Source organism: Toxotes jaculatrix, chromosome 10, assembly GCF_017976425.1.
Source record: "Toxotes jaculatrix isolate fToxJac2 chromosome 10, fToxJac2.pri, whole genome shotgun sequence".
Taxonomy (NCBI): domain Eukaryota; kingdom Metazoa; phylum Chordata; class Actinopteri; family Toxotidae; genus Toxotes; species Toxotes jaculatrix.
Genome location: NC_054403.1, coordinates 18005065 through 18272390, shown reverse-complemented (window position 1 = coordinate 18272390; position 267326 = coordinate 18005065). Strand labels below are relative to the sequence as shown.

General features: G+C 41.4%; 11 protein-coding genes across 26 annotated transcripts; 6 read left to right on the top strand and 5 right to left on the bottom strand.

Annotated features, from left to right (window-relative positions):
- Window positions 1–43864: 43864 nt before the first annotated feature.
- sox3 (SRY-box transcription factor 3) lies at window positions 43865–45696 on the bottom strand. The gene has a single exon (XM_041048663.1). It carries the CDS (start codon window positions 45496–45498, stop codon window positions 44596–44598), a length of 903 nt encoding a protein of 300 aa, XP_040904597.1. The 5' UTR covers window positions 45499–45696; the 3' UTR covers window positions 43865–44595.
- A 19426-nt stretch (window positions 45697–65122) lies between these two features.
- p2ry4 (pyrimidinergic receptor P2Y4) lies at window positions 65123–68711 on the bottom strand. Its single transcript, XM_041048772.1, has 2 exons — window positions 68417–68711; window positions 65123–67809 (listed from the first exon to the last, which is right to left on the bottom strand). Exon 2 carries the CDS (start codon window positions 67747–67749, stop codon window positions 66655–66657), a length of 1095 nt encoding a protein of 364 aa, XP_040904706.1. The 5' UTR covers window positions 67750–67809; window positions 68417–68711; the 3' UTR covers window positions 65123–66654.
- A 3075-nt stretch (window positions 68712–71786) lies between these two features.
- On the bottom strand, window positions 71787–100257 carry inppl1b (inositol polyphosphate phosphatase-like 1b). 2 transcript variants are annotated; one of them, XM_041047951.1, is made up of 31 exons: window positions 100086–100257; window positions 97854–97937; window positions 94857–94953; window positions 94081–94206; window positions 86569–87734; window positions 85269–85332; window positions 83131–83269; window positions 82878–82998; window positions 82470–82610; window positions 82191–82278; window positions 81986–82063; window positions 81573–81710; window positions 81291–81405; window positions 81097–81197; window positions 80908–81010; window positions 80609–80805; window positions 79603–79720; window positions 79340–79436; window positions 79092–79230; window positions 78847–78946; window positions 78561–78649; window positions 77589–77670; window positions 77041–77130; window positions 76829–76942; window positions 76656–76744; window positions 76468–76555; window positions 75830–75982; window positions 75326–75407; window positions 74109–74904; window positions 73908–74023; window positions 71787–72618 (listed from the first exon to the last, which is right to left on the bottom strand). In XM_041047951.1, exons 5-31 carry the CDS (start codon window positions 86703–86705, stop codon window positions 72525–72527), a joined length of 3669 nt encoding a protein of 1222 aa, XP_040903885.1. In that variant the 5' UTR covers window positions 86706–87734; window positions 94081–94206; window positions 94857–94953; window positions 97854–97937; window positions 100086–100257; the 3' UTR covers window positions 71787–72524. The 2 variants fall into 2 exon arrangements, with proteins under 2 accessions (XP_040903885.1, XP_040903887.1); XM_041047953.1 differs by lacking the exon at window positions 100086–100257 and adding an exon at window positions 99132–99246.
- arr3b (arrestin 3b, retinal (X-arrestin)) lies at window positions 93922–97040 on the top strand. The gene is made up of 14 exons (XM_041047698.1): window positions 93922–93981; window positions 94321–94389; window positions 94551–94611; window positions 94704–94748; window positions 94846–95039; window positions 95201–95260; window positions 95352–95428; window positions 95545–95680; window positions 95781–95865; window positions 95996–96068; window positions 96344–96481; window positions 96649–96726; window positions 96828–96851; window positions 96956–97040. The coding sequence occupies exons 1-14, from the start codon at window positions 93922–93924 to the stop codon at window positions 97038–97040; spliced, it is 1185 nt and encodes a 394-aa protein (XP_040903632.1).
- rab41 (RAB41, member RAS oncogene family) lies at window positions 99254–107561 on the top strand. Of its 3 annotated transcripts, XR_005894689.1 has the most exons (9): window positions 99254–99392; window positions 100558–100616; window positions 101774–101827; window positions 102154–102259; window positions 103212–103323; window positions 103753–103846; window positions 104264–104357; window positions 105231–105297; window positions 105534–105603. XR_005894689.1 is itself a non-coding variant. In XM_041047956.1 (8 exons), exons 1-8 carry the CDS (start codon window positions 99314–99316, stop codon window positions 105596–105598), a joined length of 636 nt encoding a protein of 211 aa, XP_040903890.1. In that variant the 5' UTR covers window positions 99254–99313; the 3' UTR covers window positions 105599–107561. The 3 variants fall into 3 exon arrangements, 2 of the variants coding, with proteins under 2 accessions (XP_040903890.1, XP_040903889.1); XM_041047956.1 differs by lacking the exons at window positions 102154–102259; window positions 104264–104357 and adding an exon at window positions 102775–102880 and having other exon boundaries at window positions 105534–107561; XM_041047955.1 differs by lacking the exon at window positions 104264–104357 and having other exon boundaries at window positions 105534–107561.
- A 1295-nt stretch (window positions 107562–108856) lies between these two features.
- Window positions 108857–113368, top strand: stard14 (START domain containing 14). The gene is made up of 6 exons (XM_041047954.1): window positions 108857–109190; window positions 109362–109509; window positions 110194–110297; window positions 110478–110595; window positions 110680–110732; window positions 111547–113368. The coding sequence occupies exons 1-6, from the start codon at window positions 109020–109022 to the stop codon at window positions 111751–111753; spliced, it is 801 nt and encodes a 266-aa protein (XP_040903888.1). The 5' UTR covers window positions 108857–109019; the 3' UTR covers window positions 111754–113368.
- An 894-nt stretch (window positions 113369–114262) lies between these two features.
- Window positions 114263–117026, bottom strand: pdzd11 (PDZ domain containing 11). 3 transcript variants are annotated; one of them, XM_041047958.1, is made up of 7 exons: window positions 116967–117026; window positions 116313–116420; window positions 115811–115951; window positions 115581–115679; window positions 115296–115356; window positions 114595–114637; window positions 114263–114558 (listed from the first exon to the last, which is right to left on the bottom strand). In XM_041047958.1, the coding sequence occupies exons 2-6, from the start codon at window positions 116403–116405 to the stop codon at window positions 114603–114605; spliced, it is 429 nt and encodes a 142-aa protein (XP_040903892.1). In that variant the 5' UTR covers window positions 116406–116420; window positions 116967–117026; the 3' UTR covers window positions 114263–114558; window positions 114595–114602. The 3 variants fall into 3 exon arrangements, with proteins under 3 accessions (XP_040903892.1, XP_040903893.1, XP_040903891.1); XM_041047959.1 differs by having other exon boundaries at window positions 114263–114552; XM_041047957.1 differs by having other exon boundaries at window positions 114263–114637.
- Window positions 117027–122786: 5760 nt separating this feature from the next.
- On the top strand, window positions 122787–133006 carry gdpd2 (glycerophosphodiester phosphodiesterase domain containing 2). Of its 5 annotated transcripts, none has more exons than XM_041048490.1 (16): window positions 122789–123070; window positions 125639–125806; window positions 126633–126733; window positions 126894–126987; window positions 127231–127290; window positions 127377–127475; window positions 127613–127703; window positions 128227–128375; window positions 129222–129304; window positions 129496–129655; window positions 129745–129951; window positions 130045–130178; window positions 130858–131005; window positions 131181–131263; window positions 131352–131380; window positions 132269–133006. In XM_041048490.1, exons 2-16 carry the CDS (start codon window positions 125720–125722, stop codon window positions 132340–132342), a joined length of 1599 nt encoding a protein of 532 aa, XP_040904424.1. In that variant the 5' UTR covers window positions 122789–123070; window positions 125639–125719; the 3' UTR covers window positions 132343–133006. The 5 variants fall into 5 exon arrangements, with proteins under 5 accessions (XP_040904425.1, XP_040904424.1, XP_040904422.1 ...); XM_041048488.1 differs by having other exon boundaries at window positions 122791–123080; window positions 126630–126733; XM_041048487.1 differs by having other exon boundaries at window positions 122792–123070; window positions 126630–126733.
- Window positions 133007–134131: 1125 nt separating this feature from the next.
- dlg3 (discs, large homolog 3 (Drosophila)) lies at window positions 134132–209538 on the top strand. Of its 7 annotated transcripts, none has more exons than XM_041047534.1 (24): window positions 134132–134404; window positions 135186–135317; window positions 142087–142172; window positions 146734–146844; window positions 178879–178932; window positions 179444–179494; window positions 180808–180932; window positions 181365–181534; window positions 181823–181959; window positions 183182–183326; window positions 184718–184880; window positions 191393–191549; window positions 192191–192293; window positions 199436–199550; window positions 201301–201477; window positions 201617–201692; window positions 202287–202389; window positions 203896–203937; window positions 204144–204194; window positions 204343–204444; window positions 204546–204718; window positions 204941–205050; window positions 205148–205239; window positions 206319–209538. In XM_041047534.1, exons 1-24 carry the CDS (start codon window positions 134365–134367, stop codon window positions 206423–206425), a joined length of 2622 nt encoding a protein of 873 aa, XP_040903468.1. In that variant the 5' UTR covers window positions 134132–134364; the 3' UTR covers window positions 206426–209538. The 7 variants fall into 7 exon arrangements, with proteins under 7 accessions (XP_040903468.1, XP_040903470.1, XP_040903472.1 ...); XM_041047536.1 differs by having other exon boundaries at window positions 134133–134404; window positions 184736–184880; XM_041047538.1 differs by having other exon boundaries at window positions 134134–134404; window positions 184736–184880; window positions 202290–202389.
- A 372-nt stretch (window positions 209539–209910) lies between these two features.
- tex11 (testis expressed 11) lies at window positions 209911–219231 on the bottom strand. The gene is made up of 29 exons (XM_041048430.1): window positions 219204–219231; window positions 218084–218196; window positions 217667–217751; window positions 217449–217528; window positions 217285–217365; window positions 217056–217175; window positions 216746–216826; window positions 216548–216633; window positions 216403–216460; window positions 216217–216312; window positions 216030–216111; window positions 215572–215650; window positions 215303–215454; window positions 215074–215159; window positions 214545–214682; window positions 214248–214350; window positions 213999–214123; window positions 213782–213867; window positions 213260–213313; window positions 213071–213111; window positions 212884–212961; window positions 212688–212758; window positions 211993–212106; window positions 211711–211783; window positions 211371–211520; window positions 211160–211268; window positions 210940–211060; window positions 210196–210363; window positions 209911–209982 (listed from the first exon to the last, which is right to left on the bottom strand). The coding sequence occupies exons 1-29, from the start codon at window positions 219229–219231 to the stop codon at window positions 209911–209913; spliced, it is 2730 nt and encodes a 909-aa protein (XP_040904364.1).
- A 5977-nt stretch (window positions 219232–225208) lies between these two features.
- Window positions 225209–266930, top strand: kdrl (kinase insert domain receptor like). The gene is made up of 30 exons (XM_041047961.1): window positions 225209–225753; window positions 231868–231958; window positions 232959–233170; window positions 234798–234925; window positions 236005–236167; window positions 236281–236417; window positions 236516–236687; window positions 236902–237022; window positions 237203–237372; window positions 238678–238834; window positions 240913–241027; window positions 243431–243539; window positions 244721–245005; window positions 245300–245446; window positions 245637–245765; window positions 246812–246918; window positions 247353–247482; window positions 247993–248097; window positions 250134–250247; window positions 250473–250561; window positions 250706–250859; window positions 251649–251746; window positions 252410–252532; window positions 252859–252970; window positions 255165–255264; window positions 257897–258002; window positions 259591–259715; window positions 260653–260731; window positions 261792–261895; window positions 264663–266930. The coding sequence occupies exons 1-30, from the start codon at window positions 225693–225695 to the stop codon at window positions 264859–264861; spliced, it is 3942 nt and encodes a 1313-aa protein (XP_040903895.1). The 5' UTR covers window positions 225209–225692; the 3' UTR covers window positions 264862–266930.
- Window positions 266931–267326: the final 396 nt, after the last annotated feature.

Sequence of the window (267326 nt, the reverse complement as noted above, 5' to 3'; positions counted from 1 at the left end):
CAATAGAACGATGGATAATAAGCTTTAGCTGGATGTTATACAAATATCTCAGCACAACCTAAAGATACAGCTGTTGGGGAACATATACAACAGACAATCCTTTATAAACAACTATGAAATCAGTTCATGGTACTACCCATCACACTGCAGCCTATATAGTAGTTTAATTATTCATCAAAATAATACTCCATGACAAATATTCCATGACATTTGCAGGTCCATTTAGAGAGAATTTAGAGTTTTCAGCATTGAACTTAACCTTGTTCTGTAGTATGAGAAGGATTTTGTGCTTTCAGGTTTAGCAGTTGCAATGTTAAAAGGGTGAAATAATTTGTAAAAGATTAAACCCTAGCTGTAAGTTCATGAAATTGAGTTGTGAGACAATAATGAAAATATCCTGATTTATGATCTGTAACACCAAATATCCCATCAGCTCTTGTTTTGTTAAGACTGAATCAGTCAACAGGGACCTTTAACTGTTTTCTGACTCATTGGTCTAATGTCTAACACACAGCTTTGTGCCAACTCATCTGTAACTTGGCAGAAACGTTAACACAGCAATAATAATGTGATAGGATCTTTTTGTTTTGGCAATAATCCTTGATGAGTTGAAGTGAAGGCATATAAAAAAAACATAGCAAATCCAGTAATGGAAGATTGCGGCTCTCTTAACTCATCAAAAGTCAAACATGAAATCTCACTTCTTACCTCTAGCTCTATATTAGCAGAGAGAATAACCTTTGGAGTTTGGGAAAATGAAATGTTTGAGTTATGGTTTTGGATTCATTTGCTCAATAGATAAATACATCTCTAAAAGTGTTTTAACTGCCAGTGTCACTGGGTTTAATGTGCAGATGTAGTGTAAATTTATGCTACTGTGGCAAAGTTGAAACATAAAATGCGGAACAAGATGCAATCCTTTGTGTGTGTCATTGAAGGCCATACTGAGAGGTATAAGGAATAAAGATACATGTACTCTTAAAGATTTTGATGCAAAGTATGATGCGAAAGCCCTCTGCTTATATAAGAACATTTGGTCACATTGGTCCCTTTTTGGAACTTTTTTGGAATTTTAATTTGTATTATTTTGAGTCATGAATTATAATCGTGTGGATTTTAGCTACTCTTGTTTAAAGCCTGCATAAAATGTCTGCACTTTTAACCCCAAAAACAAAACATGTTATGTGTGAGATCAAAACAATGCTCAAGCTACATGCTGCAGGTTAAGGGGCATGGAGGTCAGAGATGGAAATCTGATCCTTGTGTAGTTCACACAAGCTAATTTGTTTTCTTGCATATCATTGCACGAGTCACCCAGGCAGCTATTTGCATGTGGCACCAGGTTTGCATTTTTTCCTCAGTGACTTCCTTGCTGGAATGTGGTCATTTTAAAAAGAAAAACAAGTGGCTTAAGAGAGGAGTTGTAGTGAGGGCAGATAGAAAACATAGACATACTTAATGTAACTTTCAGAATTAGTGAATTAGTGTTCTGAACCAAGTATTTACACTGGATGACCACATATTCTCTGTGGTTTTTTGTTTTATGTCCTGTTGTAGTTTCAGTATGTGTCATTTCATGTGCTCCACAGTGGCATCAAATGAGGAAGTAATCAACTTGATTTCCCAGCTGTAATGCAGAGAATGTGCAAAACATGTACACATCATCAAACCAGTTTTTCTACAATTGCAGAGGCTGTTGCCTTTTACCAAAACACTGGCAAAGTACCTGTGTAAATGTTTACACTTTGACTGGACCAACAGCATTCAAATAGACAGTGTGTTTCCTGGAACTGCAAGTTCAATATGTTTCACACCCTTGTCCTCTTCAATCATTATACACATCATGAATACTGATCAGTCTAAAATTTGTATCTCTTCATCATTTGAGCTTTATTTAACTCACATTATGCAGATCTGTCTCAGGTCTTAATACCATACTATCTTCAATTGCTGTCAAAATGCAAAAGTTTGATGGCTGTTTTGGAGAATTTGTCAGTGAGTCTGCTCTATAATTTATTTCACACCAAGAGATAATTATATTTTTTTACAGTGTCAACATTGAATTAGACCATTAAAAGCAACAAAAGCAAAAAAGGTAGAGAGATAAATTTGACACATACTTAAAGAGGAAGTAGTTGTCACATCACACCATTGCCATTTAACACATACACAGTCGTAAGTTGGACTCTATCGCCACCATGTGGCTAAACAAAGAAATGTTTAATTTTGCAGTATTTTCCCCATGTGTTGAATCTTGAGAAAAACTGTCTCTTTTCCCTGATCATTTACAGTCGTATCAAAGCACTGAGCCAGCTGCAGTGTAGCTAAGAGGAACTGATTTCAAGCAGGGTACGGTCTTTTGCAGAAACCTACAGCATTTTATGTTTTATACAAAACTGTGAGCCTCATTATCACATTACAAATTTCTCGCATTTGAAATGTTTTGGTGATTTATTATTCACATGTGGACAAAATAGAAAGCAGTGTTATATTTGTATATCAGTGATGCACATTCACCAACAGCAACTGGTTGCTGTAATTCATTGCATGTCCACATGGTGGCAGCCCAGTAACATTAATAGGTGTCACAAACTTGTTGCACAGAGGAAAGCAAATTAGAGAAAGACTGCAGAGCTGATAACAGTTTGTGTAAAGTTAAATGTGTGTTATAATCAGAAATCTTGTCTGTTTAGTTATTTGAGGACTAAACTATTAAAATTGTAAGTGGTGAAACTGAAGAATGCTGCTCATCTACGCAACATTAAAGTATTTATGCAGGTTGGTCCCTTCAAGGTTGTGTTTGGCATGATTTTGGTGTTCATGTTTTTAAGTGAATGCAGAGTGCAAGAACAGTACAAGACTAATTAAGATCAAACTATTGTAGGTAATTAGATGTATGTCCTGGTGTATTTCAGTCCTGTCAGCTGTGTTCTAATAATAAGCTCTAGGGATAATTATAATAATATTTTCTTATTAGTTTATGATTATTTTCTCTCCTTTTCTCCTCATTGTAGGCATGTTACTTGTGCTGATGAATTTAATACAACCAAGAACATTTCTGAAACACTTAACAATTTTTGAGTGTTTGTGAACCTTTTCAGTTAAAGTAATCCCTTTTTTTAATGAATGAATTAAATCAGATGACTGTATCTGATCTCCAGATAGATCTGCTGGTTCTATGTTCTAGTCCTGGATGAAGTGTACAGTAGCTGCTGAATTTAGTGGGCATCTCTTCACTGGTTCTGCCCCTGTGTGTCTCCTTCGTAGTTCTGAATTTAAACTGACAGCCCCTGTGGAGGAGTTGGGAGACTTCCCCAGCCATCTGTCTTAGAGCAACCCCCCTTCAACACCCCCTTCCCTCCCTCCACGCATCCCTCATTCCCACACTGGGCCTTTGTCAGCAGTTCCTGTTCCTGGACTAGGCGTGGCGTGCGCAGAGGCTGGGGCGACCGTGGGTGCTTTCAGAGGCACCTGCAGATGGGACAAAGGGCCAAGGGTGCTGGGGCTGAAGACAGATTGATGCTTTGTGCGCTGGGGCTGGAGAGAGCAAGAGAGGGAGAGAGAGCAAGAGAGAGAGGGAGAGAGAGAGAGAGAGTGTGGTGGGGGATAGTTAGCTGAGAAGTTTTCAGGGAGAGGATTTTCGGGGGAACAGGGGGTGAAGGGGGAGGTCTGTCACTCCAGTCTGTGTGAGTCCAAGCTTTGGAGGACCTGGAGAGATTGACAGCTTTTGTGGACTGAATCTCCGCACAATGGTTGTGCTTTAATGGGCAGTAAAGCTAGAGTAGAGCTTTGGGGAAGGTTTGGAAGGGGAGGTGGTGCTTGGTAGTGGTTGCGATGGTGGCGGTGCGGGGAAGCTAAGGGATGGGGGGCCAAAGGCTTTACTGCTTTGCTTGGTGGGGACCAATTCATGGGTATTCAGTCCAAGGCTCGTTATTCACTGAATGCATCCAGTGGAGGAATGCAGCAGCATCAATTAGAATGTGTTAGCAGATAGCAATGCAGGGAAGAAAAACCTTTCTCTCCCTTTTGCTCACAGGACAACACAGTCCCACTATAGGAGGTGTCAGAGCCACAATGCCTTTTTTGTGGGTCTCTCTCCATTACATTACCAGTGCAATATGTAAGGTGGGGACTCTTTTGATTTAAATTAAGTGGAAAAAACACTAAATCCTATTTTTATTCAGCAGGGATAATGGTGTTATACTCTATAAAGGTCTTTAACTACTTATCTGTGGCTTAAAATCTTCCCCAGCTCTCTTTTCACTCCACCTCAGTGTCTTACTCTCATTGGGGGCATTATATTTATTCAATGGTGGAGGGTCAAAGACAGAGTGTTGAACAGAGTTGCTTGTAGCCTTAACTGCCGCATCACTTCTAATTGTGTATCAGTGGGTCAGTGGTTTGTTGTGTTGTCCCCCTGTAAGAAAGGAAGAGCGGATATGAATTTAAACAGTATCTTGTACGGCATTGTTTGGAGTGGGCTCAGGCCACCACTTCAGACTCAGAGGGCCTTTTCGAAAAAGAGTTTTTTCTATAACTTTCAAGACAGTGATATAAAAGAAGAGGAAAGAGTGGAAAACACTTTGATGGTGATCACATGTCGAGGTTGACACGGCATTCTTTTTTTGAATGTAGAGAGGCCAGCCGTACATGCCCTTCGAACTAATTAGGCTGCGCTTAATTGAATGCTTTTTCAGGTTGCACACAGCAAACACATTCTGTATTTGAAAACAATGAAAATAGCTTTAATTTCAATCAGCCATGTCCCTTAGTTTTTTTCCCCCTTGCTTTTTTTCTCTAAAACATTCCAACTAAATTTCCAATTCATGCTTCTTGTGATAAATTTAGAAAACAGGCTTCAGGGGGGAAAAAGGTTATTCTGCACTGACTAACTTGAACAAACTGATTTTTAAGTTTTCCATCCACGCACTTAGCATCCATTTTGTCTCCAATTTCCTTGCTTTTAACACAAGATGATACAGATGGCATGTGTGCTGAAATGGAATTGGGAATTTTTGTTCTCCTAAGGTTTAATGAGAACTAACTGGCAGGAACCTCTTGTAGAAAGGTGTAGATTTCAATATGAGCAATTATGCTTCATTTGAAGCCAAATGAGCCAAATTTGCATCCTCTGAAAAGGGAACCAGGGCTAAACTGTATGAAAAGTGCAGTAAATTGGGGCAAACATCGCAACGTGCAGAAATGCATCTCCGCTGTAATTGTGTAATTGTAGAAGAGCTCTAAATGCACAGCCCAATTAAACTTGCTTCTTCTGCAAGGCAAAGAATTGGCAGGTTATTATGCAGGAAAGTATCAGCACATTTAAATAGCTGCCTCCTTCATGGGTGGGGATGGAGGGTGGGATCATTTGCAGCAAAATGGAATATCTGATCAAATATGGACAGATGTCTTCATAAATGTGGAGCGGCTGTGAATTGGATTGGAAGAGGCAAGATAGATGGATGGCCTCCTCTAAGAGATAGAGCTTCCTGCCCTGAGTACTGAGGGGGCACAAGAGGAAGAGGGTGAGAGAGGGGGAAGGTTAGGCTCTCAGTGGGGGGAGACATTTCCCTGAAACACCAGTTGATGGGTTTCTCCCACAAAGGGTGGAGTGACGCAGTCTGCACTGCTGCAGAACAGCCTGGTCTCTGTCTGGATTAGGCCCTGCAGCACACAAAGGAGAGCTCAAGTAAACGGTTCATGAATGTTGATTAATTGATGCCATTTTTTGCAGTGTGCCATGGAGATTTAGAGGGTAGGGGTGCATGAGGGAGGCTGTGTGTAAGCAGGGAGAACTGTGATCTGAGGATGGAAATGCGTTTTTGTGAGTGTACTTTTCAGATATGCAAATCTTAAATGGTTGCTATAGATCACAAAGTGACACAAGTTTGATTCATAACTTCTGCAGAGATTCCTTAATCTCTCTGACTTCAAGACGTACAACAGTTTGCCAGTAAAAAAGTTCTAAGAGCTCAATCAAACTGGCACACTGTGACTATCTTTGGTCTCTGTGTGCTTTGACTCCCGATGGTGCTGTCAGATGTGCCCAGCTGGCACAGTGAGCAGCTCAGGTGGCAGAGGCAGCGAGGAGGTTCCCACGATAGGGTTTTGGGGTACAGGTGTCCTGGGAGAATGAGGGTGGCCCAGAGTAAGGAGGGGCGAAGCACTGGCCCATAGCCCACCTCAATGGAGGGATCCCAGGGGCCAACTCAATAGCCCGGGTTCCACTTGATGGAGAGAGAAAGGAGCGTTTCAGCAGGAAAGATCTGGTTGTGGGAGACCTCTTTCAGGACTCACTGTTTGTCTGAAGGCTGTCACAGCAGATGAGTACTCAGCAAACAGCGTGAACAAGGATTTGAACCAGAAAACCAACAGAGCCTTGACAATATTGTGATTGGGCCTTGTCTCTTTAGAGGGGGCTGAAAGCCGAATTGAGAGCAGTAACAAGTGCACATTCAGAGCAGGACGGGGATGCCTTTGGGTTGTGTTTTATGGTTTTGACGCTTGTATGTGGTGGATAAAGCAAAATCATGTTAATCTCCCTTTTCTCTCATCTAAAAGCAGAATGGGAGTGAACCTGTGGCACTTTAATGGTCTAACCAAAGTCTTACAAAGTCATTGTTCAGTCTTGTAAAGTCAAATGTGAATGAGACCTCTGTGGTCTCTTGACCCAAAACACAAGACAAGTTGAAGCATTATTCAAAATGTAAATATAAGCACTGCAACAAACAGTTACACTGAGTTTATTTATGTTATTTTCACCTTTTCTTGAATGCTTTGAAGGCTCAAAGGAGCCTTTCAATGAGCCTGCTATGAACGTCATACAGATGATACTTTAGATTACACTGTACTCCACCTTCCCAGCCTCTTTCAGTGTCCCTGCTGCACCTGATATTGTACTGTAAGATTCACAGTGTCTCTATGAGAAACTGCAAAGTAACTATAAACTTTGGTTCATATGTATTTGCTTTTTCACCTACCATACACACAGACACATATGCATGCATGCAAATGTCTATACATGACATCTAGACAGTTAAGTGTGCATGTAATACATGTTTACATACATGCATGTGTGTATTTAAGCATGAATTCCATGCATGCTTACCTACACATTTTGACTCACTCAGACACACTCGAAACTTGAAGAACAGGAGAGGAGAGGGGAACCTTACTAATACCACACACATGCTGCTGTAATGATACCACTCTACAAATACAAGTAATTTTTTTGTGAAATTTTGTGTTCATGTAATATTTACGATAATATTGATAAAATTGAGTATCACTGGTGCCTTTCTCATTTTTCATTTTGCTCAAATTCTGCTTTGTTCATTTAGACCAGTGTGTTTTGACACCAACAGGTCTGCTAATAACAGCCACTGACAACAAACAGAACGCAGAGTGGGAATCAGTGAAATCAGATTACACATAAAACAAACCGATTATATGCTTCAGTTTTGTTTCCTCTCTGACTTTGTATACATTTATTGACCTATTTATCCATTTGATGGTGAGTGAGAGGGGCATACAAAGAGCAATGTTGTCTTTTGGATGAGTTGGACTAACTTTGAAGGTTTCTGAAGAGAGAGGCTTGTGATGGAATGGGCCGGGAAGGACTGTGACTTCTCCATTGAGAGTGGAGGGGCACGCTGGATTAGCTTGATTTGCCTGTGAATGGGCGCTTTCCATTATTCTTGTTAGGGAGCTGTCACATCGAATTGAGAAAGTGAAAACCTCCTTTTATCAACCTTTTCCAAGTGAAACTGAACAGGCAATCAATAACTGAATTCAGGCCCAGGGGAAAGTCAAGCAGAATGATATGGGGTTGTTATAAAGGGGGTATTTGTCAAATTGCTAATGGGAAAAAGCAGATAACTGATGTAATTTTGGCTCCAAATGCTGTTGAGGTTGACAGAAAACTGAAAATAAAGAAATGAAGTCATAGCCGTACAAATAAAATTAGGACTGTTTAGTGCTTGAAATAAAATGGTAATTATAATAGCATTACAATAATGCAACAACTACTGCAATACAACTACTCCTATTACAACTGCCATAGATAATAACACTAATCACAACATGTAATAATAATTTTAAGAAGGTTCATATTTATAGGAACAAAACAAATGCTGCAAAATATTAGTTTCAACAGATCAACAAATGAAAAAGAAATTCTATAAGAAAACTGAAACAAAAATTCAAAATAAAGAAAGATAATTAAAAACCTTGGAGAAACCCTCAAGAAGTACAGCAAATCACAAAAGTTGCATTTTCCCACATTCCAAGCAAAAGTGAAAAGATTTGATAAGAGTTTATTTTTTGAGAGTTTTAAGACATTATACCTTCATGTATACATATGTATAATTATTATTAAGATGTCAGCACAAAATGCATTTTTATTAGAGAATATATTTATCCCATTGTGATAATAATAACTTTGCAGTGAGTTCAATATAACCCAACCACTGTTACAAAACCAAACAAACCGGGAGTGGCTCACTTCTTATTATACGAATGACACCATATTGTTTTGGAGTTTCATTATATTGACCTTATTGTGCCATTGTGCTTGTTCTGACACCACGATAATGCCTGAATACAGAGGGAATTATGCTCTGTATAAATAGATCCCATAGTCAAGGATCGCTTCAATTATCCCTCTACACATTGACAACATGAACAGAATAAAAACTAAAGCCTTAGCCCAAGCTGGTCTCAAGGCGCTCTTCAAACATTGTTTTGGCCATTGTTAGAGGGGCAGAGCAACATCATCAGCATCAATGGCAAGAGAAAAAAGAAATACATTCATCTGCTACATGAACCTTCATATACAATCAAAGCACTGAAAAAAGCTAAAGAAAAGTAAATAAAAACTAAATTTATGGCAACTTGTAAAATGCATTTTAATTATATTTTTACTTTATAACCACTAACTGTAAGTCTGCTTGCATTACCCCTTTTATACTTATTTTGTATATTGAAATCCTACATATATTCTGTTCTAAATATATTTTTTAGTTTTTACAGCAATTTTCTATAATATTAAATTGCACAAATGACCATGGGGAAGGGCTTCCTGCACACCCAAACCATTAATCAACAAATTTTCTCTTATTGCTGCTCCCAATTTTTACGCTGGATGGAGAAAATGAATCGGATCATTAGGCCTCATCAATCAATTTGGTAATTGATGTCTTAATCATTATACAGTTAATTGAGCACCTTGATTGTTGCCTGTCATTGTTCGAAGTGCTCAGATACATCGCCCAGTGACCAGCCTGCAGCAGTCTGGGGGATTTAGAACAAAAGGCCTGAATTTTGTTGCCACAAACTTTTGTTGTAGTAACACCACATTTCTAAATACTTTGAAAACATCATGAAGCAGAAGGTGTTTCTGATTTTTTTGTAAGTATTGTATGTTGCTGCTGTTTTGAAAAGGTAAGTGAAAAATAATGGTATACTGATTTTGTTGAGTGCTCTATTTCTGCCAATAAGGGTATGTGAGGTTTTCATCAGTGTAATTGTCATCCATCCATCTTCTGTGCACAGTGAGTTGATAACAGCATATGAAAAATGACTCATGGCTATAATGAGTGTCTCACCTCTGAGTGGTAACCAGGTTCACAGCGCTCCGTGGAACAGCAGTTTCCCATTAATTCCACTCCACTGTCTTTTCTCCACCTCATATACCCTCTTACCTTCACATTTTCAAGTAACAAATCCCTTTTTCTCAGTGCAACCAGTCCGGACATTAATTAAACACTAAAGGCCCCAGGCCAGGCAACTGAGGCTACAGAGGCCACATGCTCTCATACAGACAGACTCTGATCTCTTCTAGCAGGGGATAGGTGTAGGATAGCAGTTAGGACCCTTAATTGAGTTACAGAATACTTCAATTATGACTGCTTCCAGCATTCCTGCTCTTAACGCCTCACACACAATATGAGCCACCAAGGGGAAAAAAGAAAAAAAAACACCCGGTTCCAGCCCCAGAGTGCAGCTGCAGGGAAATTATCATCAAGCACCTCTGCATCTGTGTACAAACAATTCCACAGCTGCTGGCATTGACACTGTATATGCAGTGAAGAGCGGAGAAAGCCCAGGTTGACCCCAGGGCTTCAGTTTTGCCTCAAAGACCATGACCTATTCATCTCGGCAGTATTTGTGACACCTATGAACACTGGACCTGTTTACCATTTCAAATGAGCTGCACACACTGTTTAGCACAGTCTTTTGTTGACATAGAATGCTGAAGAAATGTTTTTATCAACATGCAAAATGAGAGAAACAGAAATCGTTAGCTGCCTAGTGAAGCACATTTCTAAAGTGTAAATTCCCACTTGCCCTAAATATTCTATATACACAAGCGTAATTTATGTGAAGAAAATAAGTTACCAGAGAAGAACACACAGAATAGTCCACACAGTCGCAAAAGGTTTAACAGCTTCTTGCTCCTTCTTCACTGACAGTTTTCCCTTTTTCTTTCCTCTGAAGTAGCTTTAAAGCTGAAAACACAATCTTATTCCGCACCATTTTACAGTATCACATACATTCAGAATCAGCTCACTCTTCATTGAAGCTAAGTGTTGTTAAACACATGTAATAATGTAAAGTATACATCCACATGCTTCAGGATAATTTTGGTTTTCACCTAAATCTCTGCAAACATTTAAATACACATAATCAAAGCTAGAATTGTGTGTTTGCAATCACTCAGCATATGTGTGTCTAAGTAGGGTGCATGTGTGTGACCAAAAATGTGAGTGGGCTAGTGAGAGTGAGTGAGTGAGTGGGCCTATTTGTGAGAGCAGCATGACTGAGAGGGCCACTGTGGGACAGAGGGGAGATGGAGGATGACTTTATGACACTGAGGGGACAGGATCAGGGGCAGGAACAGAGAAGGCCTGGCGGAGGTGGAGGCGGTGTGGGGAGAGGGGCAGCCCTAGCTGTCAGCTCTGAGGGGCTGCTGGAAGACTCAGCGGGAGCCCAGCCTGGCCCCCGGGATGCCTTGTCACCACGGCGAGGCCCTGGAATGCACCGCCACACAATGAGCTCCTGGGGCTCAGAGGGCACTCCGATTTGATAACCACATTAAAGTCCTAGCAACATCTGTTGGGGTGCAGGAGAAAGGCCTACTGGCAGGCTTTAACCCCCCGAAACTGGGATCATTAACCCTCAGCCCTGTGAGAGAAGGGGGACAACAGCCCTCTATTTGTCAGCCGCCCTGCACAGGGCTGCGGGGGCTAATATTTTACCAAAAACAGCGTGAGAAGAGAAGCGGCCCTGGGCACCATGGAGAGCGCTCCTTCACACTTTACACACACATTAGCAGGAAAGTACAGTCTGTTTTACTTTATGGAACTCACAAAATAACATTTGCATAGCCTCCAAAGTGCAGGCCTTCTGAGCATGTTGCTGATTTACATGATATTCATCAGGCAGCTGCACTTGTCTCAGTTACTCTAGTTTGCATTATAATTCAGAACAGAAACATTAAAGCTAATCTTGTTGTCATTTGCTGCAATGATTGCAAAATATCTTAGCAAATACCAAATAAATAGAAAGGACAGATGGACATCATCTTAATGTCATATGTGATACATTAACATCCACAAAGATGTGTGAGTATTATTTTCCCCTCTGATTTGTTAATGTGTGGTTAGAGGCGAGGGGGCAAAGTTGATCGAGGATGGAGAAATAACAGGTGTTCTGTCACAAAGACACGTCTCAGGCTCCAGGATCCTCTGGTGCTTCATGGGTCAGCGCCAAGCCTCATCCACCTCCACAGGTTTCAAAGAGATGGCCACCTCTCTGTAATGAATAATTAAGAAAACAAAAGGCCCCGAGGGGGTGAGAGGGTGGAGGAGGAGGGGAAAGCTGTGGAGGGCCTAATGCAACCAGGCCAGATGCAGCGAGGAGAGCTGAGGTTTTTGCCCCTGCGCTTCATAGAAAACATCATCCTAAATGTATTCCCTGGAGATGAGAGGCTGCAGGAGGTGCCCCCAATGCACTGGGTCCTCAAGTGCCTCCACACAAGTAATCCCATTCACTGCAGCTCATTACATGGGCAATTAAGTGCTGGGGTGGAGGAGCAGGGTGGGGTGGGGAGGACGATGGTGAAGAAGTGTGTATGTGCGTGTGTGTGTGTGTGTGTGTGTGTAAGTGTATGGGGGGGGCAACAGAGGCCCATCGTTGGGTTTTAAGGATCGAAACCCCCACCAATCCAAATCCCCCTCACTCAGCTTCACCCTCGCTTGCCGAACCACCTCCTCCCCACTCCTTCACCTGGGCTGGGTCTCTCTGGACACCTGCCTCTCCTAATGAAGATCCATGGCTTCATTTCCATTTCTGGAGTCATATCAGAGACTGCCAAGCACAAAACAGGCCTGTTTCCTCAGAGGCCTGGAGAGCCGGATAGAATGACACGGCTAAGTGCTCTGGCAGAGCAGGGCAGCTGCAGAGCCTGAAAATGGGATTTGGTTGGGGGTTCTGAAGTGGGGGGCTCGGATGGAGAGGACCTGATGTTTGGATTGGCCACAATGGCAGCCGTGTGCTACCTCTGCAGCTCCTTGGCACTAATGAGTCTGTGTCTGCGGAGCTGGAGGAGGAGAGGAGAGAGGATGAGGAGATGGAGACGAGGAGAACAGAGGAGGAGTGCACCACTACACACCTACCTCACACACCACTCTCACCTCCTCGGCTGATAAGAGCTACGCTAACTCTTGAAGACACACACAGAAGATCTTCTATAACACACAGAGTACACACACACATGTACATTCTCTCATACACATACACAGGTGTCAAGATTCACATACCCGTCTTTGGGTTACTTGATATTTCCACCTTACATTTAACAAACTTATATTTACGGCATAACACACTTGCTCTGCTCTGTGACAGTTTAGGCTGTTATCCTGTGCAGCTGGCATGTACTATAAATATTTTTTTATGACATACTGATATTACAACAGTTGAAGAGAGGTGTTTATTTATGTTTTTACACATTAAATAACTACAGTGAGTTGACAATAAGTGGATAAGAATATATTTTTTCATGAATGCATCAGTAATCACAAAAATGACTGATTTTCATGTTCAACACTCAAAAAGACTTTGCATAAAATCCATATTTTCAGCCTTAAAAATATGATAGATTAACACCAGCCCTCAGCTGTCCCCACCCAAGACTGTTACTCCCTGTGCAGGAGGCGCGTGTGTGTCTTTCAATACAGTGGTTGAAGCTGTGCTTGTTAACATGTTCTAGCTCACTGACCCCTCTAAGTACCCGGGGGTAGGGCCTCAAAGCTGAGCCAGGTGAGGAAGAGGAAGAGGAAGAGAGAAGGAAAACAAACAAAGCGACACCTCAGCCATATCACAGCTGCCTGCTCCAGCGACACACCTGAAAGAAGAAGTACCCAGGTACTGCAGCTCATTTTATTCATCAACAAACAAACTTGGTAAAACATATCATAGTCCATACTAGGCCATAAAGCTTGGACAATACTGGCAAAATGTTAACAGGAGGAATAATGCTTTGCTTATTTGCTGAAAAAAATCAATGTAAAGTTTGAAGGCCAACAGGAATAGATTAAGTGAGATAAAGCATCCACCAGAGGCAGGCAAAAGTAGCAGCAAGTCACTTTCAATGCAAAGTTTTATTCCAGTCATTTCAACCCATAGTGTCTGATGAAGCACAGGACAAAACCAAAAAAGTCAGACTTAAACAGACCTCAGCCACAACACGTCTTCTGTAGCAACCATGTAAGACAAAAAGCAGGTCAGAGCATGAGGCATAAAGGTGACCTGTTTGTGTGCATGTGTTGGGTGGAGCCTGAGGACTGTGTACGGTGTCATTTTGCGGGCCCCTCTGCACTCACCTGGAACAGAGCACTTCCCCTCCCTGAGTCTTATCAGTTCTCAGAGGAAATACCTGCTGCAGGTAAACACGACCCCTCGACCCCTCAGCCATCCACTCTGCCCCGCTCTCAACTGCCCCTGTCCCTGTCCTGGAGCCTGTCTCGGTCTAAATCCAAGGATTAGCTCTACCGCAGACCCTAACAGCCAGCTCCAAGTCTCAGACTCAGGTTTGCACGCAGAGGTGTTCTGACAGCCCCCTGCCCCCCTGCCCCCAACCACCTTAGATGTTGTTCTTCATGCACTAGTGAGGAAACCTTTCTCCCCTCTCTGCCCCTCCCCCTCTCCCATCCCTCTGTCTCAAATTTAATCTTATCTACATATCACCAGGTGTAACCAAATATCCCTCTTATCAACCAAGGTGTCTTCAGCTCTGTTTTGCATTGTCACAGTGGTGATTTATTCAGGGGGAAACTTAACATAAATAATATGTCACAGGACTTGTGAGGTATTTGCGATGGAAGTTAGCGTCATTAGAGGATGAGAAATATGATGAATTTTCAAAGTGATCACATTAAAGAATGATTGTAATTAAAATGTAGACGTAGTCTACTTTTAATGACTTTGGAGTGTAATTAATTCTTCTACAGTATCTTTACCAGAGCTTCTAATAAATGTGAGGGTGGTGATTTATTTTTAATTACTGCCTTAAGAATTTTGAAATGAGAGTTTTTCTATGAAATATGACATAGCCAGTGATCATAGAGGAGCAAGTGCCACACCCTGCTCATTTTACAAATGACACATATGCATGCACATGCTTGGGCACCCATGTGAAACAAATAAATATACATACATGTCCTTTCCAGACACAGTTGTCTGACTAGGTAAAAGATGTCACTAAAATCCCTATAAAGTTGCATATTGACAAAAATAATAATAAACATTTCCAAATATGGATAAAGGACATCCTCACACCAAAGAGTGGAAGCTGTATGTGTTTGAACTTGTTCTCCCAGTCCTGCTGTGGTATTGCTGGGAAGATGAGGAGGAGGGCAGGGGAGAGGCACTGCTGATACTCTTAGAAAGGGGACCGTCTCTCAAGGGACAGCTGGCTCTGTTATAAGGAGGCAAGATTCCCACAATCCCCTGTCTGCCTGAAGGACAGAGGGCTAGGGCACAGGGTGCAACCGACCCAGCCCATCGTGACCCCCCCCCCACCACCACCTCCAACACCACCCACCACCCCCCCACTACCTCCACAGGGTCAGGGTTACTCTCTCACCCCCTGGGCCACCTACATCTCCCCCTCTCCCAGCCCCCCCTGCCCCTCCTCTGCTGTCACCTGAGCCACACAGGTAAATGCTTGACTTTATTTGATGGATGCGGTTTCCCACGACGACAGTGATGTACGCAGGGCCAGAAGCCCCTCCTCCCGTCCTTCCCCTGGTGGAGTCTGGAGCTGGAGTGGTGATTTTGTGCTGATAACCTCCTTGGCGTACCCCTTCTCGGCTGGGATGAGGGAAACTGGAGAGGACAAGACATCCTGTGTGACGCACCTGAGTGCATGCCTCATCAGGCTGAAACAAAGAGGGCTCCATTCTGAAAGGAGCCTATTAAGACATCTACACACATCAAAATCAGATACTTAGTGGTTAGTGAATGTGATGACTGTGTAATGCGTGGGTTTATATTTTGTGTGTGAATGTATGTGCGCATGTGCAGATATTTGTATGGTCAATTTTTCCATTTTTGGGAAGTTTGTCCACTCATTTCACAACATGTTAAGTAAAATTTTGTATAAGCAAAGTATGTTTACTGCTGGCCACATACACACAACTCAAGTACACATTAGGGGAGATTAAGGTCTGCTCTAATTGAGTAAAGTGTCCCCAAACCACACCTTAATTAACAAAAAAAAAATTATGTTTTTGTTCTTTATCAATGACAACCCCTCCCTCTATCTCCTCCTCTCTCCTCCCCATTATTAGCAGATAGCGCCACATTAGAGATAAGAACTACAATGGCCGGGGTGAAGGCCTGGATCACAGTTGTTTCCTATCTCTCACCTCATCTGCAGCCTGTGGTGTCTCTGTCAGAGGATGTTGTTAAACCAAGTCAAACATTCAAACATCCTGTGGCATCACCCTGCCTATATAGCCCACAACCTCCCCGCCCCACACACACACACACACACACACACACACACACACACACACACACACACACACACACACACACACACACACACACACACACACACACACACACACACACACCTCCTTTATGGCAGTTCACACTTGGCTGGGGCCTGATCACGATGGACGGTTCACGGGCCCAGGGATGCTGTTTGCTGAGGTGAGGAGATCCTGGATTTCTTTTGGGAAACTTGAAAATTGGGACATTCATACTCACGCCAAGTTAATCCAAGCCTAAATACTTACTACATAAAAGCCAGAGGATAGTTTTCATGATGAAATGAGTAAGCAAAAGCGTAAACAAAAAGCAAGTTGATTGTGGCAGCCACTTAATGGGCCAAATTCAAACAACCAAATTAATTAACTAGCAAATTTAAAATGATTACTCTCATTACAGTGTAAAAATTATCAACAAAATTGAGAGTAAAATTCTGAGTGTGGCTCTTTTGGACCAACTTTCATCAGCACTAGCCCTCAAAATGCTTACACGATTACAGCCACACACACACACACAAACACACACACACACACACACACACACACACACATCTCCTCTGTGAAGGGAGGAAGCCCCGGTGCAGGCAGGTTAATATCAGGAGCACTTGACAACAATGGTGTGTTATGAGGTGCTGCAGCGGTAATAAGGTCTTTGTTGGAACTTTAGAGCACGGCCACATCACATCATTACTCATCCTGGGAGACCAGTTGCCAGTCGGCATGGCAACCGGGACTTGGCTGAAGCCAGAAGCAAGACCAGAATCTCAATGCCCGGTGAGGGAACACACACACAAAGAATGTTCTAGTGGAAGGAAAAAGTTTAGAAGTAGCCACGGTGACCCCAGACCACAGCCTCTGAGATGGGATAGATTTGATCTAAACACCAACAAATTAAAAGAAAATAATGTCTTTGTAGGAAAGTCTGCCCTAATGTGAGATATGTGAAGTAAATCGCTCATTGAATGTTTACATAAATTTTCACATCCAATTTTATAACATTTCCTCCTTCAAAATGAACTTCCGATTAGTTCAGATAAACCAGACTGAACGGATTACCCAGTCAAACAGGAAATTGATTCAATTCAGTCCTCGTACGTTTGCTCCATGTTGAGTGTGTGAACGGACAGATTAGGAGTGGACAGTGCAGTCAGTGGAGGTATGCATCGGTGTGAGAGTTTTATCCTGCAGGTTGTTGGGTGTGTTGGGTCAGTGTGAAGCGGTCAGCAGCTGCTGCCTGGCCTAGGTCCCACAGTTCCCAGGCTGGGGGGATTGACAGGCCAGTAATAAAATCAGGCGCCCTGGTTGGGCTGTGTGCGGCCCATTGTTCCCCCAGCAAGGCCCGCGGCTGCTGTTTACTTTCTCCCATATGCATTATTCAACGGCACAGGAGCTCCCGGAGAAAGGGGCCCCATTCAGGGATCCTCTTGCCCTTGTTTTGTTTTGCTAATTTTCAATTAAAATAAACCATCTCTCGGCAGTGCCATGGCTGAGTGGGGAAAGAGAGAAGGACACTGTCCCTGCCATTTGGGCTGTCTGAGGAGATTAGACCGAATGTATAAATGGGAATAAAGTGGGATGTATCATTTATACTGTCAGTGATATGTTTTTCTATAGTAGGATTTAAATAGAGACAATGAGAGGGGTTGCTGTTTCAGTTGAGAGCATACGCTGGCCTCTTATTTATGTTAGTGTTGTTGAACGTGTCCCCCAGCATGACCTCATTTTTTAAAAGCGGATTAGGTATGTAAACAAAAATCAAATATCTTCAGGTTTATTTTCAACCAGCCAACAAGTGCGCTTTTGTTCTACTGGAGCACATTACGAATTTCACCCTTGAGGTTGCAACAGGAGGATTCCCATATGGTAAGGGAAAGTGTGAACTAATCACAAAGACAATGACTTTTCAATAATGACTCCCAGAGGTCATTAAATGAAGCCAGCCAGGGCAGCCTGGACTAATCAATAAGTCCAGTGATAGCTCTCTCTCTCTCTTTTTTTTCTGCCTCTTTCACACAGGAGGGGGTTGAGCCAACCTTGGGGAGTGCAGGGACAGATGCAGTGACAGTGGGGAACTAGCAGAGTTAAAGATTCACCACACATCTGTCACTTCAGCCGGGGCAGCAGCTCATGGTCTGCCCCCGCTGACAGCCTGCCTGCCTGCCTGACGCCATGCCTACCTGTGGCTGGGGTTTGGTCTGTTACTAAGCTTTACCATCTGCTTCTCCTTTGGGGTCTCTGTCTGTCTGATTCTCTAAATGTCCCTCTAATTCCTTACCTTAACCTTTCCCATTGTATTTCAATTTTCTTATTATGTAAACCCCTTCTAACACCCCTGCACTGCACATACACAAATGCCTGATATCAGACATCCTCTAAAATTACCTCTTGAAAAAATTTTTGGAAAGCAGTCCTAATTGGCTGTCTCCCAAAGCCCTCACTCTTGCTACCTGTCAAATGCTGATAATTACAGAGTTTAGCGGCAACCTGTTGTAGCCTGTTTTGGGTCTAACAGCAGCCAACATTCACTGAACAAAATAATTTGCCGCAGCATATACAGTACATGTATGTCATCATCTACACTATCAGCTGAGGATCCGCTTCTGTCTGAAGAGAGAAATGGTTTCTCTTTGGCGGCAGACCCACGCTAGCCCGTTAGTGCCTGGTGAGTGGGGATGTGAATGTGGAGGGCCTCTTGGCTTGGCTGGACACAGTCTGTTCCCCCGCTGGGTGCAGGTGAGCTCTCAATGCAGCCCTCAGCACCTGCCCTCTTTGTTCCCTTGTTGATGGCTTTATGGCATGAAGGGGATCTGTCTGGCTCTCGTAAAGCCAGCGGCGCGAGGCCTAGTAAAAGCCACACTGCTGCCAGGGCATTGTGTGGGGCCCCCATAGCTCCCAGAGTGACCCCACCAGCCAGTTAGAAAGCCCGGTTTAGTGCCCACCACAACTGACACACGTACACGTAGTGTACACTCATATTATTAACACAAACAAATACATTAAAAACACGCATGCACATATGTGAGTATACAAACATGGAGACACAGAGGGCTCCCCAGAGCGGTACAATGATCACCCCTCCTAGTGTGCCATTTCAAAACAATAACAACTGTCTGTTTACTGCTGTGTGTGCCATTTTTTCATTCTTAGTTCTCTTTACACTGCACTGCTGCTCTGTGGAAGCAATCTACTGAAGTGGGTCCAATAGCTACTACCTGAGGACAAAGATCTGTTTTTAAAGGAAAATTAAATTAAAAATAAGAATCAGAAAACTTTTAGAGATCCCAGCAGGAATATTGCTTAAAATAATAATAAAAATTGCTGGAAAGTGTCCTTTAAGTACATTTACTCAGGTAGTAAAATGAAGCACAATTTTTAGGCAGTTGTTCTTTACTTGACTGTTTTCATTTTCTGCTTCTTATTGTTTCTATTCAACTAAACCACTTAATTTTTGATATGTTGTAACTAGTTCCTTTAGAGATTAAGATTTACCATACAAAATATAGTGTGTAATCATCTTTAAAAAATGATTGCATTGTTACTACCCAACAGCACATATAAACCTTTAATGTGATCTCCACATTAAAAGGCTATTTAGATGTTAAAGCACTGCTAATAGTGAAACAATTATATTACACATAAAGATTTATTTTTTAAATTGATAAAAGTTTAAACACAAGCAACATCTTTGTATTTAAGGGCATGTTTAACAACATTTATCCAAAGATATTATAGTAAGTACTTATCAAGTGTAAGGTTGCAGCCTGTGTCCAGGACCCTACCATCAGTTTGAGGGATAAACACTGAGTCCCCAGCCTGATGAAGAAGCTCAGTGGCTGTGGGAGGTCAATGATTGCACAGAAATAAGCCCTACATTAATGTTTAATTTATATGATTTTCCTGGATATGAAATCTTACTGATAAGCTCAACCAAATTAAGTGGCTGAAAGGAGGGCCATAAGCAGGCTGGTATTTGAGATCGGGTCTTTGAGTGGGAGCATCTTAGAAACCAATTACCAGACAAGAAATAGATCATTATTTTTTCTTAGAGGATTGGGTTGTGGGGATGTGAGGGAGGGGGGCAAAGGTGGTTGCTAAAAGGAAGGAAGGGTTATCTAGATTGAGGAGGGAGGGCACAATAAAGACATAATCATCTACCCTCAACTTTTCCTATCCAACTTTCAGATTTTAATTTGCCGTCTGTGAAGTGGTACCTAATTTACTTTTGCCTCATCCCTTCAATGCACCATTGTTGCCGCTGCTGAGATTCAGAGCTTCCTCTCTTAGCTCACCTCGGCGTGAAATTGGTTTAATGAAGCTGAAAGGTATGGGGCTCTCACAACACTGTGGATTCCAGTGACACCGCTTGCTCCACCCACCCCTCCTCTCAGTCCCTCCTCCCCCCCTTCAACCCAACTCCCTGCGCACTCGCATTACGGTGACAATTTATAACGCATCACACAAAAGATCCCTATCTCACACATTACATCAGTGCATATTACTGTCCCTTTGAGAGCGCCAACTCTCAGGCAAACGCTGGAAAAAAAAAGTGACTCGCTGATCAGTTTGGGTATATGGCATGCATGAGGCACTTCAAATTATCAGCCAATACCAGAATTAAAATGGATCAGATACTGGGCTGGTGAGAGAGAGACCGTTTTGAAGTGAAAGAGAAAGAAAGAAAAAGAAGTGAGGTAAATATGAAAAGGAAAGAGAGATGTGAAGAGGTGAAACTAATCAGAGAGCAACCTTGCCTGTTTTTCCCACCTCTTCCAATCTGACCCTGTGAAAGGTGTTCTCCTGTTACCTGTCCTCCTGGGTGTGGTTTCTAATGGGAATGGGAAGGAAGTCCTGTGGGATTATTGTGTGTGTGTGCGTTACATTAATATGATCCCCTTAAGTCATATCGTTTACTTCTTCTCGTCCCCTTTTAGGACAATCGAATGGAAATGCATCCGTAACTGAATATACCAGCCCGTACCGTTGGTTTCTGGTTTGAGGCCCAGTTTGGAGCTGGGAGATGGTGGAAAAAAACTGACGAAAGAGGAAAAGAAAGTAGGCTATGTGGGTGTATGGAAACAGCAGGATACGTGAAGTTTCCTATTGTGCTGGCTTCCCATGCCAGAGGTGAGGAGAAGTATAACCAGCAGCTGTTTTGTTAAAGGAAAGGTTCACAGTTTTTCAAGTCTGACTTAAACCAACAGTCAGGTGCCCATGTGAACACTGAAACAGGTTTTGCTTGCTTTAATCATTCCGTCACTCATACAGGTCCGAAGTAAGTGATTTGGGAAAAAAATCAACAATCTGCATTCTATGCAAATAAAAGTTGATTGAAAGTTAATATGAGACTCTAGCAGTCTGAATAAACTTTCCAAAGTTAGTCTTTTTAGTACAAAATTCCCACTTTGTCTTACCATCCCTGCTCGGCATCACAGCAAGGAAAAACTGACCATGGAGATACAAGAAGGGAAATCAATTCTAAAAATACTCACTTGATTTGACTAACTCAGACTCATATTAGCTTTTCATCTTCATACTCTGTCCCCCACACTGAATGCACGCTAGACAGGGAGCTATTAATGGCCACAGGGACAATGATTACAGCATGCAAAATCAGTTTCAGTGCTCATGTGGACACCTGAATATTGCTTTCAGACAAACATAAACAACTGTGAACCTATCCTTTAACATGGAGATACAGACAAGAAGAAAGAAAGAAAGAAAGAAAGAAGAGCTAGTTCCAAAACCTTGCAAAAAAGAGGACAGTCTAAGAAGACCTGCAATGGGACAGGGCTAACTTACAAAGGCTTCTTTGCTCTGTAATGATACGAACATTATGCTGAACTTTGGCTGCCGTAACTCAAAAAGAACGACCACTTTCACTGCTGTGGAGCTCTGGCCAGCAGCACGCACTGCTGTTTGTCTTTCAAATGCCATTGTGGGTGAGGCCACTAGTGTACGCACAAAGTGCCTGTTACAACTTTCCATTCACTGCAGGATTGTGAAACTCACAAAGGAATGTCAAATTACCGTCCTATGATTTTGTGCAATTTCAAATGTCCAACCATCATCTTGTCAAAGTTGGCAAATGAGTTTTTAAACACTTTCTTGTTTCCCTGTTATTTCATAGTCTCTGAGAGTTCAGTGATAGTACAAGAGTGGTTATGTATATACAGTAGATAGCTCTCACACACACATTTACACAGAGAGTAGTGCTAAACTGTTGTGTTTAGCTTCTTCCCAAGCTAAAACCTGATCTGCAGTGGATGCAGGCTGGGAAGATTACAGCTGAACAGAACCATGGGAGTGCTATCTTTTACAGGTAATTACTCAATTATCAGTAAACACTGTCGCTGTAGACACAATGGCATAGAGAAGATCACACAGACCGCTGAATGATTCGCTTCAACACCACAACAACATGCATTCAAGAAGAGGACAGCCATGTGAAGAAAGGAAAAAGTCATTACACCCACTCCTCAGTACATACTTGTTGCATGATACACGATAAAACGTGAAGTGCACATTAAAATAAAACTGTACATGTAATTTTGGCTTAATTCCTTTGTAGCAATATGACAGATGCCTTGGGTATATGTTAATGCTAAACTTCTGTGAACATGTCTACCAGGAACTGATACAAATAAAACATCTAATTCCTATTATTTATTAAATACACTACACAAACTGAACATCTATCAAATCTCCTCCCAGGTCGGCTTTGACAATACCGCTTCAGACCACTAGTGGGAGCTGGTAAACAGATGACATGAGGTTCCAAGGATCCCCCTGCAGGCTCCAACTCTGAACTCTTGTTTGAACAGTGTTGGGAACCAACAGTGATTTTATAGGTTTGTTTAAAAACACAGGTTAAGACACAGACAGCCAGGTAGATAAATAGATAGATGAGTTTGCAGGGGCTGGGTGTTAGGTTACGCTGATGTGGGCTGAAAGGATGAGCAAACCCTGAGCCCTTTCATTAGTCTGTAAACATTTGGGCAGAATTAACAGACAGGATAAGATGTGACACTCTCCCTGAGATCCTAAGCCGTGACAGAACGGACTGAGAGGAGCAGAGCAGTCAGAGTTTTTAACTCTCAGGTTTTCTGTCTTCTTATTTTAGGTTGTGGTTTTTGAAAAAGTTAGTCAGAGGGAAGCTTCTTTTTCCCCTGGAGCATGAAACCACACACACTTACACACATAACCAAGGATGGAAACCCCATATGGCGTTACCTGCCTGTGGTCCATGGTCATACACCTGACCTCAAGCCACGTTTCACAGTACTTCTCTGCGGTCCGACACACTCACCACATAGGTTAACACACACTCAGTAAAACACTCTGCTCCACTGAAGCAGCCCTGCAGGCCTTCTAAATCTCTCCTGAGACAACCTACCGTGTGGTAATGAGGAATTAGAGGGGAGGAAGGAGGTCTCCTGAAGATTTACAGGTTTTAACTCTTGTTACTGTCACCCAGAAAGCGCTACAGGCCTGTGGCTATCAATAACAACAACAACAACCACCTCCTAACCAGCACAGGACCACCTCACAACTTATGGGACATTTGTAAAAGAGGGTGGCCACACCACACATTTTTTTTAAAAGCAGCTTTAAATCTTAATGTGCAAGACTGTCATACACACTAACCTGTCAATGGGCTATTAAAAGCTCATACGACAGAGATCACTTTTTTCTTTCTGAGTTGCTGGAAAATCAACAATCCACTATTGCTCCTATGTCACATATGTATTTATAAATCTCATTAAATGATTCTAAATACCAAAACAGAGGGGTTTTTCTTTTTTTATCCTGTAAACTGAATAAAATTAGAAAATTAAAGCACCACTTAGATGTGTTTCCCCATTCTTCTTTATTAAACTCTTCTTTCTGGATATTGATTATGGTCCTTTCTGTTTACCTAAAATCCACAATGTCAAATTTTATGTCATAAATAGTTTGCATAAAATTCAATAAAATGCACAAATTTCTTATTTTCTTTTCTGAGTGAGCAAAAAAATGAGACAATATTTATTATTATTATATTCTATATGCTTGTTTAATTGGGGCAAATAAAAAAAAAACAAAGAACAGTAGATATATAAGTATTATACACTCATGTGATGTATGTGATATTCCTTCAGGCTAATGTGAGCTGAGCCCTCAAAGTGCTGGAATTAAAAAGCACTTTAAAAAAAAATGCATACTAATAAAAACATGGGGAAAACAAAAAACAAGATATTTAAAACTGCATTGTTAGCATTTTGGTATTTGCATGTTGCTGCTGTTCACCTCTAAATGTAACATGGCTGAGTGCATTCAGCGTGTTTTCAGGCAGAGCTTGTGTGACAAACCTCTGTGGCCACTCCTCATTCCAGTTTGCTTCTCCCAGGAATGAGCGGTTAAATACACTGAAATTAGATTGATCTGTTTGTGAATCTTCACTGACTTCAAACCTTCTTATCCCTTCCTCCCTATCTCTTTAATGACAAACATAGCCGATTCTCGTTTTCCAACACTTCTTCATCAAGGTACATTCAGCATCTTATCAGGCCATCAAATACTTTGATGGTAAGAAACTGTTGATGTTGGTTCCACGAACATCAAAAACTTAATACTGTGATATGCAGACAACACATTTAGCAACTACACAAGTAAGTGTGAGTGTTTTAGATCAGTTTTACAACTGTGTGGAGAGCAAAAGGACCAAAAACCGGCTACTGATATAATCTGGGGATAAAAAGATAAGCACTGTCTCTGATTTAAAGTTAGGACAGGGACTGATATTTGTAAGACACCAACCATCCAAAAATAACTACAAAAGAATCTCCTGATGTGATAGCTGCAATGCCTCTGTGGTTACAGACTACATAGTGTACTACCACAGACGTCACCGTCACATAAACAGAGATGCCGACAGAGTCTGACTCATTCACATGTCATGAAAATAACCACGATTTAAGAACCATGTGCAGTGATTCACATGAAAAAATGACTGTTGAAAACCATCATGACTTAACTTTTGAAGAGACAATTCTCGTGCGGTGTGTTATCTTGAGCTTCTGAGATCACAGTTACCGGTTATTGGAAATCAAACGTTTAATAAACACCAGCTGATTGAAGCACACTGTGAAAATCTGAATATATGCACCTTTCTGTGAACTGACTGTTTCAACTGCGGGACACAGACGGGGGATGAACTCTTTCAATGACTGATACTGAATGACAGACAGGAGGCTCCCTCTCTCAGTTACGACAATAACGTGAGCCGTCTAACAGAGGGGCCCCGTGTTCAGCGGATGGGCTTACACCCTGGACAGGTATGTACCGTGCAATTATCAGACTAGCTCAGAGCATGCAATAATCAGTAGGTGCTGTTCTATTAAATATGGGGGCGGTGGTGCAAACAACTTTAAAGAGAGACCACTAGTGTCAGGTGTCAAGATTTACTTCACCTGACTAATTTTCCCTGCTTTACAACTGTGCAGAGTGTTCATGTGCCGCAGTGGGTGTGCCCAAGTATGAGAGAATGTGTGTAGGTGTGCTTACGGTTTTAAAAATAGGGCATGCCTGAGAGACAACTGACAAACTGAACGCATGTGTGTGTGTTTATGTTTGTGTCAAGGAAGACCGTGTGAATGTGGCTCGATCGTGTCTAGGTCTGACACGTGGCATGAGAGTCTGTGACAACTCCATCGTCAGAGACAGATAGTCAGAATGCCAAGATGGCAAGAATGTCTGTGTGTCTGTGTGTCCATATACATTCAAGGGTCTTGGGGAAATGTGTATAGTGGATGCATGCAAATATGAGGAAGTGAAGTATGCTTACATGCTTGAAAACACATATGAAGTATATACAGGATTTGTGTGTGAGTGTTAGTGTGTGTATGCATGCGTGTGTGCTCAGCCATGTCTGCAGGGTGAGGTGGAGGCTGATGCTTTGGCAGCAGGTCTGGCACGTCTTTCAGGCCCAAACCTGCAGAGGAGTGAGAGAAAGGGAGAGAGAGAGGGAGAAAGAGATTGAGAGTGAGGCAGAAAGCAAATAGGTGTGAGAGTCTGCCTGCCTTCATGTGATATGCTTCACTTATACCTCACCATCACTAAAAGCTCCTGGCATCGTCAAACTGAATACAGGTCCAGCCAACTTAATACTGTCTCCCACTTTTAAAGTGGGGTGAAGTCATTAACGTGTTGAACGGCAGGGCAGCAAAAAAGTACACCACTCTAAGTTAATTTACGTTCGCACACCACAAAGTGAGTTCCTGTGTATCTCAACACACTTCTACTTCTTGTTTTCATCCAACTGGGTGGTTAAAGGACTGTACCTACTTTTACTTAGATTCATCTCTATACACTTCTCTTACCAAGGGGCGTGTAGGGTATCCGTGTTTTGCTTTTCCATTTCAGCCAGGCGCATCGCTGCTGATGAACACATTGTATTTCAGCAGTCATGCATTTTAGGAATGTGTACAAAATGTGTTTGTGGTGCTCTTTTTAAAATTTAAGTTTGTTTTCAATCGTCCACACAGTTCAGCTTTTCTTTTGATTTAAGCTCCCAGAGATGCAGTTTCATGTTACTATATTAAACATGCTGTCGTCCCTATCACCAGCTGTACTCCTCAGTCATCACGCTGGTTTTAATACAGTGTGATCTAGATTATAGGTTACATTTCCAAATTAAGTCAAGCTTTTGCTGCGGATATTGTTAGATAAAAGGATTTCCTGAATAATATCCAGATAATAGCTACACCTACACGGGAACACTTCTAAAGAGAGTATGTGTTCCCTAAGGCAGTAAATCACTCTACATTGTGACCACGGCACAAAAATGACATTGGAGAGTGTATCAACTCCATAACCTCAAAGGAAATCTCTATTCAGTGGCCATAAAAGAACGCCTTAGCCCACTATCGCTGTGGGGCCGGTTATAGAAAGAGAGAATGGATTAAGAGAGAAAACAGTGGAGTGTACAGGTGAAGTCCTATGGCTATGGAGGTTTGCTCAGCTGTGCAGTATTCTTTTCTGTGCCCCACCCAGTAACCAAAGGCCTGGATATCTTTCCATTTCACTCTTTTCCACCCTCCCTCTCTCCATCTCTCTTTCTCTCTCTCTCTCTTTCATATTTGCACAGGTGAGAGGACAGCAGTCCAATAAGTGTGGGTGGGAGACTTGAAAGTCAGGTTTGCCTGGCTGGTGGAAGGAGTTCACCTGTGGACTGTGGATGGATGGAGATCTGATGGCGGGGCCCCTGCCAGCCTTTTGTCTGGAGAGACAGACAGCAAACACACAAACATGCAAAAATGGAGGAATTCTGTCGATGACCGATGCGCTCAAGAGACCATTAGTCATAATGACCTGTAACAATGTGAACAGGTAGGAGCAGGGGGCACAACTGTATAATCAGTTGAAATGAGGAGCTGCGGCGTGAAAAACGCAAACAAGTGAGAAAGACACACAAGAACACGCAAAATAAAGGGAGAGACCGAATGTAGGAAGGACAGAGAGCAGGGAGGCAGGTGGAGCAGTGTGGGAGTCATAAGGGTGGGGAGGTTTTGCTCCGAGGGCCAAAAGTTCAGAGTGAGACAGAGCGAGCAGGTAACCTTAGCCACCATGTGCAAAAGTCTCACGTGTTCCTCTCATTGTCTTAACAGGCTGAAGCTCAGGTTTCTGGAGCACACAGAGCTTCCTGGGAGCTGAGGTCCAAGCACCACCACCACCCTCCCACCTTCTCATGTACCCCTTGGACCCCTTGCCCCACCCTGCAAAGGTAAACACACTCACACAATAAGCAAACACATACAGAATACGTCAACACATACACATGCGAGCATTAGGCAAACACATGAGTACACGCTCAAGCCTGAGAAACTCGCCTTTGTCATGCAAGCTCAGGCACAATTAAGACCGACGCACGCACTGCTCCAAACAAGTGGGCAAATAATGTACAGTTGCTCCAAATCAAAGTGAAGCCTTTCTTATTACAGAGAATTATGATGAGCCACTCAACACCTTTCATCAAAAAAAAAAACATACAGCCCTGTGATATAATGGCAGCAACTGGAGGAACGAGTCGTAAATCACCATAATTACCATTACGCCCATGTCAAGAGAGTCTCGCTCAGACACATGAGGCAGGATTATCAGATATGAGGATATATACACTAGAGGCAATTTCCGTCTCTCTCTCACTCTCTCTCCCACCCCAGGATCTTTTTCTGATTCAGTCGGTGAAATGTTAGTCTTAAGCATCCTCTGTCATTGTTGGGTTAAGGAGGAAGTTCAATTTCCTTTCCAGTTTCCTGCTGCCAAAGTGCTACCTATTGCAATTTCACCTTTTAAATTTAACATAGTTCATACAGATTTTGTTGCTTTCTTTTGGAAACTTTTCATTTGCATTATATTCTTCAACTCAGAGGAGAACAGTATGTGCACTGCAAAAAAAAAATCTCACTCTTATCATTTCACTTGTGTCTGTATACTTAAAGCCCTTAGTGTTATTTTCTTAAAAACAAATGAAAAAATTGCCAGTGAGGTAAGTTTCTTTCAACTTGTTTCCAATGAAAATCAACTTGTTTCATGTCATTTCTTAAGTCTAGTTTTATTTTGATAGATCGATGTCTGAGACTCTTCACAGACTTAAGAAAATAAAGGTTTTGAGAACTCAGTTAAACAGACTTAATAAGATAGAGATGATTAGCCATGACAACTTTTCCTGTAGCACCACCAGCAAGTTGACATTTTTGGCATTTAGTGAAATATCTTCATAATTATTGGGCAGACTGCCATTAACTTCCGCACAGACATTTATGATCCACATCTACATTTTGTATCCAGCTGGGAACCTTTCTTGGATGTCGTTCCTTCTTTCTCTCTTTATCCTAATGTCCTGTGATCTATTTCTCTCTAATAAAGGTATAAAATACAAGAGTGACATTATTTAAAATTGAGGAAATACTAAAGACTAAATCAGGACCTCTTGTGACCAGTAACACCTCATCATACAGCACACCAAGACAAGACTTGCCATTACACCTGTCCAAAGTATTATGCATGTGGACAGTGTGACAATAAAGTTTTTGTTAATACTACAAGTGCTGCTGGTTGAGTTTTGACCCCTTTAAGACTGACTATCCTGCATGCCACACACACACACACACACACACACTTTGGTCACTCTCTCTCTCTCTCTCTCATCCACAGCAAGGACCCAGACCTGAGGCCTGTGATCCCCGTGATCACTGAACACACACGGTCTGGAATCACTGTGATGTCATCAGGATTCCAGGAGGCCTACACAATGACCGTCTCCACGACAACATAACTCAGCCGGCTATGGGATGGAATTTGTGTGTGTGTGTGCGTGTGTGAGAGAGACCGCAAAACCTTGACCTAAAAGCACACTGCAGCAGCTCACAGGAGAAACTGTATTTTATATCTCACATCATAGCCCACTGTCATTCCCATAACAACTGCATAGATACTGATAGATAAGCGAGTTTCTCTCCATGGGAGGCAATGGGCCTATGCATTGCTCACTCCCTGATTGCTGTTGACAAGGTGCTCAGGCTAATGATACCCCACTGGGAGAACAAAAGACCCCAGCAGTTACTTAGGCTGCTGTAGGTGGGAACCCTCGCAGGTACGAGTAGTCTCACCTGATCAGTTCATGAATATACCGGTATCATTTTATCGGAGGAGGAGAAAAAAAGATCAGAGGCAAAATAAAAAAATGAGCCATCTACAGGACCAGAGGGAACAGAACAGTGACGTGAATCGCGATCTTTGGAAAAATAATGCCAAAAGCAAAGAGAGAAAATGCTAGGAACAAACTGTGTTATATATAACGTTTCAACTCTTGTTTTAAAAAGTCAAATAAATATCTACATTAAAATGAATTATATTTATTAATTACAGTTAAATTGTCTTGTTTTTTATGATTTACTGCAATGAATCATTGTAATAGTATATTAAATACTACTGAGAAATAATGTTAAATAAATTCCCATTACTAAAGAAAACAGAGTGTAGATGTGATGAATAGATGTGGCACTGTGGACCTATGGTGTGGACTACTAAGGGAAATACTTTCATGTATTTTGATACAACAAAAAAAAATGAAGGCCTCAAAAATGAACTTGTTAACACCCCTCTGATCCAGTTTCAACAGATGCAGCGTAACAGAGTTCATGAGGCTGTGTTACAAGAATTGATTATTTTGTCCATCCCTTGTATATTTCTTCTGCGCTTCTAAAAAAGGATCAGAGCTTTGAGTGAAGTCTGGTTTTCCTCTGCATTTTGTAGGCTCTACAGATCCCTTGGGCACTATGTGGAGGTGTGAATGCTAACATGGCTCAATCTGTATGCCACAGAGAAAAAACAATCCATGCTAATCTGCCGCCACAGACAGGAGTCCAGTTAGGCCAATCAGGAGGGGAATCATCTGGAGTGGAGAGGGCTCAGAGAAGTCTAGATCAGGGCCTTGATTGCAACGGGGTGATTTACAGCCTGAGAACAATGATGGCTGCCTGGGTCAGCACTGATGGAGAGGCTCTGACTGCACCAGCACAGACAGCGCAAACTCACCTGGCATTCACGCACTGATGTGCATACATGCATGAGCATACGCGCAGGCGCGTACACACACACACACACACCAAAACATTCACACTTTGTATTAGCCACAAAGGTACAGGATCGACCTTGCCAGGTTTACTCGGTGACCTAAACATGCCCCGAAGGCTTGCATTTGACTTGCTGCATTTCACTAACAACACACAAACCAAAACAACTCAGCAAGCCACTTCCTATGAACTCAGCACAGATAAAACGGGAAACTACCTTTGCCCTGCAGTGGCATATGTAAATTCGACGGGAAAGGCTGAGGTTTGCATGAATGAAAGAAGGAGGGAGGGGGGTTCAGATGTTAAGTGTGCATATGAGGGGAGTGGGAGAGAGAGGCAGGGAGGAGGGGAGGTCACCATCAAGAGTTTTCTTTAGAGCATCCCCTTTGATCTGCCTTGTCATTTTGGGAAAGAGGAAGGGACGAACTAGGGACGAAAGCTCTCTTCAAAGTGACCCTGTAGCTTCACAGGTACTGGCAGCATCCACACTTGGGTGGTGCATCAGATCATTTTTGCCGACAACAAACAGATTCAGTGCAGTCAGTGAGTGATCTTTGAGGAACAGTACCCTTTTGATTTGATTGCGGAAAACACTGTTGCTGGACAAAATCAAAGTTACATCAAACAAAAAAGTCCTCAAATTCAACCCATGCCATGAGTCGCTTTATTCTGTTACCTCAAGCCTGGCTATGAATTTACAAGGTCCAAAAAATTACCCACATTTAAACACATAAAGCCAAGAATTGATTGAAACACAATAGATGCTTATAGATGATTTTGTTGGCCAAGCTATGGGCATCAGAGATTTAAAGGTCAGCATACAGATGTCATTGCCATTAAAAGTGCCAAGGTCCTACAGCTGTAAGGTGTCTGTTTACAGCGGATCTGCTCCCACTTGCATCCACAGGAGATATATTGGTGTTAAGAACAAGTTAATTCAGGGTTTGTCTTGCGCGTTTTAAAGTGGCCGCACTGTTGCCCCAGGTCCTCTGTGTGGGAGTTGAGAGGCTGGCTTTGACGTGCAATACTACACAGAAGAGATTTCTCTCAGCTTCTAGAATAGGCAGGTGAATACATGCACATGTTCCCCCCCCCCCCACACACACACACAAACACAGATACAAAGTCACAGGTCACAAACTCGTTCATATAACTGTCCAAAGTGGAAACTAAATATCAGGAGGGGGAAAAAAACTTTGTATATTTGGTACAATACTGAATATATATATATTTTTAAATGTTAATTCCAGCATTCTAGCAAGTTCTATGTTACTTGTGAGTAGAGAATAGAATTCCCAGTCTGTTTCGTAAATATCTGACAGTGATAAATGGGGCTTATAGGACATCACTGACTGATGACAGAGATTGGAAACCATGAGTACTGTTGGCAAATACATCCTGTTTTAGACCTCGGGGGCATGACTCATAACACCAAAACCAGCATCTAATAGTTTGAAGGTTCAGTTGTACGTTCTCCTCTTTCAACCGGGCAACTTCCAGCAGCCTGCGTACTGTACACCCCAGAGCCGGGGCAGGGAGGCCTGGTGAGGGTAAGAAGGCAGTGGGGGAGGTAAGAGAAGATTTTTAGGGTGCCTAGAGTTTTTGGGGCTGAGTGGGTCTATTTAGCCCCCAGCAGATTGCCCCCCTCTCCTTCCCTCCCCTCCTCCTCCTCCACCCCTCTCCTCCCCCTGGCTTTGTGTGCCCTGAGCCTACTCCTCCCCCTTTTGTCACCCGGGCATTCCGCTTTGGTTAGCACACACAATGGGCGCTCAGTGCTCACCCTCCTGACACTGCATTCTGCCTGTGCACCAGGGAGTGGGCACGGGAGGGGGAGGGAAAGGGGTCCAGGGGGGAGGGTTAAAGGATGACAGCAACTCACCCCATGTGACCAAAATGCCATCAAGTATCAACTCCCCCTCTTCCCCTTTTTCAAAGACCATCGTCTAACTTCACCCATCCATACAGATGGGCAGTAAAACTAGTGCCAGCGGGCCTGCTTGGCACGGTGAAAACAAAACCTCGACTTCGCTGGCCAAACAAATGAACAGGTGTCTCTTATGGCTGAGTGGTTATGTGGAGCCCAGCCCTCATATAGCTTGCCTCTCTATGTGCCCAGCTACATGTGTGTTCCCTTCATCTTTACGCTGCTCTGCAAACATAAACACGGAGAAACTTTCAAGTGCAACAAGGGCAGTTACATTTCTAATCTCCGCCGATGTGACTCTTTCTAAATGGAATTCACAACAAACACTACAGAGCACCTGGAAGTTTGTCCTGTGCAAAAAGTTGGGAATAAAGTTGCAGAGCATGTAACTATTCACTGACAGGAAATTTAATTCCTACTTAAGAATAGCAACCAGTGGAGTGCAAGAGGATGACTGGGTCTGTATATGTGTGTGTGGCAGCAGCTCAGAGGCTGGTGGGGGGTTAGTTTGAGTTTCAAAGACCCTGCTTGTTCGCCCATATTTCACACCACGGTGACATCTTAAAGCCTAGACAGGCCTGGTTGCTTTGCCCTCTCTTTCACTTTCTGAGAAAAAAGGGGAATTGGGATGGAGGGAGGGGGGTACTGAAATATATGCAAATGGTCCCCCAGAGGGGATACGAATTTTACGGGTTCAGAATTTAGTTCAGCCAACCTGAATAATCAAATGTGGGAACAAAAAAAAAAAAAAAAAAAAAACAAGCCCCCCACCATCCCACCACCACAGCTCCATACCTCCAGCTTCAACCCCCACCTCAGGCCTCATCTCTGTTCCCTCCTGCCAGGCCCTCACATGAGAGGAGCTCAGTACGTCCAAACTCTTATTAGGATCTCCTTACGGGGCAGGGGAAGGGAAGAGAAATGAGGGGAGAGAGGCGAAAAGGAGAAGGAGGGGTTTGAGGAAACGAGAAGAGGGGCTAGTGTACCTGATCAGGCAGAACTGCCGGCTCCTGATTACGACACCATTTTCTCAGCAGGCTTCCCAGCCTCATCCTGTTTCTGTGAATATGGAGCATAGGGCCAGCCAATCCCCACAGCGCTCCCTCTCATCTAATGGCAGAATTAAGACCGTTTAGAGTGATTTCCTCTGCCTTCATGGTCGCACTCTGAAAGAACTGAATCTTTTTCCCTTTGCACCGATTTACAATGTGGGGGGTCTGGCATGCAACGGGTGAGAGAAAAGTTCTACATGACTGAACATAACATTACAACAGGTGGGGAATTGAACAGAGACTCCACAGAACATGGCTGAGAACAATTTTGCTTCACCTATACATTTTTGTTACACTGAACCACCATTTCACTTTGGAAAAATATTTTTACTTTCGTAACACACTTGCCTTCATGTAGGTTTGTGATTATAAAATCAGCTTCCCTGGGGAGCCATAGTTGGAACTAGAGTCTGTATATCCCCATCACTGTGTTAGTTTTAGACATGCATCTGCTAATAAAACATTCAAAGTATGTTACAGATACCAGTAATATGTTTTTAGTATAATATAAGTTAGTGTTACAAGTCATGGCTTAAGGGATAAGGCTGTTTTGTTTTGTTTTTTTGCACGAAAATCCCCAAACATTAAAAAAAAATAGAAAATATCAACCGCTGCTTCTTTTAATAACCCACTGTACATATGTATAAGAGCTCAAAGTAAAAAAGTCTGAAACCTTGAAAGTGATGATTTAGATTTTTTTTAATTTCTTTTTTTTTTTATAAACTGAAGAATTAAGTGTTCCTAAACGGATCAAAAAAATCCTTCTAAAAATCCCCTACTTTTCCCAGCACATGAAAAGTTGACATTTTGGAGATACATAGTTTTCACAGAACAGCAGAGGTATGTTCACTTTACATATATACAGCTCCAAAATGGAAGTAAAGCATGCCACGGGTGGAAAGTTGATCATGTGTCAGATCAAACTGATTCACAATGACACTAACCCAAACAGGGTGTAAATCTGGACACAAATCTGCTTAAACTCACTCCTTCTGTGTCAAACTGCATCACATCAAACCCATCACTGTGGAATATGGCATAGCACCATATCAAACAACCACAGTTTGAACCTGTTGCTTTTGTATTTCCCATGCTGTCTAATGATTCCCCCACTTTTCCTCCAACCTCCAGTAGACAAATCCTTCAGCTTTATTGCCCAGACTCAAGGGCTGCAGGTGCACAGGCCACAAAAGGGAGAGAAGGGGGTGGAGGGAGGGAGTTGAGGGGGTGGAAGGGTAGAGGAGGGGATGGGAAAGAGAATGGTGAGTCAGGAGATAAGAGAGGAAGGAACAGAGCCCCCCTACTCTGGTTTAACCTCTACACCCACCCATCCCTCCCCTACACCCCTGCCTCCATCCCAGCCCTGTCCCTACCCTTCAACACCTCTCTGTTTTGCTCCACTGCCTTGCCACACGTGAGAGGAGTGCAAACTGCGAGTGGTGCTGCCTGGCGCTACCAGGCCTTCCTGGGTGTGTGTGGCAGGGGACAAGGGGCAGGCGTGGCAGAGCGGCCATGTGGTGGGACCGGCCCTTTTCTTCTAAACCAGTAGAGGAGCAGTAATGACTATGAGCTACAGCTGTGCCCACTGAGGCCTGCCCTACCTTGCCCTGCAGTGGCCCCTAAACCTCATCACACCATGTTGCCCTCTGCTTCTGGACCCTGCTACTGTTAGTGGAAGCTACACAGTATGAACGTTTTCATCTCCGCTGAAGTTCTCAGAAGAGATTAAATTTGGTCTATAACTTATGGGGCTACTTCATGGGTTAGTGATAGACGAGATGATGATGTTACTGAAATAAAGCATAAAATATTTACTAAATATCAATGAAAATAGTCAGAACATATTTAGTCTAAGCAAAAGCTTTCAATATTCCACCTTCAGGGACAGTATTTTCCATGTGAAAAATATAATCCATTTATTTACATCTTTAAAAAAAAAAACAGATCATTATGTGCACAGCTGAGAATCTTATGCACAGAACCTAGAGATACAGCTATTGATTATTCTACAGGATAACTTTAGAAATTGATTAATCACTGAAGTTTTTATTGCAGTTTTTATTTCTACTGCTTGGGACAAACATGAGGTTAAAGTTAAGGCCTAATATTAAAGATTGTTTACCCATTAAGGTTTTGATTATGCAGCATTTCAAATCTCAGATGATTACAGTGAGGTGAGATACTCTATGTTTACAAGCATATAAGAATTTACATCTATATACACACACACACTGCGTGTGGTGTGCTTGTTGATTACTTGCTGTAACCTCTTCCAGGGCAGTGTTTTCTAACCCTGATAGGGTGTGACATCCTTTAGACAAGACACAAAAATAGTTTTCATTCATTCATTCACTATATGTTCACTTCTATAATTGCTGCCAGTCAGTAGGTGTGGCATTGGGTTCCTATCACCTTTTATTACACCTTATACTCTCTATACATTCCCTCTATACATTACTGTCTGCCCATTTCTAAACAAATGACAACGTAAAAAAAAAAAAGGCCAAATATCTTGCATTTCTTTTGTGATTCTTCAGATTAAACTGTAAACATCAGCAGACCTGGGCTCAAATCCAGGATTATGATGATGTGGGGGAAAAAAATGGGAAAGAAATAAAACCAGCCTCGTCATCAAGGATGCTGTGAGATGGGAGGACTGGTTTGTGGTTTAAATGAGTCAGGTTAAGGGAAGGCCTGAACAGGACACGCCATGTGAGTCACACCAAGAGAGGATTATGGTGTGATACCAATGAAGAAACATCTAAGTAATATGGCAAACCATTTGAACCTTAGTGTGCCATGTCCACGTGCTGACTTGTGCCTCCAGCTTCCACCTGCAGACACAAAGCCATATGGGTTACCTACTACACACATAATATGCCAGCACAAGTCCATTCTAGCTCACTCTCTGTCACACATAGGTACATATACACTCAATCCCGCCTATGTTACTGGAGCTGCTGTGCTGGGAACACACCCTCTGGGACAGGAATAACAGGCCACTCCAGAGAAGGAGGACATCTGAGACACAGTGGCACCATACATGATGACTCTTTAACGTGTCCTCATCTCCATCCCTAATCCTAAGATGCTTTACCGGCGGCTACTGTTTACACCAACCACAAGTCAAGAGTAAAAGCAGAAAATGGACTTTCTTAATTTTGAATGACTAAAGTCCACTAGAAAGCCATTGAGGAAGGCCTCTAGTGTGAAGGGAGCCTCATATTGAATAAGGATTGAAATTTACATGACAACTTAGGAAAAATGCTTTTTTATTACTCATTCATCCCCTAAATCACTTGGCTCCCCCGCTCCTTTCCTCTGCCTCGGCTATTAAATCACCATCTTGACCCTGCGACCTGGGGCCGCAAACCATAAAGAGCCCCCTGTGGGTCAGAGGCCTGATTGTAACATTTGAATATGAAATGGACTTGGTTGGGCCTGGAAACAGCCCCATGCGCTGAGACACAGGCTGACCCCCAGGAGAGAGGCCTGCCTCAGCAGCCCAGGGCCTGGAGGCTCCCTCTTCTCTCACCAAGGATTTACTTGGACTTGAGAAGGAGGGAGAGACACAGAGAGAGAGAGGGAGAGAGAGAGGGTTGAAGTTGGGGGTGGAGGGGTGTGGGTGGGGGTTTGAAGCGGGGTTGGGGTTGAGCGAGAGTGAGGGAGAGGAGAAAGAGAGAGGGCAGACATTTGAATAAGACAAGAAGCGATTGGTGTTTGCATGACAAAGGAGCCCGCCATCTCCCCTGATTGGTGTCACAGTGCGGCACTAAAGCCATGCAGGCCCCCTGGGGTGGGGTGATGTGTGGAGCACAGGCATGTTTATGCATCCAAGGTGTGATATTAGGGAGGGATAGTGGGGGCCTGTCGTCAAGTTTCGGGTTAAGAAGTTTGTGCGCATATTCTTAAAAGGAGAAGAAGTTTGCATTATTCTGGCTATAAATTTACAATTTTAAGTGAAAATCAAGATGCAAATCTTACGTTTTCTCTTTGAAGACTATGTTTAAAACGTTAAGAAAATTTGATAAAAAGTCTGTGAACTTTGATGGATGTTTACAAAGGATAACTTGGGTAATGATTTGTCCTGTTTGTCTTTTCTTTCCACGTAAGATTGAAGTTGTTGTTTTTTTTTAGTTTGTTTGACTGTCTGACCCTTTTGGCCCACCTGACTTCCTTTTCACCATGTCTCCATGTTCCCTGATGTCAGCAATTAATTTTATTATCACTATTTTTTTTTAATTGATAAAACTATAAATATGTGTTACAAAACAGTGGCATTATTCATTAAAACCGGGTTGTTCTGATAAAAAAAAAATCTTAGACTTATAAAAACTGGCCCAGATGAAGTTTACAGTTATAGACAAAAGATCATAAAGCACAGACAACTGTATTATCTTTGAGCTTCTTTATCTCTCAGTCTCCACCTTGTTTCTGAAAGTAAATACTGGTATGTTTCCCTGTTCTCTACCTGTAGTCCTGAATCTACTAATTATTCTAGAAAGGTGTGAAGACCACCACCCTCTCTGTCCCCCGCTGGGCTGTCAGAGGAGTCGTCAGCTACTGCAGGTGGACCTCTGGCACCACCGAGTCCTGACCATCCATCTTCCTCCTGCACCCACTCATGCTACCCCTTCTCCTAAATGTTTGATGGAAACAATGACAATACAAGAGCAGAGATGAGAGAGGATCATATGAGTAGGCAAATCCAGGGGCTATGAAGGGGATTTCACAGCTCAATAAGTTTGGACAATTTGTTTACAATCCCCATTATTACAGGCCCCTTGGGAAAAGGTGTGTGCATAAACATTGGTGCATTTTCTCCCAGATATTGCAGATTAGCTGGGAGCTGGTCCACTCAGGAGAACGATGCAAAAGTGCAAGAAAAAATACCACAGGGGGTCAAAAAGAGGAGTGATGAGGATGAAGGAAACGCGAGAGAGAGTTAGCGAGGTCACACGCTCACACTCACACACACACACACACACACACACACAGTGTATATAAGAAACACTTATGCACTAACCCCCTGCAGACAAAGCCTCCACAGGCTCATCTGGGCAGTGCTGCTGCCCCTCAGGGACACACCTCCAAGAGAGATGGCCTGACTAACTCTCCATGGCAACTAATCAATAAGTGACAGAGTCAGTCAGGACTGACCCGTAGCTGAGTGTGCTCCACCTCCCCCCATGTTCCCAGGGTTACTCTCCCATAAACCACACACACACACACAGATTGGGCTGCCCTAAAAGACAAAGTTCCCCCAACCTGACCGGAGCCCCCAGGAAAATAAATCTTTTTTTGTACTTTGTGCACATTTGACAACATACAATTTTTTAACATGTACAAGTGTGTTTTGTTTTGGGCGTTTTGTTTTTTTGTGGCACATGGAGGATGTGTGTTCATGGGGGGCATGCGCGTGGGTACAGGTTACTGAACGAACACAGCTCCTGACAATAGCGATATGATCAGGCGGCTTGTGATGGAGCAGAGTCACAACACCACCATTGTGTATCTGTCAATCTGTGTTCCCTCTCACTGTCCTCAACAAACACTAATCAATATCTGTGGCCTAGATGAGAGGCCTAATCTTCTCCCTTGTCGCCCCCTTAATTCCTTATTGCTCAGACTCCGCATTGTCTTGCAGCAGTCCCATACTCTCTTCGTTGTCCCTAGGCATAGTACATATATGTCTGCACACATACACTTGGCCCCCTTTTTCTGAGATTCCAAGAAAGGTCAGAAGTGGGGTCAGAACTCTAGTTTGGCAAATTAAAAGCAATGCTACATGCCCCACTGTTCATAGACAAAGTGATGTGAGATACAGAAAGGGACCATCTGCACACTTTTAGACACTAGAGAGCCTCGCTCAGTGTCTGAACTGTCCTTAACGCACATTAGAACCAACCCTTTTTATGTAATTGCCCTTACAGGTTATTCAGGAAGAGGCCTCTAACTCCAGTTCCATTCTTGGTTGTGTGCGTGTGTGTGTGTGTGTGGTTTTACACATCTTCCTCCAACCACAATTACAAGCGAAAACAAGTTCAAGTAAACCACAGAAGTGCTTAGCTGAACAAAATGTCAAATGATCCTCATCTAAAAACTTCTCTAAACATACAAACCGAGCAGCAAAAAACAGAATCCTCCCATTTCAGCTGTTCGTGTGATTTGTATTTGTTTTGCTTGGGACAAAAGAGGCAGTAATCCTGTCTCATATTTGACAAGTCTCATATTCACACACACCTGCTGGGACAAAGTAAACACACCTTCAGAGTCAGACACCTTAATGGATGACCCTCACATTAAAACTTAAGTCAGGATAAACCCTAAAGCAGGCATGTTGACATGATATAGTAAAGAGACATGCCCATTCCGGATATGACTGATGAGAGGTAGCCACATCACAGCTAGCTCATGTGCACAGTGTATACAGTCTGTACACAGGTCAAAAAACATCACGGTGATGGTGCGTGGAACTTTCTCTTCTCCTGAAGTGTAATTATTTGAAACAGATTATTGGCTAAATTCCTGACATTAAAAGATTTGACATGTGCTCAAGCTCCACCCTGCTTTGCAACACAGGTGTCAGTTGTTTCTAATATAACCTTCAACAGACATGTCACGTATCAGATCAAAGCCAATGGTGTGACTAATGCAGGTTGAGAAAACCATTCACAGAATATTAAATGTAATTTTTTTTTGACTTGAAAAGTAAGTTTGGACCATCAGGACCATCAATTATTTTTTTTAAATACCCTACCCGACAGCAGCTCAGGCACCTGAAAGTCTGTGAGTCCCTACTTTCATCAAATTCACTTTCCAGTGACACATACACATGTAACTTGCTGATGGGTGGATGCAGTTTCTTGAGTGGCGGCATGCTTGCCTTTGAAGCATTTCCCACTCAACATTCCTTGTGGTTGTGTAAGGCATGGTGATCCAACCACAGCTACCATTAATGAGACATTTGCATCATGGAACAAGTCTTCAGTGCTCACATACGTTTAGGCTCAGAGCTGAAAAACTGGGGATGTGCTTAAAGGAGGAGAGGTGTAAAAAAAAAAATGGTCAAATGTGATTTTCTAGTGTCTCTGGTGAGTGCTGTCAGTGAATGAGTGAGTGAGTAGGTGAGTGAATGAAGAGGGGACTGAGGGGACGGTGCACTGGAGAGGGATGGCTCTCAGTGGGTCAGCCCAAAAGCCCTGACCCCAGGAGGATTTGATGCCATTTTCCCACGCAGGGAGTCGACCTGAGAGGAGCTCGTTAACAACATCTGCCCCAGTTCAGGGAGATTAACCCCCACCCCCAACCCCCGCACCTCTTCACACACACATACACACCGCTCTGCTGTCAATCTGAGTACCTCACACGAGTCTCTTCGCTCTGGACAGGCCTGCCCAAGCCGGACAGGCCATTCCTGGTCCCTCCAGGCTCGACTCGACGGGGCCTCCGGGAGATCCCAGCCAAGGCAAATCAATACAGTCTCACTGTGTCATAGGTGCAATCCCTAACTGCACTCATCCGATCATTCGTTACAGTCAAAATATGTTGTGTAGGCGATGTCTGACCTGAACACCAGAGGAGGTTCCAGATTTGAGTTTGAGATTACATGAAGAGTTGAATGTATGTTTAGAAGGTGTGTTCCTGCTGGAAGTTGCCCAGCCAGTCGAGCAGGCGGGTTAGTGATGTCACCAACGTCAGTCTGTTGGCCAGATTTGTGTAATGAGTTTTCCACTCATCACACTGACGTAAAAAGAGTAACTCAAATTACACTCCTATTGCTTTTACCACCTTGTTCACATATAATCCCACAAGACGTGCAACTGGCGGGGCATGTTCTGACATAATATGGGAGAGAGAAAAACAGGATTGACTGAAACATGGCCTATGGCACTGCTGCTGTTAAGCTGGAGCTTTGAATGCGCTGCACACATACATAGGTGCGCAAAGACACACAGTGGCAGAATCCACTGGGAATCCGCTGAATCCATGTTCTACCGGGCTATAATTAGGTTAGTTTTTGGAGAGGGGGTTAAACAAACAGGGGCTGTGAGGTCATAGGCAGATGGAAGTGGGATATGCCTGCACTTGCTGAGTGGGCACAGAGCTCCACATGACAGGAGAGAGAGGCCCTCCGGGCGCTCTGCAGGGGGAGAGCGAGGGGGGATGGGGGCGAGGGTGGTGGGGAGCCAAACTCGGATGGCCTCACTGCCAGAACATTCAAACACAATCAATAGCTATGCACGGTCCAGCCCAGCCACACACCTTCCCACAAACACACACACACACACTTTCAGTCCTAAATTATCAGTAGGTAAGAAATTTCTGTGCAGAATTACCAGCAATCACTCAGAGAACTGAACTTCACTGAACAGAAACTGTAAGAAATATTTCACTGTACTGACATGCTGAAACTTTTTAATCGGCCATTAGGCAGAAACCTCTACATTTTTGGCTCAAAGTTAACCCATAACTTGGTGTAATTATCAAAGGAGTTGTGTGGGTGAAAGCCATCCCGAGGTTACATAAATTTCAGAGTCTGATAAATGACTAAAAAGCATCACTCTGTCCAGCCCACAGCAAACACCCCTGACACCGAGGAACAGGAAGAGAAAAGCTGCTTAATTACAAAAAAATGAGTTGGAGAGTGTGATTAGGTGACGGGTGGCTGCTGGCACGCTAGAGTGACTTAAGACCCTGTCAGTGAATGCAGGGAGGTCTAGATAATCTTTCCCTCCACAAAGGTGCGTGGGGCTAATCCAGGCCCCTGTGCTGAGCTGTGGATCAAGTCCTACAGGGAGTGTGGGAAGGCCAGCAGGACCGCCACTGCTTCGGCCCTCTTGGTGGCCAGAGCTTATTTATCCCAAGGTACACTGCAACAGCAGGCCGGTCCATTCTTCCACACACCTTTGCATTATTAGAGTGTCAGCAGCAGCGAGAGTGTTGAGAAACCAGTTAAGTTTGTGAATGTGATGCAATTTCAGAGCAATTTGTTGAAAAAATAAAATCTACCAGATCACAGCTGCCTGAGTTATCACTGTATTTTAACAGAAGCAGCTCAGAGCTGGACAGATTGCCACAGAGCACAGCAACTTCAAAGTGATCCAAATGTAAATCAGCACAACACAAGTTTCTCTGTGCACATCAGAAATTATTTGAAAGACTAAAGGAGAAAATCCTCTGTCAACATGCAAAAATACTTAATATTAAAATGCTAAATTTGATTTTTTTAAAGTCCTTTATTACATAATTTTCTTTTCATATATTTGCCAAAGAGAAGGACAAAAATTTTATCAGCACTGACATACAAGGTAAATTTACAGAACTTTTTCAAAACAGTTTCAGATGGCATCTCTTGTGTTTTAAGGGATATACTTTAATTTAATAATACTTTTTTTTTAGTGGTTAAGCGCTCATCCTGTTTCTTTATTTGTTTTAGTGTTATATATTTAGATCCTTAATTTTATCTTTTAAAAAGCAAAAATGATCTCAGTGAATTCTTGTGATAAAACATGAAAAACATATTCAAAGTGACTGTGACAGTTAAATACACAGTCTGTCTTCATCCACACAACGTACACACTGAAATAAATGTCAGGGCAAACCTAAGGAAGGAAAAGTATTACAGCCTGATTAAGACAAATACTACAGCTTTTCACCAGCTATGTAAAAAGCGATTCATAAAGTGAAATAAGATGAACTACTTTAATTTTCTACAAATGGCAATTCCAAAACTAATGCGCCTGTGAAAAAAAAATTACCAGAAATATCAGAAAAAAATTCAAAAGGCCTAAGGATTGTGTCATATTGTATTCTTAATTTGAACGGATGTTTAAAAACACACGCCAGCACTTTTTAGAAGTCCAGGAAAGCAAAATTAGAAACCTTTCACCACACCTTTAGGGCTTGACAAGGAATTGGAAGACCACATGAGTCCCATAAAACCTCCTCCATGAAGAGAAGGTGAAAATATTGCTGTGCCTGTACTGTTTCAAACAAAATAACTGTGATCATGCATGTTCAACATGTAAATTTCCAGTTGTTTGGTCCATCATTGATTGAAATAACAGGATTGTCCTTCAGTGTTTTTGAAGATCACACATCACCTATGAAATTTTCAATTTTATGCTCCCTGGGGAGGCAAACTCTGCTCCAGAGATTTTAAAGCATAGTCATATTTCCAAACCTCACATTACACACAAAAGACAGAGGCACGAATCATGTTTCGTACAAATTTATTCAGCATTTAAGAATAGAGGATGGTCTTAAAATATGTAGAAACGTCAGTTTAAATAAACCTTTTCGTTCAGGATAATGAGTAAACATGACACTGTCAAAAACCATCACAGAACAAAACATTTTACAAAAAACAAATTTGAACATTTTTCACGTGACAAAACATCGGGTTCACAAGCTAAAAAGAAAGAAAAAAAAATCTTACTATAAATAAAACCTGCGTTTGCGACCCGCACAGTCTTAACATTTCATTTTAACCTAGGTCATGAGGAGGGGAGGGGGGAAAAAAAACGAGACTACAAAATTTGGACACAGTCGAGACAACTGACATTCTACAAATTAAGTGTAAACATTTATGTACCAACTTTCCATCCAGCTTTTCTGAAATACACCAGCCTCTTAATGAGGCCACATGCCTTTTCATAGAGAGAAAATATGGCATTATTTAAAATATAGAAGTCCAATTCTTCTACATATGTTGATTGCTTATACTTGTGATAAAAAGCCTCTTTGCAATGCAATTTACTCTGATGGGCTCAACGTTCAGTTTCGGTCCATTTAAAATGAAAACAACTCAAATGATATTGAGACAAAGTTGTTTTTGAACAAAACTGTTGAACGTCGTTTCTTTAGCAACCAAAAAGTTCAAGTATCCGAAGTACTCTTATTTTTATTTTTTTTAAGTTTGAAGTCTTTTTTTTTCCTTGCTGCTCTCAGATGTGGGTGAGTGGTAGCGTCCCATTGACGCCAGTCCCTGCGGTCTGATAGTGCTGGTGGACGCTGTGTAACCGGCTGCTCTGCAGGGAGGAATGCTCCGCGCTGTCCCCGCCGGGAGGCAGGTACATGCTTATCATATCCCTCAGGTCCCCCAAACACGCCCGCTGAGAGTGGGATGTGATGGCCGGCGGCGGTGAGCTCGGCTCGGTCTTGCAAACGGACGCCATGGAGCTCAGTCCCATGGCGTTGGTGGTCTGCTGCGTGTACGCCGGAGACATGCTGTACGTGGAAGCCGCGTTCATGTAGGTCTGCGCCGAGGACATCATCGGGTACTGAAGCCCTGCCATCTCGTATCGGTGCATCTGCTGAATCTGAGGGCTGTTCATGCTGTGATGCTGAGGGTAAGCCAACTGGTCCTGCATGAGGGAGTACGCACTGTTTGTCCACCCGTTCATGTGCGCATAACCGTCCATCCGCTGCCCCACCGACACCGAGTTGTTGACGGCATTGGCTCCTGGCGGCAACAGTCCCCCGGGCAAAGAATACTTGTCTTTCTTGAGCAAGGTCTTGGTCTTCCTGCGGGGACGGTATTTATAATCCGGGTGCTCCTTCATGTGCATAGCGCGTAGACGCTTGGCCTCGTCGATGAATGGCCTCTTTTCAGCGTCGGTCAGAAGTTTCCAGTCAGCACCAAGCCGCTTGCTGATTTCAGAGTTGTGCATTTTGGGATTTTCTTGCGCCATCTTCCTCCGCTGTCCCCGGGACCAGACCATGAAGGCGTTCATGGGCCGCTTCACCCGCTCCTGGTCGCTGGCACTGTTGTTCTTTGTGCCCGGCGCCGAGCCCGAGTTGGACTGCGGGAGCGGGGTCTTGAGCTCGGTTTCCATCATGTTATACATTCAGGCAGCTTGTCGTGTTCACTCACAGGCACATAAAAAAAAAAAAAGTTCACAGAACAGCGCCAAAAGTCAAAGAGGTAGAAGTACTGACCAGTCTCATAAGAAGATGGGAAAAAAAAGTTCTGCCCAAAGAGGCAAATGTGTCTGCAGGTGCTTCTGGTTTCTCTCCGCTCAAAGCTGCTCCGTCCCCCACGGCTCTGAAACAGAAGTCTGTAAACTTGTTCGCCAAGCTCATCTGTTAATAGGCCTAGTGGCCGGACCATGTGATGTAGATTGACAGCATGACAATGAGGAGCAGGCGACCAATCAGTGCGCAGCACAGGAGTAACCAACCGGAGCACACAGCGCCGTGTTTTGGTTAGAGGAGGAGGGAGAGGTAAAGTTTTAAAACAGCAGCGCAGCTCAACAACCTGAGCGCAAAAATATTACAGATTTACAACCTTTATAATCCGAGAATGAAGACGAGAGGTTAACGGAAAACGCAGCCGATTTGTTTTTCTCATTGAATGGATGTGAACTTTTTTTTTCTACATTTGAGGCTCAGTTGAATAAAACTGAATGTCAAACATGCAAAAGTTTGAAAGATTTTGTAGAATCGTGAACTTTATATAAAACTAAGAGTACAGGCCTGATATACCTTTAAGTATGCTGCAGGGAAACAGTGCCAGTAAATGAATCACAGAGGCTGATCCCTGCAGGCCAAAACCGAATTAAAATGAGTCAAAATACTCAAAACAAAAGGTGAAACATTGGAATAAAATGTGCCCTTGCCATACAAAAAAAATCGTTCATGTGTACCTGCTGTCAAACACGCTTTTATTGCTTTTCTTTAATCACAATTTCAATTTTATTTGACGAACAAAAAAAAAATGTTTTTTGTCTTATTTCTTGGGGGAGAGGAATTTTTCTGTGCTGTCACAACTGAGAACTCAGCTGTCAGCAGACTGAGAGGTTATCTTCTTTTTTTTTGGCCTTAAAATTTTTCACGACAACCCTTTTGGACAAACTGCTCGGAAGTTTTTCTCGGAAGTTGTGCTGTCTCTTTCGGCGCTGTTAAAAAAATCCACAGAATTTCTGAGAGGCTGAAAGAATTCACTTTCTAAAAACTTATAATATTAACAATGATAATAATTTAAGGTGTGCAGAATAATTTCCCATGAGAATAAACGTTTTTGGAATGAAACAGGCTGATGACTACACTGACACAAATAAAATTATATTGTGACTTTTGAAAGGAAAATGTCAGAAGCAAGTAAATTATAAAATGACCACGTCCTCGTTTTCTGAAAAATAAAAAGGTCGCTTTTAATTCCAAAGTGAAATTAATGTCACGTTAATCTGGGAGTTTTTGCAGCGCCGCAAAAAACTTTAATACATCAACGACCTCTTGTGGAGGGGACGGGCTATCTCTTTGGTCCCTGGGGAAAAGTTTAGTTTGAGACTCTGCGTCGCAAACAGCTCCGCTCCGTCATGTGAATGACTGCTCATCCTAAAAAAAAAAAAAAAAAAAAAAAAAAAATCCGCAGCAGGCTGTTTGCTGACTTGCTTTCTCTGTGCGGTGTTAATGGTTATTAAAATGATTGCGGTGGAGAGGTCTTCATTTGCATGTGTCTCCTTACAAACGACCTGAAACGCTGCTGCTCCGCCGCTGAAACCAATCGCTCAACAGCGCAAACCTCACACCTGCTAATGATTGCGAGCGAATCGCCCATCGAAAACAACTATTAACACCTCAGTATTTAGATGAGCTCTGCAGGGATCATTGTGGTATGTGCATTTTTTTTTTCTTTAGCGCGTTTCACCTCCCGGAGCTTTAAAACTTAATATGCAGCCACTGCAGGGCCCCTGTACTTATATTCCTACATTAGATGCAGGGCGGTGCGTTCACCTGAGGGACCTACAAACCCTACATAAATGTATTTATTTATTTATTTTTAATTAATCATCTATCAGTGTTGTTGGTGAGAAAACATTAAAATGCAAAAAAACAACAACAACAACAACAACAGAGTCTTGTTTTGTTTGTAAAATCAGTTATTTATCTGAGAACTATGAACAGAGCTCAACGCTTAATCTCCCTTACTGGTTTAATGAGCTGCTGCCATTAAATTATCAATGAACCGATAACATCTGTCAGTTATTGTTGCTCTTCTCTCTTCTTAAGAATGAATGAAAGTTTCCGTTTTTTTTAACTAAAAGCTCAAAAGCTCAAACCAAAAGCCTTAATGGTTTTAAAAAAGCATACCGCATTAAGGACAATACACCTTCAGGATGTATTTAGCAGCCATTATAAGCACATGTTTAGGCCATGTAACTCACACTAAGGGCTCAAACACAGGCATAAAGAAAGATGGCAATAATAATTATGAGTTTTAAAACGGGGAGTCCACATGCATTGCATAGGCATAAGTAGCCTAAAGAATAAAGAATGATCTGTTATCTTAACGGGAGGGAAAGCCTGTAGCTCAGCCATATAGCTGTGGTAAATCAGCGGAAAAGAGACATCACTTCATGAATTTAATTTTCACGTTCAATGGGGCGTTACAAACAGAGCAAGAGCAATAAAACTAACGTCCAATTAGTAGTCATCTAATTCTCAGGAACCAGTTATTTGTTTATCTGGGCAGATCTCAATACTGATCCGCTTGTAATCTTCTTATGGAAATTGACCGGTAGCACAGAGAGACAGAAAGACAGAGAGAAAGAGAAAGGAGGGAAAAAAAACACCACCAGGAGTAGCCTGGAGTTTGGTAATGAGGGCCTCTGTGCAGCTAATTTCCTAATTAAGGAACGGAGGACCACCAGCACAGTCTGCTCTGATTCAGACTCAACAAGCCTGACAGCCCAGAGGGGCTCTCAGGGCGCGCGGCTGCAGGATCCCACTGTTGAATGTTGGGAAATATGCGGATGTCCTGATGGGAGGATATAACCTGCATGCAATCACATCGATCCTGCATAATCTAACGTTTAAAATAAATGGATGTATTGCGCATGTGCATGTATGGAGTGAAGATTTTTTTTCTCTCTCTTTCCCTCTCAGTCTCTGTCCCAAACCGACGATTTGAAGGAGAAACCGATTTTATTTTGGCATTTTTCGTTACAACAAAGATGCATCTGATTATTAAAAGCAAATGTTTTGTTTAAATTTGACATTCACGTCGTGCAGCTCAATAAATCTGGTTCCTGAGTTAGACAGGAATGACAGAAAATAAAGGTTTTGGTGTAATTGTGGCCTTTGGGCCTAAAACAAAGAAAAAGTAAAATGTTAGTTATATTTGCAAAGAGATTTAGGGGAATTAAAATCTATTCAGATCGACTAATTGACACAATACGACATTAATCCCACCTTTGAAAACAGTCCTCATGTCCGTGTCCTTTTGCTCGGCTGTCAATGGAGCTTTATGGTCAGACACTTTCAATTCAGGACGGACAAAACGCGCTCAACTTTAATATTATACGACAAGACACAGGCGCTGCATGTCTGCCATTCAGCTGCAAATAACCAGCTGATAATAGCTTGTAATTTATTGCCTTTTATTGCCCTTTCTTATCGTTATAGCCTGCGTCTACAAGTTTTATGTTTTTCTCTAATTTTTAATAACTGCCAATAAGGAGATAATTTTTTTTCATACGTATATACAATCGAAAGTCGCATCTCAAACCCACAATAAACAACATTATTTTACGTGTCCATTTTAAACCCCGCGACCTCCAGAATCAATAACTTTTTTTGTTTCAGCTCAGTGACTGCGGACAAGGCCTTTGAGAAACAGTAATTAACAAAGAATGGGTTTTCAATTACAGCCACAATGGAGACTGTCTCATTAAGATTTGCATGATTTTTTTTTTTGGACCAGGAATGCAAATGAAGATGCAATTTACGCACGGTCTGCTGTTCCTATTGTGTCGGCGTGAATGGTTGCGTCCTCCCAGTTCAACACAGGTAAAATAATATTCACGGGTCATTTAAAGGAATAAAAGTGCTGCCATTATCACCTCTTTATTTCACAAAGCAGGGCTAGTATTCCTGATGGTAATTTGACTTATTTGATCCATAAGAGTTATAGTTGACAAAAAAAAAGCTTAACAAAAATAGATTAAAATGCTTAATGTCTGTGTGTAATGCAGAGTCATGACTGAGGAAACATTTTAACTCTTTTTTGTTTTTGTTGCAAAAAATAAATCAAAAGTCTTCCACAAAATGCTCTTTTCTTTCCTTGAAAAATTCAGACATTCATATTATAACCTAGCAACAGGTATCATAAAACCTAATTTATATTACTTACTGATGGCATCTCCACATGGCAGATCTGTTAGGAACAAGAGATTGACCTACTGTGGATCTCTGGCTTATTTTAAGATATCATCGAGGTAACAGACTTTTCTCGAGGCATAAAATACAATATGACAATATTTTTGCACTCTGCTGCTGCACAAAGTTCTGTTTGATTAAAAACTTTTCAGGAAAACTCTCTTTGAGAAGAAAACGACAAATCACAAGGACTGGGAAAGACTAGAACGACCTTTAATCTAAGCAAGTTTCCTCTTTACTATGTTGAAAAACTGAATGTTGTCCAAAAAAAAAAAAAAAGTGCAAATTTGGTCCAAATACAGGATGAACAAAACCTTGAAATGAATAATCAGAGGAGCTCTGAAGACTCTGGAGGTTTTAAATATGTGTTTGCTGCCTCCTGACAGAAAGCGGTCAGGAGAAGAAAGAGAGTCAACATAACTGTAAGTGCATCGGGACAGAGAATAGAGGCCACGTATGGAGAAATGGGATTTTCTTAGGTACAGCTCTGTGTCATCACTTTTCCTCGACTGTTTCATCGTAGACCGGCTGTGTGTGGAGCTTTAGTCACCGTGAGAGAGAATGGGAAAGGATGAAGCAGGCAGATTAGCAAACTCACCACATGTTGGGATGCAACCCGGAGGATCATCTCCTAATGTGGGCCCTCACGTGAGGCAGTGAACACGTCTAAGTTCGGCCGTTCGGTGAAGGGACTGTCACTCAAACCTTAAAAAGAACCAAAACACACACTCAGAGGACAGATTTTTGATTCTCAGGAGAGCTTTAGTGAAGTGTTGCAAGTCTGTCAGGAGGACTCAGGGCTAATGGGGAACGCTGCATTCTTGCCTCCACTGTAGCAGAGTAATTTGTGTTTTCATTGTGGTGGCAGGGGAGTGAAGCCCAGGAGTGTTACGCCTGCACTCAACAGCCACCTCGTCCGGCTCTGTGGAATTTATCCATCTTACTTATTGACCTCTGCTTGTAAAACAACATGCAAAAAAAACCTTTTCGCCTCCTGTAGCTGTCTGCGAAGAATGCGTCAAAGTTTAGCCTCTTTTTCTCCTCGCCAGGCCAAGCATGTCCTTCCTCATTATGTTGTTGTGTGAGCAAGGCCAAGGCTGCTGACACAGACCCAGTGTAATCTCTTTAACCCGCCACTGTCATGAGCAGACAAGGCGTGACCACCCAACACTCTGCTCCATCTCACTTAGCCTAGGGAATAGTTTTTCACTTCATCACCTCACCCTCTGTGGTTGTAGCTGCTTATCATTTAGGGATGCACATTTCAAACACATTTGATCAAGTATGCTCAACACATAAGTGCATGCAAAATTGCTTGGTTGCGCACACACACACACACCCTGGGTTAATCATTGTTACAAGACCACTTAATTTAATCACATGCAGCAGTGTGCAGTTAGAAATTCATATACTCACTGACCCTTGGAGTTCCCATAATTGACACAAGCATTTTTTCTTTCCTGCGGTTATTGACTAATGAAGCTAAAAGCAAATGGAATTATGTCACAGTAGAGGACATCGGTGGAAGCATTTTTAGATGAATATACAATGATTATTAGCTCCTTGAAGTCATTTCTGAGACAAAGCCTCCTTACGTTTACTTAGCTGATTAGGAGAAACATTCATATTTAAAACATTTGGTATATGACGCGTTAAATGAAAAATAAAATACTAAATTACTGTGAATTATAAGCTCCTATCCACCGAAAGCTAATTTCAATTCGGTTTAAATTAAGCAGAAAATTTCAATAAATATGGTTCTGCTTCTGAGCCACTGGGTGAGGCTGGATTTAGCCATTGAGCGCGCAACATGATCACTTCTGTGTTTGCTCAGGAATCAAGTCTGTTGCCTAAACTTGCTCAGCTGAAGCTCAGCTCACACTTGAGCCCCTAATCTGTGCAATCTTCATTTATCCACAGAGACATCATATTACATCTCATTTGCTGATTTCAAGGGTTTGCTGCACACTGGTTTTCAGAGCATTATTATGAGATGCTCTCTGAATAACAGCAAATGCTGTATACGTCTAACAAAAGAGAACACAGTTTAAATTAGGCTTCCAGATGCTTTTCTTAAATTTTTATTTATTTACTTATTTTTTGCATTATGATGCTCTGTTAGCAATACAAGCAGATCCCTGCTGCTTGGAAGCTGCTGCCTGTGAATGGCATTATCAAGTACCTCTATATGATGATCATTTTAAATACCGTTATTGCCTGACTGGCTAATTGCAGCCCTCATTATTTTCCATGTATCTTTTGAATCATTGCCATGTTCAGTTTTTCCAAAAACAATGGAAACTTTCTCCGTTTTTTGTTTGGAGGAAAGTGCTGAATCGTCACTTTTTGCTTTGCGCCATGCCCAAGCAAGCAGCCCTCTTTTGTTTTAGCCATAATTGAGATCCCACTAATCTAGCCTCTTTTAAAAAATGAAACAGTCTCTTTGTCGAGCCTTCATTAGTTTAAGATAATATTGTGAGAATGCACAATTAATTTGCAGTGTAACTTTAATTAATTAAATACACCCAATTTTGTAACATGATTAATGCCACCAAGTTGTTATCTGTATTCTCCTCCAAAATGAATATGTAACAGCAATACAGCGCCGGGCATTAATTGCAGAAATTGGCTGCTTTTAGGAACCCAAAACTAGGTTAGGTAATTATAAGAGGTAATTTATTAAATCTTAAATAAAGAAACAAACAAGCATAAATTGATATATAAATCATGAGTACCATTATGTGTAATCTAGCTGTGATTTGGGGGGGAAAATGACAAATCTTTGTTGCGTGCCAAGCACTTGATAAAGCAGATAGTGGTCATAAATTTAGTCCCAGTCAAGGTCTCATTAAAAGAGGCATAATTTAATTAAGAGTTAGCCATCGCCCTCTAAATATATTAATTACCTTGAGCATGGTGAGATGAGTGTGGTGATTATTGCGTATTTCATTAGAGTAAGTCTTCTGGGAGAAGAGCAAACTAAGGTGGGAAGCTGGCTGTGTTGACAAGATAATGGATGGGCTGGCCTGAGATGAATTTGGTCACCTTGCCTTGGGTTGAGCTGAGAGAGGTGAGACAGAGGACAACACAGGTCCTCAAGAAGGTTGGGTGTCTCAGCGCTGTTTACTAGAACTCTAATATTTCAGAAGACGGATTGTGAAAAAAAAAGGAAAAAAAATCTAAATTTTGAGCCAAATATCTTAAATTTAAATATTAGAGTTGATCTTGTGATGATGCAAGATGAAAAATAAATTAATTTGGTCTTGATCCAAACTGTTCAACCATCGCTTTAGTTGTGGTCTGTTATATTAAATGTTGGTGTCTTTCCTCTCCTATTAATATACCCTGAAGACAAAAGACAAAATAAAATGAAAGAAAGAAAACAAATGTAAAAGAATTTAAAAAAAAAATAAGAGCAAAAACCATCATTGTTCTTAATTTTTAACATAACTGCAAAACTAAATGTCACTGCCTCTGTTCTGAGCGGCTCAATCCGCTGACCTTATATCGACTTTCGCTTTTCCCTAACGCTATAAATTCTTACCTTTGTGTGTCACCTATTTGTACACATACACACACACACACACACACATCCACAAACACATGCAGACCAGAAGTGTGCAGAGGCGACAGCTCATTGCCCCATAGACTGATATGTCAATGAAACATACAAGATGTTGCCGCTGCATTGAAGCGATTTCCAGCTTCGCTCCTCTCCTGGCTGACAGCAGGACAAAGAGCCTAAGCTACTATTATCTGGAAGCAAGCTCTCATTCTTGCTTTCATCTTTCTCTTCACTTGCACAAACATAGATGTATGTGCTTGTGCCAACACACAGACCTCAGCATAAAGTCACTGATGTATCCAGTGTGCATATCAGACAGGACAACCCTTTATTATTGTAGGGAGTTTGAACATTGTTAAAGAGTCAAAATGGTTGCAGACTGTGCAGAGTTGGCCAATAAAAGAAATGTAGCCAGAGTTTTGTGAGCCTGTGTCAGCTATTTTCTCACAGGGCAGCAGAACTGTGAAGTTTATATGTTGCATTTTGAGTTAACATTCCCAAACTTCTACTACACTGTTCTGCCTTGATATTTTTTATTCAACCGTATCGGATCAGAATGACACCTAGACCAAGAGGTGACACTATTCGTCTGGAATAATAAAACAACTACCAACCAAATAACACATTATACAGACATAGATATACATAGATATGTATATATGGATGTATGTGAACAAACCGTGTAAACACAGAACACAAAGCTCTCTGCACCATCTTCCTGAATCCCTCCTCCCACTTCTCTCCTCTCTTTACTACTAACCTCCTCCCACTCTGGCCACAAAATTGAGGACACTCACCGAGCTCTGACTGTTCCCAAGGGTGCTGTTGCTTCCCAATCCCTCTGTTAGACACACCTTCAACAGCTGGTTGTCAGCCGGCCTAGGAGCAGGACCATGGACTACAAGGTAGCAATGACATCCACAGCCCAGAGCCTCAGCCCAGACTCCAACCATGACCATTCGGACGAGTACCACCACCACCACCATGGCAGCTCCCGGTGCAGCAGAGAAATATAAAGAGCGAGAGACCCGGGCAGTCACTGGTGTGGTAGTGAACACTGCAGCTGAGCTCTCCCCTGCTCTGGGACCCATCTCATTCAGCCAAGATTGCTTCATACAAAAGTTGACAATGCACCAGTGAAAGCCATTGTTGATATTCAACATTTTTTAAATAGCTGAGCAGAATAGACAACATGGCAGGCTGCAAAACTTGGCAAGGGAAACTGACCTGGAGCTTCCCGTTTGAAAGGGTTGCCACACTGGGTGAGAGGAGAGAGAGCTTTTGTGTTAAAAAGAGGGAGAGCTGGTGTGAAAGAGCTCAAAAAACAAAACATCTCCCATCCCGGGGGAGCAGAGTTCAATGTTTTCTGTGCAACGGGAAGAGGACAATCACCTCGCACGGTCACAAGCATATACGCATTACCAAGAAAGAGCAGAACAATGAAATCAGTGCAATCAGATCCATTTTAAAACAGGATATTATGTTTCTGACGTTTGAACCAAACAAGGAAGCAACCCACGCTCTGGGGTCGAGTTGTTAAAAAAATAAACCAGAGGATGCACGTGTGTCAAACATAACATACAGGTCCAACCGTTAAATATTCTGCCATTACAACCAATCAGAAAGTCAGAGCTATAAAACACTCTGCGGGCACTGGCTTGGCTAACGTCCAAAGGAATGTCTTCCAGAAAGCCATCTATTTCTCTAATGTTGCACAGACGAGGATCATACTGCCCGACACTGTTAATGGTGTTCTGTTTCCGTCATTGTCAAGCTGACAAGTGTGCAGATTGATATGGATATTTAAGAAGCCTTTAACCCTCCATATGTCACAGCATCACAGTACCGCTCGTGCCTCAGAAGCTATCAAAACATCTAATGTAGTCTCTGTGTGTGTGTGTGTGTGTGTGTGTGTGTGTGTGTGTGTGTGTGAATGCGTGCCTGGTAGCCTTGAGGCAGGTCCCAGTGTTATGTTTCGCGCATCCTCATGTCTCAAAGTGGGGGTTGGGGGGCAGGGTCTGAGTGATTAATGTGGATTTTAAAAACCCTTGAAGGAAACAGCTGCAATACCTGAGGGCGCTTACCATCCAGCGCAACACAAATCCATCCACTTATCATATCTCAATACTGTAATCTCAAAGTAACTTTAAAGTGCACTTAGCTGCCTCGTATTCTGAGGCTAAACACAAAAAAATCTCCTTAGCACTTCTACAAGTGCTTTTTTTTTTGACTTGCTGATTAATATACTGTTGCAATAAACCTACCAGCACTGCAACAAATGGCCATTACAGGTTCCAAGAGCACTGGGTGTTGTCCTTCGCTTATTTTGCCTAGAACAGCCAAAGAGATAAAGTTTCTGTTGATATGCAATAGAAAAAAAATCAGCTTGCAATGCTGGAGCCTTTTTATTTAGTAAAACACTCAAATTATTTATCTATTATTCAAACAGTTGTTGATTAATTTTTTTGTCAGCTGACTAGTTAGTTAACCCTAATGTTTTGTTGACACTGGCTTTACTTACTCAACTTTCCCTCATTCCAAAGTATTGTATATGTAAGAGTAATAACAGCACATTGCAAAAAAAAAAAAAGAAAAAGATTTGTTTCTTTTTTCTGAGCTTATTGAAACCCAGTGTGTAGAAAAGTACTGAAGAAGTAATTCATCCCTCTGCCACAAACTGAATTTGTATGGATATGACCATAACACACAGTTATTACACCAAATTAGGAAGTAGTTCATGTTTTGAGACATATGGGCTGTGCATGAATAATTATATATTCATTTTGTTTACCAAAATGTCATTCACAGACAACGACGTGTTCAGCATGTTATCCTACACTGTGACAGCACTGATGTTTTGGGTCATGCAGACCCCCGAGAGGTCAAACTCCCTGACAAAACTCAAATAGCATAAATCCTAATGCACTTGATTTGGGAGTGGTAGCGCTCTGTAAAAAGAACTGCCATCTACCAATCACAGATGAAACTACACTGATGAACATACATTGAATTTAACTATATTTTACAGCGGGAAAACAGAAGCAAGGTGTGATTTTCTTCAGCGGACTTCTGAAACATGACATCGGCTCAAAAACAGGTTCGTAAGCACTTGTCTGAAAATTTAGAAAAATCAATGTTAAACATGTTTTTTGAACTCCTGAAGAGGGCTTGGCGTCTTCAGGAGTCAAAACAGAACATTAGGGTGAAGTGAGTAATCCTTTAAGCAGCATTACAGTGTCATACACTGATGTAAAGCGGAGGACTTCTGTAAGAAAATCTTTGCCTGTTTGCATCTCACCTGGGCCTGGAATATGAGAGGAAACGCTGTTAGTCTAGCTCTGCAGTGTCTTCACTTGTTCGGAGGCCGATATGTGTATATGTATGTGTGTGTGTGTGTGTCAGAGGAAGGCGCACGGGACCAGTCTAGCCCTTTGACACAGGCAGGATTGGAGTTGGAGATGTATAATTACATTTATCGGGGAAAAATTACAGCTCAGGGAAAGAAGGCAGGGCTCGCATAATCTCATAGGTGTGTCAGAGAGAGAGAGAGAGGGAGAGAGGAAGGCAGAGAGACGGGGGGGAGAGAGAGACAGAGAGAACCTGTGGCGTCTTTACTGGAAATCCACGTCAGTGCCACCCATCACACACTATTAGCTGCCATCAAAGCTCTAATTTTACTCTAGCATTACACCCTGCTCCCTGTATCCCCCTCCCTCCCCTGCTGGTCTGGATGGCGTAGCCTGGTGGGAAAACGACATTCAATCCGCTGTCCGCCCCATTCAGGCCAAATTGGCAAATGACAGCTCTCCGCCTCTCAGATTTCGGGAAATGAAAGGTACCACCGCCACCATCCGCCTGAAACTCCAAAAGCTGTTGGAGGGGAAGAAGGAGGGGTGAGTACAAGGAGAAAGTGAGGGCCAGAGAGGCCGAGGAGTGGACTGAGGTGGGTTAACAGCCTCCCTTGTCCTCCTCGGTGGTGACGGTGCTGGACATAGAACACAGAGAAAAGAGAGAAGAATGCCTACTCAGCAGATCAAAGGAACTTCCCTCGGACCAATGGGAAAAGTTGACCTCAATCCCCTAATCACCCACTTTACCACCCCGGGCCGAGCAGTGCGCACAGATGAGAACACAGAGTTTGCCCACACGGAGGTCAACAGCAGCGACAGGGCAGCACCACAGAGTTAAATCTTATAGAGAGAAGGACTGAGGCATGCTGTCTGAGGAACACAGGCCCTCACGCTGAGTTAAGACCAGCTGTTGCAGCTCTCCTATAGAGGTATTAAAAACAAAAAGTCCTGCAGACGTAAACTGTAATCACCACAAGCCGTGACATCTTTGGTCTAATGAGCTACATGTAAAAAGAAAAAAGAAGCTTAAAAAAAAAAACCATATATGGAACATGTATAGGGAACCATCGCTTTGCTCAATACACATGCACAAACAGCAAGGTCTTTCATCAGCATTTTACCATTACACACGGAGAAACGACACAGAGCATACTGTGTTAGACACTAACTGGCCGGCTGACTGAATGGTACTCTTACTGCTAATTAAGTGCTAATGGCAGTTCCCCCTGCAGAGAATACTAATTAATGTTCCATTCTTCTGCGGGCTGAGCGCGTACTCCACCGCGGCCTAATGAGGGGAGGCAGGTACATCTTCTCCCAGTCTGGGTTAATAAGCACAACACAGTGGGGTCTGAGTAGAGAGGGCCATACCAGGGGGCTGCTTCCTGTTCCCTAATCTTAACAGACCCCCCTCAGAACACTCACAATGAGCCAAGGAGGTAATGAAAGGATTTGTCCCATAACCTCAGAAAATAGGCCAGTATGTGTCCGGGTGGACATCACCTCAAAAGTTTTAGTGTCTGCACCAATGTAATATTTACATGGAGGAAATTCTGGATTAAAAAAAAAAGGTAAAAAAAAAAAAGGTAAAAAAAAAAAAAAAAGGCGCACTAACAGAAAATATTGTTTTTTCCCCCCCAGACAAATATATTTGTGAGAGAAGATTCATATTTCATAGTGATGCGGATGTAACTCAGTATATAACTTCTGGATGTATATACTATTTGCACCCAGCAATGCAAAAGTAGAAAAGTACTGGAAAAACTCTTCTTTTCGACAAAAGATTTTTGACACCAAATACCACTTCATACGGGGTATGTTTTCCTGTGTGTCTTCGTACAGAATTACGACTTAGAAACTGCTGATGTCTCTTAGAAAACAACTTCTATTTTATATAGTTTCCAGCTCCCTGAGAATATGTGCCACTGAAAAATAAATAAATACATTACCTGTTTGGATGCAGAAATCCTGGGAATCAGATTCAAAGTGCTGGAGAATGAATAGATGTGCGAGTATGCGGGTGCGTGCGTGAGCATAAACATAGATTGAGGATGGTATTGGAATTACCTGAGTGAGATAATGGTGGTGCATTAGATTAACTTTCAGTCCTTAAATGCAACACATTTAGGCAATCTTGTCCCCCAAAAACATGTCAATGTCTGAAAGGCCTCCCTCTCGCTATCAGGAGCCTCTGGTCCCCCACACTGATGCAGCTGGCAAGGCGCTACCGTCGACTGTCAAAACGCAGCGCCAGATCTAGTTATAAAATAATTGAATTTTCATATCAGAGGGGACCAGAGTCCCAGCAGACAATAGGACTGCTGAGTCCTCTCTGATATTGGCTCAGGCCCTTTGCCATGCGCATGAAATCAGTATGTTAATGTTCCAGGGTTTTCTTTTTTTAAGGGCACTTGTGCTCTCGCAATGTACTACCGATGCGGTTTCAAAAAATTGCAACTATTGATAAGTAGGCAGCCAGCAAACCCCTCGACCCCCTCCTCCCACCCAACATGCCCACCCCCGCCTCCCCCCAACCCACCGAGGCTCTAGACATTCTCGCACCCCCATCCTCCCCCATTATTAAAATTGTAATTTATTTTTCTAAATCAGAATGACAGCTTGCTTTCTTTTCTCTGCAGCAGGCAGTGAATCACCAAGCTTTAATTACTTTCGTAACTTCGCTGACCCTGTGAGCGTGCTGCTCTCCCGGAGAAAATGGGACCTCCAACAAAGGCCCTCCACAGCCACAGCCGCCTTCGGTTCATTCAAAATGCGAAAATTTATCAAACTAGGGATTTTATAAGATTTTGTTAACATTTCACCTCCTATCTTTTTCACACTCCCCCAAAACAACCCCGCTCGCAACAGTTCTGCACTCCAATCTCCTGGCCCACCTCCTGAAGAAACTCAGTGCACTGGATAACTAAACAATCTTACTCCAACTCTCCCTCTTTCCTTCTCACCCTCTATCTGTGTGTGTGCTGTGTGTTGACTCAACGAGGTCGCTTCAGGTCAAAACACCCATAGGTCATACTATTATCAGTAACCCCCTCATATCCAGGCCGTGGCCTCGGCAGCAGGGAGACAGACAGCGAAGGGTCCTGAGGCCACAAAGCACAGATCAACAGGGATGAAAGCTACATTTGATCACTTCACAGATCTTTGGCCCACAGAGATCAGGGTCAAGCTTTATTCAGCAGAGCCGCCAGAGTCTATCACACAGCTATCAACGGCCTTTTCAGACCACGGGTCATCGCCAGAATGGAGTAGCTTCAGTTTTTAAAAGCACAAAACGATTTCTGAAACCATCACATGGATCGTGGCCATGACACTGATGTGTGCGAGAGCCGTGACTGACTTTTAAGTTGAACAGGAAGAAGGTTTAAGATATTGCCCTCTTCTGCTTTGTTGCTACAAAGTTCAGGCATGTTTCTTGTTCGCCAACAGATCCCTATTTGCTTCACATTATTGCCACCGCCTGACTTATTAAAGTAGCTAATGTGTTGTAATCCCTGCTATCGCTCTCACCTTCTCGCTGGCACACCTCTGTTTTGGGCTGTGCCACTGTGTGAACCAGGGGTGTGCAGGCACGGTTGGTCTTTTGCTGACTGCCTGATAATTGAATGAGCGATTATCCCTCCCATTAATAGACAATGATACAGAAAGCACTGCCATATGTACGGAATATTAATGAGTGGCTGCAGCAGCCTAGATAAGAGAAGCGCCATGCAGTTGCTGTAATAGGGGTTAAAACAATTTGCCCCCCACCACCCTATCCCTCCACACACACACACACACACACACACACACACACACACACACACACACACACACACACACACACACACACACACACACACACACACACACACACACACACACACACACACACACCAGCTCCCATGCTTTCCACTATGCTAATCCTCCATCCTCTCACCAACTAAGCAGGCTGCCACCAACCAACCACCCCCCGTGGCCTGGACTTGTGCTTGGTGCTGACCTCACTGCTGCCAAGGCCGACCCGCCTTTGTGTGAGAGTGCAAGCAGGGTCACTTGACAACAGAATGACATGCTAATGATGGGAAGCAGCGGGTGTTTAGTATTTATGTTATGAGACACTTTGCAGCAGCGGAACTGGGAAAACTTACAGCTCCTCAGATTTGTTCCTGGATAAAGTAGAATCAGCACTACCTCTTATTTTTCACAAGTTTTGTGTTTTACAGCCCGAATCTGTCTTCATCTGCTTGCTTTTTCTGGTAAAGTGTTTTTTTTTTTTTCTTATGTTCAGCTGAAGTAAAGATGCAAGTGCAGCTGAAGCCCACTGTGCCACAAAGGCCTATCAAGCATCACCTCCATCAAATTTCATTAAAGGTTGCAGAGAGTCAGGCAGGTGAAACCGTTGGGGCACACTTCTATATGAATCGCCATGCCAATCAATATCTAACATCTATTAGCATTTGGAAAGCAATATTTCCCCTTTTACCTTGCAATAATTGTGCTTAATGCTGTGAAGTACCTTATCATAGGTCTGACGGCAAAAGAAAGGCCAGTTACCATGGCGACTGTGAAAGCCATTGGTTTCCTTTTCAGCAGAATAATGAACTTCTCTCCTCTGTGTGTCACTCTTCCACTCCACTCTCAGCCTCTTCGATTAAATTGAAGTCCACGCGTCCTTGAAATCCCTCATCTCTGCCTTATAATTTGCCAAACAAGAGAAAAACACAGAAAAAAAAAATGTTCAAGGCTCAACAAATGCATCACTTTAGGCCAAGGCGTAGGTGTATCTCACAATCAATACACAAAGTATTTTTTTTTAATTTACTAATAGCTCCTCTTAATTAGAAGTATTTACTATATTGGCTGTTAAATTGTGCTGTTTTTTTGATGATGGAATTGTTTAAGATTATAATTTCCTTAACTCTGTTTAGACAGTAAGATATGACGTTGTGAGATGATAACCGTTAAATTTTCTCTTAGAAAACCTGAATTAATCCTCTCAGATTAAAAAAACAACAACCCAGAAACGACAGAAATAACTTTAAACTGTATTATAATCAGATGCAATAACAGTTTTTTTCATTTTTTCTGTTATTTTAATTTAACAAAACGTCTTAGCCCTGCACTCAAAAACTGCAAATCCCCTGTGTCAATCAACTTGAAGTCGTTTTTGTTGCAGGGAGATGACTTAAAGCTGCCGAGACCTTGTCAGAAGTATTTCAAAGTTAATTCTATAGCATAAGATAAGGCTGCCTTGTCATATCGAATAACAATGGATGTTTGGAGCTGAACAGACTAAATCATGCTCCACTGTCAGGTTATTTTTCTATATTTCTGTAAGAAAAGAAAAGAAAAAACTCGTTTCTCTCCTCTAAATCTCCGTTCATTGATTGCACTCGTGTCCTTGAGCACAGACATCCTCACTGCCCGAGGACATTTTAAGTGTTTTATTCAATGGTGTTGTCTGCGTGGTGGTCGATTACCGGTGGATAAAAAAAAAAAGCCCTGCAACTAATTCAAGTAAACCTGGAGAATCGAGACGATCCAAATAAGCCCATCGAATAATAAGGCCGATTAAAACAGCGGTGGTGGACATTTTGCCTGATCTTGTCTCGCAGTTTTAAACATTTTAAATATATATTTTGCCAAGTCTTCTAATTTACAAATATACAGTAATTTACCACATAACGCAGACATTGAATTCTACCTTTGGCAGATTTTTTAACGCAGTTATTTGATGTGATTTTTTTTTTTTCCAAAATAGGTTAATTATAATTGAGGATTTTTTTTTCGTGTAACACGGCATGTTCAAGTTTTTTTAAAAAGTCGTTTTGTATAAGTTGTTGACTCGGACACTATTTGTAAATTCTTTCTGCTTTGCGGCAGTTAAACTAACAAATATGACATTTTCTAATTAAGTTACTGAGCAAATATCACCTTTCCAAAACTTAAAAAGAAAACAAGTGCACCTCCGTTAACGACTCTATAAGAGACACTTTCCTTGTTTACAGGCTAAAAGCAAATTTAGTGATCGAGATTCGAGAGCAGTAAAGATTCGTGTCAGCTGAAGTGACACTCATACAATCTTCATTTAATATGACGTGTGTTTTTCCTCACTACCAACAAATATACATCCAATGCAAATCATTTCCTCAAGGGGGCGAAAATACGCGTGGTACTGTCTTACGGGCTTGGGGGGTGGGCCCCTGTTAATATATAACTCCAAATGTTTTGACCAAGATATTAAACCTACCAAAAGGAAAACAGGAATTAACATGAATAATGTCGTTATCTTCAAACCCCTGGTGGACGACAGGGCAGCAAACGATAAGCAGTATAAAGTCATCTTATTCTGTATTTAGAGTTTTGACGTAGTTTTTATCAATTAGCATTATTTGTTAATTGATATATAATTTGGTAAAAATTAAAAAAAAAATGTTTGGTAGTATTTTAATCATTATATTAGGTATAATAACAGTTTGAAAAGAACTAGTTTCTTCAGATTTATAAAGCAATGTCTAAACAGACCATTCAATGCACAGGTGGAACATCTGAAATGAGTGTTCATAACAATGTGTCTCTAGACAGACACACACAAAGAGGTGGCAAGTCACCAACAGGTCCTGTCAGCACGACCATATAATTTAATTCATTTGGATCAATATTTGATTTGATTTGAAACCTGCCTCCTAAAGGGCAACCAGACATAAAATAAGTATGGCTGAGATAAAGATCAATAATTGTGTTGGTACCTTTAGATACAATTGTCTAATACAGTGCAGCATTTTAGGTGGAAAATTTTAAGACAATCAGATCCTATTTTCGACTTGACGTTCATGCATTTTATCGTGTAGTTCATCAAACTTTTTCCATGGATCCAACAGATTTTCTGAGCTCAGAGAGGAGTGAAACACAAAGATCCCTCAGGGGCTGAGGGAGCAAATCCACAATTCAAAGCGAACGGATGCAGTTTGTTGGGAATGGTCATGTCTCACCTCCTCTGCACAAGGCACACGGACTAACATTTATAATTTAAAAAAAAAAAACGCATGCTTTGCAATATTAAGATTCCTCTGCTTCTCCACATAACCTGACTTAGGTTTGCCCTCCATTTTCTAATCTCATCTGCACTGTACCGACACCTGCCCAACAAGTGGCAACTTGCAAAGACACAGCCTACTTGGCATTACCAAGAAAACAGGACCCAGAACCTGCCTGAGATATGATGAAGACACACTTGACTTACCTACAGTCTCTTTACCGTGGAACACTGGGGCAAAGTCAATGCGTTTGAACATGACGGTTCTCTTCCGGTGGAGTGGGTTCCAAAATGCGGCCTACGTGCTGCGTGTTAGTTTTCTCAGGTTGAGGTTTAAACTTAAACCTTTAAACACGTTAAACGCTTTACAGTCATGTTGAGGACAGAGCCCTCTTTCAGCAGGTTTGTTTGTCCTGGCCATCGCACCGTGTTTCTGCCTTCCTCTGGTCTCCCTTCTGTGTCTGTCAGACAGCGGGCCAAAGGGGTCCAAAATACGCACTGAGACAGTTTTACGAATCATTTCTTTCAAAAGAAAATATAAGACGTTTTGTGCAGCTTTCATACATAAAGTTATGTGACCTATTTCCTTAAGAAGCCCCTCTGAGTGAGCACTCAGCCAGCACGCTTCTTTTCGGAATGGCACCACAGGGAGGCGCTAGTAAGCTTATATGACAGGAGTAAAGGAGCAACTTGAAAGACGTGTGCCATTCACAGTGAGGTCAACTGTTGAAAATGCAAAAGCTGATCTGTTTTGTTAGGAAACAGTTTGAAACCTTCATTAGATCTATTTTAATTATGATTAGATTATTTTCCAAATAAGCATTTCTTTGTCAGGGTCATTTTTATTTGTTTTTGCATGACATTAAGAGTTGGCAGAATATGAAGTACAAGATGAAGATGGTGGTGAAAGGAGCCTTTCAAAGGCCTGCTGATAGAACTTCATGTTAAGATTTAGGCGATGCACCCGATGCCATGAACTTCAGCTTTGAGAAAAGGCAAAACAGCTCATAGTGATTAACAGCACTACCTCTTTGAGTATAGATAAACCTTGTTCAGACCCTCAGAAAGTTCCTCTAAATTCCTGTAAAAATCAAAAGTTTCCATAGATAGAAAATACATCAGGAACTTTATGTACAGATTATGTGTATAAAATGAGGTTTTCTACATCAGAACCATTCAGATGTAACAGTACTGCCATAAAAATACAGGGTTTAAGGTTTGAGTAGCTCCATGTAGCTGCAAAGGAGCTGAGATGTACTACAGGTATTTTAATTTTCAGGGAAAATTCAGTCACTTCAGAGAAAATTATTGCTGAGATAAATCAAGAATCAAGTGAGTCATCTTCTTCACAGAAAACCGTGTCATCGTTATCACAGTATTTATTTCATCAGAACTCTTTTCAAAGAAAAGGACACCACTTTCCCAGGAGTCGAAATGAAAATTATCTTATTGTTTCAGTCACATACTCTGATTTCACTTCCCAACTATCAGCTGTACTGTTTTTATTCAGGTCACAGCAGGTGGAGTTGGTTTCAGTTCGGCTTAGCAGTAACACTTAGGAGTTGTACGGTTTGAAAAAAATGATAAATTTCTTGATTTTCCTGTAAATTCATAGGTAAATTCATATGTCGCTCTTTCAATGAGGGTGAGTTGAGTAAGAAATTAGACTTATAAATTATAGATTATATCTCAGTGGTTTTTGCACTTGCCAGATTAGAAAGATTCACTGTGTAATCAGTTCATATGTCACGTACAACAACACAGTAACTCATGTGGTAACACTCAATGATCGATGTCAAAACGTAGTTACAAAACATCTTCAAAGATAGTTCTCATACTTAATATCATGAGAACCCCATGTGACACAGTTCTGTATGAATATATCTGCTCCAGCACAGAGTCATACACCAACATTAAAACCAAGAGTGGAGGGACAAATGCTCTGAAGCAAAGGTAAAACTTTCCAACACTGCATTCACATCCTGCAAGACTATCAGGGATTTCAACTTAGATCACTGATAGAAAAAGTCCTTCAAATTCCATGTTTCAATCCCAAAGGTGGAAGGGGGGAAAGGAAAATCCCTTATTCCTCTAATGAGGCGTGGGTGGTTTGAAAAGCTATGTCTTGTCCAGATCAGTCCCTCTGCTTTTCTTCACAGTGGAGCAACAGGCAGCTGTGAAAGCTGAAGGACAAAAACAGCTGGGAAGGGGAGCTGCACTGGCAGTAACTGCAGTTTCTGGGTAACACGCAGACATTGTTGATAAAACAGGAAGGATTGCCTCATAATTTTCTCATTTCTGAGACAATAGCCAGACCATATGTCACCGTTGTCAGATATAAACTTTAATGTTTAGATCCATGTGTGTCCAATCAAACGTAGTTCTCCTCACCCAGGATGACAATTCAATGCCTGAATTGCCTGTGGTTTATTTTAAGCTACCCAAGACCACCTGTGTCTGAGTACTTAAGTGTCTCACTTAATATTATCAGAAATGATAGACACAATTTACCAGAAAGGGGAACACTGGACAGCATTGTAAATACTGTCTATTGCATACTAAGTTTTGAGCAATAATCCCTTTGTGGTAGAAGACTGTAGGTAAGAGGAAGGTACAGACTTGTTGGTAAGAAGCACTTGAACTTCATCTCACAAACATAAAAGAAGATGAGTGGAACTGAAATATGGTCTTTAGACCTGTTAAACACAGGCTATAACAAAATTGAATGGAGTGGAAGCACATACTGTATGTAAATTTTACTGTAAACTAGTTCTCTTCCAAAAATGTCAGTGCAAGAAAGGAAAATGAAGCAGATGCCTCTGTACGTGACGTTAGAAATGTTAGCTACGTTTAGACACGTTTAATGCTTTAGATTTCTGCAACCAATTTCCCTTTATTTCTGAACCTCTTCACTGCCTTTAAGGGCTGAGTTCTTATAGACCAGAGCAATGTCTTGGTTATTCTTTGACTGTGTTTGTGCCTGTTCCGGTGCTTGGCTGCTTATTGTCTGTCTTTTTCCAGTCAGAACAGACATCATTTTGGAGCGGTAGTGATCCCCAGCCAGGAAATATAGAATTGGGTCAATGCAGCTGTTGACACTCGCCAGCGGCCTGGTGATCTTGTAAGTAAAGTTGACAATGTTGAGGAATTCACAGTTAAGGTCTAACACGCGGGAGGTGTAGTAGAGGGTCCGCGTGATGTGAAATGGGACGAAGCTCACAGCAAACACCACCAACACCACGATGATGAGCTTGATGGACTTCTGTCGTGAGGCAGCGCTCTGCCGGGTGGTCGTTAATCCCTGTCTGGGCCGGCAGAGAGCCCGCGCCATCAAGCAGTAACACACCACTATGACCATGAACGGGATGCCAAACAGGAGCACCATGACAACAGAGCTGTAGTCCACATACTGCTCAAAGGCCTGCTGGCTGGTTGTGTCATGGCACAGGGTGTCATTGTCCCTCCTGGAGGTGGTGACAAAAATGAGGTTGGGCACCAAGCACACGGTTACCACAGCCCACACCGTGCCACACACCAGGTGGGCATGACGAGACTTCACCAGAGTCATTGCCTTGATGGGGTGACAGATGCCCAGATAACGGTGCACGCTGATGCAGGTGAGGAAGAGGATGCTGCAGTAGAGGTTGGCGTAGAAGAGGAAGCGCACTATTTTGCAGGCAGCCACTCCAAAGGGCCAGTGACTGCGGTTGGCATAGTAGTAGATGAGGGTGGGCAGGGAGAGGACGTACAGGAAGTCAGACAGGGCGAGGTGGAACATGTACACTGTACTGGGGTTCCACGGACGCATCTTTAGGAACAGCCACAAAGCAGCAGCATTGAGCACGAACCCAACCACAAACACCAGACTGTAGGACACAGGCAGCAGGATGTATTTGAACTCCTCATCGAAGCGACAGCTAGAGTTGAAGATTGAGGTGAACACAGTTGACTGGTTGTGAGTGCCAGGGCTGCTGATGACTGTTTCCATGACGATGTGACTTCACAGTTTTCACTGTGACTTCACTTTCGAGCCGGCAGATGACCAAACCTTCAAAGAAGAAGCACTGAGATGTGAAGACTTTTACACAATTCGTTTAAAAAAAAAAAAAATTGTATCAGAACAAAAAACGTCAGACAATTTGATTTGATTTATCTGTTTTATCTGTTATTACCCTTAACTGCAGATAGTCCCTTTTAAAGAGTGGTGGATTAAGTGTTCAGATCCTTAGTTTAGGTAACAATAGTGATCCCACAGTGTAAAACTCAAAGTTAAAGTCCTGTAGTTTACTTAAGTTACTCAGTTTTTACTCAAGTACAGTGTTATCAGAAAAATGTTGGGTCATTACTATTATTATACACGCAAATAAGGTACATTTAAGGTTGTAGGAGCTCAAGGGGGAGCTATTTAAACTGAAATGTATATGTTCTCCGCGCACTAACCCTCTCCCCTGCACGTTATTTTCCACCACCGCTGGTTAACAATTTAAAGCGTTTTGACGAGGATTCGCTGTTTATCCACATCTGTCCGCCTTTCCAAAGTTCTCAACATCTGGTTCTACACACGCTGAACACCACAGGCTGTGATCCATACTCGACGTTTCTCGCTCACACAATTCCTTTAAGAATCAAGTTCTCGTAACACTGCCGCTACTCACCCTAACGGGATCTTCAAAGAAAACCGAAAACGAGCTGGTGGTCAGGCTGGTCCTGGTTCTGATTCGACAAGTTTCACTTTTTTTTTTTCAGCCGAGATCCGCAGCTGCTCCTCTCACTCCGTGGTCTTGTTCAGTGCCTCTTCAGACCAGCCGGGACACTTTAGATACGCACTTTTTCGGTGGGTGCCGTGTTGGAGTCCATGGCTGCGCCGCAAAAACAGTCAACACCGCCGCGCAGGACACATGGAGAGAGCCTACACATACGATATGGTTGAAATGGGAAGTTACATTGCTGAGTGGACCAAACTGCCGCCCCAAAGAAAAAGAAAAAAAAAAAGGTCTTCGGAGTAAGTCGCTTTCAATTTAGTAAACCACGTGAAACTGCTACCAGAAGTCATTTACACAATCCACACTTTAAACTTTACTTGAGGAGTTGGATTTTGTCCTTGGTGCAGTCTCTCCCAGTGCAGTACTATGAGAGATATGAGGGCTTGTAAAACAACTATTCTTGGAGCGTTTCCATGTTGTGCCCTAATTTCCTTCTACAACATAAGGAAATAAGGAAGAGGGAAATACAGTGCTATTATCCCCACCTACTTATTGTCTAATATAACATGAGCCTCTTATTGTGCTGCAGTGCTAAACAATAAATGACCCTGCACCATACAAACTACAGTCACACCCAGCACTGTCTGGAACCACAACCTTAAAATCCTGCTTGCACACTAACACCCTGCCTCATACACTATCAGCACTTTAACTTGAGCTAAATACGAGTATTCCTGCGTTTAAAATTCAATGAGAAATATCACAATTGATTATTCCTCCATTGTGATATTTCTACTTTTATCTTATGTGAAACATCTGTATCCTTCCTCCACCATTGGAGGCATCATTCCTGGGTCTTAGAAATGAAATTCATTCCCATGACAACATCTAATGGCAGTAAATAGTGAAATGTTATAGAAGTTAATATTTGCACAGCTGTACACTAGCCCGTACAGCCGACATAAAACGCAACATTTACCCTCTTGAGCTGTGACGGACTAACTGGTTTGTCTCCTCTTGGTAATCTTTGTCATCTCAGGCTTTTCTGCAAGATTGACTTGATAAGGTGTGGAATTATAAAGTGTGATCATAAAAGAAATAAATGTAGGCAGGATGAGCATTGCTGTTGTCTGAGACAGACAGTAAACCTGGGTGAGGTGAGGCTTTGGCTTGATAAGTTAACAAAAACGAAGGTTTGATTGACCCACAGTTGCAAACAAGATCATATCCAGGCCAATAAACACATTTGGTTTGAATTACCCTTTTATGGTCTACATTGAGATAGACAATGGCACACAAAGTATGACTTGGCTCACATGCAAAGAGCTCGTATCTGTGTAAAGTTCACTCAGGTCCTACACTGGGAGTGCACTGATGTCTGCGGTTTTTTCAGATGGCGTTTTCCACTTTTAAAAAGTTGATTGAGTTAAAGAGGAATGTTTGAAAATAATAATTAAAACAATTTTAGAATAGCAATATAAATATATATAAATGAGCTGTAAATGTAAAGCTGTAAATATAAGTCAGGAATGAGACATCAAATACTTTGTTAAAATAAGTTCTATTATTTGCAGTAATATTTTTGCTATAAAATGTTCCTTACTGCTCCTCGCCCCCAAATTTAGAAACTGACCCCTTCATGCAATTCAGAAATGCAGCAAGCAACTCCTGTGTGTGTGTGCGTGTGGGTAGGCTTTGTGGTAATGAGCGTCTCTGCGAGTCGGTCAGCTTGGTGGTGGCAGTGTGAGTTTCTGTGTTTGTGTACTATTTGGGTTTCTGTGGTTGAGATGTCAGGAATGTGAGTGGGCCACTGACAAAGCATGTTCACCATCAGAAACCCAATCAGAGTGTAGCGCAGGGTGGATGAAATTACAGCACCACAGATGGAACACATGTTAACGCAAACATGCACACACAGCTAGCTTTGTCACATTATTAATTAATTTGTAAATTGTTAAAGGGGAAGTTCAACATTTTGGTAAATATGTATATTCGTTTTCTTGCGTCGAGTTAGATGATTGAAGATTGATGCCATTCCCGCCAAAAATGACTGGAATCAGAGGGAAAAAGCTAGCCTGGGTCTGTCCAAAGATAAATTCCACCTAACAGCACCTCTAAAGATCACTAATAAGTTCTATCTTCTTTGTTTGGTCTGTACAAAAACTTGAGACCCCGAGCTCGACAGGCAACCAGGGGAGAATCCTCTGTATTTGTCGCACAGACAAAATATCAAACCATTACTTTACCACAGAATGTAGATTTTTTTTTGTAATATCTTATTTTTCAAGCAAATAACTCCTCTAAACAATTTTGTTGCATGATCAGCAGCCATCTACTTCATGTCAATTAATTAAAGGTTTTTTGTTTTTAAATGAAACATGTAGGTTTCAAAAGACAAACTTTTAGAAGTTTGCAACCAGCTCATTTGCATGAATTAAAAATTGTGCTTTCAGGCGTTGACATCATTGCAGTCGGGATACTATTTGGAGGTCAATGACACATACCTGCTGTCAGTAGAGAGAGCGCGATGTGTTTGGTCATGTCTTAATAAGTAACTACCTTAACCGAAAGCAACAAGCAAAAACGCAGACACTCGCTCACTGACAGGAATATTTAACAGTAATTTTAGGACCAGATTCACATGTGTCTCATCTCTTCCTGCTGTGGTCTGTTATTTAAGTGAGCTGATAAATACAACTTTAATGTGTGTGTTCATGGACTGGTCTGTTATTTCAAGCATCATATATTCACAAATGTAACTGATGTAATTAGTTTAAGTTGTTTGAAAAGCATTGGTATTTGGTCAGTCATCCAGACTCCAGTACTACTACAGTAACTTCAACAAAAAATGTAAAATATGAATTGTATATAAACTAGAAAAAAGAGAAATCAAACACTTTATAAAAGCAGAGAGTAGTTCCTGGATGACTTCCACATAAAGACAAGCCTCATCTCGCATTTGGCAGGAATGGATTTATAGTTTCATAATAAAACAGCAAATCTGGCCAAGCACCGTGGGATATCAGACCATCTACTACGAAGAACTGCCCTACAAATTAAATATTTCCTTCTGAGGAAGGTCGCTGTAAAATCATTTTTGTTGTATATCTAGTTTTTAGAAACTCTCTACTCATAGCAGAGACTACCTGTTTCACAAAAATCATTAGTCCATTAAGCTGCATACACCTCAGTTCTAGGTGACATTAAACAACATACTAGCAGGATAGCGTGAAGATGTGATCTGAGCAGTGAAATGAAGGAGACACGAAGAGGAGATTTCTCTTTCTCCGCCTCTGCTCGACAGAATGAAATAACACTTGTGCCTGCTTGGTGACAGTCAAGAGTTGCTTTATGCACTTTACTTCATAAAGGTTGCATAAAACATGCACAGTGGGCATAGGTACTGATTAAGTAACATGATAGCAACAGTAGGAGACAGTAAACAAAATGAGATATGGCAGGTCCTTCTACACCAACTTTACAGACAATGTTCCAGTAGATAAGTACAACTATGGATTTTATGCTCCATAGATTTAATAGAGGGCTTTTACAAGTTCAGGTCCAGGCTCAATAGTAGCAGAGTAATGGAAAGCACACAGTAGAAGGGATGAAGGTAAATGGTAAACACTAACCTTGAGTGAACACTGGAAGCTGAAGACCTATATTTTTTTTTTATAGTCATTTAAAAATCATTTAAAACAAAATCAATGAGACAATAAACATTTGTGCATGTGTCAGAAACTCGAGATACATAAAGGCTTTTCATTCATGTCACCCACCTCTTTCATTATCTGTCAAGATGGACAGATGAATAAAGCAGACTGTGCAATGAGTACTTCCTGCGTTGTGTTCCCTTTGTTTGTGTTGACACGGACAAACTACTGTTGCAGTATCGATTGAGTAAATGAAAGGACGGCAGGGGCCGAGGTAAAGTCCAGCTGCTGTGATCGATATCCGATCAGTCTGCCCCCTCTTCATCACTCAGTTCTTCGCGGTTCTTCCAGTTCGAATTGAGCAGACTGCGAGGCTTGGCACCATCAGTGTCTGTCATCTCTGTATGTCAGTTCCAGTTCCTGGGCAGGTTCTCGAGGATCCTGCGTCGGTGCGAGGGGTTCGTCACTCCTGCAGCACGTAGATCCTCCTCAGTGATGCCGCTGTAGAGAGGAGGATTGTTCACTCAGTCAGTTTTGCTTCATAATTTTGTAATTTTTTAGTCTGATAAATTTTTGTAAATGTAGATGGCATCAGCATCTTCATATAGATGTACGAGGTATAAATGAATGCACAGTATTTAATGCTGGGGACAGTACTGCATTCTGTACTCTTAAAACAATTCTCACATGCCAGCTGAAACAGTTTTTGCTTGTTGTTAGCATTCCAGCCAACCAAATCCCTTTCTAACATGCCTCCAATGTAAGAGATGGGGGGGGGGGGGGGGTAAAATCCAGCCCTCACTCCATGCAAAAATGTTTTAGTCTATCTGAAGTGAGTATGAGGCTTCAACAGACTTCATCAGATCAAGAGAGTATCTTGTTAAGTTTCGGTCTTTCGGTATGAATTTCCTTCTTTGTGTTATTATACCTGCACTGCAGCTCAACACAGAAACACTGTTCAGGGAAACACAAAGTTTGAAGTTACTCACATTAAATTCAGAAACGTATTTTTACACGATAGATTTTGCCCACCATTATTTATGCTTCAACTGCATAAACAAGCGAACAGCAGGAATGATTACAGCAAGCAAAAACTATTTTTTTATGTACATGTGCATATGACCACTGAAAAATAGTGAACCTATCCTCTAAGAACTTTAAAATTTATTATACCAATTTACTACATCTGAGTAAAGTTCTACCTGCTAACATGACAGTAATTTTAAGTCATCTCACTGAGATGAGCATGACTGTCACATGCACACTAGTAATTTGATTAGCCCTTCAGCTGATTATTGCAACTGTCTTGTGACCACCAAAGTTATCTCTACAAAACGAGTGCATCTTTCTCACAGTAAGAATCAAATGAGATTGGTGTTGACATGACTCATCAGTGTTTCCAGTTTCTCACATCATCTGTCCTATATTTTTATTCTGGTTTCTCTGGGTGTTTCAATTCTGTGCATTTACCACAGAGTGACACAGAAACCAAGAAATGTGTTTGAAAAAAAAAAAGAGTGGAAAATAACACTAGGTTTTTGTGGTGGCAACTTTCATGTTACATTTAATACTGCAAATAATAGAACTAGCATTTAGGTTTCACCCCCACCTCTCAACTGCTATCTTGGTTTCGATTAAAAAAAAATATTTATCTTTAGTTGCTAATAGATGGGTTATATTGGAGTTAGTATTATGTGTGCAGTAACAGCAATCACAGTATTTCTTTCCTGTCTATGAAATGAGCCAATGTGGGTACGGCTTGTGGAACACGCTATCCAAAATCATTTTACCTGAAGTAATCCAGATCATCCCAGCCATTGAGGCTGAGTCCTAGGGTGTATTTCTGAAGACCCAGAGTACTGAGAAGTTCCTGCACTGTCTCCGGTGCACCCTGGAGGACGGACACCTGCATTGAGATAAATAAGAAGGAATTTTTGCAGAGAACCAGGCATTACGTCTTTCAAAAACTGTCTTTGAGAGCAGTGGCATACCTCTTTCTCCCAGCCATAGCCTCTATCTCCATGCATTGAAGGGCCATTTCTATAATTTGGCCTCTGGTTGTGTATGGCTGGGCCTTTCTGCTCTGTGGGGAAGAAGTCAACTTCGCTAAGGGACTTGGCAATTTGCAAAGCAGTGAGGGAGTTGTCCCCTGTAGGCCCAGGTGGCTGCGGATCCACCATCCAGGTAGCCGTAGCCTGACAGCGTGCTAAGTGTGTTGGCGTGTAGGGAAGAGCTGACGGCGCCTTGGCTGCCCGGATAGGATTGGTCCTCTCTGGAAGAAGCTGATGTTGATCCCTTCTGGCTTTTTCCCTGATGATTGCTGAGTGATTCATATACAAGTTCCTCAGGTTCTTCTCAGGCAGTATGGAGTCCTGAACAACATTCTTACCTTGGTATTTGTCTCTGGGTTGTGAAGTTTGTTCCTGGTACTGTGAGATGGTATTACTCGAGGGTGGAGATATGGGACACGGGTCTTTGGCAGGAAAAAGCTGATAAGAGGAGTTGGTTTGGGGTTTATGAAGGTCATTGGTTGGAGTGTACTGGGGCAGGATGGCTGGAATTTCAATCTCTGTAAAGTCCGATCTGCGACAGAGTCCTCTGTCAAAGCCCTGACGTCCAGAGATTTTTGGGAGCTGCAAGGCCTCCTTACCAGACCAGATTACCTGGGGGTCCTTTTGCTGGGGAAGAGCCTCCTCCACCCTGTGTGCCACTGACACACCTTCAAAGATGAAGTAGGCGGGATTGGTGTAGCTGCTCGGGGTTAGTTTCGGAGGAACTGCAGAGGACCTGCAATGAATGTACGAGTCATCTAAGTTCTGAAATGGTAGCTTTACACTCTTATTGTTTAACAAACCAAATAATAACATGAAGAAGTATTCTCTGTTTTCAATACACTTTAGATAACATACACTGTATTACATTTCACACACTCATGGCATTTGTTTCTGAATAAATATTATTCCTCTCAAAGGCATGCAGTAGAAATTTAATCTAACTTTGAGCTTAGTCATGTGGAAAACACAGCAGGTAAAATGTGCTCAAACCATAAAACAATTTGTAAACCTCCAAAACAAAATTTTGTTCCTGGAAAAGTTGGGATGTGATTTTTACAGTGATGATATTGTGAGCAGGATCAGAGCTCTAGAGAACCTGTCCTTGAGAACTGAAGGTTTTACACTGATGCTCAGAAACATTAAGAGCTCCTTACCTGTTTATTGGGACCCGTGTGGATGCAGGAGACATGTGTCCCCTCACAGGACGTTTGTCATCTTTCTCAAAACAGAACCACTCTGAAAAAGTCAAACCACAGGAGATAAACAACACATTTTATAAAGCGCAAAACATCTTCAAAGTCTTTGTGGTGTGTTTAGGACAAAGGCTATGTCAGTTTGCAATCACGCAGCATGGTGGTGTTTGTGTGTGTTTTCATGGTGCCTGACCTGGTGCCACAATACCCATCTGTCCTGTTTCAGTGTCTCAGGATGCATCTGGTCATGGTCAGTCAGTCAGGAGCCAAAAGAGGAAGCAGTCGATAGATACCAGCAAGTGAAAAGCCAAGCCAGCGATCATTGAGGAACCGAATAGAGGAAGCAATGTGAGACTCACAGGAGAGTCAAAGAATGCAGTGACAGTGGAGATGAAAGTTTAGTGGGAAGTGATAGTGCAAGCAAGACAGAGATATTAAGGAAGTACCAGTCCCCTTCTGACTTACCATAGATCCTTTCGCGCGTTCCTCGCCTGTCCTTGGGCACATGGACTCTCACCCGTCCTCTTATGGAGCCCATCTCCTCACCTCGGTGACTCAGAAATGTCTCAAACTGCTCTGATGCACGAGTGAGCGAGCGCAGAGCTACACAGCATTCACCTATAAAAAAGATTTTTAAAAGATGATTGATTCATCCAGATAGTTTCAGCATGATTTCCTTAGACTCAGACATGATTTCTTTAGGTTTGCACAGACTGACTGTAGGTCAACTACACTGGAGGCTGAAGGTCAGTTGCATTTGATTTGGAGCACTTAGAGGATAATACAGTCAATATACAGTAACCCATACACTTTACTGTGAACATTTTTTCTCCTTTTGCACACAGACTTAAAAAGTGCATCTCAGTGGAAAATAGTTGTCACTCAAACTGTTCAGAAACAGATGCGTCATTTCCAAAGAGATGCTGCAGCTAAACTTTTTAGGGCTCAAACTCAAGATGAATCTGGATTAGTAGATAGCACGTGTGGTAAGAGTTAAAAAGTCCTCAGATAAACTGTCACTTTAGGAGCACTCATTAGCCGAGTAGCCAACCGGTTATGAATGGAGTAGTTAATTAAGACGATGAATTTGCCCTGTGACCAACCGTATGACTCAAACCCATCACATGACTTGACAGACAACAGCAGATGCTGATCCTGAAGATACTCCATGTCAGACATGATTGGAAGAAGCTATGGGAGAGATATATAAATCACCAATGAATAATTTTAATTTCAAAAACAAAGTATATAAAATATTTTCAGCCATTTTTAAACAGACTGAGCCTCTAACCTTGGGCAGTTGTTTGAAGGACCAGCCAAGTTTCAGAAACCCAGGGACATCACAGCTCTGTGAGTCATTCTCACTTGAGCGTCGTGTCTCTGCAAAGAAAGACATGAATGAATTTCTGCTGATGTGTTGCATAATGCTTGATAAAAAAAATCCTTTTTGGTGTGACATCATACCTTCAAGGCAAGATGAATGAAATTCAATGAAGAACTTTGCTTTGCTTGCTGTCTTCACAATGGCCTCCATGCCTTCTAGCTCTATCCAGGCCCTCTCCATGCTTGGATTTTGATCTGTGCAAGAGAAATGGATAACAATGCCGTTCACTGCAAGAAGGCATTCAGTCATATTCTACCTGTTTGTGTCCAGAGGGCCACAACAATAACAGCACCTGTTTTGGAGCTGAACTGTGATGTCACTCCTACTTCAAACGTGGCAAAAACAGGTGAGTGATCGCTGGTGAAGATGTCATCTGTGCAACCTGGTAACAGACAAATACACCATATTCATTTATTATTATAATAGTAATAAAAACACTAAATACCTAATATTTACTGTGGCTGACATTATGTAATAATGCTGTAAGGCAGATGACCTGCCAGTGATCTTTCACGTTGTGACAAAAGAATGATTTAGGAGACAAGACGTTGTTCTGCTACTACTCAATATTTGTAATGTTGTGGGTAGTGAGATACAGAAGTGAGTCAGAGGAAATTGTTTCTCAATGGACCACAGACCAGGATGCAGGTGTGGACCGTTATTCGTTTTAAGGGCTCTTGTCATTTTATAGCAGTAAAATGAAGAAAAAAAATCTAATTTGGGAATGCAGCATAAAATCTTTTGTCTATGACAAGTCTGAAGCATTGCACTTTCTTTGCTGCTCTTCAGCAATTTGTTTTTTTTACTGTTTACTTTTCTAATTAAATCACCACTTCTTACCATATGCAGTGCATATTACGTGTGTCTCTGGGTAGGACTTCCACAGGATCCTATCACACCATGACGGAACATTGACTCGCACCTACAGAAACAGATTTAGATGTAAATCAACAACATATTGTATGTTTGTTTGTCTACAAATGAAATTGCCTGATATGTGTGCAGTGAATGGTCCCTTCATTCCTGTTATGCCAGACATTCCTTTTTTTAGACTGCGTTAATTCCAAGCCTCCTATTTTTAGTGAACATGGCAGCTGTTGTCAAAGCCACCTATCCCCACAGACTCTTTAAATAGGATGAATTCAAACATAAAAATATCTTAACAAGAGAGTCAGTTGTATACTTCGATGGGCCTCTAGGGCATTTTCTTTGTAGTTGCACTTTGTACAGTACAATAAACCTACATGCTGAAAGTATGACAGTACCAGACCAGAAAAACAATTAAGGCACAACATAAGACAAAGAAGCATCTTTATGTGAAGGATACTAGCACAACAAATAATGCAAAACTGAGTGGCTTCAAAAAGAAACATTTAATCACAGGAACACAAATAAGCAATGTTAGCATCAATAGATCATCATCACGAACCTGATAAAAAGAAGACTAAGAGTCTATAGACATGCTAACAGCTCTGTCGGGTCATAACTAGATCTTTAGGATACGTTGTCTGGGCACCATGAGTGTCGCAAAAAAAATCTCGCTGCAATCCATCCAATAGTTGTTGAGATATTTCAGTCTGGACCAAAGTGGTGGACCAACCAACATATCAAAATTGCTATCCCTGCAGCCCTGAAGTTACTGAAATACTGCTTTTACTGTATGTGTCCTAACATTTTTTGGCAGCTATTCAGAGGTTTAGATGTTATTTTCGTTGTGGGCATGCATCCGCTGACCTGCTCCTGAAAGAATACTTTGATGCACACATCATCCTGTTTTTCCATGGTGCTTTTGTGTAACAAGAAATGACTCACCCCTGAAGTCTTGTACTTTTGCCATAGGTAGCAGTCTCTAGAGCCCCGTTCGTACCGATAGGTCGGCGGAAATGTAATCTTTTCTTCCTCTTAACCATGATAAACAGAAAAAGTGCAGAGTGGGTTAAACAAATGTAAAGATGAGTCAAATTGAAATGGTAGTGTACTTATTTATCATTTATTTTGTAACTGCAAAACAGTATTTAAGTGCCTATGCAATAACTGCCTGATATAGTATTTATAGCTCTCAGTACAGGACAAAGTTCCATAGAAAACTGAAACTCACTGAAATTGAGAAAGGCCTTCCTCTTGTGTCTCTCTCGGGTCAGCTGGTCTGCACACATGAGCTCATCAAACTCTCTCTTAGACACGTGTTTCAGGATGTCCTGGAGTCAGTGAGGATGAGAAAGAAGCATTAAACATTAAGCATTATACCACACGTGCTTTCAAGTCAGTCTTCAAGGGTGCAAGTCCAGAACACAATTTTTAAAAAAAGAGAACTGATAAAGAAATAATAATTGCCAGCCTGACCTGTGCATCCAAGTCGAGTCTGTAGTTGAGGTCTCCACACCAGAAGAGGTGAGTGAAGCGCAGGCTCATGTCGAAGGCACCGAGCTGTTTGTCACCCAGAGACAGCAGTCTGAGGATGTCCACGAAGTTCTGGTTCCTCCTGGACATAACATGCATCGCAAGATAGAATTAATGTTTTAATACAACATAGATACGGCACAGGGGCACACACACACTTGGTCCTGCATCTCTGTATACGGGCAAAGTACCTCAGGACTTTCTCGCTTCCAGAGGTCAGGTGGCAGTTAACAAACCCAAAAGATGTTCCATTGAAGAGGAAGGAGACGCCAACAGCTCCCTTGTTTCCTAAAACAACAGAAAAACTCAACCTCAAACCTCCATGATAATAAAAACATGTTTTGTTCTTGTTAATCATACACTGATATTTTTTTGCTCTCAGCCACAATGTTATACATTTACTCTGGTTGCTCTGTGTGTATTGGTGATGGTGTGTACATGCAGGGCAGCCTACCCAATGTGTTCCCCAAGCCAGTCTTCACACTGGCTGTGTTCACATGGCTGATGAGACTGTCATGCTCCGGCTTCACAAACACAGCCAGCCTCATATTCCAGAGGGACTGTACTGCCACCTGCAGGACATTACCACACATTACAGTAGAAGAACACTTTCCAACCAAAGAACATGTAATTACAGATTGACCGCTATGAAGTCAGGCTCTCTAAAATGTTAGCACAGCAGCTAAAACAGATGCTTACTGATGTTGCTAACATAGTTTATTACTGAGATTATATTTTAAGATATATTACCAGGAACGCTGATGATGTTGCGTCATATAAAATATTAGAAACTCTCACAATCCTTTTTTATAATCTAAGGTGCTGCTGAAACATTTTTTCCTTCCAAGTGAAACATGGGGGTTCCCTCACTTTTACAATACTAAAAAATGAAAGAAGCACTGTTTTACATTATGTTAAAATACCACATCTGTAAGACTAAAATGCAACCATTACAGAGATGACTGAAAACGACATGCCTCACGCTTCATGTTTGCCTGTTGAAATATCCTCAATTTATATTCAGCTAGCTTGTCCATTTCTGTGAGTTGCATGTGGGAAAGCGAGGTAAGCTTTGAATTAATGTAAATGGATAGTTATATATTTGAATGCATCACATAAGTAAACCGTTTCTCTCCTTGCTTTTATAAAAAAGAGTACTCCCCCGATTTTGCATTGCACTCCTATAAAACTGTAGTACTCATGATGGAAAGTTAAAACTTGAGGCAATTTATCTTTGCACAGCTCCCTCTGGAGCTGTAAAAGGTTTTATACTACTTTTTTTCTGCATATGCTGAGGTACTCCCCAAGATCTGTAAACAGAGTTCCCCTTTAATTATTCCGGCCATGTAAATCTGAGAATCTATCTTCAGTGGCATATTATAGCTTGGTGGATAATGCAGCCTCTTTTGACATAAGAATGAACTGCTGAAGCTGAAAAAAGTTGGAAAAAGGAAAATTACTTGTTTGAAGTCAATGTGAGTGTAGCTGCGAAGGGTTGCTTTGATGTGTTCTGTCCACTCTCTCTCCCCTTGAGGGTTTTCCTGAGTCCCCAAGGCGTAGATGTCATGCGGGAGCAAGGCGGTCGATTCGTCAGGGGTGTGTCCCAAACCACAGCAGGTCACCCATGTCTGCAGGCTGCGAGGAGGAGGGGAACCACCTGTTTACACAAAACAAGACAATAAATCATCAAAATAAACCTCTGCCTCTACCTCAGCACATGGACCTCTGTTAAAGAGACTGTCATCACATTTGTGGTTACCCATATTCCAGGTGCCAACAAACACAGAGACCATCTCAGGTTCACTCAGATGAGAGTGCCTGGTTTTCATCATTTGGAGGAGTTGACAGAAGGAGTCACGTTTCTGAAAGAGATGACATTCACTCAGAGAATTATGGGAGAGGAAACGGTGGATTGCAGTAAACATTAAAACCAATTAACCTGCCTTACCCGTGCACTCTCAAACGCCATCTCCCGTGGTGTGTTGTGGTGGCTGTCAACCACCATGCGTACCTTGGCTGGACTGCTCTGGAACTTGACAATCTGAAGGACTGATACATGAAAACCACACCAAGAGACAATTATTCAGTATATTTGCAAGCAAGGGAAGTGTTACAGGGACTAAAAAGATTATATTTTCTTACTTCTGTCGTGTGACACCCTCTCTATACCAAAAGAACCAGCCTTCCTGTCAAAAAGCAGTACTCCTGTGTCCACATCAACAGAAACAGTCTGTCTGCCATACCTCACCATCTTCACCTGGCAACACAACAACAACTGTTAATACAGTTACATAGTCCGAGATTAACTGTACAGCTTTCCTTACGTTGTGTCATATATTTTTAAGATATAATGTAACTGAGTAACAGGCAATTTACAGAATGTTACCGGTTGTAAAATGGTGTGTCTTTTCCACCCTTGCTTACCTGAAAGGAGTGGACTGGTGTGGGTCTGGCATGGTTCTTTACAGGTGGTATGTTGATGGGTGTTGGTTCAGGCGGGGGTGGATTAGGCTGGACTGCCAGATTGTGATTGGTCACCGCATCTTGTAGTGCTTTTAACACCTACAGAGGCAGAGGATTTTGAATGTTAGAATTTGACTATTGTCCCTCACAAGTTTGGCCTTTTTTTTTTTTTTTAAATCTGTCACTGGGAACAGATTTAACTTTAAACACCCATCCCAGACAACAGACCACTGCAACTGAAAGCTAAAGGACTGTGACAAATGTGGATTTTATCAATGTCCTTAAAATAATGTGGATGCATAAAAGCTGGAGAGATTAAAAGACACTCTGCTCAGGAATAACAGCATTTGAAAAACACACCAACAGAAACAAACCTTTTTCTCCAGCGAAGAAAGGAGGCTGACCAACGCAGAAATCTTAGACAACAAGGTGTCTATGTCCATCTCTGGACCCTTATTCCAAAGACACAAAGACAGGTCTAACTTTTTGTTTTTATTGCAACATTTCACCTCCTACAGTTCTGGGTTGCCATTTGATTTACTGTTCTTATAAAATATTACTGTCTGGTTTGTACTGTACCTGTGCCTTGGTGTGTGTTAAAGAGCAGCTAGGATGGTCGAAGACCTTGGCAAGGGTTTCCAGACTTGACAGAGTCAGGTCAATCTCACTGCAGAGCATATCAGGTCACAACTTTTGTTTAATTATCATACATCAATATATGGACATTTTCCAAAATAGTTTTTGGACATTAAAAATCCATTCCAATATTATGTAATCTTAGTGCCTAACATAGTAGTTCATGTATAGCATTCTTCACATTTGGTTCATCTTTAACATTAAGAGCAGAATGATGCTAACTTGTTTAGGCCTTGGCAAGCGGTACCCAGAGTACGCTTGAGGTGGCATAGAGTTGTTGCCCCTTTATGCACATTCTCAATGTCGAGAGGCAGCTCACTGAAGAGGTAGTCATTGAGCAGACCAATCACGTCACCCGCAGTACTGCAAACAGGATGGAAAAGGTACGATTCAGACTGTAATACTTTGTAAACTGTGCAAGTCATTTCACAATTTGCTTCCTCAGGCTTCTCTGTGCTTGAATGCCATATTTATACATTTATCTGATATTGTCAATAAATAAAAGCACACATCAAACAGAACACAGATATGTTGAGGAAAGCTACACATAGATAGGCAGTACACAGGGGACATCTCTGAAAGAGTTTTGGTTCTCTGTAACTGTTTAACATTTAAGCTGGATAATCATACCTGGATGTGTTCAGCTCGTGTAATTTATCCAGGAATGGGGCAGGAGGGCCTGGTTTAGCTGGTGGTCCTGATAAAAGCGCTGTGTTGGCAGAGGCTGTAACTGGAGGCGGCCTCTCGTCATCTGTGCATTTATGAAACATCAAATCAAACATTAACACTAAGCAATGAATATTTTATTATTTATGCACAATATAGTGTACTTAGGTATTTAACATTTTGGGGATTTATCTGCGATAATAGCTTATGGGCCCACCTGAGCTCTCATCCCCTGTTTCTGTGTCACGGGGAACAGGGTAGAGCAGAGGTGTGACGAGGCCTTTGTGGGGATGCTGGTACCCCAACACCAAGTCCTCCAGTGTCCGGAAACAGTTTACCTGCACCCCCTGTGTTGTCTGTGATATGCACACACAACAGAAGTCAGTGAGGATATTTACTGTATCAACTGTGCTAACAGACTGCCACTGCTCTATTCACAAACTGGAAAGACCACAGAAACTGTAAACAAATTAGCAGTGGATAAAAAAAGACACATACTGTACAAGCACACAACACACTGATGTTGAATTCAGAAACAATATCTGCATTGATGTTCTTTATTTGTTTTGACAAACTTACTTTGAGTAATATAATGACATAATGATCTAATCTTATTCTTTCTAAAACTTGATTATGAATAAAAAAACTCTGACATGAGGTCTTTGAAAATACCATGGAAAGACATTTTATATATTTAATCTAATGTCTATATATTGTCCTATATGTATTAGATAGGACAATGGACAATTGTCTTATTTTAACTTGTAAATTTCAAGTGGTTGCTTGTGGATGTTTCTGCACAGGAACCCCAACTCCCACCCCTTCCGTGCTCTTACTTAGAAGAACAAAGCAGAAGTATTTATTTGACAGAAAAAGGCACATGCAGATGATTCACTGTGATAAAAAGGAGTCCCAGGGGGATTTAAAAATCCATGCCCTGCACCCCACAGCGTGGGTGACATCACTGACAGCTACTTCCTGACTACAGCAGCAGTTGGCTGTCATGTTTCACTATGGCCCAACAGTCTCAAAAGCCGCCCCATAAAAATTTAGCATAGAAGTTTTTATATGCATTCGTTCGTAGCTTCAAGCCACAAGCACAAGCAAGACCGCTCTCAAAGTTTCCACAAAAACCTGCACCTCTATACTTCACTGGGATTCAAAGCACTACAAACAAAAAATAAGATTAAATACACACACACATTGAGCACAGGTGCTGTGCATATATACAAGTAGTCAAATGAACAAAACCAAAATGGTATACATTAGACCACAATGCAGAGCACTCTTTTCCTGTGTCCTCTACTTGGAGGTTTTTGTTTTCATTTTGCAGTGAAGGACTCAAGCTACCTATCTGTTTTGCCAGGGCCTCTTCAAACAGTAATTTTTATACCGCAGGGATCTCTTGAAAAGCAATTAAAAAGAAATGAAAAGGAATAAGAGACAGTGAGAGACAAAATGGGCCCCAAAATATCTCCATGGCCCTCTTGGAAAAACAAGAAGGCAAGCATGCGACTTGTGAGTTAGTGGAGCAAATCCAGTGAGGGAAAATATGTACTGGAGGTTTATACTGATGGCAGTGGAAAAACAACTGAAATAGCTACAGAGTTTAAGGTCTTCATTTGAAAGCATTTTTCCAAGTCAAACACTTGAAAACAACTGCCAGACAATCGTTATTAAACTCATTATTGGACTTCAATATGCAGACATAGTTAAAAAAAAAAAGCCACAGATGATTTGCGGTTTAGACCCAGAAAATGTTTATTCCTCTCACCCACTGTGTATATGTGTGCTTGTGTGGTTACAAACTTTGTGCTTGTGTGAGATTCTATGGTCTAATAAATAGGCCATTTGCTGACTATATGACCCCCCCTCCTAACAGTATGAAAAACAGACACACACCATCACTGGCTTAAACTCTGCCACATCCAGCAGACTCATTATGTCTAATACAAACACCCCCATACATACACATAACAAATAAGCACACCCATTGGTCAATGACCTAGTGTGTGGGTTGAGTAGGAATCTCTGAGACATAAAAACAATTTCTCCTCTGTGTTGCTGAGCTCATGCTGCAAGCATGCAGCCACATGGCAGAGATGCCATTCAAACAACAAGGCTACTGGAGTTGTAACAGAGCCTGTACAGAGAAGAAACACAAACACGTTCCTGTTCTCCTTAAAACAGGCAATAACAAACCATTGTTTGATCCCTCTAACTCCATCTCACCGGCTGTGTTTCTCTCTACGTGTACAGTTTGTGCCAAGACTTCAGACATCTATTGTGTTTCTCTCTCCTCTGATCTTTTCTGTCAGGCACAGGATTCGGTGTCATGTGGCGACGAACACTCACCTGAACTGCCAGAAGGCCGTCTGCATCGGGAAGAATACGATAGGTGTGAACATGACGTTGGAACCTTTGGAAACCAAAAAAAGCTCTTATTAATGGCATTGCAAATTGCCGCAACACGCTTCTGAGCAGACATTCAAAGGGAAAATATACTTAAATCTATTGTTTAAATAAGGACCAGATGTCTAACTATAGTTAAAAACACTGTAACTTTCTTAACGAGGCGCCAGTTGTTTTACAGATCAGTAATGACGTGGCTTGTTTTACTTATTCAATATGAGAGACACACAGATATGAGAGCTTCTCCATCAGTGACTTCAGAGGAATTTGTTCCAAGCAACAGGTAAAGCTGAATGGCAGTTTTTAAATCAGTCAGCTACCGTGTACTACATGAACAAACCATGATAGCACAATGACTGAATACAAATCAAAAGTGTGGAGAAATCTGAGACACTAAAAGAGGGAATGAGATATTCAGAAAAGAACGAAGGGAGAAAGGGAGCACTGCGAGCGGCCGGGCTCAGCTTTCAGGAATGTATCTGGCTGGGGCTGATGAGCAGTCAGCGTAGTGCGGTCGCTGGAGCTCCCGCCCTCTTTCAGGGGCCCCAGGGAAGAAAGTGGGGTAAGAGGGGAAACAGGGAGTCCTGAGCCAGGGTTTGACTGGCTGAGATGGACTGTGTTCGGGCAGGACAGTCTGACTAGTCTGGAGAGGGTGTATGGGTGAGGCTGGCCCAGAATTTACGCACAGTACTTTAAGCCATAAGAGTTCCTTTGCTGCCTGCTGGCAGGTGATGGTGAAAGTGATGGATATGACAGGGTGAGTGAAGCTGCTGAATCAATTTACAGATGGGGACAGAAATGTTGAGTTTATGAATAGTTTCCAAACCTTTATGCCAAAATCTAAAGTTTCACAAGATTAGATAATTTAGTGTGGTTTTACATAAAGTAGAGCTACTTTCTGTTTCTTCTCATATAGGGACAGTATTTACTAATCCAGGAAATCCTGAGTGAACCATTCAGGCAATAGTTTCAAGAAGGTGGAACTCATAAAATTAGGCTTATACAGTAACATTTAACCAAGTATAAATCATTTCTGTTGAGTGCAGAGTCACATTCCCTCACATTTTAGCTTTCCTTGAAGTTTGGATCTACACATCACTACTAACAAAAGCTGCATACTTACAAAAACATTAAAGTACCACCTAAGGTATCATAGTAGCTTAAACTGTCTGGTATAGGCAATTATGGTTGATTGTGGTAAGATAAACTGGCTGTAGGTGTAAGTGAGTGTGTGTATACTCACAGCAGGCACAATGCATAGGCTCCTGGCACAGACTCACTGTCTCTCACTAGGTAGCTGCCATCCCTCCCTGCCCGTGCCAGCAAGTCCTCTGCATGCACACGGCTGATGTCACGATGATACCATGCTGCCGTAGCCATGGCATTCAATGTTGAGAGATATGTTCATACAAATCATCCACATGAGGCGATGAACTTGACATAACACAAGTATAGCGCAAGTTTACTGTCAGAATTGCTCAGATGGCATGATGCTGGCAGACTGTCACTGAAGTTGTCAGCGCCAGCCAGTGCTGAGTGGGTCTACTTAAGTGTTTAATAATTTCCCATGATACTTTTCTTCATGATCAAAGTGTCAAACAGACAACCCAGCACCTTGTCCTCATTAGCTAGCACTTCCTGGGTCCCTATTGGTTCCTTTCGGGTCACACATCCTGTTGCACTGTAGGAAGAAAGAAGTGGCATCCAGCTGATCGTGAGGTTAGTCCACTCTAACAAGAGCCTCCTTCCCAACAAGAGCTCCAGTCCACCTTTCTGATAATACCCTCCTGTACCGAGACCCTGTTTCAGTTTTTGGTTGCAATTTGCTGCACCCAGGTGGGTGTGTTGCTCCAACAAACACAGATCATAACAGCAGAGCACAGGAGGGAGAGAAAAAACAGCAATAGGTACTGCAGAGTCTGAATGAAGCAGCCAGCCCTGAGGCAATGACGGTGCCTCTAGCTTAACCACAAACACAAGCCCTCCTCTTGTCCCAAAACAAAAACCCCACATGCAAACAACAGGAAAAGAAGAACTAAGAAGGCAAAACAAACAAATCAAGCCGCACACACGGGACCCACACACACACACAGCAGAGAGAGAAACATACCAGATGGAACTCAGTCAGCACTAAAACCAGACAGGCATGCAACAGAAACCAGACTAATTCAAATGATTTCTCAGCTCTGTTTCCATATAAGGGAATAGGAACACCCTCCAAAAAGTTCAGCTGATGACTGCAGTCGTCTTTGCTTCTTCCAGGCCCAGATTCCATTTAGAGTGTGTCTGGCTGGATGTGGGCTAATCCAGGGGTCTCACTTTCATGCTGGATGTTTGTGTGCTGGCTTGTGTGTCTTGTCAGAAGAGTCCCGTCCGCACTGGCGTGGTCTCCAGCGGTTCTTCAGAGTGCTGTCAGAGCAGAGGGAGGGAGCAGAGAGGCAGAGGACAACCCCGTTAGAGCACAGGGCAGACAGAGGAAGTGACTCGACATTCCAGATGGCGGACATAGCCAGGAGAATGCTTGCGAGGGGCTCAACTTCACCACCAGTGTGTGAAACAGCAGACTGCTTCCTTTCTCTCTCTCTCTCTCTCTCTCACTCTCTCTCTTTCCACCCGTCTATTTTCTTCTTCCTCCCTCAGACCCTGCCCTGTCTCTTTCTGCAAATTCCAAACAGGAGACACAGCTTTCCACTCACAGGTGAGCTGCCTGACTAACCCCCAGTTTCTTACTTTTGTTTTATCATCTTTATCTTCAGATGTTTCAACCACCGGTAGGCATACTTACTTTCTTCCACCCTTTCTTTCTCCTGTCCCAACCTTTTTTCTTTTGTCACTCTCCCTAAACTTGCCTTCCCTCTCTTGCTCACTCCTTCCCTCTCAGCAAAACGCAGTCTCCATATGGTTATGATCATCCCCGACTTTCTTATTTTTGCTCTCCTAGAAACATCGCCCATTATTCAGCCCTCCTACTTCCCTCCTTCTCCATTAGTTGGAGCATATAACTCTGTGGGAAGCTGTTTGGTCCCATATTTGTTCTGCCTCTCACTGCTCCACAGAAATGTGCCGACCACCAACCACAGCCCCCATAAAACAAAGAGACACAAGTCCAGCCCCAACCGCTGACGTATCTTCTTAACCCTAAATCTGTAATCAGTTCTTCTTGCTATGTGCTGTCTACAGCATATAATTGAAAAATATGCAGTATTTTGCCAGTGAGGCTGCACAGCGGTGCTTTGAGTTAAATGCTAACATCAGCACGCTAACATACTCACATTGTAAGTGAGAACATGCTGATGTTTAGCAGTTGGTGTTCAGCAGCAATGTTTAGCACAGTGACCATCTCACTTGAGTGTGTTATCTTGTAAATTTGGTCATAAACCAACCTTTTGACTTGGAGATGGTGAAAAGATTAAAAGTCAAACATACTGACTGAACCAAATTGGTGGACCTACCAGCCAAATCATTCTTCTTCTTCTTAGTATTATTATTATTATTTATTTATTTATTTATTATTAGTAATTCACAGTCTTGAAAATGATTTAAACTCCTTGTCAGAACACAAGCTGTGATGAAGATTGATCTCTGATAGGGGGCTAATAACATTTACCAAAACCACATAACTTCATCATCATAAGTACCAAAATCCCATTTGTCATTCTCACAAACAGCAGTTGTCTGATGCTGATTTGGTTCCTCTCTTGTCTGTTACTCTGTCCAGTTTGTACCAAATGCTCCGCTTATGCAAGCAGTGAGTTGGAAAGGATACTGGGACAGACACTGAAACCACAAGATGTGCTCCATTTCTAAGAGCCACCTGCTTACTTTCACTTTCCAAGCAGGATGTAAGATTGGCTTTTGAATTTAAATAAATAAACGGTCTCTTTAATTTCAGTTCTCTATGTTGAAGATGGAGCTAGATGAAGAGCTGTTGTTTGGGTGATATTGAACAGCACTTTGATGGGAAGACCTAACCTTTACTTGATATTATATAATCAAGGCCACACAGCAAGAAAGGCCATCATTATATAGAGCCAAGATATAGTAATATAATAAGAGAAAGTAATTAGTTAAATATGGAAATGATTTCTATTAAATGTTCCACCTTCATGAAAGAACGAACCGACTATACAAAACTAAAGGACATTCTAAAACAGCAGGTGTTTATTCAAATCAATTCAAATGTTTTTTAAATGAACAACATAGTCCCCGTATATGCTACGTCATGAAAAAGAAACTGATGGTGAATGAGTGCTCTGGCTGTGAATGGTCATATGCTCATAACAACTATCCCTTCTGAGTTTCAGCATCACTTGCGCTGAGTTAATGAGTAGCGGTTGCTAAAAATAAACATGCCCAATGGTCACATGAGAGTTGTAGAACATAAGAAACAGAAAGCTAACAGGTGACATCCTTGTAGTAGTTGGTGCTTGATGCTGAGTTTATACACAAGTATAAACTCAGAATAAATGTTAGCCATGTACAGGTGTCCAGTTCATTCGTAATTATGATGACTAATAATAATTGCACATCAACAAATCTTTGTTGAAGGTTACACTGGATGAAAACCTCACCTCACACAGTTCGCCATCATTCATAAGTAAGCACTGAGTCACAAACATTGCATCACTGCCTCAATTTAGCAACACAGTGAAGACTTTGTTGTTAAGAAGTGGTAATACCATGGTGCTATAATGCACTGGGAGTAGTCAGCAATGTTGACTGGCCATATATAGTGCTTGGCTAAAATGGTCCCAGATTAACTTCTAAGGGGCTTATGTGACTGTATGTAACCTTGCACAGCCAAAACTGGAACAAGAAAACTCAAGAGAGACAGTTCACCACGAAGAGACTGGAAAATAAGATTAACTTAGATTTTTTTTAGTGGCTTTATCCTGGATATTATTACGTGGTATACAAAAATACAGCTCCATGTAAACAGAGTGGACAAAAAACTCAGACCTCTGTACAGTAGCTACACCATAACAAACAGTCCATCACAATGATGAATCTGAAGAGTTGACTAAATAAAATGCCTGAGCTGATTCAAATCCTAAAAGTACAATGTACTTAAGTCTGGGTCATATGTTCACATCCACTGCTCTGATTCATGGCATTTTGTCCCAGAGCTGAACGGTGACTTGGTAAGCCCATTGGAGGAATGAACATGAAGCAGTTGTAAGCTACATTACCTTTCATTCATTCACTTCACAAAGTTCATAAATGGCTAACAGTTAAACTAAGCTTAAACCTATCTTCACAAAGTATCACTTTAATTCCACTGATTCATCAACAAGATAAACCAATTGTAACTAAATGCCCATTAGGTGTAAAGCTTTTAGGTCGCGCTGTTTCCCTTTGTCTACTTCAACCCAGATGATGTTGTTGGTTTCTTTGTGAATCAGAGAGAGACTGTATCAGAAGAATTTTAAATGCAAGGAAATTTAAATGCCTGGCACTTCAGCTGAGAGCCAGACAGGGATTTCTTTACCTGAATTTCTTACTGCTTTCCACAGTTTTTTTGCTGTCTTGAATTTCAGTTCACTGATATAAATATTACAGTCGTACTTATAAGTGTGAAGCCGCAAGTTATATGCAGAGCACTAATGTCGAATGATTATGAAAGAAGCTTTAACGTACTAAACTGCTTAACTTTGTGATTCCCTGTAAAGTCCTGGCGGATGATCCGGGGGTGTACTGTACAGCAGTGCTGTCCTGTGTGGGCAGCTTTAAAGAGATCTCAAACCTTGCCCCCATAAGACAGTTGAATGGAGGCTAACAGGAACATCCATCAGACGAATTCATTATCTTTGACAGCCAAGGTGTGGCAATCCACCCACAAAACCCATCATTCAGCTCACTCATTAATTAATCAATTACACCTGGCTGAGTAAGTGAGAAGATCCTCTACTGATCCACCAAATGGATTTACCTCTATAGCTGTATGCCAATTCAGAGGCTAGATCCTCTAAAGGCCAATGAATGTGGAAGACATGAAAGCCAGGCTAAGCCTGTACCTCCGCCTCAGAAGAGGTGGTTTAGCCTCTGTCAGATCAAAACTAAAGGAGTCAGATAGTCCTTGTCAACTCAAAAAGTTAAATATTTCAAAGTTCATGACTTTGGGAAGGACAGCCAACAATATGCAAATATCTAGGATGCTGGCCCAAACTGGGGCCTGATAGTATAAGTGGCACATTTCACTCAATTGGTACTTGATTTAATGGTAAAGCCACAACACAATTTTAATCCAGTTTATTATATCTTTGTGTCACCTTAAACTACCGGTAAACATAAATCCGCCATCACAGTGTACTTGACAGTATTAACTCGCTGAATCTTGGTCACAACCATAAACTGTAAAATTGTCTGGCATGATGATTTTGTAATCAAAGTGATACTAGCAACAAAGCCTTGCTGCGTGTACAGCAGTAAGTCAGCAGGTCACTTAGATTTCTGTAAACCTGCCATGAGCACAGATTGTATGGAGCTTGGCAGAGGAGCCATCTGTCGCCCTGGCTACCATAACAACCAAAATCCAACTAATACCACTCTACTCCTCTCTAAGCTATAAGAAAGGAAGTCCTTGCACATTCACACACAGTCTATTCATAAGACAATGTTTTAACCTCAGTGAGGCTCTAATGGTATTTTAAAACTCACAGCTTAGTGCAAAGAAATGAAGTTAAGTTCTTCAGTATGGTATTTTATCTTTGAGCCACTGAAAACCACATCTAAATGTTTTTATGTCATAGACAGTGAGAAATCTTTCCTTCTCATGTTAGTGGACAGTTTTACATTTGCCCCACTGTGATTTATAAATTAGGGTTGCAGTAGGAAAATCTGATTTTTGAACATTTTTCATACAGTACTTTATCTACTTGTTGTTTAAAACAGTCTAAACAAAGATCGAATAACATGGCAAGCATTTGTAGTTGGATTTCATTCATAATTGCAAAATGTGCACAAAGTACACAATTACTGTTCACATCCTGCAGCACATATACTGTGGAAAACTAGTGAAACTAGTTAGTATAACTAAAAATTAGGACATTGTCTTTTTATTGCATGGCCCACCTACCAACACTCACATTGCCCATACATCTCAGCTTATTCTTTTGAAGTCACATACACAATATTATTTTTACACACACTGTGGACCAAAACAGTAGTGTTCTAATGAATTAATCAGATTTTCTCTAAAACAGCCTGCTATGAGAAGCTGTATAAGCTGAAGGGAGGGCTCCAAGGTTGGGAGGTCATGGTATAAAAGCAAACAGGAGGCAGTGATTGGCACTCACACACACTACGCGCTGTCAACAGTGGCGGATTACAGAAGACAGCAGAGAAGAGTCACAGACAAAAGTGAAGGCGCGGTAAGTGAGCAGGTTTTGTTGTTGACCAGAGGCACATTAGAAATAGATGAAGAGGTCAATAACCAAAGATTATTAGTATTATATTAATTGCACAAAGGAGTATCAGGATCTACTGAAAATGCATCACTGCTGTCACTTCACTGGAACATGTGCTTCAGCCACTCAATTTATCTCACAGTAACAACATGAGTTTGAGGAATGTTTTGTTGATTGAAAAATGGAACTTATTCTACTGGAGGTTATTCAGAATTTAGGATTGTCCTGTACAGATTAACTTCAGTGGTCCTTATGACTGAAACTCCCTTGGATTGGTTAATCATGTAGGACATTATTGATGTATTCTTTTGTAATGTATAGGGAAAACGCCTGTCTAAAAATGCTACAATAAACTGTGATAAAGTCTGATATTAAACTAAAAAATAACCAGTGCATCTAATAGTCATAGATTTATCAGTTTCACATATTTTTATAACAATTTAACATTTTTTCATTTGCAGACTGGGTCTATAATTTTGCCATCAACATGTCAAAGTGAGTATACGCGGTTTTGGTTTTCCTGACACAGTAGCTGCTTTAGTTAAGAGGTTAAAATTAATCATTCCAGTTGTGTCAGGAATTAAAATATCATAAAAGGAAATGTAATATCACTTAATGCGTGTCAGCGTGACAGCGTGTCAAAATGAAGAGTTGCCAATACCACACGTTAGCGATTCTTGACTGATCTTGCAACATTTAAGGTTTAACACAACTGTTGTTTGATGCTTGACTCAACTGATGAAAACAAGAGAGGCTCAGGATCTGTCCAGAGATCAATGTAATAGTTCCCTCAAAAATAACAAAGAGTAGTTTAGCTGTAACGATTTCACATCTTGGCAGAGGCATGTATATTCTCTGAGACTCCTCAAGCACTTGAGTCCTCCAGGATATGGATAAATCCTGATTAAGATGGATTGTGTGGATCTGATCTTGGAAGAGAGGTTTACAAGACAAAAGAAAAGTTTTAACAGGATTACTTGGCACACACCCGAAAGAGGAAAACACCACCACGGATTACTTGTTTGTTTGTGGCTGTATGCCCAGAGCAAAGGGATTGCGCTTGAGAAGTTATATAACATTGGGATTATTATTTAGTATTCTGGGATACTGATAAATACTCTGAGACATTTACCAAGACATATTCAACATATACTAAAATGAATCTACTCTCTGCAGCAACGTAGTGTAGGATGACCTGGGGAGTTTTGCAGGAGTATGCTGCTACTTCGTTTTATTTGTCTTATGGTCAAGTTAGCACCATGCATTGAATTTATGTTTGATGGCTTAATATGAAGAAAAACAGGACGATTTTTGTATTTAATGTTTCTAACTATTATGTACAGACTTACCAAATCACGGTTATGTCCAGCTGCAGTTCCCTCACGGGCTTTTCCATCCTAAGCATTAATCCATCCTCACAGGAGGGGAGTGGTGGGTGAAGTAGGGTGGGGTGGAGGGGGTGGATGCATGTTATCCTATAATTGGAAAAGACATCTGTGGTAGGTTGGAGGTGTATAAATCATGGCATAAGACTACTTCAAAAATGGAAAAAAGTAAGTGTACAGGTGTTAAAATGTGTGAAAGTATAGTCTGATTCACTGGGTTTTCCTTTTCTCTCTGTTTTCAGGGTATTTAAGAAGACCAGCGGCAATGGACATGTAAGTGGCCTCTATAATACAGTCATTACAGGGTACCCCTTGGGCCTAGGGAGGAGTGCAATTTGTATGTAGCTCTTCCAACTTCCAGAAATAACTTCCAAACTCTTGTAACCTTGGCGGAGGAGTAACTGTTTTCTTCTCTGCTTTTCTGTTTCTTTCAGATTGCCCTGTACTTGGGGAAGAGAGACTTTGTGGACAATGTGGATTCAGTGGAAGTAGTTGGTGCGTGGCGCAATGTCGCCTTTGCATCCTAACATATGTCCATATATGAGCATCTCTGTGAAATCTAACGCTTATTCTTCTTTCATTTGCAGAGGGGGTAATTAAAGTGGACCCTTCTGGTCTTAATGGCAGGAAAGGTACTTTAATCACATTTGCTGTCAAAGATGAAATTTATAAAGCCTGAATTTACCCAAAACAGACTAACGAGAATGACTATATCCTTTTCCATTACAGTGTTTGTCTACCTTGCTTGTGCCTTCCGCTATGGAAGTGAAGACTTGGACGTCATTGGGCTGTCCTTCAGGAGAGACATCTGGATACAGCGCATTCAGGTGTATCCACCTACAGGTGGGAGCACAACCAGATCACCTATGCAGGAATCCCTCATGAAGAAAGTTGGAGAGCAAGGATGTCCCTTTTCCTTCCAGGTGAGGAAATGTAAACTATTTATTTACATAACATTTCAAATCAGTCCTGTCCTCCGGTCCAATGTTATATTGATCAACCACCGATCATTACTTCATGTATACTTTCCAGTCATTATCTTAAATTTTAATCCCTAGTGTTGCCTTGCCTCTACTTGTTTCAGATGCCAACAAATCTCCCATGCTCAGTGGGTCTGCAGCCTGGGCCAAATGATGCTGGCAAGGTACTATTACAGTCCATCATTTCATTTACTTCTACTCTACACTTCATTAAATGTTTGACAAATCTTTTATTTCGGTCTTGTTCTGTTATAGGCCTGTGGCGTGGACTTTGAGGTTAAAGGATACATTGCCAACTCACCTGACAGTGCAGATGAAGTCATTGAGAAGAAGTATGTAAAACCACACACTCAGCCTAATACTTGCATCCTCCAGCTGTAGTAGCATAAAGGACATGCAGAGGGCTATCCCTGAACCTATTTGCTTGCCTTTTTTTTTCTGGTCTTAGGGACACTTGCCGTCTGATGATTCGTAAAATACAGTTTGCGCCAGCTAACAACAAGGCCGGACCCAAGGCTGATATAGCCAAGCAGTTCATGATGACTGACAAACCAATTCACTTGGAGGCCTCCCTTGAAAAAGAGGTACGTTTAGAAAGTTTAGAAACTGTATGTTTGGCATTAGATAAATTATATAATGATTGCTACATTATTCCAAATAAATCATTATAAATCTCATTTTTAGACTTATTACCATGGAGATCCAATAACCGTCAAAGTAAAAGTGAACAATGAAACCTCTAAGGTTGTGAAGAAAATCAAAGTCTCAGGTGAGTAGCAAGGAAAGAATTAAAACTTCAAATTTTAATGAATTGTGTTCAATTGTGTAGCTTAGAAAAGTGAGAAAAAAATGGCAGAGGGTTCAAATTCAAGACTCTTTTTGACTTTTTTTCTCTTTAGTTGAGCAGCTAACAAGTGTGGTCCTCTACTCATCTGACACTTACACCAAGGCAGTCTGCTCTGAGGAGTTTGGGTAAGGCTTTCTTTTTAGCAAATGAGGCTTCTTAGCAAGACTCGGATTATTTCAGTCTCAATTTAATTAATTTAGGAAAATCCTTTCCTACAAAAATATTGTCACATCCAAATATCGCTAATTTGAATCTATGACTATTACTGAGCAAAAGAATGCCTGTCATTGTTACATTACACTAAAATAAATACATTTAAAGTATAGTTCAAGGAAAAGTATTATTATTAAATTATTTATTTATTCATCAATTTGTTTGTTTGTTTCACTGCTATACACAGGGAGACAATAAACGGCAACTCTACATTGGAGAAGTCCTTCACAATAACCCCCCTCCTGTCCAGCAACAAAGAGAAGCGTGGTATTGCAGTGGATGGACGGCTAAAAGATGAGGACACCCACCTAGCATCCACTACTCTGTAAGCCACTCTAGGTCTCTCATCAAAGGGCTTACAGTGAGCCCTGGACAGGTTTTCATCCTCTTATTGGGTGGTGGTGATACAGCTCTACACTGTGTCATCCGCTTACCTTGTCTTAGACCAAATCCTCAAGCTCTGAAAGGTAAACTATTCTTGTCTCCTCACAGGAGTCAAGGAGAAAAGGAGATACAGGGAATCATTGTCTCCTACAAAGTCAAGGTCAATTTAATGGTGTCCAGCGGAGGGTAAGATTTAACTGAATAAAAAATATTCATTCATAATACTTACATTTTGCGTAAAATTGTGGAGACTGAGGGTTTCTTTTATTGTTTCTCTCCCACCAAAGCCTGCTGGGTGGCCTAACAGGAAGGTAAATATTGATTTGATTACTTAATTTGCAGTCACCTGTTATTTATGTGACAAATATACAAATCACTGGTTTGTTTTTAATAATAAACCTGTTTTTATTTTCAGCGATGTCACTGTGGAGCTTCCTCTGACTTTGATGTCCCCAAAACCCGCAGGTGAGTGGAGTATTTTGTATTTAACTGCAATTTAAATCCTTCCAGAGACATTTCACTCAAATAAAAAAAGACAGTATTTTGTTACTGATCTGATCAACATCTTCTATGTCATGCCCTCCCCTTTTATCCATTTATTGAATTTCATTGCCGTCTAATGAGCAGAAGTGTAAGTATAACACAGTCTCTATGAAAAGACATGCATTCGCTTGTGGCTGTGATGTTTGTGACATTCTGCTGATACATTTTTCCTGTGTGTTTGTGTGTTTGTGTGTTTTATGAACCACAGCAAATTGGATTAAAAGCTTCTGTAGTTCAGGTGAGGCCACCTTAGATTGAGTATGTTGTACGTTGTTCCCTTCTTCGGGGGATCCAACGTATTGTATGCCCTTTTTAGGAAATAAATACCAGATTTAAACACTGCGATGTTAGATCTAGTTCATGACACATGTCAACAACACAATTAAAGGACTGTTTGATTTGTAACACAAGTATTTGTATACTAAAGGCCATGGGGTCTTCTGAAAGAAGCATAGATGTGATGGCCCCTGAATTAATGCACTGTTTCAGCCTACAACCCTGTTGCATTTGTGTGAAAAATTTACACCTCCAAGATGCTTCTTTTGTAAGAATCTCCTGTAGCAACTAACATCAACATGTATGCCGATTGTTCGCTACTTATGCATCAAATATATAGCCCTCATTATCCATATGCAAAGGGGTCATCACATCATGCTATAAAAACTCACAGACTCATGTTGCCTATTTCACCCTTGGCTGTATATAAAATTAGATGCAATTTTTGATACAGCCAAGGGTGTATATAATGTGTGGTGTAATGTTGGACTCACAGAATCAGCTGTTTCATGTTAACAGGGCAGACGTCAAAATTGGGTCCATGGAAGGATGAGATGACCAGCAAAGGACGAAATTACCTTTCCGACAGAGAACACAGAACACAAAGGAACTCAACACCAATGAAGAAAAGCACTGCATGACACTGAGTTACTACAATGCTCTTATTTCCCTTGTGCATATGCATTTTTATCAGGCATTACTGTGAGAGCTCTGTCACAGAAAAAAGTCTAAACTCTGTGTGACATTTCTCTGCATGCCGTCACAGCATTATATAGAAGTAAGTGTTGTACATTTTTCTTTGTCAGAGGAAATGTCCCATAGTATAGATGGTAGACTTTGCTCTCCAAGTATTATGAGTACTGAAGATGCAGTACATTATTTATTCTTAATCTTTATTGCTGTTTCATTAGAGCCATGAGATGTTATGACTGAATGTGCAGCTGTGGGATGAATATCTCCAAAATAGGAAATAAAAACATTGTTTCCCCAAATACCCTCTTATCTTTGTCCATTTAGCTCAGTCTTTTTATGTCAAGGCTTCTATTTGGTACTTAACACTGAAAAGTTACAATTACATTGACAAATTGCTTAGTTACAAAACTACATATTGTTTAATGATCTCACAAACAAAAAGGGAATGCACAATTAAAACAAAAACAGCATTTTGTTATCAAAGCTCTTTGGAAGAATGTTTTTCTTTTCCACACAGACCTAATTCATATACTTATATTTATATGTTATAAAATATTTTGTCAGGATGAGTCACATGGCACAGTTTGTACTGTGTTTTTCATTTGGGGGGCTAAAATTAACACTCAGTGACACACAAGAATTGCTCTGAAAAGTTGCAGTGAATGAATGTTTCTTTAAAGCACTGCTCTGAATCATACAACTAACAATAACGTAAAACTGGCTATTTTTTCCTACACATTGATCCTGCGTTCACATGGCCCACTTGTCCCAAAACTGTGACTCACATAGCAAACCACTGGTTTGGAGAGCCTTTCTCTTCGCCCGCTTCTTGCTTTTCTTTTTGCCCTTATGTGTTTCCTAAACACCAAGCACATTATCTTGCCAAATTTTAGTAAAAGGTTTGCAGCTGAATCTGAGCAACCTGACTGTGCTCGAGTATTATTTCAGCAGGGCTACGATGAGTTAATGTTGACTTATTCCGTCTGGCTAATATCTATAGAAATCACTTAGTTTTACATAAAAGGTAAATAGGAATAAACCCTGCTCAAAGTATGGGCATAGGAAAAGGCTTTACGTACCCTTTGCGATTTCCTAGGTCTCTCAGTTTGCCTCTTGGTTGCGCTATTTCACTCCAGTATGAATTAGAAAACAATAGCGCTGGCTTGAGCAGGATAAAGATACACTACTGTCCCCACTCCGGTCTAGACACATCACATCATTAGCCAAGTCAGCTAACTAGCTGTTTATTTTTTTTGACAAAATGTCAACCACGACCGGCGGCGGAGAGTTTGGTAATCCTCTACGAAAGTTCAAGCTCGTCTTTCTGGGCGAACAGAGTGGTAAGCTGGAGATGATGTACATCAAATGTTCATTTGGTGGGATGTGAGGAACATGTTTGAAGAAGTGGCTACGATTAGCTAACTAGCTTGCCCGGCTAGCTTGCTGCTAGCTAGGAGGTTATATTTACCCCCGGACGTCAACGTCCGGTAACGATACAAGGCGAGATGCTAATATTTCAGTGTCAATAAGGTGTTTAACACAGAGTAAAATGACAAAAAGATGATGGACATAACATTTTTTCTCACTCGTGATGATGTCATTGCAAAGCTAGCTAACGGTAGATCGCTAAGCTAGCCAAACATCTCGCTCTTCGTCTTAACGATAAATGCTTATAACGAGTAATTATAACGTTTTACACTATTAGCGTTAGTGGTTTATCTTCAGATTGGTCCGTTGTCATGTTAAAGTAAAGGACCCGGTACTTACTCTGGGCATTACTTTGTGATGCATCAGCATCATCTCACTAGCGTAATCGTAGCGAAACGCAGCTGGCTAACTACTTTTAGCTACGGTTAGCTGTGCTACGTTGACACAGACTACCGTTAGCGGCAGCGTTAGCTAATATTGGCGTTTACTACCTAACTAAACCTCTAATGTGGTTTTCAGGAGTTTGTTGCTTCCAAGCAGAGGACTCGTATAAGACAAGGGAATTAAGTTCATTCTCTTTGGCAGTGTATCGTTGTTCAACTCACTAGCTCATAGCTTCCTACGGCAGCACCTCTCAGAGCCACGTCGGCCAGTGGTCCAGACCAGTCGGCCTTTTCCCCCGACCATTTAACGTCAGCTTACTTGGGACTAATACGGACATTAACTATACGTGACTGGATTTTAGGTGTGATTGCCTAACATGGCAGTGATAATTCTCTCATCACGAAACAAACTGAAGAAGTTAACCCATTTTCATTTTCCAAATGTTGTGGCTCCACCCATACTGCCAGCTCAGCGTGTGGGTTCAGCCGTCCACATTGCAACAGTGATAATAGAAATTTACTCACCATGTCATGTCACTGAGTCATATTGATATTTTTCTTTTTATAATACAAAAATAGAAATTATATAAGTGAGTATTTAATCTAAAAAAAAAAAGGGAATTTGGGCCTTGTAGAATATGATCTTTGATTTCCAGGATCAAATCTTAAAGTTGCTGTTATTGTGTTTGCACAGTTGGGAAGACCTCACTCATCACCAGGTTTATGTATGACAGTTTCGACAACACTTATCAGGTAAAAACAATATGACATGGAATTAGTGTGCAAGACATTATGTTCTGAGATGTGTTCCAGAAGTCCTTATTCATCAACAGACATAATGACTTGTTAAACACAGGTGTAATTAATAGGGCTGGATATCACTACAGCTCTCCCAGTTCAAAGTCCAGAACTGATTCATTTAGACTCAGTTTCGATCTATGTTTTTTTTTAGGCCTACATGAGCAAAACCTGCACCACTTACTAGGGTATCAGCTATCTATCTATCTATATTTATTTATGCGTGTGTGTGTGTGTGTGTTATCTTATACAGCTGTGTGGACTGTCAGTAGCAGATGCTTCTATTAAGTACAGACATCCACTTTAATGATCACTTTGAGCACAGACAGGGCAGAAACTTAAAGTCTGCTCACTAGTTCTTCTGCACTATTTGTGTTGATAACACATCAGCTTGATATCTGCAGACAGTGGGCCAGCTAGCATTAGCTCCCCAACAGGGAGAGACTGAATTAAGTAGAATCCACACACTGTTCTGTTGACTTCCACAGTTTCACATCTCATAGCCAGTGATAAAGTAAATAAAAAGAAATAATCTCTTCAGCAAACACAAACAGATCTCAGATCAGTGTGCAGTCTTTAGTCTTTCAGGTTATCCCTCTCACTGATGCGATCTCTATATTCATCAAGAGAGAGCCAGTGTTAGCTAACCATCCTGTATCACGTCAGTCCTGTAAACTGCAGCGGATTCACTTAGACTGTAATTTTTCATGTAGCAGTTTACGCAACTATTATGATTCAAGGCGGCTCATATAGCCAGCTATCATCAGTGTTTCTTTTTAGCTTAAAATAATCTTTTATGATGTGCACATTAACTAAATTTCCACAAAGTAGATATTTTACACATCATGTAGCATAAACTGAACCACTTACAACAAGTAACCACTGCCTATCTTTAATCTGTAGGGCTAGGGTTAGCAGATATGCATGTTTACTGAGTAAAGGGTCAAATACAAAGATTGACTTTGAGGTTTTAAAAATCAGTATATCCAGCCCTAGTAATTAACATTATTTAATTATGACTTTTCCATGAATACTTGTCTAATAATTCTTCTTAGATGTTATACTGAAGTATTGAACTTATAACAATGTTTTAATGAACGATTGTTTTACAGGCAACAATTGGCATTGACTTTTTGTCAAAAACCATGTACCTAGAAGATCGCACGGTAAGCCCTGTATATTTTATTGTAATTTTCATCATTTCCATTGCTGTAGTTTTAAAATTACTAGAAAAGCTTAAAGCATGCATCTGCCTTATATGCAGTAGCCACCATTTATTTCCCTTTCATCATTTCACGTTGTGTTTTTACATTATCGTAGTTTTTACCATTCATTTTGTTAGACAGGTGATCATGTTTTTAGTTCCCATTGTTATTTCAAGTTTTTGTTTTCCTTCCATCCCCTGGCTGGGTCATGAAATGGCCATCCTCCACCCCCACCCCCACCCCCACCCCCACCCAAATGCCCACATTCATTTTGCGGCTGGCCACAGATTCGGCTGCAGCTCTGGGATACAGCCGGACAGGAACGCTTCCGCAGCCTCATCCCCAGTTACATCCGCGACTCAGCCGCTGCTGTGGTGGTTTATGACATAGCCAGTAGGTATCATGGCCTTGCCTCACCTCCTTGTCCTTCGCTTAATATGTGCAAGGGCGCAAAAGAGCATTTACTAGCCTGGCAATCCCCACTGGACAGCATGATGAGGGTCTCTTCCAGACTCTTTGCATTAGCCGCGGTGATGCTAAAGCATTTCTCCAGGAGTGTCCAGGGGGGTCTCTGCCTCCTAAATGCTGTTACATATGAGGCTGATGGAAGGAATAACGGAAAATGTTTTCAAATCTCACCTCATGGGCAGAGACCCACAGAAACAGCCTCAGTAATGATTCCGCACGACGCATGTCTTATTTGCATCTTATTTGCATAACACTGGTCACCTCTGACCCCTGCTGCATTCGAATGATTCTCCCCATTCTGCCACAAAAGGCCATTCTCATCTCTGCTGCTTGGCTTGCAACTCTTTTATGTCTGTCCTGTTCTCTGTTTTCTCGTTCTGCCTTTCCTCTCTTTATCTCCACCTCCTTGTCCTTTTCTTCTCCTCCGTTCCAATCCTCAGGTCCGGCTCCAGCTTTGGGACACTGCTGGACAGGAGCGTTTTCGTAGCCTAATTCCCAGCTACATCCGTGACTCTACCATTGCTGTGGTTGTTTATGACATCACCAGTGAGTTAGGGCTGTACTCTAACCTTTCAGTAGGGGTCTTTAGCAATTGGACGGAAACTACTTTGGCATAATTGCTACTTTATGTATTTCTGCTAATAACCTTCAGCATCTCTTTTAAGTACTTTTTCCTTTTTCAAGCTTCTTGTCTTAATACTTTTGCTTATTAACGTATGACTACTCTACGAGTTTTTCTTACATAAGATTCTCTACTGTTTTAACGAGGAGTAATACCTGCTTGTGCACACTATCGCTAACATACCAAATGTTTTATGTTTTTTTGAGACCACACACGGCTGATGTGTACAATAATTTTGTGTTTTTACATCCACAGATCTTAATTCATTCCAGCAAACCTCAAAGTGGATTGATGATGTTAGAACAGAGAGAGGAAGTGATGTCATTATCATGCTTGTTGGCAACAAAACAGACTTGGCGGATAAAAGGTACATGGTTGTGTGAGATGTGTGAATGGTTACCATCTTCTTATTCAGTTTTCAAAAACTGATAAATAGAATTTAATATTATAGTTCTACAAGTGATTAGAAAATAGGTAGCATTAAGTATTACAGTATATAAACTCTGCCAAAGCCTGGAATCCCACTTTTCTTCCCTTCAGTGCATCTCATCCAATTTTGACTCTTATCATCCCTCAGTATTTTGCATACTCCAGCCTTTTTTATTAGTGATTTAAGTACTTTTATTTATATATTTTTATTTCTTATGATTTGATCATATTTCTGTTCTGCGTTTTCCTTTGCTTTACTTTTTTGTTCCCTTTTTCTGGTCTGTTCTCTCCATGTCATTTTTTTGTGTTTCCCTCAACACCACACTGAACACCACTCCCTCCCCCTCCCTTCCCGGGACCATGGCAGGCAAGTTTCTGTTGAGGCGGCAGAGAGGAAAGCTCGAGAGCTCAATGTGATGTACATAGAGACCAGTGCCAAGGCTGGCTATAACGTCAAACAGGTTGGTGTCTAGCAACAGCAGGTGTTATACTGACAAATGATCCCAACGTTTCCAGCACAGGTCATAACGTCCTGTAGGTCAGGGAGGCCCACCTGTGAGGACAACTCCATGTGTTCATTAAATGGATCAGAGTGTGGCTGTTGAATCAATGAATAAATGACGTCAGGAGTCGATTTCTTGCTGCCTCATCTTTACTCAGCACAACAGCTTCTCTCCCCTTTGTCTTCCTCTCTGTCTGTTTGTGTGATAACCAAACTAACCTCTTTCTCTTTTTCACCCAAAACAAGATTCTGTGCTGAGCTCTCTCTGTTTCTCTCTCCATCTCGTCCCTCTCCTTTTGGCCTGTCCTCTTCGCGATGTTTGTTTCCATATCTGTCTGTTCGTCCATCTCCCCCTCTTCTGCTTTTACCTGAGCAGACAGATCACCACGGAGGAGGGCGAGCAGAGAGCTAAGGAACTGAATGTCATGTTCATTGAAACCAGCGCAAAGACTGGCTACAATGTCAAACAGGTAGAGATCCTGCTCTCTCAGGGTAGTTGAGCTCATTCTGCCCTCAAAAGTGTACACTTACCTCCTTCCGCCTTCTTTTCCCCTTTTGTGGCTCATCATTGTCTTAGTACATACTGTATCAGTTGTGTTTTCCCTCCACAGGCTATTCGGTTCACTTGTTGGGCACAAGTTTACTGTTACCGTGTTCCTTTTTGATCAAGTACTTTTTGTATGATTTACTAAAACTGCAACTTTCAAAATGTGAATATAATGGATCGGCTCATTGGAGGAAAGTTAGCACGGCAGCCTTTGCTTTCATGCTCGGCAATTACAGTCACATTTGCAGTACACATCACTGCTTTAACTGCTTCTTGTGTTTGCCTGTCATTCAATAAAATATATTGTTTAGGAATGACCACTTTCTGTCTGTACTGTATATAATTTAGCCCATTTGACAGTAGGGCTGGGTGATATGATGATGCATACCATTAAACAAAATAAAATAGTGAAAAGTCGTAGATTTTATTTAAATTTACACCAAACTCACTATTCCCTCAATGTCTCTTGGTGTATTTGACCATTGTGGACTGACCACATCACCTCAGTATTTGATGATTACAGGATTTTTGCATCAGTACCCTAAGTTTTAAGGTACTGGTAAAATTAAGTACCTTAATTTTTCAGACATGTTATTTTATGTACCAGCTGTAGTGTTGAATTTCCAGAAATAAATTATCAAGATATTTCAGTATCAAAATGATGACTTTACATTTACTGTAATGAATGTAAAGATTTTATCCATATCATCCACCCCATGTCAAAGCATTTTACTTTATATCCCATTCAACCCAAGTCCTTTTTTCAAATGTGTTAAATTCTCACTTTGTTCTGTAGCTGTTCCGTCGTGTTGCTGCTGCATTGCCAGGGATGGATAGCACACCAGAGAAAAGCAAAGAGGACAGTATCCTTTTTAAAGTTGCTTTCAACAAGTATTGTCACACCATTGTCAAGTGTTGTTACAATTGCCGTTACTTTTATGGTAGGAAATTTGGAAACCCAGTAACAAGTGCCTGTAAGTTTTCTAAGCAGAGAAGAATGAATGTTCTCTGTTAAGATTGCAGCCAGCTAGCTTTGCAGAAAATAGTGAAGTGAAATTTGCAAAGTCATCGGTGATGTTGCTTAACCAAGTCCTTTCAGTGATCGACATCAAACTGGAGAAACAACCAGAGATGACTGTCACCGAGAGCAGCTGCTCATGCTAGTACACCTCACCCCCACCCAGCCTGTCTCCTCCCCACCAACAGCTTGTCTCTCAGTGGCCACTCTCTCCACCCTTGGCGCACTGCCATTGGGATGGAGGACCTGTCCTCTTTTTTTTTTTTTTTCTTTTTTTTTTTTCCCCTTTTCAACTCAGTGACTTTTCAGAGTATCCGTGTGGATGTGCATTACTGTATTGAAACAGATTATCTGGGGAAAAAAATGGTTCAAAAGTAAACATTTAAAACAAGGAATAAGTTAAATGATATGTTGAGATTTTCATCCAGTTGCATGGCATTATATAGGATTGCCGACTGACCTAGCTAACCGCTCATGAGTTATTGCACAGTTCAGAATCTTAGTGCTGTTACTCTTGTCATTGTTGTAAAGTAAAACTGCTTGGGATTATTTAAATGACTCTGCAAGGTTGAGTTATCAATCCATTGTATTTTACTTTTTTTTTTTCGTTATTATCTGAGATACTGTTGTCTTTCTCAGAGAACTGATCATGTTTGGACTTTGTCTTATTTTGAGGAAGAAGAGACAGGATCTTACCAGTGAAACTACATCATTGCTAACGGTCATATTACCACATTAGGCTCAAAGGAACCCTTTTTACTCAAGAGGGTCAAGGGTCCATTCATTAGGTATAATTTACACCTAACACATCTGTAGGCTTCAACTGCCCAATACAACAGCATGGTAGTACACCAAATTTATATCATTTGAGACCTTATTTAAAACATTGCTGCAAAAGGGATGTGTAACCAAGTAATAACATCTATTTTCATTTCAAAGGGAAGCCATCCCAAATCCATTAGAATGGCTACTAACTTGAAACTTTGTCTGCATTAAAACTATAGCAACTGTCTTTCCAATGTTAAATTAGCTGCACGCATACTAACACGTCTGAGGAGGAGTTTTGGGTTATTAGATGCCCCCCCGGTGTATGAAATAAAAAAGAGCCAGTGTTTAGTTTTTCCATGCCGATGGAAAGTTGTCACTTTTGGTCGCTATGACATACCCACCATCTCATCGATAATTTGTGTTGTGTTGATTACACTATTGCAAGAACATTGCAGCATGCTCACCATGCAGGATTTATATGGATAAGAACACAGATGCCTTGCTTGTTTGTTCACCAACGTTGTGCACTGAATCAAGCCACAATATTGTAAAATACAAAAGAAGCCTGCTGACTGGTTCATGGCTTCACTCGTTGTTTTGTAGAGCTGGTAGATAAGAGTTTGTCCTCAGATACAGCTAGCGCTTACTAACACCCTTGCTGTAAAAAGTGCAGAGAAGTTAGTTGCAGTATCCTTTTGCTGTATTGCTTATTGCCCGTGTAGGACTGTTGGTTTTATGTGTTTATTTATTTTGTAACTTGGACATTCAGATGACATTGTACGCTTGACCAAAAGTACAGATGCTGACACGCATGTTGAAAATTTATTTTATTTATTGTTTGCGTGTCTGCTGGGGCTCCACCTAAAGGCGACATTGAGGCCTGGTAATGTTGTTTCCTGTCACACTGCAAGAAATAACTTTTTGCAGCGTGAATAGTCGGTAGTTTGGTTTACAGTCGCAGGTAAAGGCTGCACCATCTCTAGACACACACACACATACACAGTGTAACACAAACCAACTAACTAGCCATAGCACAACAAAAGACACTGGTCATTTGCTGTAGCTTGTTTTAAAATGTCAGCGTTTAAAAAATGGATTTAAAAATTTGAGTATTTAATTACATCAAACAACCATTTTAACATGAGCAGCTCTTCTATTGTCACTGACTAAATACTCAGCTTTGTGCTATTCTGAATTGTGTCTGTCCATTTGAAATATGCTGTCTACTCGTGTTTAGCAACGTTCGTGTGAATAATGTACTATTACTATCTGATGTATAAAAAGGAGAAGAGTTAATGAAACACAAGTGTAGGCCTATCACGTGGAATAAAATAAAAATATTTCACCAAAATATCAACGTCTGTGATCCCTTTATAAAGTACTGTAGTATGAAAAGATGCCATTACAGATCATTTGGTATCAGTCTTAATGGCGCATTCCTAATTCTCTCATTTAAAATGCTATGGATTAACAAACGCTCATATGTCGTGTTTGTCAGTACAGCAAATAATAACATCCAGCACTTGAACTGAAGGTGTGAAACTTTTCATATGCAGGTGTGTGTCTGTGTCACAGACAAACTACTCATTGGGAAAGACATCATTGGCATGATGTGTTACAACAGAAAGGTGTGGCCGAGTTTGTACACGAGGTTTCGTTACACGCGCGTACACTGCTACCTCGCTGCTACGTCTTCGGCCATTGAAAGCACGTGATGCAAAACTGAACGTATTAACTGGAGTTTCATTTTATTTCTGACATTCTACTCATAGAATTGAGTAGAGAGAGAGAAGGGGCTTGTATTGTTGAGTTTTTGATGGCCAGTTTCAGTGAGGGTCCTCACAAGTATAGAAAGGCAAACGTCAGTGTGTATGTCCATGAGTTTCCTTTATATGGAGAGAAAAGAGTAGAATTAATATATATTTTCGAATATGTCGTTGTTAAAAATCCACATTTTCAGCACAGTATCTGTTTTATTTTATTTTATTTTATTTTACTTAGTTTAGTTATTTATGGTTGTTTTGTCTTTTTAAATATTTGCCCTTCTGATAATCTAGATAGAATAGGATTTTATCACGATTGGTCATTCAAAAATAAATAAATAAAAATTCAGATTCAGATCCAGATCCAGAGGGTGCACTCAGGTTTACATTTTATTAATATTTCTCTCATGGTTTAGCCATTGTGTACTTTTATTAACATTTAAAAGTCGTGATTTTAGTCTCGAGTCATCAACACTGAGCAATTCACACCTACCCACTCCCCTGAGCAGCCCACAGTGTTCAGCCCACTACTGTGTGTGTGCATGTGTGTGTGTGTGTGTGTGTGTGTGTGTGTGTGTGTGTAGCCCTGATTGTATCTTCCACACTCTGACAATAAAACACCACAGAAGCGCTCTTTTACCGAACCCCTCGTTTCGTCCGGTATCAGTTTCGACCTATGGCTGCTGCATGATATTATCTGTGGACAGTGCTGTTTCTGGTCGTTTCTGTGAGGGCGGGGCTCACCTGTCCGGCACACCTGCACTCAGGAAGTGCTGTGACGTCAGCGGGAGAGGTGTTCGAAGGCATGGCTCAGGAATTCAACGAAACAATCCTGCTCGACCTGATCGGCGATCAGCTCAGATATATTCGTGTCACCAGAGGTACACAACAACAGAAGCCTTAAATTTCGTCAGTCGACTGGGGCAAACACACACTCACACACTCCGGATCGAGCAGGTTGCTTTGTCTTTGCTTGGCACATTTTTTTGTGGATCTTTTTGTGTGTTTATTTTTAAAGAAGATAGTTTTTAAAAAAATGTCTCTTTCGAGTATTTTACCCGATGAAACGGCCTTTGCCGACTTCAAAAAGCAGTGTTTGTCAACGGAGAATTGGTTGAACAAGTATGACAATAATGGCATGCAAGTGTGGGTCGAACATCCTCCTGCAAATAAAGGAAACCACGTACCTAAAATCCATAAGATCAAGGTAAGTTCAGTTAAACACTAACTTCACACTATCTGCACAATCTGGACCTCATACCTGACTCTGTGGGTGCTCCATTGTGAACTTACCCTGTTTTAATTGTTTGTGTGTGTGTGTGTGTGTGTGTGTGTGTGTGTGTGTGTGTGTGTGTGTGTGTGTGTGTGTGTGTTTCAGTGTAAATTGACCATCAAAGATGTATCAGCAGCCACTATGTTCGACGTCCTTCACGATGGCCAGTACCGTAAGAAGTGGGACCCCGCCATGTTGGACAGTTTTGACATTGCCCGGCTCTCTGCTAATGCTGATGTGGGCTACTACTCATGTGAGGACTCCTATCCGTTGTGTCTTATCACATTCCTGTGTGTGTTTGTGGCTCTAAAAGTCACCCACCAGCAACATGTTAGTGCTCAGTGTAGGCCTGACTCAGTTTCACCTGTTACACACAAGAAACACGGGAAAAGGAAAAGAGTGTATTTTATTGTTTAATTAATATTTGGTATGTTTAAAATCGAAGAATAGTACTGTCAAGAATGAAACAGTGCTATTCATTAATCCAACCACATTCTCAGTACAATAAATACAAATTGTAATTGTTAAATTGTATAACACCCCAGTGACTTCTTTAAACATTGTGTTCTTTACAAAAGTAAGGTTTTTCCCATCGGCAAGCGCTTGCAGCTATATTTACATGTGTAAATATATATATATATATATATTGTTTGTTTTTTCTTCCATCATCCTTCCGTGGTACATCTGTTTGTGTCATTGCTTCTAGCTTCCATTTCTAATGTATCAGAGCCTGTTGCTTCTGTTGCCCCTTTCCTAAGCTCCTGCAGCCCTCAGGGCTGAAAAGTGAGCAGCGTCTTGTTCCACCGGTGTATTTATTGCCATAACAGGGCTGCATTTGTTGAGACCAAGGTTGTGACGGTGGAAAACTGAACTAATGAAGTAGGTCTAACACAATATAACAAGATTTTTATGTCTGTTTTTTTTTTTTCTTCTGCAGGGCTTTGTCCAAAGCCTATAAAGAACAGGGATGTGGTGACGCTCCGTTCATGGCAGGTGATGGATGACGAGTACATTATCATTAACTTCTCCGTCAAACACCCGGTACGCCACCTTCTCTGTTCTAATGTTTTGTGTATGCTGATTGGCCTTTTTTTCCATCTAGAAACACATCTTATTCATAATGAGAGTTTCACATTGCATAACTTGTCCAAAGATCCAAAGATCTGAAAGAGGTTTTTTTCCTCATTATTCTGCTGTTTGACTGTTTTGATCCAATTACAGAAATACCCTCCTCGCAGCGACCTGGTGAGGGCCATTTCCATCCTCACTGGCTATTTCATCAAGCCCACGGGACCAAATAGCTGTACTTTCATATACCTTTCACAAGCCGACCCCAAAGGTAAGACCATAACCAACATCGTTCTGTTCCAACTGAGAATTCTTGCTGAAGTTTTTAAACTTCGCCCTGGTCTCTTTGCTCTAGGTTCTCTTCCAAAGTGGGTGGTGAACAAAGCATCTCAGGTTCTCGCTCCTCGGGTATGTAACATTACACAACTGTTGTTCCAAACTCTTTGCAGCAAAAGTTTTATTTCCTTCTTCTTAACACTGATACGGCTAAAATACATGAACTGTGCATCAGTATGTCTTACACTGCGACCATGTGTGTCCAGGAGGTGAAAGTGTGCAAGAGGTGTGTGCACGCGTAAGGGAGTGAGGGTTTCATGTGCCTTAAAAGGACAATGGTAACCATAGAAACCAGATTTAAGGGCCTGTCCCAGTAAGGTTGCTGACAAAGGAGTATCTCAGCTTGAGCTGTTGCTCTCTCTCTCCTGGCAGAACTCGTTCCCCAGGTTTCATATCCTTCGCAGATTGAAACTATTTAGACCAAAGTGTATCTGTGTATGTGTATCTGTGTGCGTGTGTGTGTGTGTGTGAGAGTGTGAGAGAGAGAGAGAGAAACTTCCATTGAGAAACTTGTGCTTTTAACTAAACGGAAACATTGACCTTCTGTACCTTGAAACCATTCTTTTCTGTGAATAAAATATTATAAGGCAAGAACACATAGCAAAGGAAAGATCACCATCTTAGACTTCATGGAATGCATGTTAAAACGTACGTAGCCTAAATACAACTCCTATTATTGTATTGTGGTTTGCATTTGTGTTGCATTTAGCTTTTGAGTACATTGTGTCAGAGCTGTAAATAGCTTTTCACAATCACTTCAGCTTGTGTTACTGCCATATAATCAGTTACACGTGTTTTGTGACCAGCTTTATCTTCAGCTTTGTTGACTGAGAATGAAGGTGTGGTTTGATCCTCATTGTGTCCTCTCTTCGCCCGCTCCTTCCAGGTGATGAAGAGTGTACACAAGGCGGGACAGAACTACCCAGAGTGGAAACAGCAGAACTCTCCCGACCAGAAGCCGTGGCTGTACCCAGAGCAGAACACCCTGCCCATGATGGACCCCGCTGAACTGTCCATACAGAGGGCAGACTCGCTAGAAAACGTGGATGAGAGTTCCAAGGTGGATGCTCAGGACAGCGAGGACAGTAGTTAAATCACACTGAAGTGATGAGAGGAAGGGTGTGCAAGACGGAGAGACTGGGGGATGGACTGTATATACTCACAAATACAATAAGACTTGACACCTCCGACTCTGTGAAATCGCCCCAACCCTCCAAATCAGTGCCTTCTGGGATGAGCAAGAGTATGAAGTGTTTACAGCTGTCTTATCAGATGGAAATGAGCACAGATCAAGTTGCCATTCACCTCAGTCTATGCTGAAGTAAGCTAAAAAAAAAAAATCTCTCCAGTGTTGGCCATATTGTAACTTCTTTACAATGTACAGGGTTAGAGGTGTTGGGGTTTGAATGTGGCATCGTTATAGCACTACATTTACAATGGCTCCTCTGTCAGGCCTTGTTTAGTTGCATGAACACATTTTTAAATGAGAGGAAACTAAGTGTCATTGTCCACTAGAGGCTCTTCATAAGGGACTGAACAGAAATAAGATTAGGCATTGTCAGTGGTGAAAGCAGTGATGTGGAAATTCCGACCCCACAATTTCTCCTTTAAACATTATAGAAACTATTTTAGCTTAACCTTTTTTTTGTTGAATGTCTGATCAAGATGAACACACTAAAAATAGCCACTTTTGATTTTTTAAATCACATTAATATGGTTAGTTACACTGTTACACAACAGGTTTCATGTTAATAAGATAACATGAAACACAGTGAAAGGTTCTGGGTTTGTGCAGCAGCTCTGTGCACCAACCTTGACTCTGTTTTTCAGAAATCCAAAATTTTTTAGCTTTTTCTTTTTTAGACACAACACCCCACTGTCACTATGTTTGCGACTGATTTTGTTTTTAAATGTGAATTTTATGGCTACACTTCAGTTCATTTTATTTAGTCATGATTAATGAACAGCTATGCTGTATTTCTGTCTTCTATGTGTAATACAGGAAGACTGTTTTGAAGGTTCATGGTATTTATTAAGAAGTTGTGCAATCATAGTGTATGCATGGTAATTCTTATATGAGTTATACAGACTTGCATTGGCACTCAGGGAGACAATCAGCTGTGTCACTGAGAATGAAAATCTAGTTTGGTTGTATTAACGTGTAAAATGTAGATAACAAATTTTGGCATTTTGCCTGTCGATTTTCACTTTACCCAAAGGATCAGAAAGACCTCTTTTATTTTATTTATTCGAAGTTGCTGTAACCTCAGATGAAGTCATGATGGAGAAATTACACTGGAATGAACCCCGCAGGCCGAGATTGTCAGGTTTTTCTTCTTGTCAGGTTTTTGATTTGTGATATGAACAATGTTACATGGTCTTCACTTAAAAAAAAAAAAAAAAAAAGAAAACCTCACACTGTTAACATGCGTTCTTGTTCACTGTCATTGACTGCATTCCTCTTAAGGTGACAGTCAGTTTCAAGAGAAACCAACATACGAAGTAGAACAAGTCTGGTTACTTTTCCAGAGCAAACCCGTCCGTGTCCAGTTCTGTTACAGGTTGTTCAAGTACACAAGAACAAAGATGAGTTCAAAACCTGTTATTTATTTTACTTGTCAATGTTATGAAACACAATTAAAAAAAAACAAAAAACAGTTTCATAATGAGCTCTAGATCATAAAAAAAAAAAAAATCAGATGGAATACCAAAAGTTATTCCTTTATGAAAATTGTTAGTGTACAAAAGAATAAGAGTGTTGAAATGAAACAGGCAGGTATATACACATCTCTTTTGCAAATGTATAAAATACATGAGCTAACTGTATTCTAGCATACTGCAGTAACAACCAGAGGTACCGAGCTGTTTTCTATAAATGTTCGAATGTGTGTAGATTTACTTCACGCCCGGAGCATGCGTCTGCTGATTTTACTGATTAATACACGCTGAACCAAAGAGGCGAAAATAAAGAAAGTGCATGACAGAGTTTTCAGTCGGCATGAAAACCTGCAATCCTCTGGATCTCTGTCACACACAGATAAACACCCGATTATTGGTTTTACCAGTATACTAAAATACAGGGCACAATAACATGTACTTCAACAGCAAGAAGTTAAAAGTTATACCTGTCGACAGTCTGGCACCTCAAATGAACAGTTTATACATTAAATAACTGCAATATCATTCAGCCCAGGAGCAGTGTATGTAAAACGTTTCATGTACAAAACATGAACAAAATTAATACTTGACAGTATTAAATAAATGCTGGGTTCCCAATAGCAATCAATTACATATATTTACACAAGGTGATATTTCCTACACGATTACAAATATTTGTTAAATAAAAAATTGATGTACAGTGCATTCACAGTGATGTTTAAAAATCTACTAGATGTTGTGCACTCAACATAATTTTCTCTTAAAAGATGTGAGGACATACTGTCTCTGTACCAGATGTGTCGGTGTGTACTGAAATCCAAGTCATATATACATTTTTCTTACATGATATTCACTCACTTGCCAGTTTATTAGGTGCACTTACAGATACTGATATATCTGTCTCTACTTTAAGTCATTAATGCAAATGTGTACAGTACACACGAGTGCTACTATGAACTTGATTTAAGTTAAAATTCCTAGGCTGTGGTAAAAACATCTAATTAGGGCTTGAGTATATTTCATATTTCTCAGTAGATTTCTCAACTATCTGGGTGAGAAAGGAAAGTGAGCATTTAACAGGGCTGGTGTTGTTCTTACATGGAGGGCTTTAAGTGAGTCTGCAAGTCATACATCAGTCATCCTGAGGCTGAGACAGAATGGAGGCCAGAGTCTGTGGGAGGAGAGTGATGACGAGCCATGACGTGTCTGCCAACCTCTCTCTCTCTCTCTCTCTCTCTCTCTCTCTCTCTCTCTCTCTCTCTCTCTCTCTCTCTCTGCTGCCACCTAGTGTACAGTCCTCTCCTTCTGCCTTTGGTAGTCTTAAAAAAGAACACAGAGTAGAACATTATGATACTGTAAGCGATGTCTTTATATAATCTCATACCAGCATGATATAATTCAGTGACTCCGAAGCCATTTTTTTTTCTGTTGACAACAGGCAGTGATATGAGCCAGATGTATGTATGTGGGTACTGAAACATACTGGCATCTGTACAAATTCTTCATGTTTGCTCCATAAGAAAAAGATTTCAAAAAGTGAGTTTGTTATGGAAGCTTTCCTCACAAATGAACTTTTAACTGTCATTTTGATAGCACATGTAACATATACTGTAATATTAGCATACTATGATAAAAGGCACAATCTGAAACAGATTGGAATCTGCTATCGTGCCCATACTAAGCATAACAATTTAGGATGAATAAAGATCTATTTTATCTTATCTCAACAGTAACTCTAGACAGCAACTAACCTATTTATGTTTTCTGATGCTGTGAAAAAGGTTTGTTCACAACAATAATGTTTGTAAACAAAGCAAGAAAGCAGGCCTATATGTTTAATTATGATAGATGAAGATCCACACAAACGGTTAATTTTACAAATAAATTAATTACTGAAAAACTTAAAGTTATGACTACATAAATAGCAGATGAAATCTGGAGTCCACACTCTAAATTACTTAATGCAGTAAGACTTACTGTAAGGAAAGAAGCGAACCCTCATCAATATTTCTCGTGCAGTCTTCAGAATCTCTACAGCCTAAGGAGGAGGAAGAAATTTGCTGAATGCAGCACAATAAAAACCACAGACATGTTCAAACTACATGAAGAGCACCAAGCGTCCTATTTGTGAAGTTGTCTGACATTGTTATACACATGCAATGAAAATGATATCGACCAACCAGGTAATGTGATATATAACCTGCATAACGTGTTGATTCAAACCTGTTTGGATCTAAGCTTGAAATTACTGCTCTGACTTACTCTTGAGTGCTCTATGTCTTGGAAATCAACCTCATTCACAGAAAGAACCTGGTCTCCCTCTTGTAGCCCTGCTCTGTGGGCATCTGAGTCTGGGACCACCTGCCAACCCACCACACAAGCATGCAAAAATTAGTAATCACAATGTGGACATTTCTGAAAAGCAAACACAAGCACAACAAGTATGAATGCCAGTAAAGGCCATACCAAACACCAGAGTTATACACACACACCTTGGATATAAAGATTCCTAACTGTGACGCCTTGCCGCCACGGATGTTAAAGCCCAGCTGTGCTCCGGGAGGTTTCTTCAATATGATGGTGCGAGGTAGGAACTGGGTGAGCTCATTGTTGTAGTCAGGATGATGAACGCGCTACAAATGTACACAAACCTTGTCTTACTAAGAGCAATCAGATCAGATTTAACAGCCTGCAGAAAATTATGTTACAGGACATCACATGCAGTCCACTGAATGACTCTGACCCCTTTCTAGCTGATGTAGTGGAAATGGGAACAATTGATGTTGTGTGTTTCCAGTGTTGATAAAGTCTCTTGACCAGGAACAAGAGCAGAGGGGAAGCAGACTACATGTGAATACCAAAACGTCAACTAGAAAAGGGGTCAGAGCCATTGACCATGAGTCAGTGGGCAGCCGGTGAAGTCAAACAACAGTGTACAAACTCTCCTTCATATACATGTTTCATTCAGCGTGTAGTTCTATATAAGTGACATACCTCCTGTGGAGGTATCCATGCTGGTGGGTTCTCATAAGAAGGCAGGAATACCACCGGGAGCTGGTAGTCATCATAAGGAATTTTCTGATCCATTATAAATGAAAACGCCTAAAAAATGAGAAGTACATTGTTATGAACATTTGCTCCCTAACGTTTAGTACTCTATTGAAATGTACTGTTGACAAATGGGTCTGCCACAAAGGTCTTACAGCACAAAAACCAGCAGACATCAAAACATAACACTATCACTATCACTATGTCACTATCTCAGCTGCGTTCAGATCACATACTCTCCTCTAGATACTGAGTTGTACGAAAACAACGTTTCTAAAGACTAAGCCTGGTGGCACGGTACAATTTCTGGCGTGACTGTGAATATAATTATGTACATCTGTATCATATGATACAAATGTGCAGAATTTAAATCGTGCTTTAGCCGAAAGTGGGAAACTTAACGCTGAACAAACGAGATTCTAGCTAACGCTACACTTAGCTTACCAGCTAACTTCTAAACGAGCGTACGTTGCTTTGTTTACAGCTCATTTTACTAGCTTTTACTATTACTGTCATCTGAACTCTAACGACGAAGATACCACACAACTTCTGAATGGAAAAAATGCACAGTGAATGCCACAAAACAACAAATAATCTCACCGCAGGCTTCTCTGAAACCGCTAGCAACAAGCACTTCCTCTGTGTCGAGCAATGACTAGCATCTAGAGCATTACCGCCTCCTACTGTCTCGGAGGGGGAAATACTTCTGCCGTGTAGCGGTGTGGACCCTGGACGTATTGTAAAGGTATATTGCACCTATTATTACAGCTCTCTTAATAATCAATCCAAAGAGTGGACACAATTGCTGCTTTTGAGGTTTTGGTGTCCTTGACATAGCTTTACTGTTTCCGTCTGGATTTAGTCTTCCCCAGTGTTTCTCATAAAGCTCTAAAAAAAAATGATCACCATTATCTGTTGGATGTTTCCCCATAAAGAAAAAAGTATGTTTTACATTGCTGTATCTGTGTATTATTACTACTTATCTGTTTTGTCTGTATTTTTGATTGAGTGTAGATTGATTGGTTTGGATTTTTTCTTCATTTATTAATTTATTTTCCTCCACATTGTGCTTTTCCCTTCTGATTGTGAAAGTCTAATAATAATAATTTCAACAATCTCTTTGATCGCTTTTTAAAACCTTTTTTTTTTTTTTTTGTTTCTGCATGTGCTGTCACGTAAATGTGATATTCTTACTTTCTTGAATGTAATGGAAATATGTGAAATGGTTAACTCATCATGGAAAATATTTCAGGAGATCCAGATGTCTTAAAGAGAAGCGTTTATTAATAATAATTCAGAAGGTCATCTTCCCCGCAGAGCATGTTTAAACCCATACAAAACATATAACATTCATGTCTAAATAAGGATAGTCCTCATTGGACCACAGCAGCTATCCATGCATGTGTGAAGATTCTATTGGGCACCAAATCCTAATCACTAATCCACGTCATCCTAAATCACGTTGTATATTCTGTGGAATACTTGTGTCTTTTCCAAAGGGAAGACTGTGTGCCTTGTGACCCTGAGGGGCACCTGTGTTATGGCTGTTTACTCTCTCATCCAGAGGCTTGGATGTCTTCACAGCTATGTTTAGGGACAGACAGTGAACTACTGCCTTTAGGTCCTACTTCTAACCAACCTGTGGAAACGTTGCCTGATACAATCTAAAGACTGAAAGAAGGAAAAATTCCTTCACATTTAACTGGTGAAGAAAACTTCATGAAGCAGATCCTGATGGTTACTGGCTGTACGTGACTGTGTGCTTGGAAGTACTGACACTGAGACACTACCTATGAGTGATTTGTTTTTTGTTTTTTTTTTTGTTTTTTTTTGGTTAATCCCTCACCTGTTCAGCCAGTTTTAGCAGCATTAGCACTGCAAATAGTTCACATTAGGCTACACATTCATTAAATAATTAAACCTAACCTAATTGTCTTCTGCAAATTTCCATCTTGTAGCTGGGAGTCACAGTTTTGAACTGCTTATAACTACGGACAACTATACACTTCACTGCTTTTGTTACTGTGAAGCTCCGTCAGCCCTTTTTGCTCTAATAGACAGGTTCAATACACCATCCCATGGTTACAAAAATATTTTTTTTTGCACTCCCACATCTCTTGCTATTTGATCCCCTGTCAAACCAAAAGCTGTTCTTTTGGAATCTCTCCATCTCGCTGCATTTTTGCAGTTCCCTTTTTGTTGGATGACGGTCTCCATGCCACCTCCGATTTATCCAGTAGTTGACGTGCAGTGGTTTTCCATGAAAAGCCAATGCCGTTTCTCTTGTCTCAACTTGAAGCGCGCACACTGACAAAGTTCTCATTGCCCCTGGACGCACAGAGCTGTCTGAGTCATTTTGACCTTTGCAAGCACAGATTTCATTCCTGATCCAGATACAATATTCCAACATCTAGGTTTGATCTGGTTATGGTTGCATGTAATTAATGTATAATTCCTTGGCAGAATATCAGCTTTACACACCCATCCTGCAGGAAGCCTCATGAAATTTCTTTCTTTTTCTTCTTCTTTTTTTTTTTTTTACTTTCGTCTACTACATGTATAAAATACTCTCTCCATGTTAAGCTTGAGTCAAAACTCTGAAAAAAAGTTCCAACTTCAGTTTCATCTTGTATATTCTTAACTTTATGCTATACATTTTGTCTTATTTTCCACAAAGCTCTGCCATCTGCAGACACTGATCTTCCCATATCCACTGACAGATGTGCAAAAACATCATTTATCATCATAACAGAAAATAAAGTGGAACTTACAACACTCCCCTGAGGTATCCCATTTCCTACAACTAGTTTATTTGACCATTCTGACCCTGTTTTAACCTTATTAGTTCTTCTATATAGAAGGTCCATCAACCAACTGAAAACCGTCCCCCTGACTCCCACTAAAAGCAACTTGATCGGCAGCCCCTCTCTTTATAATGTGTCATATGGGTTTCTTATTCTTATTACTTGTTCCTTACTAATCTGGGGTATTACAAAATACCAACAACTTCTTAGTCCCTCCATATTTAAATGTTTCAGCATGATATATTTCACCTCTCCTTGGTGCTGGCATCTCTGTTATAGTCAGGGCTTTCATTAGTTCTCTATAAACTGGACTGGACTCTAACACAGCTGATATTATGCCTTCTCTTATTTCACTGTCAAATGTTTTATGTTCATATCATAATCAGTCTGACTCGGGTACTGTATCTATCACTGTCTTTCTGAAATTTCTCCCAGTTAGAATACTCTAATACCCACTTCACACCCACCTGTCTTCAGTGGCTGGTAATGTGGAAATATTTACTCTGCACAAGCCTGGATAATGGTCACTCCCCATGGTTTCCACTTCCTCCACCCTACACCTACACACACAATGTTGTAAACCAGCGCAGGATCAAATACAGGTTCCTTACTAACATCTATGCTTGTTTTTTTTTTATCTCCAACACTAAAGCACATTGAATTCTTTTCTGAAGAACAAATCTTTCATCACCTGACCACTATTATCTGTTGTCTCGCTCCCTCATAGTATGGACTGCGCTTTGAAATACATACATGCACCCTACAACATTATTTCTATTGCGTCAAGAGTGGATCTGTTTTCAGCTTGTTTAATTCCAGCCTTGTATGTGGGCAGATGTTTAGTAGTGACTCAACTGCTTGATGAACTCATTGCTTACTTATTCCCATTTCAAGCTTGCCATATTCAAGTGATGCACAGCTGCTTTAACAAGAATCAATTCAGTTTTAGATTTAATGTCCGATGTTGCATCCATCACTCCTGCTACAAAAGGTCACCAAGTTCCTCTTCTCCATCCACACCTGTCTCAGATCGTGCTGCAGTTTGCTGAAAATGTGTGCAAGTCTTTTCCTTTCATTTCATTTACTTGTAAGTGAAATATTCTGCACTCCCAAGTTCTCAACTATTTCTCTCATATCAACACTGAGCTGTTCTCCAGAAATCACCCCCATCTAGCCGGCTGACCCTGTGCTCCCCTGTTATTACCACTTTTCCAACACATTAATCATTTTCGCTCCACTGCTTCTCTAATTTACCCTCTAATTACTTTTGTTAGCTTTAGTGGATTTACTTACTTTGCTCCCTCTAACCCTATCACAACATTAAGCAATTCTGCTGCCTTTGAGCCATTCTCCTCCAGCTCCCTTTTTCTAAAGCAGGACTAGTCAGTGTGTTATTTCCTTTATCTAACTAGAAACTTGACTCTGATTTGAAATGACATGGGACATTCCTTATTTGTCAGCAAGGGCATCAACAAATCATTTCCGAACACACAGCAAGCCTAAACCTGTTAGAATTCCACATTAGTGAGACTAAGACATTGTAGAAAGTTGCGGTACATGCTCATGACTAAAATGGCAGAAATCAATAGTCTCACAGCTCCTTTGAATATCAGATTTCTTCAGATTAGTTTGTACAGCTGATCCACTAGCTGTAGTTGTCACAATTCTTCAAGGAGGAGATTTAATCCAGAACTAAAATGAAGATCACTCAATTCCAAATATCTAACTCTTGTGTTAGTGTCGTGTCTGCTACAATCTCTCATTTACACATTTCTTTCCAACTTCAGCTGACAACTTTAAGACAGCTCCAGTTTTCATTTGAAAATAATGTGTAGCCTATGGTCAAATATACCCATCTGGCTCATTTGAATGACTCCTGAAGTTAATCACATCAGCGCTTCACAGTGTATGTCTGCGTTTATTATTCTTTAAGTTACATTATAGTTGGATTTAGTTCAGTTTTAGAAGAGCAGATTGACTGATGCGTCAGGTCCACAGTGCCGCACCACTCAGTAATCACTTTGACAAAAGTAAATCAGACGCATTGCTGTGGCAGTATCTCAGCTGATGCTATCGTAGCAAAGGCAGGGTAAACCCAGGCAGACAGATGCAATGAGGAAGCTTTAATTGAAACAACGGTGACCAAGACTTACAGGAAAACAAACAAATGGGCAGGCAGGTACAGAAATGAGAACAGGACATGGTGACAAGAAGAGTCCCCAACACTAAAAACTCATCAGCCTGGCAAATGACTGTGTGCTGGTATATATTTATTGTGAATTAATTAGGGAATGGGAAACAGCTGAGCAGGTGGATATGGGGAGTCAGGTGACTGAAACAGGTGGGACAATCTGAGGGCAACTGGTGGACAGTTGGAGAACAGCAGGTCGGAAAGGGTCCACAAGGGGTCTGAGGAAGAGAGAACATGGGTGAGAGGGACAGAGGGACAGACTGAGAAAAATGATCAGGACCAGGGCAGAAACTGTGACAGAGCTTTATCAAGCAGGTTTCAAGTCTCTGCAAGTTTTATCCTGCAATTAACTGACATGAAAACACTGACTGACAGGTATGAAAAACACACACCTGGCACATGAACAAATCTGAAACTCTAATGGAGCAGTAATGGAATGGCATTTTGTACTAAATGAACAATATGAATTTCCATTTTTCCCTCTTCCAAAACCACTTTCAGGAGTTCTATAGTCCTGCTATGGGAGAACCCCTCAGATCTTTTATTTAAATGAAAGTAGAAATATCACAAAGCATATGCACTCTGTTAAAAGTAAATGTCCTGCATTCAAAAATGTTTCTTGACTAAAAGTACAAAGTACACTTTAAGTATATCTTATATCTTTAAGTATATCCTAATGCAGGCAGGAGGGAGTGTCAGGGTCTGAAAAAAAAAACAGAATATTAGAATATTTATGAGCAAACAACCCGACTGAATGAATGAAAGGACGAATGAGCAGACTGAAACCCGACACCACGAAAGAAATTATAGAGCAGCTACTTGTGTAAATTTACTTTGTCACCGTCAACCACCGTTTACTATCACTTTACAGTTTACTTTAGTGAAGGGATCATGATCAACTCACCTGTCAGAGGTGGGGGCCGCCACACTAAACCGGCTCACGCGCCACAAAAAAAGGCACGAGCCCTAACTGTGGTCCATTTAAAAAGCAAAATGCAAATTCACCTTGTTTGCTTCATGGCCTCTCTGTGATCGTCCAACCGTGTTCCCAGACAGACTTGGCCTCTAGCCGTTACAGTCAATGGGTGACGCAAACGTGAACCTGTTTTTTCTGTACACTCACCCAACGGCCACAGCACAGGTGACAGGAATAATCATCACAGGTGCTTCCGGTTTTGGAAAAACACCCTTGGTGTTTGGGAAATTATTGGAAATGTGGGGGGAAAAAAATCAGAACATATGGAAAGCTATTTATAAATAGAACCTACTGGACAAAGTAATATTTGACAAAGTGTGTCAATGGTTCAATTTACCGTCACTGTCATTGAGCCATCTTAAAATACATGTTGCTCGACATTTTTTATGGGTTTTATGGTTTAAACGTGACGCGGAGGACCTGCCAGTATAGCCACGGGTTCAGTTTTCTTCTTGCAGAAGATACGCTCACAAACTTTCCCACCTGAGGTGAACTCATTGGATCCTCTCTCTCTCTCTCTCTCTCTCTCTCTCTCTCTCTTTCTCTCTCTCTCTTTCTCTCTCTCTCCCCCACCCATTCATTCATGTGGGACAATTCAGATTCAGATCACGGACACAGACAGTAAAAAGGATGCGAGCGCCGGAGAGAGGAGGCAGAGCAGAACGTTTTTCCCCACGAGTGTGTCCTTCCTCGGCGTGAGCGCGTGTAACCTCACGGGGAATTCAACGACACTGTGAGTTACGGTAAATCACTTTTGGTTTGTTTGATCGATAAAAGTTTCAGCTCTATAGGTGCAAAACGTATGGTTTATTCAGTTAAGCCGGATTCCCTTTTGTTAATATTCTTATTTGTTTTCAAGAATGTTTTGAAAAACGATAAGCGCCTTGTTTCGTGCACCTCAGCCTCTACGACACACTGTTAAGTGATAAAGTGCATGATGGGTTTTGTTCCCTAGATGCAAAGCATTAAACAATTAATGAAGACATCACAGTGGACATGGACAACTGCTTTTCCCCGCTGGGGAATTTTGACTGAAAGCTGACAGGTTGAAGCGAAATGGTCTTGTGTCGGTCTAGTCACATGGAAATCACACAAAAAAAGTTTTCGATTAAACGTGTCTTCATATCATAATTATTTTTTTGTTTAACATAAGGCTCCATGGGCATTATTTAACTGAAAAAAAAAAGATTTAAAATATTTTAAGTGCTTTATTCTAAGATTATTTGTGGTATTAAGGCGCGTTCATTGCCACTAAACATGATACGAAGCAAGAAAGGAGGGAGATAAAGGAAAAGAAGAGGAAAAAATGCATCCAATGCTGTTCCCAATCCTGGAAGTAAAACAGAAAAATTTTTGGAATAAAACCAATAGTATTAAAGCACTTTAGGTAAGTTTTAAAAAAATGTTTATTACTTTTCATGCTGTAACAGGAATCAAGATAAAATCACAAGATAGATTAAAAAAAACATACATACAGTGACAAAGGGAAAAACCGGAGACATGAGGAGAGAAATAGTTTGACAGTGCCCCCATCCCACAGGGTATGAGGCTGAATGGTTGGATGAGTATAAGAATGATGTGAATCAATTCCAAGGAGCAGTGAAGCTGTTCTGGCCGCACATGATGGCCCAACACCTCACTAAGACGCTTCATGTGGGTTTTTCCACCTGTGCCAAGAGGAAATTCTGCTTGAAGTTATGCATCTGAGAGAGTGTGAGAGTGATAAATGACAGTGTTTTGTTCTCACTCTTTCCTCCTTTTATTTATCGCTGCGTGAGCATTAATCATTTCAGAAAATTTGATTGGAAATTTTATCTCTCATCGCTTTTTATTACAGCTGTACACCCACTACATTTTTGTGCCTAATTACAGTTTACATTGCCAGCCAGTGTTAAGTGATGTACAAATTAGAAAAGTCCATGTGTGTGTATCTTTTAATCTGCAGGTATCACTGCTGCTGCACTGGGCTGTTCCTGTATTTTATGTAAGGTTATTCACTGTGGGAAATTAAATCCTTATGCTTTGAAGCATACATTAAGTGTGCTAATGTATGAGGCGGGAATAGAAGGTGGCAATTAAAGCAACTTTAAATATGTGTTAGATCATGTGTTAGACAAAGCCACTGTAATGTCCTCAATCCTAAAGAAGTGTTTAATTGTTCTTTAATTGAAATGGTGACATTTCTACTTCACTTTCTTTTGTCATCTTGTCACACTTTGACAATGTGGTTATTCACACAAATTACGGTTATTGCTCAACCTTCAGTTCAGACATAAAGGTTCCTGGTTGATGCTTATTTTGTGCACTGAAACAAAGCGTCTTATGTTTCATTTCTGTGACACTTAGACCCGTTGATCTGCCCAAGCATGCCCTTATTCCATGACAATGTCCTTATTCTTTTTTACAAAGAATGTTAACTTAACGGTAGGATGTCTTTTTGTTCTATGACTTAAAGTTAGAGTTTAATATTGGCTTAACCTTGCTTAATCTATTCAAAGCCTTTATACCCTCACCTTCAACTTGCTTATTCCCCTGAAGGCTTCTACTATAGAAACTCAACAGGTAAGAAAAGGGAGCTGGCAAAATCCCAATTCAGATCTAGTCAAACAAGAAACAGTTAAGTCTACAGCCTTTCACAACAGAAACCCTTATTGCTCAATGCCTTGGTGGGTGACAAACAAAATGTGTAATTTCCCATGCCCGTTCTGTTTGAGGGGGCCGAAACCTGGCATAGCTGCAGAACGATATGCCCCAACACGTTGTTGCTGTGACCCTTTAATAGAGTACTGCACACTGACATGGAAATGTCTCGCTATTCTCACTCCTTATGAAGTCCAGTGATTATGCATGTCCTGAGAGCACTGCTCACTCTGATAGTGTTTAAACTGTTTGGTCCATACTTGCGCTCAGTTTATTTCCCCCACCCCCTCTCTGTGCGTGGATGTGCCTGTCACTGTGGCTGTTTGTGCTGCAAGGGCTAGAACAGAGTGACTTCTTTCTCAGGCTGGTCTGTGCACCACTCTCAGTACCCCATGGTGCTTGCCATTGTAAGTGCTTCCAGCGGCTATACCCCCTTTGCACACAGGCTCTGCTGAAGAGGCCATTCAACAGGGATTGCCTTAATACCCAAAGAAAATCCACCCCCAACCCCCCCCCTCCCCACTCTCATTTGCTTTCTGTCACAGCCATCTTTTATGTTTTCTTTTCAACACCACATAGGTTTAGAGAGGTGAATGAAATCGGGGCCTCTCCTCTGTATCCAGAAAAAAGTGTTATCTGTGCTCTCTCCATCCTTCTTCAGGCTGTGTGTGTGTGTCAGGTGTCCAGGACCTGCACAGAACAGGATCTGCGTTTTCCACACTGTGACTGAGGAGGAGAAGTGATGGCTCGAGAAAATAGCTGCTGCAGAGCTTGCTGCAGGGGCTTGTATGCTTGCCAGTGGAGGAGCTCGCATGAAAATAAGAGCAAAGTGAGTTTTTTTTGCAGCCTTAGTTGTTTGTATATTTTAGTTTACAATATAAATATATTTTTAAATGACCATTAGTGCGTTCACATGAGTCTTAGATGTTCTGATTTTCTTCAGCACTGATCTATGTTGTACTGTAGTGTGTGATGCTTATGAAATAATCTGGTCCGCATTGATTCATCAATTGCAGTTTTCAGGTTCCCTGTACTTCCACTGAACCTTTGCAGATCCCTGTAAGGAGGGATTACCTTTTCACCAGACTGAATTCAGAAATATATTGCCAATGAACAGTTCTGTCATATGTATCCTGTTCTTTAAATGCATTTTGAATTGAAGTGGATAACTATGTTTAGAGAAAGCTATTCACATACTTTTAGAAAATAAAAGCAGAGTAAATCAAGTGATGATTAAAATGCTGAATATGCATTTGTGTGCCAAGAAAAATAAGTAAACTCACAGGCCCTCACAGGCCTGTCATGGACTTATCTGGAACAGTATTGTAAAGGGGGAGGAGGATGGTGGCGGTCTGTAGTTTCGCACAAATAAGAGAATGCTGTTTACGGTGAAAGAGAATGAAGGAGCTGATTGTGTTGAGTTGTCAGGGCATAGCGCAAGGTGCAAAACCACCTATGAAAAAATGTTGGAATTGTTCCAGTTGTCTTCTCAGATCTAATTCCCTTTGGAAACCATACACACATACGCACATACTTTCACTAACACTCACTGCATACAAAAGATTATTATCATTTTGCTCATAACCTAAATGCCCTGAGGTGTGAAATTCAAGTCCAAAAAAATAATATTCCACCTGTTCTTTTTATTTTAGCAGGCCTGCTGCTGGTACATAGTTGTCACTCTGGTCTCTCTGCTTTCTCTGTGCTGGATGTACATTTGTCTGGTTATTTATAATGACCAAGACGATGTTAACTGGTGAGTGACTGCAAACATTTGCACACATGCATGCATGCTTCCCACGTTGAATCCAGCACAAAAGAGAGAATCCTCTCTTTTCTTTCCCCTTTTTTTCCTTTGTTTGTTGGTGACCTCTTTTCTGCTAACCTAGTGCTGCCGTCTATTGTTCTATTATCAGGAAGGTCTTCACAATACTGAAACAGTGGGTGAACTGGTCCATGGTGCTGATCATCACCTATGCAGTGTTAACCAGCTACTGCATTCTGCTGCTGGTGAGGATATCGTGTTGATGTTGTGGTGTCGTGTTGAGTTTGAGTGGTAATGATGGAGCGAGTGCAGGATGTTAAACCTAATCTGGGAATTAATGTTTAGAATTGTAGCTAAATTTAAAAAAAATGCCATAGCCATTGCTTAGCTTATCTTTGTTCCCTTTTATGGAAACCTCATTCTTAAGCCATAGAATAAAAGGCCATTGTTGTAATTTCATGTTCTGTTACTGACACCATTCATTACAGCTCTTTGCACTGTTCCATGCTGCCTTAGGAGAACAACTCAACTTACACTGGCTGCACAAGGTATTGTAAACATTTATCTGTCCAACTTTCATCATTTATTGTTGTTCAAATAGCTGAATGCCACATCTGCTTTTTTCTCTGCACAGATCTTCCTGTGTCTTGGGGGGACGCTCACTGTTACCGGGATCGTAGTCTTGAGCTACATAAGGAGAGAGCAATGGTCAGCCGTTCGTCTTTCACTTGAGGTGCAGTAGGAATCTCTTGTCAAGGACTGAGGACCATTTGTGGGAATGGTGATGAGAGTGTAAATGTATTTGTATGTGGTATTAAGTTGTCCACGAAGTGTGTCCACCTTGTATTTATGATGTGTTTCGTGTGGCAGGCCACAGCTCCTTTCCTTCAGTTTGGTGCTGTTGGAGCCCTGACGCTGCTGAGCTCGTTTGTCTTCCACTGCTTCCACAGGGTCAAATGTGGTACGTGTTAGACGTCATTTAAGAGTACACACAGGCATGACTCACAAGAAATTGCAATACTGTTTAGAAAACACATTTCTCCAGACATAAACATTATTACGGCTTTGTAAAAACATTTTACTTGTAAATTAGGAAAATTAGGTTAATTTGTCTTTAACCAGGAAACAGCTGCTAAGACAAAAAAATAGCATAGATAGGACAAAGATAGACATGTTAATAAAAATAAAAATTAAAAATTAAATGACGTCACAATTGGTATTACCTGTAATGCCTATAATACCTATAATAAGTTTTGTGTTACACAGAAATTATAGTATTGTTGTTGATTACTGACCTGACTATTTAATAAGGAATTGATTTATAACTGGGATGTGGATGCTAAAAAAGAAATTCAGCAGAGTTGTGGTAATTTACCACACACCAGAGTTTGTGTTTTCTTTGCAAATGTTTGGTTATTGGAAGAATGAGCAATGCCCCTACGTTATAATCATGTTAACTGTGTGATTGTCTAATTATTTCTCGGCAGGGTCTAAAGTCCTGATTGCAGTGGTCTTTGTGGCAGTGTCAGCAGCCATCTTCCTGTGTCCCATATTCATCCGTTCTCCTTGTCTGATAGAGTGGAGTGAATTACCCGACAAACCAAAGCTCATTGGCCACAGAGGCGCACCAATGGTGAGCGTCCTGTTTTACCTGACAACTCGCTAAAGACACACGTGGTGCATCTCTCCTCGTGCTGCCAGTAGTGCACCATTGGAAGGAGCTGTCATAGTTGAGGCACAGCACTCAATGCTAAGGCTCGCAGAGCATTTAATTAAAGGAAGGTTGTTTAATGATCATTTGAAGGGATGATTCATTTTCTTGCTCAGAGAAGTAACTTGTTAAGAATCTGTCTCATATACAGTACAAGCCCCTGTAGAACTATAATTTGCCATTTTTACACTTATATTTTTGAACACATTGGGTAAACAAGACACTTGTTAATTAGTAAGCTTTAGAGATTTTTTTTTTTTTTTACTGTAGAATCACACTAGCTTTTCCCCCCTGCTTTCAGTCTTTAATATGAGCTAGGCGTCCCCTGGCTGTAGCTTAATATTTTATAGATGGATAGGAAAGTGTCAATCTTCTCATCTAACTCTTGGCAAGAAAGCAAGTAAATATATTTCCCAAAATGTTGAACCGTTTCTATAATTTGTAAGACACCTAAGCAAACAATTTTGTTATACAATACGGATATTATATATCATTGTGTTCACTGATGTATTATGTTAAAATGTGCTGCATCTTCATACACATCCCAGCGAGCGCTCTACCCGTGGCTCAGGTGTGAACAAATGTCCAGCCATGTGAGGGCCCCATATGTCGTGCTGCTCTGTGCTTGTTAATTTGCTTTGCTCCTGGGTCACCAATAAGCTCGATTTAACACTGTGCATGGGGTTGTGTGTGTTCACACTGCTTCAGGGTAATTTGAGAGTTTAAGCACATGAGTGTGTCTCACCCATCTGCCCTCACTGTGTTCAGCTGGCTCCAGAGAACACCATGATGTCATTCAACAGGAGCATCGCGTGCGGCGTGACAGCCTTTGAGACCGATGTTCAGCTCAGGTACGGTGAAAATGGGCTCATAGTTAAGATACTTTTTGGTGGCTGAGTATCACAGCAAAGCATTTTTAAAAGGTTTTATTGTGTTTTTTTTTAAGTGGTAGAGCACCACAGAGGTTCATAAATTACTCAGTCTTGACATTTTGATTGTTTTATCTTCACAGACTCTGATTTTTATTGTTTCTCCAATCTAGCAATGACAGCATTCCCTTCTTGATGCACGACAACGAGTCTGACTTTTTGTTGAGAACGACAAACGTTAAGGAGAAGTTTCCCAGGACAAACTTCAACAACAGCACCAGCCTAACATGGGAGGTGTTACAGAGTCTGAATGCAGGTGAATGGTTCCTAAAGGTGAGGACTGTGCTGTGATACATGCTTGTCCACGTACTTGCTCACAAAGGTTCTGCCACAGTTACAGAAAGCATTATTGGACTTTCCAGACAGATCCTTTCAATTCAGTGTCCCAGCTCTCAGAGGAGGAGAAGGAAACGGCTAGGAAACAGACTATACCATCCTTATATCAGCTCCTCATCCTCGCCAAGCAGCACAGCATCTCAGTGATATTTGATCTGTATAGTCCCAACCCAGAAAGGGACGCAAAGGACACAGTTAAAGCCATCTTGGATTCTAAGATTGACCCAAGCCTGGTAAGTCTAATGTTAATCACTCTGAAGGAATTTGACTGTGATATGTTATGACAAGGCTGATTTTGTTAAGGTGTTGTATTTTTCTCTTTATAGATCCTCTGGCTTCCTCCAGTGAACATGACTGATCAAGGTTTCATCCAGGTCTATAAAAGTACAACTGAAATGCGTAAACACGGAGAAAACCACCTGAATGCAAAATACAGCGAATTAACTACTGATGAAATCAGGTAAAAACATAAACATGAAAGGAAAATACACCCATACGATATGTGGTGGTGCCACGGGGCATGCACAGTAGTGTGCTAATTAAAAGTGTGTGCGCAGCATGTTGAGACACAGCGCTGGCATTGAATATAGATGCACAGGATCGGCCTGCAGGTAATGTGATTCAAATAAGGCCCCAACCCTGCAGTGTTGTTAAATGGGCGAGTAAACCAACCATAAAAGATCCTACTAAAGAATGAAAAGCAGTGTAGCAACATGTTTTGAGGAACTGCTGAAGTGCTGCATTCAGTGCTAAATAAACTCACTGTACATGGACTCCTGTCTTTGCTTTATGCTACAGGCTTTCTACGTGTTTTCTACATAAAACTCATCACCAGGCAGCACAAACTAACTCTGTTTACATGTAAAGATATGATAGATTTTGTTGATATTAGAACTTAGGCAAATGCAAAAGTGACTTAATACAGAATACAAAGAAGAAAAGACATAACATGAAGCATACATTGAAATGCACCCACTTACATATGTACACACATAGCTACAAACACAGATACGCTTTCCACAGCTTCCCATTTTCCAATTTATATAACTACTTCTCGTCTTCATTTACCTACCGTATAATCTATACAAAGCTCTGTTTGTCTTACACACTTTTTCAAATGTCGTGTCTGTATCTGACAGAGAACTTCGGAGGGACAACGTCACTGTTAACCTGTGGGTGGTTAATGAGCGTTGGCTGTTTTCTCTGCTGTGGTGTGCAGGGGCCAGCTCTGTTACCACCAACTCCTGCCACCTCCTAAAAGAAGTGGACCGCCCTGACTGGACCTTGGTGAGCTATACGCACATGTTTCCCTTCTCTTTCCGCTCAATTCACTGGCATGAAAGCATTAAATACCAAACAATCACTCTTCTGCTTCAGAGCTGGCAAGTTTGTGCAAGTGTTTTCCAAAGTAGATGACACGCCTTGACCATGCCATGCCTGTGGGCATGTTTCTGTCTTTCAGTCACATCTCCAATACAAAATAATATGGATTTCAGTGGACCTTGTATCTTTTCTGATAATGATTGGGCTCTACATCTTTCAGAGGTAAGCAGAGCAGATGTTTGCATTTGCATTTGTCTCTGTTGTAGAAGTTGTATATAACTGACTGACCAACCTCACTGTTTTCTGCCAGGAAAAAACACAGTTTGTGTCCTAGAAGAGGTATAGTAATGTTAGATATTGTTAAAAATAGGGTTGCAACTAATGACTGTTTTCACTACTGACTAATCTGCAGATTATTTTCAAAATGTTTTCAATAAATCATTAAGTCTGTGTTGTGTTGTTTATCAAAATTTCCCAAAAGCCCTTGGTGGCCTCTTCAGACCTGCAATCCAAAAAGGAACATTTGGCCTTTTGTGCTTGAAAAATGAAGCGACAAATTGATTATGAAAATAGCTGCAGATTCATTTCCTGTTGACCAACTAACCTATTAACAGACTAATTGTTTTTATTCTACTACACTGAGTGAATGACACTGTATTGACACACATGATTAACATTTGGTTGTTGCACACAGTGTTCCTGGTAACAGCTCATATTTTGATTAGTCTTAAGTTAACACATTATTTACTAAGTTGATCAGTTATTCCATTTATAAAACAACATTTCGGGTTGTCAGGTTGTTAAAAAAACAAAACAAACAAACAAAAAACTTCTGACCATTAACTAGGATTCATTCAATAACTTATAACTTATTTAGTAACATTTAAAACCGCACACTTGATGCATTAAAAACCCTTTATTAATAAGTTATGGTTTTGCATGGTTTTGTAGGTGAGAAACAAATGAAAACATATTACTGGATTAGTAACATTAAAACATCATTAATACAAAGTACAAAGGACAAGCACCAGCTTTTTTTCACAGCCTGACCACCCAAATGTTTTTCTTCTTAATAATTGATTACTTATCTATAAATACTGGAAAATGATTTATTAACTATTAACAAAACACTTAATTACAGCTCTTAGGGTGGTATCACTTTTTTTTTTTTTTTTTACTGAAGTGGGTCCATTCATTTGTTTGCTGAACTGTTGTGACTCCAAACAGGAACAGAACAGCAAAGAAGCAATACTTCAGCCTCCAACGAGAAAGACGTTCCCCTCCTCTCTTTCACTGCTTAGTTTGACCGTCTCCAGCCACGGATGTTTCAGCCCTGAAACAGACGTACATCACTGTTTGCACTGTTGGAATGATTTGGACCTGAATCAGGAAGAAGGCAAGCTATTGTGAATTTCCATACACTGCATTCTGAAGCCATGAAAGTTGTCTTTACATTGTTACATGAGAATCAAATACGAGCACTCTACCACTAGATGGCAGTTTTAGTTTTTTGTTTCTGTGTAAGTCTAGCTGGTTAACTGGGTTTATCTTTCGCGGGGGGTTGATCATTTGTCTGTTGCAATTGAAAATATGAAGCTTCTCTCTGATTGCATCACTGCAGTGTGTGATATGTGCACTGAAATTTCTCCTGGCACTTTATGTCATTGTGTTTTTTTCAGTTATTGATGTTTTGATTTGTTTCAAAACAAGTTTTTTAAGGTCATTACTGCAGGAAGGATGTGGTGTAAGCTGAGCCTTGTGTATGTAACCCACTGTTGTTTTTTTGTTTGTTTTGGAAGATTGGGTTATGTGTAATTTATACAGTATATTATATATTCCAAATGGGTATAAAAACACTGAGTAAAATCTGACTTCTGTAGAACAGTTATTCGGTGAAAACAAGCAAATAATACATTAGAAAAATTAAAACATATATGTGGTTCATTGTTTCTTTATGTATTAACTCTGTATTTTTTCAGATATATTTTTTGCACCCTGGTCTTCATATTCCTGTTTGTTTGGTTTTTTTGGGGGGGGGGGGGGTTTGCTATTGTTTTTGTAATAAATACTTTGTGATTTCTTATTCTTTGTCAATTCTTCAGACAAGAAATGGAAAACAACACTTAAAATGTTTTAAACAGTAATTATTGCTTATTTAGAAAAAAATGCATATGCTTTTATTATTAAGTTATTTTGTTTTAAAGATGTCACAGTTGTGATATCTTTGGTCTAATCTACTTCTTTGTAGAGGCTGTAAAGGTGGTAAAAAAAAAAAAAAAAAAAAAAAAAAGTTCTTTAAAAAAAAAAAACTTATCAATCAATCAATCATCAGACTTCGTGCCAGTTAATTTTCTGTCAGTCTGCTAATCAAGAAATCATTTCAGCTAGACCTAGATGAAATAATGAACCAGAGATATCCTGTTTTTTATTCCACACATCCTTCTTCCTTGTCAAAACCTGAAGCCTACATCACCCACAATGCAACTCGACCGGTGACAATTGGGTTTGGAGATTCAGGTGTGCTTTGTAGTAGCGGCTAAATGTAGACTCGAGCCAGTAGCCAGAACCAGAGATGAGGAGTGGACTACCGAGCTTTGGTAAACTCACTTCTATCTAATGAACATTTCCTTCATTTACAAATGTGTAGTCCTCAACCCGAACTGACACCGACTTTCCCCCACATACATACTCAGTTACAACCTTCTTCAAAAGCTGCAGAACGATTGATGTGTAAAACTGTTCGATGTATAATTTCCTAGCACCACCTGAACGCACCACTAGATGGCACGCGACGCTAAACCTTGACAACGTGAAGGCGACTTGAATCTGATCACAGAAAAAAATGTAACCATGGGCGAAACTCAGCTTCACTAACAGACTGATCACCGCTGATGATGCCAGGCAGCAGATAGTGTAAGATGACTGCAGGTGGCATAATTTAAACGCGTTTATGTTGGTATTACCGTGGCCCGATAAAGGGGCCGTTTCTTCCATGAAGGCGAGGCATGTGTGTGAGGGGCGGAGGGGGAGGAACATGTCACGCTCCGGGGCCGTTTAGCCCAAAACTTCTGGAAAGTTGACATGAAGTAAACAATCTCCTCTTGTCACAACTTAACCTCTGTCTGTGTGGGTGTGGACCACACTGCTGACTGCAGTAAGAGTTCAGACAGACTGGGAGTGTCCAGCGACTGGATTTAAAACTCAACATCTCACTTTGTTTGTGGAGAAGGAGCTCCAGTTCTGGTTGTGTAATTATCCGGAACCGTTGCTGTAATTATTTTTTCTTCTGTACAAAAAAAAACCCTTAAAAAACTGTAATTTACATGACTTTTCGAGTTGGCCACAGCATGGTGCATAAATACGGTAAGTACCGTTAACGTTAACCGTTAACCGTGTAACGTTACGTGTTCAGCTCCCTAACGTGTCAGAGTTTTAGAGGAAATCTCCGTTCAGGTTTTCAGGTTAATGCCAGCTCATTAACTTCATTAGACTGCACGGCTTTTCACTTGCCCACTAACTTCAGTTATAATCCCTCGAGAAACGCATTTTTTTCTTTTCTTTTCTTTTTCTTTTTTTGTCCTTGGGGAATGAAAAAGATAAAATGCTGTAACTGGAAATTGTGCAACTTCCGGGCAGCAGTATACTGTTTTTGAGTTTTGTTTTTTTGTTTTTTTTTTTTCCTCGATCAAAATGTTCAGGAACAGGTAGGAAACTGTGAAGTAGTAGACTTACCTCCGTTATGTGCATCATCTCTGCTGTGTTCCTCACCACCCACTGGGTTCAACAACCAGCTGTACAGTCGTGTTGCAAGAGAAAAACACCTTTAATGTGCTGTGCAGGGGAATATAACAGACAGCAGTGCTGCATTTGGCTATAAGACGAATACAAATCATTATTATTATATGGTATGTTGTATGAAAAAAGATATTTGTACCTCAAAGTGTGTCCATGATACTTATTTTTATGTGCTGCATTAGATTATTCTTATCTGTCTTTATAGATTTTAGAGATATATAATGAATTGATTAGCTGATCGACAGGAAAGTAGTTGGCTTTAGTTAAAGGGCTCTGGGTTATAGACCTGTCAGCATGTACGATTGTGTGCTGCTGTTGTCCTGAGACATGTATTTATTGTGTGAGGCAGACACAGAGCGGGCAGTGGGGCTGCTCAGACAGTACCAGGACAACCTGACCAGTCCGGAGGAGCAGGCCTTGAAGACCAACTTGGGTAAAGTGTCTGCCATCTTGGGAAGCCAGCTGTTCCAAGCCCTTCTTGGTAAGAAAACCACTGCAAAACTGTTTGTCCTGGAGGAGGAATCTTTCAAAACTCTACCTTCTAGCTTAAATTACATCAGAGGTTTCTCAGGGTGAACTTTCTTAATAACTTTTCCTGTTCACACCCCTTTCTTTCTGAATAAGGAAGTTCCCCCCCTCCTTTTTTTTAGCTTCACTGTGTTGTTATTCCACTATATATCAGTCTTTTGTTTAGTGTAGCTCATATACACTTTCATTTTTGTGTGATTGCCTGCAGGCAGACACAGGATGTAGACTGGGTCAGGTTGTATTAATTTGTGTGGGATGTTAACTGAGTCTAAATGTTTCCCAATTAGGTCTTATGAAAGAGGGCTTTCAGTTTGCCTCACAAAGGTTTGCTGTATACCCCCCCTCTGTAACATACTCAGATTGTAACGAAATCCCAATAAAGCCACACACAACACAGTCTATCTATAGACTAGAGTTTTTATAAGCTTAGACTTGTCACACTGTGAAAGTATGATTCTTCCATAGACTTTTACATAATGGCCTCTTTTGTACCATATAATTTATGACCTTATGTCATAAATATACAGATACAGATCGCTTCTCATATAAAGTGGAACAGTTGGTTCACCACTACCAGAAAGCAAAAGTAATCTGCTGAAGCTGCTGGTGACTAAACTGATGTCACTAATCCTGAAGTGTGCATAGTTTCGACTACAGCTCATCTGAAGAGTCACCACTGGTCATTGTAACCAGCTACACCTTCATGACAAGTTTGGTGTTTTGGAAAAGAGCTCAGGGAAGCCAGTGTGAACCTTTAACTCTGTTCCTTTTAAAGCAGATAAAGCACATTACTTCAGTTTAATCAATGGTTGAGTGGTCCTTCTAATTACAACAGCCATGTTATAATGATGCTTGCCCTTGGGTCTGCTGCTACTACTGCTGACCTACTGCTGCTTCACTGCTGGGTATCTGAGGGGGAAGGGCTGCTCAGGCAGCAGTTAAAGATATACAGTATGGCTGTTTTTACTAGTGATGTGTAGTGAAGGGAGTTTGCTTCTTGTCAGAGGTCCACTTTAGAACCATAGAGCACGAGGTTGTTTGCTGTAACTGTCCATATTTAAGTTTAAATGTGTCTTAACAGGCCAACAAATTAGGCCACCATTTCAAAAGCTTCTTCAGATATAGTCTTTTTCTTTTTTTCTGCCTAATCTTGACATAACTGATGTATTCTTTCGGGCCTTTAGTATGTTGTGATCCACAGTGGGCTCATCCTCATCAACATGTTAAGTACCTCTAACTGGGTTTACTGATTATCAGTTAGCCATCATGAGTTAAAATGAAATGTACTTATACTGTAAGCTCTGGTGTTATTGAATTACTTGTGTTAACCATCTACGTGATGTAATTTTTGCCAAGGATGTTTTTAGCCATGCTAGCAGTGTTTGCGGCTACAGGAATGGCAAGGTTAGCCACTCCGCTGCTTTGGTTCAGACTGAAATATCTCAACAACTGTTGTATGGATTGGCACAAAATCTTGTAAATACATTCATTAATCCCAGAGGATGAATACCACTGACTTTGGTGATCATCTGACTTTTCATGTAGGGTCATCATGAGTTTTTCATTTGTCTAATACTTCGGTTGATGGCTTTGTACCTGCAAAACTAAATTCATTCCCATCAGCCTGTCCTGTCTTTAGTGCTAATTAGCAAATGTTAGCATCCTACCATAACTCATTCATGTGCACTGCAGTATGTGAACATGATAAACATTACATGTGGACCTGCTAAACATCATGTTAGCATTGTCATTGTGAGCATGTTAGCATGCTGATGTTGGCATTTAACTCAAAGCACAGCTGTGCCAATGTACAACCTCACAGAGCTGCAAGCATGACTGTAGACTCTCAGTCACATACTGCTGACTCACTGTATTAGTCAGCTAAAAGCAACAGTTTAACAAAGACAAAGTATCTTTATATAACATCTCAATGCTCACCATTTGTACTAGTTTTATCAGTATTTTAATCCTGGTTTCATTCTGAGTGCAATCAAAAACAAGTCATGCTAAAATGTCCTTGAGCAAGGCACTTGTTTCCTTCCATCTCTGAGGGGACTTGAATTTTGTTTGTCTCTGAAGGGGGAAAAGCCAGATAAAACACTCTGAAGTACCATCTAATTGTTCTAGTATTAGCACTCATGTGCATAATATGTTGAGACAACCTTTTTATGAGACATTTGCATTAAGTTATAGTTGTATACCTCTGCAGTGCACATGAATGCCTTCAAAAACATTATCAGTTTATAGCTTGATGTTATGCACAATTCTATCTAATAACAATCACTAAGGTAATATACCTTGTTATTTGTTTAAGTGAGGGAGACTCAGAGAGGATTAGCTTTCCAAATCAGGATTCCAAAAATTCCTCACAAAGAATGTTCAATCAGGGCCGAGCCTGAGGTGGACAGGAAAATAAAGTGCTCTTGGCTGCCATGCCAAGGCTATTTCTCAGCTCCCCTGGCTTTCTGGATCATCTGTGCAGTGTGTGAGGGTAGAAGCCGAAGAAGAGGCCTGTGGTCGGTGCTTGTCAGGTGGAGGGCTGACGAGGCTCTGCCCTCAGTTCAACATGTGGTTCTCATCAGAAAAGGCAGAGTGGAGGAGCAGCCGGTTCACAGCGCTAATAGGAATACAGTGCAATATAAACATTACTCATCCTCTTATCCTCTCCTGTTTTGTTTGCCTTGCATGCTTGGTGCCATGTGAACCGGTTCTGTTTTCACCATTTTGTCGCTGTAGCAGTGGGTTGAAAACAGGAGAGCTTAATCAGCAGACCTGACAGTGTTTTAAACATTTCATGATTAGATGAGAATTTACGAAACCATAAAGTTTTCTGATTGAAAAGTTGCTGTTTCCATAGTTTGAAGACAGTGATCTGGCAGCATTACAGTACAGTATTTGTCTTTCAGAGATACTCTCTAACTTTGATGCACTGTGGGAAGTAAAGAGGTGTTTGATGCAGTGTGGGAAGGTTCAGTACTGGCCACTTGATTGGATGTCTGCATGGTTGCACAGTCACGAACAAAGGTTGCCTTAACTGTGCATCCACCCTTTTGTTCCAATGTACAAACATGCAGTGAGAGGCATGGGGGGCTGCTCACAGGGATTTGGGACACACATACAAACAGACACATGTTAAATTACAGAGGACCCTAAATGTCTGGGGAATATTTTATTCAGGCAGTGACAAGGGGGGTGAATTGTTTTGCCCTGCCTTGAAATAATTGTGGCCTATTTTTCTGTGAATGTGTTATTCGAGTGAGCTGTAGCTTGCTCATCATCATGCAAAGAACCAGGGGTACATTGGTTTTCCCGTATGATTCACCCAGGCAGGCAATACAAAGATGACTTCAGTCCAATTGAATAGGTACATGACAAATAGAGGAGGCCTATAACACCCACAGACACACTGATCCTGCATGCAGAGTCTTTATAGAATGGGGAGAAGGTGCGGGAACCCCCTTATGACTGTGACAAAAAGGCTCAGCGCTTTGACCAGGCCGTCCCAAAAATAGTCCCGACATCAAAAAGAGATCTGGGAGTAAGTCTTGTGAAAGCGACTTCTGGCTTGGATTATGTATTTTGTTCCATGGCCAGGAATTTATGTGGTCTGTGAGGGTTGGAACAGTTCAGAGATTTTTTTTTTGGAAAGTCACAGATGTAAAAAAAAACAAAAAAAAAACCTCTGTACTTCTGTACTTTGTGTGACTGTGAATTCTGATCTTAAAACACTTCAAGACCCGATAGAGCACTTTTCTCTGTCTTGTTACTTGTGCCAGGAATAGATGAACGATGTAATTAGAAGTGTTAGTTGTGTGAAAGCAAGCCAGGTGTCCGAGATGCAGCTGAAGAGCATATCCTGCATGACTTAACAGATGCAACAATTTCAAGATTTATTTGAAGCCGAACTAACCAGTATTTTTAGATGAACACTGGGTCAAATGACAGAATGTAGAGAGACTCTACTTTTCTCCTCAGCACTATGTTGCTTTTTAGTGTCTTTCAGCTCATCGTTTTGGTTTTATATCCTGTAGCATTCCTGTTTTGGTTCACTTTCAGTGCTCTCATAAGCCTTGTTTCCAGCTATGACGGCTGGCTAGCCCTGATATACCCACTAAACACAACCTATCCAGAACCAAATGACAGATAGACAAAGTTAGTGACCAGCTGGTGACCTTGGTGTAGCATTTAGCAGCCTGAGAACCAGATATTTTCCCAGACTAGAGCTAAAAGAAGAGTGATAATTAATGATGATAAAAAAAATAATGCTAATGACTCTCCTTGTCTGCTTGATGTGTAAATAGACAAACTGCTCGCTAATACATTTACCGTATCAACTTTATAAGGTGTCGTGTTAATGTGTGTACAGCATGCTCTGCTGACCATAAGAAGGCAAAATAATCAGTTAATGCAGGTTTCAGAATAAAGGTAGCAACCGGATACTCAATACAATACTTGAGGAAAGGCACCACATTCTTGTGTGTTGAAATTTCAAATTTTATGCTGAATCAAAACCATCTTCTACCCTCCTACTTTTCATATTCTGTATGACAGCAATAATTTAAAATTTAATACAAAAGGAAGATGATGCTTGTATTCTCGGCCATTTCATCTCAGAGGATTTTGACATCAAACCTTGTTGATTTATGCATTTCTGGTTAAATGACTCATGAAGGTGCCTTTTTGCTAATGTGCACGGTGGTGATTTTATAAGCAGCACAGTTCACTGTGTGTCTGACATAGTTCGGTATATTAACAATAAGGAGGCTTACTAGTGTGGTGGGTGTTTGTATGTATGTTTTTTGCCTGTATGTAAATGTGTTTGCACAGGTAGGCCAACGGTATGTGTCTGCATGTATATAAGAGTTTGTGTAAGTGAGGTTGCTCTTTAGTCAGCTGGACAGCAAACTCCTCTGCCCACACATGGCTTCACTCCTCCATATTCAGACACAGTGATGAGTCACATGCTCCATTCTTACACTTTTGTTCTCACGGTGCCTTGTTGGGACATACCGACTCTTATCTCACATATACACACACACACACACATATACACATAGAGTGCAGGATTTTCTGTTTCAACAAAAGATACACATTGTCAATAGAAAGAACATGGTTTAAATGTATCAGGTTTGTCCTAGATGTCCTGTCCTGTGGCCTGTCTTGCCCTGACATTGAACTTTGGAAAGTTGATGAACTCTCCATCAACCTCTTTATGCTAGCAGTGCAGTAACCAGGCCCGTGTGTAAGATCAGCAAAATTGTCCTAGTGCATTCTCATCAAATGGCTGCCACTCAGTAGGTGACCACAGGACATGGGCGTGTAATGAGCCAGGAGGTGATGAGTGGAGACGAGTATAGAAGGGAGGAGAGCAGAGGAGTTCAGTCTGAAAAGAAGGGGAAAACTTTAAAAGACGGGAAGAGGAGTTGAGGAACATGCTGAGGTGTCAATACTGATTCCTGAGTTCCTCTCATGGTATCTTGTGGTACTTGAGAAAGAGTGACATGTTTGAATACCCCTGCACTTAAAGCACTTCACAGCACGTACGAACTACAGGGACAGCATTCTGTTTTCTCTGCCATCTGCCACTTTGAAAAACCTTCAAAGGAGTCTTCAGGAGTGGATACTGTTTGTGGAGTTATTTGCCATGTCATCAGTTAGTGGGCCACTTTAGTCAAGTCTGAAATATTTTAACAATTAATGGAGGTGTTGTCATGAAGGTTTGTGTTTGTCAGCTTTGTGTTTACTGCTCATCATTAATTGTAAGCTTAATAACACCCGAAACCAAGATGGTGACCTTGGTAAACATTACGCCTGCCAAATAAATGTCAAGCATGTTAGCTTTGTCTTTGTGAGCATGTGAGCATGTTTTAATGACAGCCCCACAGAGCTGCTAACATGCTTATAGAGTCTTGTTTTTTTGATTTTTTAAAAATATATATTTATATATTTTTAAAATACATCTTTCCCCTTAGAACCTTGTGGCTTGTTATTTAACATGTATATGAAAGTCACATTCCTTTCTACTGCTTACACAGTCACATTGAGATTGAAGCATCATCAGACTTTGTCCTTCTTGAGAACTTTCAAGGAATGCTCTCATAAAACCAGCTTCCATTTCTACAGCACTCAAATCAAAGCATGTAACTGGGTATGAATTTCCCACTATTCAACTAGGGGGCAGTGTCTACATTTATTCAACATGTGTAGGAGTTTGTGTACCCTCTCACCCTAAAATGGAGCTTCAATGGAAAGAGAAAGATAATGACCTACAGTGTAACAGATCTATGATGATGTTGAACCAAAAGAATCAAAAAGTAAAGACATGTTTTGGTGCATGCTGTTCAGGTAGTATGAAATATTGTAATGTGGGCCTCTAAGACACTGACTAGATGAATTGCTCAGTCAGTACCTGAGTCATATAGTTCAGCAACAAGAGAAGAAGAGCACTTGCAAATGTGGAGACATAACGTCCATGTAAAGAGACGACTCCCGCCCCCATGTTTTCACCCGCCGCACCACTGAGGAAAACAGACATCTCCCAATGTGCCCATGATTGATTAGTGGTTTCTAGAACACAGCTAAAGCAGTACACTTTAGAGGACTGAGAAGTTATGAACAAGAAATAAAGATAACACAGTAAACAAAAAAACCTAACAACTTATGTTTGTGATGATCCAAGTAATGAAAAAAAAGCTAATTATTGTTCTTTTTTTTTCTCACAGATATTCAAGAGTGTTACGAGGTGACCTTGCAACAGCACACAGAGCAAACGGTTGTGAAAGAAGACAGCAGGCAGGATGCGTGGGAGGTAATTTTCCTGCTTTACATTATATATTATAGAGAAAATATACTACATGTTTATAATGTGTCTGGTGTGTCTCACGCGCTGTTGTGTGCCGTGCTTCACCTCCGGGCTGCACAAAAGGTTACACAGCAGCCAACACATGGTGTCACTACCTGTGTCCCTCACACTCCTACACGGTTAAAATGTTATCATGAGTCATGGCGGCTATGACTTCAACCTGGTGAGTGAGTGTCAGGCAGAGGAAAAAAGTTGGAGGCAGGGACACATGGGTAGAAGGAGAAGAGGAAATTAGACACAGTCAAAAGAGTGCTGATTACCATTTGCTCATCAGTGGGCTGCTCTTGTGAAGTCAGCCAGTCTTTTCATTATAACAAGTGTTTGCAGTCACATGGTTATTTAGAATATTTTTAGTGTAGGACACAGAAAACAACAACTGAACTGGAGGGAGGAAAGCTGCTTTTTGTGTGGATTTAAACCTTATTCAGATTTTTACTGAGGAGCGTCACAGACCTCTCTAACCACGTTACAGTAAGTGAAAAGTCAATAAATCCAGACACTGCTGTTAAACAGGAACATTTTTTCATAGGTTCATGTCACTCATCTCCTAATAGTCTTGGGATGGGTAGGAACCCCTCACTTCATATTGCCTGTGCGATTTAATGTTGCCTCATGACTTTCTTTCGGCTGTGCTGAAATGTTAATGAAATTGATCTTTGGTTGACTCCTATAGCCCATTAGTGTGTTTGTGTGTGTGGTGTGTGTGTGTGTGTGTGTGTTTCTGGTTATTTGTCTGCACTCACAGTAATTCAACCATAGTCTACATGTGGTGCATGGGACACAAATTCATACTGAATCTGCGAACAAAAGCATGATTTCAATTTTAGCACATTTGAAAATATAATTTTTACAATTGGAGTGACGCAGTCCTGCTATAATATTTGCAGTTCCCTTCAAATAGAGTGTAGCACCACGGAAATGGGATTGAGAATTTAAAGCCTTTCTCTGTTTTAATATGTCACAAAAGGTCTCAAGTGAACCAAAATGTATGTAGAGACATCCTGATGCTGATAAAGGCTGTAAAATGGACTGCAGAAGAAGCTAACGGTACCTGGCAGGGCAAATCTCCCGTATCACAATGTGGGGCTGGGGTGGAGCAGAAGTGGTCCTTTTTCGTTTTTGTTTAAAGATGAATTTTCTGCGTTTGGTCTTTATTTTAAAATTTGCAGTAGAAAACATGGGGAGAAAAAAAGACGTTCCCTGGTCCCTGGCCCCAGTCCCCCATGGTTATATGGTACATGTCTGAGACCCAGGGGGCCACCAAGACACCCCAGGTGGTTCTCTTTGTGGTGGAGCCAGAACAACCCAAATATGAGTCAGCCCATTGAATGTTATGAACGTTTTCTTCTACTTAGCTTTGGGTTAGAGAGGGCACTGCCACTACTCCCTTGTTTTGATGGAGATCCCCGATAAACCATGACTTTTACCCACTGGTTTAATCAGTCCATCTTCACCAAGTATGAATGCAATATTCATGATGATCTGCGGAGCTGTCTCCACTAGGTGTGGATATGACTGAGCCACCCTGTGTGTTTGGTTGATGAGATCTAGACTTGATTTTATACATACCCAATAAATTCATTTTTGTATATGTGCACTTGTGGATGCATAGTCTGTATAATGCATGTTTTTAAGTCATGTACCGTGCTGTGTTCCAGTGGTTTTTAGTCTTATAATATAAAGGTGATACTGAAATGACACAATTCAATCCTCACAAGATAAAAAAACTTTAATCCAACATTATTCCTTCATGCTTAACAGGCCCTCCGTCCAGTCAATCACTTAATAGCAATACATTTTTGAATTTCATGTGCTAAGTCTGAAGTGGATTATGTGCGGTCAGCTGAACAGGGGAGCCGCAATAAACTTGTCATTTACTAGACTGTATTAAATGGATGCTTTAGTGGAGAAGACTGTGTTGTCCAGTTTATGAGTGCTTGTCCACAAGCAAAAAAACCTGAGTGTAAGAGCTGACATTATATTAAACAAGAAGGAACCTCATGCATTTATAACATTGTTTAAAGGACATACTGAGGAATGTATTTATTTTTAATCTAATCGTTATTTAGCTGAGCTGCTCCACAATCTTTCATCGTACCCCCTGGCAACCACAAAAGTCACCTCCGAGGGAGTCGATCAACGACTGCATGCAATCGGGTGTGTTCATAATCTGTCACTCCCGCAGTAGAGGCACTAAACCACAAACTATGACTGTAGTTTGAACTTTATTCTGCCATCCAAAGCTCCTCTCAGTGCATTCTGTGATCCACCCTGTCTGGCTTCTAATTCGGTGCATCATGTCTCCTGATCCTTCCCCCATCCTCTCCTCTGTGGATCCCAGCTGCCTGTGGGGCCCAGGCACAGTCCTAGAGAGTGAGAGAAGGTGATGGAAGGATGCAGCAGTCATAGTGGGAAGTTTGAGAGGGAGAGAGAGAGAGAGAGAGCTGCTTAATGGACACCCAGCGAGGTGCTCATCAGTATTCTAGCCGTGCTGTCACCTGAGTGGAGGATGGGAGAGAAACTAAATGAGTCTGCAAATTCCCAGATTTGGTGCAGAGTAGCAGGTGAGAGTGGAGAATGGCTTCTTTGGAAAAGAAAGGAAAGAAGACAGGAAGCTTTTAGTTGATTTAATGAATTTATAATTAGAAAAAAGTAACTTGTGTTTTGAATGCAAGAACATTTTGGTGTCGTATTCTTGATTCTGTTGTGTAATAACTCTGAGTAATGGCCAGCAAGGAACTGAGACATACATTTTAAACATTGTGTGACTTGAAATGATTAATTGATGGACTCATTTCAAATATGTCTGCACATTTTTGTTTGTGTGAGATTAAGTGTGTGTGTGTGTGTGTGCATAGTGCAAAGGGCATACTCTTAGCTGTCACTATTAGACCGAGCCAGCAAAGGGGGGGTTGGTGCAGCTCTGTAGCTCAGGCAGTGCCAGTTGACCTGCCTGTCAGTGCTGCCATGTGGGAATGGAGGCGTCAAAGAGAAACTTGTTTAGCATCTCTGAAATTATGCAGTATATCTGATCTACACCAGTGCAAAACTAAAGAAAGTTGTTGACAATATTGCAAACATGACATGAATGTAACGTTAAAGTTTGATTTTTTTTTTTTTAATGTATTTATTTATTTAGCCTTCCAACTCATCCTGTTTGTTGCCAGGTACAGCAGCCTTCACTTTTGGGTGTGTGTGCAAATTCTATAGAAACAATTGTCTTTTCAGCTTGAGCACAAGGGGCAGCTTTCATTTTAATTTGAAAGTATCAGCTGAGAGAGAAGGCACCGCTTGTCTGGAAAATAACTGGGCCTGTTTTGCAGTTACACTTTTGGCAACTTTGCACCAGTGACAGTCTGCTCTAAAGGCTGCCCTCTGCTGTCAGTTAAGGCTCTGTGTGGTCTAATCTGTGGGAATGATCTTACTGAATTTCAGGCACTGTAGACTCTGCATGTTCACGTTCTGAGTCAGTAAAAGGCTTCAGTCACTACTCTCTTGTCGTGAAACTCAATACGTCTGACTTTAGTCATTTTGATTTCAGTTACGTGTGTGCCACCGTGTCGTACCTGCTGAGTTTCATTTGTCATGTTAGACTAAAATATGAGAAGGAGCAAAGTATTCAGTCCAGTTCTCTGCTGCTCTGTCATCACAGGTGACTGTTTCCACAATAAACACCACCGTGTTGTGATTAATGGCCGAGCTCCAGTGGCGCAAATCAAACTGTCACTCAAATATTTTTGATTTCGCAAAGGTCTTCTGTTTTCAGCCTAGTCCAATTTCTGTAGCTGTGCTCTTTTATTTTTTTTTATTTTTTGATCCAGCTACTCTGTATTCTGTGTTAACAACACTTTAATAGTTTGGTATTTTGGGATACACGTTTTTTTTTCCCTTTCTTGCGTACGGATGAGAAGATTGATGCGGCTCTCGCTTCTGTGCTCTAAATATGAAGCTAGAGATAGCAGTGGGTTAGCTTAGCATAAAGGCAGCTAGCCTGACTCTCTTCAGCCTTTTTTGTACATTTTAAACAAACAAGATACAACATGCTAATTACTGAGCTCGAGAGGCGCTGGTAGGTGGGTTTTTATTCCTTTAGACAGAGCCAGGCTAGCTGTTTCCTTCTGATTCCAGTCTTTATGCTAAGCTAAACTAACCCTCTTGCAGTGCCATTACATTTGAGTTTCAGAGCTAAGCAGCTGATTTTACACTTATTGCTTAGCACTTATCACTGCTCAGAAGGTATTTCCAGAATCCTTAAAGATTCTTATAACCACCTGGGAGAAAAAATATTCTGTTTGCTAACCACATAAAAAATAGAAAGCTAGAAACTGAATGAACATATTTCCCAAAATGTCAAGCTATTTCTTCAGAGATGTTGGCGATAGTTGTCATCTTTCTTTTCCACAGGTGTGTCCTGGTCATTGCTGGACAGGGTTTTTTTTTAATTTTCTTTTGTTAAATCTGATTTTCTTCATCCCGGTCTGAAAATTGATCTGTCTGTGTCCTGCAGGACCAAGAGGAGGAGGGTGTGTCTCGAGTGCGAGTGACCAGCAGGAAGAGCCCTCACAAAGTGGAGCGAGTTTCTGGCTTGGTGACACGCTCCCATGTCGACATGCCAAAGGTGAGTAAAGCAAAGTAAAAAGGAGTTTACACAACCGTCTCCCCAGGGACTGTTGAAGCATCAGAAAGAGAAGCAGATACTAATAATCCTGACTATGTGATGATAATTAGGCACTCTCCATGGATAGTGCTCTAGCATCATGAAATCATTTGGTACTGACCTTTACAACATTATGTTAATGTTGAGATACGACCGCTAAATCATAAAGAAGTCCGGGAATTATTTTCCAGGGTTTTGTTTGATCAGTTTTGCCTCAACCAGGACTCCTAAAAGTCTGTGTTGATTATTGTGGTGCTAATACTTCGTGCTAAAAATAAAATAAAATAAACTAATTTTCTCTTTGGCGTTTCAGCACCTGCAATGATAATTTATGTCCATTATGCTCATACGGATCAGAGTAATTAATAGTATTTAGGTTTTTATTTATACTTTGACTGTAAGTATGTGACATAGCCAATTTATAAATATGTTGGCATCACTCTCTTCACCTACAGCTGTAAAACTAGAGTATTAGTTTATGCTTTTTGCCACGTCAAGGACACCCAGGTGCTGGTAGTCTAGTTTTGTCACCTCTGGCTATCTGTGTTCCCCTGTTTCCAGTCTTTATGCTAAGCTAAGCTATCTGCCTGCCTGTTCTAGCTTTACATTAGAGACATGAGAGTGGTATTGATATTCTCATCTAACTGTTGGCAAGAAACCAGAGAAGCAAAATTCCCAAAACAATTTCTTTAAGGGTTGTGGTCAGCCTGCTGCGTACATGAGCAACACGCACAGTCCTCATACTTTATGATAGAAGCATGTCTCATAGGTTAGCCATGGTCCTCAGTATTGTTAGAGGCCCTTGTGTTCACATGCCTTCCCCATTGCAACACGGCCAGTGGCACATGGCAGCACAGTGGCCGCAGGCGTTGGCTTTTCAGCTGAGCCCAGAACTAGTGCAGTGGGTGGAGGGGGTGGAGGCTTGAGGATCTGGGGGCTTGGACAGGGTAAAAGAGAGGGAGATGCCGGCTGTAAGCTCATAGATTCAATGTGCTTGTATGATAATGTTTCATAAGAATATGGTAACAGTACAGGTTGACTCTGGTGTGTATAATATGGAGCTGGCTGTGTGTGTGTGTGACTCCTTCTATCACATGAAGGAGGAAGGTGAGGGAGCTGAGGAGGCGCAGGGATCTGGAGGGTGGGAGTGAAAGGGAGAGAAGGAGGGGGTGTAGAAGGAAAGATATAGTGGGGGAGGCTGGAGAGAGAGAGGGAGAGCAAGGCGGCTGAGAGGCGAGGGCCGGTGCAGTGCAGAGCTGGAACGGACACCCAGAGCTCAGCCTTCCTCGGGTTGCCATGGAAACCACATTCCTCCCCCGCCTGCATCCCCACAGACTGCTCTGACTCTCTTTCTCTCTCTATCTATCTCTCTCTCCTCGCTTCTCTGTTTTTCATCCTGTCTTTTTCATTCCTCTTTTAATTTGCATCTTTGTTTTTTCCTTCTCTCTCTCTCTCTGTTTCTCGCTTCTGTTTTTACACCATACACACAATGAGCACATTCGTGATGATGCACACTCAGCAAGCACAGTGGTTTTACATGCATTGCTCTCTGTGGCAAGGTGAATGGGTAATTACACAGTTTATTTTGCATTCCCATGCACTCATGGGCACATAAGCACTCTGTTGTTTTCTCCGCATCTCTCTATTTTCTTCTCTCTATTTTTACTCCCCCTTCTGTTCAGCACCATGCTTCAGTAATGCCCCCTCTAGTCATCGCATTTCTGCCCACACACAGGGCACCTTAGCTTCGTTTCTCCTCAGTTATGGCGTCCGCCGTGGACCTACAGCACCTTCATCATATTTTACCAACTGCTGTCACCTTCCTGTCAGTTTCCAGCTCATCTTTCAACCTCCTACTTGCACCCCTTTCCATAGCTCTCTTTCTTTTTGCTCCTGTCTTCATATGCATGTACAAAATCTATGTCAAACAGCGTTCCATGCGGCTCTGATAGAATCTCCCACTCTCCTCGTCTCCCTCATTTCCCTCCATTTTCCTCCATGTGCGCTCTTGTCTCTCCTATTCTTCCATCATTTGGAGGTGCTGTATTTGGTGTGTGTGGTGGAGCAGCTGTTCTCTGCCACTGAGGCCTCTTAACAGAGGTCTTAGCCATGCAGCCTTTGTTTTCTGCATTTGCATCGCTTGAAGAGCTTTGTGGTGGCTCCTTGACAGGTTACTTTGTCTTTCAGTACAAAACTGATGAATATCTTTCCTTTCTCTCTTTCTGACTGGCTTTCTGTCTTGTAGTCCCCCCCCCCCCCCCCCACTTCACAAAGCTATGATTCATTGAGCAGTGGCAGCATTAAGTGAAACGATTCTTGTAGATTCTACGATTTACTCCTTTCAATATCTGATATTTGTTGAAGTGCATTCTGCTGTGATGTTAATGATGCCTGAGAGGGACTTGTAAGACTTGCTTCTTCATCCCCTCTTACAGTTAGTTAAGGTTACAGTAGAGCAGCCTAGTATGTGTTGAGTTGGAGCTGCCTCTTTAAGACTGTCTCACTGCCGACTGTCCTTTTATGGTGATGCATCCGGTCAGGTGACGAAGGAGTAGTCACATAGCTTCTCTGAGAAATGCCTAGAAATGACTGAAAAGCTCAATACATGGTCTGTGCAGTGGTTGGGGGTTGTAATGCTCATTATGAGAGCGTGTGTGTGTGTGTGTGTGCACGCGTGTGTGTGTGTGTGTTTGTTACAGAGTGTCCAGGTGGGTTTATGTAATAACGGCTGTGCAAGCTGATGCTGAGGCTGATAGTGCTGGGGGAGCTGCAAGGTGGGATGCGGAGAAGCGTTTCTGTTCAAAAGCACAGGATAATGTCCTCATTTATGCCATAAATCACAGGGCCTTCTCTTTCATTTGTCAACGGAAGGTCAGAGGTCACCGCTTTCATTTCACAAGATAAATCATCTTATGCTGTTGATCCACATCTTTCCAGTGCAAGCTCTTTAATTGGGCACAGTATTTATCAAGGATTGCACACGCGCACACAAACGCCACTCACTCGTGCATGAACAGTATGTGTATAACACACATATGGATGTGTGTTTTTTTTCCAACAAGATTGCTATTCTTCTGGGTCTACTAAAACCAAGTTGTTGTTATTGTATTTTCTTCAGGACAGGAACAGCTATTAAGTTTGGTAGGAGTCAGAGTGTAATTACAAGCTAACACTTCAATCATACCCTGCTGTGGACTATTGTTTCAGTGTTTGTGGCAATACGTCAGTATTTATGACAAAAAGGGTTTTTTTTTCACGTTTCATTGAGAGTGGCTTGGTCTTGAAGGCAAACTAAAAGACTGCTAGATTTCTTTTTTTTTTTTGAATGGTATTACGTTTTTTCCTTCTCTGGTATTTATGTCTAGCCACTAAAGAAATGCCAGTAACAGAATATTGCTTTTTTCCACTTGGCACTGCATCACAAATGGAAAAATAATCTTATAGAGGTGACAGTTTTATTGTGTTATAAACTGCAGATTAAATTGACAATATCATGTGATCTAATACAAGGACACTGCAAACGACAACCTCAAAAATGATTGTGTAATTGAGTCCATCCAGAGCTACACAGTCTGAACAAAAATTTTACATAATCTTCACAAAGGTTGTATTTATTGCTGAGTTTTTGGTATTTGATTACACTATATTGTACTAATATCGGCATTATGCCCCCTGTATGAGCTTGCTGTGATTGAAATGTTAACTCTTAACAAAGCATACGTCCTGTCATAGCTCTACTGTAATTTGATTAATGCATATTAACTTCCTGTATTCCTCTTCCTGCTTCTCTTCTGATACAGAAAACCAGCAATTGATTGGCTCTAAAAAGACAGACCGATTTTTTAATATATTCTATATTATGTAATATTTAAAGGGAGAGGTTTCTTTCCCCTAGTTGTTCTAAATATGCCTACGAATTTGTGTATGTACGTGTGTGTATGTGCATTCCCACCCACACAGATAATATGGGTGACATATCTGCCTTTATTTTGTGTTACTTGCCATTCCTTCATTTTGTATGGCACACATTATGATTTCTTTTGTGTGTGTGTGTGTGCGTGTGTGTGTGTGTGTGTGTGTGTTTTTTTTTCCACTGTAAGCCTTCTGACTGCACTGAGTGGTAAATGCGATGTGGACAGTTTATAAGAGAGACAGAGCGAGGCAAGGAAAGGATGGTTGCAACATGTGCTCAGTCATGTGTGCTGTGATCGATATGCTTACATCGTCCTTTCAAGCCACTGCCTCGAAGCCCCGCCTCATCGCTCTGATTGGCTTCAGCAGGGTTTGTGGCTGCATCCTACAATGTAACTTGAGGCATTCAGTGGTTTCTAGTCTCTGTTTGAAGATGGCCAAGTTTCTCCCCTTTTTTTTTTTTTTTTTTTTGCTCTCTGCTTGGCAAATCTCTGTAGGTTGGAGTGAAAGAATATCGTTGTAATGAAGTGAGTTACTGTTGCATGTAATTAAGTGTGGCTGAGCCTGCTGTGTGTGCCTCCTGGTAGGCCTGCAACACAGTGCAGTGTGCCCTAAAATCCTGCTCAGTTTAAGAGGATGGTTGCACAGATTCACATTAATATACATATAATTTAAAGACTGTCTTATATGTTAATCTAAGCACCAAGGCACTGGAATTCATGTATGAGCACCATATCATGCAGACTGTGTACAAATATACTCTCTCCCCCCATGCAGACACACCCAGCTCTGTTCCCCGTCACATTTCATTAATAATGCATATATGCAGGGCTTTAGTGGCGACACTATAACATTCTCAGTTCTCAAAAAAAAAGAAAAAGAAAGCCTTCACCCTCAGCGTCAGGATGTTTTATATGTAGCTGTGATCAACCTACAAATTCATAAGCATGCAAAATGGTTCACAGGCGGTCCTATCGCATTAGTGAAAATATAACTGCCACAGATACATGAAAGCCATATAGTGTCTTCTTCCTTCTCCCCCCCCTCACACATTCTCACTCTCAATCTCTTCCTCCACCCACTCGAAAGCCCAAGCGTGTAATCTTGTTGGTTTCGTACACATGTGTTGATGTCATCATTGTGAACATAAAATATTTCCCCTGTGGTTTTTAAATGAGGCTTCAGCAGTTGGGTTTTCTCTCGCTGCGCTTATTTTGACCCCATCCTGCACATGGGCAGGACTTAACAATAAAATAATTCAGCAGCAGTGCTGCTTTGCCAGTACTAAAAAAAGGAAGAGGGGTAGAGAGTGATGTAAAGTAATGCAGCGTGATTCAAAGGCATCCTCTGTTGAGAGGCAAGTTTAGTGATACCCAGGACAAAAAGGATTTTCATTTGCTGCACCTGCTTCCATTGTGAGATTATTTACAGATGTGTGCTGTGACACAGAGCCTGAGGTTGCCAATCACTAGCACAAGAAAGCTATTAAGTCTGCAGCTGAACTAGAGATGACCGTGGAGGTGACCAGTGACCAGTCAGAGGGACAGGGGGTGCTCGCTGTCCTCTCGTGGATTAGACTCACAATTAGTGGAGCAGGGTCAAAGTTCAGCAATAACAGATCGTGGACTGTGACTTCCTGACCTGTTCTTCTTACAATAATGAGAAAATAGACAAATACAATGTTTTTATTGTGGCTTGATGTGTGAGGCAGAACCTTTTCACCCAAGGCAGGCAGCAGTGAGGTTTAGGTGTCGCTGCCCCTTTAAGAGCAGCTAGTGAAGCGCTCAGTCCTGTTGGTTCTGCTGCTGCTGATGGCAGCGCTGCCAGTTGATTGGCTGTGGCTGTCAGGGCTGAGGTGCTAGAGGGATGCTGCTACGAATCTCTCTCCCCCCTCCCTTCCTGTCTCTCTCTCTCTCTCTCTCTCTCTCTCTCTCTCTCTCTCTCTCTCTCTCTCTCTCGCTCTCTCTCTCCCTCCCGCTCTCTCTCTCTCTCTCACTCTCCATCTCCCTCTTGCTTGCTCGCATCCCTCTGAATAATCCACATCTAGGGCAAGCTGGCTGAGAGGCGATCCAGTGCTCAGCTCCTCTCTGCAGGCTGAGAAAAGAGACAGGGAGAGAAAGACAACGATTTTCAACGCAGGAGGAAAAAAGCGTGATATTTTGACAGAACGGGAAGATACCAAGAATTAACAGAAGAAGATTTTCATCTGCGGATATCATTTATTTATATATATTGTTTATATATCTATATATATATTTGTACACACACATATAGATATTTATATATATATATACATTTATCCCTGTACATATCTGTATTTGTGCTTGTCTGTTTATATTAATATTTTTATATGTATTTGTGTGTGTAAATATATATAATATATAAACAAAAGAATATATATATATATATATGAATTTATATGCGTATCACTGTGAACCAAGAGAAGCAAGAGGAAATTTCTATCATTGGGGCTGGTCTCTGATTGTGTGGTCATATACAATATTTTGAATATTTCCTTTGATCTTCTACGTCAAGAGGACAAAGACTACGTGCCCATTTTGTATTTTGTTTTCCCGTTGCTGCTTCCCATCCCTCTCAATCTTTTTTTTTTCTACGTCCGAGAGGAATAAAGCGGAGAGTGACAGGATTTGACGAAAAAGGGAAAATCTGTAGAAATTCCTGTGATTAGTGTTATTTCCGTCGGCATTAGCGCTCTGTGAGCTGATCGCAGCGTGCTGTGAGAGATCTGAGGAGGCAGCAGAGACAGAGTGCCACGCCGCTCAGCTCAGCGTCAGCCTAGCCAGCACAGCCAGCATGCACAAACACCACCACTGCTGCAAGTGCCCAGAATGTTATGAGGTGACCCGTATGGCTGCCCTGCGTAGGATGGACGCCCCGTCATATGGAGGAGACTGGCAGGCCGAACCCTATGGATACCCACCTGGGTACGGGGGAGGCCAAACCTTACCTCCTCCAGCCTCAGGGGGAGGTGGAAGCATGGGAGGAGGAGGGGGCACTTTGGGGAGAAGTAAGGGCAAGATTATGTCTAGTGGGGGTCCTGGAGGCCCCAACCCAAAGGGTCAATCCAAGGGAGGCCCCAAAGTAAACGGCAACAACTCCAGTGGACAAGGGGGATGGTGGCCCGAGTGCACCTGTACCAACCGGGAGTGGTATGACCAGGTAAGTCATCGTCCTCACTCTGTGGTAGCTCGGGACTGTGGGGCCTGGCAGGGGAGATCTGGCATCAGACGAGCTGTAGCTGTAGTAAAGCGGAGACGATCATGTATCAGCTGAGGCTGTCGGTTTATGGAAGAGATTTCATATTTAGTATTCATCTCAAGCCCTCCGTTTCCCATTTGTTGACTGTGGTTCTTCTGTTGGGAGCAGAGTGAGGAGAACAGAACAGGAAAGATCCAGTTTCACTGCACACACATGGAGATGATCTTCATGTTTGGATTTGATGCAGATGACTAATGCTTATAGATTTAACACACCTAGCGTATGTCGTCAAAGGCTTACGCTGATGCAGTTACCAGAGGCCAAAAAATGCTGCATTTTCATTCATTGAAGCAGCATTGAGAGGCAGTTTGCAGTTATTTTAAGTTATCTCTTAAGGCAGTTACTCCAACATTACAGCCTGACGTAGTTTAGAAATTAGATGTAAGACATAGATTTCTCAGATATCAACTAATTGTAGGATTGTGTCTCCTAGAGGCAGAGCTGATGAAATCAGTACCCGTTCCATTCTTATTTATGGCCTCTGTGTTTTAGCAAGCCATTTCAGTCAACAGAATCACCATATAATGACAGTGTGGTCAGAAAAATAGAGAATCAGCAGTAATCTGTGCCTAAACACTGCCTGTCATACATGCCGCACAGTGTGAATGAAACCGCCTCTTAACATGCGCTCCATTTTGTTTCTATTATCTCCATTTATTTACATGTATTTATAAATTACAGTTGATATAAGGTCAGAACAGCTTCAGAAGCGCAGTCTTTAATTAAGCAAGGTGCATGTATGTGAGCATGAGAGTGAGCTTGGGTGGGGGAAGGGTAGCTTGGAGAGCATGAGATTCAAGGAATGGTTCTTGCTGTGCATGAGTATGTGTCCATGTAGTCTCGTATTTGCAGCAAGTGAAGCCGCTGCATTGTTTGTACTTTCCCCCGTTTATGTCTGATCGCATTTTGAGTAAGAAATACGAGGCAGCACGAAGAAGGAAGGTGAGGAGAAGCACAGGGGTAAAATGGAGGCTGAAATTTCAGTGGCAGAGTGGAAGAGATCCCCCTGAGCTGAGCCCACATATGAGCCGCAACCTGGCTGATATTAGCAGATTACTACAGCCATGGAGAGGTTTTAGCTTTGAGGAGGCAAAAAGATAAAGACACTTTCTCCTGGTTCGTGTTGTGTTAAAATCTATTGTAAGCGTTTTTCTTTTGCATCCAATCAAGCATATTTCATGTTTCACACATTTGAAAGCAGCAGATGTGATTATGTAAGCGTTTATTGCTTACATGGAGATTTTATTCTCCATCAGTATTACCACCTAATTTTTCTACTTCTCATTTCAGGCACATTTATTCAACATTCAACTTACAATGAAAGAAATTAGTGTCTGCTTTATGAAATATGTTCTTGGACTGCATCGTGATTCATGTGAGGATCTTATGTTGTCGAAACAGCACCATTAATGGATAAACCACTCTGCAGAATCCTATTTGATCCAAATCCTTTCGAAGAATACTTGCTCCTTTGCTGTATCATGCGAATGTGCACCACACAGAAACTCCTTAGAGAAAATATCCAACCTGGCATTCATGACATGGAATAAAAAGATTTGGAATAACAGACAACGAATCAGCAATGAATGATTGGGGTGTGGGGGCGGGGGCGGATGGGGGGTTAGGGGCAGCAGTCAGTGGGGTGAAAATGCTAAGGTTGAAAAACAGAGAAATAAGCCAATAAAGGCAGGGAGCGGGCCTGGAGAGGGGGAGGGGGTTATGTAAGAGGAGGCAGTTGGTGGTGCTGTCAGGGAGAGAAAGCTGGAGAGGCCCTGACACTGTGGACAAGCATCTGCCCCTCCATGTCTTAAAACAGGCATGCAAACGGCCAGTATGTGCTCCTCTTTCTATATGAACAGGCTATAGCGCGGCATGGATGGAGATGCACACCCACCACCGCTACCCCCACCCTCCCAGCTCCCTCCTCAGTCACCGTTGCTCATCCTTGGGTGGGAAATGTGAACGCTACCCCTCCCCCCACTACCTATGCACTGCCGGAGAGCAGGGCAGTAATCACACACGCCCAAACACGCGCATCTATTATCTTATAGCTTTCATAACAACTCGTGTTTTTGGATGCTAGCACGATGAAAGGCAATAACCTTGCACAGTCATTCAGAATTATCTGAGCTGGCTTTTTATAGCTGGATCATTGACATTTTTAAATGGCTCCTGTAGCCATGAACACTTCATGTATGTGTGAGGAAATCATTAGACACTCCAGGACATAATGATGCCATATTAATTTTTTTTTCTTCTGTCATCTATTTACTAAACGATTGTGCTGCTTTTGTCAGGCGCTTGCTAAGTTAATTATGGATGATTCCAGTTGGGATTATAAGAACATTCTTTAAAACAAGAGCTTTTGAATTTAAATCTGAGAAAAGTAGAGACCTCAGTCTACTGGGAGCTTCAGTCAGAAAGCTCCCTCTTCCCCCCGCGGGCTCCAATCTGTCTTTGTGTGTTCTCCAGCTCTGTCGCTGTGATTAGTTTTAAATATTAATTGGATTTTACTTTATTTATTAGCATCAAGATTTGGTCCAAAATCCTGTGCCAGACCTATTGTTTATAACAGGTCTCCGTAGTGGTAGCGGTGTTTTAAATTAAAGCGCAGGCACGGTGGGCGTTCCATGTTGAACACTCCCATAGGTGATTACAACTTGACAGCCTTCAGGCCTTGATCAGAAATGTTTCTGTGTGTGTGTGTGTGTGTGTGTGTGTGTGTGTGTGTGTGAGTGTGTGAGTGTGTGAGTGTGAGTGTGTGTACCTTTTACAGTCACATTGATTTATCGGTGTCATTGGTTTGTACATCTGTCTGATGAGATTTTCTTCGGTCGGATTTGATTTGCCATTCCTGTAACAGCAACCCAGAGAGTATTATCGGAGGGGATTTAAATGTGCTCCATGTCCAAATGTCTTGAGCTGGATCCCCTACTGTGATCTTGAAAAGGCTCCATCTAAAACCTGGAATATTCTCATCAAAGCAAGAGAGATTTATCTATGAGTTTGTCTTAGGAAGAGGAAAAAAAGGCAAGATGTATGTGATCTGAATGAAAGAACACACAGCAATTCAATGCATTTTCTTTTAAAATGTGGCATGAATGAGGACACCAAGATGGATGACATTTTCATTACACCTGCAGGTGCAGTTCCTGTCAGTACATTCAGTTCAATGTGACACGTAATTATTGCAAGATTGTTTTTTAAGTGTCAAGTAAGAGAAGCAAGTTTGCGTATATTGTGCGTAACATTACACATCCGAACTCTGATTGGCTGGTATTTCTTCTCTGTGCTAGAGAGAGAGTGAGAGAGCAGATTCCCAACATGGGGTTGCGCTTATGAGAATGAGTAAAGTAAGAATGGAAGGGAAAACATTTCAGTTGAATAACAGGATAAATGCCTATAAACTTAAATTTTACTGGATTCAAAGGAAAATTAAGAACTGGGAAAAAGCCATAAGACGTAGTGGATGTTATAGAGGAGGTGGGTTAGAGCCGTGACGATGGCCAGACCCACAATATGATCCAGTAATATTTTTCTCAAAAGTACCAAGCGTTCCTCCATCTTCCCTGACTCTTAGTACTCACAAAAGGCAGGCTGCTCGTAGGGTTAGAATACCTTGACCTCAAGAAATAAGGACCTCATGACAGCAACACTTTGTTGAGAGTTGTGTGTTTACCTTCACATTTTTGGCTGGAGATCACCTTCACATCACGGGTAGTCGTGAGACGTGCCATTTGGTCATATTTCTATTTCGCCAGAAGTGTCAAGACGATAACTTCTGTTGTTGCCTGGCAGCTTAGGACAACATCCCAGGTATGGGATAGTTGGTAGGCCTCTTCATCACAGATTACTGGGAATTTTTTGCCTCTTTAATGCAGCAGTGGTACTCAATGCTGTTAGATGTGACAGCTCTGGCCCTGTGCGAGTCTGTGATGTGGTTCTGTTTCTTGTAGTAGTCCAAGACTCCAGGCTTCATGTTTTCTTCTCTGTTTTTTTTTCTCTTTCTTTCTTATGCAGTATTTAGGACTCTTAGCATCAGCTGTGTGTTTATTAAAATGGAGTGGAAATAAGGACAAGGTGACTTTCCAACTAACAGTTAACTCAGAATAAAACTCTGTAATTAAACACGTTTTCTGCACATAATTTGAACAATTCAGAAAAATATCATACATCCCAAGAAACTATTTAAAAAAAGACCTAATTATTTAATTATCTTGTCCGACCCCGTCAGCGATGTGAGAGCATATCTGATCTCAGAGCTCCACTAATATCACTCTTTAGCTTCAGCATCACTCTGGCATCAGATTGACATTTTATCTGAGGACCCTGCTCCTCCATGCTGTCCCTCCCATTCTCCCACACTCACCCCAACAAGCATTTTCAGAATACAGTAGGAGGCAAAAACAGGCTGAAACAGTGTAATTACTTTCTGAAATCTCTCTACACTCTATAGCTCAAACCGTGTATTCAGCTAAACGATGTGAAATATTTTGAAACCTGTTACACACAAGCTCTGCAAATTTCTCATGGTTTTACATTATTACGTCTGCCTCACTCATTCGGAGACTTACATGATGTCTGCTTTAACCTCGGGTGCGGTGTAAATGTCTGAGGGATTTGGATTCCTGAACCGAGAAACCATGTGATGTGATGTCAGCAATCTGCACGCAGCATACACGTGTAGCCACCCAGCCAAACGTCGGTTGTCTCAGACCCTAGGATACCAAACCAACAGGAGATAAACGTTCTCTGTAGTGTCACTACTGTTCAGGAGAACATTTGTAGCCCTCATGTGTCACTTTGTCACTTGCTGGCAGGAAAATTGACCCAATCAAGAACCATAATTTTATTTTGGGCAAACAGAGCAATTCTTAGTGAGGTAACGAGAGATTCTTGGAGTTTAGTACTGTACTGAACTCTGCACGTATGAGCAACAACCCCAATGGTAGTTTTGTGAACTGAAGTCGTTCCAGACCGAATGTAGAGCAGCTACAGTCGTCAGAGAAAGTGGATTTTATGCAAAATGAGGTTCACAACCTTTGTGACCTGTATTTCCTGAACAGATTCAGGCTAAAAGGTCCTGTTCAGTGTAGTTTCTCCATAATGTTAATGAGCTTCAAAAATTTTAAGGCATGTTTAAGAGCCATTCTGCCACAACTTGTTGCACCAGACTTTTACTTTGTTGCATTTGTTGCACATTTTAATACAATAAATAGCAGCTATTTGTTCTTATCAGTGTTTTTTTTCTGTTTAATACGTCAGCCTCGATTGTCAATGTGCCATTATAACAAACAGAGAAAAAATACATTTAGTTAGAAAATTCACTTGTTGGGTAACTCAGTATGCTTTGCTGTGAAAGAAAAGGATATTCGTTTACAACATAGATGTTTGGTTCAACCAAGAAAATCCTTTTATCTCTTTGCACTCATGGCTTGGATAGTTTAGGTTCAGTATAAAAAAAAGCATAAAAATATGTTTTAACCATTTTTCAATTACGCCGAAACAGATTTCTGAAAAACTGTATTTCAGCTTTTCAAACTGCAACAGAAATTATGATTCAGATGCCAACACTCCATTTTATTGATCTCATACAAATTCAGAGCACATAATTTAATTTCACTTGTCTTCTAGCAAACCTCCTACATCATATCTTCCCTTCTGCGCCTGCCTGTCTCTCTCCCACACAACACACACGCACACACATAGTTTAAGCACACACACACACACACCCATGCCTTACACAGACCTTTACCCAAAAACAGTGTTCCTTACCCATGAGAATTTGGGGGTAAGGAGAGGATGGTGAATCATGGGCAATGCGCCTGCAAAACAAGAGAGACAAGGTGCACTGCAATATTTATGTGCACTTTTACAAAAGTTAGCTTTTTATACGATGTTATAGACAGGGAAGGGACGGAGCGCCTGAGAAAAAGAACGGTCAGACTTTGACGTCAGCGTGCAGGCGAGAGTTTGACAAGCGAGCCACCATTATGAGAGCTGAGGAGCTTGATCTGTGATGGGGAGCTGCTGTAACTGTGACCCAGGACCTGAGCTGTGTTGAATCCCACCACCCACACTTCCTTTAAAAGCCTCCACTCAATAGCTCTGTTGTTCTTTACCTTTGCATTGTGTTCACAGACTGAATCTGCTCTTATTGTTTCAATATGGAGGTCCTTTGTCAAATGCTAGATTGGCAGGGATGTGTTGTGTCCTCTGCCAAAGCGGATTTAATTGTCATCAAACAGTTTACTCATCACTCATATATACATATACACAGATACATGTATAAAAAAAATATAGACTTTTTTACAGTGTTACAGGTGCAGTAGGCTGAAGCTGCAGCTCCTGTGTGTGGAGTTGTGTGTCCTGCTGGAAGCCGAGGCTGCCATGCCCCTGTGATCCATATGGTCATTGTCAGAGGCCCTGCCAGGGCTCAGCCCCATATCAGCTCGCCTGTTCCCCTCTCCGGCTCGTGCTGCCAGCCAGGGGAGGAGAGGAGAGAAGAAAGGAGAAGGGAGGGGAACGCTGTTTGTTTGTTTGCTTGCCTGCTTTGTTTTATTTAGGGGTTTTTGCTGATCACAGTAGCGACTGGCCTAGAAATGTGACTGTGCAGCGCAGGGCAGAGTGGACTCCTGATTCAGCGATGGAAGCGTCAGATTTTCTGTTAGAGAGAGAGAAGTGAGGGACACCGAGCCTTTGACGGAGTGAGATGGCAGCGTTAAATGCTGTACCACTACTGACGCTAATTAAAAGAATCAGACGTGAGTGTGTGTGATGGCTTGTACGTACACATATGAAAGCTTTTTCTTCTGCTGTGCTAGACTCATTTTAGCAAGAATGTGCTAGCGTCCTCGGCAAGGTACACCAGCTCCATCACCCACATGCTGCCGTGGAATATGTGTATATCCAATCAATATCAGTGAAGAGCTAGTCCCTAAGTCTTCTGACTCCTCTTCATTTTTGTGGGGGTGTGTGGGTGCTTTCAACAGTGCTTGTGCTTTTATTGCTTTTATTCAACCACCATGTCAGCTGCTATTTTAGTAACACTTTACAATACGGTACACAAAATCCTAAGTAGTGAGCACCAAAGAAACAGGATTTAACAACTGAATTATGAATACTAATAACTAGGTTTCAAATGATTTTATATCAGTGATTATATATTAGATAATCATTGGTTTGATTTTGCATTAAGGGGCAGTCTCTAAACTTCCACCCTCCTTGTTTATCTGTTGTCTCAGTAAATTTAGCATTATGTACATTTCCATAGCACTGATGGCCTTAGCACAGCAGTGTGGTCATGTCATACTCAAACCCTTTTCTAACATAAACACTGCCTTTATTTGCTATTTATTTACAGTCACTTCCACATTGTACAGTTTTTGAACTTCTTTTAAACTACTGTCAGTTAAATCCAACACTTCCTGCTCAGATGCTTCACATTAAGAGCCTTTTTTTCGTGTGGCTCTTAAGGATCCTGCATGTAATCTCTCCCTTTCAAATTAGACTTTTAATTTGAAACATCTGCAGGAAGCACTGAGTTTTATCTAAAGTCACTTAACATCATTTGATAAATTAAACTTTTACCATGCTCGGTTTATCATGTAACCTGTAAGAGTTCAGGTAATTTATCCCCTCTATAATGTTTTTACACAACCTTTATGACTTTTTGCTGAATAGCCATTTTTTAAGACTTGACTGTTATTTGAATGTTTGCTTTTATTGGAGAATTAACACAATATTCGGAGCTTAATTACATCATATTTTTGGATAATGCAGTCTGACTAGATGCTAGCAAACTGTATGTGAACAGGCTTTTTTTCACGAGAGACATTTTGACATGTCACGGTAGGAAAAGCACAGAAAGGGATTGAGGTTCGATACTCAGTCCTGGTTGTGAGTTTTAAGGTCAGTCACACTGACTGCGTTGTTGCTCTCGCAAAGGTAATTTCTGTCAGCTTCGTAATAATTATTCCACTCGGTCACTCATGAGAAAATGCTCTGTGCTCACGACTGGAAATGAGAAGGGAGTACGATGCTGAATATACTCATACACATTTCTTAAAAGGTAAACTAATTGATGTAAAAGAATTTTAGTCAGGTTCTTGGCAGTTATTGCTTTATTAGAAACTCCCAGTTTGTTCCTTATTCATTCACTGGTAACTACACAGGAATTGCGGGAAATTGTCTGAGCTCTAATTAGTGACTGGAGTTCACACTCTAAACTGTCGGATAAAGCATCATACAGTAAACTGAATATTTATTGTTTTGTCTTCCATTTTCTGGGACCACGTGTGTGTGTGTGTGCGCTCGTACAGAGGACATTTGGCGAAGCAGTGCATTTCTTACCATGTGTAGCTGCTCTGAGTGCCATCTCTGTCTAATGCATTATCCAAGCAGCCCTTCAGCCATTTGGTCTGGCCTCTCATTTTTGTGTGTATGTGTGTGTGTGTTGTTTTTCAGTGTTCTTCATTTCTATCATCCCCGTCCTGTCTTCCACTGCCCTTCTCCTCCTCCGCTCTTTCTTTTTTCATACATAGTACGAATCAAAGGCTTCATTTTCGGGTGTAGAGCAGTATTCAGAGAGGATACAGCCGCAGCAAACAGTCCAGACCTGTGCTTCAGTGTGATTAGTGTGGTTTAATACGATATGCACATGCAGCTCTTTATAGGAATACCACATCTATGCCTTGTCCATCCCTGTTTGCAGCTGACTGAGTTTGGAAAACTTATTATTTACCACTAATAATAATTATAAAGTAGTTTCACTTTATATATTGTAGCAATTTTGACCACTTGCTAAAATCAGATCTAATTTATACCCAAACAACCTTTAACTGGTTGTATGGCATTGATATAAGATGTTTAGCTAAATGTTCTAATCAAATCTTAAATGTCTGTTTCTTTGCTATCCAGATCTGGTTACAGTAACATTTTATTTACTAGTGCAGATTCATGCGTTGCGATTTTGCTTGACATTTTTGGGGCGCCTTTACGATGAGGTTGGCAGTGTAAAAGATTTTTTTTTTATATATAGCTCTGTTTTTTAATCTTATGTAAGGTTATGTAATCCAAGTTTTTTAATATTGAGTGAAAACAAAGATAAGACACACTCAGAGTCTCTTAATACAGTGACCCATATCTCTGCAATTATATTTGTATGTAATAGGTTATCCTAACCAATAGCAACAATGGCCAAAGCCATTAACATAACAAATATAAGAACCAGGTTGTAAAAGAAAAATCCTTAAATGACTAAATTGGTGGTTAAACATCGGATTAAATCCTAATCCTAACCCTTGATTGAGGATCCATTAATTATTTGAATAATTCTGTTAAATTTGGCCTGGTCCTCACTGATTTGTATGTATGTAAAGTGGATTGATGGCATTCATAGTGACAGAAATGCTGCTTCTTGTTATCATAACACTATGGACAAGCAGTATATTGTGACAGCATATGTTGGGCTCACACGGACTTCCTGTTTTCCCCCCACCGAGCTGACAAGATGAGAGGACTGCTAACATTATCCAGACATATGTCTGCCTGTATATACACAGCACCACAGCTAATCTTTAAACACAGCCCTCTGTTTATTATCAGTCATTATTTTCTATTAGTGAAAATCAACTCCATCCACCCAGAGTTTGGAAAAGCAGAAAAACACATCTCAATGTCAGAGATAGAGAGAGATAAAGAGAGAGCATGCCCTCACTTTGTCACGGATGTAAACAATACAAGCAATCCCAGCTTAATATCATACATCTTATTACACTGTTGATAGTACATCTCTGCCTTGAAATTGCTTTTATGGATTTATTACTTTTTGTTTCCCTCTGTGTGTCTGTGCATTTGTGTTAATATTTCTTCAAAATGTAACACAACCTTTCCCAGTACTGGTCAAATCCAAATTCCTCCCCATGACATTGCCTCTGCTTGTGTAGATTAAAAAATTTTAAATCATCCTACGTAGCATAAACATCCTTTCTGGATGGATGTTTTTAAGGCTGGAGTTTGGGTTCGTGGTTTGCTGCCATCTTTCCAGTGGTTTGGAAAGCAGCAGCCACAGTTATTCTCAAAATCATCAGCAGGACATAGAAGGAAATATCTTTAAATGTATATTTAAATGTATATTTCAAGAGATTATTTTTTTCTTCCCATCACTTCAATGCAAGTCAAATCATTAGATTAACCTAAACACTGGTTTCAGCACTCAGCCATAGTAGTTGGTGGTTGATATGAACGTATGGACAGTGTGTTTCTGATTGCTCTTTCAGGAATTCATACCTCATTTCCACGTAGTTATGTCAGGTTCAAAGCAGATGCTCATTTCCAGTGATGACTTGGTAAATAATAAATGCCCATGTCAGAGGTAATGAGGGTTAAATTGAGACGGGTCAGATTAAATGCTGGATTACCACGTTATGTTTTGCAATAAGCAACTTTTTTTTTTGTAGCACATGGCTGGAGGGCGGCCATCCAACCCTTTAGTTGGCAGACACATCCGTACTTCTGAACAGCAATAACTTTATTCATGGCTGACGTCGTTGTCTTTATGTTTTGATGTATCAGCCATATGCACTGGCTGTTGTCTTTGCAGTCAAAGGCGTTTTTCATGCAGCAAAAAGGAAATCTCCAGCTGGTTAAAAAGTCTTGAATCAGCCATAAATTAGATAATTCGCCAATGTCAAAGCAAGGCCGGATGGATTTTATAGAAAGGTTTCAGAAAAATGTCAACATCTGTGTTAAAAGAAATAAATTCACACGTTATCACACATCCCACCCATGAAGTACAGTATGTCACAAGTTATCATATGAGTCTTTCATAAGAAGACAATACCCCATAATTTGCAGATTCGTCAGACCTGACCAGTGTTTGCACTGATTGTAATTATTTGCTAAAGCTAAGTCTGTATTTCATTCCTTTATAAATTTGAGCCTGTTCTTGTTTTACTGTCACCCCCGGAATCACCCTAATTGGTGTAGATTGTGGTGTCTTTAAAATCGGACCGTTTGCATTTGGACCCTTTTTCATTCCCAAAACCTGATGCTGTAATATATACTCCACCAACATACGTTTATTTAGCCTCACTCTATAGAAACTCTCTCTTCTCTCCCGCTGCTGTGAAACTTTGCCATATGAATTTCCTAAATGTTCATAAAAAAAAAAAAAGTTAAATCTTAACGCACATGCTGTAGGCTACCATGACTTTTCAGACACAATATAGGACTATTTTCTGTTATCGTAAACATCGGTTTAAAAGGTCAGCTGTTGCCATTCAACACCAACAGATAGAGTTGCCTTTGAGCTGAAGACCCACAAGCTGAGGCATGTGAGGAAAGAACAAAGGAGACTTTTGTGTTTTAATGTTCTTTACATAGCAGCTGGAAATAAATCAGAGCACATTATTATGAAATGCCAGTGTCACGTCTGCTTCAGCATACACGAGGGGAACTTGTAAAGACTTTTAAAGCTGCACATACCTTTTTTCCACACTGTTCTCCTCCAGGTGTAACAGGGCTCAACGAGCTAACTATAACAGTTAATGTACAAACAGAAAAAACATTAGAGCCTAATGTTTCTTCATGATCACACAGATGAAGGCTTAATGCCACAGAACCTTATACATGACTGTTGAATGATCTGACTCTCTATATGGCAAAAATGTTGATATTTTGAAGACAGAATGTACCCGTTCAGTTTGCCTCATTCTACATTGGCCTTTGGTTTTAATTTTATAAGCTGATAGCAAGGATGAGAATGTGGTGTGGAAAATGTTAGTGATAGCACAACTATTCAAAAATATAATGTGCTAATGATTTGATTTGCTTTGCCAAAAACTTTTTTTTTTTGAGGAAAAATGACTTTCTTTTTGGACTTTTACTTTGAATGGAATTGTTTTTTTAAGATCAGGAAGTGTGATGCTGCACAAGGGGACATAGAGAGGATGTTGGGGAGGAAGATTGAATGTCCAAAGCACAGGACCTGGAAACCAGGGTTCATGTCCTGAATCCCATGTGTTGTTAGGTTCATGGTGCTAAAACACTTAGCTCAGTTTGGGAAAAAAACTTTTTTCATTTTGGTTAGATATCTTTCCCGGACTTTAACAGAATGCTTTGACTTGCTTAAATATGGCCATAAAAATATTAAAGGAATAGTCTGACATTTTAGTGAAATACACACATTTGCTGTCATGCTGTGAGTTAAATGAGGAAGATTTACACCAGTCATATATGTATGCTAAATGTGAAGCTGCCTGCTGATGGTTAACTTGGCATTGCGTAATGACCAGAAGAAGGAGAGGACAGCTAAACGGGCTCTGTCCAGAAGTAAAAGAAAAACCATCTCCCATTAGCAGCAGTGAGGTTACATTATGTTGAACATTTTTGCACTGGCAGTGAACAGATTACAGATAAATTACATAAATAATAAATAATGTTTTATGAAAATGTATTTACTAATTTAAATTAGGTATATATGAATCTAAATTTTAGACAACAGGGCTGCGTACATGGTGCTGTCTGATGGGCATCATACCGATCGTTATATGTCAAAAAACACTCAGTCCTGTGTTCCAAATGTCGAGGAAAGCAGCGACACCGAGCCCTCACCGAATGTACCAAATGTGAACCAGCGAGTGTCTTTTCAGTTGTGTCAGTTTGGGCTGTGATGATGCAAGAGAGGAGGGGACGCAAGGGAGGGGGATTAAGAGAGGGGAAGGGCAGAGAGGGAGAGATGGGGAAGGGGGAGACAGAGGTGAAGAAATGAGAGGTGTGGCATGAGGAAAGGCATGAAAGGGGTAGAAGCCAGTAGGGAAGAGGAATGGGAAGGAGGGGAAAGAAGCGGGGAGGAAAGGAAAGCAGAGAGGAGCCTGTGCTCAGACACAGCCCTGTGTGTTGCCATGGTGCAGGCTCAGTCAGAGCTGCACAGTAGCTTTGCTGCTCAGCTAGCTAATTACCCTCAGACTGCAATGTTGATACGCAGGCGGCCGAAAGCCTTCTGGATTTCCAAGAGCCTTTTTGATTGCCGCACTGACACACAAGTACAAATCAAGGAGCGATTTATGTGTCTAAATCTGGCAAAATGTGTCTAAAATTACGCAGAAGGAACACCAGCTAAAAATTCAATGCAGAAATGTGCTGTAGGTTTGTGGTGAACAGCATTATTGAACATTGTAGTGGTGCTCTGCTGTGTCAGCCATGCCACTTGTGTAATATAAAGAGCTCTTCCAGTGCAGAGCTTCATTGTCCATGGATTGCTGCTGCTGCTGCTGCTGCTTATTGAGAGCCTGCAGATCCTGATCAGCCTGCTTATAAAACCCAATATGGGCCATTATGGATTAATATTCACCATTAAAATTTCCAATTATGTAATCAGCCAAATCCAAGCCCTGCATATGCTCACTAGAATATCTCAGCGGGCAGGAATGAGGGAGCGGAGGGAGGGGGCTGAATGAGAGGAGTGATGCAACATCAGTCAGTGCACCTAGAATAAAAGAAAATTAGTGTTTTTGTTTGAACAAAGATCTGAGTGTGCTGCATAATTTATTAACAACTGCAGTGTTGGTACTGTAACCAGGTCCAAATGGAAATCTAGAGGTTGTTGTTTGGTCATTTTGAAGCTTCTGAAGACTGGAAGTGAGGTGTGTCTTTCAGTAAATGCAAACTTGTCAAGGTGTTACTGAAATAAAATGTTCTTTTTCCTCTCATGTTCTTATTGCAGTTATTTAATTTGTGCACAAACACGGATTATGCAATGAAATACTGAATTAAGTACATGTGCTCCCTTTCATCCCGTGGAACAGTTTGACAAAGTGCAGACAAATCCTCAGTGAAACTCAATCACTATTTTGATCTCATGACGTTGTTTGTTTAAAACAAATCTTAAGACAATACTTCCGAGTTTGTTGATTAAATTGTAAGACAGCTGCTTTAAATTCTGGTCCGTTAAGTTAAAAGGCGCTCTGAGAGGGAAGAGCAGTTTGAAGTGTTATGTTACACATTCGCAAAAATAATTTCTTAGTTTATGTTTTGTGAAAGAACTATTGAGTTGCAAAGACTGATTGGATCTCTCCTGCTGCAACTAATTATTTTTCTTTAAATTAACGTATTAATTGTTTTGTCTACAAAATGTCAGAAAAATTGGGAAAGATGCCCGCAACAGTTTTCAAATTGCTTCTTTTGTCCAACCGACGGCTCAAAGAGATAAGAATTTTCAGTGATTAAAAACAGAGAAAAGCAGCAAATCCTTAGAGAAGTTGGAGCCAACCAATTTTTGCCAATTTTTGTTAATTATGCTCATTGGATAAGATCTATATTTCTTTCATGTCTGTATGCTAATTATGAAGTTACAGCCGGAAAACAGTTATCTTAGCTTAGCTTAGCATAAAAAAGAAACTGGAAGCAAGTGGGAGCAGTTGCCCTGAATCTTTCTTAACCTAACAGTGGTATCAACCCTCTCATTTAACCTTTAGCAAGAAAGCAAATAAGCCTATTTCCCAAAATGTCAAACTATTACTTTATGCTCCACTTCAGATTCAGGGAGGATTTTAATTTCAAGCACTCATTAATTTCATATGAGTACATTCTGAAACAGAAAGCTATTGTTTATCTTGCTGAACTGGTTTTGTATTCAGATGGCTGCAGTCCACATTTTCTGTTCCGCAGAACAGGTTTTGTTGTGTTTTGACAGCCAGCTGGTGAACAGTGTTTCATCACAGGAACCCCTGCTAAATGTGTTACAGCCTTAAAGGTTTGTGTGTTTTCAGATCAGTGTTTGTGTCATCTGTGCAGTCCAATAAGATGGCTACTCTGATCTCAGCGGAGACGCGTTCTTCAGGGGACAGTGTGCCTGAACACAACCCGAGGTGGGCAGAGAAGAAGGGCAAATCTGGACCCTCGACAGGAGGCAGATTGATTTGGCAATCCCCGAAGTGCTACAAACGTTTAAAACAATGCCCTGTTTTTCCCTCTGCTGTTTGGCGCTAAATACATCAGCATATGGATAAATGTGCTCATGTATTCATAACTATCACAGGGAAATTAGAGGCTCTTGTTTTTGTTGCCTCACCCTTTGTCCTACTTACTGTAATTCTTCATCACTTTAAACACCTACTCTTATTGTGAGCCAAAACTCAAGCAAGGATAGTGAATGGAGATATGTGAATGTGTGGGCGTTCCCGAGTGGAGCTTATAGAACAGCATGAAACCTCAACCATGACAAGAGGATCTGTGCTGCTGTATGTAGAGACAGGCTGAGTCCCCTGGGAGGTGGGGGACGAATGGTTTCATTGGGCTTTGGGTCAAAGTTAGCCTTTTTATTTTCACTATATTATTTTTATAGTGGCTCTCTAAGTACTCTGTATTTGGTCTCTGTAGTTTTATCACTGTCTCGTGATTTTGATATGTGAACCAGCACCGGCTGAGGAGCTTTGTAGTGTTTTTGTGGTTTTCCAAAACATTACTGCCACGTTTAAGGAAAAAGAAAATGTATGAATGTGTGAGTGATGTCTTGTGGTTTAAAGGAAAGGCAAAAAGAAAATTTTTCCTCCAGCCAGATTGGCTTAGGGATCATCATAATCCTGGGGGCTTGTTTTAGTGTTTGTTGGGTCTGTAAAGGAGAATCACCGTCCAATGTTCCCAATTAAAAGAAAAGAGAAAGACTAAAATTCAAAAGGTCTACTTGCATCTTAGAACATTGGGTTCTGGTGTGCTCAGGAAAAGAATGAGAAAAATGAAGGTGAAAAAAATGAATCAGAGCAGAGATGTCTTATTAAGGAAAGAACGGATCATTGTGCACTATCAGGTGTGATTTGTGGCAGTAAATAGCTTCAGACTGTTCATTTTTATGTTGATTTCTTTTAGCTGCCGTGAGATCGTTTTTTGAGAGTTCCTGTGGTCAGTAAGTTTGTGATGTAAGGAGACAGTTCAGACTGATGGAGGCAGGAGGAGGCAGCTTAACATCATTGTAAAGGAACAGTTTGGCACTTTGGGAAATCCACTTATCCCCTTTCTGGCAGAGAGTTAGATGAGAAGATTGATACCACTCTCATGTCTGTCTGGTAAATACTAAAGATGATTTTTTGCCTGGCAACTCCTCTCGGTCAAGAACCACACAAGACCCCTCGTAAAAAAGGCAAATAAACGTTGGTTTTTGTACAGACTAAACAAACAAGATAAAATATTTTTAATTAGTCAGAGCCAGGCTTGCCCTTTCCCTTGTTTCCAGTCTGTCTGCTTAGGAAAGCTGTCTGCTGGCTGTGGTTATCAGTCCTCTCATCTAATTCCTTAAAGCAAATAGGCTGATTTACTATAATGTCAAACTATTGGTTTATAGGTTGGACTTGTGATATTTTATAGAATTTCAAGATGTGAAGAGGTATACAGTTGTGACAGTGGTTTTGGAAAGTGTTTTAGCAGTTTCTCCATCAGTACTGATGTATTCAAGTCAAGTCAATAAAAATCTGTTGCACTCCAACACTTAACTACCTTTTGTATTTGCCCCATGCTATCTAAAGAACTGATACTAGTGGTCTCATAAAAGACGTAGATATTCTGAACACATATGGTTTAATTGCTGGATGTTTTTACCTGTCAGTGGCTGTTAGTATAGTGAAATGTCTCTGAATTGTCATCTCAAAATAAGACTGTTACCTCAGCAACACCGTCAGCATCTTCACAGCGTCACACAGAGAAAACAGCATACACACTCCAAACACAAACAAACCAAAAAAAAAATGGAGACAAATTCAAATAAGTAAATATAAAGTATTTGCTTTTTCCATATATTTCTCCAATAACACCACCGCAGCTGAATAATACACCCTTGTTGACTGAGGAGGCGACGTGACAGTGGTGAAAGCATCAAAATGGCAGCACTCAGCTGTGTGTGTGTGTGTGTGTGTGTGTGGTTGTGCACTGTCACCGGTACTCAGTGCCGGATCCAAAACACCAGAGAGGAACAAGCTTACCAGCTCTCTCAGCTTAGCAACAAGGGGTAGCAACTAGTCAAGAGCTGTGAGGTAACATGCTGCAGTGACCTCTGATGTAGAGGAAGTAGTGGGGGTGGGATTATGTGAAGAATACTGATGACACTCACACTTGACAGGCTTTCTTGATTATGGAGCTTCGCCACAGCACATGTGGTAACTTTCACCATAGCTGTTACTTTGTGACTGAGCCTCCTGATGTCGGCTGATACAAATTAATAATACAGTAACTGACACAAGAAGTGTATCTGGGGAAAAAAAAAAAAAACTAATCATGTTTATTGATCATGATTATTGATGGAGTCAATCAGTATAAGTCATTCATCTAAAACTCAAACTAAAACGCCATCTATTCTCTAGCTTCAGCCTCTCAATTGGGCAATTAACCTCCTTTCTTTGGTATAAAAAAATGTTAATTTAGTATCTGTGGGTTGGGTTGGACTGTTGAATTAGACAAAATAAGCAACTGAAAACATTACTTCAGGTTCTGGAAACTCACAATGGACATTTTTCATTTAATTCTGAGATTTTATGTATTAAACCATTAAATGATCCTTCAAAATTTAACAGATTATTTCAAAATAATAGAATAATCATTATGTGCTGCCTGGATAAAAACAAGTTTGGTTTTCTTAAACGGAACATTATTTCGCATTATTAGTTTCCTTCTGAAAAAAAAAAAAGTATTTGAAGTTACACCATGTAAGTAAGGAAATATGTTTTAAATAATTTTAAGATTAAATAACTATGCAGATAATAATATATATCCTGATTGCTTTTCTAAGGATTGCTTTTCTTCATGCGTGGAAAAAAAATGTTCTATTCAGTTGTCCCAGTAAGCTGGTTGCCCACATACTGAATATACATCAGAGTTAGAGCATGAAGACACACAGACAGACACAGTCAATGTTCGAACCTGATCAGCTGTCAGCAGACATGTAGACGGCCTTCTCGAGCAACACTGTTATGAATATTCGTTACACTAAGTACTTTTCTCTCTGTGGCTGCACTTGTGAAGGTCAAACTAGCCAGCTCTCATTTGGAGCTGCTCAGCATGACAGAGAGGTAAGCCAGAGCATGCTTTTGTAATATTACATAAAGATGAGGAGGGAGCGCTGCTGACAGCTGTGACGGGCTATTAATTATGGTTTCATGAATGTTCGTCGGTGGTGTGTGTTGGGAGGATTTGGGGAAGGGGGGCAACGTAGTCACAATGCTCAATCATAGCCATCAAATCAGAAAACTTTGAGCTTTAATGGGGCCGTTTTATGGGTGAACTAATTAATTTCCTTGTGGCAGGCTCATTGAAACGAATGCCTGAATTCAGCTGGTGTTGTAGCAGGAGAGAAAGGAGCAGTTGACCTTTACCGCTATGGGATTTTCTTTATTACATCTTGTTATTCCGCCTTTGTCCCCGACAAAGAATGCAACATTGAGTTTCGATGGCGTCTGCAAGTAAAACATCTCTCTCTGTTGTGTGTTCATCCTTCTCAGCTCCGTCCGTCTGTCACTTCTTCTCTCACCTTGCTTCTCTCCTTCCTTCTTCCCTCCGGCACAGGGGCCACAGCGTGAATGAGATGTTGGGTGCATGGTAATTGAGTAGTTATTGATTGGACTGCAGCGTGGCCTACGAGAGGCCAATGAGAGCCAGAGGATCAGAGCAGCACCGCTGACTGCGTCTCTCATCCCCCATTCTGCAGGAAAGCATACACATAGTACCACTAGAGGCATCAGAAAATGAAGGAACGTTACATTTTTAGATAACATAAGGACGTCGTAGCACGTCTCGTTCTCTTATCTGCTATTAGCTCTGACTTTAGGCCCTAGCTTCCTTCAGCATTGGCTGTATCATTTGACTGACTGGGTGCATCATCTGAGTGGGGCTGACTGTCATATTTCACTGCGATGTCACCACTGGAGAATGAGCTGCCATGTCGTGTGTGCCTTGGCGGGAGAGGAACTGATGTGGAAATGTTTGCTAAGGAGGAAGGGGTTATTGCCCTGTCAGCATGCTGTCACTGTGCACATGCTGAACCCTCTTATTCTTCCCCTCCGCTCTACCTGCGAGGAAGATGAGGGTTTGAAAACACACAAAAAAAGTAATGCTGACTGGTAAAGAAGAGCAGCCAGGGTTTAACTTTCCTTGTTGTCTTTCCTTGTTTCCTAGTTGTGTCATTATTGTCATCAGCAGGGATGCAGAGGCATCTGCAGGTGTCCACATCACACAGGAAATACCAACATTTTTTAAAATTACATCCACATTTTTTAATTAATTTTGTTTTCTCATCATGGCCAATATTTGTTTTTGTTGGCAACATTTTTCCATTTGATTACTGCATTACACAAACAAACATTATAGAGATACAGTTAACCATATTTAGACCTATATGTTTTATTTTGAAAGTCTAATAAAACAATTCAAGAAAAGACACTCATTTACCTTCTTGCCAAGATTTGGATGAGATTATTGATGGTATGTATAGTAAAAATGAAGCTAACCCCTGGAAGCAGTGGGAAAGCAGTGCACTCTGTCCAAAGGTAACAAAATCAACCTGTAAAACATAAAGTTCTTGCTTCTACACTTTGGCTTTTGAATGGGTTGAACAAATGCAATATACTGTGTTAATTAGTGAACTTTATAGGTACTGGTAGGTGAGATTTTTTACCCATGGACAGAGCCAGGCTAGCTGTTTGCCCCTGCCTCCAGTTATTATGCTAAGCTAAGTTAGCCAGCTGCTAATTGTAGCTTCATTTTAATCATACAGTTATGATCCTCTCATCTGACTCTGGGCAGGAAAGCAAATGTGTGTGTTTCCCAAAATGTGAAACCTTTTCATTTAACGTAGATGCTGTCCGGTACATCTGCTTGACAAAGACTGTGAGCTGATGCAGCTATAATGTCTATTTTTTTTAACGCGTCTTCTTTCCAGACTTATGGATTTGAGGAGTATGTGTGTGTATATATGGGATAGTGTGTGTGTGATATAGACAGGCAGCACTGAAGGCAGTCAGCCACATCCAGCCCATGGCCAGGCATGTGCGAGCACAGAGCTGCATAAACTGCAGCGAGAGCCCTGAGAGGTGAAGCAGGGGGAGGTGACTAAGCGGGATAGCCGGCCAATACCGTACGAGCACTGGTTACCATGGGAACACATTGATTATTTAACAGTTTGGATGGAGCTTGTGCCCTGCACTTGCCAAGGTTCAGTGGGAGTCTTTGTAGCTTTACTGTCCCCGGGGGTCTGCAGCCAAGTGAGTGTTGTGTGGTGCAATGCCAAAGGGACATGATACACATCCACCGTGATGCTGAGAGACAAGAGACAGAGACACAATCTCAGCTGACAGAAGAGCAAGATGATAGATTGATGAATAAGAAACTATTATGAACAGATGGGTGAATGAGACAAGGGAGTGAGAGAATGAAGGGACTGAAGCGAGTGAATTTTCATCACTCCTGGTGGTCAGTGGGGACTTGTTGTAATGATCTCATGCTGGGGACACAGTCTGGACTCATTGTCATTGTGTGTACAGGAGGTCTTTGTGTCCAGTATGCTCACTTGCTTCCATATCTCAGCCTGTTGTCCATGTAGTACTAAAGCTACAGAAGTAAAGAACAACTGTCTGTGAAAGCAACCTTTAATGACTAGTGTATGAATTAAATTATTGTTATTTTCATTTTCATATCTAGATATTAATTATATCTGGTTAATTCTTGCCATATATGTCAGTCCCACACGTGTACTGAATAGGATCGGATCAGCTGGGTTGACTTGTGATCGGATCTCAACCAGGTGTAAATACCATCCATAAAGCATGACCACATTATTAAAAAAAAAAAAGGTCACCTTACTCGTCCTCTCCCTGCCAGCTTAGACAAACCTGGTAAAAGGTACAGGTAGTAGCAGTAGCTAGCAAGTGGTAAAATGTATGACTCTCTGTGACCTGGTGTGTGCCACGTTTGTTTACCAGTTCTGCCTAACTCACTAGCAGATCTTGTCACATACAGGCTGAGTTGGGTCAACAAGAATACTTTAAGCCATGTGTAAATGAAAAGGCCTGCAGACTGGATGCCACTATCCAGATAATAAATGTAGAAAGATCACATGTCTAAATGAGGCCGTCTTGCCAAATTCTCGAAGTCCTTTAGGGCTAGTCCAAGTCAAGTGACGCGTCTTCATGGGCAAATATCAAGTCTTTCAGGCCTCTGAATACTGATCTTCATGGCATAGACAGTGTTTTTACTTAGCAAAGACCTTGTCCTTTCAATGAGGAGGCATAGTAATTAAAATTTCATGCTTTGTGGCCATGTACAGTCTGTTGCTGTCTTATTTATCCTTTTTCCAAGATTTTGCCAAGTCAAGTCTCAGAGTAGCCAAGTTCAAATCAAGTTTCAAGTCCTCATTTTTCGAAATTTAAGTGTGATTCAGGCTCAGGTCTGCAGCCCTGGCACTGTACCACATCTACAACCTTGTACTGCCTTACCTATTGAATCACATCAAGCTCCCTGACCCACATTCACCTGCAACACACTGACAGACATTCCCATCTCCTCCTGGACTGACATCAATCTATAAGAGACTGCTTTTGTCTTCACCTCTGTGATCCTCAACCTGCCTCCCAGGGTAGGAAAATCCAGATACTGTAAGTTAGTGTTTGTCCTTTGCTCATCCTCTGTGGGCCCATTATAGCACAGACAGATCCTACCTCCGGTATGTGTCATAAATCTTCACTGGTGGTCATATCTTGTGGTCTTTAATCAGCTGTCTGTTCTCTGTGCAGCGGGTTAGCACAGAGGTATGAGCCAGTTACCAGAAGTCCCAAGGAGGGAGGGGTAATCCAATATAATCCACGTTACCTGAGTAAACTGCGAAATGTTAAACAAACTCGTGTTGAGATTACTCATGCTGAGATTATCTTCCATTATTCCTTTTGGTTTGCTTGTTATGTGAGATTCAGAAAGAGGGATTATGCAGCAATCCCAGGCCAGGATAATACTGCTGTTTTCTACAACTGATGGGTTTATTGTCTTTCCGCTGGACTTGTAGGTTCAGTTATCCCATTGGGCAGCATTGGTCCACTGTGATACTTATGATAAGCACTGCAGGCATTATACTGTAACAGGTGTGTTTTGTCACATGTGGTCTCAGTAGTGGATTCCAGTAGCTTAGTCTGTCAGTCACCAAGGGACAGTAGTAGCCAACGTATTCCCCTGTGTTGCCCTCAGGCTGCGTTTCATCACTTCTTGCTGCATGGGCTTCGGTTTCAGGGTTTTCCTTCACAATTGAAACTCACTAACATGGCTGCTGCTGGGGCTCGATGCCACAGATGCTTTTACTCCTAAACCCTCTCCTGGATTTTATGTGTGTGTGTGTTATGAGTTGGGGTCTAAGATGAATGGGGGGGGGGGGGGTGCAAAGCATTCATGAGAAATGTGCAAACACAAGCACAGACGTGAGCATCTGTTAGTCCATATGCAGATTACAACGAAGGCCTGATTGTGCTGACTGGAAGGGAGGGGTGGGGGTTTCCAGCCACAGCTGTCCAGAGTCATAGCACATCACCACTGAGTGGGGCAGGTCAGATCCACGGCTTCTGTTTATCTGGAGAGCAACCTTCATTACCAGGGAAGTCGCTCAATGACGAGTGTGGAGAAACAAAATGACACCTGCACAGCTTGTGAGCTGATGAAGGATTTTGATCAAAGGATCAAATCTTTTTAAGAGTGTGTTTCAAGTTACACTCTTGTGGATGCTGAAGTACAGCAGCCTCATGCAGCTTGACTGAAAACCCTTCAGCTTCTATGGTTAGATGAGATAAGACAATATACTACAACATCGTCATTTATAGCATTTATACTGCAATATCTGTCTCTTTAATATCTCTATATATGAACATTTATTTTTAACTCAACTAGCTGTTTATGGCAACTTTTGAATTTTATATGATGACAATATAATGTGGGGCTCACAAGTCAAGCTTTTGAAACACTTTCCCAATAATTTGTAATGTGAATGAAATAACAACTCTCTCTTCATTTTATTAAGATAGAACATTCAAATATATTTATTTATTTATTATATTGGTTTATTGTCCAGCTCAACATCTGTGTCATCTCAATGTTTACCATAGGTTGCCATTATTTTACAGATATCTTTACAGGTGGTTACACAATATACAAGGAAATGGCATAATAGTGCAGTTTACGTATAAAATTGTGTTACCAATAGAATGTAATGCATAATATTCCTCCTCCTACATAGGAGGAGAAAGATCAGAATTGACAGGCAATATCTGCATATATTAAGACAGAGCTAAAGGGGTGAGATTGGGTGAGGTGGGGGGAGGTTAGGGGGTGTAAGATAGGCAGCTAGTGATTTTCCCTTCAGTGTTGGACCTCAGGAAGTATAAGGTCCCAGAGCAGCACTGTCAGCATCCCCTCACCCACACAGCTCAATCAAATCAATAAAAAGTAGACAGCCTGTGTGCTGTAATAGAGGACGGCCATCAAGCTGCTCCTAAACCAACCAGCGTGTCTTCTCTTTTACACTCCCACTTCTCTGTTTCCACAACTCTCCTCTGAGGTCTCAGCTCACAGCTTCTTCAGCTTCTCTGCAGGCCTGAAATGGGAAAAGAAACACCAGGTGGCGCAATAGAGCTGAGCTGGAAAGTTAATTGAACTGTGAAACTTAAATTGTAATGCTTGAAGTTGGGTTCAACCAGGTTTTAAAGGCTAATACTGATGCTATGCATCAGTATTGCCAATAGGTAATCTGCATTTTGCATTTGACCCTTTTCACATGGCCAAAGAAAACAAAGAAAATGAAGAGTGGTCATTGTTTCCCCTAAATTAGTATTCATGTCTCAGAAGGGAGGATCAGAAATCACATTTAGACAGTCAAAAAAATGCAGAAGAAACATCAGAATGTATTATCTTATAAATTCAGAATTTTTATTAAACATTAAACAATTGTTATCAGTTGTACTGGTCGGCTAACTGTTAAAATACAAAAACAAAGATATTACATTTCAGTTATATAAAAATATAAAGAGGAAAAGCTGCAAATGCTCACAAACAAATGTTTACTTTTTTCCTTGATGTAAGACTTCAACAATTAAAATGTTGCCAACATGAAACATCACAAATTTTTTTTTAACCAACAATCCATATAGTAAAGCCTGACAATCATTTGACAATGATATTAATCAGAGAAAAGCCCTTTCTTTGAGAGACAAAATCATTGTCATCGTCAAATAATTCTGTCAGTTGTCTAACTGATTAATCAGCTAACTACTCTCAAATCACGTCTTACATATTATATATTAGATAATCCTAACCCCCTAAATTATAGAATAGAACAGGGTTCATAAATAAGATTAGACATTCCTTTTGTGTTAGTGGTGTGTGGTAGTTTCACAGTATTAACTGAATGGTTATTGAACCATAAATTCATACATACTGTATGTGGTGCTACATGGTGTTATTTCTGTGTGTGAAGTGAAAGTGAAAAGGAGGAGCTGATGTGGGATAAACGTATTGTCCCAACAGCTGGAACACAAGCCGGTTTGTTTAATGAGGTGACCGCGGGACGTCTGGCTGTGGTGGTTAATAAGCAGCGGTCTCTCTGCCCCAGTCCTCATTCTCAGTCCTCACACCTTTCCAACACCAACCCACCACCCCCCCCACCCCACCAAAACGCCTCCACCCCTTCCCCTCCCCATAGCCTCAGCCCCAAGGAGACTCACTGACTGTCCCCACGTCTGCGTGCTGCCAGCCTCACACACTGAGATAATGTGTATCTCTTCATATTCACAGGCCAACCCTCCCCCCATCATCGTCAACGCAGACTCACTAGATGCAGGCCCTTATGTAAGTATCTGTTCCCTCTCTCTGTACAGTATATATCTCTCTCATTCACACTCCCTCTGCTTCGGTGCATGAGCATGTTTGTGTGTGCGGTTTGAAAAGGCCTCCTCCTGGTAGCAACATGCTGTTTGTCATGTGGACCAACATCCATTATCCTGTTGACCCTTGCCGGTTTGTCGGGAATGTGCATTCTGCGGCAGCACATTTTAGTGTCACAGTGCATATATGTTTTAAGAAAGAGAGACATTTCTGATTGCAGCGAATCAGAAATTCATGGTGGTATTTTTAGCCAGTAAAACAATCTGGTGAATGTATCTTGTGTATATTTTGTCAATAATCCCATTCTCCACACTTCTCTGTATTCAGTCTGTACATAGGTCTGCTCTGTATTATATGGTATAGGATTCATCTGAAAGATTTGCATGCTTCGCTTTTTTCTTACTATATTTTTAGAAAATGGCATAATTCCGGCTCAGTGATGTAACTAATCATTGTGTTTTTTTTATTTTGGCAGGTAAATGGCAGTGATGGGATGTATAAATATGAAGAGATCATTTTGGAGAGGGTGAGCTTTACCACTTGCTTGTTAATTTTTTTCTTTTTTTCCCCACAATTTGCATATTCCCCCCTAATGTATTTCCTGCATGATGGATGGATTTCTCCCCACTAGGTGGTAGTAAGCAACTCATTCTTCACTCATTGAGCCTGAAGAACATGAAAACTAACGAAAAATCTAAATCTCTGTAATTGTACATGAGAATCATATGTGATACGGTGTGTTAGTGAAGTTATAGCTGTTACATAACTGCCGTAAGAATGTCTTATGTGTGATGTCTCATGTAAGTATGAGCACAGAATAAGGCCAATGAGGCATAGCTTTTTACATAATCCTGATGCACATGTCATCAGCAGACGCCAGAAATGTAAAGTGCTCTCCTGTTCAGTTGTTCAGCAGGCACCGCTGCACTTGTCAGCGGTGGTTCAGCCTGTAGTGGCAGAGCCTATATGTTTCTGCTCTCATTATTCCACCCACATATAGATGCACCTCCGAACCCATGATAGATGCACAGTATCTTTCTGCCCTTTCCACTCTAAGTGGCATTTCTGCATGCAGAAGGCTTGAATAAACTATGTGAAGTCACACTTTAAAAGGTCTGTGGGTGTGTAACATTTGGTGGTAAAGCCCAGTGTACTCCTCTCGGCTCCAGAGCAGCACACTGGGAGGCCTCAGCCTCCCTCTGTCCTAATTTGTTGCGACTGTTTCTCATTAATTATAGAAAATAATAAAGTGAAGTCTTTTCTCAGCTGTCTTGTTTGCTGCCTGTCTCTGTGGCCACGGCTGTCAGATGCAGCAGTGTCCCTGGACCCACTGGATCCAAATGGGTGCTCTGTCACTTCAGGAACAGGAACGACAGGAGGTGGTAGTGTCCGTCTCCTGTGGAGAGTGAGAAGCTCTGTATCATGCAATAGAAATGACGCTTCCCAACTCATCTTTACTTTAGATCATAAATCCACTTTTCTGTTGACACAGGGCATCTCTAACACGGATGCCTCTCTGCGGGTTGATGGAGTAAGCGTGACATTTTGAATGAAGTGCACCTCTTCCAATGGAATACATGGCATTATCATTTGTCACATGCAAGGACACACACACACGTGTCCACAAAAACAGGCATCAGAAGTGCCTGGAGAAATCCCTGGAGTAATCCCTGGAGTAGTTTGCATCAATCACGTGTTCCTCTGAGATACCAATACACTTAAGAGCCATATGGTACTGACCCGGAGCCCACATTGGGTCCATCACTTACATCTAAGTGTGTGCATGTGTGTGTTGTTTATTGTTCCCCACTGAAAATGCCAATCATAACCTGTGTGCAGGGGAACTCTGGCCTGGGCTTCAGCATTGCTGGAGGAATAGACAATCCCCACATTCCTGATGATCCGGGGATTTTCATCACCAAGATTATCCCTGGAGGAGCAGCTGCTATGGATGGACGACTGGGGTAAGGTCCCCTCCTCACCATCTTACCCTCCTCCTCACCTTATTCTGTCCATCTACTCTTTCCAAGCTCCTCCGCACCCTCTGTCCTCTCTCTCTCCTCTAACCTCCTTTCTCTCTTCTTTAATGCTCACTACCACCATGTCCCGCCAGGCAGTGCTGTGTGGGAGGCAGAGTTTCTACAGCCCTCTGCCCCCTGGCTCTGTGTGTTTCCTCAAAGTTATGATTCACTGGAAAACCAAAGCCTGAAACATGCAAAAATTATGATATGGAGTGCTTTTTTATGTGCTTTGGAGGTTTCTGATTACACTGGCCATGTTAGGGTCTCTCCCTGCCTTTATGCTGCAAAGTAACTCCATTGCTGTTTTCTGCTGACTGACAAGCTGGTATGTGTGATTTTATATATATAATGTTATATAAACATTTCCCCCTGCAGGGTTAATGACTGTGTGCTGCGTGTGAATGATGTGGACGTGTCTGAGGTGGTTCACAGCCGGGCGGTGGAGGCCCTGAAGGAGGCGGGGCCAGTGGTGCGGCTGTTGGTTCGACGGAGGCAGGCCCCACCTGAGACAATTCTGGAGGTCAACCTCCTGAAAGGGCCCAAAGGTCAGGGACATGTCGCACACTTAGAGAGAAATATAAAAGTTCATTTCCATACATTCTTCTACTTTTATCTACATATTTTTAGACATGGGTATGGTGTTAACTCACTGTTCCAGCATGAATGGGCATTAAATTTTGAAAAAAAATAGACTTTAAGACGAGATTTCTAAGGCAGCATTGTGTAAGAAGTGAACTATTCTGCACAGAGGAGGCAGACTCAAACATGTGTTATATATAAAAATGTATAGAATCAGAGGTGGCTCTATCTGACTGCGTGTATTACTCACCCAGGGCTGGGATTCAGCATCGCTGGCGGGATCGGCAACCAGCACATCCCAGGAGACAACAGCATCTATATCACCAAGATTATAGAGGGAGGAGCTGCCCAAAAAGATGGACGGCTGCAGACCGGAGACCGCCTGCTAGCTGTATGAGCCTGCACCTGACTTACTGAGTCACACATTCAGTTCTCAAATCAAATTGCACTCATTTTAGCTGTTCATTTGGCTCACTGTATGTGCTCTCTGTAGATGACTGACTGTTTATGGGACACGTTAAGTACACTTTATTTTGTGGTTGGTTGCCTCATCCTGTCATTTTAAGCTAAGTGAGGCACACAGCACACACATCAGCATTTATGCCTTTGTCCATGATTGATAATTTACCGTTTGGGCCATGGCATGGAACAATAAAAAGGTCTGTCAACTGCGTATGAGAGTGAGAGACATCACGTTTGTTTAAGGCTGCTGTATATCAAAAAAGGAATCACTCATCGCTACAGTCTTTGTGAAAATCCTGCAAATAATTATAGTTACCTCATCAATGAGCCCTCATTAACACAATATCTATTTACACAATATATATTCTGCTACATGTTTTTTAACTTGCAGTATACAGGACTGCCCTTTGCAGTGGTCATCTTTTCTCATTGACAGCTAATAAAATACAAAGGTGGCAAACTATACACTCCACTGTCATTGTGGAAGTCAAACATTAGGTCATAGCAGAGAAATAGCTGTTACTCCTCTGAGAAATAAAAAGTTGTCTTGGAGATGTTTGCCAAAGAAAATACTTTTTATCCCTCTGCCTTACATTATCAAAAGGTTATCTAGCTACAGAGAGGATCTCTATTTGAGAGCAGGCGCATGACAACATGCAGACTACTTCATTTGCAGCACTAATATACAGTATATTGTGTCCTCAATTTTCAACGTTTCTCAGTTCACATATAGTACTGTACCTGTTCCTCTGTTCTCTCACGTTGGACTGACAGTGAAGTGAGCACATTGCATCAGTGTAACCAAAACTGCTAAAATATGGGGTGTTCAGAAACTTTTGACTGACAGCATATTTCCAGGGAATCGAGTGTTAACAGACAAAACTGCAGAAATTTGCAGCGTCTTTAAAAACCTCTACCTACTGCTTTTCACCTCTGTTAACGTTGCACAGCACACCAACCTTTCACTCTGCTTATTGAGATGTACAAAAATCTCATAATACCTCCAAGCTATGATTCATTATTGTGTTGGCTGGTGTGATGGCTGCTGTGACGCGTCATGTTGTCATAGTGCAGCTCAGACACACGAGTAGTTCGGGTGTTGATACAAGGATTTTTCCCTCCTCTCTTCTCTTGACAATTGTCGCATTCAGGTGAACAACATCGTGCTGCAGGACGTGCGTCACGAGGAAGCGGTGGCCGCACTGAAGAACACCTCCGATATGGTTTACCTCAAGGTGGCCAAACCAGGACCGGTGCATCTCAATGACATGTACGCCCCTCCAGACTACTCCAGCAGTACGTATCTATCTCTTCTCGTTGATATAGTCGTCCTTGTAGTGCAAATTCATACACAGTCCGAGCCAGAAACTGGATTTTACATTTAGTAATACATACACAGCTGCCTCAAAACTAGAACGGGTGTATTTATATAAAATGTTTGATGTTAGGTGAAGGGTGATTTATAAGTCGAGGTCCCTGTCAGCATGTTTTGTACCGGGAATCAGCTTTTTATCTTTATCAGAGATATTTCAGCTGGCCTGCATGAATTTTTGTGTTGGATCACTGTTCTCTCCCCAAAACTGCTATGCCCAGACACCCACATAGTGAATGTAGTGACTGCTTGCACACACACACACACACACACACACACACACACACACAGACACACACACACACACACAAAATCCTTCCCACAGCAACAACAAGCGCAGTTCTCTGCCTCCCACTGAGTGTGGATGGTTTCTCACATCCCACCTGCTCATGAGAGCCCACGATCTTGAGCTGCAGCATCTCAAATTTCTACAGAACAGTGATTTAGTATCAGAGGGGCCTACTGAGGGCTTTTTGTATGTTCTAAATGTTTGCAGTTGCCGGGGTTTAAACAAGCCCTTAATGCAGACTTAACCCCGCTCTGACAGTATAACCCGTGGTCAGATGATCTGGATTTGAAAAGCTTGTTTTATCATGCTCAGCTGCCTCCATCAAGAATGTAAATTCAGGGAAAGAGGTGTTTTTTCATGCCAGTGGTCTTGCTTTTGCGTGCATGCATCAGTTTTTTAGAAAAATGTGTTTCCTCTGAGGTGATAAGAGGATTGACAGAGAAACATCAGGTGTAGATTACTGAAACATGTCTGTTCATACTTTAGTCAGTTCTAGTTGTGAATTGTGTAAAGAATTAGCACAGACAGAAAAAAAGAGACAAGAGATGATTTTTCATGCATAAAAGGCCTAGCCAATTTCCTAAATGCCGTTTTGAGAAATTGTGGTTTCATACAACCTGGGTCTTATTTTTTGTAGTTTTGGCCACCTTTCCTATTGCTAATAATATCATCATCACCAAGTGCAGTCGCTAAGATCTGGGAATGCAGAGACTTTGCTACAAAGACGAACAGTCAGATGATCGGACAAGTTTTAAAACAATCTCAAAGGTTGGGTAAACTTGTCTGGAAGAGAAAATGAAATTAAACATTAAAATTATTATCCAAACTGTCCAGTGTAAACATCTACAGTTGACAGGTCGACTGCTCAGGTTCAGCTTTGAGATATTTTATAGTTGTTGAGGATATTTTAGTCTGGATCAAAGTGGTGGACCGACCACTGGGTATATTTAGAGAAGGCAGTGAAGTTGTCTTATGCAGTGTTCCTGTTGCACCTGTGTTGTAATCATTCTTTCTTTCCCCCTACTGGTCTGGCCCTCCCTCCAGCCTTCCCCACCATGGTGGACAACCACGTCAGCCACAACTACATGGGGGCAATGGAGCCTAAGCCAGTGTACCCGCCGCCCCAGGTTACCCCGTCCAGGTACTCGCCAGTTCCCCGCCACATGCTGGGGGAGGAAGACTTCACAAGGTAGGTTACAGACCGGTTCCTCCATGAATGATTCTCCTCCCATACTTTACACTTATGCAGGCTCTATGAGTGTATTTAACTAAATCACAGCACATCGTTTACCTCTGGCAATCAGCTAAAGGCGTGTTTGGTATTTGCTGGTGTAGCTGTAGTTAAGGAATAACATGGCTGTAGAGCACAATTGTATGCTGTTAAATTACGTTTTTAAAACAAGTATGTTAAATTTGCATGGGTTTCTTTTTGTTTCTAGTCGCCTCCATTTCGTTGTTGTTTTATAGGTGTTGTCATGGTTCCTTTGACGATACGTGTGCATATTTGTATTTGATGAAGCAAAGCAAATGCTTAGTTTACATATTTCATCTCATCAGGGCTCATGGTGGTGCATACTACATAATAGCTGGCCAGTGTGTGGTGGCTGTGTGCTGAGAGAGGCCTCTTGTCACTTCTCGTACTTGTTATGACTGAGGTTTAACCTTTGACCTCCTATCCAAGTACTGGATCAGAAGTAGCATTCATAGGGGCTTGATTGGAGTGTCCCACGAGGCCTTGGGTATCTTAACCCACAGCTCTGGGGAGGAGGCTGTATTCTCCCTGTGTGTGTGTGTGCGCGTGTGTGTGTGACTGCATGCAGGCGTTTATACAGTACGTGTCTGTATGTTGTGGAGTGAATGTGTTACTGGATGAGTGTTAGTTGTCCCTGTAATGTCCCTGTCCAAGCTGTCCACATGACTTGTATGTGCATTTGTCGCATCTTTGTTGGTATGTGTGCCTTATTTGTGTCCTACACTTGTCCCGTTCACTGTGATTCCTGTACCCCACAGCAGGGCTGAACCTATTTACAGTGTCATCCACAAACCTGGGGACAGCAAGGTGCCCCAGGCCCTCTACAGAGGCTTCTGTCCTTCCCCTGCTCCCTTGTGCCAAGGTCCACTCCCCTTCTCTGGCAGGTACTAACCTAGTCCATCACGCCTTGCTTAGCTAACCCTCCTCTCTATAGCTCAGCATCTTGATCTGGCATCAGACAGGAGTAGGGCCAGAGAGGGATGGAGGCCACCTACCTCACCAGTAGTATGCTCTACGATTTGTGTGCAAAATACGCCAAAATGAATAGACAGAGAGGAGCAATGGACAGAAGATAGAGCTCTTATTTTCAAGCAGGGCTTTCTTCTATCTTATTTAAACTTTCTCTTTCTGTCTGTATGTTTGCATGTAAATGTTTCCCCACCTCATATCTACCTTACTGCTTTATACGCTGGTACTTTAAGTGTGTGGCTGCTTTTTTTGTTTGTATGACATACCCAGTAATCGACTCATATTCAGGTGCTGCTTAATCTGTCACGACTTCCCATGAAACATGTTGAAAAACTAAATACTGTAACAACAACAGGAAACTGACTGTAGAGCAGAAATGAAAGAAATAAGCGTATTATTATTTCTTGCCCTTTGTGTATGTTTTGTCTTTTTGCTACTACACATGCACCACCACCACCACTACTTTTCATATTTTAAAAAGGTCTAACCCTTGTCATTTTTCAATTTTCTACTAATCTGCTCACATCCATGAATCTCAAACAATAGTGCCCTGTTCATCGCAGTTTAAAATGGAGTCGTACCTGCTCTTCACAAACACATCTCCACAGGAGTGCAGCCGAAAGGGCTTCACGCTCCCACAAGCTGCTCAATTCCATCTGTCAGGACGCATCGATAAAACTAAGCCTCTATGTTGGGCCAAGTTACTTTCGCTGGTGGTTACTGCTGAAGACAATAATATACATGATATTTATGGCAGTCCTTGTTGTTTTTTCACTTTTTGGCATTACCAAATGTGCAAAAGGCCGCCTGTTTGTTGATTTTGTTTCACTTATTCATTTATATTAGATCCACAGTCTTGTCCATCGAGCACTACCTCATGGATGAATGCCCCCGATTTTTCTGTGAACCATTGCTTTGATGTGACGTGTTTGTGTTAAATGTAGCCTTTATTGTGTAACATATATGCCATATACTGATGTCAGAGTGTGCTTTCCTGTATGTGTGTGTGTGCATGAATAGAGAGAGAGAGAAAAGCACAAATTCTGGTCTTGCTGCTTGGCTGTAACTTAAGGCAGGTTGTGGTGTTTAAAAAGAAAGGACAATACATGAGGATGGGAAGGCTTATGGGAGCCACCCAACACAAACATTCTGCTTTACAGCGTTGGAATGTTTTGCCTGCTGCTCTGTGTATGTAAATATAAACACCAAGCCTTTGCTGTTACCATAAATGTAATAGGGAGTAAGAGCCTGATCCGGAACGGGCCAACAGACCAGTAGCAGCAGACAGTCCTGCAGCTGTCATGATTCATCTGCACGCTGGGAAAACCAGGCCATGCACTCAGGTCTTACCCCTCTCATCCCCCGTGCTGCCAGCACCAATCACACACACATACTGTACACTGAGACATTTGCTCATAATGTGCTGACGCATACGAGCACACACGCAGATGCATGTGCTTTAAGTGCAAGGCACAATTATGACATGCACACAGACCTGTGGGTATACATCTCGCACACCAGACAACTCATAAATCAACGCTGCAAATGAGAACAGCCTGTATACTGTGACCCGCACATGCACCTGTTTGCCCCCAGTGGGTTTGTGTGTCATGTCGGCTGCAGAATCAGAAAAGAGTGGCATGGTCTCGGAGGACATCATGTCCGACAGCCGACTTGATCCCAATCACAGCAGATGAGCATCCGGCTCCATCAGGCTGACAGGCAGATAAGAGACACCTCCCTCCAGCCCCAGCAGCTTCCCCATTGGCTCCGACCAGGAGGGGTTATTTTAGATGTATGCTATTGTAAGCACAGGCTTCCGCAGAAGTGGAGCAGGCTGGTTGTGAGGAATGAGTCAGAGCTTGTATCGGCCCTCTGCCCATCTGCACATCCCCCTCAGTGGTGTCATCACAGACACATCCCCCGACACCCCCCCCCCCCCCCCCCCCCCCCCCCAACCCCCATCTTCTCCATCTGATATTACCCCCTTTCTGGAGATATGTCAGTACTGTACATAGCTTCCTTGCAACCCTGTTTCTGTCCACATTGGACTTGATAAGAGATAAAACCTCTAGGTGTAAATATTCATGTTTAGTGTAAACATAAATCTGCGTGTAGTGGTGACAGTGTGCGCAATCACTAAACAAACGGCTCCTCTCTGCTGGTCAGGGCTGTAGTTGTTAAATATATACAACAATGCTTCTGGTTAGGCTGCTTTGTTCAAGCACAGCTTGTGTAAATACAGAAGTTAGAGGACTGTAGCAGGAGGTGAGCTAATCAGTAACTTTGTGTGTCTCACGCACAAACAGAACCTTTGATTGGGCAGCGCAAGAATTCAGTCATCGGTAGCAAGGAACACTTTGACCTTTGGGTAGCATTTTTAAAAGTTGCAAAAGCACAAAGGGGAGTTTAAAATAAAAGTTCTCACAGCAGATTCAGCTGAGTACTCTTCTTAGGTGTTAATCATTCATCGCTCCAATTTTATTCTTAGTCACAGTGAGAGGCATGAAATATCTTAAACTGTCTATCACCTTAGCAATGAATACATTTTTCCCTTTGTGAAATTAGAGGAAAATTGCAGGCCATGAAGAAGAGGCAGAGAAAATCTACAGCTGAAATTTAAGTAGTGAAAAGGCAGAGAGAGATAAAGCAGCATTTTAATTTTATCTGTATACGCTTCTATAAATAAGCTGATGTGATCCATTCAGGGAAAGGGAGAGATAAATGCTGCGAGAGGTAGTGTCTGTCTGTGGAAAATGGCGTCCATCTGCAGTGTCCACCATTAATCAGCCAAGCAGAGCCAATTACTGGGCTGAGTCCAGGGCAGCATGACCCATTGAACCCCGCAGCCCAGATAACCATTCACAGCTTTAGGACTGAACTGCGACCACCTCAGCCAGCACACTGAAACAGGCAGGGAAAATGTGGCGGTGAGAGAGGCGGTGGGTTCTGAATTAGAGAAAAGAGTCGCAGGAGAAATGGCAGGGCAGAGAGAAAGGGTTTTAACCGCTCTATAACTGTTTACATTCCTGGCATGGATGAAAAGGCAAAGGGGGGAAGGGAGGGTAGGCAGGTCTTGTGATAGGGAGGGAGGACTTCATTGCTGCATCTAAAAGAGCAGGAATTCATTCCCACTTTCCATGAAAATGGCCTGGCGATACACATCCTATGGACAAACAGTGCATGCAGAAACACACATGCACACTGCTCCAAAAAGAAACCGGCCTGATGTGTTCAAACATTCCACAGTAGTCTGTACATTATTTTCACACAAGGAAATCAGCCAGGTCGCAGACTATGGGGGCGTCAAATCAAAGGCCTGAAAGTCACTTCATGAGCTCCTCAGTTTGTTTACACGAATTAGCAAGGAGCTTCTGGGAATCCGTCTGCCTAGTCTCCAGAGGGCCAGGCTAACAGACAGGAATGCTGGTGTGCTGAACTGGGGGGGGGGCTGGACCCAAAGCAACATTAGAGCAGAGATGACAGCACAATCTGAAAGGGGACTAAAGTTGGATAGCATCCAGTCCAACACACGCGAGTCCCAGTGCAGTTCTGGTTACTCCAGATGTGATTGAAGGGTGACTTTGGCTTCTTCCTGTGGAACGGAACAAAGATGATTTGCGTGGGAGCAGTAGGGTTAAGTGTTAAGTCTTGCCTTACTAGTGATGATGGGGATGAGAGCGTTTGTGACAGCCCAAAGAGGAGCTGTTTCCCATCACAGCACACAAGGATGAGATAGGGAACATCAAGCCCCAAACACGGGAGCTTCTAAAATTGCAGCCCCTCTCTCAGTGGAAGGCCAGATAGGCAGAGAGGTCGAGGAGCAAGAGCTGAGCTGAGCAATGTGCCATAGCCACCATGTTCACGGTCAACATCTCATCTTCCATGTCGCTGGTGAGGAGCCTGCCCGAACGCACAGTTAGGAAATGCTCTTTCAGAAGCAAGCACCGGATCCGGATCCTAAGGTAACCATGGAGATCTGTGTGCCTTGTCAAGCTGGGCTGAAAATCTCAAGATGGAAAGCAAGGTTATTTTAAGCTTGGCTTGCTTGAAAGCAAGTCAGTTGTTGTTGTATAAAGGCAATTGCTACTTGCCTTTTTTTTTTATTCATTTATTTTTTATCTCTGGTGCTAAAAAAAAATGTAAATGGTAGAACAAGAACATTATGGAGGAAATGTTTTAAGCCTACAGTCATCTGTCCCGGATTCTGCATTGTACAAACACTACTTATAAGGAATCCTGCAAACCCAGAGTCACTATGTTGCTGCTCATCTATCTTTTTTAGTGGCCTCACAAAAAAACTCTTCATCTGAGTTCAGTTAATTGCAAATGAGTACACTTTAACAGGCACAGGCACTGTTTTACCATTTAGGACTTTCCATTGCTGCTGATCTCTTTTAGTGGAGTAATCAACGCTTTTTCCAGGCAGTCAGGGGTATGATTCTGAAAGTTTGGAATGCTGCCTCGGCTGCCATCGATGGGAAAATGGTCTTAACAGCGAGTTAGAGCTCAGCCATTAGGGATTGAGTAGGAATTGTTCCTGTAGACCGCAGGCTGAGTACTGCAAGGGAAGACCACTAATAGGAACCATGCAGTGTTTTCTGTTAAAAAAGGAAACTGTGTTTGTGTGTGCGCCTGAGCCTGTACGTGCATGCATGTATGCTTATGTGTGTATATATATATATTGTGTGTGTGTGTGTGTGAGAGTCTAATGTTGGGCTTTCTAGAGTGTGTGTATTTGCACTTGTGTGTTCTCAGAGGGATTTTGCTGGACCATAGCAGCGGTTTGGCCTCTCTAGCATCTTAAAACTGAGGCAGTCTGAATAGCCTGCTGAAGGATGAGTCATAGTGGCTAAAGCTAAAGCAGAGCTTCAGCGGGTCTGTCGAGCAGGAGGTAGCTCATTGTGTCTACCGACATTAATACGAGTGGATGTTTAAGTGTGTACACTTGTGTACATTTCCATGAGATTGCCATGCATACTCAGGAAGTGTTATAGTCAATAGATCACCTGCTTTTGGATCGAGTCGTGTGGCTGCTTGTCTTATTGCTTACATAGTAGTGAAGGAACAGTGCTATCCAAGTGGTTATCAAAGTAATCCAAATTATCTTTATTAGCAGGATGATTAGTGCATGATTGTTATGTGGTTAATCATTGTTTCTGCTGGTGTATAGTGTCCGCTAGATTAATCACTTATAAGTTCTATTTAAGGCACTCACATTCAAATATATACAGAGTGGATCTACAAAAAAAGATCTACAGGCCCTCTGCTTGTAGCTGCCTAAACTGAATGCGCTCGACATTTTGGGATTGTACACAGTGTAAGCCGGTAGAAGATGGCTGTTGTCTGAAACAGCCTCTGTGCAGCCCTCTGTTTATGCTCTTTTTGTTTCAGTTGTATCTCTCGCTCTCTCTCTCTGCTCATCTCTTCTGTGCTCTCTGTCCTGCCCTTCACCCTGACACTGTCACTCTGTTTGGCAGGGAGCCAAGGAAGGTGTTGCTGCACAAAGGCTCCACAGGCCTGGGCTTCAACATTGTCGGCGGGGAGGATGGAGAAGGCATCTTTGTCTCCTTCATCCTGGCAGGAGGACCGGCTGACCTGAGCGGCGAGCTGAGGAGGGGCGACCGGATTCTCTCTGTCAGTATATCAACCGCAGGTTTTTTGTTTATCCACATCAACAACTGTTGCAAATTGGAGGCATCGCTGGGAGATTTTCAGCCAGCTCCTTCTGTCAGAATAATGATGATAGAATTAAGGTGGCCTAGTGTTTAGAAAGCCAGCAAACATCTGGCCTGCTGAAATGTCCTTGAGCGAGACATTAAATTCATAACAACTCAGAGGGAGCTTAGTGGTGCTCTGCCAGAAAAGAGAATTTTGTGAATCAATAAAATATCCAATAAACTACACATTTAAATCTCCTGACTTGTATTTCATAACTCTTTAACCTTTTCAGAATCCAGTGTTGCTCCATATATGCCTGTTTTATTTCAGCGCTGTTGTCTGAAAATACATTGATACACAGTATAGAAAAAGATCATCTTCAACTAAAGGATGAAGAAATGCCTTTATTGTGTTCATGGTGTGTCTGCATTGATAGCTAAAAAATATACTTTTATTTAAAATCAGAGGTCTTATCTTGTAGTAAAGTCACATAATTTTCATACATATTATAATCCAGACATAATGTTAGGTTTTCACATGATGACAAGCAGCTGCTATCTTTGGGATCTACTGAGGGCTTTGTCTTGCTAAGTTTCCCTCTGTTGGTTTTGCTGCAGGTGAATGGAGTGAACCTAAGGAATGCCACACATGAGCAGGCAGCTGCAGCACTGAAAAGAGCTGGACAGACCGTCACCATCATTGCTCAATACAGGCCTGAAGGTAAGGGCCTACGATCTCAAATCATGCATGAATACTTCATGATATTGTGCCAAAATGGATCTTGACCTTCTTGACCTTAATGGTCTGTAGTGGAAAGTGTTATCATCAACAGTCTTTATTTCCAAAAGCCAGATTATCTGGTTAGGTTAGATTGTTTTCTAAAATGTCTTCTGTGGTTCTGGAGGTGACTTTCTAAAGTTGGGCTTGGACACTACAGATTTATTGCAGAAAACCTGAAACACAAACAAGGGGCATCAAATTTGCATGAAGGTTTTTGATATTTTGGGAAAATATTCATGTTATCAAAGGTTACATGAAAATATAGATACCATTCTCGCTTTGGTATGGTAAATGTAGCTACTGCTGGTTGTAGCTGTAACTTCATATTTAGCATAAAGATGTGAGAGGCAGTGAGGGTCTAACTAAAGGCACTGTCAAGTTACATGATGGGAAATGTAGGATTCAGTCCCACCTTTAAGGAACCTTATCAACAGGGAGACAGATTTCATTTCTCCCCAAAATCTACTCCTGAGCTTTGTAATCTAATGCCAGCCTTTAAAATGAGGTTAATTATTTTCCTGAAACAGCTGGGAATGGTAATTTTTAGCAAACCGTGTATTTGTTGTGAACTATTTTCAGCCGTGGATTAATACACATTTGGTGCTCTAGTGAGTACTTTCAGCAGCAGGACAGTATATGTAGGATTGACTGGAGGATCATGTGCACTGTGTGGCTCACTTATATGCTTTTAATAGTTTTTGGACAACTCTGGAGGTGTATGGCACAGATTTCAAAAAAGTTATATCAGGCCTGTTAGTATGATTGGTGTATTATTGGTTTGGTCATTTCATGGTGTCATCTATAGACAACAAGAAAAACTAAAATATCATCAGACATCCTTGTAGTGACATCCTTCTAGTGTTGCAAAGGAAACATCAGATCTACCTGGCGCGGCTGTGGATGCGTGAGAAGCTCTGGTTGCTAGTGGGGACGGCGCTCCTGATAGGCTCGCATGAGGAAGTATTCAGGTTCAGGGGCGGCTCTTGTGTTAGCAGGCTGAAGTGTGGAGCCAACTGGAAGGCGGGCAAACGAACCGCTGTTGTCCTTCCCTGTTCAAACTCCGAGCCCCCGCGAGCAAGCCGCCGTCCGTGGGCTCAGAACCGGGACAGCGGTGGAAAGAGGAGAGTAAGCGGAAAACTGCGCTCATTGCTCTACTTCCCTTGCGACTGCCGAGGAAAGTTTTTTTAGAAAAGCCGAAGAGTGGAAGGTGGAAAACGAACAGCGTCCAACTTTTATCTGTCTCACCAGCCTGTGCGGATGGGGGATGGGCTCGAATACAACAGCAGCACAGCACAGCAGAGCAGAAGCCGCATGAACTCCCTAATGGCCGGATGAAGAAACTGCCGGCTGCGACTGCGAAATAATAGCCACGGTTTCATTTAATTGAGGTGAGACGAGGAAGGAAGGCAGAAAGATTGCGGGAAATACTGTCACACTGAAACAGGAACGAGCTGCGTGAGTTACATTGCAGAGATTGTTTATTTTGACTGCTACTGTACCGAGGTAGTTTGCTGCCCCTTTTAGCTGTGACCTGTGGTTTACTTAAGTAGTAAAGTTATAGCACAAAAAGTAAGTGTGCCGTCCCCTTGTGTCTGAGCTGCTAGAATAAGAAGCAGGAATTAACCCTCTGTAAGTGGCAACACAAGTTCAACAAGGCTCTCTTTAAACGGCCTTGAAATTAATGTTAAGTTACCATGGCAGACATGTGATTGCCTCACCCCTACTGTAGTTCATGCAACCGCTTCCATGTTACAGTCCTGCCATTACCTGGAATCCGCATCCGTTTGGCTTTATGTCTTTTTTTTTTCTCCCTGACTCCTCAGTTTACTTCTTATTTGTAACATATATATATATATATATAGCAGGATCCATGTAGGCACCTTGAACTATACTGCTGTTATGTAACCTAAACCTTTAGGTGGGGACACACAGGTGTGGTCAAACAGGTGTGTGTCAGCTCTGTGGTGATGGCTCAAACAGTGACCTCACCAGTGAATCTCTGCTCTTTACATTCACATTACACTTGAATGTCACCACCGCACCAGACTTTGGACGTAACGCTCTCAGACCACAAGTCCTCTTTCATTGCTGACTAAAGCAAAATTTATGTGTCGCTTAGCCACGTGAGTCTTTATCTAATTTAACAGAGTTTATTCCGCAAAATGACAGCACTCTGTCTTTGTAATAGTAAATCACAGGTTGGCTGTGCATCAGTGCTACTGTGGCAGTTGCATTTTTTCTCAGCATCTTTGTAATTCTTTGCATGTGTACTGGAGCATGCTGCAGTAATGCTATCACAATAATGGGAAGGATATTGTAAGCTTTAGATCCAGGCTGAGTTCTGAAGTTGGACTATGACAGGAATGTGCATGGGTATAAGTTGCAGCACGTTCCCACTCTTCTATATTCCATTGGCTTTCAATAAAACACAAGCCAGAAATGTCCAATAACGCTCCAAGGTCATTGAAATTGAGGTGGAACAGGATCAGTGGGTTGGCGTGGAACGAAGCTAAAGAAAGACGCAGGCTGAGATCAAAACTGACAATACTGCGGTATAGGCTTTACTTCTGTTACAAAATGCTGATTACAATGCCCCATTCTTGTCCATTTGAGTTCATGTTGCCTTGCATGCCAGAGCATTCAGGCAGCATCTTGAATAATGATGTGGTTAGTAGAAGGGAACCTTTGTTTTCTATACCAAATCATGCTTTCAGCTCTGCGCCCCCTTTGTGACCCGGTGAAGGACACTTATCTGTTTGTGTACAATGCCTAACTACTCTAAACATATGAGTTGAGTACTGGCAAATGATTGACTTCCTGCATCCCCACTGGTGACCTGCGATCTGTCGCCAGTAAATCTGTTGGCAAAGCGGTGTGTGACATGCCGTTCGTTTGAGCTTGGAGCGGGAAGAACCCCCAGTGAGCTGTACAAGGACAGTCAGTCATGGGGAGGAAGTGGAGGGTGCATGCTGGTTTATGTTGGGCAGACTGCCTGGAGAGCAGTCTCAGGGGCCAGGGCCCAGGCGTCCACGGACCTCTGATGGTAGGCCAACACTGAAGACTACAAGAAGCCACAACAGAGCACACGGGCTGCAGCAGGAGGCCTCCTGACTCACAGTGGCTTACTGGAGCATCACCAAGTCTTTTACATCAATAGCTCTTTCGCACATTCACTGCAGCCCTGAAATTATCTAGATATTACCCGGAGGACTTGTATGTGAGAACGCAAATGTCCAAATCAGCTGAGCTGGACACGAAATGGACTCTACCTTGCTGGCTCTTTAGTACAAAGTCTATGTAATATCCGACTGAGCTGATGTGTGAATAGAGCAGGTTGTTGTCCGGAGAATTCACAGCGAGCGGGTGGGCGGTTTGATGATGTTTCTATCCTGGCCCCTGTGCGTTCTATCCAGACGCCGTCCCTCTCCTAAACCAAACAGTATTTCCAATAGGTGAAAACGCGACTGACACGGACGAAAGGGCACCTTCACACTCATCATATGAGAAAACGGCTTAAAGTCTCTTTAACTGACATTCAGCTTGAAGGAGTGGAAGTGAGGGGTGTGTATCCACATGCTCCCCTGCCCCACTATCAAGGAGTGTAATTACACAAACATTTTTGCACTTAGGAAATGGGGGGGCAGAAGGATGGCTGTAGAGGAAATGGTAAACTCCATGCGGCCTCATCAAACTCACGGCAGAGTGCATTACAGAAGTTTGTAGGTCTTCATGTTCCTCCTGCTGTATATTATTGGGGTGGGGGTCTGTGCGTTCACTGGCTCAGCTATTTCCGAGAACATAACACACTCTCACATTACAAGTACATGCCTGCTGTGTTGCATAACTGGATCAAAAGAGAAGCGACCGTCCCCCAAAATAAAAAAGCTGTACAACTAATGAGGACACGCAGTGGGAGTGAGAGATACAGAATAGTCCCAGTTTCTATTAGCTGTCTGCTCTTCCTGTGGGTCACTCCTAAAAATATAGGCTAGCTCTTGTGTATTAAGTGCTTTAAGGGACATTTAACTTTACGGGAGATTTAACGTTGACAATTGTGGACTCCCACAATTTCGAAGGTGTGCTTCTGCATAGGCTTGTTAAAGAATAATTAATGTTGGAGTGATCACCATAAAGAGCTGGACTGGTCAAGAATGTGTTATTCGACATTGCACACATGACTCATTCTTAATCAGGGAGATATGGTTATGTCCTCATTTAACACCAGTAACACCGTCATCAGATAATAATGGTAGCTTAGCTGGTTTCAACTTTATATAAGCATTTGTTGTTGTAGGCTGCAGCTTTTTTTCTTTGATACAAAAATGAATGGGTTTAGATTTGAGTTTCCTGCATGTCCATCCATTATATATTGTGTCCATTACAAGTGGGAAGTTATGCATTATTCTGTATCACTTTTTTAGTTTTGTTTGGCAGTTTGTTAAGTAACGACAGGCTGAGTGGAAGCAGGAGGAGCAATTTTGAGTGATGGCATTGCTTATTTATTTATGTCATTTTAATTGTATGACTCAAACAATTTACAGGTGTTTTAAGTTCTGAGTCAAATACCTGCAAAAATAGACCTTTAAACATTTATTTATTTTTATTTATATTACAGCATTTTGTGGCTTTGTTAGCTCATAGCAGAGAGATAAAAAGAAATGAAATAAAGGAATGAAGAGACAGGAAATGGGAATTGACATGCAACAAAGGCCCCAGGCCAACATGTAGACCGGAGATATTGTGATTCATGGTCAGCACCCCAACGTCTATGTTACAAGGGTGCCCTGTCTTCGAGGTCTTTAATGATTAATCGGTTACTGATCATTAACGTTGCCAGGACTCGGTGAAGGAAAATTTGAATCCTACTTGTGGGTGATCTGACCGAATCTCTGTTATTACAGTTGTGATTTGTATTTGGTTCCATCTGATTTCCTCACACACCAGGGAGACGTCTGAAAATGTTGTTTCTATTATTGAAGCTCACAGTCAAACAGTCAATGTTTGTCATGTTTGAGTATGAATTATTGTTCTCCTGTGGTACCATTGTGATGTGGTTGGTTGTACTCATTCACCAGTATCGCAGTGTGCTCTTGTACTGGGAGTATCCTTCCTTTTCTGTGAAACAGATCTAAACTTCCTTTACTGTTTCATATCATCTGACTGCTCTAAAATTACAGGAAACTGAGAGCACTTTATTATAAAGGAAGTCCATGCTGTTACACAGATGTTGTGATGTAGTATATGTAGGGGATTGTAATGTAGAATTTCTTTTGTTCTGGGGTTATCAGTATCAACAAGGTGTGACAACAGAATATGGTTCAGCTTAGGATTTTCACCCCACAGAGACCTAAAGCTGGTTGTACTGCTTTTCCTGCTCCTCTTGAATGTCCACAGTGTTTGGATTAATCATCTGGATGTTCGGAATGTGAACAAGCAAAAGATTTAACTCTACCACCTGTGCTCCTCATACCGCCGTCTCACCGGCACAGCTCTCAGCCAGCCCTTCAGGTTGGTGGTATTGTAAAACGGGGCATTAAGATCACTCTCTCTATTTAGCTACTCTTTGTCTTGTCCCCCGGCCCCTCCCTTCCCAATCTGCCTCTTCTTGTGCCTCATTCTCTCGTCTCTCCTGTGCCTGTGAGCCAAGTGGACTAGTCTGAATGGCTGTTTCCGCATCTGCTGTCCCTGTTCTGAGAGTGCTAGGACGTTGCTCTTGGTTACAGGCAGGCAGGCGGTGTCTGGTTACCTCACCTTGCAGCGTCACTCTGTTGTATTGTTAACCCTTTGAGCAGAGACCAGGGTGGAGAGCCATCACCAGGCCTGGGGCAGGATCTGTATTTTTTTTTTTTTTTTCAATGAATCTGCTTTAGGTTTCGCCTGGCTGTTGTACGGATGAGAGGGGGTTTGAGTTCAGCAACCTGAAGATTGTTTTTGCACCTGCCCCGAATTTTCCAGGAGCTTGGACTAACTTGGGGGAAAAAACATTTTGTAGGAATGGGTGTTTGTTTTTCAAGGCTGCTTGTAGGCTTGTTCGACAGAATCTGGACTTTGATCTCTTGTTCACGTTACAGGAAGTGTTGCCAGCTATGGATGATTAAGCTGTAAGGTAGGAGTCAACCCCTACAGCCATGGCAGTAAAGGAGATATGTGGAATAAATGTGCACAATATTCTCTGGCACTGGTTCTTTTATGGGCTAATTATGATCGAGACATAGATATGTTTTGTCTTTTTAACAGTAGTATACGTTATCGCATGTCATTAATGTTGTAATCCTAGGTTGTTGTATACAGCCAAATTCCTGAGCACAGCTGTGCAACGTGAAATATTAACATTTACGAAAATACAGCTCAATACAATAATTCTAACTGAATTATTATTAAAAAAGAAATTAGTCGCTCACAGCGATGCGGCTGTTTTGGGGTCCCATTACCTCTTTTGTGCGATCATGTGAGCGACCTAGCCTACTTGTTTTTCTAGCTGCATCTGCCGGTCTGTTTATCTAGCAGTGTGCTGTGTGTGGTGCGGTGGCCTAGCTTGTTCCAGCAGCCTGGGCACAGAGCACGCTGCTCACAGCAGGCTAATGAGAGCATTCTTAATGAGGAGGTCCAGGTGGATTCATACATCATCCCTGTGCTCCTGGGCAGCAACTGGATTTACACACCTATGACAAATGGTCATGCATTTGAAATTGTTGGAGGCCTTCCCTTTTTTTAACCACACTAAAGAGCCCATGTTGAACTTAATTAATCTGTATAATTAATTACCTGACATGAGACATTACTGGATGTGTAAGGCAGATCTGTGATAAACCATCTGTTCCTGGGGTCATTAATCAGCCTAAGGATTCGCTGAACCTTTCGTCTATTCACTCCAGCTCACTGCAGCACAATCTGAGACAGAGACTGCCCACAATTTTCCAGTGAAATAAGAGAGCAGGGTTCAGTTCTGTTTTAGTTTCTTGACCTGTTGCCACCTTAACCTTGGGTGTATCAGCCTGACAGCCCGAAGGGGTGGTGTATTCTCGAACACCTATTTTTGGGGAGAGCTGATGAGTTTGTTTTGTTTGTTTCTTACATTGCAGAGTATAGTCGCTTTGAGTCCAAGATCCACGACCTGAGGGAGCAGATGCTGAACAGCAGCATGAGCTCGGGATCAGGGTCCCTGCGCACCAGTGAGAAACGCTCCCTCTATGTCAGGTAAAGCCAGAGCGTTCGCACACACACACACACACACTCACAATCATACTTGCACTCACTGCATCAGCTTCTAAGATCTGTAGTCAAAAGAAAGACTCTTGCATAATAAATCTCTGCCTGTCTGTGGGGGCGAATAAAGCCTGAAAGCACGTTGTCAAAAGCAGCCACGCTGTCAGGAGTACAACAGCATGCCACATCTGGCATAGATCATACGATAAAACTAGATACTATTTGTAGGATAGTGTTTAATTCAGGGCATCGGGTTGATGCTATTCATCAACGGACAAGCATTCCCTGTTGTTGTTTTGATGCCACAAATGACATTGACGCTACTTTGCGTAATGTAGATTGACAGGGGAGCTTGTCGAAGTGACCTGCGTTATGACACTTTGGGCCGGTTGCCAAACTTGATGGAGGCTCATTTAGGAATTAAAACAGGTGGCATCCTTTCCCTCACATAAATGCAGCTAGTCACAAAGGACTCACGGGGGTCAAGGTAAAAGGACTGCGTGATGTAACTCCATAGTCCAACTGCTTTCCCATATTTCCCTTGAAGCGCTAATGCGCCTCACTTAACCTAAGCCTAACCGCTACATTACTAGATTGATTTAGCCTGAGTTCAATAGCAATGGACCTTACTCAGATATACCAAAAGAATTTAGGTGTTATCTCATTGGACACATGTTATAGTCAGAGGAGTGTTAACCATTCTGACTCATACCTCTCCTATAGACCGGCTCCTATGAGGCATGTAGAGCCTAGCCTGCTTCTGTGCGGGTGACTAAGCCCACAGTTATGTTGAAAAAGCTGTCTAGTTAGCTGGCTGATGCAGGAGCCGCCATGTCCTCCCAGCCCAGCCTCAGGAATGTGGAGGCGTTAAACCTCTAAGGTGCACTCAAAAAAACAAACACAGTGTCACATGTGCTCACACACACTCTCTGAAGCAACACTGTAAGCATGTCAAGGTGCAGTAATACGGTTATGGCCATGAATTTGATTATCACTCGTCGACCAATGTTGAAAGTGCTCTCGTTTCCCTGTGAAGCACACCAGCAAATGAGCTGCCGCCAGATTGCATCATGATAGCCTCAGTGGCAGTGCTTCCTCATAGCCATGTGCTGTATCAGTTGGCAGAAATCTTAAAACAGAGGAGAAGAATGCATTTTGGCCACAGCCTGTCTGCCCACTGGACCATGTTAAAAGGCCTGAAGATATAGGCTTGTAGGTCAAGGAGAGCTGAATCCAGTAAAGCAGGTTTTTAATACCTTTAGCAGTGGCTGTGGGTTTACCTGTCTGACAAGAGAGTGACGCAGACAGACAATAAACAGTGTATGTTTGTAATGGGAATTGCGTGGCAATAGCAGGGTGAAATGTCAGGTGAAATGCCATGCTTTGTCACACTTTCCAACAGGATGTGGCGTTACTTTCCACCTTATGTTGCTATGGTTACATATATATGCTAGCACTTATATTTTTATTAAAACTATCCAGCGAGTCAAACGCAGAAAGCGACATGTCTGAATGAGTCAAAAAATTACTCTCAAGATTTTTGATTGTCATCTTAGTTCCGCATATTTTGAACGCAGGCACATCATTACAGCTAATGCTTCACACTGCTTGCATGTGAAGTAAAGATTCATGAATGCCATTTCGTGCCACAGAGTCATTTGATCTTAGTGCATGTTGAGTCTCTAAACACCAAGTCAAGATAAAAGGAAAAGAGTGTAACCAAAGCCTTTTGCTTTTGTAGAGCTTTGTTTGACTATGATCGAACGAGGGACAGCTGCCTGCCCAGCCAAGGCCTGAGCTTCTCTTACGGGGATATCCTCCATGTCATAAATGCTTCTGATGACGAGTGGTGGCAGGCGAGGCTGGTCACACCGCATGGAGAGAGTGAGCAGATCGGGGTCATTCCAAGCAAGAAAAGGTACAGTCGCTCTTCATGTGCAGCAGTGTACTAATGCTATGAAAAGCTAATATGACTACTCCCATTCATGTCCAGTCTAAACTCTTTTTTTCCCCTTTTTTTTTTTTTTTTTTTTTTTAAATGTATTTATTTTTTTCAGAGTGGAGAAGAAAGAGCGGGCCAGGTTAAAAACAGTCAAGTTCCACGCCAGGACAGGCATGATTGAGTCTAACCGGGTAAGTGTAGAGGGCCAGCTGCTCCCTGCCCTGGTGCCAGAGAGGCTGTCTTCAGAGCTGCTGCTGGACTCCCAGGGAGATGGCCTACTTCCCCCCTGAGTGTGGGAAAGGGACCAGCACCTGCTCACTGAAGCAAGCACAAAAAGCGCTCATATTACTGTATAGATTACACAGGAGCTCCGTGGACATGAGAGGCCTCTGTAACCTCCACAGCTCGTGCACTCAGTGATATTACAAAAATGTGCACTTACAAAATGTCTGCACGTTCGTCAGAGGCTGATCTGTCAGATTTAATCTGTAGAAGTATAAATCAGCTGTAATGTTGTATCTGTATTATTCATTATGCAAGGAGATTCAATTCTTTGAAAAACGTATATGTTCAAGTTGTTAAACAGAAGTCTGTTTGCTTCACATTGATATGCCATTCATTTTCATACATTACCTGCTTCTCATGTTCATTATTTGATGTTTTGTTTGTTTACATTTCATTTTTTTTTTTATTTTGCATGTGTGTTGAGTACCTTCATTGAAACCCATTCTGTTTTTGTTTTCACCCTCCCATTGCCCCCTCCCCCCCCTTCTCACCCACACAAGCAGCCAGTCAAAGTAAAGCGCAAAAAAAGCTTCAACCTCTCGCGCAAGTTCCCGTTTTACAAGAGCAAGGAGAATATTGTGCAGGAGTTGGTGGAGTCTGAACGTGAGTACCAGCTGTGTGATCGAGGGTGACGGGGAGGGGGTGTTGTTTTTCGTCCTTTCCCCTTCATGCTTCAGTTCTGTCTCTCAATTTTCATCTTTCCGCTCACCTCCAGGGATGGTTTGTGTGATGGCACCACTCTCATCCCTTTCTCACTGTCCCAGAGAGATGCCCCACATGCAGAGCCGGCGTCACGCAGGAGATGTGGGGTTCTCTCTGGTGTGTCTGTGCATCTGTCTATGGGCTCCAGAGGAGTGTCTAGCTGTGTGTGCGCGCATGTGTGCGCAAGTTCTTGGCTGCTTTAACACACGGGCCTTCTAACACTGTGATGCTACTCCTTGTATAAGTCCTGATCAATTCTCCAGTCAGTCACTGACCCACAACAAGAAGAATCTCATTAACTGGACTGAAGCTTTAACACTTAACAGGTCAAAATCCCATTTTAATGGGATTGGGCTTGAGTAATTGAAAGGCCGTGGCTTACTATGAACAAAGTGGGGCTCAGGCTTAATGAGTACAGCGAAGCGCCATGTGTCAGTGGGCCTGGTGAGCACTACGCAGCACTCCTCTCCCTCTCTGCCCCAACTCTCACTAACCTCTTCTTCTTCCTGTCTGCTCTCTTCTCTTGGTTTCTGCTCTCACCTGTCGGGACACCTAGGACTTCCCAGGGTTAAGCGATGACTTTTATGGATCAAAGAGTTTGAGTAAGTGTGTGGTTGTACTGTGTCAAGCAGCTGTCTCCTAAGCTCAGAGAAAAAAAAAATGCTTTGTCACTGCAGACCCAGCTGGGAATGCTAAACCACACACATTTAGAGCAACACACACACACACACACACACACAGACCTATGTGCGTGCTCACACACAACACACACGCCTACTCAGATTCACAGTACATATAAAATATGCATTCCCACGGGAGGGTGAGTGAGCGTTATACTTATTCTGACTGTCTCATGGGGTCTTTACAATAAATGTTTAGCAGAGATTTGTCAGATAAGGTCACACAGAGCTGGAATGTATTTGTCACCAGAGCAGAGTGTTGCCGTGACTGGTTTCCTGCACTTCCCCTGAGTCAGTCAGCTCCTGCCTCCCTCCTGTGGACAGCGTAATGCCTGAATATTTTCTTTTGTCTTTTCCCTGATATGAGATCTGCTGCCACAGGCATAGATCTAGAAATAGGAAGCATTGGCCAGGGAATTGGAGGTCATTTGGGATACTGTCACAGGAAACACTTAATTTCCTATTGCTTGCACCTAAAACCACTTCCCTAATATTGTGAGAGCATGGCTGCCGCACCAGACAAGACTTCTGCTTTCTTTATCCCCCTTTTGTTTTTTTTTCTTTTAAACGGCCTAGTTGTTTAGAAACAAGCCGCTTTTTTTTCCTAAGGCTGTTGAGACAGGTGAAAAAAATTTTCACCCTTAAGAAGAGAAATTATTTGAATTTAACTGTGGATCTGCTGCTGTTTTTGAGATTATGTGCAACTGGCTCTCTTATGCTTTTGCAGAATGCCTGACATCCAACACAAGTGACAGCGAAAGCAGTTCGAGTGAGTCACCTTCATTTCTCATGGTCTTTCTGGTTTGTTTTACACTGCCCACATAGATGAATAACATTGTCGATGGTAAATTTACTTGTGAAATGACATCTGTAACTTAATATTCATCTTTGTGTTTAATCAGCCATGATAATCTTCTGTTTTTTGGGGTTTTTAAAAAATGAGATGTAAAATTTCGGATGATTCTGTTATTACAGAGGGGCAGGAGGATACAATTCTTTCCTATGAGCCAGTCATTCGACAGGAAAGTGAGTAAATCTGTTCACATTTAGAAAAAAAAAAAAAAAAAAAATGTATATATATATATATATATATATATATATATATAGCATAATTCAAGCTATGGATTGTTTGTTTTACATTTCTCTTCACCTGCCTTCTTTGTCTCCAATGCAGTCCACTACACGAGGCCTGTGATCATTTTGGGTCCAATGAAGGACAGAATAAATGATGACCTCATCTCTGAGTTTCCACACAAGTTTGGCTCCTGTGTACCCCGTGAGTTGACAGTGCACAACAGCCCTACACAGTACACTAAACGCACATGCTAAACATAACAGCAGTAGTGAAAAATAAACTTGTTCCATTCGCCTCTGCAGATACGACTCGTCCAAGGCGAGAGAATGAGATGGACGGCCAGGACTACCACTTTGTGGCTTCACGAGAGCAAATGGAGAAAGACATTCAGGATAATAAATTCATTGAGGCCGGCCAGTTCAATGAGAACCTCTATGGAACGAGCATCCTGTCTGTCAGAACTGTGGCTGAGAGGGTAGGCACTCAGACTGCAGGATTGGGTTACCAGTTTGGCTTTGGTGTATTCGGGGGTGTAACCAGAGGCATGTTAGGTTGCTTGCTAAAACGGAAAACAGACATTTGTAATTAATGTTCCACCACCAGCTTTTCCCAGCAATACAAGAACCACAGTGAAGCCTCCTTGAATATGTGGTCTACTTGTGTATTTTTGAACAAAATGTACTCTGTCTACCTACAGGGGAAACACTGCATTCTGGATGTGTCTGGGAATGCCATAAAACGACTGCAGCAAGCACAACTTTATCCGATTGCCATCTTTATCAAACCAAAATCCATTGAAGCCCTAATGTAAGTTTGAGCTTTTGTACAAACTGTAATCAAGACGTCAGTGATTGTAAGTGTGTCTGTGAAGATAACCAGAAACGCCTGTTTTTTTTTTTTTCAGGGAAATGAATAAGAGGCAGACGTACGAGCAGGCCAATAAAGTCTTTGACAAGGCAGTTAAGCTGGAGCAAGACTTTGGAGAGTATTTCACAGGTTGGTCTCACTGCCCTTTTGCTTTGAGTTATTGATAAATATTTTCTTTTTACTTTTTTTTTTAAACGATGGATTAATCGTTTGAAAAACGTTTATCACAGTTTTCCTAAATCCCAATCAAATAAGACAAAGACAAGCAGCAAAACCTCATGACAGAAAGCAGTAACCTGAAAAACGACTTAAAACAATTAATGAAACAATTGATGAAAAAAAAAGATTAATTTTCTATTGATCGGCTTAACTGACTTAATCGTTTCATCTCTAATTTATTTCTTTTTTTAATGTATTTAATTACTCTATTTGCTTGACTGTAAGATCTTTTTCTGGAAGTTAGCTTTGAAAAGCTGCAGTTCGTCTTATATTCGAGGTGAAGGCGATCACACGAGATGCTCTTTCTGAATAGAGAGTACCAGTCTGCTGAGAGTGCTGTATTATTGGTTGTTTGTAGCCTTAATGTCAGTAGGCTAACGAATGCTTTCAGTCCTTTTACAGCAAGCCTTTCAGAGATGGTCAGCACAAAAAGCAAGACAAGAGGAGACGCTTTGTTAGCTAAGGTTAACCCGCAGGAGCTTCTGAGAGCTTGTGCAAGGTGTTTTGCTGCCACAAAGGAAATAAATTCATGATGACTGAAAACAAATTCATAGCGTCTCCTCTTGTCTTTACTGCAGAAATGAACCAGGGAGAAAATCTGTCAAACAGCCTAAAATTATGGCTGTCACAGATGATAAGCACAAAAAGACAGTCTGAACAATGCTAACTGTCAGAGAACATGATTCTGACTGCTCCATGAGCCCGACAGGAGAGCGAGAGTCTGTGACTGATACACAAAGATACACAAATGTGGTTTTACGTAGTACCGTAGTGATGAGGACTCTGGTCTCCCGGGATTAATGGTATCTCAGGGAAATTCTCTCGTTCAAAAAGTTTGCACCAGCAAATACTTGGCATTTTTTGCTTCATTGAACAACTGAAATAATTAATCGATTATCAAAATTGCTGCTGATTAGTTTTCTGTCTTATCTGCTCATTGACATCAGCCCCAGTTTCGATGCAGTCAACAAATATATTTGTGTCTCCAGCTATTGTACAGGGTGACTCACTAGAGGAGATCTACAACAAAATCAAGCTAATCATTGAGGAGCAGTCTGGTCCCTACATCTGGATCCCCTCCTCAGAGAAGCTCTGAGCTCCTTGCCGTCCCCTCTGCGTCGGTGCAGAGCTCCCCTCCTGCCTCCCAGAGATCCCACCCAAGTCCAGATAGCCCTGCCCCCCTCCCCTCCTTTTTGCAGATATGTTTCATATCAAGTTTTAGTGTCATCATTATGTTACTCTCTAAATGAAAAAGAAGTCTTATCACCATTACTGTGACTGTGCACACCCCTGCATGAGTTTCTCAACAAATCCATTCAAGACTGGAAATGCCATTCCAAAGGAATTTGTCACATGAAAACAAAAGGGAAAAGGAATAAATCCTTTTGTGAACTGGGACTGACTGAAGATCAGAATGTTTTACAGAAATCTGGAGAGAGGAGTTGGGATTCAAAAAGAAGTTGCAGGGGAACAGAGACAAATCATACCGAGTTGGAACACTTTGTAAATGTTCATCAAAATCACATCTAAAAAGACACGCAAGATGAGAAGTTGAAGACCAACTAAGGGTTTTTTGTTTTTTGTTTTTTTGTCTTTGTTTTTTTTTTTTCTAAAAAGACTGGATAAAATCGAGCCCTGCTGATGGTACTGTTCAAGGAGTCATCTCTCTTGTTTATAATGACTGAGGAAATTAGTGGAGGAGCCTACAAACTGGTGATCTATTTATCACAAACCAGCTTGCTGTTTGGTCGTCTGCCAGTTGTCTGTGCTGCAGCTGATAAAGACATCTCGGGAGGCAGATCAAGAGGAAGAAATGCGTTGTGAATCTCTACATTTATATTATGAAATCACAAGATAAACGATAAAATCCTACTGAGATTTTACTACATATTAAAAAAACTACACATTTTACACTTCACTAGAATTGTCAATTTGGAGGGCTGATAGATTTTTTTTTTTTTTTTTCTTTGTGGGATTTTTTGCTTGTGGTTTTTAGCTGCTCTGTGTAAAGGATGGGGGTAGAGAAGTGTAACTGGGCTCTCTGCAAAACACCAAACTGCCTTACATCAAATACAAATTCTGTTTTGTGACTACCTGTTGTCTGTGAGGGAGGCTGCACACAATTGACAAGGAAGGAAAAGAGAGGAAGCGTTCTCATCTTTCCTTACTTTCTGTGTCCTCCGACTGCCAGGAGGCTTGACTCGAGTGCAATAGATAAAACAAAGTCTCACCTCTGTGGGCGCCTTTTCTCCCCTGTATTTCAACCTTTTTGCTGTGTAATTAAAAAATTTGGCCATTTTATAACAGTTTGGACAGCCAGAGCCTCCTAACTCATGTTGAGCAGCAGACCACCCTATTACACTCTCTGCCTTCCAAGAGGATTCTCTTCTGATTGAATGGTCACATGGTACTGTCCTATCTGCCGCCATGATGGTGGCCTTAAAACGGGTAGAACAAGACAATAATTGTATTGGATGTCCTAACAATTAAAGAGTCAATATAACCTGTTTTGGATTGTCCCCCTGTCCCCCTACCAAAAAAAACAACACTAAAGTTGGGTTTGATTAAACCTAAATGCTTTGTGTATCCATAAACACATGAATTCTTAATGAATCTGTTGTTGGCAGGTGCTGAACCACTGTGTTGAGCTCTTAGTGTGTCTGGGGTGAGCTAGACCAGCTCAGGAATCTTAACGTACAGATACCATTTCCCCTGCGACTGAAAGGCCACGTTTGGGCGATGACACATAAAGTTCACAGCACGAACAAGTACTCAAGGTATTGCCACTTAGTTAAAGGCGTTTGATCAGGTTATATTATTTGTCTTTTTTTGGGAGGCGGGGAGCTTGTTCGAGGCCATCGGTGTGGTGGCCTTTGAGTTGGCTGTATCATGGCTTCACCAGGATTGAAATGACCTGCTCCACCCCTGCCCTCCATGCAGAGCTTGGCACTGTATGTTGATGTGTGCATGTGAGAGGGCACGTCTGAAGAAGGAATACCGTGGCCCCCGATCTTGTGAACGTCCTCGCTTTCCTCCTCAGCTTTTTTGAAGCGCGCAAGGGGATTTTTTTTTTTTTTCTTTTTCTCCTATGAGAGCCAGACCCAACAAGAAGTGGTAACCTAGACCTCTGGGTCCCCCTGCTCTCTCCCACCCACAGAGCACCTGTACCTGCAGGCATTTTCTGAACAGGTGTGCCCACCTGCCAGGCACCACTGCTAAACCAGCTGTCATTACCTGTGTCAAAACCAGAGTTCAGGGAATAACCGAAGGGAACAGAGCCATTTATAAACTGCTTGCAGACTGTTTCAAAGGGTGTGGTAGCTGTACAATGTAAATAAGCCCCCAGCAGTTCCCCCTCACCTGTGCTTCATGCATGTGTGAATCAGACTGGGACAAACATGTTTTATAGACCACAAATGTCAGGTAAGTAAAGTTTGAGCTACTCTTGAGATATAATTTCCATACAAATGTGCTGTATTGTTGGTATTTCTCTTCAAATGCCTATTGGAACACTTAACTAGTCAGTTGGGAATTCAATTCCCTCAAATAGGGCCTGTCTACATGTGATTTCTTGTGGAACGTGTCTGGGTGTATAGATTTAAAAAAAAATATATATTGTAAAATAATTAAAAAGAGATGCAGGCAGAAACCTATACAATATCACAGAAACCAGGAGCATTGATCAATACATCATTAGAAGTTTAGAATTGATCCTCTCTGGTGTTTAGTTGAAATACAGCTGACTGTTAACAATGTGTGTGGTATTCATACCTCAGTCAGCCATGTCAAAGCCCAAAGAACTTGATTTCATTTTACTCTTTCCACTGAGGTTGTGGTATATAACAAGATGGAACCTGAATGCCTCTGTGTGTGTATAATTGATGAGGGTCTTTGTTCTGATGAGAGAAATGATGACATATATGCTTTTATTTTTTGGGTGGGGGGGGGGGTCAGGGTTCTTGTTTGTACTTTTGGGTGATGATGTTTATGTTATAGCACATCTGTGCAGTAAGTGCTTGCAAACATGAACCCTTTGATTGTACAGTAGTTTCCTTCCTGTCACTGCAGGTGGTACAGCCTATCAGGACACTTGGCCTCATGGTCTTCCCTGTCCTAGTCATGAGGGAACACAGTCCTGCAACTTTTGTTTGGGTTTTATTTTGGGACTTGGCAAGAGTTTATTTGTTTGAAAATAAAATATGTGACTCAGTTATGATTTTGATGTGCTTGTTATTCTGCTTTACCTGAGTGGGTTTGGAAATATTTGATTTATTACACTTGTACTATTTATTTTTTTTTAAGATTGTTTGTTGGCATTTCAGCCTTTATTGACAGGAGACATGCAACAAAAGTCTCGTTCCAAAATCAAACCTGGAACAAATGTGTCTTAACCACTAGGCGACTAAGATGCCCCGCAATTACACAGATTTAAAGATGCAATTTGTGGAATATGTGATGAACATTTTAACACATTAATAACATTTAGCTGCAACAAACAAAATGGAAATGAATCAATTAAAGGTCACTCTCAGTACAGGCAGTTAACACCAGGCTGACAACAGCTGACCTGTTCCAGTTTGATTACTCCTCCATGATGAGGTTCTTCTTGGCTTTGTCCAACCTGTCCAAGATTTCACTGTAGAGACCAGACATCTGTGCGTACACAAGAAACAACTGCATAACTTAAAAACCTCTTGGCTGCAATGATAGTTATGTTAATTCTGCATAAAACCTGTATATGTCTTGGGCCAAAACATTCGTCACATTTCCCTAACTAGCAGGATTATTCAGGCTCTGTTATGCTTCACTGCTGCGACCACCCATGTCTCCCTTATCCTCCTCCCTTTCTCTCCACCAGGCCCGTACCTGTGTCTGGTAGCTCTCCTGCAGGGACCCCAGGTGGCAGACGAAGCTCATGGCGAGGCCACACCACTTCTCAGCCTCGGGATACTGAGCCAGGCTGTACAGCAGTACCCCCGTGTTCCAAGCCCGAGTCAGCAACCAAAGGGTCTCCATCTCTGGGAAGTCGTCTGGCTACAGAGGAGAGCGCGGAGAGATGTTCAAAAGGCCATTTAACGGAGGCCACCTGGTTGACTCGCTTGTATACGGAAGGAAATCTGTGTTTATAGTGGGTATAAGCTTGTGAGTAACATTACTAGCTTTCATCCAATCCTGTTCTACTCTATGTTAACCTTTACTAATGCTTAATGTTAATGTTTTTCACGACACTTTAATCTAGGGCTTTCACTTTGATCCAAAGAATTCCAGAGCTTTCGAGTAATAACTCAATATGAAAGGGGAAATATGCACTGCCTCTAAAGCTGTGTAATGTCTCAATAATTTGATGCCTCTTTCAGAGCTGCAGCTCACCGGCAGTGTGATGACTTGTACAGCACATTAACATTCAAATTGGCAGGAAGGGGGTGGTGAATGGAAGCATCTGCTAATTGAAGTGCGGCTGAAAGCCCATTGATAAAAAGAGGCTTCTAGAACAGCAGGCAGGCATGGAGTGGAAGAGAGGGGGTTAATTATATAGCAGGCAGCAGTTCGGTTGGAGGGAACAGGAGGTGGGAGCCGAGGGATGGCGGCGTGTGATTGGCACAGACTCACTGCGGCTGCAATGATGGACAGGGCCTCCTCGTAGTAGTCCCACACCTCCTCGAGCACATGGACCTCCACCTCTGACACACCACTTGGGAGGGACAGCTTGATCAGACTGTGAATACACTTACTAAGACCAGGACACAAACAGTCACACAATCAGAAATCCTTTCATCCTAACAAGCACTTTTTTTCACTTATTTTCATGCAGAGTAGTTGTGGGTAATGCCTGCAGCGGGCCAGGTCAGCCTGTGGTTGTTTCTTGTGCAGAGAGAGAGCAACCCTCAAGGCCTTCTTACACAGCAGAGGGAAGTGGGCTGGAGGCTCCATTGCTAAGGCTACATATAGAAAAAAAAAAAGATGCCAGCTTACTGCAAATCCTAGAATGTGCCTGTTTCTTTACACATGTCAGCAAAGGTTTGTTTGGGTTTTTTTGTTACCTGCAATGATCTCTAGCACCTTGGTTTCAACATTTTCAAGCTCCAGGACAGACTCCAGTACTGTCTCAACCTTGGGGTCATTCAGCTTAGCACGAGCTTCAAATTCGTACAGCAGGAGCAGTGTGTCTGTTGAGTCCACTGGGAAACTTCCTGTAAATACATGTTGAGAATACACTTCTTTAACTGCATTTTTATTCATGGAAGACCTGAAAAATGAGATCTTTGCTTCCTTATAACCTGTATAATCTGTAATATGATTTTTTTATTTTAAAGATGTTAGATTATATGTACAAAAAAAGAAAGATGGCTGTTGTTTGGACAGTGTAGCTACTTAAAGTACCTGATGCTTTCAGGGTTTTCCAGACCTCCCAGCAGATCTGAATGTGCTCCAGAGCCTGAGTGAGCTCCTCAGTCTGTGAACCCAGCAAAAACACAACACAAAAACTCGAGATTCATCATTGCCACCTAGTGTTCGGTTCATCTTCAAAGGATTAAAATGAAACACCTACGCCACTAATGTGGTTAGTCACCTCTCCTCTTCATCGGTCTTGGTAAATTTCCATCCATGTGGATAGAGAGGGTGCTAAATGTAGGAGATGGGCAGAGGGAGTGGGTGGCACACCTGGTCAGAGTGAGGAGACTTCCTGCAGAGCTCCAAAGAGGCAGCAGCAGCCATCAGCAGACATGTTTTCTGGCCCATGAGCAATGGGCGATCAGGAGGGCACAGCTGGGAGAGCTGCGGGTTCACACAGAAGCACAAATGTTTCACAAAGGAATTAAGCATGATAGTGTGTTTCAGTTTGGATTGTAGTAAACCAGAGGTAAGATGGCTGTTTCAGAATAAGAACGCAGTAGCTTGTGATCTGAAGGCCTTTGGCTTTGAGCACAAGACAAACTGAAAAATTTGTGGTGAGAGAGAACTGGAAAACATTCTCTCTCCTTTTTAATGATTTCCATTAAAATATGTGAAACATATGAAACGTGTTCATAAACCAACAGCAGAAGCTTCTCATTGTATAGTGTTGTCAGGAATGAATGCATGTATTTAAATCAGGTATGTGCATTCAGTCAACCTCTCATGGAGAAATAAAGGAAAAATCCATGTGCGATTACAGGTATGTTCTGCTAAAGGTGAGATCAGAGGACAGAGGTAACTATCAGGATGGGATCATTGTGGGTCACTATGATTCTTTGTCTTAAACTGATATGTTTATCTTTCTAAAGCAATGTTAAATCCCTGTTCAGGTGTTATTGATCTACACCCACGTACTGTAGATATTGATTAATTCACCTGACAAAGCCAATAAGGCTACTTGCCTGGTAAGAGAGCACAAAGAAATCCCTCATTCTGTCAGGGCTGCTCTCGCACTGCAGAGCCGAGTTCCAAGCTGTAACAAGGATAATACACACACACACACACACACACACAGACAAAATGAAAGTGCTCGAAGATTTAAGTGATAGCATACCATGTCAGATTGAAGTGACAAGGAGAGAGAGAGAGTCTTAGTACCAATCTTCCTGAACCAGTTAGCTTCATCTGTGCGTTGCTCAACAGCCATGTGTGACTGGTGTGAAACTTTCTGCAGAGCTGCAGTGATGGCAAACAAAACATAAGCGGGTTATGACGCAGAGCACGTACTGTCGCTGGGACATTGCTTCCCAAAATGCAATTCAACCCATGCTGCATACATACTCACCCATTTTTAGGTATGGCAGCAGGATATCCAAACTTGCGTGACTACATGGAGTTAAGGTAGTAAAGGTAAATCTGTTTTTTTAAGGTTATTAAAAGCAGCATCATCAATACTATATAATTCTGCTAGTATAACAATGCAATCCTGTAAAGAGTTGAGTCCATAATCGCACATACTTTCCCTTCCTCTCACCTCAACTCATCACTTGTTCTTTCTATTGTGGAGAGCACGAGTCGAACCAAACACCTATAAAAAGATGAATGGAGAAACTGGTGTTGACCTCCTTTCTTTCACCTACTAACTGTATTATACAGAGACACACTTTTGGAGAAGCAAGAGAATATAGGTCAGTGGATCATAGAGGTGTATGGGAAACTAACAGACTTGCTACAATCTCTCAACACATGAGCCGTCTCTACTAAATGTTGTCACTTTATGTGTGAAACTCGACCATTATGTTTTGTTTACGCGTCTACATGAACACGTGAACACTGAATGCTTCGAAATAGATCATATAAAAATCTGGAAATTCACGGGTCAATATTTCTGTTCCCAAAATCTAAACTGTACTATAAGAAAACTTAAAGGTTAATATCAAGGTTACGTGTCCTCTGTAAAACAGCCTGATCTATATTTAAACGTAACTTTTTGAAAATTGTTTTGTTATTAAACTCTCCATTTGTATGTTTTGGATGTATCTCACGTCTCACACACCTGAGAGCAGTCAGAACCTGAGCTTCATCTTTGGAGCTTTCACACAAACTCTCCAGTGCCTTCATGGCCGTTTCTTGCTGTTCATTCTGTCACATGGGGACAAGCATCGTCATCATCATTAATACCACCACCCTCCATTTTCATCACTCCAAAAAAAACAGCCCTCCAAAAAAGCTGGTGTACAGAATTGAGTGAGGAGTCCCGTGATGAGTGCTACCTCCAAAGCAATCTGAGCAGCCAGACTGAGGAGACTGGAAGCAGCATTTTCAGATACCAGCAGTCCGTCCTCACGGGTTACAGGACACTTGGACAGACGTCCCATTGCATTCACAGCCTCGGCAGCTGGTACAAAAAAACAGCCTCATCACCAAAGAAGCTGAAAATGTAGCTATAACTAAAGTCCAACACTGCTGCCATGCATGCTTTTTATTGTATATGCATTACAAATGTTATATTTTGTAGATACCTTTCTTCACATTGTTCTCCTGCAGAGCCATCTTGTATACACTGAAGTGGGTGAAAATGCTGTCAGGATCACATCTCTCTGCTTCTTTAACTGCCTCTTTGGCCTGATAGACACAGGTTTTCCTTTACATGCACACATACTTCATACACGTAAACTGTAAAACGTAAAATGTGGCAGGACTACTGTACTGACAAACAGACACAGACAAACTACCTGGTGAGTTCTAGAACGTACTATGAAATGCAGCCACTGGACATTTATTTCAGTGACTTGCTGTTGTGGCTCGGGTTGCCTCACCTTTTCCAGTTGCTTTAGCTGCAGGAAACAGGAAGCTCTATTCCTCTGCAGTTTGGCTAAGTTGGGCTCCATCTGACCTGCCTTAAAGAAACTCAGGGAGTAGTTATACCACTGCAGAGCCTCAGAATAGTTCCTGGCCTGGACAGAAACATAAAGATTAAGTAAATAACATACCTGCAACAACAAATCTATTCTATTTTATTAGCAGTAGGAAGCTTCAATGCAGTGATCAAGGACTAACACTAGTTCTGAGGCCAGTACTTTGTTCAAATGCAGTGGAAGAGCGTTCCTGACATACATGTCTTTGTGTTTTAAGGAAACCATAGCACCCAAAAAAAAAAAAACCCTCACGCACACAGAAAAAAACATGCAAATTCCACAGAGGTAAGTGGGCCAACTGCGGCCCACCAGGCATCTTGCTATGAGGCAACTTTGCTAATCACTGAGCTACCATGACAACTACACTCATGTGTAGACACTATAATATATCCTAATAATGAAAAGACAAACAAGGCTGTATTTGGCATACCTCAAAGTGTTTCGATGCTTTATCCCACAGCATGACATGTAGACTTGTGAGGGCCTCTGGAGTCAGCTGTTTTCCTGTATGGTGGCCTGTGTGGGTGTAAAAAATGGTTATACTAATACAGAGGCACAGCTACAGCGCATTACTTGGACTAATTTCATTTTTATTAAAATCAGACTTTCTGATTGGAGCCAATTGGAGGATTCTAGAACTGGAATGAAAAAAAAAGTACCAGTGATAATATCCTCTATCTTCTGTTTGCCCAGCAGCTCCTTGCCTCTCTGCAGCAGCAATTCAATGTGCAAAACAAGAGCAGTTCCCAGGTCAGGGGACGACTCAAATCGCTGACATAGGCGTTTCAAATACTCAAATGCCAGCACTTCTCTGACAATCAAAACAGATATCATTCAGAGTTAGTTAATATATGTCTGAGTGCTCCTATAGAGAAAATGTGTGTACATGTTATGTGATTATGTGATTGCAAAGATGCTGTAATTCTACCTGTCTTCAGACATGAGTAGTTTCACTGTGCTCAGACACGTTTCAAGAGAAACCTCAGATTCAGGCATCTCATGAAGTCCTGAAAACAAAATTTTACGATTTGCTTTGTAATGTGCATTTTTTAACTTTTCTTCATTCACCCATACACACACATTAACACTTAGGAGGGTCCCAGTGCAAGCGCAGTCGTCCACTGCTGAAGACTGAGCCGCTCTATGAGAAAAACTGACCTGACTTATAAAAGCTGAGAGAGAAGTTACATCACCGTAGAGACTTAGAATATTTCTGGAGCAAGTAAACTCATCAGTAGCCATCCACTATTTTCCCCAGTAGCTTCAAACTAGCAACATTTCATTCTTGAATCTACTTCTCTAACCTCTCATCCACAGACACTCCACTGCTGTCTATGTTAATCAAGTTCTGTATAAATAATTCAGTGAGGTCTGATCATAACTAACCTTCTCTGATATGATCATCTGAGGCCCCACATCTCAGGAGTATTCTGATCTTTAAGTACAGCCCAGAATCGCTCACACATTCCTGTCAAATTGCACAGAGCAATTAGGTACAGAGCTTTTTTTTTTTTTTTTTTTTTTTTAAATGCATTTGTAAATTACAATGTGGAAACAATTTCTCATATCCCACCTTGTTGGCCAAGTTGACAGCATTAAGAGCCTTCTCCTGAAACCTCTGACAGTCCCACTCTAAATAAACAGTGGCAAGGAGCCTCAAAACCTTAGCCTATTGTGAGAGAAATTGAAATTGAAAAAAAAAAATTAAAACATCCTATTTTAATTTGTACCCATTGCTTGAACTAAATTTTGTACTTACCTGGACTTCAGATCCAGGGGCATATTTCACATTCATTCTCCCAATGTCGTAGCTTTGGCTGAAAAACAGAAACGAATCCAAAACCTTTTCCCACTGCATTGTTTCTCTGCACTTCTCTGCTGAAATTAAACACCATAACATTTACCTCAACCAAAATGCACTGTCCTCAAACTTTCTCAGATTGTAAGTGTCTATTCCAAAGTTGTAGCACATTATGGAGAGGTATGCAGTCTGCATTCAGAAAATAGATTCACAATTAACACCCTCAATAACAATTTATCTGAAAATTATGAAACAACAATATATAGTGTTGTTATAGCGGTAACAGAGGCCTGTTTTTTACATCTTTCGGCAGCCGCAGCAGCATGTCTTTACAGCGTTGCATATAGACCACAGCCTCACGGTTTTTCCCTTGACTTATGGCCTGCAAAGAAGCAGAGACTTGAACCTCTTGTTAAATGTCAGCAAACAATATAACTTTCCCTATTAGCAAAGAATGAGATTTTCCCCTCTCATTGTGTCTCAGTTCACATTTTAGCTGTCTCACACTTCACACTGCAAGTCTGTCAGAATAGCACTTCCTCAGCTGCCAAATATCACAAGAACAAATATTCACATTGAAGGTGTTGAACATCACATGCGCCACAGCTCACCGACTCTGCCTGGCATGAGAGAATTCGAAGCAGATCCTTCTCCACATCCCCCTTGGATGAAGTGATGTCAGCTGCGCCATCACCTCTGGACGTTAGTTGGCTATAGAGGGTCTCCAGGCTCTAGGGATATTTTATGTTGAGTAATTTGTTAAGACACCATATTTTGGTTTGCTCAAAACTTAAACAGATTTAAGCCCTATCAGTCTGAGTGTTCGTTTTTTTTCTTCACCTTGACAGCAAGCCTTAAGAAGCGATCTGCCATCTGGGGATTTTTGCAGTCAAGCCAGGTTCTCCCTGTTTTGCTGGCCATCTGTAAAGATTAGACACTGACAAACGGTCTATGTCCTCTTGAAATACTGAGAACTCACAGAGGGCTCCCACAGTGCAGCTTACCAGGATCTGCTTGCGGATGATGCCCTCTGTTGGATTCTCAGGCTCACAGCAGTACAGCAGACAGCATGCGACATGACGCACTGTGAAGATGGTGAGAACATTTGAATGACTGTGAGATGACTGTGACCAACCCTGCTTGCAATCCCAAAATAATATGTCTGAGTATTTTCAAGTGTCATGCTCATCAGTAAAATTAAATACTGTAATTAGAGGTGTACCTTTGGCTTTCTGATTTATACTTATAGTGTTGCCCACATTCTTTGTGACTGCCCAGTTCCACAGCTGGATGGCACACTCCTCAAACTGTAATATAAGTAAGAAACTGAAGCATACATGCAACTTTAAAATTCTGCCAACTTATTGACCACCTAAATGTGACATAATGTTATATTAGAAAAAGGAATCTTTGACTTAGAACTAGATATAAATCTGATGTAAAACTTTGCAACTTGACTACAACAGTCATGTAAATTATGGCAGAACCCAACTCAAGAGTTACACTGTATGGCAAAAGAGTAAATGCCAGGAAATACCTTTGTTAGCATTACATGGTGTATAGCAGCACAGATAGAGATAGCACAGATCCCTGACCAGAACTGTGGGCTATAGTCAGACTCTCTCACACTTGTATCTACCTGTGGCTCTGGTATTTTGGGGAAATCCTCTAGGTCAGTCAATTCAGAGAAGAGTTTCTCTATCACCTCATCAAAATCTGTCGGCTGTTTCTGCAGCAGGTTCTCTGTGAGACCTGCATGTGAGCAAAAACAAATCGCGACATGTTGACATGACATGAACAAGGCAACAGCTAAACACGCCATCTCTATGAGTGGTCTGTGATGTCTGACAAGGTAAAGCACATATCACAATATTGTTTTATCCACTATCCTGACCAGATCCCAAAGTATTCAACCACATGAAATAAAGAGGGAAGACTTTTTTAAAAGTTGAGACTTTATAACAGTAAATGGTCAATATTGTATATTGAAATAGATAATAATAATAAATAGGTTAAGCTATTGTTTTTAAAAAATCTCATTAATTAGCTAATTTTAGCTTATTTGAATGCGCCCTCAATGGGTTTGGTAGGTACATAGACTGTGGGTAGGTAACGGTGTCGGCATGTGAGCCGGAAGCAAGAAGGTGCAGTGGTTAGCACAACAAGAAGGTTGGGTCGGGGTGTGGAGTGTACGTGTATGTTCTTCCCCTGCTCTCCCCGGCGTACTCTCCAGGCTACTCTAGTTTCCTCCCACAGTCCAAAGATTAGAATGGATTAGGTTCATTGGCGACTCTAAACTGTATCATATGATTGTGAGAGTGAAGGGTTGTTTATCACCCTGTGTCAGCCCAGTGATAGACTGGCCACCTTTCAAGGCGTAGCCCGCCTCTCGCCCAAAGTCCAGCCCCTCGGCCCCGTGACCGTGAAGAGGATAAGCGGTATAGAAAATGGCTGGATAAAATGAATGTTAGTTTGTCACAATTATGTCGTTACATTACTCTGTATACCGCTGTATTCCAGTGTAAAACAAATCAATTTTTATTAATTTTAGACTAACGTAGGTAAAAGGCATCAGTGGAGCTCTTTGGTAGCTATGGTAACGTAGCTGACTTTTAGCTAGGCTGGACCTAGCTAGGTTTTGAAATTGAGTAATGTTAACTAACTGTAGTAGAGCTGCGATTTTGTGACCTAAATTGTCTTAAATCAGTACTTGGTATAACAAATAGTAGTAAGTCCAAGTGAACGGGATAGTTACTCACATTTCACAGTTGAAACAAACAGCTCCATATTGTATGTTTTACCGCAGGCTAGCTTGTCTGCTTGTCAAGCTAGCTTGTCACGGTTTGATTGACAGGCGTTACCAGTGCCCGGAAGGACTTGAAGGTAACAAAATCAAAGTTTGGATTCATGTTAACTTTGAGAGACTTTATGTGTTCATAGCTTAGTTTTACAATATAACTGGTTGATATTGCCCATTTGGTTATTATAATATTTGGTTGCATTAAGCGACATTTATATGTGAATTTTCCAAGCTTATTTTTACTGATAGCTAGCATTAAGTGACATCAGTATATACTCTAACTACCTTGATGTTACCTTGGGATATTTATTTTCTTTTTCAAATTTCTCTTGTGCTTAGTCATATTTCACACGGGAGATTTTGACTCTGTAAGAAAAGTAGCAGAAAATAACATGTAATCACATGTAGGTTTCCACTGTACATGGAACAGAGCCATCCTTAATGATATTAGTTACATCTGCGTTTAATTCTGTTTGAACAAGTCAAAAGACACATGCAGTTCATCAGCGCTGAGATATTTTACTCTCCTCAAGATAATTAAATTTCCTCTCTAAAAACGGGAGCTAATCTCACTTTCAACATATTTAATTCATTATTCAATTATTCATTACATTCACACATATACAACATCACTAGTAGAGGAATCACATTAAACAGAATTTAAGTACATTTCACTGTGCTGCAGGTCCACGTTTCTCACATGTACCACATACACTCCACTTCTTTTGACAACCAATAGCCTTCTTTTATTCAACCATAACAGGCCCATTTAACAAAAATACAGTAGATAGATAGTTTGGTGAACATGGATGAACCTGAGACATTTCCACTTTTAAAACAGGTTGCACATTTTCTCTGTTAACAGAGAGCTCTGTTGTTCTAAAACTGAACCTTCAGTGTTACCTTAAATGGGACAGATCCTTCTATTAATTTTGTGCATTTTATTTCTTAAAAAAAATTTTTTTTTTTTAATTCCATGTCAAATAATTGTATAATGTTTTGTAGGCAACACAGATCTTGAACCATGGGCCAGCCAGATGTATAACTGATTTCCAGAAATCTTTAGGTTTTCCAACAGACTTCTCTCCATGACCCTGGCTTGGAATCAGACATTTTATAATATTGTTATCAAGCAAAAATAGTTTTGTTAATATTGTGGATTATAAATGTTATTGTGACCACAAACATTTACTGCCCACAAAAATTATATTCCTTTCTTCCAAATCTGCAGAATGAATGTGGTGTTGTTTCCACTCAATACTGACTACAGTCATTTGATCAACAGGGCAGGCAGACACACATCCTCCACTCCTGAGCTCAAGAAAGACTTTATTTCTGCTCTTTCATTTACCCAAGAAGACATTGCTGGCAAAAGGAAGAGTGCATGCTGTGAGTGTTAGTCCCCCACAGAGTGTTTTAAACACCCGATTCTAAAATAAAACACTCTAAATCCAACCCTCTCAGCGAGCAACTTCCAGCAATTGTTCATCAGGAGAATTATCTGCTCCTTTCTTGGCCCAGAGGGAACATCTTCCTTACTGATAACTTAAATATGAACACATGCAAAATTGTTGTAGCAGACAAGGTAGTTTCTTGCGAACCTTGCCTCCTTCTTGTGCATTTAGTAATTAACATTCTCCTCAAAAGCCTATAGTGCGTCATCTTCACCATTGTTGTTACTGACACTTCATAGCCTATGTCTTGTTTCCATTTTCATAGGACTATTACTGTTTGAGAGTTTTGTCAAAGTTATGCCTTGTGAAGTTTATTATAAAATCTACAAAATGAGAAGGGTGCATTTACTGTTGCATCACCATCAGATTGTAACAGTGAGTGTCCACCGTCTCATTGAGGCTTAGAGACAAAATAATCAAACACATAAGTCTATTATGTCCCTTTTCTGGAATAAACCATGCAGAAGAGAGCTAACTTTTTGTGTACACTCTTTCTAGCCACCCAGACATTGTTATGGTTTGGCAATTTCTCTCTCTCATTCCTAGTGTTTCTGCTGCTCTCCCCCTCCCTTGTGTTTCTTGTTTGTCCCCTCTCATCTCTGTCTCTGTTTGTATTTGTATGTGTGTGTCTGTCTCAGCCTGGACGTGGTGACCTAGTTTCCTACTCCTGCCAGTTCTCCTGCACACCTGCAGCCAATCCCCTCATCAGCTCCACTTGAAGACTGCTGTATATAAACCCCAGTTCTTCGCTCCACTCTTAGCCAGTTCATTCTGTGTGCCTCAGTGGTATAGAATTTGACTGGCTTTTTTATTTTGAATATTTTTGCTGGTGTTCATCACTCCCTGGCTTCTTGGTTTGCCTGCCACACTCAGTTCCTTGCCCTCTGTACCAACGAGAGATTACTGTTCTGCTCGCTCCAGTCTGCAGACAGCCCTTGTTCTAGGGGAGATTCGCCTCAACCTGCTCTGCTCCAGCTCTGGTTCCTACCTACAATCCTGTCTAGCTCCCTCAAAGAGATCCCCTCCATAACTAACATTATAGGTAACCATCTTTGTTTGAACTCACGTCTCTGAGTCTGAGTTTGCAGTGAGATTAACACAATGAGCCTCAGTATAGACCGAGTAGACTCAGACCAGGACACTTCAAGCATGCAAAGAGTGATTTCCAGCCAAGCAATTTTACTGGGCCAACACAAACAGCTATTTCTGACTCTCTCAGATAACAATTAAGCCATGGTTAATCAAATAACCCAGTTAAGTAACCAAGTCTCTCTGCTAACCTCTCTACTTACACTGCCAGCCTTCTCTGTATCCCTGTCTACATTTGCCGTGCAGCCTTCTCAACAGGCTGTAATGATTTTACCACCTGTGTCCTCACCAGCCAGAGAGTCATACTCCACAGACTCAGAGCCTTTCACTAGAGATTTAGAGAAATTCTGAGAATTCCTTCTACAATGCTCCGTGGTAGGTCATTGGCCTGGGCTGAGGCAGTAAACGCTAGCAGGTTGGTGAGCACTCTAACATGAAAGCTGAATTTGACCATCCTGGTCATTGTGGTAACATGGCTCTTAAATCTGCAGCAGGGGTCTAGAAGTGTGGTGGATTACTCTGTGGGTTTTTGGATGTTGTCTGCCGAGTCCCAGTGGGTGATGAGGCACTGCAGGGGGTGTTTGTTAAAGGTCTAAGTGAACAATTGAAGCATGAATTGGCTTCATGTGATGATCCTAATATCCCAGAACCTCTTGTTTCTCTAGGTATCAGATTGGACAAGAATTTAATTTAAGAATTTTATTGGCTGTGATTTGGCCATTCAGTCTGGAATTGACCTGGAACCATTAGCATCCCGTCTCATAGCTAATGCCTTTGATGGAACATTTTTGCCCCTTGTTACTCATAGCATTATCCCAGTTAGATTAGCATTGTCTGAAATCACTGGGGGAAAAAAATCCAGTTTAATGTCATTTCAGCTCCAAAGATGCAACTGGTACTGGGCCATCCTTGGTTAAAACAGCATAGAACTCATATTGAGTTGTTTACTGAGAGAATAACAAGCGGGAGCTCTTTCTGTTGCTAAAACTGCTTGCAGTCAGCTTTATGTCCTACAGAGGGCACTGTTACTACATCCAGTCCTGAACCACCACAGCTGCCATGTATCGTGACCTAGGGGAGGTATTCAGCAAGCATTTTGCCGTCTAGTCGCCTGCTCACTGTCCTTATGACTGTGCCATAGGTTTGCTTCCTGGAGCTATTGTTTATTCCTCCTCTTCTCCTCTTGGTGTTGGGTTTTTCTTTGTCGCTAAGAAACATAAATCTCTCTGCCCTTGCATTTACTTCCACAGCTTAAACAACATCACTGTTAAGAACAAATATCCATCTCCCCTAATCACCTCAGTTTTTGAGCCCCTACAAGGTGACACTGTATTCATGAAGCTAGATCTCAGGAGCACATATCATCTTGTGCAGATTAGGGGAGGTGATGAGTGGATGACATCTGGTGATGCCATTTGGACTGACCCATGCTTCTGCAGTCTTCCAGGCCTTAGTCAACAATGTAATAAGAGATTTCCCTCAACCACCTCATCTTTGTCTGCCTTGATGACATTACTCAATATCTCTAAGAATATGTCTGAACACATCTCTCTTGTCTGCCAGGTTCCACAGAAGCTCTTGGAGAACAAACTCCTGAATTCCACACCCAGACAGTCAGCTTCCTGGGATAGATCGTCGAGACCGACCCAGAGAAGATCAAGACGGTAGCTGAGTGGCCCACGCCAGTCACCCGCAAACAGCTTCAGAGGTTTCTGGGCTTTTCCAGCTTCTGCCGCAGGTTTATCAAGGACTTCAGCAGGTTGGCCACTCCCCTCACTAGATTCACCTTCTCCTTAATTCCGATCACCCGCACCCCTGAGGCTGACCAAGCGTTTGCACAGTTTAAGAGTTTCTTCACCAGTCCCCTGTCGGGTTTCAGCAACGTCCGTCATGTCAGTTTATTTTAGAGGTAGATGCATCAGACACTCTACACTAGACACAGGGTAGGAGTGGCATTATCGCAACACTCAGATCCAGACTAATATCTTCATCCCTGTTTTCTTTGCCTGTTTCTCCTGAAAAGCATCAGCTGCAGAACAAAACTATGATGCAACAGGGAACTTCTGGCTGTCAAACAGGTATCCACCAGCCACCAGCCAGACTTGTTCTGCTCAGCAGATGCCAACAAGAGTATCACAGACGTGTCATATCATCGGATCCCGGACCCTGCATACGAACCAGGTCAGAAAGTTTGGCTCTCTTCTAATCCTATTCCTTTAAAGACTGAGTCCAAGAAACTCTCACCTCGTTACATCGGTCCCGTTGATAGCATTATAAACCCATCTGCTGTTAAGCTATAACTGCCCAGGACCAGGATTTTATCCCACATTCCATGTCTCCCAGCTTAAACCAGTTTCTTCTAGCGCTTTATCCCCTGTTTGTTTCTTTCTGTTTGTGATATGTTTGTGATATGTTTGTGATTATTTAGACATGGTTTAGAGAGGGAAAAAAAATACACAAACACAAACTGTGTTGTATAAACTATGTTTGGCAACAGTGAACTAAAATGCTGATAGTGTGTAGGAAATCTTTGAATTTTTGACTTGTGCCTGTGTTGTCTCAGAATCCCAGAGAGCAAAAGGGCTCCCACAACTGGGACATTATAAATTGTTTCCCTTGTTCTTGTGCCATTTTACTGTTTTCATGCCACAGCGATTGAAGAGTGCTGCTCATGACATTTCACCACTGTTGGCCCTCATCCACGGTGCACCTACATTCCAGATCCAGTCCCCAGAATAGTGGCTTTTCAGTCCTGATGTTGGCGGAAAGGTGAGGGCAGGATGTTCTTATTTACAATGCCCGCTACTATGACCTACAGCAGCAGAGTAATTGTTGTGGTGATAAAAGAAAACAGTCTGCAGCACATCCACACACTGCAGGGTACTGCTGGACAAAAGAGGATTATTTACATTGATATAAAAAGCAGCGTATCCTGTTTCTTAAGTTAAAAATAAATCCAGCAAATGTTTATTCTAAACACTCAGGCAGATAGATTCAGATAAGACAAGATAACCTCTGTTACCTTTAACCTCAGTTACACAGACTGATTTTATCAGAGGGAGGGTTACATACAAGGGGGGGGGGGGGGAACTTATAATTTAACTTCAAGTTGTCTTTTAGAAAACAGTAAGGCGATATTGACATTAATCAGACCTGCTTTGTATCAGAAATGCTGGCGATATGCCCCTTATTTTGGATGCCTTTAGATTGGAGTTTTCCAAAATAAAATTCCTGTGATTTCTGTAGCATACACAAAATGTGTCGCGGGATATCGATGGAAGCTTAATCATTTATCACTCGTGATCTCCTCCTCGGAATGCTGTAGATCGGAGTGTGACCCCTCAAAAAGTGACGTTGCATCCTTCCTGTGTCTATAAAAGTGCCTCACGCGTGGACTGGATCTGTTGCGCGGAGGCAGAAGGGAGGAGAGACTGTCCAAGGCGCGCATGTAAGGCAGGAGCCGATTGATCCAGCCTTTTAGGACCATACCAGACAGTACCAGTTACAAACTGAAAATACCGCTCACCCAACTTTTTGTTTTTCACCATCCCTTAAATTTCGTTCATCTAGCTTTTATTTTTTTTCTTTGTTCGAGAGCACCTGCCCGGAGCATACAGCGGTACATCCGGCTCCTCATAGCGGGATCGGGAGTTGGACAACCCAGCTGCGCAGGAGAGCTCCCCTGCAAAACGCGTCATGGGATACCGGAGAATCACTGCCGCTTTTTGCATATACACCTGAGGGTTTTGTGGATTTACAATACCGTTTTTAAAAGAAAAATAAGACAGATTTGCTCATTTTTAGAAGAAACTTTTGTCAGTCACCCGGAGCTTTAAGCGTCTGCCAGCGATTATCTGTTACTTTATTCTAACACGCGGTTTAGATTTTGGTGGAGAGTTGACAGGATGGTCTCCGACGGCTTCAAATTGGTCGTTGTCATCTTGTGTTGTTCATCACTCACAAATGGTAAGAATTCATTCATGCGTATGCAGATTAGTTATTTACGCGCAGCAGAGTTTTATGCATGAAAGAAGACAGTTTTAACATCGCACAGTTTGATTCGTTTCAGTGAATGGCTGACATACCACTACATACAAATATCTCACATAATCAGCTCAGTTACTAGGAGGTGGAATACAGAGTGGCTTCTTTTTCTTCTTCCTCTTCTTCTTCTAAGTATTATAACAATCTGCCTCTTCTTGGACCCTAACTTTTGTGGAGTATTTTTAATTATGTATGAATGTGACGGTAGAATATTCAGTTTGCATGCTTGTAGGATGTAGAAAAATTCCGCGGTAGCAGTTTAAGGCTGTCATTGGACCTGCAGTTTTCACTTGAGCCACTAGAGGTAGTCCTGTCCCGTTGTAATTGGTAATTATTGACAAGTTAATAAAAATGTGTTGACTCTGACAGTTTATTATTACAGTTGTGCACACTTTATATTGTACTATAAGACTGATTTCATTGATGAAATTTCGATTTGGATTGATTTAGGTTTATTTTCTAAGATATTCTGAAGAAATTGCAAATAAGCCTTTTTGCTATATATTATGAAAAACATTTGTTCCAGCAATTGTCACATGTGGGTGAGCAGGATTAAACATTTGGGGAAGAGAATGTATGTTTTTTTTTTTCTGACAATACAATCAGCTTCATTGTCTCAGTGTCACTAACCACAAAAACAAGACAGTGTTTAAAAGGTGGATGTTCTTCCACCTTGTGCCAGGTCTAGAATGCCACTGAGATACACAGTAAGTCTTCCTCATCATCTCCAAATAAACAGCCTATCCAAACAAAGGAAATACTGTTCACATTCACCCCCTACCCCCAACCACACACACACACTCATACACACTTTTAACCCATGAAGCTTTGTCTGCAATGTTTTTAAGTAGATTTCCTTCACTGTCCACACACAAAGCGTGGGAAAGACACAAGGAGGAAGCGGACGTAGGGGCAAGAGACAGCCTGGAATTGTTCTGGCTAGTAAAGGTCACGGAAATGTGACACGCTACCTGAGCAAAGATTTCTTCCCGGAGCTCCTTGTGCTCATATTGAGCTATGTCAAACTCCATCCGCAAGACAATGGCAGGGAGGAAAGGAGGGAATTGTTTCTGCATTGGAGCTACCTGGTAGAACCATTAGTTATTGATGGTGCATCAGGCTGTCTTTGTGTAACAGGCTTATTGTGGTAAATATGGCACAAAGCTGTAAAGATATAATAATAAGGCATGTTAAGCACCAAAATGAAGATTTATGTTGCATCTTGTCTGTGATACCACAGTGTCACAATATTAACTTTATTATCAGAATTACAGAGAGACATTGATAGAGGACCATTTTACTGAGACATGTTTTAACAGTCTTTGTCTTAGTAATTACAGCGCTGGTTGAGAGGAAAATGGTAATTGCTCTGTCTAAAAAAAATTGTGTTCTTTCTGATATTTTCTTCGTATTTAACTTGCAGCTGCTTCTTGTTCAAAAATGAGCACAGACCAAGTGTTTTGCTTTGTGACACCAATTTAAATGAAGCATAACAGCTCAGGCTGGGAGAGATGATGTTTTTGCTGCTCTTTGTGACTAGATGCTTTCATTATAGATTTATTTAAATAGGTATGTGTAATGAATATTGAATTTAAGGCTTATGCATATCACTAGGAATGTGATGCAATAATATTAATTGCAGTCAACAGTGTTTGTAAACCTCATAGATGCCATATAGAGTTAGTGTAGAGTTACATACAGTAACTCTATATCTAGAACTTGCTGCTTTAGTTCGTGGTATTTTAGGGCACCGGCCAAACTCAGGGAAAACGGTGAAGGAAGGTGATGGTTGAAACAAGTAATGATTGAGGGGATGAGTGAAATCAAAACCTATCAATCAACCATTTTGTTTTTCTACAATGTGGATAGTGTTTCTTTTGAAGCAGCCCTTCTTGCAGAGGGAGTGTATCTTGTGTCTAATTTGTTTTGGAGTCATTTTTTCTTTCCTGCTCAGATACTTGAGATGAAGTGGAAAATGGGAGTGATGAAAGGTCAACCAAGTGCAATGGGGACTTGTTGCTCGCTGGCAGTACAAGAAAAACACATCCACATACACACACACTCACCTGGATTGGGATATTTAACTTTACAAATTGCTTTGTGTAGCTATGCTTATAGGATGATTGCAGCATCTGGGCCCTACTAGGCATATCCACCCTGAGCTAGCAATATATTTTCTTTGAATCCAGCATGAGATTTCAATTTCAAGGAGCTTCTGTCTGCTTGCTCATCTTAATCATACATTATGGAACAGGAATCCTCTGGGTTTACAATTTAGTACTCTCATGCAGGAGATTCCTGTTTGTTGGCTCTACTCAACTTTATATAACCTGGAGTGGCCACCCATCATGGCCAGATGTTCCTTTATTTTGCTTTTTTAAGAGGAGTCATTTGGGGCATTTTGCCTCTAAATCTCCCAAGGCTAATATATGGGTAATAAAAAAAGGCACTCTCCTTAACTGTTGTCTTGACCTTGCAGTTGGCAAAGTGGAAGGGCTTCAGAAGGGCTCTGTATGAGAGAATGCGCCAGGACACATGTAGCACAGCTAAAGCAGTGGCCGTGGTACCTCAGTTTGGCAGGTGGTTCCGAGCCTTGGCAATGGTTTCAGCTTGGTGTCGTAATTGTGCTACTAGAGTTTTGAGCCACTTGTGAATTTGTCTCTGTTTGTCTTGAAAGTTTCAACCTAAAGGCAACATAGTATGAAATGTAACTGGCACAGAACACTTTAGCAGCAGGACTGTAGCTGCAGTATCATGGCATGAAGCCATCACACTATGAAAAAGTGTCATTCTTTAACTAAATTCAGACGTAGTGGGTATAGAGCATCTAACTTTGATTTTCAGTCCAGTTCCTTAATAGGTCGAGTAGTGGCAAATCTGTTTTGAATGGTCACTTTTAACTTATCAGTCAGACACATGCATCCGTTTATGTATAGTATATTGTTTTGCATCATTAATGATGATTATAATCATTAGACTATCTGCACGCTTAAAGGATCGAGTGTTATCCTTTTGCACCAGGACAGGAAGCTTATCTCTCAGACTGGTGATCATTCGCTACTGTTTTGCTCCTGTTGCCATGGTCAAAGGCAAACGGCAAAGGTGATTCACCACCACTGGCCCTGCACTCTTTTGTCAACTCTTTTGTAATTCCCTCTCTGCCCTTTTTTATGTATTTTGTCATCACAGAACTACAATCATCATTCTGTATTGTTACTTTTACCTTGAAAACACCAAAAAAAAGAGTCGCCTGACTCTCAAGACAGTTGCGTTGTTTCGTGGCGGGATGGGAAGTACAGGCAAGTGAATTAAGTGGTCTCACTGCAAAAGATAAGGGAATTCCGCACATTATGCCAAACACTCTAAGGGCTTCAATACAGTGACAGTACAGTTATTTCATACATAGTAACAGTGGTATTTTTTTATTACACAACAGCTAACACGAACCACCTCCTTTTCCCTCTGCTTCTTCGTTGGTGGTCACATATTACTTGTTACTTCATCAATTTGTTGTATCCTCATCCTTCAGTTCTGTAACATTTTTGTAAAACAGTAACTCTGTGCATTAGTTACTTGATTAGAACAAAGGGCTGCAAATCAGTCCAGAATTACAGGTAACCAATAAGAAGTATAATAATATTTCAACCAACAACAGCACTTCACTCTTATGGACTTCTTTTCTCAGTTTATCTCACCATTGTTGTGCTCAGACTATCTGAATATCTGTCAACATGTTACATCATAATACACCAAATTCATGCTATTTTTCTGATAATAAATAACATTACATTCTTTTATGACCCTTTACCTTTAAAAAGACATTTGGTGAAAGGCAAGCAGGGGAGTCTTGGGTCAAGAATTTCAGTTGCAGTGCTGAAGCTCTGGCTTAGATTAATTGAAAAACTCCTTTAGTTTTTGTCATTGTTTGGCTGTTCTCAATGAGCAAATATTTAGATAGCATTTTCTGAGGCACAAACATTTCAGAGTTGTGTAGAGTAGATCCTGAAATCTGTCGCTGTTTGAATTTTCAGTCTATTTCCTGACTGGTAATGAACCTACAGCTCCACAAATGTTTTCCAAACACTGTGTCCTGTGCCACTTCCCTTCATCAATGACAAGTGAGGACAAGGACATAGAAATGTGATCCAGGTCTAATGTTAGTTAACTTGGCCTTGTGTGAATGATCAGTTTGATGCGGTGTCACTGGCTCAAGACCTGGTCATCAGTTGACTGAGTAAATTTGTTTGTTCCATTCCTGTCCTCTTTTTAATGGGTCTTAATGAGGACCAGCTTCAGGGCTCTTTGAACCAACAATAAGCACAATTTCTGGCTTTTTTTAAGCGATCTGCTGGAGGAATGCAGCACACAGCTGTTGCGGGAGGTTAAGGGTGTTGGGACGCTTGCTGAGGTCAGTGTTGGGCAGGCACTGGGGCACATGGGAGTTTTGAGGGTGTGGGTGTAGAGAGACAACCATGGGGTGTTTTCTTTTTTGGCTTTTAGTGGGCTGTTGGGGGGCCCTGCTGATTCATCCATCTGTAGCGAGTTACTAAGGAGAATACAGGAAAAAATTGGCAGTTTTTAAGAAATGAACTCCCAGTGCCCGTGCAATTGAAGGTCAGGATGATGTTTTTGGTGGTTTCGGTGGTTTTGTGTACAAGCAGATACCAGCCCTTGCATGCGTTGGTTTGACATAAGTCAAAATAACGACACCTACAGAGAAACCAACAATAGAAAGTTATTAACCTGTAAATTGTGGTTGTGTGATTGTTTATTAAGGTCAGGAACCACAATTTTTATTAATCTAATATACAGCTGAAAGCACGTGGTATCACAGCATGAAAGTGTGTGAGGCACAACCCTTCCCCTCTGCATAACCTTGGACAATAAAACAATGATGTTGTAATATTTTGTGAGGAAGTCAATATTGAGTGCCACTGCCAACACTGGCAACGTCAGCTCATTCTTAGCACAACAGCTGTTCTCAATAATAGACAAATACTAGGCAAATGTGTGTGTTAGCATTTTATAAATGCAGGTGTACTTTCTACGTTCATGAGTTTCCATGTGCATGTACATGCGTGTGTGTCCATCAACTCGTTCATGTGTCAGCATGTCAGCCTGGTAGTACACTGGTTGTGTAACTCCATTGTCTTTCTTTATGCCGTGCTACAAATAAAGGTTTCCCTGAAGGCTGTCATATTTGGAGGGTTGACTTAATAAACTTGTTTTCTGACCACAGTGACAAGCTGTTCAGGGATCTCAGTGAAAAGAAGGAAATCACATATGGGACCATGACACCTCCTGGACAGCAGGGAGAATCACTGTGTTTCCTATGTTGAACGCTGTTAGAGAGACCTCTCAACAGATAGAGCTGGCTGTACACCAAATACAGGCCACCTTTGAATCCAGCATCGCAACCTCCTATTTTCCCCCTGATAATGTAATAATAGAATTTAGAGGGCAAGGTCAATGGTAAATGAAAAAAAGACAAAAAGAGAGGAAGGGAGCACCCACTAAATAAAGGAGGTTGAGCGGTTGATTTACAGGAAACTCGTGCAAAGACACATCAGGGTCTGCCTGGGTTCTCTGTGGTTCTGACTGGTTTGACCTTTGAAAGTGGCAAAGTGGCACAGCTGTTCTCCACATTGTCCCTTTCCTCCCATTATTCCACTTTCTCTCCTTCTTTCTTTCTTTCTTTCTTTCTGCTCATCCCAGGCCACTATTCATTCAGCAACCTGCCCTCCCGGCAACGGAAACACCCCCAGTGCTCTCATAGTGTGCACTTGCATAAGAGACAGGAGGAGATCAGCACAAAGTGAACCCACATTAACAGAGCTGAAGTGATTCATGGGAATTTCCAACAATGTTTTCCACTGTACTGTTTAATGTGATAGTGACTGAAAGAACACTGTTAAAGAGATGCTGTAAATATGGAGGTTTGTTGTTCTTTGTTCCTAAGTGCTCTATGTTTGTGTGTGTGTCTGTTTCTGTTTCTGTCTCTGTGTGTGTGTGTGTGTCTGTGTGTGTTTTCAACAGGGCATGTGGACAGAGAGCACTCACCAAAGATTCTGCCCGCTGGGAATCCCCTCATGTTTCATGTTAATCATTTGTTAAAGCTCACGTGCAGGTATGTAAAATAGCCAGTGATGAATAATGTAAATTCCTGATTAATGTAGAAATTTCACTCAAAGGAGTTTATGACTATTGCCCTGTCCTGGTCAGTTATCAGAGGTCAGTCAGGAGGAGAAGGGTCTGTATCTGAACGGTCACTTCCATAACGTTTAGACCCTAGTCCTATTATATGACAGAACAGCCAGGGGGAAAATAAGCTGGACATGCCTGGTCCTCACGGCACTTGGTGGATAGAAAGAGACTGGGACAAACCTTGACAGGAAGCAGTGGTGGTGGTCCACATTTATCAGTGTGTTGCAATTTTCTTTAGGGGTGGTGGGACCCAAGTGTGCTGCGTTCACATTTGTTAAGAATTTAGAGAGTCTTGCATCATTCTGTAGGCCCGCAAGGAATGTTTAGAAACTCGTCTATCTAATACAATGCTTCCCTACAAGGCCATATGCTAAAATGCCTGGCCCATGTAGTACTGACTTGTTTTCTGTCACTGGATAGGACCTGGAGGTTGCTTGACCCAAAATTCTGCAGGCAAAGGCAGTGGTATGCAAAACATGTTTGATGTTCCTCTGGGATCTCTTTAATGATGGTTTTAAAATGGATTCTGTGTGGAAAGAATGTGTTAGCTGAGCACATCATTCAAGGGAAATATGTTCCCATGTGAAAGTTCAAGTTATCGGATGACTCAAGATTAACTCAAAATAAACTTAAAATGAACATTGAGCCAAAAAGTCCCAAGGGGAGAAGCAGCTGCTGCCACCCTGAACTAAAAAGCCTGTAAGGTCATGGCCAGCTGCGACACTTCCCCTCAAAATAGATCCAACTTATGCAGCGCTTTGTTTACAGAGAGCAGATCAACACCAATGTAATGTTGATGTGTCAAATCCAACATATTTAATAGTACATTTTCCTCATCGTGTATTATCAAAGCTGAGTGACCTTATTTAACTGACCTTGTCTTCCAGTTCATCTAATACTGTCCCACTCTTGTCTTCTGTCAGAGGTCATGGCCCACTGCATTGGACACTTGCTGATCATCGGCGATCCGTTTCATCAGAGGGGGTGAAGATGGAACAGTGTGATTCCAGACATCACTCAAACTGCAGCCAACTGACAGTCAAACACTTGAGTGGCAGTGACACAGGGAGCTACAGCTGTAGATACTCCAAAGATGGTTCAGACCACATCACCTCCACCTATGTCTACGTCGAAGGTGAGACCTGCAGAGCGCTCCTCGCATGGGATTCTGGCAGTGACCAGCTCAGCTTATCAGCCCTTTCTTTATGAAATGCAGTCAGTGAATCAGTGGGAACAAGAGAGCAGAAACCCGTGCGGTCTTTGTTAGATTTATGACGTTCAAATTATCCCCTCCAGACCACTGAATTTAAGTTATTTTCCAGCATGAGAAAAACTGAATATAATGATGTTTAGAAATAGAAAGAACTAGTCCATAAACTGTAGTACCGATTGGGGTTCTTTCTTTTTGAACTGAATTGTTTTTCTTCAATCTATGATTTAACTGTGTTTGTTTTTGGAAAAGCCATGGAAGACTCCTGATAAAAGAAAGATTTTCACAGTGTGATTCTCATCTGCTGAGGGTGGGGGTGGGGTTAGTGCTGAAATGAGTTCACAAATAGTGGCACTTAATGGGCAGAATGAAATGGTCGATGAGTAATCTGGCATTTTCTACACTGTACAAGAGCTGGAAAACATCCACTTCTGCAAGAAAAAGGGAATGAATAAGTCAGCAAGAACAGAAGAAAAAGTGAAAGAAAAATGTCAAAAAAGGGAAGAAAGTCTAAGTAAGTAAGAAGGAAGGAAAGGAAGGAAAAACACTGTTTGCAGTTCTTTCTAAATTTTGAAACCTGTTTTGAAACTACGTATGACTACAGTTATTCCTTACATGCAGGATCCTGACTTAAATTTACTCATATTCTGACTGTGCCACAGTTCTCCGCAGAAAGTAAGACAGAGACAGAAAGTGCTTTCTTTGGTACTATGGTTTCTTCTGAAGGTGGAAGGGTGAGCATTGCATGGGAAGCCCTGGTCACTGACTATTTCCTGCTCTGGCTACTGTTTCCGTAAGTCTCCCCTAAAGCGTCAGACGGCACCAGTTACAGTTATGCTATTATACAAATGGAGATGGTGCCAGGCAACACATTGAGAGCAAGTCAGCCTCAGTTCATTTCACCTAGATGTGTATGTTTTTTAGACTTTGAACAGTGGGTATAAATACATTAGATAAGGATAAAATTATGAAATATTGTCTAAAATATGTAAATAATTGTTGACAATGAGGACCAAACTAAAACTGGATGCACTTTGTTCCTTCTCCTGCTGTTCTGTGAATGTGGTTCCCACTTCCCCTAGCTATCAGGCAGCCTGCTGTGCCTGTGTTTAGTCTAAAATTCTTTTTTCAAAGCTCTTCAGCTGTTTATTAGATCATTTTCCATGCTTCCTTTTCAAATAATAGTTCCTTTATCACACCACTGCGGCTTGACCTCTCACCAATCGCAGACTATTTGTACAGTCGTGACGTTCCCACAGCTGTTATGTGATGCGTGGCTCCCAGTAGGAACACACCACTATAGCCTCATAAGTCTATCTGTGCTCTGCTGCCTTATCCGGCTAGAAGGAAGTGATCGCTTTATTTGATCGCGGTGTTGGATGCCCTGATTCGGTTGCACTGCTCTGGCATAATAGTTTTTTCACACTCCAACAAAACATGGTTATCCCAAAGGACAAAATGTGAGGGACCACATCTGCTTTGAAATGCAGTTTCAGTTGTATTTTAGATCTCACTGATTTTGGAATTTGTTTGTTTTTTTTTTGTCCCTCAGATCCTGAGCAACCTTTTGTGGAGCCTTATTATCCAAACCCTACCGTCCTGGGTATCTACAGGCATGAGACTACCCTGACGATCCCCTGCCGGACTTCATCTCCTGATACAGTTGTAACACTAACAGGGGTAAGGCCTCACGAAGGCAATCATCACTGTATATAATACACAGGACAGCACTTCATATACCTTTTTGGACTTGAACCTTAAGGTAAGTCACACAGTACATCGTCTGATTGCTATTAAGATCAAGACCGATCATAAAGATTGTTATTAATACCATAGCATGGTGTCCTTGTAGTTGTGTTTCCCCTCTGTGCTTAAGGCATCTCAGTGGTTCTCACACCCTTTGTGTATTAAATCACTCTAGCACAAAGAAACAGTCCAGGGACAGTGGCTTCTCCGAGGGAAGCTCAGAGGCGGCGAAGGGAGTCACCCTGTCTGCTTCCTTTAAGAGCAGGAAGGTGCTCTAAGAGTGTTTTTCTCAGAATAGACTCTCAGACTAAATTTAGTCCTCTCCTACTACAAACATCAGGAAATGCACTAGAAAAACAGTACAAACTGTGTCCAGTCACAGGAAACAACAGGTAACTTATGAGGACTAAAACATGAGGTCTCCGTGATTGCGCAATGCTTTTCATCTTAATAAGCCTGATTGTGGTCAATAAAGACAACAGCATGAAAGCAATATTGACAAAGTTACCATGAGAACCCCAAAAGTGTGTACTTTTTGTCATACTCATGATTGATATATGGCTATGTGTCATAGTGCCTACTGTGGACAAACACTTCTGACTCAGATGGAACAGATAGTGGTTGAGTGACCTTCCTGCTATTCGAAAATCTATGGCACTCCTCCTTCCTGCTCCCTTTCCTTCCTTCCTTCCCTTCCCTTGCCTCTTCTCCCAGCCTGACTTCTGGCATAAGAACAAACAGCAGCAGGCACGTACATCCTTTTCCGAGTCTGCAATGTTTTCTGCTTCATCACATAAATGATTGCAGAGGTTGCACTCCACAAAACAATAAAAACTAAGTAGGCCTTCACTGTCACAGATGTCTGTCCCCAGCTGAGCCCAGCAGAGCATGAGTTACATGCTAAATGAAGATGACCACATAACACTACACTTCCATCTGGCTCAGTGATCGTTAGTGAACATGTGTCACCAAATATATATCTCTAACCTCTCTGCTCTACTCTCTATATATAGCAGCACCCACCTTTATCAGAGGAGGTTCTTAAGGAAATGGTATGGGATCCAAAGGTGGGATTCAAGATTCCCTATGGTCCTTTCACTTCGTACGGTATGCTCACCTGCAGCACTGTGGTCAGCGGTCGTGAGTTTGAGTCAAGATACTTCCCTAAAAGACTGAGTGAGTCTGTTGTCTTTCTGGCCCAATCTGCTCATTGAAAAATGAAGACAATTTCTGATTAAGAGGTTTCTCTGTTTCACAGACTTCTTCTCTCTTTTGTCCCCATATTATAGCTCAGGTTCTTAATAATGTGAAAATCACTCCAGAGCGTGTCAAACTGTTGGTTGGAGACACCCTCATCCTCAACTGTACTGGTGAAACCACCTATAATGGAAGAATCAACTTCACTTGGGATTTTCCAAGGAAGACAGTAAGTTCCGGAGTTACTGTTAATACTGTCCTATTGTATGTAAAAAGGACCATCACAGATTTTAGCTGTGGAGTTTATGGTACTTCCTTTGTCTTCAGGAAAATCGACATCATACAATCAAGACCAAAGACAACCCTGCTAGGGTCCTTGTGATGAGCAAGGCTTTAGTGTTGCCAAACATTACCATGGAGGATAAGGGGGTCTACAGCTGCAAAGCTGAGATTGAGCCCACAAAACACATGACTGCCACAGCAAAAGTCAATGTCTATAGTGAGTATGCATTGGATGGGTTAAAAATCAGACACTCAAAACTTCCACAAGCTCTAAAAAGTTTCTTACAAAGTATCAGAATACAAATAAATTGTCCCACAAAAGAAATCATTTTAACATCTTAAATTACTGTATCACTATGCTATAACCATATGAAATTTTCACATCCATTTTCCTCCAGCATGGCTTCCAATGTCTTTGTCTTTTGTTGCAGAGCATCCATTCCTCACCATCTCCTATAAGTCCAAGAAGGCAGTGACCGTCAGAGAAGGTGGAGAGAGTGTTGTGTTTGAGCCCAAGGTCAATGCTTTGCCTCCACCAGACACGTTAGCATGGTAAATAACAGTTTACAGTAACAATGAAAACTGAATATTGTGGATTGAGTGCTGCAGCACATGCACTATAAAGAACTGGGCTAAACCCTATTTTATAATTTTCTAAGTAAACTGTTTTCTTTTTGATTGTTATTATTATGCATGGTTAAAAAATAAACTTTTCCTGCTTCCAATTTTCAGGTATAAGGACGGCGTCCCTATCATGGAGAATTCCACCTGTTACATGATGTCTAATTTCAGCTTGATCATCGCTGATGTGCAGCAGAAGCATGCTGGGGTCTTCACCATAAGTCTGGGCAACCAAGTGAAGGGCCTATACACAAATCTGAGCTACACTCTTCTAGTTGAAGGTAAGCTGTCGCCATAACCCTGATAATGACTTCTGATCCTGAGGAAATGAAGCAGTGCCTTGGCTGTGGACTGAGGCTGCCCCAGCGCTGTAGCTGCTTTCAGTCCAGTTCTCTGGACGGCAGGTAGCAGCTCTAGTATGAGAGGAATTTGGGGGCTTGTTGATTCCAGGGCTGGATTGACGTAGCAGGCAGCTGTTGTTGATTATTGGGGCTCTTTTGAAGGGGCTTGGCGCAGTGTGTAAATGGCCTGGGCTCTTTTCTGCACGCAGACTCCAGCCGTTCCAGACCCCCCCTAGTCCCCAGCATTTATTTGCATCCTCACCATGTGTATATACAGTGTAGCTCATATAAGCAACATGTTCTATGCAGTATGTATTCAGCTTGAGGAAAACACGGACTGAGCGTGTAATTCATTGTTATGATGTCTTTGTAAAGACTATTTATAACTGTTAACATGAGGTCGCAAATGTTTTCGTATGTTAGGTAGGAACTTGGATGAAATCCACTTTCGACAGAGAACAGACAAGTGTCTATCAGTTACTTGAAACATACCAGTGGTGGGGGTGGCAGAGCTACTTCATTGCATTCTTTAAACATTATCAAGCAATCCCAATAGCGTGCCAAAAAGTGGAAGAATCAGCTTCTTTCTGGCATGTATATGCTTTATTTATGGTTCTTGGCTGTCCCGCTTCACAAAACTTAAATTTATTGGAATGAAAAAAAATAAAACACACAGACACAAACAAAGTGAAGAGAGATTCCTGGTATCAATTAGGGAACTATTTTAAACTTTGTTCATCGGTTGTTTAGAGCTGTCACAGCGCTACAGATCCTGAATGAATAGACGTGACGACGTCTGTGGTGGGATGCATATTTTTGTGGTTTGCCAAGGGATATCACTGTGTCTAGGTTGACTGTTTCAGCTGTTCAAAATGATGTGGTTCTACCTCTTGAGGTGGCACAATGATCTTTGTCTGTGGTTAATCACAGCACACAGTTGATTCGTTGACCTGGGCATGGGCCACAGTGGGGTCGTTCTTTGACCTACAGCCCCGGGCTTGGTAGTCATCCTGCCATTCTTCTCAGTAGTGTCTAAAGGACAACTGGTGTCACTGGCACCTTTTTCATGGCTATCCATCATGACTGTCGTCCCTCATTATAAAGACATTATGAGATTCCACGCTGGGCTGGGCTGGCTTGGGAGACGGTTGATCTAACTTGTCTCTGACTTTCTCTCTCTCTCCCTGAATTTTTGTGCGTCTGTGTACTTGTGTGTGTTAACATGCACTTCTCTCTCTCTCACAGTAAGACCAACTATTTCAGAGGCGGAGCTTGCAACTGTGAACGTGCAGCCATACATGTTTGGCAAACAACATCAGCTAACCTGCACTGCTGACGGGTTTCCCTTGCCAACCATCACTTGGCTCTGGCAGCCCTGCCAACCAGACCAAGCACATACAGAGTGAGTCACCATCTCACTATGTTCTACACAAGGAAATTATTAAACTTGATTTTCTTCATTCATGGCCTGTTAATTTCCTTCAGTTTTGAAGAACTAAAAGCATTTCAGAGGAAATATTTTTCATTTTAAGCGCAATTTCATGATAAAAATGTTTTATATACAGAACACTTTGTGTTATGTAACCTATGTCTAGTCTCTAAAAATCTTTTCCATGGTTTAAATAATTGAATGTGCAATAGCACCACATCAGTCATGAACACCGAACATAATCTGATTCGAAATCAGTTGCATGCCATTAGCTACCATGTGGTGATCCTGCTTTGAGGGTGGTGTTATGTACTGTATGTTCAGCTTTAGCTCCCAGTTTACAGGAGACTAAAAGATCTGATTCAGGTTACACTTAATTCCTAACAGTTGTCTTTGTCCAGAAAACGGTTTGTGCACTTTACATGTTTAATATCTTAGGCTAAACAAAAATGGTAAATAATGCAAATGTGCCTACTGCTTTAAATATGAAGTTGTGTCTCATAAAACTGCATAGCATTTGTACCAATTCCACAACTGTATTAGAGGACAAAAACTTAAATGCCACCACAGTATTTGAGTGGTATTCATAAAAACACAGAGAAACAGCATCACAGACTTAACAGCAGTTATGTGTAGCAGCCAGAGCCACCACTTCAGCCTGGGGATCCCACTATAAAACAGATAGAAAATTGACTGAATTGACTTGAGCCCAGAAAATGACACATTAATCAAAGGAACACCACCCTCGAGAGCTGCCCTCTCGTTTGTGGTCAGTGGTTCTGTAGACTGAAAGGGAAACATCAGGGAGATATATTAATCTCAGATTCCCAGAGCTGTTACAGAGCCATACAGAACTGAGTGTATGAGTGACTGTGCATGAATACCGGCCTGGTAGTGAACCCACAAACAAGATGAACATTCCCTGAGATCCTGGCTCGTCAGTGACAGCAGGAGACCTGCGAGTCGTAAGATCAGGAAAACAATGGGTCGTTACCCTTGGGTTATCAGGCCTCAACACCATTAACAAAAACAACATTGTGGACTAAAAGAGACAAAATTATGTTACATATTACATAGTGTTAATCCACCAGTGCTTCTGTTATTGTATTCATTAAATTATCTCTAAAACCCACTTACACTCGGCGGATTTATGAAAAATAATAGCAACGGGGTAGTTTAGTCTAAGCAACTCTTTGTGCAGGCCTAAAGCTAATCAGGACTGGCACTAGGAACAGTGGCTGGGCAGTGGCAGGCAGCTAATGAGACAGAGGAACAGCTACAGCCTGGTGGGAGGCCAATTGTGCAAAATGTTTGTTTTATACAGGCCTGACCCTGCAAAGTACCTGTCACTGTAAATCTACCATGTAGCCCTTCAAGATCTCGTCTCATTTAAATCTGTGGGAGTTTGAAGAGGAAGGTAAATTTGGGGTCTTAGAAGGGTTTAGAGGTTAGGGAAGCTTGCTGTGTTGCATGTGGAATAAGGCTTATACCGTAGGAAGCAGAAAAATGGGGGTGCCTTTATCACCAGGTTAAGAAGTTATCAGCTGTCCCTTGTTGACCGTCAAGGTCTTAGGATCAACCTTATCTCCTCTGGCCAGAAGATGGGGGGGTGTTCCTGTACGAGGTGACGCATAGCACAGCCCTTCCTGTCGCTGTTGCTGTTTCCTCCTCTGCCTCTCCTCTCATCAGGCTGATTGTTCCCCACCACGGGCGGTGAAGGGTTTGGGGGTGGGGGTCAAATCCTTTCTTTAGGTTTTATAACCCAGACAACCTGGTATAGACCTGGACTCTATCCAGATCAGTCTCAGTGGATTTTTAAAATATCCTCAGCCTTTCAAGAATAAAGCATTTACAACAAGCTAGCAAGATGTATATTATAAAGATGTGAGCAGGATGTGTTTTTACTGTTACACCAAGGTTTCCAATTAAAACAACATACAGGTCTGCTTTTTCATCTGTGTTGTATTGCTTAACACTTGTACATCTGTTTTAACACATACTGGTAGCATGATTAGATGGTCAGTTTCATTGCATTTTTTTCTGTCCTGCAGTTGCGTTGCTGACACTGAGCCAGTTTTGGTCACCACTGATGACAGGGGAAATTACTCCCACAACTGGATTAAGAGCATAACCTCCAAGCCTGAACTGGTTAAAGGAAAAAACAAGGTATGTGGTTTAACTTACTGTGTCGTGTTTCCACACATTATTTAAACAATGAATTCACTGGTAAAATACTTTGTTCACCTTGAAATGTGGTTGACAAATAACAGTGACCGACTCAGCAGTGGGATTTATATGAGAAAATGTGTAGAAATCCACAGAATAGCCGATAGCTAGGTCAAGGAGAAATTTCCCGTGACCAAGGCTTGAAAGTCAGATTCAACATCTGAAATCAATAAATCCTCACAATTTGGCAGTGATGCAGTACTTGTCTTCACTGAAAATGATTCATGATTTTGTCTGCATTAGTTTTCACTTATGTAACTGTGACCAAAACCCATGAAAAGGCCCTCAGCAGTCCCCTTTGAAGGAATCAGTTTTGTTTTTCTTTGCTGCACTTAAAAAGACGTGATTTATTCATGGAATAAGCAACCAGGAAAATCACTTGGTTTCAAGCATATGATGTGGTACATCTGAAAAGGTGATATATTGATAAAGATTGTACATTTGTAACATGAAAATGAAAGATCTAGTACACTGGCATAACTGCATTGGTTTTCCTGTAGTACAAAGGTCTCCCTAAAAGAAGCAAGATCACTACCAGAGCATTCCTGACATGGTGTACCCATAACTGACAGACACAGTTCATTTCCCCCTACTGAAGTGAAAAACAACCTCCATTTTACAGATTTTTTTTTTTTTTTTTGAGCTAAGTCTCATTAACAATCCTAAATCTCTATAGCTTAAGCCATGCATGTGCTGAGGGGTGAGAACAAACCTTTCTAGAATCTATGTTATGTCATATATTACCTGTGGAGATGAGCCACTGCACACAGATAGTAATTAATAATTTTACATTTGGGCAAAATAAACATTGAGGCATCATTGTGAAATCTGCCAGTCTGTTAGTTTTTCTTAAGAAACAGCAAACCTAAAACATGGCATACGTAGGGGAAACTGTAGACATCCCTGCAAATGTCCTTTGGGAGTCTGTTACTAAAATTGTTCACCCCTAACATAATTAAGAGCAGGCCTCCTTTGCCTTACGAAAGTCACTCCATAGGATTAGGTTAAAAAAAAAAACATTATTGCAGGCTGGGTCAAATTAGGGCACAGATTCATTGGCATACATGTTTTCTGCAGGAGAAAGAATCAGTGGTCCTTCTTAATCCAAATCTTCCTGGACACTGTTTGAACCTGCATTTCTGGTGAATAGCAAGGAACTTTATCAACTTCTGTTCTGTCATTAAGTTTGGAAAAATTTTACATTAGGCCGGTCATCAGTTCTAATATGTTTCTGACATAAGTAGGGTGGCGGCACTTATTTACAAGTACCTGTGGCCAAACGCTGGTGCTTTATGAGGGTTAGGACTAAGGGTCAATGATAACAAGCAGCGGTTTAAAAGAAGAGGGATTTGTTGGAAGTGAATTCCTCTCTGTCACCCCGCATAAATCGTGTTGGCCTGTGAATAAGAGCATAGTCAGGGCTGGGCCTCTGAGTGGCTCCCCAGAAGGCCCAGTAGAGAAGCAGACTGGCCGAGGTCATAATATAAAGAAAACACGGGGGGAAGACATGGGCACAGAGGTCACAGTGCGTCTGGTCAGGTCACCTTCCAGGGACTGTGCGCAACCATTTAAATGACTGTTTTCAAGCTTGGGTTACATCATGGTGAGTAATAGCTGTAACATAATACCATTAGGCCACTCCATCAGTGTTTTGACAAATCATAGCAGCATGAATTGAATAGCGTGATGTAACCCTTTAAAACTATTCTTTTTCTGCCTGTTTGTATGCTGAAAACATTGTGAGTACACAGACTCTTAAACAGCCTCATGCCTACAGCTGTGTGTCTGAGAGTCAACACAATAGTTCCTACAAGCACAGGAAGTTTAGGCCAGCGTACACCCAGACAATACACCCACATCATTCATTCTCTTTGATGTAGCTGACTGCCCCCAAAAAACAGATGTCACTATGAACACTAAACAGAACCCCACGCTGTCTGGGGGGTTTCATCTATTATTTTGTCTATTTAAGCCATTAAAATGTTGTACTAGCATGATGACAAAATCAAGTGTGGAATTAGAAGTGCTTCCCAGGGAATGAGCATAGAGCCCCAGCATTAGATCTATAGTGCAGGTCTGAAGGTGGCTCAGTGGGTTAACTCCAGATGTATCCTTTCATTAATGTCACACACTGGAGAGTAAAAAACAGACCAGGCTTGGTCCAGACGTCCTACTTGCCTGTCCACAGCAACTCGCTGATCTGATGGTGACTGAAACCACAAGGATAAATCACACTAAAAGTTTAAGTTACATTTGAAACCCAAATTGTGATATTAAACATTTGTTGTTTGTCTTCATGTGCTTTGAATGATCAGTAATAATTGCCCTGTTGATCCCAACTAGACTGTGAGTACACTGGTGATTGGAGAGGCTAGAGTGTCGGGAAAGTTCTCCTGTAAGGCCAAGAATGAGATTGGCCACAGCACAATGACGATCCCTTTCTATGTTGATGGTAAGTGAGTACAACAGCTGAAACATCAGCATTTAAATCTTAACAGCTGAAAGTGCATGCAGAGATACTGTACTGAGTTTTACTGTAAGTGCAAAATGCCCTATACCGTGCACTGGATTCTTTCAGAGGATCTACACAGAGTACACGTTGTAATGAATTGCAAGAACAGGGAAGGAATGTGCAGATTGTATTGTGCAATAAAGAGACCAGAGGGGGGCATTAATTGAAACCATCTTTGACTGTAGCTGAATGGCTTCAGGGCGGAAGAGAGGCAAACATGTCCTGAGCCATATGGAGTGCTATAATGGCACGCGTTTAAAAACAGCTATGAATAACTGCATTCCTGCTTCAGTGCCAGCAGGTCATTCCTCCTTATCTGTGAGACTTCTGCTTTGAGAATTTACTTGTTTATGTACATATGAACTTTTCCAAATGTTCCCAAAATTAATATCTATTGGACAGATATTCAGTGGGGATGACGTGTCACTGCACACAAGCACAGTTCCCTTTGCAACAAAGTGAATCATTTTTCCTTAAAAGTTGAGTGAATCACATCTCTCGAAGGGTACTGCTTTTGGAGGAGAGTGGATGTAGGTGAATACAATTGAGAAGATGCCAAGTACCAAAAAAAAACTGTCTCCCAGAGAGGGAGAATTCCCAAGAGCAGTCCTGCTCTCTTCCAGAGGTGCAGAAAATGGAAAATTATGGAATACTGCTAATAAAAGAGGACAGAATTGTAATAACAGCTGTCTTCTCTTACTGAACACAGAATGCTTTCCAGCAATCTGAATAAACAAGCACAGTCTGATTCCCCTGGGGCCCAGACTCAGCTTCACTCCAATTGGATGAGTTCAGGAGCGCCATCAGCAATGCTGTCCACCAGCAACATGCTTCCAATTAACAGTGATGAAACAGGAAATAACTGCAAGTTTGACATTCCTGGCCTTGTGACGAGCAGCTTTGTGTCAAGAACTATTGTCCAAAATAGGTCTCTGGCCACCAGGATATGTGCGTCTGCTCGTGTCTATGAAACAGATGACACAGATTCATGTAAAATTCTTTTTATTCATAATAAGTAACTCTAATTGACCCCATCTGATCACTGAATATATCTGGAACTGAGGATGAGTTAACGTCATCGGAATCCTAATTTACTGCATTCATCTACTTTGTCTCACCAGATAACCCTGAGGAAATTACCACTGAACCTCAGACAGCCGACGAGCGGAATGACGTCAATTTGACCTGTCGGGCAACTCGCTACCTCTACACGGACCTGCAGTGGTTGGATTCCATGAATCAAACAATCACTTCCAACGTGTCCAGCCTCCAGTTCAGCCAGTACTCCATTTCCCTTTCACTCCATCTGCATAACGTGTCCCAAAACAGTACCTCAGGGTACAAGTGCCAAGCATACAAGCTCCACAAAATGGTTGAACTCAAGACCGCGGCACTTACTGTAAATGGTAAGTTCGAGGAGGATATGATAAGCCGATTGAATTTCTATTGTTAGCAACTGTTACCGGTTGCAACACCACTGCAATAGGTTTCATCTGTCATCGATACTCAGCTGATAAGAGGAAATTAGTTAGTTGTGCGGAAATGTAGCTCTGTGATAACTGTGCATGCTACTATAAATTAACACACACCAGAACAGAGAAGACAATCTTGCAACACTTAATGAAATTGCTGTCTAAGCAAGACAGTAATAAAGTGACAAGATCTCAAAATGAAACTGTTTTTTTTTTTTTTTGGTGCAGCAAGAAAACGTCCTTGGCTGAGTCAAAATCTGACTGATCAGGCTGTGAACAGTAGCAGCACCCTGATACTGGCTTGCTTTGCTCAGGGAGTTCCTCATCCCAAAATCAAGTGGCACAAAAATGGTGTTCCAGTGGAACAAGGTCCAGGTAACTTGAGATTAGTATTTCATGCGCTATGATGTTTAAGTTTTGCTCACACTCAAGTGCCTGAATATAATTTCACCTGGCTTTTCACTACTGCCAGCATGCGCATGCACAACAATTGAGTTATACGTTCTATAGGCAAATTTTTTTATACTTCACGGCCCCGGTTTGACTGAGAGTTTGTGTGTTGCAGGTATCACACTGGGGAAGGATGGGGTTCTGACCATTGAGAGGGTGAAGAAAGACGATGAAGGTCTGTACGAGTGTATAGCCCATAATGAGGAGGGTATCGCAAAAACAAGTGCTGTTGTTACTGTGCTCGGTAAGTCATGCAGAAGCCTTCAGATGTTAACTACCTAACCACCAGAACAACACTCTGACATGCTGCATTTAAGATACTGGTTTCTCAGTGTGAAGTCTTGTATGCTTATGTCCAACCAGAACTTCTTCTCACCACTACATATAGCTCTGGTTTGACTTCAGTGTGAAAAATGTCCACTGACAGAAAATCTGTGGCTGCCAGGAATGCCAAGTGAATTCCTTCTTGAGTTTTATGATCAAGGCTCTGGCTGAGGGTCTTTACCTTGAGGACATGACCTCTGTGAAGTGTTAAGAGGTCCACTAATGAGTGCAAAAAGATTGACTGCTACAACAGCCAAGGGACTGGAAACACACAGAGGATAATTAGAGTAGAAGGCCTGTCTCTTAATGTGTTTGCCTGTGTACCTTTTACATATAAAATTAATTGCATGTTGACATGTGAAGGTGGGAATGGCAATGTGGGTGAGCTGTCATGCAACCAGTCTTTTTCCACATCTTAAACAGATTTTTATCAAGCTGAACTTTATGATGTGCAAGTTGTTGTTATTCATTCCATCTTTACCGCAAACATATTCCCTCAACAAGCTGTATGCATGTTCTGCTTTGGTTCTTTAGTCAAGGATCACATGGAATAAGAGCTGGAAAAACATTGGGGAGATTTAAGGGATATGAGCTTTCAGAGTGTCAACATTGATGGTTAGAAAAACAGTGTTTGGAAGAAAATTCCATAGGCAAAAGCACGGTATGCATGTCCCAAACAAACCAGAAACAAACACCAAAGTGTGTTTCCACTTCCTTTTTATATACAATCTCTCAGAGAAAATTTTGGAAGACACAAATAAACCAAAAAATAATGTGAAATCAAAGACTCGGCATCTTCAGTTAAAAACCAGGCTCTTGGTTTGTAATTTCGTAACAGACTGTTTTCTTATTACAATACAGCACAAATCCCTGTCAATATAATACAATAACTTATGAGATCTTGAGTACACAGTTGTTTTTTTGTCAAAGAGGTCTGGTAGTTGACAGGAATACTTCTCATTCCAGGGGATGAAGGGAAGCCAAACATTGAGGTAATAATTCTGGTGTGTACGGGAGCTGCAGCCACGTTCCTCTGGCTCATGCTTATCCTCTTCATCCGAAAGTTGCGGAAGGTAAGGCATCACACCACTTTTTTTTTTTTTTTTTTCCCCACAAGCCACATGAGATGAGCTTTTGCTTCATATTCTTGATGCCAGCTATTTTGGCTCCAGTGACTTTATGGAGGAGACTGACTCATGCTTCTTGTGAAATACAGTTTAATGGAAGGATAAATTTAGCAAGTGTTTATGATTTCCACATTTCCTGACAGTTGGGAAGTACTTGTATGTAGGGTAAGGCCTCAGAGAAGAACATAATGTGCTTGTGTGACAAAAACAGCGAGGACAAGTATGCGTGTAGAGCAAGAATTTCATGTGAACATTTTCACAATCACCGATCACTTAAAACAAGTCGTAAGTTCAAAAATCTGAGTTGTTCCCTGGTCCTCATTGTCGGTAACTTCTTTGGGATAATCATGAAATTCACGTTTGTTCTCTGACACCTTCAGCAACCACCACACTGTAAGATGGGTCCATCTATCATCATTGACCCTGATGAGTGTCCCCTCGAGGAGCAGAATGATCTTCTTCAGTATGACAGCAGCAAATGGGAGTTTCCCCGGGACCGCCTGCGGCTAGGTGAGCACTGTGCAGTCCTTCCAGTGCAGGGAAAAATGTCTCATAGTGAAAGAGTTTCATAAATTGCAGATTGCTGTAATAAGGCATCAAGTGCCTACAGTTATTTGCTTGCCACCCTCTTAATTTTTAATATGTTAACATCATTTTAAGAGGTTTGCTGCAAAATTCAGGCTTCTTTGCTGAAATTAGTAACTTTTTTGCTGAATAGAACAATGCCATATGTAACTAATTCCTCACTAACATAGCCACATTATGGTACAAGGAATAGGTGTCACCCCTCTCTGCAGCTGGTGTGTAGGGTCATTACTTATCAGTGACCTGCGCTGTCATCCAGTCGTAAGCGAACCATAAATTCTTTAGCAAAACTGCCCGGTGATCAGAGTCTCAGCGTCTTGTTTTAATTACAGACCCATAGCCTGACTGACAAGGAATCCAGTCTGATTTTTCTGACCCAGGGACAGGATGTGTCTAATGGTGACCCATTTATAAAATACTTTCTTCCTTTGCCAGGCAAAACTCTTGGCCACGGAGCTTTTGGCAAAGTAGTGGAGGCTTCTGCCTTTGGGATCGACAAGCTCTCAACCTGCAAGACTGTTGCTGTCAAAATGCTAAAAGGTAGGATGTCAAAAAACATTATTTTTTAACTGTGGCTCCAACTTTATTGCTTTATTGTAAAGTAACAGGTAGTCATAATAATGTACTTTTTCACACAACTTTAGTTTGCCCACATGGCCTCTCTGGTTCACCTTTCATCATAGACAGGACAGCGTTAACGTCACAGCTTTTACTGTTGTATTAGTAGCAGATGAAAATCAGCCGTCTGTCATTTCTGCTGAAGATTTATTTCTTGTTCACATTGCAGACTCATGAGCTACAGCTCCACATATGCCTGCAATTAATGTTTGTATGGCGTATCAGTTCAAAGCAAAGCATGCAATGTTTGTCCTTTGCAAAGTGCAGTTAGAGGTAAAGGCTAAGACCTCTAACCCTGTTCTTGACAAACAAATTGAGCATGTGCAGTATGTCCAAGATCTGCAGGTGAGGAAGAGTTCAAAAGTGTAAGAGAGGGAACAAAATGAGCAATAAAAACCATGTTTATGTTTGCTACATTTCAGAAGATCCAGTTTTCATTTTCATGAAGAATTATTTACAGTCCCATTCCAACATCTTTCCAAATACACACAGCAGGCCCTAAATGTTGGATCAGAATGAAAACAGGAAAGCCAAGAAGCTAAAAAAGACATTTAGCTGTTTCATTTACCACAGCTTTGCATGTGGATGACGTATCTAATTTTTTTGCGTTACCAGAGAAGCAAATTTAAGCTCTATCAGTGATTGGTGATAAGGGAGTGATGTATCAGTAAGGATGAAAAATAAGGCTGTTGCTTAGATGTCTTGGTCACTGTCATAATGTTAATCATGTTTCATCATAAATCACAGGCTCTCCGCAAGGAACAGACTCTCTGGCTGTTGTTAGTCGTAGGTCAAACTTAATGGAAAGCAGCAGGTCTCCTCAAATTGAGCGTGGTTTAGCTAGAGACTCCCCGGCTGCTTTAGCTTCTAGCTCATAAATATCTGGTTGGTCACAGCAACATAAAACAACCTCTAAATCTTGATTTTCATAGTTCAGGTCGAAGACATTACATCGCTGTTCAAACTTGTCAAAGTCAGGTGTGTAATGTGAGCACCTCCCGTTTTATCTCTCTAATTTTGTTGGCATTTATCTCTGAGGATTTCCTCCATCAAAAGCATATTACTGGACCTAATAAGTAATGTTATTATTTTTCCATTAGATTTAATGAACTCTCACAATTCATTTCCCCAGTAATCCATAGTGAGGCTTTTTATTGGGATTTCTCCCTAAACTTGCACCAAAACTAGAATTTCTTCTTAAAATTCATGAGTGAGGCAATGTGAAAAGATGTTATCATCTGGATATACATATTTTGGTTACTAACATTTACTGGTTTGATTACTAACTGTATGAGACATATATAAGATTTTTGAGTTGCTAACTTGAACAAACTTAAGCTAATATTTTTCTGTTTTTGCTGACTTCTGCAAAAATAGTTCTATAAGTCCCCATATGTCAACAGTTATTACTGGGTGTTTCACAGCAGATGGTATTTATATTATATATTATATATTATATATATTTATATTTATGAAGTAAGATTTATACTGAGACTTCTGCATCATTGGGAAAAAATGAAAATTCCATGCTCTGTTGTAGTCAAGGAAAATATTCACCACTATTAAAATGTTGATTTTATGTTATGTTTGATTTGTTATATAAAGTTTGTATGAAAATACATTTCAACATGATAACAGACCTGCCTATTTTTCATACCATTAACTTTGCCTATATTAACAAAATTTTCTTGTGAGATGGGCTCATTTTATTTAATTAAGTGTTCTGGTCCTCCATCTTTACTTTATAAAAGTGAAAACCACTTTCTTCTTATTGTTATTACATTTTCATACAGTTTGGGTTTCCAAGTGTACGTAAATATAGTATTGCTAGATAGATCTTAAAAATCCTAAAGAACTTAAATGAAAATTTAAATTATTATGAAAATGAATATCCTTTTTGTCAGGATGTTTAATACACTAACTCTGAACAACTCCCTTGTTTGTTTACGTTATTACAGGAGGCGCTACATCAAACGAGCGGAAAGCTCTGATGTCAGAGTTAAAGATCCTGATCCACATTGGCCATCACCTGAATGTGGTCAACCTGCTGGGAGCCTGCACAAAGCCTGGTGGTGAGCTTTATTACAGAGGACGTTATCAAATGCAATCCTATTGTTCTGATATTCAGCTATAAAAAATAGAAGGAAAGAGAAAAGGAGATTCAATTTTTGTTATGTTGCCAGTTAAAGTGCCAGTTTAGGTTTAAATCATCATCTTTATCTTTCTTGCCTTCTTTTATTTTGAAGTATTGCACTATTGTCGTAGGTGTAATCGTAAGAAATATTCCATTTTAACAGGACCGTTGATGATGATAGTGGAGTTTTGCAAGTATGGCAACTTGTCCAACTATTTGAGAAGCAAGAGAGATGACTTTCTTGTTTACAAGGTGAGTCACTGGTTGCATGTATCAGACTTTCCGGCACTCTTGCTTTCTCATCATTTTTAGCCACAAGTTCAGCAGTATTAGCATGGAGTCACTGTTTTAACACCCACGTTTCACCTCATCTCATTTAACATGATATATGGTCAGAGCCAGGACGGTAAAGTGGTGTCGTCGGGGTCATCCTGTGAGCTTAGCGAGTTGATGAAGCGCCGCCTGGAGAGTGTAGCAAGCACCGGAAGCTCAGCCAGCTCCGGGTTCATCGAAGATAAGAGCTACTGTGACTCAGAGGAAGAGGAAGAAGGTAAAGGCCAAGCATGTCTTGCTTCCCTTCAACCCCCACACCCCTCCCACCTCTGTTTGTCCCTCCTGCTGTCTCCCTCCTCACCCCTCGTCTCACCTCTGCTCCAACCCTCCTGCTCAGGAATGAAAGCTCCCATCAGATTGTTTTCTAGCCTGAGTCTGATGGGACGTTTCCTCCTCCTGTTCAGCAGTACAATCACTGCAGCAGGAGCCACTGTCACCCCACTGAGCCTGGGGAGGCCTCTGTTTATTTCCTGTCCTGACCCGAGTGTTGCTCTGATTTCGGGCTCCAGCTCAGGACCAGCACGTTGGCCATGTTGTTCCTCTTGTTATTTCTGGTTTGATTAGCTGTTTACTCAGGTGGGCCAGTGGAAGGACTCCTTTTGAGTTCCTGTCTTAGACCCCCGACCAGCACACTGGGCCCATAACCACACGTTTCACCTGACATCTGAAAAACAGGAGGAATTGTAATTTGTTTTTTATCTCTCACCAGCAAAGGATGTTTTAAAGATGTGTGTGTGTAGGTAGAGACGTGTACGTGACAGGATGAATTGTTTAGATGAAGTGTTGTAGTCCGGGGACTCACAACATTTGCAGTTTCCCCAGGAGAAGTTTAATTGTCTCATCTTATCTGATTTATCTGAAAGGAGTAGAGAGCTGATCACCACACTGACTGCATTTAAAAACACGTCTACATGAGTAGGATTTTTGTCCTAAGTTTAAAGTCCATATACGTCCACTATGAAAAATTGTTCTCACTGGGAAAACTTTATGTTCTTTTGTTTCACAGAAGCTGAGGATTTATATAAGAGAGTCCTGACATTGGAAGATTTAATTTGCTACAGTTTCCAAGTCGCAAAAGGCATGGAGTTCTTGGCTTCTCGCAAGGTATTCTCTTCTTCACACCAATCACTATCGAAATATGTATTCTGTTGTGGAAAAGAGACTGTAAATTGTGTTATATATTATGGAATTATTTTTATTTAAAAGTCATGTTATTTTGATTAAACTTTCCCCAGTATGGTGAAGGATTGCTTTTCTAACCCTTGTTTAATTGGTCTGTTTAAACCAGCTAAGTCTCAGCAGTGTCAAAGCAGCGGAAAACTGCTTCACACTGAAAGTACTATATAAGTAGTCAAATCTTTTTACGATTGGCGTGCATGCAGATCATGCTGAATGTCTCTGCATTGTGAAATAAATATACATTTATTTGTTGTTTAATCTTGCCTCTGTCCAGTGTTTTTAAAGGATATAAGACTAGTATCCATTTATATAAAGTCATTCATGATTTCGGGGAGACCGGATGGAACTATTTTGAGAATGAAGCCATTGTTGAAAATAACCTTTTACAGACCATTTCTTAGCCTGGATATGGAACACATCATTTTCTATTGTAATATCACTGATGACTTGACCATGTGTTGCTCCTGCAAGCAGCCTTGCTTTATAGCATGGAGAGTACCTTGGTGAATTACATTTAAATGCGGAAAACCTGAACTTATATATGTAAATTTCACACAGTAAGATTTTGTTTCTTCCTTTTTTCATTAGTGCATCCATCGGGATCTAGCTGCACGAAACATACTGCTCTCTGAGAATAATGTTGTGAAGATTTGTGATTTTGGACTTGCCAGAGACATCTACAAAGACCCGGATTATGTGCGAAAAGGAGATGTAAGTTTATGAATGTCAGTGGTCTCTGTTTCCAGCTGTCTGTTATTTCTTATCTTGCAGAGAAAATGCTCAGAAGCATTTTCATCAATAGATAACATGCAAAATAGAAAGATACCACTAAACTGGCAGAAGAAATAAGGACTGAATCATTTCAGCAGTCCTTGGAAATTGGGGACTAAATTAGGTTTAGATGAATCAAAAGCAGCACCTGCTCAGACAGTTTAAACCATTTTGACAGTATGATTAGTGGTGGTATTGATAAGTGAGAGCTCTACACTGGTGAGATAAGGCAGTAAATGATTTCTTATCTCAATACTTGTGCACAGGCTAGACTGCCGCTCAAGTGGATGGCACCTGAGGCCATTTTTGACAAGATCTACACAACTCAGAGTGACGTCTGGTCTTTTGGTGTTCTCATGTGGGAGATCTTCTCTCTCGGTAAGTGTCATGTCTCAGCGCTACGAAACCACTACCGCTAATTCACACACATACTGGACACATGCAAGGAAGCAAAGGAAACTTGCTTTATGTAAAACTCACACATCCAGACATGCAGACAACAGCAACTAACAGCTATAAAGAGCTCAAATTATCTGCATCAAACCTGTAGGTGCATCAGTCAAAAATGCAGAATTATTAATATATAAACAGCTATAACATTTAAAACACAACCTGTATTGCAAACACAAATATTAGGCCCAAGTTGAAACTAGCATAGTACGGTATACTGTACTGTACTGGATAATTTTTCTTCTGAAGTGAAAATATTGACATTCACTTTACATTTATTGGTAGTTTGGGTTTATTCTTAACATCCTCACATCTGCATCAAGCCTGGCATCTCGGTTAAACACTGGGTTCTGTTATCAGAGATGTTCAGTGAGAAGAGAGCTCAAGCTTGGCGGACTTGCTCGGTGCCCCCAGCTAAACAGCCTCACCAGATGCACTGGGTAATAACTGTCTACTTCCACTGTGTAATTGTGCCTTTGGGACAAAGGGCCTGGGCTTGCATTGTCAGCCAGAGAAAACTATTTTCATGCCACTCGTGCAAAAAGCATTAGTGAAGTTAGACTGTGTTTTTTTAGTACAGACATGGGACATTAAAACGAGAAAACACCTCCTATTTAAGCTATCCATTTATCCCCAGCTGGCAGCACAAACTCACTGTAACCAAGCAGCCAGATACGTGTAAAAGTGTGGCCCTGCTGTGAAACCACTGCAGCCTTTAAGACAGCATTGTGTGTCGGTCCATGCACCATGGCACAGAGCTCAACACACGTTTCTATAGCAAGACTCAACGTGAAATATTGTATGTTGAAATGTCTCCATGGGAAGCAGGGCAAACATAAGAGGAAGCGTAAAAAAGCAGAGAACCAGAGTTGGATGTATTGCTGTGCTGCTTTTGAATCAGCGCCATACGGTGTCGTCACCCTCTACATTTGAAAGTAAAGTGTGTCAAATTGTATATTCTTTTAAATGCAAAGCACACTGACGTCATTATGACACCTTTTTTTTTTTTTTTGGTTTCTTTCTTCCTCTTCTTCACTCTTGATACATTCTCACCACAGTTTCCGTTAAAGAAACACTTACACATCTGGGTGGTGTTAGCCTGACGTCAGAAAAATAAGTCAGGACACAAAGATACAAAATGACCGAGAAAGAGAAATAAGAGTTGCAATCTGATCGTGTTTGAAGGTCAAACGTTTCAGGATAACTCGAGTGTGTTTTCCAGATCGCTCTGTGCACCAAAGGTGTCAGGCCAGTGTCGTTTAGCAGGTTCAAATATCCGAACCTTGTTAGTATAGAGTTGGTGCCAAAAAGTGCACCAGGTCCCTATGGCCTTTGTCATGCTACATATACACCATTATCTGTGCACGTATTGTAAAAGGTCTGTATTATCATGAAATGGATCATAAAACATAAGTGATAACTATTATTATTATTTAATGAATTAAGAAATGATGTTGATCGCATAGAATGGGACTGTATTTTCCAAAATCAACAAAACTGGATATTGGATACGCGTTAGTTCAGTGAATGACTGCATGTTTTCACAGGGAGCCAAGCGTGAAGTAGGGTTTGGCTCAAAATTCAGATTTTATTACCAACATTACAGTTCAAAAGTAAATAAAATCAGCAGTGTTTCCCTTCTCGTTGATGAGTAATGCATTTGACAGATTCTCAACTCAACAGTCCAAATATAACAATACGACACATTTACTAAATATCATGAGTGGACCAAAGTTACATTATCCAATCATTTCTAAATACAAATCACTTGTACTAATACATTTTACATCGAAAATTGGTGGGTATTAGGTTTGGATGCTTTAGTGGTCACACTCACCATGTTGTGCAGAATGTGAGGGGGATTGTTTCTTAGATTGTTTTATATTCACTGCGGTGTTTCCTGCAGGTTATCATCTAATTCTAACTCTAATTCATCTGGATTAGTCAGTTTGGATTTTACAGTGTTAATTTCATACACCCTCACATAATCAAGTAAAGCACCATATATATCATACAGTACTTCCATGTTTACAGTCATGTTATGATACATGTCATACAGGTGGATTGTGTTTTGCCTTTTTTATGTGCGGCAAATAACCCTTTGCCCTCTTTCCTCTCCCAGGTGCCTCCCCCTACCCCGGTGTGCAAATTGACGAAGAATTTTGCTGCAGGCTGAAAGAAGGGACAAGGATGAGGGCACCAGATTACGCTTCCTCTGAAATGTGAGAATTCCTATTAATTATACTTATGTAAACAACAAATGACATTTATGCCTGCATGCTGTCCATCTGAGTGGACTGTATTTCAGAGCACTGACTTTTTTTTTGGGGGCTTCGATTTTCTGTCTTATCCTGTAAATCTGTCTTTGAAAATTTGGAATTGCCAACATGTAATTGTTTGCACTTTGCGAGAAAACAAAAATATGTCAGATGTAGTTTAATCATTGAAGACAAGACTCATATTCCACTGAGCTATCTTTTCATTTAAACCTGTGAGAGAGGTCTTGTTTATCTCAGCTCCATACCCCTGGCAGTATGTCCTCCTCACAAAGGCAGAGAAAGTAAAGGCAGCAAGTAAAACCCTCCCATGCCGACATACAGCTGAGAGGAGGCATTGTTTCTTTATGGTTGCATCAGCAGGTCAGGGGCGCCTGATAAGAATCATGGGCAGCCTTGCTCTAAAATGTTGCAGGAGGAAACATTAGCTACCGATAAGCTCAGCAGTGGTGAGCTTGAGAGCTCTGAAGCATTTTTTGAGCAGCACAATTAAATGCAATGTTTGACGTCCAAGTTCCCCCAGTGAGGAGAGTCACAGACTGGAGACTTTTTTTTTTAAACAGGGCCTGGTGGATGGTGCTAGACATAAATATCTGTGGGAGAACAGAGAGTCCTCTTCTTTGGTATCAGGGCTGTCAGTCAGTGATGCAGCTTGGTAAACGTTTTTGTAATAAGAATACTTTGGCTCTTTTGTACTATGTGCTCATATCCAGGCCCAGCGATCGCAGTCTGAGTTCTGTAACTGAGTCTCACCCTAACATATGTGCATACGTTGTCTGGTTTTAATTTAAAATGACTCATATAGTCAAACTTCACAAACCTTATTTGTTTTGAAAGCATAATGCTGCACTTCTGCTTAATAATGATGTGGTAACAAAAGGTCCTGAGTTTTAAAGCAACTTGTGCCAAGTAAAGCTAACTGAATGAATTTATCAGCTTCGTGAAGGAGACGGTGATTGGAAATGATATACAAAATCTAATCCAGACTGTAGGTTTCAGTACAGAGCAGAAGATCTGTAGATACAGACCCAGCGGTGCCAAGAATCGTATGTACTTTCCATCTTGGTTCAGGCAGCCTATTGATGAAAATAGAATGGCCAGATAATATATTTTGCATGCTTAAGACTGTGAGGGCTGCCTCTGATTTAAAACCAAGATTAAACCTGCTGATATCAGTTTAAATGGGATGCACTGTAATGCACTCCGAGTCAGTGGGGTTGTATCCGCTGAGCCCCTAGAGAGGTCTGCAGTTGATCATACGTGTCTGTAAACCCAGGTTTTGACACCTTGACCCTGACCCCAAACCCGTAATATGTGAATGATAAAAAGCACATGAGGTTTTGGGCAGCACTGAGTAATTAATTGGTCCCACTGCTACACTGATTCCTCAGGAATGTTGTCTACCGCTTGTTAATAAGTTCCCCTGCCCTGATGCATTGCAGAGGAATTTAGCGGATGCTGCTCAGAGAGTAGGAGGACAATAAATAGGATGCTCACTTCCCATCCTACCACACTTGCCCAACCGGACAAAGTAGCCCAGTTCTACAGATTCTCACACCCCCCCCCCCCCCTCTCCTCAGAATCACCACACTCCCCCAAGACCCAAAACATGCGTGGGCCGGCTATTTATTCTCATTACGAACCAGGCAGGAAATGTGGTTTAAATTGTGCAGTCATACAATGTGTCTACTTCCCCCCCTGAATGATATGCATAAAGGCTGTGATCATGCTCTCCACATCCTGTCACCGTTAGGAGGGCTACCACCTGGGCGAGTATACTCTACTCTCATTAATGTGAGAATCACAGCCGCTCAGATTCTTTCACCCGGGCCTGACAACACTGAGAGGAGCAGAGAGGTCTGGATGCCCTGCATGCCCAACACAGATGGAGAGGAGGGAGGGGTCGACGCAGCAGCAACAGACCATCTGCTTTTCCAAGTTGTCTGAGCGAATATGATGCTAAACGGGAATAAAAATAGTTTTAATACATAAAACTTAAGATTTCTGTAGGGAGAGACAGAAACAGGATAGGGATCCATCACCTACCGATCCCGATCAGTAACATGCTGTGAACGTAACTTAAACAGTAGCCGTGCAGCCATGTTTCTAAATTCCTGCACAAAATAAGACAGACCACTGCAATGGAAACTCACATAAAGGCTCTGAGTCCTCCCACATGGGCAGAGATTCTGACAGCTTGTCAGAGACCTGAGCCAGGACCTGTACTCGCACTTGTCTTCACACCCAAGACCAGGAGAAAATTAGATACAACCCGAGAGGCTCAGGATCACCTGAAAACAGAGAATTTAAAGGTGGCCCAGATGTGCTCACTCAGTGCGTAGGGTTTTGTGTATTGAAGATGAACAAACAAAAAGTTACCAAACATGAGGTAGCTGTTATTCCTCTTAGAGGTGCTAAGTTATCACACAACGATTTTCACACTTTACAGCACATCAGCACAAATATGATGCTTGTTGTTCTTGGCGTTGGTGTTAAATGTGTGTCCATACAGTATGCTGAGGGTTTGCATATGTTTTTTATGGGAGTATTTGCTCAGTGGTGTATTCTCTGCTTGCAGATATCAGACCATGTTGGACTGCTGGCACGGGGAGCCACAGGAGCGACCTACCTTCACTGAGCTGGTGGAAAGGCTGGGAGACCTGCTTCAGGCCAGTGTGCAGCAGGTATGATACAGTGTGTGTTGTTTGAACACTACATTATAGAGTTATATAGAGGCATTTTAGAGTTCAACATTCATCATCTAAAAATTGAGTTTATTATTTGCAGCTGTTGAGCTCTGGTGTGAACCCAAACTAAAAGTTTGCGATGGAAATGTTTTCTCAGTAACTAACAAATTACTGAGACAAAAGACATTTTGTTTCAAGTTGAATCCCCCACATATTCAAGGGATCTTGACCAGATTGTGGCTTTACAGAATAAATTTTGCAATATTAGTTACAAGGTCTGGAGAATGAGTCACAGACAGGAAGCAAAGTCACTCATCGGAGCCCTGCAGCCTAAAGAAGATTCAGAGCTGCGTCTTGCCCAGGGGGCTGCTCAGAGTAACCGAGAGGGGAAATAACACTCAACACAAACACTTGGCTCCCTTTGAAATGGCACTATCAGCTTCATTAGAGGAAGCAAATTTCAAAACACGTCAAAAAACAATGCAATTCTTAGTATGAGGCAACATGAGTGTTATATTATCATTGTCATTTTCTTTTGCTGCATGTTTCTTGTCTGTGTGGATCCAAGCACATTCGCTCTGAGCACATGGACACATGTGGCCACTCTTGTTAAATGGTGGTGTACCGTGCTAATTTCTATCTAATTTCCTCTGGCATAAACGTCCACTTGGATTCAATGATGAATGGATTAGAATTTGGTGTCAAAGGTCAAGGTCACTGTTTCCCCCACAAAACAGGTTTTTCACTACATATATTGAGTCTAGACAGACATGGATGTAAACTGTAACTTTTTGTGGGAGGCATACAATCACGAGACAGTAATTCTAGTTTTACAAATTAATGAATGCACACAGGGTTTGTAAGTTTTTCTGCATGTCTGTTTCAGATCAGGCAAAACCTTGAAAACACAGAACAGAATAAGTTATGGCTCCGTGCACTGTAACTTAACAAGGGACTGACATTTTAAAACATCATTTGGTGAAAGAAATACAAAATGTTAGAAGTAGATGAATGGAACGTAAAGAAAGAGGGGCACTTAGCATTAACTATCCCTGATGATAGAAAATTGGCCAGAACCTTAACAAGACCAGATCATTTTCAGTCATCAGGATGTACGAGGCATCTTCCAGCTACAGGAGAGAACAGGCTTCTCGTCCAGACTGAGGAAGAAAAGGAATTATACTTTTCTTCCACTGCAGAGTACACACAGGACTGTAGATTGTCCAGTGAGGCAATAAGAGACAAAGACAAGGCCACACTTTACATAGCATGAACACTACAGCATGTTGCATTACAAATGAGCCTGTAAAAGCTATCTTCATGAGAAAAAGTTCAGGTTGGAACAGTGGAGGAGTTTGACTCTCATTAATAAAGCTAATGTTTCAGAGCATGAAGGCTGGTCACAGACTCTGCTTCTCTAACCTCATGAACATTGTTTTTTTTTTTTTTTTTTCTTTGGCTGACCTGTGAATGTGTGTGTTTGTGTAGCCTGCACACAGCATCAACCTGCTTAAGCTGCTTGTCTCCTTACAGTTTAACATAAGGCTGTTGTCTTAGATGTTCTGTCTCTATGTGATTTATTCAGGAGGGGAAGCACTACATACCCATCAACACAGCCCTGCTGGCTAAGGTGGGAGACCAGTCCACTACAGTGCCGTCAGAGGAGACACCCAAACGACCCACCTCCCGCTGCGACTCAGGGAGCACATGGTGAGAACATGGATCCTTGTTGATTATCTAGTTTACATAATAGACACCTGAAACTCTCATAAACTTCAAGAGACTTTGCCGATCCTTTAACTTAAACTTTAACTAGTTCTTGATCAGCAGCTTAAAATTGTAATTTGTAATTGTGGGCCTGTTATCATGCTGATAACATTTATCTCAAAGCGCTGCTGTTCTGAAGTACAGAACCAAAAAGCTGGTGATGTGCCTGTAGACTCTCAGTCTTGTTGGCTTAAATCTAAAACAGAGTTCAAGGCATTTAAATTTAAAATAAATCACCTTCTCCAAAAGACATGTAAATTTATCCTCAGACTGTTAAACGCAAACAGCGCTGAGTCTGTTTTGCAAAGGAAATACCTAAATTCTCTTCCCGCTTTGCACTGAAAAATACTCAAAACAATTATTGTTCCTGTAACACTCAGACTAAACTCTGCAAGGAGAACATTTAGGTCTGACCTGAGGACAATGAGAGACCTGATTGGCACATGATAAGAAATATACACACGGATTCAGTGATCAGAGAGTTTTCATTATTGTGGCCCTTGTGAGGAATTTCCCCCAAAACCATAAAGTCAGCTTCAAGATTTATGTCCACTTAAAATAATATTTGTTAAAGTCTTGGGTTTTCACAAGTCGTTCAAGTGTGTTTATTGAAGAGGTGTTGAAAAGCAGCAATGACATTTACCCCTTAAGCTAAATTAAGCAGTCGTTTTAGCCTCTGAGTGTTGAAATGCAAAGTAAACAAGGTGTGTTTTCAAAGTGCAATGTCACAGATGCTACACATTGTTGATCTAAGTGATTAAGTTCCTGCGGTTTCGTTGCTGAACTTTTTGCTCCAGTGTGATCAAATGATTCTCTGAACAGAAACAGAACTATTTTATAGCACTTTGGACACTTACCCAGGAAATATTTTTTTTGCCAGGAACATCAAGATCCGTCCTGCTAGTGTGAAAACTTTCGACGAGGTTACCATGGAGGACGGGACAAATGAGAACCATGGGGTGAGTTATTCAGCGTGACACTACACAATAAACAGACACGCAATATGCACTTCAACTTTTCCCTTAACCAAGAAATTAGTTAGGTAACAGGAATTTGACATTTATATGTATAAAATAACTTTTGATTTAGAGTGAATTGTTAAATTGCTTGAAATTGGTTTCAGTCCTATCTATCAAAGTGTTGAAAGTTGCTGTTGATAACTTCCTTTCTTCCCCAGCTGTCATGGCACATCGTGTCCCAAAGGGCTTAATACTTTCACTTTGTGTCTGCTACCTCTTGGCTGTGTTTATTAGTTACTTCAACACTGTGTCCTACCATTGTTATATCAAAGGCACTCAAGTGTGTGTTGTGTTGAAATCTTTAATAATCAGGATAACCTGCACTCCTGCCTTGTCGCCGTCAAAGGCTGGACGGCCCTTTAACCCTCTGCAACTGAATCCTCATAAAACTGACATTCTGGAAACTGAGCCTTATCATATTTCTGACAATTGAAATTTACCAAAGTTGGTGATGCAGAATGCAGCAGCAAGGTGTCTCACAAATAATGGACACAGAAAACATACCTTCACAGTTTGAGATGAATTATATTGACTACTTCTTGAATTCAAGATTTTGTTTATTACTTTTAAAGCCCTCAGGGGTTTGGCTTTTCCTTATGTTTCTGATCTTTTAACCTCTGAGGCCTGACAGCCAAATGTTGGTAAAAGTTCCCCAGTCCAGGCTGAAGACAGAGAGGGATCCTGCTTTTACCTTTTTATCAGATCAGCTGAGTCTGTTCCACATTTCAGCTTTGAAGGGGCGTCCTGACGAATGGTTAAGGTTCATACCACATAACCAATCTTTTAAAAACTCCCTATTCCGTGAAATTCTTTCAATTCTTTTTGTGTTACTGCTGTTGTATTTTATGTGCACCTGTGAAGCACTTTGTGTCTCTGGTTCTGAAAGCTTCTATAAAGATAACGTGCACTCACTCACTTACTTACATTCAGAAATCTGTTATTTGTTCATCTGATGTTTGAATTATCCACTGTCTCTCTGTCTTTGCATCATCATCATCAGGGTGGCCACTCAGACAGCGGGATGGGCCTCTCGTCTGACAACATGAAGACACTGAAGCGTCTCGAATCGTTGGCAGGTCGACCTCTGAGCATCATGGCTCTAGCGTACGTTCATTGCACCACACAGCAGTCCTTCACAAATCAACACAACACAAACAAATACACTGGAATAGTCTGTAAACTACCTGCTTGGAAACCTCCCCAGTGTGCTGGAATGTAGACGATACAAGCATCATACAACACACACACACATAAGCACACACACACAGACACAGACACACACACAGACACACACACACACACACACACACACACACACACACACACACACACACACACACACACACACACACACACACACACACACACACAGGTTTCTTCTTTCTTTAAAAAAAAACAAAAAAAAGGCAGCAGCTAGTTTTCCCTTTTGTCTGAAGAAGCCATGCGTGAGGGACAGCTGCACAAAGGAGAAGTGGGAGGGAAAAGGCTTGAAGGTGACAAATTCAAGGACTGAGCACAAAAGCAGAATCGCTCCGTCACTTGAGGTTTGGCTGTTTTAAGAGTGCACACTAAAACCTCTTTGTTTTCACCAAAAAAGCCCTGAATAAGATACCTCCCAGACTGATTTACCCTATGAGTCATGGCTGTTTTCTGTAATCCAATGCTAGGGAACAAACACACATAATCTCAAAAGAGTGACGTAGACAGACAGTAAATACTCCAAAATCCTGTGGAGCATGTGATGGCTTTAAGATGTGGATTCTGCAAGAGCAGGTACATAAAACTGTCAGAAAAGAAAAAACAAAACAAAACACTGAGACAATATGTTTTCACTTTGGGTGTTATTTCTGGATATAGTCAAATCTGAATCGAATTTATTTAAATCTCTTTCACATTATGGTCTCTGTAGGTGTTTTAAGGTTTACATATTGACTTTACAGCGCCTCAGCGGCTGGGTTAACTTACGGGGTCAAACCCTTGTACTCAGTAATTACACTTTAAGCTCTGTGGTATTATTCTGCGGTTCCCTGCACAGTTGCAACTATTAATTCTCCTTCAAAGTATTATGGCTTCCACTTTAAAAGGAGGGGCATCAGTAAAGTGTCCTAAAGCAAATCTTCATGTTTCCAAAATCTCTGCTCATTTAAAAAGTGCGCGATCCTTTGAAAACCTCACTTCCACAAACACCCACACTTACTGTCTTTTGGATCTCAAAACGTGAAGTGGAGGTTACGAAGATATGCTTGTGTCATCAGGGTCTCAGTGTGGCAGAAAGAATCAACCCAGGCATGCAGAGAATGATGTATATTTTCAGGGCAGGACTTCCTTGCTGGGCAACGGCTCAATCACTGCCACCTTTGAACTTAGGAGGATTTACAAGGGCCTCCCCTGTTAGCTATAGCACTGTGAATCTTTTGTGCAGCTTAAGTCCACCTGTTGCCCCCTCTGCCTTCACCACTCTTGCCCACAACTTTAAGTCAGCGGTGATTGAACATTATTGCCAAGGACGTTGCCCCAGGAAGGATGTAGCAAGAAGTTGGGACCATTGGGAAGTTGGGGGCATTTTGGCTTAAAAATAATTTAAACAATTCATTTACAGTTTGTTTCAGCTCAGGGTAAACATGACTCATTTTATTTCCTTATGCTCAGTTACCCATCGCACCCCCCACCTCGTGCTTGGCATTGGCAAGACAATGCTGTACTATTGTTCATTATTTGTGATGCCTAGTTTACCAGGTAGTTTTGTTCATCAGAACAGCATTCCAGTACAGCAGTATCACTTCCCCCCGCTGGGCTCTGACCCTTTGGCCTCAAGAGAGAAGCTCTGGAAACCCTTAGCAACGTCCAAAGACAATAAGAGGCAATTACTCATATTCTGAGCATCAAATGAAGCAGAAAGGCTCAGGATGATTGATTGCATCATACATGAATGAGGAAAGGGTTGTCTGATTGTACTGCTTCACAAGGGGCACTTATTAAATCAAAAATATCAAGCAGTCCTCTTTTGTGGGAGTGGTCGTGTCAAGTTTGTTTTTGAAGAAAACAAACTTTTCAGGAAAAAAAAAGCTTGATTTTATTCACAGTAAGTTAAAGAGCACAGCTGGTTGTGTACCCCACACCGACTGAACCAGTCAATAAAAACTTATTTCATCAGAATCATTCCAAAGATGCTGCAATAATATAAAAAGCCTGCTGATCATCCCGTCACGCTGCACCATTGTTTGTTTACTGTACAAGCCTGATGATTCGTCCCTTATCCACTTACTTGGCTGTATCTCTGTCTTCGTGGACAGGAAAGTCAAGAGAAGCTGGCTGTTAGTGCTCCAACTAACTCTTATTTCCATTAGAGATGAATCTCTTCATTTTTTTTGACTAAACGCTTAAGTTTTTGTCAATAACATTTCATAAATGGTGTATATTCATTAATTTGTTGATCTGGTTTTTAGTTTGGTTTGTTCCGCTCTTTGTTTTATCTTCCATTTTTATTTTTGTTTCTTCTCCTTAGCTCAGGCCCATCATCTCACCACTACTGTGATGTGAAATAATGAAAATAAAAATCTGATAATGAAAAAAAAAAGACTTAGAAAATGATTATTTGACTTTAAAATAGTTGCTGAAGAATCTTCTGTAGACTGACTAAGGTTAATCAGCTAATTAACTCTAATGGATATTTGATCATAATAGATGAAGGCATTTTTGTTTTGCTGTGCTCTGAATGAATAATGAAAAGCATCACTCCAAATCAAATTGTAGTGACAAATTATTTTGTATTTTTAGATTGTTTTTAAGCACGAGGACAAACTGTTTGTGTGTTTTTATGTTTACAGACCTGAAAAGGTTATATTTATGTTGTATCTGTTTGCATTTTCAGGATGAAGGCAGTGAGTAAGAGTAAAGAGTCTGTGCTGTGTGACACAGAGAAGGAGAAGTACCCCACCACAGTTCCCTCTCTGGACTTCAGCCTGGAAGACTCACTCCTGGACGATTCAGCTCTGGATGATGGCCTGGAGTGTCACAGCCCACCGCCTGACTACAACTACGTGGTGCGCTACTCCACCCCACCTGTGTAACCTCCGGCTCTTTCCCTGGAGAATCTGACTTGGCAGCCTCAAGGCCTTCGCTTTGTTCTCCTCTGTTTTGACTCTTATCTCTGGACTGTCCTGTAGCTACTACGTTTGAGAGGAAAACCCATGAGATTCCCTCTCAAAGTGTTTAGAAAGGACGCTCTGAAATGACTCATGAATCTACCAACTTCCAGGGCACTGCTGTGCAACAAAAGAAAAACCTGTAGACTGTTGATTCCTCTCCAGTTTTCAGACGTAGGCTGACGTTAATGCTGCTGGTCCGTTCCACATTCACTGTGATATGTCAAACAGCTGAAAACAGGCTCAGGTATTTCGCTCATCTACTGTGAAAACAAACCACCGCGATTCCAAATTTACCACACATCTGTACAAACTTTGACCTTTTATAGGGAAAGAATAACATCCAGAAAAGATAGGAGAGTGGATAACTGAGGCTTTTCAAGTTTATACTGAGACTATTTTTGAAAATTTAAAACTGGAAAATAATTTGTCAGTAAAGATAAAGAAAAGCTCTTTTTGCAGCGTAGCAACTTTATTTCCATGGGAAGGCTGACTAAAGATCAGTTTTGCTCAAAGCAGATGAAATAAAACTATGAAACTATATAAACTATGAAAAGTCTCTTATTAGGTGTCATTGCTCCTGTTTTTCCATAAAACTATCAGCTCAATTAACTCAGGTTGACCCAGAGTGACAGAGGAGAGGTGTGCTCTGTCATGTAGTGGATGATTTTTAAGCTCTCCAGGTTATGGAAAATCACAGCTCAATGGAGGAAACAGGGTAAAAGCTGAGAGACCAGACTGCTTCAGATTTAACATTACAGCAAATAGTTACTGTATATTCAGATTCCTCCTGATTGAAGAATCATTTTTTTTTTGTTCAGTCAAACTAAAAAGAAAGTGAAAATGAAACCAGATTTGTTTATTTTCTTGTGTACAAATTGAGCTGGCAACATAAGATTAGACCAAGACTCCATAGAAACGGTTTATTCAAAAAGCACTAGTGAAATACATTGTGTATTTATTTAGATTGTAAATACTGTCACTTGTGTTCACTTAGATTTGAAAGTTAAAAGTCTGATTTAAAAGTTAACCAAAGGATTCTCCCGCTCAGTCTCCCTCATATCAACGTATAATATTCCACTGTTTGATTCCACACTTAAATGCTGTTTGTGCTGCTGTATTCACTCATATCCTTTGTCTTGTGCCAAGTATTAGTAAAGCTTGCAGGGCAGGCTACAAAAACTCTACATGTGTGTGTGAAGGTAGCACCAGTCACCTCTGGTTCACTGTTATATTATTTCGTTGACCTTGTTTCAACAGCCTTTCGATCAGTTTATTTGTGATACAGGATGCACTGAACACACTGTGGACCAAACCTTCATCCATGCCCACGTTATTGTGCACACACCCTGTAGAAATGCGACTAGCTTGTGCTTATTGATGGCTAAAGAAAGCAGTATTTGTCAGTGAGTAAACTACAGTATAAAATGGGTATTTTTTTTTAACCCCAAGTGATATTTTATTTGTGGACCAATTTTTTTTTTATGTGGAGAAGAAGTGATTATGCACTGATACTTTATATCAAGTATAATTTTTGTATTCTAAAGGTATATTATTATGAAACAGTGTTGAGGGTCACATGTTACAAAGATTTCTGATTTAATATTGCATTTTTATTTAACTCTAGTACGTAATATGAAATTAATGTTTTAATGCAATGTTTTATTTCTTGCCATCCTAGCATCACCATGTTCCCCTCTTATGCTCCTGTCTTAAATTACGAGCTTGGTTTTATTATTTTAGTTACTGCTATCGTAATAACAATCAAATATTTCAACCTGAATGCAAAGAGAAATTATTAGTATTTAGATTTTATTGCATTTCTTTATACATCACCATGAATAATAATTCCTGCAGCAGCTCAAACCGTCCTCCAAGCCTTTTCTGTTTTGTTCATTTAGTGTAACAAGTTAGTTTTAATGAAAGTAATGTTCCCCAACACTGTTAACTGAGCATATGAAGTAAATAAATGAATAAAGATCTATATATTTATACATTGCTTGAAGTCTCGACTCATAATTGCTTGAAATTATTCGATGAGGAAAACGTATTTGTTTTTACGGGCACCACACTGCAGCGTGGCTCTAAGAGTTTTGAACAGGTGCTCATGATAAATCCCAGTGACCTTGATGATCCCCTGACCTCTCCTCTAGCGACACCATGAGGTTCACATTTGTCGTTCACATTTTTGCTCAGTTTAATCAAAAATGATTTGCTACAAAACTACAATTCAGCTCAAAACCTGACAGAAGTGTGCACATTTTTCGTGCTTAAGCATTCATTTTGCTGAGAAAGAATTTGTTTTCATGGCTTCACTCAATCAGACAAAAACATCATTTGTGTTTTTTAATCAAGCCAGGAGTCTTGCGCACATCCTTTTCCTGATATTC

Bases quoted from the DNA above. Each gene is read 5' to 3' on its own strand.
- rab41 (XM_041047956.1), top strand. From the start codon at position 99,314: ATGTCAACCACGACCGGCGGCGGAGAGTTTGGTAATCCTCTACGAAAG. The intron at 101,828-102,774 runs GTAAGCCCTGTA...TCCAATCCTCAG, and splicing joins TGTACCTAGAAGATCGCACG to GTCCGGCTCCAGCTTTGGGA. The intron at 105,298-105,533 runs GTATCCTTTTTA...AAGTCCTTTCAG, and splicing joins AGAGAAAAGCAAAGAGGACA to TGATCGACATCAAACTGGAG.
- tex11 (XM_041048430.1), bottom strand. From the start codon at position 219,231: ATGGAGCTGTTTGTTTCAACTGTGAAAT. The intron at 216,112-216,216 runs GTGGGATATGAG...GCAATTTGACAG, and splicing joins CTGTCAACTTGGCCAACAAG to GAATGTGTGAGCGATTCTGG. The intron at 211,269-211,370 runs GTAACAAAAAAA...TTCTATATGTAG, and splicing joins GGTGCTAGAGATCATTGCAG to CCTTAGCAATGGAGCCTCCA.
- sox3 (XM_041048663.1), bottom strand. From the start codon at position 45,498: ATGTATAACATGATGGAAACCGAGCTCAAGACCCCGCTCCCGCAGTCC.
- gdpd2 (XM_041048488.1), top strand. From the start codon at position 125,720: ATGGCTCGAGAAAATAGCTGCTGCAGAGCTTGCTGCAGGGGCTTGTAT. The intron at 125,807-126,629 runs GTGAGTTTTTTT...TTTTTATTTTAG, and splicing joins CGCATGAAAATAAGAGCAAA to CAGGCCTGCTGCTGGTACAT. The intron at 129,952-130,044 runs GTAAGTCTAATG...TTCTCTTTATAG, and splicing joins CTAAGATTGACCCAAGCCTG to ATCCTCTGGCTTCCTCCAGT.
- dlg3 (XM_041047534.1), top strand. From the start codon at position 134,365: ATGACTTTTCGAGTTGGCCACAGCATGGTGCATAAATACG. The intron at 184,881-191,392 runs GTAGGTTACAGA...TCTGTTTGGCAG, and splicing joins GGGGAGGAAGACTTCACAAG to GGAGCCAAGGAAGGTGTTGC. The intron at 204,719-204,940 runs GTAGGCACTCAG...GTCTACCTACAG, and splicing joins TCAGAACTGTGGCTGAGAGG to GGGAAACACTGCATTCTGGA.
- kdrl (XM_041047961.1), top strand. From the start codon at position 225,693: ATGGTCTCCGACGGCTTCAAATTGGTCGTTGTCATCTTGTGTTGTTCA. The intron at 234,926-236,004 runs GTAAGGCCTCAC...CTCTATATATAG, and splicing joins CAGTTGTAACACTAACAGGG to CAGCACCCACCTTTATCAGA. The intron at 250,248-250,472 runs GTGAGCTTTATT...CCATTTTAACAG, and splicing joins AGCCTGCACAAAGCCTGGTG to GACCGTTGATGATGATAGTG.
- arr3b (XM_041047698.1), top strand. From the start codon at position 93,922: ATGACCTGGGGAGTTTTGCAGGAGTATGCTGCTACTTCGTTTTATTTG. The intron at 93,982-94,320 runs GTTAGCACCATG...GTGAAAGTATAG, and splicing joins TTTATTTGTCTTATGGTCAA to TCTGATTCACTGGGTTTTCC. The intron at 96,727-96,827 runs GTAAGATTTAAC...CTCCCACCAAAG, and splicing joins TTAATGGTGTCCAGCGGAGG to CCTGCTGGGTGGCCTAACAG.
- inppl1b (XM_041047951.1), bottom strand. From the start codon at position 86,705: ATGGCTACGGCAGCATGGTATCATCGTGACATCAGCCGTGTGCATGCA. The intron at 85,333-86,568 runs GTGAGTATACAC...TGGTTTCCAAAG, and splicing joins GCCTATGCATTGTGCCTGCT to GTTCCAACGTCATGTTCACA. The intron at 79,231-79,339 runs GTACTTTGCCCG...TGTTATGTCCAG, and splicing joins GGAAGCGAGAAAGTCCTGAG to GAGGAACCAGAACTTCGTGG.
- p2ry4 (XM_041048772.1), bottom strand. From the start codon at position 67,749: ATGGAAACAGTCATCAGCAGCCCTGGCACTCACAACCAGTCAACTGTG.
- stard14 (XM_041047954.1), top strand. From the start codon at position 109,020: ATGTCTCTTTCGAGTATTTTACCCGATGAAACGGCCTTTGCCGACTTC. The intron at 110,298-110,477 runs GTACGCCACCTT...ATCCAATTACAG, and splicing joins ACTTCTCCGTCAAACACCCG to AAATACCCTCCTCGCAGCGA. The intron at 110,596-110,679 runs GTAAGACCATAA...TCTTTGCTCTAG, and splicing joins TTCACAAGCCGACCCCAAAG to GTTCTCTTCCAAAGTGGGTG.
- pdzd11 (XM_041047957.1), bottom strand. From the start codon at position 116,405: ATGGATCAGAAAATTCCTTATGATGACTACCAGCTCCCGGTGGTATTC. The intron at 115,680-115,810 runs GTGTGTGTGTAT...GTGGGTTGGCAG, and splicing joins TAGGAATCTTTATATCCAAG to GTGGTCCCAGACTCAGATGC. The intron at 114,638-115,295 runs GTAAGTCTTACT...TTCTTTTTTAAG, and splicing joins GGTTCGCTTCTTTCCTTACA to ACTACCAAAGGCAGAAGGAG.